The sequence below is a fragment of the Nerophis ophidion genome, linkage group LG07 (genome assembly GCF_033978795.1).
Source record: "Nerophis ophidion isolate RoL-2023_Sa linkage group LG07, RoL_Noph_v1.0, whole genome shotgun sequence".
Taxonomy (NCBI): domain Eukaryota; kingdom Metazoa; phylum Chordata; class Actinopteri; order Syngnathiformes; family Syngnathidae; genus Nerophis; species Nerophis ophidion.
In genome coordinates this window covers 57,192,557-57,472,710 of record NC_084617.1, presented here as the reverse complement: position 1 = coordinate 57,472,710, position 280,154 = coordinate 57,192,557, and the positions used below count along the sequence as shown (strand labels likewise).

The 280,154-nt window shown below is 39.4% G+C and overlaps 3 protein-coding genes and 1 long non-coding RNA gene across 23 annotated transcripts in view; all 4 read left to right on the top strand.

Annotated features, from left to right (window-relative positions):
• The first annotated feature begins 15,567 nt into the window (after window positions 1-15,567).
• LOC133556579 (eosinophil peroxidase-like) lies at window positions 15,568-24,237 on the top strand. Of its 12 annotated transcripts, XM_061906629.1 has the most exons (22): window positions 15,568-15,733; window positions 15,901-15,985; window positions 18,280-18,455; window positions 18,540-18,672; window positions 18,755-18,881; window positions 18,957-19,163; window positions 19,244-19,598; window positions 19,658-19,818; window positions 19,885-20,143; window positions 20,204-20,374; window positions 20,443-20,680; window positions 20,745-20,944; window positions 21,041-21,064; window positions 21,213-21,233; window positions 21,355-21,387; window positions 21,509-21,571; window positions 21,693-21,725; window positions 21,847-21,879; window positions 22,001-22,039; window positions 22,161-22,193; window positions 23,272-23,334; window positions 23,427-24,237. In XM_061906629.1, the coding sequence occupies exons 1-22, from the start codon at window positions 15,679-15,681 to the stop codon at window positions 23,834-23,836; spliced, it is 2,919 nt and encodes a 972-aa protein (XP_061762613.1). In that variant the 5' UTR covers window positions 15,568-15,678; the 3' UTR covers window positions 23,837-24,237. The 12 variants fall into 12 exon arrangements, with proteins under 12 accessions (XP_061762613.1, XP_061762614.1, XP_061762615.1 ...); XM_061906630.1 differs by lacking the exon at window positions 21,693-21,725; XM_061906631.1 differs by lacking the exon at window positions 22,001-22,039.
• A 30,592-nt stretch (window positions 24,238-54,829) lies between these two features.
• On the top strand, window positions 54,830-181,018 carry ebf2 (EBF transcription factor 2). Of its 5 annotated transcripts, none has more exons than XM_061906627.1 (16): window positions 54,830-55,389; window positions 57,131-57,287; window positions 58,504-58,561; window positions 66,164-66,219; window positions 66,336-66,409; window positions 77,668-77,736; window positions 144,442-144,523; window positions 155,792-155,933; window positions 159,899-160,029; window positions 160,141-160,267; window positions 168,355-168,443; window positions 168,587-168,652; window positions 171,151-171,325; window positions 174,168-174,347; window positions 179,661-179,828; window positions 180,003-181,018. In XM_061906627.1, the coding sequence occupies exons 1-16, from the start codon at window positions 55,256-55,258 to the stop codon at window positions 180,032-180,034; spliced, it is 1,740 nt and encodes a 579-aa protein (XP_061762611.1). In that variant the 5' UTR covers window positions 54,830-55,255; the 3' UTR covers window positions 180,035-181,018. The 5 variants fall into 5 exon arrangements, with proteins under 5 accessions (XP_061762611.1, XP_061762610.1, XP_061762609.1 ...); XM_061906626.1 differs by having other exon boundaries at window positions 58,498-58,561; XM_061906625.1 differs by having other exon boundaries at window positions 179,661-181,018.
• Window positions 181,019-216,653: 35,635 nt separating this feature from the next.
• Window positions 216,654-238,627, top strand: LOC133555710 (uncharacterized). Its single transcript, XR_009807385.1, has 3 exons — window positions 216,654-216,689; window positions 237,113-237,268; window positions 237,408-238,627. It is a non-coding gene; the product is annotated as an uncharacterized LOC133555710 (long non-coding RNA).
• Window positions 238,628-255,127: 16,500 nt separating this feature from the next.
• The window catches only part of ank1a (ankyrin 1, erythrocytic a), a 314,583-nt gene continuing 289,556 nt past the window's right edge, over window positions 255,128-280,154 (top strand). For 2 of the 5 annotated variants that reach the window (XM_061906615.1, XM_061906614.1), the window contains exon 1: window positions 255,134-255,390. In XM_061906615.1, the coding sequence (XP_061762599.1) occupies window positions 255,265-255,390 (126 nt within the window). In that variant the 5' untranslated portion in view covers window positions 255,134-255,264. Of the gene's footprint in view, window positions 255,391-280,154 lie in introns of all 5 variants that reach the window. The other 3 variants (XM_061906620.1, XM_061906616.1, XM_061906619.1) reach the window with 3 other exon arrangements.

Here is a 280,154-nt window from a genome sequence, read left to right as displayed (position 1 = left end):
GATCAATAAAGTACTTTCTATTCTATTCTATTCTATTCTATTCTATTCTATTCTATTACATACATCATTAATCTTTAGAACTTTTTGTTGTGAAAATCTCCTACCGCGTCTGTGGAAACACTTCCCACCCACACTGCTTGGTGCCTTGTCCGAGCTGCTGTGACGTAGATTTCCATAGCAACTAACTAGATGACCATAGTAACTAATTAGATTACCATAGTAACTAATCATATTACCATAGTAACTGGTATATCATCCATAAATGCAGATTCCAACCACTAAAATACTTTGTATAGTTGAAGACTTGTGGTCATTACAAAACATGACAGCAAATCATAATGGCAGCAACAGTTTCCATCGTAAAGATCTAAAAAAAATTATTTGGAATAGTCCGGCGGGCCAAATTGAAAAGCTCAAAGGGCAATATGTGGCCCCCGGGCCTTAATTTGCCCAAGTCTGTTCTAAATTAATCAGTACAAGTGAATGTTGTCTGTCTATCTGTGTTGGCCCTGCGATGAGGTGGCGACTTGTCCAGGGTGTACCCCGCCTTCCGCCCGAATGTAGCTGAGATAGGCGCCAGCGCCCCCCGCGACCCCGAAAGGGAATAAGCGGTAGAAAATGGATGGATGGATGGATGAATTTAAAATATTTACAATTGTTTGCAACATAAATAGTTAAACTAAAATTATGGAAAGGTATGGGTTTCTTTGATTGTGTTTTAACTCGTGCTGTCAAGTAAATAATCTATTTCAAGCAGATTGATCCAACTTTTGAATTTGGATTCATCTTGATTAATCACAGGCTACAACTCACTTGATTTAAATGAATTTTTAAAAAAAAGGCCTACCGTATTTTTTGGACTATAAATTGCTCTGGAGTATAAGTCGCACCTGCCGAAAATGCATAATAAAGAAGGGAAAAAACATATACAATTCGCACTGGAGTATAAGTCGCATTTTTTGAGGAAATCTATTTGATAAAACCCTACACCAGGAATAGACATTTGAAAGGCAATTTAAAATAAATAAAGAATAGTGAACAACAGGCTGAATAAGTGTATGTTACATGACACATAAATAACCAACTGAGAAGGTGCCTGGTATGTTAACGTAACATATAATGGTAAGAGTCATTCAAATAACTATAACATATAGAACATGCTATACGTTTACCAAACAATCTGTCACTCCTAATTGCTAAATCCCATGAAATCTTATACGTCTAGTCTCTTGTGTGAATGAGCTAAATAATATTATTTGATATTTTACGCTAATGTGTTAATAATTTCACACATAAGTCGCTCCTGAGTATAAGTCGCACCCCCAGCCAAACTATGAAAAAAACTGCGACTTATAGTCCGAAAAATACGGTAACTATTTAGCCACAAATATTATTTGATTTACATAATGTCCATCAGGAACACTTTTACAATGCTTTAGGCTATTTGAATGCAAAACATTTTTTTCCTTAAAATTTGATAACAGTTTTATCCAATGTGCGGTCAGGGTTAGGGATATATATCGTTAGGAATTTATCGATACCAACAACGATATTCTTTATCAATACCGGTACTAAAAATGTCCCGGTAACAGTTCGAGATGCTACCTCAGTAGAAGCATTTAAGTCTCACCTTAAAACTCATCTGTATACTCTAGCCTTTAAATAGATCTCCTTTTTAGACCAGTTGATCTGCCGCTTCTTTTCTTTCTCCTATGTCCCCCCCTCCCTTGTGGAGGGGGTCCGGTCCGATGACCATGGATGAAGTACTGGCTGTCCAGAGTCGAGACCCAGGATGGACCGCTCGTCGGGACCCAGGATGGACCGCTCACATGTATCGGTTGGGCACATCTCTACGCTGCTGATCCGCCTCCGCTTGAGATGGTTTCCTGTGGACGGGACTCTCGCTGGTGTCTTGGATCCGCTTGAACTGAACTCTCGTGGCTATGTTGGAGCCACTATGGATTGAACTTTCACAGTATCATGTTAGACCCACTCGACATCCATTGCTTTCGGTCCCCTAGAGGGGGAGGGTTGCCCACATCTGAGGTCCTCTCCAAGGTTTCTCATAGTCAGCATTGTCAGTGGCGTCCCACTGGATGTGAATTCTCCCTGCCCACTGGGTGTGAGTTTTCCTTGCCCTTTTGTGGGTTCTTCCGAGGATGTTGTAGTCGTAATGATTTGTGCAGTCCCTTGAGACATTTGTGATTTGGGGCTATATAAATAAACATTGATTGATTGATTGATTGATTGATTGGTGCATCCGTCCATCCATCCATCCATCCTGGAGCTTATCTCAGCTACAATCGGGCGGAAGGCGGAGTACACCCTGGACAAGTCGCCATCTCATCGCAGGTATTTGGTGCAAATAAAGATTTAAAAAAAATATTATTATTACTTCCTTATTTGGGATTTTTCCAATCTGGTTACCATGATTTTTAAGCTGGCCGATATTGAAAAAAAAAAAAAAAAATAACAAAATATCCAATCTCTTTTAATATCCCATGTTTTTAATATGCCGGTTTTAAAATAGTTTTTAATTGAAAACAAATAAACAAGGGATTAGTTTAACATTTTATTCACATTCTGAATAAATAAAAAAGTAAACTAAAAAAGAATAAGCACAATAACGTCAGGTACCAATACTTTTGAGGTTACATGCTTCCAAGTAAAAAAAAGCACACAAGGATGCATCAGGTATTATATTAACACTGTTGATCCAGCTATAGCAGGGGTCGGGAATCTTTTTGGCTGAGAGAGCCAAAAAGCCAAATATTTTAAAATATATTTCCGTAAGAGCCATATAATATTTTCTTTAATACTGAACATTACTAAACATGTGCATTTTTAAGTAAGACCAACATTTCTAGAGTATAATGGGTCTCTTATTCTTTGTAATAACATTTTTATTCTGAAACTAACTGTGGAGGGGGCGTAGCCTGCGGGCCTGCAGCGACAGGTGCGTAGATGGCCCACCTGGACCTTGTTATCTAATTACCTGTCGCTCTGTTGTGAGCAGCAGCCAGGAGGAGAGACTGGGTTGGGGCTGGAAATACTATTGCTGGAAAGCAACTGAGAGACTTATTGAAAAATAAAACAATATTGTAACCCTGAAACAGGCTCTCATGTCGGTGCTTGGGGGTCTGAAGAACCCCCAGGAGGGCAAGCTCCACACTAACCAATAATAAATAAATAACTTCTTACCATTAACGCAACTTCTTGAACAGGTGCGGTAGAAAACGTATGGATAGATTAAAAATGCATGAGAATGTTTTATATTCTGAACATTGTTTTTAACACTGTGATTACAAGTGGAATTATTCATTACTTATCATGTTAAGCAACGTCAGCTCAGATTTATCAGAGAGCCAGATGCAGTCATCAGAAGAGCCACATCTGGCTCTAGAGCCATAGGTTCCCTACCCCTGAGCTACAGTATTTGAAGTTGTCAAGTTCCATCCATCCATCCATTGTCTACTGCTTATCCCCCTTTGCGCGGGGGGGCGCTGGTGCCTATCTCAGCTACAATCGGGCGGAAGGAGGTCTACACCCTGGACAAGTCGCTACTTCATTGCAGAAGCTGTCAAGTTGTTATTCATTTACCAATGAGGCTCGGTGGTCGCGTCCACAACTTCCCTGCATTAGCAGTACTAACACAATGTTTTCCCCACAGCTTTTCATCAACAAGTAGTCACATTTTGCAAAAGAAACACGTAGAGGTCATTTGGAAAATGTTCGGCACTGTATTTTAGAGTTACTTTGGTAGTTTGAGCCGTATCAAACAGACATGGCCTGAGAAGGATGCAGGCCTTGACCCCCTCCATGAACTACACGATGCCCGTAAACATGATTTCCTCTTTTCCTTTCAAGGACAGCAATTCAGTCACACTATGGCAGTGACGTGCGGTGAACTAAACACCAGGTGAGGCATACATACTTTTTTTTCCTTCTTTTTTTTAAAACTTAAATTCATATGTGCCGCTCTAGTCATTGTTGATTTAGGTTGCAGATTACAGTTACGGGGAAAAAAAGGGAGTTATTTGCTTTCATAAAAAACGTTGCCATAATGATATTATGATACAATAAATGGGTCCAAAAATTATTTGATAAAGTTGTTATTAAATACTTTTTGGTCCCATTTGCTTTTAACAAAATTAATCAAGTATTGTTAGTGTATCGTACCTTTCTGTATTTGTATCTGAAGCAGCAATAGCTATCCTCCATGAAAACGTACTTTGTATGATTGCATTCATTTTGTCTTAAAGTCCAGTTTAGAAAAGTATTTAATCTTGGATACAGTATATGATCCTCCATATTGGTAGAAACATTCATTTAATTCAATTTAATTCCAAGAAATTTAACGATATTTTTTGCATCTGACAAAAAACACACACAAACGCTGGTTTACTCTAGTAAAAATGCCATGTTTGTTATAAATAAAAAGAAATAAAATAAATGCTGGCTTTCCCCTGAGAGACCTGTGTCTGCTAGCTTGAGCGCCCCCACTTCTCCTAGTGTGGCGAGTCAGAGTACTGCTGAGGCATTGAACTGCAAGTTGACAATATATCGCCCCCTACCTTGAGGCAGAGGTACTTGCTGCCTCATGACCTGCCTTTTCCCCGTAGCAACAAGCATGCGCCCCCTCGCACGCACACACCCAATACACACTGTGTGTAGCCGTGGAGGCACCGCCTGTGTCTGCCTCACTTCTCGTCTGCTGCGTAGTTTGATCAGGAAACATCGAGATTTTGACCATGAATATTATTAAAATAAACAGGAACCACACCAAAATCACATGGAAAGCATAAACCAAAAGAGAAATATTAAAACTTATTTTGTTTTATTTCTTCATTTTGGAACATCACATGGTTAAGCCACCTGGTGGCAGGTGAGGCACTGCCTCACTTGCCTCCCCTGACAGAACGTCACTGCACTAAGGCAATTTCCGCGACTTTCCGCATTTAGATTCTCTTTTTGGCAAACATTGATTCCGCGATTCCAATGGCACGTAAATTCATAATTCTGTCTACCCCATAACGGAGGTAAGGGATGGAATTCGGGGTTAAATCACCTAAATTATTCCCAAGCGTGGCCCCAGCTGCCGCTCACTGCTCGCCTCACCTCCCAGGGGGTGGAACAAGGGGATGGGTCAAATGCTGAGGGTAATTTCACCACACCACGTGTGTGAAACTATCAGTGGTAGTTTAACTTTAGACGGATGGGGCAGTTAAAGGTCAACTCCATTTGTCTTTTCCAAAAATCTGTGGGGTTTTTTTCTGCTTTGCTGAGGCTCCTAAATGAATGTGACATGTGTGGGCCATAATTACGACGGTCAACTGGATTAAAAAAGTACCAATAGCCGGGGTAAAGGTATGAATAATTCACTGACTTTAAAATTGTACTGTTTCGACTTACACCTTTTTTCTGTATATGTGAAAAAGTCAATAAAAAAAGTTGGATTAAAAAGTACCAATAGCCGTATCATTGGTCCAGAATTTTAACAAAGCCCATTAGGAACTGGTACCAAAAAATACCGCTACTCGGTATACATCCGTTGTCAGGGCGTACTTTGCCAGTGAGCACACCAGTTGGAGTCTCCTCACTCTTCTCTGCACTGACATATGCATGAAGCTGACATATGCATGAAGCTGACATATGCATGAAGCTGAACGCCCCTCAGCTAAAAGGGCACGTACAGTACATTCTCTGATTAATCTGCGTATAAACATGATTAAAGCGAACATTTTTTAGAACGATCACGAGTCATATTGTTATTTTTGACAGCCCACGTTTTAACATAAGGCAGTTTGCACTTAAATCTTCTTTCTCAGTCACGTTGTCAAAGTTGATGACCCGTGATTTGCAGCGTGTAAAAATAACTCAACGCATTTTAGAGACACCCTATTGCTGCATCCAAAGCATGTTGACAAACCTGATCTGTCAAAACTTAGTTCCTCTTAGAGATTACTGTAATAATAAACCCAACAGCACTTCAAAAAGAGGACAGTAGATAATTGGTCTCCGCCTCTTTCAAGTCACATAAATCCCTCCGACTTCAGCAGCAGTTAGGACCTCTGAATTTTAACCCCCCTTGAAAACACCTCCACGGCTTTAACGTTTGCCTGTGTGGATTTATTAAAACGCCGATTCAGGGTTGTGGATCAGCTGGAGGCTATCCCAGCTGACTTTGAACTAGAGGTGCGGTACACTCTGGACTGGTAACCAGGCAGTCACCTGGAGAGAAACAAGCAATCACACTCACATGCACACCTGCAGTAGGAGAAATAATCCTGCTGTTTTTTAAAGGCTTACTGAAACCCACTACTACCCACCACGCAGTCTGATAGTTTATATATCAATTATGAAATATTAACATTGCAACACATGCCAATACGGCCTTTTTAGTTTACTAAATTGTAATTTTAAATTTCCCGGGAGTTTCGTCTTTGAAACGTCATGTAAGGATGACGTGTACGCAAGACGTCACAGGTTTTTAGGAAGTATGAGCGCTGCACACACACACAGCTAAAAGTCGTCTGCTTTAACGGCATAATTACACAGTATTTTGGACATCTGTGTTGCTGAATCTTTTGCAATTTGTTCAATTAATATTGGAGAAAGATGGAGTTGGGAAGCTTTCTACGCTTCTGACTTGGACATTTTGTGTCTGTATTCATATCGTTTGTTTTGGCAAATTGTTCAAATAAGGACACTTACAGTGATGGGCAAGCTACCTGGAAAATGTAGTAGGCTAAGCTACAAGTAACTCGCCATTAATGTAGTTAAACTGCAGGTGAAGCTATCCCCGGAGAATTGTAGCAAGCTACACTACAAGCTACACGGCAAAAGTAGCTTGCAACATCAAGGCTATATTTAACAGCATTTCTATCTATGGGCCCACAAGTATAATATCAATGTTAATGTAACTGAGAGTATACAAATGGATCCAATAAGTCAATGAATTATTATTTATATAGCCCTAAATCACTAGTGTCTCAAAGGGCTGTACAAACCACAACACAAACCACAATGACATCCTCGGTAGAGCCCACATAAGGGCAAGGAAAACTCACACCCAGTGGGACGTCGGTGACAATGATGACTATGAGAAACCTTGGAGAGGACCGCATATAAGTCTTATGCATGAGGGCCCAGAATATGATGCTGACACTTACGTCACATTACACCTATGTAATTACATTTATATGCTGCATTGTTATACTGTACATTACGCCATTATTACACATTTATAAAACGAGTGACAAAGATGGGTTTTCTGTGTAAACGCGGCACATTTTCAGAGTAAAAAACTGTAAATGGGTGGGTTTTCCCATTAATTTTCTAAAAAAATAAAATAAAAAATAAATAAAAAACTTTTTAGAAAAATACAAAGTGTGTTATTCAGGGTTTTATTTTTGACTGGCATTTCAGCTCCATTGAAATTATAAATCACCTCCTCACTTAAAACTCTAGGCTAGTCCCTCACCTTTCACAGAATCATCAAGAAAATATTGCAGCTCCACGGCAATGGCGATTGATCGTTATTTTAAATTTTTTTCATTTTCTAAAATTTTGTCAGTCTTGTGCGGGTCTATGTTGGCCATACAGGTCGTGTTCAACACTTGCCCATAGTGGGGGGAAAGGTTTGAATGGGAAATATTGATTCTGTCTTTATCTTGGGAATAACTTTCAAATTGGACCTGACTAATAGGTGTGCTTTTTGAGCAGATAACTGTTTTTTATAGGGGTCAGAATGCAATGTACCGGATATTTAGGATTACAAGTCGCTCCGGAGAATATGTCGCACCGGCCGAAAGTGCATAATAAAGAAGGAAAAAAACATATATGTCGCACTGGAGTATAAGTCACATTTCTGGGGGAAATTTATTTGATAAAATCCAACACCACGAATAGACATTTGAAAGGCAATTTAAAAGAAATAAATAATACAGAACAACAAGCTGAATAAGTGTACGTTATATGACGCATAAATAACCAACTGAGAATGTGCCTGGTATGTTAACATAACATATTATGGCAAGAGTCATTCAAATAACTATAACATATAGAACATGCTATACGTTTACCAAACAATCTGTCACTCCTAACCGATAAATCAGATGAAATCTTCCTCCTCGATGTCGCTTCTGAACAACTCTGCCAACTCCAAAGGTATGCGTCGCTTTCTCTTGTTGTTTTCTGCTGCATATTTCACTACGTCCAGTTTTTAATCTGCAGTACTTGATTTCCATTTTTGTTCAGCCCTTCTCAGTTTTTTATAAGTTACCGCAAACGTTGAAATGATCCGCTTTAATAGCTACGACAGTAGCATTTAGCATATAGCAGTTAGCATCCCATGACCCACAATGCGCTTCTGCCATGACCCTCCCCGCCAAATTCTTTTTGGTTGACGTGTGTGTGACGATTGCTGACATTTTCTTCGTCTCTTCCGCGAATAAGATAAATATTATTTAATATTTTACGGTAATGTGTCAATAATTTCACACATAATTCGCTCCGGAGTATATGTCGCACCCCCGGCCAAACTATGAAAAAAATTGCGATTTATATTCCGAAATATACGGTACTCTTTTCCATATATACATTAATTTCTAACCTTTATCTAACGTATTTTTCGGACCATAAAGCGCACTTAAATTCCTTTCACTCTCTCAAAAATCGACAGTGTGTCGTATATTCCGGAGCCCCTAATGTATGGATTAATTTTGGTTGTGCTTACCGACCTCGAAGCAATTTTATTTTGTACATGGTGTAATGATAAGTGTGACCAGTAGATGGTAGTTAGACATAACAAATACTGTACGTGAGGACTGTAGGTTGATGCCTGTTCACCAAAATGTCAAGACGTGGAGGTTTACGCAGCTTGCTGCGAGATTTGTTCTCCCGTGATGCAAAACCATGGCTTGAAGTTAAAAACATGATTTAATTTTGACTCAAAAAAGGGGTGAAAACAAAAGACGCTCACAAAGCGAAGTCACAAACGTGGCGCAGGGAACAAAATTAACACGTTAACGTAAATTATGAACATAAAACAAACAGCACTTACTGTGGCCAGAAAAGAGCAGCATGAACAATGGCATGAGCAGAGCAAGAACAGAGTAATCATAAACGGAGTGATGACTCCACAACGACCAACAGAAAGTGACAGGCTTAAGTAGTATCTGTGATTAAAAACAGGTGCGTGAGTCAAACACGTGAGACAGGTGAAACTAATGGGTCGCCATGGTGACAAAACAAGGGAGTGAAAAAACAGGAACTAATGGAGTCTTGAAGTAAAAGAACATAACTAAACAAGACATGATCACAAGACATGACACAAAACTTTGACGTTTCATTGAGAATATACAACATTACACACGGCGCTCAAAAATCTGTCATAATGTTTTAGTACATTCTTGGTGAGCTACTAAGCCGCACTGCTTAATGGACTGTCAGAGCATTACGGCTACCATAGTCGTACTGTGCTTTAACATACGGATATCATTATGGTGTGTGTATAACAGGGGTAGGGATCCTATGGCTCTAGAGCCAGATGTGGCTCTTTTGATGACTGCACCTGGCTCTCAGATAAATCACGGTAAGTAATGAGTAATTCCGCTGGTAATCACAGTGTCAAAAATAACGTTCAAAATATAAAACATTCTCATGCATTTTAATCCATCCATCCGGTTTCTCCCGCACCAGTTCAACAAGTCGCATTAATGGTAAGAAGTATTTTATTTATTGTTGGTTAGCTTCAGAATAACAATGTTATTAAAAATAATAAGATACTTATTATACTCCAAAAGTGTTGGTCTTACTTAAAAATTCACTCATTGTTGTATTCAGTCTTAAAAATGTGTTTATATGGCTCTCACGGAAATACTTTTTAAAATATTTGGCTTTTATGGCTCTCTCAGCCAAAAAGGTTCCCGACCCCTGGTCTATAAGGACCCCAAATGGCACCTATCAGGAGACATATTATCTTGCGTTTTGTTTCGACCTGTCATGCAAATCTAACTTTTTTTTACCTATTAGTTCCTGCTGATGTGTATTTCGGCTCTGCATAAGTCTCAAAAATGTGCGCGCATCAACCATTGTCGTCCGCGCTGTAGTCAATGAGCTTCTTTTTCTCTATCCTAAATCGTAGGGGATTCATCCTCCGCTGTTGCCATTTCTAATGTAAAGTAGCATGCAGTTTTAACTTATACAGGCCATCAGACTCACTATGGAAGCGGTAGAAACTGCCAGGATCGACAAAGATGGTGGGAGAAGGCGCAGTTGCAGTGGCATCATTTAAATAAACCGCCCACAAGACGGTCAGCAAGTGGCTTGAAGATGGTCTGTAAAACATGATCTATGCAACACTTCGACCAAAGAACCACCATTACATGTTATAAAGACTATTACGCATCTCACCAATGAAAACAGGTTGTCCCGATACTTATATTTTGGTACCGGTAGCAGTATCAAAATGTATTTCAATACTTTCCGATTCTTTTCAAAACGAATTGATTAACGTGGACCCCGACTTAAACAAGTTGAAAAACTTATTCGGATGTTACCATTTAGTGGTCAATTGTACGGAATATGTACTGAACTGTGCAATCTACTAAAAAAGTTTCAAACAATAAATCAATCAAAGGGGACCACATGATACATTTAGTATTGGCTTTATTTATGATACATTTTAAATAAGTTTCATTTTGCAATCAAAAAACAATTTAGTCAAAAAATAAGATAGTGAATATTCTAGACAACTACCTTTTTAGTAAAAAGTAAGCAAACAAAGGCTCCTAATATGGCATATTGTGACATTTCTCATTCTATTGTTTTGTCAAAACTATGCGGGACAATCGGTAAAAATGGATTGTTAGAATATATATATATATATATATATATATATATATATATATATATATATATGTATATATATATATATATCCATCCACCCATCCATTTTCCACCGCTTATTCCCTTTTGGGGTCGCGGGGGGCGCTGGCGCCTATCTCAGCTACAATCGGGCGGAAGGCGAGGTACACCCTGGACAAGTCGCCACCTCATTGCAGGGCCAACACAGATAGACAGACAACATTCACACTCACATTCACACACCAGGGCCAATTTAGTGTTGCCAATCAACCTATCCCCAGGTGCATGTCTTTGGAAGTGGGAGGAAGCCGTAGTACCCGGAGGGAACCCACGCATTCACGGGGAGTACATGCAAACTCCACACGGAAAGATCCCGAGCCTGGATTTGAACCCAGGACTGCAAGAACTTCGTATTGTGAGGCAAACGCACTAACCCCTCTGCCATCGTGAAGCCCCATATATATATATATATATATATATATATATATATATATATATATACACACACACACACATCTATTTTTCTACCGCTTATCCCCTTTGGGGTGGCGGGGGGCGCCGGTGCCAATCTCAGCTCCAATTAGGCAGAAGGCGGGGTACACCCTGGACAAGTCGCCACCTCATCGCAGGGCCAACACAGATAGACAGACAACATTCACACTCACATTCACACACTAGAGCCAATTTAGTGTTCCCAATCAACCGGAGGGAACCCAAGCAGTCACGGGGAGGACATGATGTATATATATATGTATATATATATATATATATATATATATATATATATATATATATATATATATATACATATATATATATATACATATATATATATATATATATATATATATAAATGTATACATATATATATATACAATATATATATATATATATATATATATATATATATATATATACATATATATATATATATAGTATACTTGTTCATTAGCTGTTAATATCTGCTTACTTTCTGTTTTTTAGCAAGTTCTATCTACACTTATGTTAAAACCTAATAAGCACTTATTCTTTTGTTGTTTGGATACTTTACATTGGTAGGTGATACTACACATTTTGGTTTCAATCTAATACCAAGTAGCTACAGGATCATACATTGGTCATAATTAAAGTTCTCCTGTCTCCAGGGACGTATTTCCAGGCTTTATAAACAATATAAAAAAAATTACAAGAGATTTTCATTGTGTTTTACTTTGTACCTGTATATAGAAATGGCGCTGCTGAAATGGCAGTTGGTTGCATCGGCTCTGTCCTCTTTCAATGTATTTTATGTCACTAATGTTCTTCGAGTTTGCCTTTTGTTTTGAGGTGTTTTTACCCTATTTTTTGTGGACTTGTTGTATCTGCAGTGCAGCCATATAATTTGCTCATTGTTTGATTAATAAAATCCATCCAATCCTATCCTACATTTTTCATACCTCACTTATCAATGATGTGCCAATATCATTAAAAAAAAAAAAAAACTTACAGTGCATCCGGAAAGTGTTCAAAGCGCTCCACTTTTTCCACATTTTTTGACGTTACAGCCTTTTTATTATATGGATAATTCTTGTCCTCAAAATTCTACAGACAATACCCAATAATGACAATGTGAATATATATATATATTTTTAATTTGTTTGCAAATGTATTCAAACAAAAAACTAAACAACCAAATGTACATACGTATTCACGGCATTTTCTCAATATTTTGTTGATGCACCTTTTGCAGAAATGACAGCCTCCAGTCTTTTTGAGTTTGATGCCACAAGCTTGGCACATATATCTTTGGACAGTTACACTCATTCCTCTGTGTAGCACCTCTGAAGCTCTGTCAGGTTGGATGAGAAGTGTTTTTTTTTTTTTTTATCCACGATGTCTCTGCACATTGCTGCATTCATTTTTCCCTCTATCCTAACTGGCCTCCCAATTAATGCTGCTGAAAAACACCCCCACAGCATGATGCTACCCCACCATGCTTCACTGGAGGGATGGTATTGGCCTGGTGATGAGCGGTGCTTGGTTTCCTCCAAACATGACGCCTGACATTAACGTCAAAGAGTTCAATCTTTGACTCATTAGACCAGAGAATTTTGTATCTCATGGTCTGACAGGCTTTCAGGGGCATTTTGGCAAACATTTTGCTGAAAAATGGTTTCCGCCGGGCCACTCTGACCTACATGCCTGATTTGTGGATTGTTGCAAAGATGGTTGTCCTTCCGTAAGGCATATAGGTTTTGTTGCTGTAGGAGAATACAAACTATCCGTCTCGCCTTGTCACAAAAGTTTTTCCAGGAAGTTTATAACACAGCACTTGTTTTGCAACTATTGTTGTTTGCATGGATCATGTTTACCATTTACAAAACAAACTATAACACATTACAGAGTTGGTACATTTCCCTTATACTAAAAAAAAAAAAAAATACAATATAAAATAATAATAATAATAAAAATCGATAGGCCTCATGCAAAAAAAAAAAAATGAAGTCCTAATAAAAGTCAAGCCAATGTCAATTTTTAGTGGTTTAGTTTTGAACATGCATACATGGTTAACGTTTTTTTTTTACTTTCTTTGTTCAATATGTACTAGTTTTCCATTTTTTGAAATAACAGTACAGTGTATTAGTCTTTGTTACGGACAGGGCAGGTGGCACGGTGGTAGTGACAGTGGGACGGTATAGCCTGTGCCAGCAACTTGAGGGTTCCAGGTTCGATCCCCGCTTCCGCCATGCTTGTCACTGCCTTTGTGTCCTTGGGTAAAACGCTTTGCCCACCTGCTCCCAGTGCCACCCACACTGCTTTAAATGTAACTTAGATTTTGGGTTTCACTATGTAAAGGGCTTTGAGTCACTAGAGCAGGGGTAGGGAACCTATGCCTCTAGAGCATGGATGTCAAACTCTGGCGCGCGGGCCAAATTTGGCCCTTCCGAATTTCATCCGGGACAACAATATTTTGGGGTGGGCTTTGAAGGCACTGCCTTTGGCGTTCTCTACAACCTGTCTCCACGTCCACTTTTCCTCCATACAAACAGCGTGCCGGCCCAGTCACATAATATATGCGGCTTATACACACACACAAGTGAATGCAAGCCATACTTGGTCAACAGCCATACAGGTAACACTGAGGGTGGCCGTATAAACAACTTTAACACTGTTACAAATATGCGCCACACTGTGAACCCACACCAAACAAGAATGACACATTTCGGGAGAACATCCGCACGGTAACACAACATAAACACAACAGAACAAATACCCAGAACGCCTTGCAGCACTAACTCTTCCGGGACGCTACAATATACACCCCCCGCTATCACCAAAGCCCGTCCACCTCGACCCCACCGCCGAAAAGAGGCATTCAATTTTTATTTAAATTTTATTTGATATGCCATTGATATTTTTTAATTATTATTATTATTTGAAACTCGATTTTGCATGTCACTATAAAGTTATATAAGCCTTGCTTGTTCAATATTTAAAGCAAAACTTGTTTTGGTCCCTATTAAAAGGTTAATTTGTTCAACCTCGGCCCGCGGCTTTGTTCTGTTTTAAATTTTGGCCCACTCTGTATTTGAGTTTGACACCCCTACTCTAAAGCCAGATGTGGCTCTTTTGATGACTGCACCTGGCTCTCAGATAAATCTTAGCTGACATTGCCTAACACGATAAGTAATGAATAATCACAGTGTCAAAAATAACGTTCAAAATATAAAACATTCTCATGCATATTCATCCGTCCATCCGGTTTCGACCGCACCAGTTCAAGAAGTCGCATTAATGGTAAGAAGTATTTTATTTATTTTTGGTTAGCCTCAGAATAACAATGTTATTAAAAAGAAGCTTATACGCTAAAAATGTTGGTCTTTCTTAATAATGCACACATATAGTTGTATTCAGTGTTAAAAAAAATGATATGGCTCTCACGGAAATACTTTTAAAATATTTGGCTTGTATGGCTCTCTCAGCCAAAAAGGTTCCCGACGCCCGCACTAGAGTAAAGTGCTATACAAATATAATTCATTCCAGTTATAGATGAACAGTTGATAGCTGTTACGGTAAAGTAAACACAGTGTTAGTAAATACATAAATAAAGGCGTGACACTGTTTGCTTTCAAATGATTTATAAACAAATGGTATTTGTGTTTAAAATAAACAACACTTGGTTTTATTTGTTTCTCTAACGCATCTCATACTTGGACTTAGACTTCCTTTTATTGTCATTCAAATTTGAACTTCACAGTAGAACAACATTTTGTTGCATTAGCTCGTTGTAGTGCAGGATAAAAGAGCAATAAGGTGCAGATGAAAATACATAGATTATTGTACAGATAAATACATTGCACTTTTTCATATGCATCCACGTTCATGGGTATATGTTATATTGCCTTTATATTACAGCGAGTTAGTTATGATGGGAATTATTATGATGCATTCAAGAGTCTTATGGCCTGAGACGCTTGAACGAATCATCATAATAATAATAATAACCCCGAAATGACCAATAGTACCTCGATCTAAGTTTCATAATTTAATTTCATAATGTCATCATTTGCATGTTGAAGTGGTTGAACCGGGACACTACCCAAGGCGGAAGTAGGAAGAAAAAAAAAAAAAAAAAAAAAAAAAAAACAATGCTCCAAATTCTTGGTGACGTTAAATGTTTCCAGTGAGACTTCTGTATAAAAGTGCAAAGCGACACCTGCGCTCCTTACTTGCACGCATTAGTGCTCCGTGGCAGGTTGTCTTCGATTTTTATGTTCATCTTTTTCTTTTTTATGTGAGTTTTTGGAATATAAACTTTGACTTTCCAAAATGTTTCGACATTTATGCCTCTTGCTTGCAGTGCTTTGGCTGCAAGTGAATGCTTGTAAGTACAAACATATTTCACTGTGTACAGTTTATACTGCTTTACAATATTCTCATCAATGTTCAATGAGTTCGGACGTGGGTCCTCACCGAGTCCCCGTCTTCATTGCAGGATGCTTTAGCAAATGTATTATTTTATTTTTTATATATATCCTTATTTGCTTTTAGATCAAGTGAGCAGGGAGGAAATTCAAAGAGCTGTCAACTCTGCCATCACCAAAGTGGACTCTGCATATGAATATTCAAGACAAGAGTGAGTTTTCCTTTTTTTTAATTGAAGAAATAAATTATTCCATGGACAAATAATCGATATGGTTATTTAAAAAAAAAAACCACAACCTCATTTTATTGTAATTTTCATTTTATTTTTTGGGACATTATTATTATTATTATTATTAACTTTCCTAGCATTTTATCTTCAGAGAAGTGTCTGTAATATATATATATATATATATATTAGGGGTGTGGGAAAAAATCAATTAGAATTTGAATTGTGAATCTCACGTTGTGCGATTCAGAATCCATCCCATCCATCCATTTCCTACCGCTTATACCCTTTGGGATCGCGGGGGACGCTGGTGCCTATCTCAGCAATCCATTCTCATTTTTAAACAATCGATTTTTAATTTAAATTTAATTTTTTTTATTTTCATCAATCCAATAAATCAATGGACAGCAATACCATAACAATGCAATCCAATTCCAAAACCAAACCTGACCCAGCAACACTTAGAACTGCAATAAACAGAGCAATGGAGAGAAGACACAAACACGACACAGAACAAACCAAAAGTAGTGAAACAAAATGGATATTATCAACAACAGTATCAATATTAGTTATAATTTCAGCATAGCAGTGATTAAAAATCCCTCATTAACATTGTCATTAGACATTTATAAAAATAAAAATAAAAGAACAATAGTGTCACAGTGGCTTACACTTGCATCGCATCTCATAAGCTTGACAACACACGGTGTCCAATATTTTTACAAAGATAAAATAAGTCATATTTTTGGTTAGTTTAATAGTTAAGACAAAATTACATTATTGCAATCAGTTGATATAACATTGTCCTTTACAATTATAAAAGCGTTTTACAAAAATCTACTACTCTTCTAGCATGTCATCAGACTGGGGTAGATCCTGCTGAAATCCTATGCATTAAATGAATACAGAATCGTTTTAAATCGGGAAAAAAATCGTTTTTGAATCAAGAATCGTGTTGAATTGAAAAAAAAATATCAATTTTGAATCGAATCGTGACACCAAGAATCGATATTGAATCGAATCGTGGGACACCCATTATATATATATATATATATATTATATATATACCATAGGATTTATATCAGGGGATTTTCAAGAGAGTGTCCCTGCTCCCTTAAAAAGAATTCCTGCAAAACAAGCTGGTTGATATGAAATGGCATCTGTGTTTTTTTCCATACCTAACATATAAATATACACACACACACTGATTGATTGATTGATTGATACTTTTATTAGTAGTTTGCACAGTACAGTACATATTCCGTACAATTGACCACTAAATGGTAACACCCGAATAAGTTTTTCAACTTGTTTAAGTCGGGGTCCACGTTAATCAATTCATGGTACACATATACACACACACACACACACACACACATATATATATATATATATATATATATATATATATAATTTTTTTCCCCTAGATCATCCCTAACAATACTGCTGTGCACCAGAGGAACTAGTAAAAACTCAAAACAAACAGCAGTACGATAAGAAGAAGTGTTTAAATAAGTAATCAAAAACAAATGTTACCAGCAGGGCTAATTTGGGGCCCTTTGCATAATTTTATTTGTTATTTGTTTACACTTTTTCCATTAATGTGAAACATTTTTTCTCCTTTTTTCCTTAAAAAAAAAATAAAAAAAAATAATGCATCGTTTGTACTAATACGAATTAATGGGAAATACATTGTGCCCTCTTTATTTTTTTTTGTGCAAAATAAGAATTTCAAAGTCATTAAAACATTACATTTATATAGCTTGTTACCTCAAAATGGAATTTGAAAATTGTAGTTTCTGCCTTGCCAAACTTGCACTCCTTGCTACTGGAAGAACGAGGGGAAATCTGCCATTATATTCTTCTCAGTTACGAAGCAGGAAGGGGCTAGGAATCAATTTATAAAGAAAGTTCTTATGAAGGGCCCTGTCATTCATTAATTGACATGTTAAATGTGCTCCTTTAGGCCCACAGATTGCGTGTTCTGCGTAAAGGGCGGAGCGGCCCTATTTACGTGTCAATGAACAAAATGTAATTCCATAAAAACATCATCTCACTGTGTCAAAAAGCAAATTGTATACTGTTAGGGAAATAAAAGTGTTTTAAAATAGCTTTAAAATAATTATTTGAATGTGTGCAGAGGGAGACTGTTCCATAGATTTGACAAAACAGTTTGTTAAACTATTATAGTTCAGCTCTTGAAGTTGATGTCTTTTGAATGTTCTGGTTAAGTGTTCAGACTTTGCTTTGTAAATTGGCACCGGTTGATGTTCCGACAGGTGCCTTGAACGCGTCAAACGGAACGCGGCCAGACCTCAGGATGTGTTGCGCGTGCTCAAGCAGCCTATGGGAGTCACCCGCGAGATAGCCCGATCTTCTGATTACATGAACAATGCACTGGATATTATCAAAAGATCGGCAGAAAGACGTCAGAGACGTTCGCTCAACGCCACCGGTGAGTGGGGGTACAACACCAAGTATCAATATGACCCTGTCAATGGTACCCTGTTAATCACTGGTGATTTGTGTGTGTTGTCAGATCTGCTGTCTGAGGAGGATTTGGAGTTCGTTTCAGATCTGACCGGCTGCTCACCTCGACAGCGCGACCCCTCTTGTAAAACAACAGCCAACGTCGATGTCTTTCGTACCATAACCGGCGTCTGCAACAACAAGTAATATCTCTCTTCCGGGCTGTTTTTCCCTTCCCAATTTTTGTTTTTTTGTAATTAATTAGCTAATATCACTTGCCTACAGGCATAACCCCCGATGGGGAGCCTCAAACATTCCATTTGCACGCATACTGCCTGCTGAGTACCAGGATGGACTCACTCTGCCTCGGGGGTTTGAGTCTGAGAAGCTCAACGGCTTCGTTCTTCCTAATGTATACCATCATTCAATTTAGCTTGTATTGGGGTCATCTATGTGAAATTTTGAGTTAAATAATATCCTCCATCAGGTCCGAGAGGTGTCCAATCGTGTTCTGACCACACCAATCGCTAATGTGGTGAACGACGAGGAATTCACTCACCTCTTGACCGCCTTTGGACAGTGGATGGACCACGACCTGACTTTAACACCTCACTCTCCGGTCATCCGTTCGTTCAGTAACGGCATTGACTGTGACGAGAGCTGCGAGCGCACTGAACCTTGCTTCCCCATCAAGGTCGTTGTCTCAACATTGTCCTCCAAAAAGACAACATCCCAAACACATCCTCACAAACCCACACATTGTCCTCTGAACAGATTCCCAAGAATGGCCCACGCTTCGGCTCCCAGGAGTGCATCGCCTTCTTCCGCTCGAGTACCACGTGTGGGACTGGCCCCACAGGCTCCATCTTTGGCGCAGCCAACGTGCGGCAACAGTTGAACGCCCTCACATCATTTATTGACGCGAATCAGGTGTACGGCTCAGAAGATGCCAAAGCTAAAGATCTACGCAACCTTGACACGGATGAAGGCTTGTTGAGGGTCAATACAGAGCACACTGACGAGGGCCGAGAAGTGCTGCCCTTCACCACTATGGGAGCCAATTTGTGTGCAACCCGAGCCCGCATCACCAACGACCCCGACGCCCAGGAAGTGCTTTGCTTACTATCAGGTGAGTGACAGGTGTGTTGATTGCAACAGAATCCATCTGACTTCTTGTTAACTTTGAAGGTGATGAACGCACCAATGAGAACATTTTTTTGACCTCACTACATACGCTCTTCATGCGGGAGCACAACCGGCTGGCTCGAGCCCTGCGAAAACTAAATCCGAAGTGGAATGGAGAGAGAATCTACCAAGAAGCACGCAAAATCAATGGAGCATATTTACAGGTGAGAACGAGACTTAGCTGCATTAATAATTATCAAGTGGTAATGAATATTGTTGTTGTCTTCCAGATTATCACGTTCAGAGACTTCTTGAAGCTCATCGTCGGTCCAGAAATAATATCCAAGAAGCTGTCCACCTACCCCGGCTATGATAAGACCGTGGACCCTACCATCGCCAATTCATTCGGAGCAGCTGCTTTTCGCTTTGGCCACTCTATGATTCAACCCTTTGTATTCCGGCTTGACGCTAGTTACGAGGAACACCCGGTGTTCACCTCTCCATTGCTGCACACAGCCTTGAACACACCATGGAGGGTTGTTTTTGAAGGTAGGACCACATCTGTAGCTGTTTTACCCTACCCTGCGTAACACACTTCAATCATTTCAGGTGGTGTCGACCCTATATTGAGGGGGCTCGTGGGTCGGCAGGCTAAGTTGAATGTCCAGGACGCCATCATTACGGATGAAGTGAGAGACATGCTGTTTAGATTCTCCTTTGAGTTTGCACTTGATCTGGCCTCTCTCAATATGCAACGTGGCCGAGACCATGGCATCCCAGGTATTCATTTATTCTTTTGCACACAGTGCATCGTCTCCAGAGTGTTTTTCATCTTTACCCTTTCTCAGGATACAACAAATGGCGTGAGTTCTGTGGTTTGTCACAACCTCAAAATGAGACGGAGTTGGCTAAAGTGCTGCAAAATGACGAATTGGCCAAGAAGCTGATAGAGCTGTATGGCACGCCTGAGAACATTGATCTATGGCTCGGAGGAATAGTAGAACCTCTTGTGTCCGGAGGAAGAGTTGGTCCCCTGTTTGCCTGCCTGATTGGAACTACTTTCCGCAAGGTTCGCGAGGGAGACAGGTATGAAAAATGTTTAGGCTGCTCTCTCTTACAAGCTAAGTATTGATATCAAATGTTGTTTTAGATTTTGGTGGGAGAACGAAGGAGTATTCACCAAGGCCCAGAGAGCCGCTTTGTTGGCAACGTCATTATCCCGCATCATCTGTGACAACACTGGTGTGATGGAAGTTCCAAAAAATCCCTTCCAGTTCCGGCCACGAGGTTCCGGTTACACCCAATGTGCTGACATCCCTGCACTGGACCTCACTGCATGGCAGGAGGACGGTAAGTCCTACTACTGAAATATATTGGACAAAATTAATGTTAATGGCTTTGTGTTTTGGAATGACTGACTTCCTTATTCTTCATTATGTGTTATAGAACATGGATTTTTCCCTAAACCTGGTATGTAAGGCACAGCATTACCTTTTTTAACATACACTTTTAATCAAATTGTGAAATTATTTGGTACGATTGACATTACGATTGCCAGTATGATATACTGTACGTATATAAAATACTAATTTCCGCATCAACTTCTTTTTTGTTACAGAACCGACTCCTTACCCACCAGGTAAATCCAACAATTTTGGGGGGATTCTAAAATATACTCTTTCATGTAACAATAACAGTGCTAACATTTGTATTGTGAAATACTAATTTAGTTTCCCATCTTTAATTTACGTGTTGTATAGGCATGTCAACTACTACTACCCTTTCCCCACCAGGTATATCCAACCTATATTGGGGTTTCTGAAATCTTTTCTTATGTCCAACAATAAACAGTGCTAATATTTGTGTTTTCAAATACTAATTCCATTTCCCATCTTTAATTTACGTGTTGTATAGGCATGTCAACTACTACTACTACTACTACTACTACTACTACTACTACTACCCTTTCCCCACCAGGTATATCCAACCTATTTCGGGGTTTCTGAAATCTATTCTTATGTCCAACAATAAACAGTGCTAATATTTGTGTTTTCAAATACTAATTCCATTTACCATTTTTAATTTACGTGTTGTATAGGCATTTCAACTACTACTACCCTTTCCCCACCAGGTATATCCAACCTATTTTGGAGTTTCTGAAATCTATTCTTACATCCAACAATAAACAGTGCTAATATTTGTATTTTCCAATACTAATTCAATTTCCCATCTTTAATTTACGTGTTGTATAGGCATGTCAACTACTACTACCCTTTCCCCACCAGGTATATCCAACCTATTTCGGGGTTTCTGAAATCTATTCTTATGTCCAACAATAAACTGTGCTAATATTTGTGTTTTCAAATACTAATTCCATTTCCCATCTTTAATTTACGTGTTGTGTAGGCATTTCAACTACTACTACTACTACCCCTAACCCACCAGGTACATCCAACTTATTTTGGGGGTTCTGAAGTCTATTTTAACATCTAACAATAAATGTTGCAAAAATTTGTATTTTGAAATACTTGTTTGATGTTCAATCTTTATTTGTTGTGTTTAATAGGCGATTCAAACACGACTAAACCCTCCTCCCCAGGTAAATCCAACTTTTTCTGAAATCTGTTCATATAACAGACAATATATTGTGCGAATACTTTTGTTTCATACTTGGTTTGGGTGTCCCAATCCGATTGTGGTTTTGGATATCTGCCCGATATCAGCAAAAAACTAAAAAAAATGGGATGATAACTCAGATACAAGCAGTCCTGCAACATAAACAAGTCTCAAATAATCATAGTTGCATGTTACTTACTCTTACAAAGACTCCAAAGCAGAAGTGTCTCAGAAAGTATCCCGTGACAAAGATGTCCGCGTCATTTACCTTACTGTGTCATGTGCCTAATTTAGTAAAATTGTTCTGATTAATAGGTGTCCCAAAAAAAAATGTATACTTTAAAAGCAAAAATCTGTCCTAAGGTCAGTGTTTTTTTTTAAACCTGCCTTTGTTCTCTGAGTAACTTTATTGCCATAGTCATGCTAACATTCCACAGTATAAAAGTGTGTAGGATAGACGTTAGCCCAGTGATTCTCAAATTGTGATTTATCTGCTGGTAAGCCAAAGAACCACTTAATTATGTGCGAAATAACATAGTTTGATTTATTATTTAAGTAAGGTGTTTTATTTTCCTATGTACTCAAACACAGTATTACTGTTCGAACACTGTGTAATGTTACAGTGGCCAAAATGATTAAATACACTTTTGCTGTGTTTTTAATGAATACTTAGGCCTATGATGCTACTGTATTTTAAAGTTGGTCATTATTACTTGGGGGTCCAACTGGTTTCTGGGACGCTATTTGGTGAAATAAGTTTGCTGTAGCTTATTCTAAAGTCCTGTTATTTACTTTTTGCATTTTGTAGTGTGGAATGGTAGAAAAGGCTTGATCAAATGACATTACTCAAAGAAACAATGGTCGGTATTTCAAACAGTGACCGATTCACTATGTACGATGATTCAGACTGATATCATATCGGATTATTGTTGATATATAATACCAAGACACAAGGTTCCAATATCGTATTGGGAGTGAAAAATGTATTTTGGGACACACCTAGTACATCTAGTACTTGGGTATGGAAATAACCTCCTGGTTCTCCACTTAATAAATTACAGTAACCCCCAAACCCTATGGAAACCCTGGACCTCCTGGACCTCCTGGACCCCCAGGGGCACAGGGTGAGTCCGACACAACAATACCACTGATATCACAGTGGCAATGATCTGAACTTTCTAAGGCCAAATGGTATTCATATATATTCTTTTTTCAGGACCACCCGGCCCCTCCGGATTGTCCGGCTCTCATGTGGCCTTCTCTGTGAGACTAGGCAACAACTACCCCAGTCCTGGTGTGCCAATACCATTCCGCGAGACTATCTACAATGGCCAGACAAGCTATGACACCAACAGTGGCAAATTTACATGCCCATATGCTGGAGTGTACGAATTCCAATTCCACTGTACCATCTATGACCACGCGGCCAGTGTGGACCTTTTGCGCAATGGAGAGTTGATCCTGCATTCATTCACTACCAGGCAAGAGGGTTACATCACAGCCAGTGGAAGCACCTACCTTGCGCTGAAAGTAGGAGATGAGGTATGGCTTGTGGCCAACTACGGTGGCAATGGTCTGACCAGAGACAGCTACTTCTCAGGGCATCTGATCTTTACTGAGTATTAGAGCTGTAGTCAAAACAAAGCACTCTTGTACAGTCCGGCAAAAATAAACACACACACCTCAATAAATACAGTTAGAGAAGAATTCATCCACCATCACAAGTTGTTACAAAATAGGAATTATGTGACCATGTGGAATTTTCCATCATTTTACATGCTTTTTAATGTGTGTTTTAATTGTAAGAGTGCACAAACGAAGAGCCTCGTAATCGATATAAATACAAACTACACTACCTGACTCAGGGAAAAAAATGATATGAAGTTATCACTGCTCCATATGATATATTTTTTGTAATTAATTCTGCCTTTTTAAATCTTGTTCTTGTCCCAGCCTTCACACTGTTTATTTCACCGTCATTAAGATATACTATTGGATATTCTTGAATAAAAGCAAAAGTTTCCTGATTTCTTGTGAGTTTGATTTAATTGAAAACACACTAATAAAGCGCACTGTACTCAAGCACGCTTCATTGGTGCCACTTACAGTGACAAATATTTTTATTGATCTTTCACTAAGATATGGACATGGTAATTGTTGTATATACATTATATAATAACATAATATAATATAATATAATACAATATAATATAAAGCATCGGTATATATCATATAGTGTATATATAATATGTAAATATTACATATATGTTATATTTTATATTGCTACTACAGTACATTTTTTTTCTACTTTATACCTGCATTATTATTTCCTTCCTTACACTTTCCAATATTTGTAACTGAGCTACTGTGTGAAACATTTTCCCTTGTGAATAATTAGAGTTTGTCTAAGTCTAAGTCTATCTCAGATAGTGATCACATATTTGCCAGACCAACTGGTACGAGGGCTCCAACTAGTGGTATGCCAAATAATTGCTTCTGTGATTATTCAAACACAGTGTTACTGTTCAAACTGTGTGTAATGTTAAAGTGGCCAAAATATTAAATAAACTGGTTGAATAAAACCTGTTCCTTGTTTTTAGATTAATACTTAGGGCTACTAGGCTAATGTTGGTCATTACAGTGGCACTTGGACAGCCAAATATTTTCTGAGGTGCTACTTGGCGACAAAAGTTTGAGAACCACAGGGCTAAAAATAACAGATTTAAATGAATTGCTATTTTTTTAAATTGCTACTTTGGGGGTTAGGGGGTTGGGAGAGTGTGGCCTGCGGACCTGCAGCAAAGCAGGGCGTGCCAGGACCGGCTGTGAGATCAGCGATAGGTGCGTAGATGGCCCACCTGGGCCTGTTTGTCTAATAACCTGCCGCTCTGTTAAAAGGCAGCCGCCAGAGAGGGGAGGGGAGAAACTGTTGAAGACAAAAATACAATTGCTGAAAAGCCCAAGAAGGAAGATTTGTTGCAAAATAAGAGCTATTGAAAACCTGGAAGAGCCTGTCACGTCGGTAATTGGTGGAAATAAGAGTCTTCCACAGCTACCATGAGACCATCTACAACATGGGGGTCCAAACCTTTGCGACTGAGTGCCCCACAGCGAAAAATTAAAGGATGCGGGGGCCAAACAAAGATAACATCTTCGGCTGAGGCCACCCCTCAGACAAGAAGTTGTGTCCTTGCACAGATAGAAAAAGTACAGCTCGAGCACAATAGCTAATAACTATAGCAACGGACTTTAAGCATACTAAAGTTGTGTGATAACTTACACATAATTGTTCTAACAGCATATTTGTAAAATCAGGGGTGGCCACGCTTTTTCTGCAGGCGAGCTACTTTTCAATTGACCAAGTCGAGGAGATCCACCTCATTCATATTCATAATTTATATTTATTTATTTATGAAAGAGACATTTTTGTTAACAAGTTAATGGTGTTTAATGATAATACAAGCATGTTTAACACATATATGGTCCTTTCTTTCATGAAGACAAGAATATAAGTTGGTGTATTACCTGATTCTGATGACTTGCATCGATTAGAATCAGACAGTGTGTTATGATCTGCTGCACAGATCATATTTTGTTTGGGTTTTTCAGGTCACTTGTGTTTTTCTATTAATGTTGGACTCTGTTTAGTTCCTGTTTATGCACCTCTGAGTTTGTTACCATAGCAACTTATTACTTTCACCTGCCGCTTGTTTTCCTGACTCACACCTGTTTGTCATCACTGAGATTAATATTTAAGCCTGCCTTTGCCAGTTTGTCGGTCTTGTTTCTTTGTTTTGTATCACGCGACTGCCGCGTAAGTCTGTATTGTCTCCCAGCCCCTGCGAGTTGTCTTAGTCTGTGCTAAGTGTTAGCCTTAGCTTCCGGTGCGCCCGGCACCGCATCCATTCGTTTTGTTTTCTTTTTTTGTACCAGTGTTGTTATTTTTTACATTAAGAAAAGTCCTTACCTGCAAGTCCCGTCCGGATTGCCCTTTGCGTCCCTGGGAGAACAAAATCCTGCAGCACCATGCCCCCCGAACATGACACAAAGAAGCCAGACCGACAAACTGGCAAAGGCAGGCTTAAATAATAATCTCAGTGATGACAAACAGGTGTGCGTCAGGAAAACAAGCGGCAGGTGAAAGTAATAAGTTGCTATGGTAACAAACACAGAGGTGCATAAACAGAAACTAAACGGAGTCCAACACTGACAGAAAAACACAAGTGACCCGAAAAACCCAAACAGAATATGATCCGTGCAGCAGATCATAACACAGTGGTGCTGATAACGTCCGCATTTTCAAATGGAGGAAAAAAAAAGTCCTCCTTTCTGTCCAATACCACATGAAAGTGGTTGGATTTGGAATCTCATTTGTCCAACTTGCATACTCGTTTTCAAACACTTTGTTATGGGAGTAGCATATGTGTGTGTGGCCCTTTAATGTGACAACAGGTGAGTGACGTCAGTGATTGTGTGGGCGAGAGAGGAGAGGTAGCGGTCGCTGAGGGCGGGGGAGTGGCTAGTGTTTTTGTGTGGGGTTTTGACTGTGTGCAAGACGTAAATAAAAAGCCACGATTTGCAACTAATCGCTGGACTCGTCATTTTGCCCTGGAATCCGGAATTGTGAAGACCCACTGCCAGGTAAAGTGAAGGGTGTTGCCCCGAGAATGTATCGGCTCTGGAGAAGTGTCTCCCGTGCGCTCCTTGACTACGGTCTAGGCGCCGGAAGCAGGAAATGTGCAACAACTTTAAAAGAAATACATTGGCATCAAACTCCGTAGCTTGCTAGTTTGTTCACGCTAGCTTTCTGAGACTCTTATTTTGTTAGCACAGGCAGGATGAAGCAGGGCTTTTATGGTGAAGACAGGAACTGTGTAGTCGGTCTTTAGAGTTTTGACAGCAGGTACGGCCCAAGAGTCTGTTGAAATAAAAAGTGTTTCTCTCCATCCTGTCAGTGATTTTTTTCTTTATAATGAGATCGCAGCAGCCAGCGTCATATCACAAGATCCTCGGGTGCCGAGAATGTCAAACAACTGACGAAAGTGAAGTCTTGGTGAAGATTGATGATTGCTCATTTTTATGTCTATTTTTTTAATGCCTGGCTTGCGATCGACTGACACACCTGCCGCGATCGACCGGTAGCTCGCGATCGTCGTAATGCCCACCCCTGTGTTTAAATCAAACCTCTGCCGTGTTTTGAATGAATACGTATACCTACTACGCTACTGTATTCTAATGTTGGTCATCATGATGGTACTTGGAGGGCCATGTTTTTTCTTAGACTTGGTGGAAAAAAATTGAAAACCAATGCACTTTGAGCGATATTTCCCGCATCTCCTTTGTTTTAGCAATCAAGAATATTTCAGTTGTTTTTACCCTGTGATGAGATGTTGACTTGTCCAGGGTGTACCCCGCCTTCCGCCCGATTGTAGCCGAGATAGGCTTCAGCGCCCCCCGTTACCCTGAAGGGAATAACCGGTAGAAAATGGATGGATTATACTTATTTGTGGGGATATTGTTGATTGTCATGTACGGATGTACTTTGTGGACGCCGTCTTTGCTCCGCAGTAAGTCTTTGCTGCCGTCCAGCATTCTGGTTATGTTTACTTTGTAGTTCAGTTTTAATTTTGTTCCGCATAGCCTTCCCTAAGCTTCAATGCCTTTTCTTAGGGGCACTCACCTTTTGTTTATTTTCTTGTTTAAGCATTAACTACCTTTTTTACCTTAACACTGCCTCCCGCTGTTTCCAACATCTACAAAACAATTCGCTACCGGCTGCCACCTACTGATATGGAAGAGTATTACACAGTTATTCTAGACAACACCGACACTCAACAACAACACATCATTAGCAGACTATAATTACCGATTTGCAAAATAAATTTTTTTACCTCAAATAGGTAAAATTAGATCATCTCCCACGGCACACCAGTTTGAAAACCACTGCACTAGAGCACTGTCAAGATGATCTTTGACTATATTGCGCTTTTGGAGTGGGAAATTAAAAACAGCAAAGTGCTCCTGTTGCATTGAGGATCTTGGACCAGTGTAAACATATTGCTTGGGTTTTAATTAATAATTCATCACATGTTGAAATAAAACTTTTGAGGATCTTGCATTTGACATTTTAACCTCCTAAGAGCCTCTGCAGTGTTGCGCATAATATGGGGTCTTTTGTTTATCTTCCATGTGTAACACTGACAAAAGAAATAGACCAAATGTTGTCCACTGCAGAGTACGTTGGCTCTTAAAGTAAGAACTGTCTACGATTTAGTCGAATAGCCCTAACTTTTTATCGAGTAGCAATGTGGCGCAAGTATGCAAATTAAACCCGATCTAATTTAAAACGTGCGTATGCACATACAACACTTCAAACCTTTATCATTATAGAGTGGATTAAGAACAATATTTATGATGAACATCTTGAACCCTTTCTTTTTTCTTTAAATTGAGACAACGATTATTTATGTATTTGATATGTGTTTACTTACAATAGTATATTATTTATTTATTTTTTCACAGTTATGTTACAGAGAACAAAGAAATACGATAAAATTGCTATGGTATGAAAATTAGTAGGTTTAAATAGGCTCAGCTTCTTTCTACTCCTTTTCGGACGTGCTGTAATGCAACAACTGGAAATATCTGATGAATTGTGTTGTATGCATGGTCAAGATAAACTAAAAACTAAACTGAACTTAGGTTTTTGAGCCCTTTACAAGTCTACATCAGCAGTGTAATTTGTTTACTATAAAGCCCGACATCTCAAAAAGATGAATTAAACGCATTCTCCACGAGAGGGCAGTAATTGACTTTTTTAGAGTGCGGAACAGTTTACAAATTACCACAAAGAAGAAACAAGACCCCTTGTTTTTGAAGAGAAACTTCCAAATTTGAAACAGACGAGGTAAGAAAAACATATTTTTTACTATCATTATAATTTTTATTTACAGTTAATACGTTAATGCAGTTTGAAATTACTTCATATTTCATAAAATATATACTAGATAAACTGTGTTAATATTTTCTATATCAAATTTGAAATGGCAGGTAGGTAATGTGATTATCATGATGCGTTCAAGAGTCTTCCCCCAGGCCATGAGACTCTTGAACGCAACATAATAATCCCCTTAATTCCCCCCCAAAAAACGAATATAAAGACAATATACAATACATCCGTAAACGTGGATGCATATGCCCAAGTGCAATATATTTATCTGTAGAGTAAATCTATTTCTATCTGCACCTTATTGCTCTTTTATCCTGCACTACAACGAGCCAATGCAACGAAATGTCGATGTTATCTGTACTGTACAGTTCAAATTTGAATGGCAATTATGGAACTCTAAGTTTAACTCTAAATTAGTCAGTGGCATTTCATTGCATTACATGCATTATAAATACCATTGAGCAACATACAATATAGATTTTTCAAATAAACAGATATGTTTACAATACATTACCATGAATTGATTAATGTGGACCCCGACTTAAAGAAGTTGAAAAACTTAAAGGCCTACTGAAACCCACTACTACCGACCACGCAGTCTGATAGTTTATACATCAATGATGAAATATTAACATTGCAACACATGCCAATACGGCCTTTTTAGTTTACTAAGTTGCAATTTTAAATTTCCCGGGAGTTTTTCCTTGAAAACGTCACGTAATGATGACAAGTACGCTTGACGTCACAAGCTGTTAGGGAATATGAGCGCTGCGCACACACAGAAAAAGTTGTCTGCTTTAACGGCATAATTACACAGTATTTTGGACATCTGTGTTGCTGAATCCTTTGCAATTTGTTCAATTAATAATGGAAAAGTCAAAGTAGAAAGATGGAGTTGGGAAGCTTTAGCCTTTAGCCACACAAACACACGGTGATTCCTTGTTTAAAATTCACGGAGGTGAAACTTTACTATGGATCACAGCGAACATGGATCCCAACCAAATGTCAACCAGCGGGTTTCGGTGAGAAAATTGTGGTAAAAACTCGCTTCTTACCGGATATCAGCTGACAAAGCTGCCATCAACTTCCCTGAGACACTGCGCGTCAAGACACCCGTGGACACACCCTTCCGACTATCAGGTGCTATTTAACTCACCAAAACACTAGCAACACAATAGAAAGATAAGGGATTTCCCAGAATTATCCTAGTAAATGTGTCTAAAAACATCAGAATCCGTCCCAATGCAATCGCGTTTTTTTTTCTTTCTAGTACGTCGCTATCAATATCCTCAAAGATGAATCTTTCATCTTCGCTCAAATTAATGGGGAAATTGTCGTTTTCTCGTTCCGAATAGCTCTTTTTGTTGGAGACTCCCATTAAAATCAATGTGAATATGTGAGGAGCCATCAACATGTGACGTCATCGTCTGCGACTTCCGGTAGAGGCAGGACTTTTCTCCAGTTGCGAACTTTATCGTGGATGTTCTCTATTAAATCTTTTCAGCAAAAATATGGCAATATCATGAAATGATCTAGTAGGACACATAGAATGGACCTGCTATCCCCGTTTAAATAAGAAAATCTCATTTCAGTAGGCCTTTAATCGGGGGTTACCATTTAGTGGTCAATTGTCTGGAATATGTACTGTACTCTACAATTTACTAATAAAAGTTTCAATCAATCAATCAATCAATCAACCAATCATCAATGAATGAATGAATGAATGAATCAATCAATCAATCAATCAATCAATCAAAACACAATGTGGTATATTTAAAGGTAAAATATACAGATCAATTTTGCTGTATTTTGTTGTGATTACCCAATGTGTGTTGCAATAATAAATTATTAATTTCTGATTTTTATAAGAGAACATTTTTTCAAATTACAACAAAAACACAAAGTTGACTTTTTATTTTTACAATTTTTTTTTAGATGACAAATAATTACAACATTGAAGATGATAATGATGAAGAATGTGAATATAAGGGATCTGGAGCAGATCGGGCAAGATGACGATGATGAAAGTTGAGTTGAGTTTGAATTTATTTGGAACTTACAACATGATACATCACAATTTCCAGTTCTTCTATTCAAAAAGTTGGAAAAGGAGTAGGAAGAAGCAGAGCTTATTTAATCCTACCCCTTTTCCTTTACATAGCAGTTGCTAAAACTTTTGTTCACTTTCTTTTCTCAATTTATTCACAATATACTCCATAAGTAATAACAATTCAAATAAATGAATAAACAATAATTAGTGAAGCAAGTTATATTTCATATGGTGAGATGAGTAAGATTATCTTGAAAATGAATGGATGGAAGAGATAAATTCAGAATCTTTATCATGGTTCTTCTTTGTACTTTGTAAACACTAAGTTTGAATAGTTTTGTTGAAGTGGATCATATTAGTACATTGTTTGATTGCTTTGCTTAATCCATTGCCTAATTTAATAAAGTGCTTTGTATGTTTAGAACTATCCATCCATCCATCTTCTACCGCTTATTCCCTTTGGGGTTGCGGGGGGCGCTGGTGCCTATATCAGCTACAATCGGGCGGAAGGCAGGGTACACCCTGAACAAGTCACCACTTCATCGCAGATGTTTAGAACTAACAAGAAATATATTTCTGTGTTCATCTTTTTTTGGTTTGTATAATATTTTGTAATCTCAAATATGATACAAATTGCAAATCATATATGGAAATTGGGGCAGCGCAATGGAAAGTGGTTAGTGCAACCTACTCAGGGGTTAGAGTGTCCGCCCTGAGATCGGTAGGTTGAGAGTTCAAACCCCGGCCGGCCGAGTCATACCAAAGACTATAAAAATGGGACCCATTACCTCCCTGCTTGGCACTCAGCATCAAGGGTTGGAATTGGGGGTTAAATCACCAAAAATGATTCCCGGGCGCGGCACCGCTGCTGCTCCCTGCTCCCCTCACCTCCCAGGGGGTGATAACGGGGATGGGTCAAATGCAGAGGACAAATTTCACCACACCTAGTGTGTGTGTGTGACAATCACTGGTACTTTAACTTTTAACTTGTGCCTCACAGCAAGAAGGTCCTGGGTTAGATTTCCGGGCTCAGAGTCTTTCTGTGTGGAGTTTGCATGTCCTCCCCGTGACTGCGTGGGTTCTCTTTGGGTACTCCGACTTCCTCCCACCTCCAAAGACACACATCTGGAGATAGGCTGATTAGCAATACTAAACTGACCCAAGTGTCTATCTGTTTTGGCCAAAATAAATGGATGGATTTAAAAAAAATTTATATAAAATGTTCAGAAAGACCAATAAAAGCTCCGGTTTCAAATGATTTGAATTGTCAATTACATAGTGGTTTAGGCCTTAAAGGGTTAATCAATGAATGGATTAAATTGCCATTCCATATTGTTTTGACTGCATGCTAACCACATGACCTTTGACCCTCACCCTTTCGTGTATCTTTAATAGAACTTGTACTGTAACTCAGCCCCTTTCAAATCATTTTACCTGTTTTTATTCAGCACTCTTGTGTATTTCTCCATCATTATGTCACAAAAACATGTTCTTTTTCACAGCTGGGGTGAAATGTCAGCTTAGTTATTTTTTATGGATGCTCTTATTTTGATTATTGATTTTATTTCTACCAGGCTCACCAAACCTGTGAGACATGTGTTCATAAATTGACCAGAAGATGGTGCTGGTATACAACGTAACTGGAAAGAAGTTGTGGCCCTCCACCTGTGGATTTGAGCCTTCAAAGTATGTGCTGTACATTTACTCTTATCCTATTGCATCCCCAACAATTATACATAACCTGCTGTATTTAGAGCTTACTACACACTGATATGCATTCTATCTTTAATAATAACAAATAGGCAAGGCACATTTTTTTGGGTGCACAATTTGTACACAAAGCAATTCCAAGCACCGCACAGAAAATAGCAAGAAGGCAAAAATATAAATTAATCATAAAAATAGTAATCAAATTAAACAATTATAACATTAAAATCAGAAAAAAAAAATCCTCATGAAATAATCATAATTCAAACTAAAATCAAATAGTTTGGATGAAAATGTTCAATTGTCATATGCACGATTACATACAATTCAATAATAATACAATATAGAATGGTCATCATTATTGTTTTTATAATATTGGAAAAAATGGCAGTTTTGAGAGTAGAGGTTGTCTTAAATGTCTTGATTATATTGTAAAACATTTTGTATTGATTCGATGTTAGAATGTTATGTCACTCACTTCCTTCATTCTGAACATTTCAGCAGCCACGTTTTTAAATGAATTACTGGACTTAAGTATATTAAAGTATCATTGAATCATGCAAACAATTAGGCAGGAAAGTCCAAAGTGTGGTGAGAGAGCCATTTTTCAACTGTGGTTTCTTGTTTGATTGTAGAAATAAAATTAAACAAAACAAAAAACAAAACAAATCTGCAATTATGGGGTGAAAAGGAGCAAAAAGAACAACACAGAGGAAAAGGAAAAGGTTGAAATGTTAATGGCCACTGACGACAAACTAGTTTTAAAATGTATAATTAACTGTTTTTAGCCTTTCATATTTATTGTTTTTTCTTTTTCTTTTTACAAAAAATAAGTACATAAAACTAATCCAGGCAGCATCCTCTCCTATTTCTCTCCGGCCTTCAGTGGAAAAGGTTTGGACACCGCCAGAAATGTTGGAAAAATGTCAAACAATGTAATTAGTTTCAGTGATTGTTATGGTTAGGGTAATTACAATATACATCCATCCATTTTATACCGCTTGTGTCTTTCGGGGGCACGGGGTAATTACAATATGGTGCAACAAAATTAGAAAGAAGAAGCAGAGCATTGTAGTCAATCTGTAACAAAAAAACAAATAAGACAATAAATGAACCAATTAAGTTCAAATGCAGAGATAATTAAAAAAGTGGTAAATTACATAATTTGCTGAATATGTAGTCGATTGTCTCATAGAGTAGAATGTTTTAAGATGTTTATCAGGATTCTTCCTCCTATTTTGTAAACACTGAGTTTGAACAGTTTTGTAAACTGGACCATATTAGTACTTTGATTTCTTTTCTTTATTAACTAAACATTTAAACTAGTGTTGTACATGCATACAAATGTTTTAAATTACATTTTTCCCTAAATTATATTTATTTTTTATTTTTTTGGATAGCATGTTATACTTTGGTACATAATTTAACTGTTTGAAATTGCAACAATTCATTGACTTTCAACATTTTTGATTTAGTAAATAAAGGATTTGAGTGTTCCTTATAATTGAAATTGTGTATAATTCTAACTGACCTTTTCTGTAACACGGTTAGTACTTTTGCAATGATTTTCCCATATTTATACAAAAAAAGGTAAATCATATATAAATTAAAATAGTGCTTGCTATGTACACACTTAAAAAAAAAAGAAAATTCAACAAAAATTGTAAACAGTATTGATCAATTTGTCTTTATTTTATATTTGTCAAAAAAATGCAGCACTTATTAATGTTGTTGCCACAAACACATATATCCAAAAAGGAAAAGTGCATTCGGGTCAGATGTCCAATTTAGATTTTTTGTCAAAGCCGATCTTTTTTGGCCGTTCACAGTACAAACAAAATAAAGTGATTTCTAATTTGAATGCAATATGATCTGCCTGCGGACGTTTACGGAAGTAAAAATGGCTTCAGCTCTCGCCGGTGCATTTATGGCAATTTCAAGGATTTTGGGTCATCAAAGTCAACATTTTCTGAACCCAATCATTGTGTATAGAAAGTTAAGAAGAAAAAGGACAAAGTATTATGGCTCTCACATTTTTACGGGATAATGTTTGCTTGAAGAGCGTGTCTGTGGGCAAGCAGTAGGTGACGGGAATGGTGGAAGGTTCAAGAGAGTGCCTAAAACACTATTTGCTCCTATATTCTGTTCTAATGTAAACTATCCATTTTATAACCATCTATTTTGGTGAATAATTATGACGCTTATTGCTTTTTGAATGCGTCCGCATTGCAGTAGCATTCACATTGAGGACGCATCACATATATATCCCATTTTTTTCCACATTTGAAAGAGGCCTGGGTCCAATGAGAAAAAAATCGGAATTGCAGTGTTCGTAGTAACATAAAATATCTGATACAGGTCGCACATGGGCAACAAAAAATTGGAATTGACCTGCAAGAGGCCAAAACAAAGCCTTAAATGTATTGAATGTACATTTTTTTATTAGGGATTTATTTTCTCAGGATTGCACGGTCCTCATATAACATTATTTTATACATAACAGTGCGTGATCAATAAAAAGCATTCAACATAGATTGTAGCACAATAAATTAAAGTGAAAAATGCCATTAACCACTGCAAGGCCCTTGTGCAGAGGACAGTATAAAGTGAAAACCTTTGCTGCATGCATTGAATGGGAAACAGTAGACAAATCTAAAAAGTTGATGGCCAAATTAAAAACTGTTGCTTTAATTTATGTGAAGATAAATATGTCATTTTTAATGGTTTCCAATACAACACATTTTTTCTTTACACTACTTTAGGCTCATATTAGGCTTACCGTGTTTATTCAACACAGCCAAAACGGCTTAAAAACAAAACACACTTTGAAGGGTTAATGAAACACGATGAATGAAACTGAATCACTGTTGGATCAGTTACAGATGAGTCAACAACTTCGCTGCATGATAGACTGAGCATGCTCACTGAGGAAAGTGCATCTTTGTCCCGGAATGTAAACAAACAGTACAAGCCCCAAAAAATGATGGTGATCAATGGGAGAGGGATGGTGGCTCACATTAGTTCTGCTGTTGGAGGCGAGGGACGGGAGCCAGCTGCCGTCTCCAACAAGTACACACACACACACACACACACACACACGCACCCCGACTTCTGGACACAGTGCCATCCACGCAGAGTGGCCGTGGGTGTCCCATGGGAGCAGGGGAATGCTGCAGAGGATGAGCGGCACACGAGCCGCCATTGTTTGCTTTAGTAGCCACTGATCCACACTCGACCCCCCCACACACACGCAAAAAAAACCACACCTCCTCCCTGAAATCCACACACACACACACACACACGCACGCACGCATGCACATACACAAACAGGCTGCCGTCTTAGAGGGATACAAGGACTTTAAAAGCCATGTATTAAAGTATTGCAGGCGGTAATCAGTTACACACCTGTAGGCAGGAAGTAAAGAGAAGCTTACCAGCAGAGTTGTTGTCATATGATAATAATGCATTTATTTACAGGATACATGAACACCTGCAGGTGCATATAAATATATATATATATATATATATATATATATATATATATATATATATATATATATATATATATATATATATATATATATATATATATATATATATATATATATGTATGTATGTATGTATGTATGTATGTATACACATTTATTTATGTGTATATAATATATATATATATATTATATGAATGTAAATATATATGTATGTGCATATATGTATGTATCTATATGTATATAATACATATAATATGTATATATATATGCATGTATATGTGTGTATATATATATTTTAATATATTAATGTGTACATGTGTGTGTATATACTGAATGTGTATATATGTGTATATGTGGATATATGTATGTATGTATATATGTGTATATATATTTATGTACATATATATTTATGTGTATATATGTACATATGTGCATACATATGTGTGTGTATACATATATATATATATGTAAGTATGTATACACACACATATGTATGCACATATGTACATAATACACATAAATATATATACACATAAATATATATTTATATATATACGTATATATATAAATATATATATACATACATATATATATATACAAACCCCGTTTCCCTATGAGTTGGGAAATTGTGTTAAATGTAAATTTAAACGGAATACAATGATTTTCAAATCCTTTACAACCCATATTCAGTTGAATATGCTACAAAGACAACATCCTTGATGTTTAAACATACATTTTTTTTATTTTTTGCAAATAATCATTAACTTTAGAATTTGAGGGTCACCACTTTGTAAACAGTTTAAGAACAACATTGCTCAACAAGCTATTGCTCACCATCTACGGTCCGTAATATCATCAAAAGGTTCAGAGAATCTGGAAAAATTGTGACCTTCGATCTCTCAGGCAATACTGTATCAGAACGCGACAGCGGTGTGTAATGGATATCACAACAAGGGCTTAGGAACACTTCAAAAAATCACTGTCAGTAACTACAGTTTGTTGCTACATCTGTAAGTGCAAGTTAAAACTCTACTACGCAACAACGCCGCCAGCTTCGCTGGGCCCTAGCTCATCTAAGATGGACTGATGCACAGTGTAAAAGGGTTCTTTGGTCTGACGAGTCCACATTTGAAATTGTTTTTGGAAACTGTGGACGTTGTGTCCTCCGAATCAAAGAGGAAAAGAACCATGTAGGCGCAAAGTTAAAAAGCTAGAATCTGTGATGGTATGGGGGTGTATTAATGCCGAAGGCATGGGTAACTTACACATCTGGCAAGGCACCATTGATGCTGAAAAATACATACAAGTTTTGGAGCAACATATGTTGCCATCCAAGCAATGTATTTTTCATAGACGCCCCTGCTTATTTCAGCAAGACAATGACAAGCCACATTGTACATGTGTTACACCTGTGTGGCTTTATAGTAAAAGAATGCAGGTGCTAGACTGGCTTGCCTTAAGTCCAGACCTGTCTCGCATTGAAAATGTGTGGCGCAATATGAAGCCTAAAATACCACAACAGGGTCCTCGGATTGTTGAACAACTTAAGCTGTACATCAAGCAAGAATGGGAAATAATTCCACATAAAAAGCTTAAAAAATTGGTCTCCTCAGTTCCCAAACGTTTACTGAGTGTTGTTTAAAGGAAAGGCCATGTAACACAGTGGTAAAAATGCCCCTGTTCCAACTTTTTTTCAATGTGTTGCTCTCATTAAATTCTGAGTTTATGATTATTTGAAAAAAAAAGGTAAGTTTCTTAGATCGAACATTAAATATGTTGTCTTTGCAGTCTATTCAATTGAATAGAAGTTGATAAGGATGTGCAAATAATTGTATTCTGTTTTTTATTTACGGTTTACACGATGTGCCAAATTCACTGGTTTTGGGTTTTGTACATAAAGTTTTAATATTTACCCGGCATGCTTGACTCTTGCAGTTTTGGGAACAATTATTTGCATCTATTTGACTCTATGCTTTGTTTTCTCTGCTGAAACGATTCCTTTGGTCAATCAGGAACACTGATCTTCACCCAACAAGCAGAATGTAAAATGTATTCAACCCAGTAAACAAATTTTGGTTTGCAATAATTGACTTTTCTCACTTGAAAAATTCCCAATAATAAACGATTAAATGGCACCCATTGAAATACTTGACTGCTCTTTAACGCTTCCCAAAAATATTGTATAGTTCTGTTTTTCAAAAAATTGTAATTGGTATCATTTAGTTTCATAATAGGGCAGCACGGTGTAACAGGGGTTAGTGCATGTGCCTCAAAATACGAAGGTCCTAAAAAGTTCAATCCCTGGCTCGGGATCTTTCTGTGTGGAGTTTGCATGTTCTCCCCGTGACTGTGTGGGTTCCTTCCGGGTACTCTGGCTTCCTCCCACTTCCAAAGACATGCACCTGGGGATAGGTTGATTGGCAACACTAAATTGGCCCTAGTGTGTGAATGTGAGTGTGAATGTTGTCTGTCTATCTGTGTTGGCCCCGCGATGACGTGGCGACTTGTCCAGGGTGTAGCCTGCCTTCCGATCGAATGCAGCTGAGATAGGCTCCAGCACCCCCACGACCCCGAACGGGACAAAAGGTAGAAAATGGATGGATGGATAGTTTCATAATTATAGGTTTCAATAATATGCTATACAAGTATATTTTAAAATAATTTTTTCAAGAAGACAACACTTAAGTGGCTGCAGGTTGCAGGAGCTCTGCACTTTTGGGTCTTTTCCTTTTGTGTTCTTAATGGCTTGTTTTCATGTATTTTTTGTCACGACTTGGATTATGACATTTTTTGTCACGACTTAGACCATGACTTGGGTTGTTTCTCCGATGCAAAGGGAAATTGGCACAAGCCAGACGTGAATGTGAGTACATTTTTATTTTTTTCACTAATAAACTACAAAAAGGCAAACAAAGGGCGCTCACAAGGAGGTACAAACACTTGGCTACTGAAAACAAAACTAGCACAATGGCATGACTATAGACGAAAACAAAACTAAACAACTGTGACATAACTAAACTAAAAACTTACTTGACATGAGCAGAAGGGAATAAACAATATGGCTTGGCACGAATCAGGTTGAAGGATATGTAAAGTTGCCAGGCTGAACACTTGGCAACTACAGGTTTAAATAGTACCAGTGATAATTACAAACAGGTGTGAGAACTGAGGACAGGGGCGTGAAATGAGGGCAAGGTGAAAATCAATGAGTTGGTATGGTAACAAAGAAAACAAGGAAGTGCAGGAACAAGAACTGAATGTCCAAAAAACCAAACCGAACATGACCAAAACAAAACATGAACCCCATGGGCATGACATTTTTTGCCTTTTGGTTTGAGCCCCTCCGGAGCTGCGCAACAATGGGGGGCACTTTTGTGACTTCTGCGCTGCTTTTTGGTGCTTTTGGATCTGCCTTTTGGCAATGGTCATGTTTGCCCCGGAGACCAGCTGCTGCCTCTCTGCCACACCGTAGTAGGCGTGGAGAAACCAGAGGAGATGAGAAAGAAGGGACGAGGCTGCAAAGCTAGTGTTGTGCGTCAGGGTGGACAAGCTTTACTTTCGCTAATCTGCACAGAGTATTGGGCAGTCTACCTAGGATGGAGTCGGCTCTTTTGGTCGCTTTGTCGGGTCTATTCCTGTCCCTGGCTGTGAGGCCCACCAACACAGCGGTTGAATTTGTGTTTTTGTTTTGTTTGGTTGTTTTTCTATGTATGGTGCAATAGTACGTGTGCAATATGTATTATTTATTGCTCATTTTTTGTAGCTGTATGTAGAAATGATACCACTGAAGTGGCAGCTGGTTGAATCAGTGATGCCTTATGTCTTTTTTGTTTTTTAAAGGCGTCCTGTCATGCAAAACCAACTTTTCTTACCTATTCGTACTTACTGTTGTGCATTTGGGATCTGCACAAGTCCAGAAAATTTCTAATCAAAGCGTGGAGGCATTCTGGAGATATTTATAAAACAATTTTGCCTTCCTATCTTCCTTTTAAACGGTCTGTTTGGAATATGTACAATTGTTGACGTCACCAAGTGGGAACAGCGTCAGCGGACTATCCATGTATGGCAGGGCTATTCAACTACATAATGACATTTAGACGTTTCTTTAGTAGTTTGCTGAAAACAAAGTTTCGTTGTACTTGTGCAATGACAATAAAGACCTATCCTATCCTATCTTAAAGTGCCTCCGCAGGTTATATTTCTTTGAGGCCGTTTACTTTTTTTTACAATGTAAATACATCAGCTTTCACTCTGCACTGTCAATAAATTCATTATTCTGGCCTCGCTACTAGATTCCTGCATGTGCAGCTGGACAGATAGTTAACAGCATTAAAAAACAGAAGCTAAGTTTTGTGGATGATTTATGTTCTTTCTTTTGAATTATTTGTCTTCATTAGATCTTCCTTTATTTAGGTTCATAAGACTGAAAATACAAACATTACAGGAGTATAACACACATTGTGAATTTACATAAATAATGTCCATTGTGTATGCTACATAAATAAAATAAAACTTTAGTGTTAATACACACAGCAAATATTGCACACCTGTGGCTCAACAAAATTAAACCTAAGGTGTAACTTTTTTGCCCTCTGCTGGTCGAATTCACCACTCCATGTATTTAACCAGTTTTAATCTCCAGAGTTAAACGGCCAAAAACAACAGGACCACAAATGCAAAAGACATCACAAAGTCGGCAATTTAAATATACATTCATAAGTTGTTGTCCAGTCGCTTTTAAAAGTCAGAATTTTGTGATTTATTTTATTTTTTTCAGGGTGGGTAATGCCATTTTCTTCTACTCACCCTCTGCTGCTTCATTGTGACATATGCTTCGATTTTGCCCCCTGCGGGGTATTGGGAGTTCTACATACGCAAGCAACTCTGTTTTGAATACCTATTTGGGTGTTGCTTGGCGGGCTGTATGTGGCCCACAGGCCGCCAGTTGAATAGGTTTGATATGTGGTATTAATATACCCAGAATTCCTTGCACGCACCTGCCATTTTTAGTTAATGCGTGCACATTTGTAGTATAAACAACAAAATGGCCAAAATTCAACTCAAAGAACAAATTTGCTGCTATCGGTTGTATTACCCAATTCAGGACAATATTCAAACCTCCAGTTTCATCTGAGAAAGTAAGAAATGCCTTACTTATTTTTTTTCACTGGAATGTACCTTCTATTATGAAGATGTGTGCACCAAGAGTCCTGCTTAACCCACAAACTTTCACAAAAAGATGGATTTTCTGGACAAAAAACTACTTTTTATGTCGGGCTCAGTGACTACTATTCCTAGCAATGGAGGAGAAAATGAAGTGGTAAGTAATAACAGTAGGTTAGAAATGTGCAAATGATTCGTTAGCTATGTTTGCTCGAGTTGTTGTGTAGCTATATTAGCCTTCTACTCTTAGACAATAGCATCACCGTCCACCGGCAACATAAAGAATGTCTTTCTTTAAAACGACTTTGAATTGGATCAGTGTCTACTGTGTTTTGCAATGGACGACTAAGTTTTACAATCGGTTATTTAGTTTGCAATCATGTTGGTTGTAGTAGTGCAGTAGAGTTATTTAAATGATGTACAAAAGAAAAACATTGTATTGTCAATATACAGTACAGATGTATACATCCAGGATCTAGCATTGGTACTTTAGACTATCATGCCTATAAATCTGGTTTTATGTTTGATCATGTTTTGTTTTGGTTTCTGGACTCTTGTTCCGTTTTGCACTTCCTGGTTTGCTTTTGTTACCATGTCAACCCATTAGTTTCCACCTGGTCCTTCTAGTCACGCCCCGATCCTCAGCCTCTCACACCTGTTACTAATTACCACAGCCAGTATTTAAGAATTTTACTTTCTGTCCATCAGTCTGGGAACTTTGCATGTGCTTGCCTTCATGCACCCACGATTACCTGCTACGCACCTTGCTATCCATGCCCCTTGTTTCGGTCACAGTAAGTGTTTTTGTTTTAGTTGTTCATAGTTCTTCCACGGTGCAAGTTTAAGGTTATAGTTTATTGTCTTTCATGCCATCGAGCAGGTGTTTTGTTTTCCTATTTGTATTTTTGTAGCCAAGTTTTGTACCTCCTTGTGAGCGCCCTTAGTTTGTTTATTTTTGTATTTAGTATTCAAATAAACAACCATGTACTCACACTCTCATCTGGCTTGTGCCAATCATCCTTTGCGTGGAAGAAGGAAAACCAATCCATGTATGACATAGACTCGGTAGAAGTTTTACCTTCGTAAGCTTATAGTTCCAGGCATGGACTTTAGCCAGGTTTTCTTCCTAGCTTTAATACGCCTGCATCGTTGCCTCCTTTCCTTATTGCAGACAACAAACCACGGTGAACCGCTGTTCTCGATATATCGTCGGAGATGTTGTGTTGGGGTGAAAGTCACTCAAAACAGATGGCGGGGGGTAGTCACCAATGTCCGTAGTGCACAATAAAAGCAAGAAAGCTAAAAAACGATTAAACGAAGCTGACGGAATGTTCACGTGGCGTGAGAGGGCGTGGTGAGCAGAGGTTCATTTGCATATAACAACTCCGACCCCTAAAAGAAACATTTATGGAAAAGAATCGATGCCACTTTTTTAACCAAAGAACTACAAGTATGTAGACCACAAGGAGGTGTTTTAAATGTCGAAAAAGAATCCTGGTATGACCCCTTTTAATGTTTCCCTTTTTTTTCAATGTGTTATTACCTTAATTTTTGGGGATTTTTGTATCTGCACTGCAACCATATAATTTCCCCATAGTGGGATGACTAAAGTCTATCCTATCCTAATGCACTTTACTAGCTTTCAACTTGTACTCAAAATTGATTGATTGATCGAGACTTTTATTAGTAGATTGCACAGTACAGTACATATTCCATACAATTGACCACTAAATGGTAACACCCGAGTAAGTTATTCAACTTGTTTAAGTCGGGTTCCACGTTAATCAATTTATGGTAAATGACTCGACCTTTTGCTCGAAATTCTATTTACTTCCAAAGTTTACAAACTTTCAGACAGTATAGTTTGCGATAAACCAAAATATGATTTTAAAAGCTAACACAACACAAACTGAACTTTTCCATTCTATGTGTTCATATTATTACTATTTTGTGATGTTTGTGACTAACTATGGCCAATTAAGATTCATCTGTTAATTTATATATTTAGCAAAATGGTGGTAGGGGGGTTAGTGCTTCTGCCTCACAATACGAAGGTCCTGAGTAGTTCTGGGTTCAATCCCGGGCTCGGAATCTTTCTGTGTGGAGTTTGCATGTTCTCCCCGTGAATGCGTGGGTTCCCTAGGGGTACTCCGGCTTCCTCCCACCTCCAAATACATGCACCTGGGGATAGGTAGATTGGCGACACTAAATTGGCCCTAGTGTGTGAATGTGAGTGTGAATGTTGTCTGTCTATCTGTGTTGGCCCTGCGATGAGGTGGCGACTTGTCCAGGGTGTACCCCGCCTTCCGCCCAATTGTAGCTGAGATAGGCACCAGTGCCCCCCGCGACCCCAAAGGGAATAAGCGGTAGAAAATGGATGGATATTTAGCAAAATTACTCAGACAGTTGTAGTCGTATTTTAATGACATTTTTCGTAAATATCCGAAAATGGGATAAGGAACACTATTTTGGGGCTGATCCGCTTCCCTCTACGACATTATCTTATGTTTATTTTAGACACTGAAACTTCTGTGTGTGTTTACGCTAGCGGCCCCGCCTGCACCCACAGTGACAAACACAATACAGACTCACAAGTGGCGACCCACTAGCGTTTCTGTTCTGTTAATCGGATTTGTGCTGAATGATATTTTTTACTTACTCTTGCAATGACAAGAAAGTTTATTTCATTCTGCTACATACATAGTTCAAAAAGTTATGAGTATATGTTAATTAAACATTCAGTTAATGTCAGAAATGGGATAAGGAACAAGTGATTGATTGACTTGTGGGGCGGCGGGTCTCAGGCCCCTTCTACACTAAGCCGGCTAAGGTTATCCAGGGTAAAACCCACCTAACCTTATCCGTGAAAACACACTCACAATGGTCGTTCAAAACCCCCTCCCACCCTCCATCCGCTGGCGCAACGCGACCTAGTACGTTAGCGCGAAAAAAATGTTCGCATGCGTACTGGGTCGGGAGGTAGTGTGTAAATATAATAATGTTTGGTGGTGGCCGGAAAGGCTGTAGGCGCTAATTGGAAGCCACATTTACATCAGTCTACTCCAGGGCGAGTAGCAAGTAATATAGCTTACCACCATCCACGTGTGAATGAATGATTGGTTCTCGGTTCTCACTGTAAAATGCATTGAGTTTTTGGAAACGCGCTATAATCAAACCATTGTTATTATTATTAATATTGCATTTGGGGTCTGAACCTTCTGTTGACATTGTGAGCTCCAAATGTGTGTGTGTGTGTATGTTAGCGTCCTCTCCTCCACCCACAGACACCAAGACTGTGGATGACTGTGGATGACTAACAAGAGATAGCTCAAAGAGTTACAGACGGATTTTTATGTAACTTTCAGGAAATGTCAAAAATTTGAAAGGGATTATAGCCTGGATTGTGTATTTTAAAAAAAATAATTATTTACTATTTGGAAGCCTGTGCTCGCTAAGTGCTTTTTCTAGTTTTACTTATTGCACAGCAATGTAAATTGCAGGAGCCGCTCTCTTCAGAACTCCGACTAAAAGATCTGGATCCCCAATTATTGTCAGTTACATGCAGAGCCGCTCCTCCCTATAGACCAGGGGTCGGCAACCCAACATGTTGAAAGAGCCATATTGGACAAAAAAATCTGTCTGGAGCCGCAAAATAATGAAAAGCCTTATATAAGTGTTATAATGAAGGCAACCCATGACGTAAGTGTCTATATAAGCTACAATAGCCTATTATCAAAATGACTCTGTGTCGCAGGCATATCTTTATTGACAGAAATGTTGAAATGTAATATTTATTCTACACATTTTTACATTAGAAACCATTAGTAAAACAGAGGCTTCTCAGAGGGTGAGATAACTCCTGGAAATTGCTGGTTTAGAATGGCTAAAGGTATAGATTAATTAGTCCAAGTTAAAGGGAACGGCAGGTTGTCTTCTTCTAATGGATTTATTACAATCTTTGCAAGCTGGGTAACGTTTTGTGTGGTCTATAACAACATGGTACACAACTATCAGAATTGCAGGAAATGATATTAGCATAAATATACCTGTAAACAAGTATTTATGCAATATGTACATACAGTTAGCCTAGATGAACACTCAAACATGTCAATAACATCAACAAAGCTCACCTGTGTGCATCCACATAAAACATAAAAAGTTTGGTAGACAAAATGACACACAAAAGGAATGGCAAAATTAGAAGGACAAAACTGCGGTCTCTAGATACTTTCATCAGTGAAGGATGTTTAATATAAACTGCAGGATTTCTAACAATTAGGAAGGTTTGTGTCATGTTTGTCCTCCTACACAAAATCATATTAAAACAAAAAAAATATGTTTTTTCCATTTTCACATATTTTTGAAAAAGCTTCAGGAGCCACGAGGTCAGCGGTAAAGAGCTGCATGCGGTTGTAGAACCGCGGGTTTTTGACCCCTGTTATAGGCAAAACACGTGTTGTGCGTATATTGTGGGGCCCCAGTTTTGCGTGTATAAAGCGGATGTAACCTGTCAATTAATGAACGACAGGGTGCTTCATATGAAATGTTACTGTCATTAATAATAATTACAAATAAAGAGTTACTGTAACCCATGTGAATAATCCCAAAAAAATAGTAGATATATGCAGATTAATCACACAATAAATGTGTACTGCACATGCACAATACCTTAACCGTTGGACCGAGTGTGCACGCTGGCAAATTTCACGTTAAAATAAACCCTGATTGGACTTCAGATAAAACTGTTAGCAAGTTTTCAGCAGATGAATGTGGTGCATTCAAGTATCATATTTAAAAAATGCACCATTCTGACAATAAAATTCCATTCGTGCGCATCTTTTTAAAGTTAATTTGATTCATGCAAGAAAGTAATAACCTGTGATAATCCAACTTGAAAAATGTGATTGAGGCAGGTATTTTTTAAACTTTTGTATTGTTTGACAGCACTAATAAGAATATAATGTCAAAATTCTCCAATTATTATTATGATGAACACAATGTAGTATTTAGGAGTCTGTATGGAATAAGTGCAACATTATATTTTTATCCATCCATCCATTTTCTACCACTTGTCCCTTTCAGGGTCACGGGGGGTGCAGGAGCCTATCCCAGCTGCACACGGGCAGAAGGCAGGGTGCACCCTGGACAAGTCGCCACCTCATCACAGGGCCAACACAGATAGACAGACAACATTCACACTCACATTCACACACTAGGGCCAATTTAGTGTTGCCAATCAACCTATCCCCAGGTGCATGTCTTTGGGGGGTGGGAGGAAGCGGGAGGACCCGGAGGGAACCCACGCAGTCATGGGGAGAACATGCAAACTCCATACAGAAAGATCCCGAGCCCATGCAGGATCAAACCCAGTAGCTTAGTATTGTGAGGCACATGCACTAACCCCTGTTCCAACGATATTTGCATCTTTTTAAAGTTATACCACTATGGTATACCGGGCGGTATAGCTCGGTTGGTAGAGTGGCGGTGCCAGCAACTAGAGAATTCCAGGTTCGATCCCCGCTTCCGCCATCCTAGTCACTGCCGTTGTGTCCTTGGGCAAAACACTTTATCCACCTTCTCCCAGTGCCACCCACACTGCTTTAAATATCACTAGAGAAAAACACTATATAAATATATAGTGTCACTTAATTGGATTCATGCAAGAAAGTAATAACCTGTGATTAATCATGATTAATCCAACTTCAAATTGTTTTTATTGTTTGACAGCACTGATGGGAAAATGTCAAATTTATCAAATTTTTATGGTGAGCACAATGTTAGTGCTGGCCTGGTATTTAGGGGTCTGTATGGAACATTTTCATCATTTTAAATTTGTTATTTTTGGTGTTTTGGGAAGTTTTTGGCATGGATAGTTTTCCCGAGATGCAAAAGAAGGTGACGGGACATGGCACGAAGGTAAATACATGTTTTAATTATACTATACAAGTGCAAACAAAAGGCGCGTACAAGGCGGAGACACAAAACTTAATGCAGTATCTTTCTATTGTGTTGCAAGTGTTTTAGTGAGATTAAATAGTACCTGATAGTCGGAGGGGTGTGTCGTGAGGGAAGTCAACGGCAACTGCATGGACGGCGCAAGCTCAGCTGATCTCCGGTAAGAGGCGAATTAATTATACTATACAAGTGCAAACAAAAGGCGCGTACAAGGCGGAGACACAAAACTTAATGCAGTGAACAAAACTAAAACTAAGGCAGAACTATGGACATAAAACAAAAACACTTACGGTGATGAGAGCAGAGCAGCATGAACTATGAAAATTGCATGAAGAAATAAACATGGCATGAAACAGAGTGAACCGAGCATGAAACAATCAATGACGCCAGAACGACCAACTGAAAAACCAGGCTGAAATATACATCTCCTGATTGACCACAGGTGCGTGAGTCTCATAAGGACAGGTGAAAACTAATGGGTCGCCATGGTGACAAAACAAGGGAGTGAAAAAACAGGAACTATCCATCCATCCATCCATCCATCATCTTCCGCTTATCCGAGGTCGGGTCGCGGGGGCAACAGCCTAAGCAGGGAAACCCAGACTTCCCTCTCCCCAGCCACTTCGTCTAGCTCTTCCCGGGGGATCCCGAGGCGTTCCCAGGCCAGCCGGGAGACATAGTCTTCCCAACGTGTCCTGGGTCTTCCCCGTGGCCTCCTACTGGTTGGACGTGCCCTAAACACCTCCCTAGGGAGGCGTTCGGGTGGCATCCTGACCAGATGCCCGAACCACCTCATCTGGCTCCTCTCGATGTGAAGGAGCAGCGGCTTTACTTTGAGTTCCTCCCGGATGGCAGAGCTTCTCACCCTATCTCTAAGGGAGAGCCCCGCCACACGGCGGAGGAAACTCATTTCGGCCGCTTGTACCCGTGATCTTATCCTTTTGGTCATGACCCAAAGCTCATGACCATAGGTGAGGATGGGAACGTAGATCGACCGGTAAATTGAGAGCTTTGCCTTCCGGCTCAGCTCCTTCTTCACCACAACGGACCGGTACAACGTCCGCATTACTGAAGACGCCGCACCGATCCGCCTGTCGATCTCACGATCCACTCTTCCCTCACTCGTGAACAAGACTCCTAGGTACTTGAACTCCTCCACTTGGGGCAGGGTCTCCTCCCCAACCCGGAGATGGCACTCCACCCTTTTCCGGGCGAGAACCATGGACTCGGACTTGGAGGTGCTGATTCTCATTCCGGTCGCTTCACACTCGGCTGCGAACCGATCCAGCGAGAGCTGAAGATCCCGGTCAGATGAAGCCATCAGGACCACATCATCTGCAAAAAGCAGAGACCTAATCCTGCGGTTACCAAACCGGAACCCCTCAACGCCTTGACTGCGCCTAGAAATTCTGTCCATAAAAGTTATGAACAGAATCGGTGACAAAGGACAGCCTTGGCGGAGTCCAACCCTCACTGGAAATGTGTTCGACTTACTGCCGGCAATGCGGACCAAGCTCTGGCACTGATCGTACAGGGAACGGACCGCCACAAAAAGACAGTCCGATACCCCATACTCTCTGAGCACTCCCCAAAGGACTTCCCGAGGGACACGGTCGAATGCCTTCTCCAAGTCCACAAAGCACATGTAGACTGGTTGGGCAAACTCCCATGCACCCTCAAGAACCCTGCGGAGAGTATAGAGCTGGTCCACAGTTCCACGACCAGGACGAAAACCACACTGTTCCTCCTGAATCCGAGGTTCGACTATCCGACGTAGCCTCCTCTCCAGTACACCTGAATAAACCTTACCGGGAAGGCTGAGGAGTGTGATCCCACGATATTTGGAACACACCCTCCGGTCCCCCTTCTTAAAGAGAGGAACCACCACCCCGGTCTGCCAATCCAGAGGTACCGCCCCCGATGTCCACGCGATGCTGCAAAGTCTTGTCAACCAAGACAGCCCCACAGCATCCAGAGCCTTAAGGAACTCCGGGCGGATCTCGTCCACCCCTGGGGCCTTGCCACCGAGGAGCTTTTTAACTACCTCAGCGACCTCAGCCCCAGAAATAGGTGAGTCCACCACAGATTCCCCAGGCACTGCTTCCTCATAGGAAGACGTGTTGGTGGGATTGAGGAGGTCTTCAAAGTATTCCTTCCACCTATCCACAACATCCGCAGTCGAGGTCAGCAAACACCATCCGCACCATACACGGTGTTGATAGTGCACTGTTTCCCCTTCCTGAGGCGGCGGACGGTGGTCCAGAATCGCTTCGAAGCCGCCCGGAAGTCGTTTTCCATGGCTTCCCCGAACTCTTCCCATGTCCGAGTTTTTGCCTCCGCGACCGCTGAAGCTGCACACCGCTTGGCCTGTCGGTACCTGTCCACTGCCTCCGGAGTCCTATGAGCCAAAAGGACCCGATAGGACTCCTTCTTCAGCTTGACGGCATCCCTCACCGCTGGTGTCCACCAAGGGGTTTTAGGATTGCCGCCCCGACAGGCACCAACTACCTTGCGGCCACAGCTCCGATCTGCCGCCTCAACAATAGAGGTGCGGAACATGGTCCACTCGGACTCAATGTCCAGCACCTCCCTCGTGACATGTTCAAAGTTCTTCCGGAGGTGGGAATTGAAACTTTGTCTGACAGGAGACTCTGCCAGACGTTCCCAGCAGACCCTCACAATGCGTTTGGGCCTCCCAGGTCTGTCCGGCATCCTCCCCCACCATCGCAGCCAACTCACCACCAGGTGGTGATCGGTAGAAAGCTCCGCCCCTCTCTTCACCCGAGTGTCCATAACATGAGGCCGCAAATCCGATGACACAACTACAAAGTTGATCATGGAACTGCGGCCCAGGGTGTCCTGGTGCAAAGTGCACATATGGACACCCTTATGTTTGAACATGGTGTTTGTTATGGACAAACTGTGACGAGCACAAAAGTCCAATAACAAAACACCACTGGGGTTCAGATCCGGGCGGCCATTCTTCCCAATCACGCCTCTCCAGGTTTCACTGTCGTTGCCAACGTGAGCGTTGAAGTCTCCCAGTAGGACAAGGGAATCACCCGGGGGAGCACTTTCCAGTACTCCCTCGAGCGTTCCCAAAAAGGGTGGGTACTCTGAACTGCTGTTTGGTGCATAAGCACAAACAACAGTCAGGACCCGTCCTCCCACCTGAAGGCGGAGGGAGGCTACCCTTTCGTCCACCGGGTTGAACTCCAACGTACAGGCTTTGAGCCGGGGGGAAACAAGAATTGCCACCCCAGCCCGTCGCCTCTCACTGCCGGCAACGCCAGAGTGGAAGAGGGTCCAATCCCTCTCGAGAGAAGTGGTTCCAGAGCCCTTGCTGTGCGTCGAAGTGAGTCCGACTATATCCAGCCGGAATTTCTCGACTTCGCGCACTAGCTCAGGCTCTTTCCCCCCCAGTGACGTGACGTTCCACGTCCCAAGAGCTAGCTTCTGTAGCCGAGGATCTGACCGCCAAGTGCCCTGCCTTCGGCTGTCGCCCAGCTCACAATGCACCCGACCTCTATGGCCCCTGCTATGGGTGGTGAGCCCATTGGAGGGGTGACCCACGTTGCCTCTTCGGGCTGTGCCCGGCCGGGCCCCATGGGAACAGGCCCGGCCACCAGGCGCTCGCCATCGTGCCCCACCTCCGGGCCTGGCTCCAGAGGGGGGCCCCGGTGACCCGCGTCCGGGCGAGGGAAATCTGGGTCCATGATGTTTCTTCTTCATAAAGGTCTTCGAGCTGCTCTTTGTCTGATCCCTCACCTAGAACCTGTTTGCCTTGGGAGACCCTACCAGGGGGCTTTATGCCCCCGGACAACATAGCTCCTAGGATCATTGGGACACGCAAACTCCTCTACCACGATATGGTTGCAGCTCAGAGAGCAGAAAACAGGAACTAATGGATTCTTGAAGTTTGGTTTAGTTAGGTTATGTTACTTCAAGAAAACAGGAACTAATGGATTCTTGAAGTAACATAACCTAACTAAACCAAACATGACAATTTTGCACTACAACATACATGATTGAACACGTTATCCATCCATCCATTTTTCTTCCGCTTATTCCCTATGGGGTCGCGGGTGGCGCTGGGGCCTATCTCAGCTACAATCGGGCGGAAGGCGGGGTACACCCTGGACAAGTCGCCACCTCATCGTAATTTTCCACAAATTCGTTTTTGTATAAAACATTCATCAAAAATGAATACAAGTTTGAATAAAAAGTATAAAAATTGTTTGACACAATTACAAAAAGTTTAAGAAATTCTGCTTCCGGCCCTAATTTAGCCTGGTTGCATGTGTCCTGGGTTTTACTGTTCTACTGTCAAAATGGCTTCATGTACAAGAGTAATTTTAACAACAAAAATAAATCACAGTGTATTTATATAGCCCTTAAAGGCCTACTGAAATGAGATTTTCATATTTAAACGGGGATAGCAGGTTCATTCTATTGCCATATTTTTACTGAAAGGATTTAGTAGAGAACATCCACAATAAAGTTTGCAACTTTTGGTCGCTAATAAAAAAGCCTTGCCTTCACCGGAAGTAGCAGACCATGACATCACAAGGGTGAGGGCTCCTCACGTCCGTACATTGTTTATAATGGGAGCCTCCAACAAAAAGAGCTATTCGGACCGAGAAAACGACAATTCCCCCATTAATTTGAGCGAGGATGAAAGATTTGTGGATGATGACATTGATAGCGAAGGACTAGAAAAAAAATAAATAAATAAATAAGCGATTGCATTGGGACCGATTCAGATGTTTTTAGACACATTTACTAGAATAATTCTGGGAAATCCCTTATCTTTCTATTGTGTTGCAAGTGTTTTAGTGAGATTAAATAGTACCTGATAGTCGGAGGGGTGTGTCGTGAGGGAAGTCGACAGCAACTGCATGGACGGCGCGAGCTCAGCTGATCTCCGGTAAGAGGCGACTTTTTACCACAATTTTGTCACCGAAACCCGCCGGTTGAGAAGTGGTCGGGAACCATGTTCGCTTGACCGCTCTGATCCATAGTAAAGCTTCACCTCTGGGAATTTTAAACAAGGAATCACCGTGTGTTTGTGTCGCTAAAGGCTAAAGCTTCCCACCTCCATCTTTCTACTTTGACTTCTCCATTATTAATTGAACAAATTGCAAAAGATTCAGCAACACAGATGTCCAGAATACAGTTTAATTGCGCGATGAAAAGAGACGACTTTTAGCCGTCACAGTCCGTGACGTCACGCGCTTGCGTCATCATTCCGCAACGTTTTCAACAAGAATGTCAGGCTTTCCCCTGACAGTTTGTCTGTTTTAGTGTTTTCCTCTGCATTTGTCTGTTTCGTCTGTGTCTAGTATCTCCTGTCTTTAGTTCCTGTCTACTGCTCTTATTTTGTCAGCTTCCAGTCTTGTTCCCTGAGTGCTGTGTTCCTCCTCAGCTGCGGCTGATTGGCACCTGGCCACACCTGTTATCAATCAGCCTGCTCCTATTTGTACCTGCATTGTCTTGTGTCAGTGGCTGGATCATTGTATTGTCATTTGTATTGTCGTTGCCTCATGTCACTCTTGTGTCTTTGCTACCTGACGTGTCTGGCATCATTTCAGCTATTAACTGTCGTGCTACATCTCGTCCTGGTCGTCGTAGCGGTAAGCTGTTTTTGTTAGCCATAGCTATTTCCAGTTTTTCTGTTTGTTATCCTCTAGCTTCCATGCTAAAGTTCCTTTTTGTTTCTTGTTAGCTTCTATGCCAAAAGCCTTTTGTTCTTTATCTGCCCACGTACGCGCTTTTGGTTTGAACCCTCTGTTTGGTTTTGTCTTAGTATTTATATTAAAATCATGTTTGCTCACTCCATGCCTGCCTCCATCTCTGCATCTTGGGGTTCGTCATCAAATAACCCTGACAAAGAAACTCTGCGGGAAATTTAAAATTGCAATTTAGTAAACTAAAAAGGCCGTATTGGCATGTGTTGCAATGTTAATATTTCATCATTGATATATAAACTATCAGACTGCGTGGTCGGTACTAGTGGGTTTCATCCATCCATCCATTTTCTACCGCTTATTCCCTTTCGGGGTCGCGGGGGGCGCTGGCGCCTATCTCAGCTACAATCGGGCGGAAGGCGGGGTACACCCTGGACAAGTCACCACCTCATCGCAGGGCCAACACGGATAGACAGACAACATTCACACTCACATTCACACACTAGGGCCAATTCATCAACCTATCCCCAGGTGCATGTCTTTGGAAGTGGGAGGAAGCCGGAGTACCCGGAGGGAACCCACGCATTCACGGGGAGAACATGCAAACTCCACACAGAAAGATCCCGAGCCTGGATTTGAACCCAGGACTGCAGGACCTTCGTATTGTGAGGCAGACGCACTAACCCCTCTCCCACCATGAAGCCCTAGTGGGTTTCAGTAGGACTTTAATCACAAGTGTCTCAAAGGGCCTGCACAAGTCACAACGAAATCCTCTGCTCAGATCCAACATCAGGCCAAGGAAAAACTCAACCCAAATGCAACCAGATTTAGTGATTGCATGATGTGCAACTGATTTTTATGAGTAATCAGTGAAGGAATGCAATAAGAGTGTGCAGAACTTTGGAGTGACATGCAGCTGCCAATCACGTCAGATGGGACGTGTGCAGAGGACACGACAAGGTGGTCGGGGTTAGAGTGGAGAGACTCCCCGATACGGCTTTCATAACTGGGAGGTGCGTGGGGGGGAACATCTGACTTTGTCCCGCGCTGGCAGCAGATGGTGGGCTGAGGCGGGACCCCAATGTGGGGGAGATTTACACTCATTGTCCCGGCCACTGAGACAATAGTCTCGTGGGTAGAGGGGGAAGTCACCAGGGCTGGGCAAAACTTTGTGTTTTTAGCAAAAAAAATGGGAGAAAAAGTGGTATTTTTGGAGTGATGCTGTTTTATTACACCAAAAATACATGAATTACGCGCTTAACGCCTGGAGCGCATTGGATGTGTTGTACGCATGGCGCACAGGGCTGGGTAAAAAAATAAATAAATAATACCTATACTTTACTGACAATAAATTTAACGAACAACATTTTGTGAGCTTTAATGTTATAGTTTTGCATTTACGCGCGTCTAAAGTGGGGTAGCTTCACGCACGCGCCTTCAAGTGATTTTTGAGCGTTAAAAGTTGTCCACGCCGAGTGGATGCTGAACCTGGCTTCGGTCCAAACAACGGGGGATGCACTTTACACCAATGAGAGCATCCATCGCAACAATCGGTCCCCCATATGGCAGCCTGGCCCCTCCTCCTCCTCCATGCTCCATCCTCATTCATGCTCCAAGACAGCGGTTCAGTCTGCAAGCCTCCTGGCCCTCGGACCAACTACTTTTTTGACACAAACCAAAAACAAAAAACAAAACAAAAAAAACGTGCACATAAAATTGTGCACATTTGCAGGATTGAAGAGTTGCATCCACCGAGCAGGTGATTACCGGCGCTCCGCTTGGACCATGATTAGGAACAGTGAGAGGATCTATTTATCTACTTCTCACATCTAAACGCAAGTGTGAGAGGATTTTCTTTTAAAGACAAGCGCTAAAACATCACACTTCAGCTGCAATTTCACTCCTAAAGCTCTTTTTTTTTTTTGGTCTTGTTGCGCCCTGGAGTTCGGAGCGCAGCGTCTTTTTTTTTGGGAGGGTGGTTGTTTGCTGAAGAGCTTTTTTTGTTGACTTTCAAAAAGTGCACCCACAACTCAGGACAGGGCTTAAATGTTTGGGATCCAGGAGCATTTGATGCGAGAAGTGAGCGGATTAAAAGAGAGAAGTCTTGGGGAGGAGATGGATCCAGTCCGCTCTTGGGTTCGGAACGTCGGGGTGGTGGATGCCAACGTTGCTGCGCAAAGGTACTTTACTGTACACTATACATAAATAAATACGTATATATATATATATATATATATATATATATATATATATATATATATATATATATATATATATATATATATATATATATATATATATATATATATGTATGTTTATATGTACATTTATATATATATATATATATATATATATATATATATATATATATATATATACATATGTGTGTGTAAACATAAAAAAAATTCATTTATACTGCATGTTTTATCCCATATGTCTAAATGTCATTTTTGTCTTTTAAAAGAGCTGTTGAAAGCTTGCTACAAAAATACATTTATCCTCTTTAAAAATTTTGCAAAACCAAATAGACAACATGAAGAATCCAAAAATGTTCAAAAGTAATGACAATTAATTTGAATGTGTTGGAAGAAAAGCTTTAGTGACACAAGTAACAACGAAAAAGCCTATAAAGTTCAACTAACAAATTGAAATATTAGTGAAAAGTCCCTAAAACACAACTGTCAATCAAGTTTCGCCACTGTTGAAAAACAGCTGACTTTTAAACTTTAACTGTTATTTCTTTAAATTACATTTAAGGCTGCCTAAAATACTTGATAGATGTCGATATATATATATATATATATATATATATATATATATATATATATATATATATAATGTTTGTGTATGTGTGTTTATATGTATATGTTATAGGCTTATAACTTATAAATTATGTTCACAAAGTGTTTTAAATGTTCAGACCAGAAACACTCAAAATACAACGCATATGTCCTCCAAGAAAGTAAATTAAAGCACATTTATTTAAATGCATAATACATTTTAAAAAGTGTGTTCAATTGGCTGTAATTAAAAATAAAAACACATTATTTTCATGTAGTTTAAAAAAAACTTTTAGCAAAACACGAGGCAAAGAAATAAGTATTTAGGTAACATTTGGCAGCATTGATATAATATTTGTCAGAAATTAAGTGAGTTTTTGAAGTTGTTAAATATACTGTATATTTTAGGGATGTGATCCAACATTTTGGGGAAAATGCATATATTCTGTAACCCATGTATTGATACTTCTTTGAACAATGCTTAAAAGGATGATTTGTAGCTCGACTCATGTTTAATAAGGCCATAAAGTTCAGAATAAATGTTTATTTGAATAAGTATAAAATTAGATTATATAATTTAATTTTTAACAATATTTATTTACCTTTTTTGGTGGCTGATTTGTTACTTGTTTAATTTTCTAACCAACAATGGATCATGTACTTGTTGAAAATAATATACATTTTCCTTATTTTTGTAAAAATATAAATAATAAAAGAACAAAAACGGACTACATTCTGGTTTAAAATAGTATATATTTTAACTTACTTTTTTGGTGTTTATTTTATTTTGAACAGAGACAATATTCTTTGTGAAAATAATATTATTGGCTATTTTTCAGGTTTTTAACAGAAACAGATCGCGTGCGTGTTGAAGAAAATAATATGTATTAACCTGAATTTTTTGGTGATTATTTTCTTTTTAACCTACGTTTATCAGCTGCTTGTTGAAAATAATATTAATTGGCCTTGTTTTTTTTTTTGTTTTTTTTCTACAAATATGGATCATGTTTGTTTTTAAAATTGATATAATTAAGCTACCGGTACCTCTTTTTTTTTCTTCTTATAAACAAAAATGGATCATGTGACTAGAGGCTGTTGTGGGTCAGCATGTATTACACTAAACATGTGTTGTTGCCTGCAGTGGAGTTGCCCTCTCCAGAGCCCACTTTGAGAAGCAGCCGCCTTCCAATCTCCGCAAGTCCAACTTCTTCCACTTTGTCCTGGCACTCTACGACCGACACGGGCAGCCTGTGGAAGTGGAGAGGACGTCCTTTGTGGACTTTGTGGAACACGACAAGGTGTGTTTAGAGCTCTGTCTCTGTCACTTTCAGTTGGGCACATTCAGTAACAAGATACTGGGGAATATTCCGTCCAAAGAAACCAGTTGCTCCTCTTGATCTTCAGATGGAACAGCTGACGGCTTCATGTTTACACTAACTGAAGCCTCAGTGAGCTGATGATGTGGGATTGAAAAAGAATATCTAATGACTAATTAGCAGCTTGCCTCATTAGCAGTGTGTGTGTGGTGGGGCTGCGGGTGATGGACCACTACTTTTAAAAAAAAAATGCTAATGATTCCCACTCCTGTTAGAGAGCTAATCATCAAAGTGTCATCTTAAAACACAACTATGTGGCAACCAGAGACACATTCCTGGAGTTGGACGGTGGCCTCGAGTCCGGTGTTGATGGACACGGGTGACTTCTGTTTTCTCAAGATCTTGTCAAGTCAGGTTTACTGAGAATGTCACAGGCAAAAGTGTGTGTGAGGGTGTTAATGCCAGGGTGGAAAGCTGTCAGTGGGTGCCAGTGGGTTCATTTTCTGCATGGTTACCCTGGCATCTGTTTTGGCTTTGTAATTATGCAAAGGTAGCGCGATGGCATATGACAAAATAAACAGCCCCTGGTTTAGATGGATGGAACCTTCAACATTGGACATCGTGATGTCTAAAATTGGAACTTCCCCATACTTACCCAACTTGTCTTCATGCATCTTAATTTCTTTTGGTCTTCTTCATTTTCTTTTCCCCAGTTGCCTTCTTGTTCTTCTCCCCTTGCTCTCATCTCGGAGATGCCTCCTGGGTTATTGGACCAGAGAGCATTCCTTTGAGACCACTTAGAAAGACCAGTAGAGATAGAAGAAGAGAATGAGAGGGGGGGTTAAGAGACAGGAGGAGGAAGTAGGGTGATAGCGCAAAGGAAGTTTTTTCGTCAAGGTCGACCGCTTACTACTTGTAGCTCTCCTAACCTGTAGTTGCATACCACCACTGCACCAGCGCTCGGGACTTATCATAGTCCGCCTTCTTAGAAGACCTGCGGTTCAAGTGTTGAGCTTCCAACAACGACACTTCTCGTCCTGGAGAAGATCCAACAGTAGGATTTGCAGAGATCGGCTTTGTGTACCAACGTTTAGTAGTAGTGATGGTTGGGGTTTGTCAGTGTCCCTAACGTGCTTAACTGCATGCTCTGGGTTTTGTGTGTGTGTGTGTGTGTCTGCGCTGTGTTTCCAAGGAGCAGACGGGAGAAAAGACCAACAACGGCACTCACTACAAGCTCCAGCTCCTCTATAGCAATGGTAAGAAGTCAACGCTTCCACTTGGATCAGTTTGCACATTCATAAAAAAGTTGAAGGTCCATTCCTGTCCCTCAAATATCCAGTGACTTCAATATGATACATAATGTTGTATAACTTCCTACGAACTATAGCATCCTCTGCATTGGTTATTTGGGATGTTTTAGTGCTGTCAAAGGATTTAAAAAAAACAAAAAATCAGATTAATCACGCTTTTGAATTTGGATTGATCATGATTAATCACAGGTTACTTAAAAAAAACATTTGATGATTTTACGCAACTTCAACTACTGTCTTACCAACTGGTCTCAGGCTGGTCAGAGTTAAAAAAAAACATTGGAAATCTGGTACACACAAGTAATTAAGCTTATGGATGAAAAAAAAAAACCTAGTCACTATCATCACTGTGCCTTATAAAAAAATACAGTATATTGAACTGGGACAGTTCTTCATACATTTGCAGAGTTATCTATAAAGTACTGCATGAATTGGCTCCAGATCCTCTGGCAGAGTTCGGCAGTCAAAGAAACAGGCGTGAGCGTGTCACTCCAGGCTCTGTCAGAGGTGACTGTTATATTCCTCAACGCAGGAGCACTTTCAGTAAATCGGCCTGGTCAGTAAGGAGTGCAAATGTGTGAAACTCAGTACCTGTGGAGGTTAAACTGGTCACAACTTACAAGGCCTTCACAAAAAAAATTAAAATGTGGCTTATCAACGCCTACAGCCTCCAGCAGTAAAAGATGAGTTCTGATAGGTAACCATCCTTGGTAAAGGTAAAGAAGCATGTGCGGACAAATAAAAATTACATTTCCATCCATTTTCCACTGCCGGTCCCTTAATATGCATATATACCCAATTAATGCAATAATTTTTCTTACTAATCACATGAGTTATTTCGTTATTTTTGATTGCCCTATTTTTTTTTTTTTTAACAGTGAACCCTGTAAGATCCGACCAAAATATCTGGTTTTACTCACTAGCATTAGCTTACAGCTAGAGATCGACATAACTTTGAACAATGCTTAGAAAAAGTAGTGGACGATATTCCTTGAATTAAAGAAATAAATAATCCAAAACCATCACAGAGCGTGTAGCTCGCTAACTTGGCAAAGCAGTTAGAGCGTATCACTGCTAGTCTGCATTGTACTGAAGCAGAATTTATCTATAACGCCAGTTAAAAGTATTATTACATTACCGTAGTTGTGTGAAGTGCATTCTATTGCATTGTTTTTCATACAAAACCCTTACCTACAAGTCTTTTTCTCTTTTTAAAAGGCATGTTACATGTTAAAATTGTCTGGTTTTGGGGTGCCAAGCACCAATTAAATTGATTTCAATTAATTTCGAATGCCAGTGTTGATTTGAGATCCAAGTGAAGAGCTCCATCACAGAACCAATTAAGCTCATAAATTGAGGTACTTACTATAGTTTCTTTCATTTTGAACAAGCTTAACAAAGCTACAATAATGAACGAGTGCAATTCAACAAAAAAGAGTAAGAAGTGGCAGAGCTCGTACATTTCCCGAGTTTAATTATATATATATATATATATATATATATATATATATATATATATATATCCATCCATTTTCTAACGCTTATTCCCTTTTTGGGGTTGCGGGGGGCCCTGGCGCCTATCTCAGCTACAATTGGGCGGAAGGTGGGGTACACACTGGACAAGTCGCCACCTCATCGCAGGGCCAACACAGATAGACAGACAACATTATTCACACTCACCTTCACACACTAGGGACAATTTTTTATTGCCAATCAACCTATCCCCAAGTGCATGTTTTTGGAAGTATATATATATATATATACATATATATATATATATATATATATATATATATATATATATATATATATATATATATATACATATATATGTGTGTATATATATAATTATATATATATATACATTTATATATATATATAATTGTATATATGTGTATATATATATATATATATATCTCTATATATATATATATATATATATATATATATATATATATACTCATCCATCCATTTCTACCGCTTGTCCCTTTTTGGGGTCGCTGGAGCCTATCTCTGCGGCATTCGGGCAGAAGGCGGGGTATACCCTGGAAAAGTCTCCACCTCATCGCAGATATATATATATATATATATATGTATATGTGTCTATATATATATAAAAAAAAATATATATATATATATATATATATATGTGTACATACTAGAATTTTTACATGGGGGAAAAAGGTGTGATAGTAGGGTTCATCAAGTTGTTTGAAGAAATAGACTAAATAGATAATTAGTAAACAATGACACTGTATATCCATCCATCCATTTTCTACCGCTTGTCCTTCTTGGGGTCACGGGGGATGCTGGATCTTATCCCAACACAGATAGCCAGACAACGTTCACACTCACATTCACAAACTTGAGCCAATTTAGTTTTGCCAATCAACCTATCCCCAGGTGCAGGTCTTTGGAGGTGGGAGGAAGTCAGAGTACTCGGAGGGAACCCACGCAGTCACGGGGAGAACACGCAAACTCAAAGTCAATCAATCAAATTTTATTTATATAGCTCTAAATCACAAGTGTCTCAAAGGGCTGCACAAGCCACAACGACATCCTCGGCTCAGATCCCACATCAGGGCAAGAACAAACTCCACCTAATGGGATACAATGAGAAAACTTGTTAAACTCCACACAGAAAGAGCCAGAGCCTGGCTCACCCAATACCTTTGTATTGTGAGGCACACAAACTAACCCCTCTTTCACCGTAATCCTGACACTATATAGTAAACAAATATTAGTAAAAAGTACATTTGATTGACAGTAAGTGATATCAGGCACTTTGGTTTTCGTAGAATTCCGGATACATGGTATGTGGGGACTGTGGTTCTCAGCAATTTTCTTCTTCCATGTATCCTGTGAACACCATATGCTTATACTGCAGCTCATAGCTTGTTTGACTCATTGCTCAAACCGGTCCATTGTTTTACTCTGTAAAAAAAAACTGCTGAACTAGCTAAATGCAGGTCGCAGCTATGTTCCCGTACTCTAACAGTCATTTTTTTAAGTAAGGGCACAGAAACATTCCATTTATGGGTACCACCCCAGCAACAGACAACCCCAAAGGTACAAAAACCTTCTTCTGCTTCGACTAATCACACGGTCATCTCTAAGGAAGCACATGTTGACACTCCCCAACCCTGAGATCAAAAATCAATCCGACACCCCTCGATTGTAATTCCCACATCACATCAGGGATACACAGAGAGATGTAGTTCCCATGAGCAACGGCGGCCTCTACTCTGCCATCGCAGTGGCACCCATGGGAGAGAAGATAAAAGACATGTTCTCCAGCAACCCTCTTATACACTCCACACACACACACACACACACACATACACACACACACACACACGCATTGCGTCCATAGAAGCACACCAACAACACTTCCTCTTTATCCCCTTTTCCTATGCAATATCAAAGGCCTTTCAATAGAGACTTTGATGTGAGGGAACACATTTTGAAAAAAAGCACTAGTCTCCAACCTCCTGATATAAAACCAATATATTTCACTTTGTTTTAATCTCTGGTGTGATTTACTGTTAAGTTTTTTTTACACAAGTCAAGAGTTGAGAGTGTGTTTGCGATTAATTGAAGCGGCCAAACTGGTTATTGCTGTTGTAGCTGTTGGTGTGAATACTGTAGCTTATTTGCAGGGCTATTCAATTTGAGGGCCAGATGCCAAATCCGGCCCCCAAGTTCGGTTCAAAACTTGGGATACAAACATTTTGCAAATAATTCCTAAAAACACTTGCATGCTCCTGTTTTATGGAAGAACTTGGACCACTGTGAGCACATTGGCAGATCCTTGTATTTACAATTTAGATTGTAAGCAAATATAGAACATTGGGGTTCAAACATGGTGTTCCTCAAGGCACCCCTTTAAGACTTCGCAGTTACAATGTGCAGCACGGTGGAGCAGGGGTTAGTGCATCTGCCTCACAATACGAAGGTCATTGTTGTGATCCGCTTCCCGGATCACATCCTTAGTCTTGTTCTTGAGTTCTTTTGTGTGTTTTGATTATTTTTGGACTCTTCCGATCCCTTATTTTGTGTGTGCATTCCTGTTTTGGTTACCATGGTTTCTGATTTGTCCCAGCTGCTCTTGTTTTATGCATACGGGTGTCTTGATTGTTACTTTAGTATTTAAGCCTGCATTCTACCTCAGTTCGTCTTTGGTTCGTCATTTGCTACATGCAACTTTCACGTTTGGTTTCTCTAGTCCTAGCTCGGCACGCGTCAGTTTTGGACTTTCGAACTCCATTGCTAAATGTTAGCTTAGCTTACCGTGCGTGGGCACGCACTTTCTTTTCTGTTTTGTACCAGTGTTATTTTACCTTTTTGTACAATAAACCAGCTCTTGCCTGCAATCCCTGCATGTCTGGTCCCACTGCATTTTGGGGTGACAGCTCGCTTATCACAATGCGTTCCAAATGTGACAGTCATGGGGTCAATCCTAGGTTCTGGATCTTTCCGTGCGGAGTTTGCATGTTCTCCCCGTGACTGCGTGAGTTCCCTCCGGGTACTCCGGCTTCCTCCCACCTCCAAAAACATGCACCTGGGAATAGCCTGATTGGCAACACTAAATTGGCCCTAGTGTGTGTATGTTAAAGTTAAAGTACAAATGATTGTAACAGTGTGAATGGTTGTCTTTCTATCTGTGTTGGCCCTGTGATGAGGTGGCGACTTGTCCAGGTTGTACACCCCCTTCCGCTTGTGTACAGTTAGGATAGGCTCCAGCACCCCCCGCGACCCCGAACAAGACAAGCGGTAGAAAATGGATGGATTTATGTAACTAAGGTGTTGCATTCAGTAATCATTTGTTCAACATCTTTAGTTATACTTGTGGTGTTCCTCAAGGTTCCAGTTTAGGTCCTCTCTTTTTCATCATTTGCGGTAATTCATTGGTTAAAAAAAAACTTGTGAGAGACTCACATTTTTGTAGCATATTTTTGAAATGTTGTCGTAGAAATAATTGTTAACAATTTTTTTTTTTGCAAAAGCCCCCCAAAAACAGCAGCGTGCTCCTGTATTTCTGACCAAACAAATAGATTAAAATCCAGTGTCTACTGTAGAGGACGCTGGTTCTCCATCCATCCATCCATTTCTACCGCTTATTCCCTTTTGGGGTTGCGGGGGGTGCTGGTGCCTATCTCAGCTACAATCGGCCGGAAGGCGGAGTACACCTTGGACAAGTCGCCACCTCATTGCAGGGCCAGCTGGTTCTCCAGAACAGTGGTTCTCAAATGGAGGTATGCGTACGCCTGGGGGTACTTGAAGGTATGCCAAGGGGTATGTGACATTTTTAGAAAATATTCTAAAAATAGCAACAATTCAAAAATCCTCTATAAATATATTTATTGAATAATACTTCAACAAAATATGAATGTATGTTCATAAACTGTGAAAAGAAATGCAACAATGCAATAATCAGTGTTGACAGCTACATTTTTTGTGGACATGTTCCATAAATATTAATGTTGAAGATGTATTTTTTTGTGAAGAAATGTTAAGAATTAAGTCCATGAATCCAGATGGATGTCTATTACAATCCCCAAAGAGGGCACTTTAAGTTGATGATTACCACCTCTTGTGTAGAAATCTTTATTTATAATTGAATCACTTCTTTATTTTTCAACATGTTTTTAGTTATTTTCATATCTTTTTGCCAAATAGTTCAAGAAAGACCACTACAAATGAGCAATATTTTGCACAGTTATACAATTTAATAAAGCAGAAACTGATGACATAGTGTTTTATTTTACTTCTTTATCTCTTTTTTTCAACCAAAAATGCCTTGATCTGATTAGGGGGTATTTGAATTAATAAAATGTCCACAGGGGGTACATCACTGAAAAAAAAGGTTGAGAACCACTGCTCCAGAATATACCAAATAAGACTTATAGTGAAGGTAGAAATCCGGCCTTGGGGTCCCTAGCTTTCTAGAAATGTGGCCCACAAAACAATTTAGTCGAACATCCCTGCTCTGTAGTCCCCAACTCATGTCATGAGCGTATAGTTGATAAATTGTGAGAGAAGTGCTGTAAATTCTGTCCTCAAACAGAACATGACCAATAATCATCAAACATCAAATAACTCTCAATCCCCAAAGAAACTATCAAAGATAAAATATGAGGTGCATGCCAATCGTATTTCTCCATGTTGCCTGGATGGAGTTCAATGTTGTGTTTTTTTCAACTACAATATGAGGAGATGGGGTTGGGAGGGGGGTTAAGATTTATATCATAAATCTTTTATTTTCTGACTATCCCCAGTGTGTTGCAGTTTTTATCAACTGACTGGAAAGACTTGAAGGGTAGATGTTATATATCACTGCTCGGGTTAACCGAATAAGCCTTAATTTATTATCATTATCTGAGCAAAATCAACATGTTTGTGCATAGCGAACTTGATTCCCTCTTTGACTTTCCACTTAATTACATTTCCAATGAAAACATTGTTTGTTTTTCATTATTTTGGGAAATAATTCATCTCAAAAAGGACATGTTTAAAATGAGTTATGTTGTGTGTGTGTGTGTGTGTGTTGATTCTCTAAATTATTGTTGTGGCGATTACATGTTGTCTTAAACCAGGGGGGTCAAACATACGGCTCACGGGCCGGATCAGGCCCACAGACAGGTTTTATCTGGCCCGCGGGATGAGTTTAAGTATAAAAATGAGCTGAAATCAAGATGTCGCAATAGCAATTTTTTTGTATCTTTGTAGATTATGCTACATATGTAAACAAAACAAAAATGGGTTGTACTTGTATAGCGCTTTTCTACCTTCAAGGTACTCAAAAGCGCCTTCACACTACTTCCACATTTACCCATTCACACACACATTCACACACTGATGGAGGGAGCTGCCATGCAAGGCGCCAACCAGCACCCATCAGGAGCAAGGGTGAAGTGTCTTGCTCAGGACACAACGGACGTGACGAGGTTGGTTCTAGGTGGGATTTGAACCAGTGACCCTCGGGTTGCGCACGGCCACTCTCCCACTGCACTACGATGGTGTTAGTCCACCAGTTGAGGAAAATGAGCAAACTACATAAATAACATCCTGTAATTTGATTTCATATTATTTTTTTATCTTGATAGATTTAAAATGAACACCAATGAGTAGACTGGTAAATACTATTACATAATGTTTTCAGAAAGTATAAATAACGACAAATAAAGATAGAATACTATTAACCACAACATGTGAGTGTAAAAAAAACCCAAACAACATTATGATTTGTACATTTTCAGAACGTACTTCTTCTATTTTTAAAAAACAATCTGAACTTGTCTTTATTTTTAAGTTATCGTGCCGTGATTTTACCAGTCCGGTCCACTTGGGAGTAGATTTCTCTCCATGTGGCCCCCGATCTAAACTGAGCTTGACACCCCTGTCATGAATAGTTGTCATATAATTGTTTACCAAGTATTATCATCTTTTGTTGTTATCTAGTGTCAAAGTGCTTTGAGTACCTTGAAGGTAGAAAAGCGCTATATAAGTACAACCCATTCATTTATTATTTCTATTTATTCTCTGCAGGGGTTCGTACAGAGCAGGATCTTTATGCACGACTCATCGACTCAGTCACAAAACAGGTAAGTGACTATCATTTCTTCCTGGAATTTAACAACTTTCAGGGAAACAGCATGCTTGAATGATTTTTTTTTACATAAAACTGACATTTTCTGTTGCCTATTCCCCCTTCTTGCAGCCCATTGCGTATGAAGGACAAAACAAGAATCCAGAAATGTGTAGAGTTTTGCTCACACATGAGGTCATGTGCAGGTGGGTGCTATTTACAATCTAACACACACACACGCACGCACACACACACACACACACAAACACACACACACACACACACACACACACACACACACACACATATATACACGCACCCACACATTCTTGTATTTGATACCTTCTTGAGACCTCCGAAAAAGGCCTACCTCTAGTATTATGATAAAAGTCGTAATTTTACTCAACACAAGTCAAAATTGTACAAAAAAACTGAACATTTGTGCAATAATATGATAAAAGTTGAAATTGTACTCAATAACAGTCAGAATTTTACAAGAAAAGCTTAAAATGTTGGCAATTTTCTAAAAAGAGTCCTAATTTTACTTGACATAAGTCACAATTTTATAAGAAAACTAACATTTTGGCAATATAATAATAATAATAATAATAATTGGAATTTTACTTGGCAAAATTATGACACAAGTCAGCTGTTCACCTGGCGGGTTTTTTCGGGGATGAATAGGGAAGTCCTTCTTTAGCTGCCGTCTTGTTTCATCATATATTGCTGCCTTTGCACATTAAATCAACAAAAAATCCCGACTTTGGAGCAATGTTCACGGACTCTAGTATTTGGCTCTCTATCAGATGTTTTCCGTATTTGGACAATGATTTCGGTTCTAAATTGTTCACTGGTCCTCATATGGGAAGGAGGTACTTTTTCTTGATGTCTCAAGAAGGGTAGCAATACAAGAAAACACACACCCACAATTTATAGCATATGCAAACTAAACTAAACTGTATACGGGTTAGTGGCGGGCCTAAATATGATCAAAAGCACAGACCTACATTTATTTAAATTCTTGTATTTGTTCCATGAAATGACATTAATTATTCCAGTCTATTATCTTCATTTCATCGTGTGTGTCTTGGTTATTGCTCTGATTTATTCATGTTTAACAAGATACATGAAGGAACATCACATGGCTATATTTGCACGATTCAACATGACTGAAAAGCATTTTTACAGTAATCCTACCCTTTGTTTTTTTTAGTCATGGCATAACTTGCATATGTTTATATAAAGTTGACTTTATGTGTAAAAGCTGCTGAAAAAACACCTATTCAAATAAACCTCAATATTTGGACTGAATATACAAACTGGTCTGAAAATATTGAATTATTGCACAATTTATCATTAATCCGTATATATACATAAAGTAATAAATGATTGGTAATAATCTTGGCTGTACTGTTTCCAGTATGTGGATGTAAGATTTTTTTGTCCAATCAGATTTCACCTTCTGTGTGTCTCCAAGTCAATCATTAATGCAGGCCTCATGTCACTTAAACTGTATGAGAAATGTTTTTTTCTTCTTTAACCAATCAGATTTGAGATTGGCTCAAAGGGCAACTAGCAAGCGCACAATAACGTTAACTATTTTTGTATGATTAGTGAATCCAAGCAAAACTGTTTGATGAACCGAATAGTCGATAACCTTTTATTTACAAACAGTCCACATTATTGTTGAGTAGGATGTATTGTATATATGTTTGTTTTTGTGGTGTTATTAGACAAGTACTAATCCTAAACTGATCCAGATCATGTTGCATTCAGAGTGGTCTGAACCCTTTGTCACCGAAGCGTTGCATTTACACTTGATGAGCACTGAATTTACAGGCAGCTTGGACATGTAATTGCCTAAAATGATGCATTCTTTCGCCAAAGTTGGCATTAAAGTAAAATTGTATTCATTGAATTAGTATCTTCTCTCAGAAAATTATGCAGGAAAGTGGCAAACAAGAAAAGTTCATGACATGTTGCACCATTCCAAAGAATCTTAGTCACTTAAAAGAATCATCTATCCCAGTGGTTATTAACCTTGTTGGAGGTACCGAACCCCGCCAGTTTCATATGCGCATTCACCGAACCCTTCTTTAGTGAAAAATAAAATGTTTTTTCTTAATTTAATGATGTTACTGTATCAAAGAAATACTAATAAAGATATGTCTTACACACAGAAAGTTACAGGAAAGTACACATGATCCCATGTTTACATTTCATTGTGCAACATGTGAATGATTTAGTGGGACCTAAAGGTGATATCTGAAAGGGGTACAAATTATTTCCAACCCCACCTTGTACAGACCTCATGAAAAACAATGTTGTTGTTTTTTGTCATTGTAAGTGTGCCAAAACACTTATATTAGAAAATAATCTCAAGGAAATGATTACTGTCATTTGATTATAATAATAAAACATTGAACTTGTTATTTAGTCAGGTTTGGACGGAGGCTCCGTCGAATCCCTGAGGCCGACTAACCGAACCCCTAAGGTTCGATCGAACCCAGGTTAAGAACCACTGATCTATCCGGTATTGAAAAAAATCCCAGAGCTGTCAAATTTAACGCATCCTCGTGATTATTCTGAATACATTTTCAGCAGTGCAGGATGACTCGAAAAACTTTCCTTTCACTATCATGCTTTTTTGAGTCTCTAATGTAGATTAAAAATGAATAAATTCTAAATTGTGAATAACCAAAGTTAATCCACCTCAACCTTGTGATTGATCTGCAAATTCTAATCATTTGACAGCCCCAAAAAACACAAAATATACTTTGTTTTTAATTGGGCTGTCAAAAATAACAAGTTAACTCATGTGATTAATCACTAAAAAAATCAATCATGTATACACACAGATTAATCACACAATTAATTTTGACTGTAGCTGAGATAGGCACCAGGGCCCCCCGCAACCCCAAAGGGAATAAGCGGTAGAAAATGGATGGATGGTTGGATGGATGGATGTACGTGCTCTTTTAAATTAACTGCGTATGGTTACCTGAAAGGTGGTACGGGTTGTTACAGGGTCAGTGATTACGACAATGCATACGCAACTGCAAAGACGAGTGAGGAGAGGGGCAAAAGTTTACTTCAAAATACACCCTGACTGGATTTAGATAAAACTGTGACATTCTCACAATATAATTGCATTTGTGTCAAAATATTGGAGTTATATCAAACAAGCGACTTGCAACCTGTGTATAATCATCCAAATTCAAAACTGTGATTAATAGAGGTGTGAAAAAAAATAGATTTTGGAATGAATCTCAAGTCTTACTTGTATTAATTCTTAAATCATTACAAAAAATTGATGATGATAATAATATATATACTGTATTAATATTTAATATATAATATTATAATGTTATCATTAATATTTTTCTCTTTGTCCGTGGTAGAGGATTTTGCGTGCCCCAATGATCCTAAGAGCTATGCTGTCCAGGGGCTTCTATGCACCTTTGTAGGGTCTCCCAAGGCAAACAGGTCTTAGGTGAGGGATCAGACACAGAACAGCTTAAAGACCTCTATGACAATAAAAAAACAAGGACTCAGATTTCCCTCGCTCGAACGCGGGTCACCGGGCCCCCTTTCTGGAGCCAGGCCCGTAGGTGGGGCCCGATGGCCCGATGGCGAGCACCTGGTGGCCGGCCGGGCACAGCTTACGGAGTCAATGTGGGTCCCCCCTCCAATGGGCTCACCACTCATAGGAGGGGTCATAAAGGTCGGGTGAAATGTGAGATGGGTGGAAGCCGAAGGCAGGCCACTTGGCGGTCCGATCCTTGGCTACATAAGCTAGCTCTTGGGATGTGAAACGTCACCTGGCTGGGGCGGAAAGAGCCTGAGGTGGTGCGGGAGATGGAAAAGTTCCGGCTAGATATAGTCAGATTCACTTTGACGCACCGCAAGGGGTCTAGAACCACTTTTCTCGAGAGGGGCTGGACTCTCTTCCACTCTGGCGTTGCACGCAGTGAGAGGCAACGGGCTGGGGTAGCAATTCTTGTTTCCCCACCGGCTGAAAGCCTGCACGTTGGAGTTCAACCCGCTAGACTGTTGTTTGTGCTTACGCACCAAACAGCAGCTAGGAGTACCCACCCTTTTTGGATTCCCTTGAGGGAGTACTGGAGAGTGCTCCCTCAGGTGATTCCCTTGTTCTGCTGGGTGACTTCAACGTTCATATTGGCAACAACAGTGAAACCTGGAGAGGCGTGATAGGGAAGAATGGCCGCCCGGATCTGAACAGGAGTTGTATTTTGTTATTGGACTTTTGTACTTGTGACAGATTGTCCATAACAAACACAACGACTTTGTAGTTGTGTCATCGGATTTGCGGTCTCATGTTTTGAACACTCGGGTGAAGAGAGGGGCGGAGCTTTCTATCGATCACCAAATGGTGGTACTGAGTTGGCTCCGATAGTGGGGAAGGAGGCCAGACAGAACTGGCAGGCCCAAACGCATTGTGAGGATCTGCTGGGAACGTCGAGCAGTCTCCTGTCAGAGAGAGTTTTTAGGAAGAACTTTGAACATGTCACGAGGGAGGTGCTGGATATTGAGTGGACCATGTTCCATCCCTCTATTGCCAATTGGAGCTGTGACCATAAATTGGTTGGTGCCTGTTGTGGCGGTAATTCTAGGACCAAGATGCCCTCAAGCTGAAGAAAGAGTCCTATCCAGTCCTTTTGGACACCGGACTCTGGAGGCAGTGGACAGGTACCGACAGGCCAAGCAATGTGCGGCTTCCGCGGTCGAGAAAGCAAAAACTCTTGGATATGGGAGGAGTTCGGGCCATGGAAAACGACTTCCTGACGCTTTCGAAGCGATTCTGGACCACCATCCTCCGCCTCAGGAGAGGGAAGCAGTGGACTTGTACGGTGAGGATGGTGTGCTGCTGACTTCGACTGCGGATGTTGTCGATCGGTACAGGGAATACTTTGATGACATCCTCAATCCCACCTACATGTCATCCTATAAGGAAGCAGTGCCTGGGGAATCTGTGGTGGGCTTCCCTATTTCTGGGGCTGAGGTTGCCGCGGTAGTTTAAAAGCTCCTTGGTGAGATCCGCTCTAAGTTCCTTTAGGCTCTGGATGCTGTGGGGCTGTCTTGGTTGACAAGACTCTGCAATATTGAGTGAACATCAGGGGCGATACCTCTGGATTGGCAGACTGGGGTGGTGTTTCCTCTCTTTAAGAAGGGGAACCGGAGGGTGTGTTCCAAATATTGTGGGATCAAAACCCACAGCCACCCTGGTAAGGTCTATTCAGGTTTACTGGAGAAGAGGCTACGCCAGATAGTTTAATCTCAAATTGAGGAGGAACAGTGTGGTTTTCGTCCTGGTCATGGAACTGTGGACCAGCTCTATTATCTCGGCAGGGTCCTTAAGGGTGCATGGGAGTTTGCCTAACCAGTCTACATGTGCTTTGTGGACTTGGAGCAGGAATTCGACCGTGTCCGTTGGGAAGTCCTATGGGGAGTGTTTAGAGAGTATGGGGTATCGGACTGTCTGATTGTTGCGATCCGCTCCCTGTATAATCGGTGTTAGAGCTTGTTCTGTCTTGCCGGCAGTAAGCCAGACCCGTTTTCAGTGAGGGTTGGACTCCGCCATGGCTGCCCTTTGTCACCGATTCTGTTCACAACTTTTATGGACATAATTTCTAGGTGCAGTTAAGACGTTGAGGGGATCTGGCTTGATGACTGCAGGATTAGGTCTCTGCTTTTTGAAGATCTTGTGGTCCTGAAGGCTTCATTTGGCCACGATCTTCAGCTCTCACTGGATCAGTTTGCAGCCGAGTGTGAAGCGACCGGAATGAGAATCAGCACGTCTAAGTCCGAGTCCTTGGTTCTCGCCCGGAAAAGGGTTGAGTGCCATCTACGGGTTGGGGAAGAGATCTTGCCCCAAGTGGAGGAGTTCAAGTACTTCAGAGTCTTGTTCACGAGTGAGGGAAGAGTGCATCGTGATATCAACAGGCGGATCGATCCGTTGTGGTAAAGAAGGGGAGGTGTTAATAACACGCCCGACCGGTAGGAGGTCAAGGGGAAGAACCAGGACACTTTGGAAAGACAATGTCTCCCGGCTGGCCTGGGAACGCCTCGGGATCCTCCGGGAGGAGCTGGACGAAGGGGCTGAGGAGAGGGAAGTCTGGGCTTCTCTGCTTAGGCTGTTGCCACCGCGACCAAACCTTGGATAAGCAGAATAAGATGGATTGATTGATGGATGGATGAATGGATTATTATTTTTAATCTGTTTTACCCAACCACTCAGTCAAATCATGTTGTTGATGTAGATGCCCATATTTGCTGTACAGATTTACTTTACTTGTTGCCTTGTTTGTATTTGATGTTATTAAATGTTTGGGTAGAATTTTATCAGTTAAAAACTAATTTATTTTAAGTAATATATATTTATCAGAGCTGTTATCCATTTTATTGAGAATTGTAGGTAATCATAGAACTAGCACCAATGTTATTAAAAAAGTATTGATTTTGAATCAAGATTAGAATTGAATCGAAAACATGAGGTGCCCAAAGATTCACAGCCCTCGTGATTAATCTTATTGAAAATAAATATCATTTGACAGCGATAGTTTTAAATAATTCTTGATCAAACATGTTGATAGAGAAAGTAAGCAGATATTAACAGTAAATGAACAAGTAGATTAATAATTCATTTTCTACTACTTATCCTTAATAATGTTGACAAAATAATAGAATGATAGTGACACAATATGTTACTGCATATGTCAGCAGACTAATTAGGAACTTCTGTCTGTTTACTTACGACTAAAAGACAAGTTGTCTAGTATGTTCACAATTTTATTTAAGCACTTAACTTGCACCCTGCGATGAGGTGGCAACTTGTCCAGGGTGTACGCCGCCTTCCGCCCTATTGTAGCTGAGATAGGCGCCAGCGCCCCCCGCGACCCCAAAAGGGAATAAGCGGTAGAAAATAGATGGATGGATGGACTTAACTTGCCATAAGAAATATATGTTCAATGTAACCTAAGATTTTTTGTTAAAATAAAGCCAATGATGCAATTTTTGCGTGGTCCCCTTTATTTCGAAAAGTACCGAAAAGTATTGAAATGATTTTAGTACCGGTACCAAAATATTAGTATCGTTACAACACTAGTTACGACATAAAAAAAATAACTTTGTTCACAACTTTGTGAGCAGGGAAACCACGAAAGACAGACTATGCGTACGGCAATCAAATTTTGAAACGTCCAACTTGCAAAGTTAAAAGCTCCAACTTTCTCCATTGCAATAGTGGCTTTTGTACAGAGCCCCTAAAGGGACATGGAGGGGAAAAAAATACTTTTGCGACATCTCGCAAAACGTTTTTTTCCTATGTCGACGAACAGGAAGTAAAACATACACAGGAATGGTGAACCGGAAGTGAAACATAGATAGCAATGGTGAACTGGAAGTGAAACAGACAAAGCGATGGAGTAGCCTACCCATCATCCGTGGGAGAAGTTTATTGATTTCTATTTTAGTATTGGCCTAACATACAAAGACATCAAATTGTATTATGGTCCCACAACAGAGCACAGGCATTCTCCAGCTCCTCCATCGCTGTGTCTGTTTCACTTCCGGTTCACTGACATAGAAAAAAAAACCTTTTGCGAGGCCTCGCAAAAATTATTACAAAATCTTGCAAAACTTTTGCAAAAGTATTGCGAGATCTTGCAAAACATCCATGTCCCTTTAGGGCAGGGGTAGGGAACCTATGGCTCGCGAGCCAGATGTGGCTCTTTTGATGACTGCGTCTGGCTCTCGGATAATTCTGAGCTGACATTGCTTAACACGATGAGTAATGAATAATTCCACTTGTAATCACAGTGTTAAAAATGACGTTCAAAATATAAAACATTCTCATGCATTTTTAATCCATCCATCCGTTTTCTACCGCACCTGTTCAAGAAGTTGCGTTAATGGTAAGAAGTTATTTATTTATTATTATTTGTTAATGTGGGGCTTGCCCTCCTGGGGGTTCTTCTGACCATCAAGCACCGACATGAGAGCCTGTTTCAGGGTTACAATATTGTTTTATTTTTCATTAAGTCTCTCAGTTGCTTTCCAGCAATTGTATTTTTCTCTTTGGTTCACGCTCGCGCTTTGGCTCCAGCCCCTACTGTGTCTCTCCTCCTGGCTGCTGCTTATAACAGAGCGACAGGTGATTAAATAACAAGGCCCAGGTAGGCCATCTACGCCAGTTTTTTTCAACTAGTGTGCCGTGAGATACAGTCTGATGTGCCGTGGGAGATTATTTAGTTTCACCTATTTGGGTTAAAAATAGGGCAGCACGGTGGAAGAGGGGTTAGTGCGTCTGCCACACAATACGAAGGTCCTGAGTAGTCCTGGGTTCGATCCCAGGCTCGGGATCTCTCTGTGTGGAGTTTGCATGTTCTCCCCGTGACTGCGTGGCTTCCCTCCGGGTACCCCGGCTTCCTCCCACCTCCAAAGACATGCACCTGGCGATAGGCCCCTCCCACCTCCAAAGACATGCACCTGGGGATAGGTTGATTGGCTACACTATATAGTCCCTAGTGTGTGAATGTGAGTGTGAATGTTTTCTGTCTATCTGTGTTGGCCCTGCGATGAGGTGGCGACTTGTCCAGGGTGTACACCGCCTTCTGAACAATTGTAGCTGAGATAGGCTCTTGCGCCCCCCGCGACCCCAAAGGGACTAAGCGGTAGAAAATGGATGGATGGATGGGTTAAAAATATTTTTTGCAAACCAGTAATTATAGGTGGTGACACTACACCTACTTTGAGACTATAGTGATGCATGCTTGATTATGCTGTAAAGTCATACCCAACATTTGCGACAACGACTTTTTACTGTCAACTGAGTTTTGTTTTGTAATGATTTCTGCTGGTGGTATGCCTCCAGATTGTTTAGATGAAAAAAAATCTACCTCGGCTCAAAAAAGGTTGAAGAACACTGATCTACGCACCTGTCGCTGATTTCGAGGCCGGTCCTGGCACACCCCAGTTTGCTGCAGGCCCCCTGGCCACGCCCCTCCACAGTTACCTTCAGAATAACAATGTTAATACAAAGAATAAGAGTCCTATTATACTCTAGAAATGTTGGTCTTATTTAAAAATGCACGCGTTTAGTTGTGTTCAGTGTTAAAAAAATATTATATGGCTCTTACGGAATTACATTTTAGAATATTTGGCTTTTTGGCTCTCACAGCAATAAAGGTTTCCGATCCCTGCTTTAGAGGCTCCGTACTTTTAAAGTCTCATAAACTCCCCATCCAAAGCAGCTATTAAAGGCCTACTGAAATTATATTTTATTATTTAAACGGGGATAGCAGGTCCATTCTATGTGTCAAACTTGATCATTTCGCGATATTGCCATATTTTTGCTGAAAGGATTTAGTAGAGAACATCCACGATAAAGTTCGCAACTTTTGGTGTTAAGAGAAAAGCTCTGCCACTACCGGAAGTCGCAGACGATGATGTCACACGTGTGGGGGGCTCCTCACATATTCACATTGTTTTTAATGGGAGCCTCCAACAAAAAGTGCTATTCGGACCGAGAAAACGACAATTTCCCCATTAATTTGAGCGAGGATGAAAGATTCGAGTTTGAGGATATTGATAGCGACGGACCCAAAAAAAAAAAAAAGATGTAAAAAATTTGTAAAAAAAAAAAAAAAAGCGACTGCATTGGGACGGATTCCGATGTTTTTAGAGACATTTACTAGGATAATTATGGGAAATCCCTTATCTTTCTATTGTGTTGCTAGTGTTGTAGTGAGTTAAATAGTACCTGATAGTCGGAAGGGTGTCTCCACGGGTGTCTTGACGCGCAGTGTCTCAGGGGAGTCGACGGCAGCTATGGACGGCACAAGCTCAGCTTTTCTCCGGTAAGAACTGAGTTTTTAACCACCAATTTTCTCACCGAAACCTGCTGGTTGACATTTGGTAGGGATCCATGTTGGCTGGACCGCGGTCTGATCCATAGGAAAGTTTCACCCCTAGGAATTTCAAACAAGGAATCACCATGTGTTTGTGTGGTTAAAGGCTAAAGCTTCCCAACTCCATCTTTCTACTGTGACTTCTCCAATTTTAATTGAACAAATTGCAAAAGATTCAGCAACACGGACGTCCAAAATACTGTGTAATTATGCGGTTAAAGCAGGTGACTTTTAGCTGTATGTGTGTGCAGCGCTCATATTTCCTTAAAACCCGTGACGTCTTGCGCACACGTCATCATTACACGACGTTTTCAAGACGAAACTCCCGGGAAATTTAAAATTGTAATTTAGTAAACTAAAAAGGCCGTATTGGCATGTGTTGCAATGTTAATATTTCATCATTGATGTATAAACTATCAGACTGTGTGGTGGGTAGTAGTGGGTTTCAATAGGCCTTTAAGTAACACGTCGCCAACCATAGTTGTGCAGAGATACGACAGCTGACATAACAAGAAGCACCAAAGTGGACTGTCATTACATTTCCATCATCAAATTGACACTCGGGGAATGAGCGCAGACAGCATGTTTGAACTTAGTTGGCGTGTGACGACGGACACATTCAGCAGATGTAGCTGTCATAAGTGACTGTGAGGACCTCGTCAGCTACAAGGGCGCCAAAATAACCATGTGGTCTATTAAGGTAAATTGGTAAACACAGGTTTGGGAAGGAAAGAGGTAGAGGAGCAATAAGTGGGCCGGTGACCCGGAGTTGGGGAGCAGCAGCAGCCGGGGAAAGATGGAGGCGGGTGTCGGGCCTATAAGATGGAGTGGGCTCTGCCATTGTGTAGCCAGCAGATGCCCGAATGTGACTCACAGCTGGCTAATAACAGAGCCGGAGAGGCAGAGGGCAAGCGTCACAGCTGGGGAGTGAGGCCGTCTGACAGGGGGGGCAGGGCAGGGCCAAGCTGGGACACGAGAGGGTGAGGCGAGGTGTAGGGGTGGCAGATGGTTAGGGGTGGGGGCACTTTTGTTATGCAGTGAAGGGGACTTTGGGGGCGGCGGGGAGGGGGGGGGGGGTAGCCAGCAGGACTGCTGACGAATGTGTGTGTGTGTGTGTGTGTGTGTGTGTGTGTGTGTGTGTGTGTGTGTGTGTGTGTGTGTGTGTGTGTGTGTGCGTGTTGGGGGGAGGGGTGAATTTGATTTCGAAATCAATGTGACAGATTGCCTGGCTGCCTTTTCACTTTTGAATGGTCTCTCACTGTTTGTAGGGTGTGTTGTTGTACCTTTTCTTCCTCTTTTTATTCTTTTGTCCCCTCGCACCCTCCCCTCTCATGCCTCCTTTGTGTGCTGCTGGATGTTGGTGGACTGCCGGCCAAGCAAAAAAGAGGGTTGCTGTGTTGGGGGGGGGGGATTTGGTGTCTGGTGCGCCTGTGGCCAAATGACGGGCGCTCCTCTCCTGATTAAATTGCTTATTTTTTCCCTGCGCTGACTTTACCCTCTTGTTGTCTTTTCTGTCCCTTTAATTGCCCACTCAGCCGCTGTTGTGAGAAGAAAAGTTGCGGTAACCGGAATGAGACGCCCTCCGACCCAGTCATCATTGACAGGTAAGGAGCTCCGATACCAAACACAAACCACTGACTCATACCCCAGGATGCTCTTTTTTTTTTTAAACACACATGCTTATTTACGCTTTGAAAGAGATTGTGGTTTTGAGAAAATAAGTCCTCACAACACCCTGTTGCACTTTTACTACAACTTATTCCAGGTTTCCGGCTGGATGACATCCTGCAGTGGATGTGTGAAGTGTTTACAACTGTAGAAGGGAATGTTGATCAAACAAGAGCGCCATCAAAAAATGATGCTTTTTGAAAGTTCATAATTATGTATGTACAAACCCCATTTCCATATGAGTTCAGAAATTGTGTTAGATGTAAATATAAACGAAATACAATGATTTGCAAATCCTTTTTAACCCATATTCAGTTGAATGCACTACAAAGACGAGATATTTGATGTTCAAACTCATAAGCTTTATTTTGTTTTGCAAATAATAATTAACTTAGAATTTCATGGCTGCAACGCGTGCCAAAGTAGTTGGGAAAGGGCATGTTCACCACTGTGTTACATCACCTTTTCTTTTAACAACACTCAATGAACGTTTGGGAACTGAGGAAACTAAGTGTTGAAGCTTTGAAAGTGGAATTCTTTCCCATTCTTGTTTTATGTAGAGCTTCAGTCGTTCAACAGTCCGGGGTCTCCGCGGTCGTATTTTACGCTTCATAATGCGGCACACATTTTCGATGGGGGACAGGTCTGGACTGCAGGCGGGCCAGGAAAGTACCTGCACTCTTTTTTTACGAAGCCACACTGTTGTAACAATTGTCTTGCTGAAATAAGCAGGGGCGTCCATGATAACATTGCTTGGATGACAACATATGTTGTTCCAAATCCTGTATGGACCTTTCAGCATTAATGGTGCCTTCACAGATGTGTAAGTTACCCAATGCGTTGGCCACTAATGCGCCCCCATACCATCACAGATACTGGCTTTTGAACTTTGCGGCCATAACAATCTGAATGGTTATTTTTCTCTTTATTCTGGAGGACACCACGTCCTCTCTTTCCAAATATAATTTGAAATGTGGACTCATCAGACCACAGAATAACTTTCCACTTTGCATCAGTCCATCTTAGGTGAGCTCGGGCCCAGCCAAGCCAGCGGCGTTTCAGGATATTGTTGGTAAATGGGTTTGGCTTTGCATTGTAGAGTTTTAACTTGCACTTACAGATGTAGCGACCAACTGTAGTTGCTGACAGTGGTTTTATGAAGAGTTCCTGAGCCCACGTGGTGATATCCTTTACACACTGATGTCGGTTTTTGATGCAGTACCGCCTGAGGGATCAAAAGTCCGTAATTTAATCGCTTACGTGTAGTGATTTTTCCAGATCCTCTGAACTTTTTGATGATATTGCTTACAAAGTGGTGACTCCCACTCCATCCTTGTTTGTGAATTACTTAGCATTTCATGGAAGCTGTTTTTATACCCAATCATGGCACCCACCTGTTCCCAATTAGCCTGCACACCCGTGGGATGTTTGATGAGCATTCCTCAACTTTATCAGTATTTATTGCCACCTTTCCCAACTTCTTTGTCACGTGTTGCTGGCATCAAATTCTAAAGTTAATAATTGCTTGCAAACAAAAAAATGTTTATCAGTTTGAACATCAAATATGTTGTCTTTGTAGCATATTCAACTGAATATGGGTTGAAAATGATTTGCAAATCATTGTATTCAGTTTATATTTACATCTAACACAATGTCCCAACTCATATGGAAACGGGGTTTAAATAAAGATAGTTTAGCCATTCTCAAACTGTGGTAGATATACCACGTATATTGTATATAACAGTGTTTTTCAACCGTGTACCGTGAGATATTTTGCAACTTCACCTAATTGGTCCAAAAAATATTATTTGCAAATCAATCATTATAATCTGCAAATAATGTGCCGTTGTCTAATGTCTGTGCTTTATAGAGCTCGGCAGGGTAACCATGCAATACTCCATATCAGTAGGAAGCAGCAGGTAGTTCATTGCTTTGTAGAAGTCGGAACGCGTCGCGGATGGTTTGTGGTGATCAGAATAGGCAGAGCACAGCGGGAGACAGCGTGCAGGTAAAAAGGTATGTTACGCTTAAACCAAAAATGAACAAAAGACAAGGCCCGCTCTGAAAAGGCACTAAATCATAGGTATGGCTATGCAAAACGAACTGGCTACAAAGCAAAGAAAAACAGAATTCTGGACGACAGCAAAAACTTACAGTGTGTGTCGGTACATGACATGACAATCAATAATGTCCAATACAAAGCAGGTCAGGCAATGGCGCTCAGAAGAAGGCATGAAGCTGCGACAGGGAAACACCAATAAAACAGGAAGAGCCACCAAAATAACAGCGCAAGACAGGAACTAAAGCACTACACACAGGAAAACAACAACAAACTCCAAAAAAAGACAACCTGGTGGAGTTTCATTTTTTATTGTTTCTGCTGGTGGTGTGCCTCCATATCTTTTCAATGAAAAAAATGGGCTTGGCTCAAAACAGGTTGAAGAACACTGGTATATAATATACATATCAGTGATTCTTTAGTGCAACTGTGTCAAACTAAGGCCTGGGGGCCAGATTGGGCCCGACACGTCATTTAATGTGGCCAGCAAAAGCCTTGAAATAATGGGCATTCTTAACCTTTCTTACTCAATTTGTCCATTGTTTCCATCATGTAATACATGACATTTCATATGTTTTAAACTTTGATATATATAAATATTAGTTAAGTTTAGTCTTTATTCGAAGGCACAATGCACAGAAGCATTATGCTCAAAGACATATATGTTCTGAACTAGATTACAGCTAAATAGCTCATTTATATCTGCAGTTCCTGCCAACCTAAATTAAAGAGATACAAAAATCATGGAATAAAATTAAAACAACAAAATTATACTATAAAGTACCAATGATTGTCACACACATACTAGATGTGGCAAAATTATTCTCTGCATTTGACCCGCGCCCGAGAATCATTTATGGTGATTTAACCCCCAATTCCAGCCCTTAAAGGGGAACATTATCACAATTTCAAAAGGGTTAAAAACAATAAAAATCAGTTCCCAGTGGCTTCTTGTATTTTTTGATTTTTTTTTCAAAATTTTACCGGTCTCGGAATATCCCTAAAAAAAGCTTTAACGTGCTTGATTTTCGCCTTTTGCGATGCGACTATCCATTTCCCTATGACGTCATACAGTGCTGCCAATGTAAATAAAGAATGGCGAATACCACAGCAAGATATAGCGACATTAGCTCGGATTCAGACTCGGATTTCAGGGCCTTAAGCGATTCAACAGATTACGCATGTATTGAAATGGATGGTTGGAGTATGAAAGTATTGAAGAAGAAACTGAAGCTATTGAGCGAATAGCTATTGACGCTATTCATAGCCATAGCATGGCCGAATAGCTGCGTTAGCATCGCCGGTAAAATGTGCGGACCAAACGATCAGGACTGGAGCAACTTAAATCCATCGATTGGTAAGTGTTTTTTTCGCATTAAATGTGGGTGGATGGAAACGTAATATAGTTGCAAATGCATCTGCAGTTTATCCATACATCTCTGTGCCATGTCTGCTTTAGCACGGCCGGTAAATAGCATGTTAGCATCGATTAGCATAGCATGTTAGCATCGATTAGCTGGCAGTCACGCCGCGACCAAATATGTCTGATTAGCACATAAGTCAACATCAACAAAACTCACCTTTGTTCGGAAATCGGTTAAAAAAATATATGGTCTTTTTTCTGCACCATCAAGGTATATATTGATGCTTACATAGGTCTGGTGATAATGTTGCCCTTTAATGCTGGGTGCCAAGCAGGGAGGTAATGGGTCCCATTTTTTTAATTGACTTTGGTCTGACTCGGCCGGGATTTGAACGACCTGCCGAACTCCGGGCGGACACTCTAACCACTAGGCCACTGAGTAGGTAAATATAGCATGTAATCAAATTAGGAACAGTCATAAAATGCCCTGTCATTGACACATACTTAATATACAATACAACCACACCTCATTGACATCATCACACAGACAATACGTGCTCTTGTTCACATCCGACATTATTTGTAAAAACAACCACGATTTTAACACACTCACCTCACAGTTAACAACAAAATGTTCTCATGCATAAATATAATATTCAATCGTTATTGGCGTGGATCTTTGGCCAATCAATACCAATTCTCGGGGTGAGGACTAAATTCATAATCGATACTCGGTTCAACACATAAGCTAATACTTATAGTAACAGAAGAACTTAATAAATAAAAGAAATGGTTTGACAAAAACAGACTATCTTTGAATCTAAGTAAAACTACAATATTTCCATTAGTAGCATTTGAAAGCTGTAGAAATCGCTTTGAAACGGAGAAGGGACGGGAATAAATCAATCATCAATCAATGTTTGTTTATATAGCCCTAAATCACAGGTGTCTCAAAGGACTGCACAAGCCACAACGACATCCTCGGTTCAGATCCCACATAAGGGCAAGGAAAAACTCACAACCCAGTGGGATGTCAACGAGAATGACAATGAGAAACCTTGAAGAGGAGATAGATAAGCTCTACTTCTTCCTACTCCTTTTTGGACATGTAATGAGATGTGCCATATTGTACATAACCATAATCATTTTAAAGGCCTACTGAAACCCACTACTACCGACCACGCAGTCTTATAGTTTATATATCAATGATGAAATATTAACATTGCAAAACATGCCAATACGGCCGGTTTAGTTAACTAAATTACAATTTTATATTTCCCGCGGAGTTTCCTGTTGAAAACGTCGCGGAATGATGACGCGTGTTTGTGACGTTATTGGTTGGAGGGGACATATTAGCCCAGCACCACTTACGGCTAAAAGTCGTCTCTTTTTATCGCATAATTACACAGTATTTTGGAAATCTGTGTTGCTGAATCTTTTGCAATTTGTTCAATTAATAATGGAGAAGTCAAAGTAGAAAGATGGAGGTGGGAAGCTTTTAGCCTTTAGCCACACAAACACACGGTGATTCCTTGTTTAAAATTCCCGGAGGTGAAGCTTTACTATGGATCAGAGCGGTCAAGTGAACATGGATCCCGACTACATGTCAACCGGCAGTTTTCGGTGAAAAAATTGTGGTAATAAGTCGCCTCTTACCGGAGATCAGCGGCGCTTCTGTCCTGCTGCTGCTCCGTGACTTCCCTTAACACTTCCCTCAACACACCCGTCAACACACCCGTGGCCACACCCCTCCGACTCTCAGGTACTATTTAACGCACTAAAACACTAGCAACACAATAGGCAGATAAGGTATTTCCCAGAATTGTCCTAGAAAATGTGTCTAAAAACATCTGCAATCGCCTTTTTTTTTTTTCTTGTCCTTCACTCTAAATTTCTTCATCCACGAATCTTTCATCCTCGTTCAAATTAATGGGGAAATTGCGGCTTTCTCGGTCCGAATAGCTCTCGCTGCTGTTGGCTTACATTATAAACAATGTGAGGATGTGAGGAGCCCTCACACCGGTGACGTCACGCACACATCGTCTGCTACTTCCGGGAAAGGCAAGGCTTTTTTATTAGCGACCAAAAGTTGAGAACTTTATCGTCGATGTTCTCTACTAAATCCTTTAAGCAAAAATATGGCAATATCGCGAAATGATCAAGTACGACACATAGAATGGACCTGCTATCCCCGTTTAAATAAGAAAATCTCATTTCAGTAGGCCTTTAATACATACTACAACGTGGCAATTTTGAGCCATTAATAGACGTACGGCAGCCCTTCAGCTTTGCTTGAGAATGAAAGGCCTTTATTTGGGCAAGCGATGGCGTATACGAACTTCATAGAGTACCCGAAAAGGTAATATATAGTAAAAAATATGAAATAACCACTATAACCATAATGCAGCAAAAGAAACACACAACAGGTAGATGACACTACGATGATTATTACTGCAGGGAAAAAGTTATAAACGACTACTGCCGAGAGCTAGGCATGCTGGGAAGGCCGAAACCTCCCCACTGACGCTACAATACATTAGAAATATATTGTAATTTAGAGTTAAGTAAAACAAATAGAAAAACTAATAAATAGACACAATAAACATTCTTGTCTTTGTTGTTCAGTATGACTGTGTAGTTAAAGTTAAAATTAAAGTACCACAGATAGTCACACACACACTAGGTGTGGTGAAGTTACCCGGGAGGTGAGGGGAGGTGTGAGCAGCAGTGACCGCGCTCTGGAATAATTTTTGGTGATTTATTATTTATTATCCATTAGGGGTGTAACGGTACACAAACATTTCGGTTCGGTATGTACCTCGGTTTAGAGGTCACGGTTTGGTTAATTTTCGGTACAGTAAGAAAACAACAAAATGTAAATTTTTTGGTTATTTATTTACTGAATTTGTAAACAATGGCTTTATCCTTTTAACATTGGGAACATTATAATAATTCTACCCACGTTAATCCAATTAAAATGCCTCAAGTTGTTGCTTTGATTAAATAAAATGACAAAACCTTTCTTCTACATATAAAAAGTGCAACATTAAACAGTTTCAAGTCAACTCATCATGCTTAATTTATTACAGCATTTGGGAAGTCTGTAGTTGACTTTTATTACACACACACACACACACACACACACACACACACACACACACACACACACACACACACACACACACACACACACACACACACACACACACACACACACACACACACACACACAGACGCACACAGCAAAATAAGCTAACGTAACGCTAAAAGCTACACAGCCTTCACCTCAACTATCAGCGAGCTGAGCTGCAGTTTAAGTTTCTAGAAGGTCAACGGGCTCATAGTGATGTTTGTAATAGTTGTGACTGGGAAGTGTTTTTTAAAATTTGGGGAGTGTACGATGTCAGCTGCTCACCTGCTAAACACATATCTGGCTGCTCATCTCGACGCCGGAGCACTGACTCCATGCTTTCTGAATACGCACTGCTGATTGGCTGTTACATTGCTCTGAATACGCACTGCTGATTGGCTGTTACATCGATCTGAATACGCACTGCTGATTTGCTTCGTATGTAACCAATCAGATGGTTGTGTAGGCGGGACAATGCCGGGTGCTCACTGCTCAGACAGAGGCAGAAAGCAGAGCAGCTTGCTAAGACTTTAGTTTACAAACTCGTTCGATACACCCTCGTACCGAACCGAAACCCCCGTACCGAAACGGTTCAATACAAATACACGTACCGTTACACCCCTATTATCCATCCATTCATCCATTTTCTACCGCTTGTCCCTTTTGGGGTTGCGGGGGTCGCTGGAGCCTATCTCAGCTGCATTCGGGCGGTAGGCGAAGTACACCCTGGACAAGTCGCCACCTCATCGCAGGGCCAAATTCCATCCATTTTCAACCGCTTATTCCCTTTCGGGGTCGCGGGGGGAACTGGCGCCTATCTCAGCTACAATCGGGCGGAAGGCGGGGTACACCCTGGACAAGTCGCCACCTCATCGCAGGGCCAACACAGATAGACAGACAACATTCACACTCACATTCACACACTAGGGCCAATTTAGTGTTGCCAATCAACCTATCCCCAGGTGCATGTCTTTGGAAGTGGGAGGAAGCCGGAGTACCCGGAGGGAACCCACGCATTCACGGGGAAAACATGCAAACTCCACACAGAAAGATCCTGAGCCTGGATTTGAACCCAGGACTGCAGGACCTTCGTATTGTGAGGCAGACGCACTAACCCCTCTTCCACCGTGAAGCCCGCAGGGCCAAATTATTTATTATTATTAATTCTAATCATTGTTTGTCTTTGCTTATTTTTGCCTCGTGAAGCGTTCAGTCAAATTTGAGAATTTTTGGAGCTCTTGCAGGTATGCCTAATGAAGTGTCCTGTTAAGTGTAGTATCGTTATGTCCTTCCCGTGACCGCGCGCAAATGCATTCCTGCTCATATGGGAAGCATGTGGATGTTTGATATCTGCGTGCAGGCTCACACATGTAGTCAATGTTCAGCCTGACCGCTACTTATCGCACTTTAACCACCGCGGTAATCAGCGTGTGTGAAGGCCCTCACAGCCCAGCGATTTTGGAGGTTTCACGCCATATTGTCAGCTGGCGTGATGAATGTTCATCAGCTCAAATACTTTTGCTGTGATGTCATCAACCTTCATCAGCTCCTTCCTCCTTCCCTTCAATCCCACTTTCGTAACAATTGCGGGGGGAAAACACTTCATTTGTGTCAAGGACCCTTTTCTTCCCTTCTCAGTTCAAGCTGGCTGCCTGTTGACAGTTTGTCTCAAAGGAGTTCTGCTCAGGATATTTTTCATATCGTGGAAAAAACTCGGGCTGTTGTCTTTTCAGTGTTCCCAGAATGCTTTGGAACAGCTGCTTTTCTCATTTGCACATTATTCTCAAGGCGTTCCATCCCATATACTGTATACTTCCTCCTTACATGCCATAATCCTCCGTTTAAGTATCTTGGCAATCTCTATTTTAGTGCTGTCCAATAACTAATTTTTCAAGTTCGATGAATCCCATTTCCAAACTGGGATTAATCAAGATTAATCGCAGGTTATTACTCGAGTGCTATTATGCAAAACCTAACGTTCTTACATATTGGTCCCTGCTGTTGTGTAATTTGGGATCTGTGTAAATCCCGAAAATGTAAAATCAAACTGTGGTTGCATTGCGGAGATATTTATAAAAACAAAAGGAAAACAAGCAGTTTGGAATTTGCCCAGTTTTTGACGTTTTTCCCAAGTATTATTTCAGCAGATATCACCATACATGGTAAAGTTTTACCCACACTGCTTTGTGAGAGTCCACCATTGTAGTCCAAAGCTATAGTCAATAGGTTCATTCTTTTTCTCTATCCAATTGTTGTGGGGCAGACTGGCTCGTACATGCACATGCATCCTCCGCTGTTGCCATTTCTAATATAAAGTAGTTCGAAAATACTTCCAACTACTATCTGTCAGTGGAAGCGATAAAAACTACAATAAAAATGGCGGGGAGAAGATGCTGTCGAAGCTGAGAAACTTAAATAAACAGCCAATCCCTAGGGGGGCTGAGGGATTTTGAAAAAAATTAAATAAATCTGTTTTTTACGCAATAGAACAGCAACAATGCGAAAATCCCATCCATTAAAAAATGTATTTTGTTCACGAATTCATGTCCTTTGAAAGGGCGTGTGCCTATAAATGCGAGTGTAAGGGAGGCCTGTCAACTTCAAGAGTAGTGCTGGCTATCTGGGAGATTGGCCCTGCTTTTAGCTCAGGAGTCAACATGCTAGCCTCTCACACCGGCGACCTGGAGCAGTAGGGAAAAAAACACGCAGCTGAGACAGAGAGTCCACAATGACTACACAAAGCAGAGTTTTCTGTGATTGACAGCCATAAACACCAATCATTGCATGCCGACGTCAAACTCGGGGGCCCCTAAGTAGGTGGGGGCCCCTGGACTTCATCCCAGGTAAACCCTGTGCTTAGGAGACGGTCAGAAAGCGGCTCGAAAACTGTCTGTAAAACATAATCTATGCAACATTTTGACCAAAGAACCACCATAACATGCTGTGTAAGGAAGTGTTTAAAATGTAGAAAAAAAATCATACTATCCATCTATTTTCTACCGCTTGTCCCTCACGGGGTCACGGGGGGTGCTGGTGCCTATCCCAGCTGCATTTCGGGCGGAAGGCGGGGTACACCCTGAACTAGTCGCCACCTCATCGTAGGGCCAACACAGATAGACAACGTTCACACTCACATACTACGACCCTTTTAAATGAACTTACAACGACATCATTTTTAAAAAGAATAATTTGGACACACATGCAATTTTGCTGTCAGAATATCACTCAAGAAAATGAATAAAAACGTTTTGGCTACTTGAATGCATTACATGTATTTGCTCAAAACCAGTGGCCTTTAGTGATGTCCGACTTCAATAATTACCTCTCAAAATACCATCATTGATGTTAACACATGACCATTGCAGGAGAAATACTATACAGTAACACATTTACACACTACTAAGTATTGAATCCCTTCAATAGTGTACAAAACGGGCTATTTTAAGTTAAAGTACCAATAACTGTCACACACACACAGTAGGTGTGGAAAAAGTACTCTCTGCATTTAAACCCATCACCCTTGATCCCCCCTTGGGAGGTGAGGGGAGCAGTGAGCAGCAATGGTAGCCGCGCCCGGAATCCTTTTTGGTGATTCAACCCCCAAATCTAACCGTTGATGCTGAGTGCCAAGCAGGGAGGTAATGGGTCCCATTTTTTTAGTCTTTGGTATGAATCGGCTGGGGTTTGAACTCACAACCTACCGATCTCAGGGCGGACACTCTAGCCACTAGGCTATTTTCTGGCACATTTAAAATCAGACTCAGAATCAGAAATACTTTATTAACGCCCGAGAGGAAATTACAATTTTCATCAGAATCCCATTCAAGATCAGACAAACATTACAGGGAGACAGAACAGGATCGCTGGGGGGTCTGCCAAATTCCAGCGCCCCCTACAAAAAAGGTGAGGTGGAGGTGGGGAGATCAGTCTGTGCTTGGGCCCTGGAGAAGGGGTCCAGACTGAGGTCAAGGGAAAAATAAAACTCATAGCCATAGCACACATCACTCTTACATTTGTGTAAGAGGGAAACATCAAACATCAGAGAACATGAAGGACATTAAAAAAAGCATTAAAAATCAATAAACCCATCCATCCATCAATTTCCTACCGCTTGTCCCTTTTGGGGTTGCGGGGGGGGGGGGGGGGGGGGCGTACACCCTGAACAAGTCACCACCTCTGCATCAGCGATTAAAAAATATCTTACTGTCAAAATTAAAAGTGCAAAAAAACATATAAAAGGTGAAAAAAATAAAGAAATTAAATATTTGAAATCACAATTTGTAGCACCCATTCGATGCCTTATAGCCCCTTGTAGTCGGTTGATTTCAGTAGAAATGGCCGGCATTTCCCCATTTCATCGCTGACATCTTTAAATATCCGTCTTGTAAATGGCCTTGCAAGTGTAGATCTGCCACCTAATTATTGTTTTGTTCTCTTTGTGGATCGACACTTCCCGCTTTCCTGCTAAATTGCAACCTGTGATTGGATACTCACTTTGGAATGACAAGTGAGTATCCAATCACAGTCTCGTCAACATCAGGCTACCTAGAGAGGCTACTGTCAACAACTTGTGATCTGATTGACTCTCACAACTGTCTCTCAACTCTGTGTGTTCTCAAATTTATCCGCTAACGGTCCCGATGAGTAACCAATCACAGAACCCGTAAATCTCACGTTCAACGTGAGGCCAACTAGAAGGCCTTACTGACAACAACTCGTGATCTGATTGGCTATCGCAATTGTCTATCAACTGTTTTTGTCCGTTCACTTACAGTGCACGGACGCCCGCATTGTTGATTCTGAAGGCCCCTGGCAAATTTGGTACAGCATGGCAACATAAACCAACTAAATTCTGATTGGATAACAATTCTAACCTAAAAACAACTTTGCTGGTAGGAGCATAATATGACATGAAGAGAATATGAATACTTGTAGTTATGTTATAACGTGACTGGGCCAGCACGCTGTTTATAAGGAGGAAAAGCGGACGTGACGACAGGCTGTCCTCACTCAGGTCCGACTGAAAATCGGGAGAAATTCGGGAAAATGGTTGTCCCGGGAGATTTTCGGGAGAGGCACTGTAATTCGGGAGTCCCCCGGAAAATTCGGGAGGGTTGGCAAGTATGGTTTATTTTCAGTGATGTGCGGTGGACTAAACACCAGGTGAGGCATATATACTTTTTTTTCTTCTTTTTTTTTTCTAAACTTAAATTCATGTGCAGCTCTAGTCATTGTTGATTTAGGTTGCACATTAGTTATTTGCTTTCAGAAACACGTTATCATAATGATATTATGATATGATAAATGGGTCCAAAAAGTATTTAATAAAGTTGTTAATAAATACTTTTTGGTCCCATTTGCTTTTAACAAAATACTGTAAATCAAGTATTGTGAGTGTGTCTTACCTTTCTGCATTTGTATCTGAAGCAGCAATAGCTATCCTCTATGAAAACATACTTTGTATGATCGCATTCATTTTGTCTTAAAGTCCAGTTGAGAGAAGTATTTCATCTTGGATACAGTATATAATCCTCCATATTCGCAGACATGTCCATTTAATTTATTTTCATTCCAAAAAAATTAACAATATTTTTGCATCTGACAAAAAACACCCACAAACGCTGGCTTACTCGAATAAAAATGCCATATTTGTTATAAATACAGTTAAAAAAAATAAAAATAAAAAAAGGCTGGCTTCTGCTGGAGAGACCTGTGTAGGCTAGCTTGAGCGCCCCCACTTCTCCCAGTGTGGCGAGTCAGAGTACTGCTGAGGCATTGAACTGCAAGTTGACAATATATCGCCCCCTACCTTGAGGCAGAGGTACTTGCTGCCTCATGGCCTGCCTTTTCCCCGGGGCAACAAGCATGCGCCCCTTTGCACGCACACGGCCAATACACACTGTGTGTAGCCGTGGAGGCACCGCTTGTGTCTGCCTCACTTCTCGTCTGCTGCATTGTTTTGATCTGGAAACATGGAATTTCCGCAATTTTGACAATGACAATTATCAAAATATACAGGAACCACACCAAAATCACATTGAAAGCATAAACCAAAAGAAAAATATTAAAACATTTTATTTCATTACTTTGTTTTGGAGGATCTCATGGTTAAGCCCCTGCCTCACTTGCCTCCCCTGACAGCACGTCACTGGTTATGTTAGGCCAACAGAGAAGGCCTTGCTGGCCCTGACGGCACCACACTGCTCAAAACTTAGTAACAGTTTTATCATAAATCCAATTTAGGTTTATTTTGAAGTAAAATTTTCCAATATTCCAATAAACGGGAGTCTCTTTACTCATTTTTGCACCGACGTAGGCATTAACCCGATCACTGACTGTACAACAACCCCGTACCTCCTTTCAGGTCACCATCCACAGTTCAGCTCGAGGAGCATGTACGGTCAAAATAAATCAGGTGACGACTCTGCATACATTCATGATTAATGGGGTATTTTTGTGTGATTAATCACATGAGTTAACTCGTTATTTCTGACAGCCCTAATATATTTCCGTTGCGAGCGCGCTGGCAGGGGTGTGGTGCGACTGCCAGGATTGATTTAAGCCGAATCGTTGACCTCCGCTTCGCTGTAATCGCACAGGGCACACGTCCCCGTCCTGGTGGGGGTCTCTCCCTCTTGACTATCCCGCAAAATCCCCTCCTCTGGGAGCGGGACCATTAGGAGCTAGTTAATTTCCGATAAGCCCGGAGACTTTGTTTGCGGTGCGTTTTTTATTTATTTATTTCAACCTTCATTCCTCGCTGTGTCTGCAAACTTACATTCTCGGCTGAGCGTCGTTGAGCATTCGCACGCGCGCCAAAATGTTGTCCCACCTCGCACGTTTATTTGTGTATATGAATGTATGTGCAATTGTATATGTGTCTCGCTGACCCCTACCGTGACCTTTTTCCCCAGTCACTGCTTGGGTCTTCAATTATTCATGTGTGTGTGTGTGTGTGTGTGTGTGTGTGTGAATGTGTGGGGGGTGGGGGGGTGGTCTTATTTTCCCAGTAATCAGCCTCCTGCTCACGGCCCCAACACCTGTTCTCCAATTAACATGCAGCATGCTGGGGTCTATACTCATTGCCCATGATGCTTTGCTCCTTTTTCTTTTTTTTGTTGTTGTTATTCCCAACTTCTTCTTATCTCATGTTGCCCCACATGCTCTTACACACTTTGCTCTCTAATTCCCCTTCCTTTTTCCTTTGAGTAGCCCCCCCCCCCAAATGCCTTTTCCTTGGCCTGTCTAATTTGGCCATAATTAGGCGCCGTCATTAGGACACCTACCCAAGCACAAGGTAGTTTGCAATTCCCCAAACGCCCCAAACCCCCACTTTTCTAATCTCCTCTCCATATTGTTTCAGTTCCCCCTCCTCTTGCTCCTGCTGCCGCCCCTCCCGCCCCCTTTCTCTCCCTAATCCTGATTTGAGTGAAAGGAGAAAGGGAGATCACAGCTGATCCGTGAGGAGTGGGGCTGGGGGGTGCAGAGGGAAGACGGGGGCCCCAAAAGAGATGACTCTCAAGTTGTCTGAGGCGGAGGATGATCTAATAGGCCGCTGCCTGCTGTGTCTAATAGTTTTACAATTGTCTAATGTTAACTCTGGCTACGGCTCCTCGGCACACTTTAGGGCCCAATGTGAGGTCTCTGTTTGGGGAGCCATGCTTATCTTTGACTGATAGACCGGCCTGCCACTGATTGGTTGGATGGCTGATCGATAGACTGATATATAGATTGATTCCTTGGGGCTAATCACCATAAATCTTTTGCTAAGTCTTCTCACTTTACGTGCGCTAAAAACCAATCACTCTCCAGATCTATTCTTTTTTAATTGACTCCTTATGTAAGATATTTTCCATTAGAGCGACGATTTGATTCCGAATGGATTCTTGACTCAACACGATTCTTGATTCCAACCCATTCTCGCAATATATTATTTGATGCAGTGGCGGGCCGTGCGTTTCCCACCTAGGCCTTCAGTGATGTCCGACTTCAATGACTACCTTTCATACAGCAGTGTTTCTCAAATGGGGGTACTTGAAGGTATGCCAAGGGGTACGTGAGATTTTAAAAAAAAATATTCTAAAAATAGCAACAATTCAAAAATCCTTTATAAATATATTTATTGAATAATACTTCAACAAAATATGAATGTAAGTTCATGAACTGTGAAAAGAAATGCAACAATGCTATATTCAGTGTTGACAGCTAGATTTTTTGTGGACATGTTCCATAAATATTGATGTTAAAGATGTATTTTTTTGTGAAGAAATGTTTAGAATTAAGTTTTTTTTTTTTTTTTTCAACCAAAAATGCTTTGCTCTGATTAGGGGGTACTTGAATTAAAATAATGTTCACAGTGGGTACATCACTGAAAAAAGGTTGAGAACCACTGCTGTACAGAAACACATTTACGCACTACTGGGCATTGTACAAAGGGGGTTATTTTCTGGCGCATTTAAAAATCAGTAAACCCGCAACAGCAATTAAAACACATCGTATGTGGTACTGTCAAATTTGGAATTTCAAAAAACAAAATAAACATGAAAACAAATATAGAAATAAAATATCTGAACTCACATTTCATCGCCGGGACAGCTGAGCTAGCTTCCGGATTGGCCGACATGGTCTCACAAGATGTAGTTTCTCTGTAAATATCCTTCTTGAAAATGGCCTTGCAAATATATGTGCTGTCTTATCTAATCAAAAAAGATGCAAACGAGGCGTGCTGGTTGACTTCTTAAAGTTTACTCCACAACGTGCTCATCGATAACATCCAGCATGTCTACATTCTACTACTGTGGCATGCTGGGTAATGGAGTTCTTATATTACCTAGCTCATAAATTCACAATATATATCTTCCTTAGGCCAGTTAGAGGGCCTTACTGACAACAACTCGTGATCTGATTGGCTATCGCAACTGTCTATCAAATGTTTGAGTCCGTTCACTTACAGTTGAAAGGACACTGCATTGTTGATTCTGAAGGCCCCGGGCAGATTTGGTACAGAATGGCAACATAAGCTAGCTGAATTCTGATTGGATAAAAAAAACTCTACTACCTAAAAACAGCGCTGGAATGAGCATAATATGACATGAAGAGAATATGAATACTTTTTAGATATTTAGAGAAAGAAGATTAAAAAATCACTTTTATATTTAACTATGATCATGATTTCTGGTTATGTTAGGCCAGCAGAGAAGGCCTTGCTGGCCCAGACGGCACACCACTGATTTGATGTAAAAATGATAAAACACCTTTTCAATACAGGTTTCCAGAGCTCCTCTTGGGTGCTGACATACATGAGAAAACGCAGATGGCCTAAAAAACATATTTTTTTAAAATATAGTTTCATTAAATGGGTCCTAGTATACAAAAACAAGCTTTCTGACCTGTTGGTATCTGTTTTTGCGTATTTGGGATCCTCGCAAATCCCGAAAATTTGAATTCAAACTATGGAGATGTGATGGAGATATTTATAACACAATCTTGCCTTCTTTCAAACTTGCTCCCAAATGACCCGTTTAGAAAATAAGACTTGCCGTAATTATGTTTGAGAATATATCCATATATGGTAAAAGTTTACCCCAAGAGTTTTGCGCGAGTCTGCAATTTTTGTTTACTTACCAGTCCAAAGTTGTTGTCAATAAGTTCCTTATTTTTCTCCCATCTTCTTCTTGTGGGGTTATTCACATGCATTCTCCGCTGTTTCCATTTCAAAGTAGTTCATAGTTCAAGTGTATATCTGTCAGAAGACTCCATATGCAGGGCTAAAAACTACAACATGGCTGACAGGGAGAAGACGCAGTCAAAGGGCGCTTGGCCTGGAGGAGGGCTTTGGCATGTAAAATAAGACCACCCATAAAACGGCGCATTTTAAAGAAATAGTCAGAAAACAGCTTGAAAATGGTCTGTAAAACATAATCAATGCAACAGTTTTGTTATGTAGACCACAAGGATGTGATTTAAATGTAGAGAAAAATCATACAAATCCTAATATGGCAAAAATAAAATGAATGAATAAGCATTTTTTACGCAATCCGTCTTTATTCAGATTCTAAAACAATTCATAATGGAAAAAAATATTTAAAAAAGTATCATTATCATTATTAAAAAATATTAAAAAAAATAATTTTCTAAATCAAGTTATAAAATGAATTGATTCAGAATTGGAATAAATAAGAAATGAAGGAAAAAAAGAAAATGTTTCCTAGAGAATCTAATTTAGAAAATATTTTTTAGGCTATCTCTGTGCTAATATATATGTGATACGCCAGCAGCCAAGAAGAGCTTTTGTAACCTGAAAACGTTTTTTATTATACATTTTACACTAAAGTAATGTATTGCGATAATCGGTTTGAATCAAGAATCTATTCTGAATCGAATTGTCACCCCAAGAATCGGAATTTAATCAAATAGTGAGTTGTTGTAAGATTCCATACCTATTGTACAATCTCTTACATAATTTTTACATAAATGTAATATTTAAATTCTGAACTGCTTCATAATTGTAAATAAACCAATAAAAACATATATTAGGATTTTCAATACATTTTTTTTTAATGATAAATGGATTTATTATCGGATTAATTAAGGATCGTGGTTTGGATATAAAAACAACATTTTGAACACCCTTACTCTACATGTACAGTTTACAGAGATAAGGAACACACACCTAAATTTGAAAATACAAGGTTTTTATCATGTTGAAAAAGGACACCATCATAAATTATTAGAAAACGTTTTTAAAGAAATAATAGAGAAAACTACTGAAAAGTAAAACTTTCTCAAGGGGCAATGTATTTTTCTGTTCATTAATTTATTTTGCAAAAACAAAACAAAAAACTCCAATACAATATGGTTAAATACAGTCAAATAAAATGTATAAAAAGAAACATTTTTGTGTCTGAAAAGGATCAGGAAGAAGCTAAACTCAGAATGTCCTGCCCATCACTCAGGTAAAACATCACCTGATGTATAACAAACTGATATGCAGATACTTTTAAGAGTTGTGTAGACAGAATATAAATATCATGCACAGTCGTGCACATTTTTAAACAAATGTTCTGTGGGAGAAACTTTTATTGATGTTTTAACTTCACAATATTTATCCACTCTATCTTGCAGAAGTGCTCCTAATCTGTCAGATTGTGAGCTCATTTCTTGTATTCAGATGACATCATTTGGAATTTGGTCCATTCGGGCATAATTTCTCCTGGTGAAGTCACTATTTTGTGGATTTGGTCATATGATTTTTGGGCATTGTTATGCTCAAAAGGTCAAATTCTTCTTCATCTTTCAAGATACCTGAAGATTTTGCTACAGTATTTGGAAGAAACATTTTCTGGTGTAGTTTTTGCACCACTATTCGATAATAAAGAACGTGTCATATATCTTCTAGTAAATGGGATATGGTCAGATAAAGTCACATTTAAACTTACACAAAAGTTACATTTGGCACAAAAGAAGACATGATTTCACAGTTTTTAATCAATGTTCGGTCAGGGTGTATCCTGAACTTTAATATGCCAGCAAAGACACCAATCGGAGTCTCCTGAGATCGGTAGGTTGTGAGTTCAAACCCCGGCTGAGTCATGCCAAAGACTATAAAAATGGAATCCATTACCTCCCTGCTTGACACTAAGCGTTAAGGGTTGGAATTGGGGGTTAAATCACCAAAATGATTCCGGGCGCGGCCTCCGCTGCTGCTCACTGCTCCCTTCCCCTCCCCGGGGGTGGAACAAGAGGATGGGTCAAATGCAGTGTTTTTTTTTAACTTTAAATTTTTAACTCCACTCTTCTTTGCACTGACGTAGGCATTGACCTGATGACTGAAAGCAAAATGAATCGCTTGCTTTCATCTGTGTATGCATATGATTAATGCGATCATTTTTTGTGATCAATCACATGAGTCAACTCGTTATTTTTGCAAGCACTGCAGTTTAGTGCTATTAACAATTAAAACACACTCTTATTTTCCAGTGCTCAGTATTAACCCAGGGAGATTTCTTTAATGACGCTATTATTGGTGTGCTGACCCCTGAGCTAGGAGTTATATTGGTTTTGAGCCAAAGCTGACCTCTGTATTTATGAGTGCCGTTGTGGCTTTACAATGGAGACAAGCAGATGTCAGTATTAGTATTAGTAAGAATGGGCCGTGTGCTTTGGATTGGAGAGGTCAGCGTTCACTTGGAGGGTTGGGGAGGGGTGTGCTTTTATATTGGGCTAAGAAGCCAAAATCAATAGTTGGTCATGAGGAGTGTGTGCAGGGATCCATCGTAAGGCTGTGGCCTTGCGGTGTGGGGGGGTTGTGGGGGTGATCAATGGCAAGCACTATCTCACTAATTGATCGTGTTTCAAAGAGCGGCCTTTTTTTTAACAAGCCGGCACTCCGAGAAAAGAAGAATAATCAATAGGAATTTTCCAATGCTGTCAATATGCTTGTACCCTCCCCCAGACTCAAAATGAGCTCACCGAGGCGCTCAGATCAACCTTAAAAGTCAAATGATAAGACGCTAATTTGGGACAATAACATGATGTTGTGTGTGACTTTTAAACATTCGTTTTAAACATTCTTGCTTTCCTCTAAGAGCACTCATTACGTGTGTCAGGCAGCGGCTTGACTTCAGATGCTCGACCGGAGTGGAATCCATTAGTCTTAATCTAGGCTTGTGGGTTGTATTGATCCATTTGTGGTCTTGGTTCTAGTTATGTACATGCACCACCAGTGTCTTTTCAACTAGTCTGTGCACTCTTTTTTTTTTCTTACAGTCCTCTATATATTCCTTACTCATAGATTTATCTGATGCCCCCAACTCTAAAAACATGAAATCTCTTTGGTCGGTGCGGTTTATCTGTACCCAACATTTCTTTGAATGGATTAGCAGTGTCTGAGCAGCACAAAAAAACTATTCAGATATCACTTATTGTTGTATGTAAATGTCTTGCGGGGTCTCGGAGACCATCTGTTAGGATGGTGGTCGCTCCACCTGCTTGAGCACGCCTGATTTAAACCAATTTGAAAAACAAACTAGGCATGATGAGGAGGATTGCTTCTGAATTTGACGGCTTAGCCCCAAGCTACTAACAGTGGCTAATACCTCTTTCTTAAATGAGGATACGGTGCATCAGGGATATTCAACTGGGAATAACTCCCTACCTTACAGCCCCTGAGTTCAGTTCAAAACTTGGTAGACAATATTTTTGCTGCAAATTCCTGAAAACAGGAGAGTGTTCCTGTTGTAAAGAGGAATTCGGACCACCGTAAACACATTTAATTTTTGCTAGCCAACATACACTGCAAAAAACTGAAATCTCAGTAAGATTAGATATCTCAAAATAGGGGTAATATTTGCTTATTTTCTGTCTGATGAGATAATTCTTCTCACTAAGCAGATTTTATGTTAGTGTTTTGGTCCTAAATTATCTCAGTAAAATATTACAGCTTGTTGCTGAGATTGTATGACCTATATCGAGTAAAAAATGCTTGTAACTAGAATATCAAATGTTGCAAAGCTGTGTCATCAACACTCACGAGTATAAAACTGCTTTTTCAAAGTAATCATTTCTTATTTCAAGCATGAACAAAAAAATCATGACTTTGACACAATTGTGTTTCATAATTAAAACAGATGACAGCCAAATGGACTTTGCGGTTTTATTTTCAATGAAACAAGAGAAAATACATACCCCTAAAGTAGTACAGTCGGCACGGTACAGTGAACAGACAGTTAATAATTAAACATTTAACATGTGACATTTCAAAATATTTTGAACATAAATAGTTCATGCACATTCAGGTAAATTATAAAAATGTACAATCGAAATTTTTTTAGCTGGGGTCCGGGCTGTATATATATATATATGTATATATATATATATATATGTATGTATATATGTATATATATATATATGTATGTATATGTTTATATACAAACCCCGTTTCCATATGAGTTGGGAAATTGTTAGATGTAAATATAAATGGAAAACGATGATTTGCAAATCATTTTCAAACCATATTCAGTTGAATATGCTACAAAGACAATATATTTGATGTTCAAATTCATAAACTTTTTTTTTTTTTTGCAAATAATCATTAACTTTAGAATTTGATGCCAGCAACACGTGACAAAGAAGTTGGGAAAGGTGGCAATAAATACTGATAAAGTTTAGGAATGCTCATCAAACATCCCACGGGTCTGCAGGCTATTTGGGAACAGGTGGGTGCCATGATTGGGTATAAAAACAGCTTACCAAAAATGCTCAGTCGTTCACAAGAAAGGATGGGGCGAGGTACACCCTTTTGTCCACAACTGCGTGAGCAAATAGTCAAACAGTTTAAGAACAACGTTTCTCAAAGTGCAATTGCCAGAAATTTAGGGATTTCAACATCTACGGTCCATAATATCATCAAAAAGGACTGTTGAACGACTGAAGCTCTACATAAAACAAGAATGGGAAAGAATTCCACTTTCAAAGCTTCAACAATTAGTTTCCTCAGTTCCCAAATGTTTATTGAGTGTTGTTAAAAGAAAAGGTGATGTAACACAGTGGTGAACATGCCCTTTCCCAACTACTATGGCACGTGTTGCAGCCATGAAATTCTAAGTTCATTATTTTCTGGGGAAAAAAAAAATAAAGTTTATGAGTTTGAACATCAAATATCTTGTCTCTGTACTGCATTCAACTAAATATGGGTTGAAAACGAATTGTAAATCATTGTATTCCATTTATATTTACATCTAACACAATTTCTATATATATATATATATATATATATATATATATATATATATATATATATATATATATATATATATATATATATGTATATATATATATATACATATATAGATATATATATTCCTCGTGCACTAATTGACTGAAAGAGCACGCACTTGGCGCGATGATGTCATTTTATCGATGGGAAGATGCATTTTTAGACAGTATGATCAGCCCGAAAGTAACAAGCGGTTTCCTTGTTGCCTTTTCATTAAGAAAAATAAACTAGTTTTTAGTGTAGGTTTGTTGGTTTCAAGAAATGTAGTGCCGGGAGCATATCATTATGTCAAGATAATGGCACTGGCATTTACTTAAATTAAGAATATTTTTGTCAACATATTGAGAAAAAAGGTCTCATAGATTTTTTTTTCTATCAAGAAAAGTGCACCTGTTACTAGTGAGAATATACTTATTTTAAGGTATTTTGGGGTTCATTGAGGTTAGCTAATTTTACTTGTTTTGGAAAGTCTTGACAAGCACAATTTTCTTGTTCTATTGGCTGATAATTTTCCTTAGTTCTAGTAAAATACCCCTAATTTTTGTATTTTTTTTTCTTGGTATCGAACACTGACTTTTTGCAGTGTAGAACACTGGGGTGATTTACATAACTGAGGCGTTCCTCTATAGATCCTCTCATTTTGTGCAGTTAATAATCTTTTTTCATAATGTGATTTATGTAACTAAGGTGTTGCTGAAGCTTGTTTACTTCAGATGCATGCAGCAATAATTTGTTCAAATTATTGTGTTACACTAGTAGTGTTCCTCAAGGTTTCATCTTTCGTGCTATTCAAATGGTGGCCCGCAAGTTTAGTTCAAAAAACTTGTGAGGGACTCACATTTTGCAGCAGATCCACTAAAAACACAAAAATTACCATGAATTGATTTATGTGGAACCCGACTTAAACAAGTTGAAAAACTTATTCGGGTGTTGCTATTTAGTGGTCAATTGTACGAAATATGTACTGTACTGTGCAATCTATTAATACAAGTTTCAATCAATCAATGCTGTTATAGGGATGATCTTTGACTAGCTTTTTTGCAGAAGGTGTATCTGACAAAATAAACAGACCACAATCAAACACTAGTTCTCCGAAATATACAAAATAAGGCTAATACTAAAGGGAGAAGTACGGCCTCCCGATCTTTAACGTTCTGGCAATGAGGTCCCCATAACGATTTGGTAGCACTGCAGTACAAGAACTCTTTTTGGATGGAACATTAAACTCTCACTCCCCCCAAAAATGCAGTTTTGGATCGTGTCAGAGGTTTAATTCCTCCCGTCTCCCAAATGTATAGTGGAGTACAAAAAAACGCCCTGTTATTCATCACGGTACATGCACAGCCAGGGGCGTAGCAACAAAATCCGGGGCCCCGTACAAAAGACACACTGCACCCGCACACTTTTTTACATGCACTTTTACAACAAATTATTGTATGGATTTGGTTGAAAACAGCTTTTTAAAACACATGAACAAACTTTTATTTGGTTTGGACTTTTTAACTATGAGACCAACGTATGTAGACCATATCTGTATACCCCTCACCCCCTTTTTCAAAATTCAATATAAAGTGGCCATCATATTAATTTTGAATTTGTCATTATTCATCTAAATCAGGGGTGTCACATTCATTTTAGATAAGGGGCCACATGGAGAAAAATGTACTCTAAGTGTGCCGAACTTATAAAATCATCGCACGATAACTTATAAATAAAGACAACTTCACATAGTTTTCTTTGTTTAAGAATAGAACAAGCATTATCAGAAAATATACAAATCATTATGTTATTGTTTTTTTTTACACTTACGTCTTCCGGTTAATAGTATTCTATTTTTATTTGTTGTTATTTATATTTTCTGAATAAATTACGTGATTATGTTCATCAGTTCATCGTTGTTGTTAATTTTCAATCTGTTAAGATAAGAAAATTAAATCAAAACCAAATTAAAGTATGTTATGATCATTTTCCTCAACTGATGTACTAACATCAATCCATCCCATCCATTTTCTACCCCTTATTCCCTTAAGGGGGGTGGGGGGCGCTGGTGCCTATCTCAGCTACAATCGGGAGGAAGGCGGGGTACACCCTGGACAAGTCGCCACCTCATCGCAGTGTACTAACATTATGTGGTTTATTTTGTACAGATACAGCATCATCTACAAAGATACAAAGCATTGCTATTGTGACATCTAGTGGACACATTTAGAACAGCTGTTTCTTTCGTTCAAAAATTTCAGGTACATTTTTATACTTAGCAAACTCATCCAGCGGGCCGGATAAAACCTGTTTGCGGGCCTGATCGGGCCCTCGGCCCGTACGCTTGACACACCTGATCGAAATCTAAATATGATTCTAAATATGTCAAGTTTTCCTTGCTTCATAGTGTAATGTAGAGATTAGCTGATTCACAAAGGATTGTCATCTGTAGATAATACGAATCATAAAAACACATCCTTATTATTAAGATTATATTATTGGAAGTACATTTCTTGGGGGTTAAATCTCTCCCGTCTTTAAAAATTTCTGATGCCCCTGTTTATAACTTTAACCGATTGTCCTTAAACGCACAAGTTATGAGCAATTAAATGCAAAAGTGAAACTTAGGCATAACTTTCTCCTAAGCTGCCACAAATACAGTACATAGTGTTTTGTAATGTACAACGCCATCCATCCATTTTGTGTATTTTTGTTTTTGTTTTTGTTTTTTATTTTTGTCCTGTCCAGCTTCTAAGGCAAATCGTATTGTTGATGTAGATGCCCATATCGGCTGTGCACATTTACTTTACAAAAGAGAAGTGTGGGATACTTCTCTTGTTGCCTTATTTGTAATAGACTTTATTAAATGGATTTAAAAGAGAAAAAAAGGAAGACAGAGGGGGAAATTGTGGTGACAAGAGGGGGATAAGACAGAGAGACAACAACAACAGCAGACATAACAATAACAACAACAACAGAACAACATAAGCTAATAGGATATGTACAAATATGATGGTAAAAGTGATAGCAAAGAAGCAGTTAGTAAAATAAATAATAAATAAGGAAATGACAATGAACATTTTTACACTACAAATGGAGCAGTACAAATACCAATAGAAATAGCACAATGGATAATTATTATAAACAAAAATTACCTCGATTATCAATAATGTAAATCAATAATATAATGTACAATCTAAACGTAATACATTTGCAACACAATCCAATCAAAAAATATAAGCTATTTCAATTATTTCCCTGAAAAAATAAGAAATAAAACTTCTAAATGTAGTGCAATTTACCATTGGTTACTAAAAACTACAATGCAAGCTGCATATTAATCATTTTGGGTTTTTTCTGCCACTGATCCCAACTTTTACTGTCATTGAGAGAAATCAGATGATAAAGTGCAGCCATTTTTCGTAAAGCATATGACGTACAGTGTTACTGTGCATAAAAAGGAGCTATTGACGATGGTCGCGTAGGAACATAGACTTCTTTAGACAAGGCTGTTGACAAGAAAAAAGTGTCTCTCGAGTTTCTGCTTTGCTTCATGTTACCAAGCCCTCAGTTACAACACAATACTACTATTTGGAGAGCTTTCATACTCACTTATCTGTCTCGCTCCTTTCCAGCTCTGCGTCTATAGATAGCAATGCTGCTGCTGACTGCTGCTCTTGTACCACACCTAATGCGCCTTCACTGAGAAAAAGTTTGACAGTTGACACATTAGGTAGTTTTAAAAAAAAGAAAAACATGCTTTCTTCTCATGAAACTCCTAAAAACGTGCAAGTAAATGTTTTACAATGTTTTTCCGCAATCAAGTCTGCACATGGGCAGGAACATGGAGTAGTTCATAGCGTGAGAAGGAAAGGGACCGTTGAAAAAAATCATGATTGATTGAGCATTATATTTAACTTTTAATCTAACTTTTTTTATTCAGATTTTCAAATAGACAGAAAAGAGTGCAAGTTGAAACAGTACAATTTTCAAGTCAATGAATTCTTCACACCCTTTCCCTTGAATCCCAATATAATTCACTTTTAAGCCAGGGGGTCCCCAAACTTTTTGACTCAGGGGCAGCATTGGGTAAAAAAAAATGTGTGTGTGTATATATATATATATATGTATATATATATATATATATATATATATATATATATATATATATATATATATATATATATATATATATACATATATATATATTCCGAGCAAGATGATGTCACGTTATTGATGGGAAAAATACTTTTTAGACAATATGATTTGCCTGAGTTACTAGGAGATACAGAGAGTAACAATCGGTAGAAAATGGATTTGAAAAAACAGATTTAAAATAATAATAATAATCAAAAAAATAATAATAATAAATATATAAACATATATATATATGTGTGTGTATGTATGTGTATATATATATGTATGTATGTGTATATATGTATGTATATATATATACATATATATGTATATATATAAGTATGTATGTGTATATATACATATATATATGTATGTGTATATATATGTGTATGTATGTATATATATATATGTACTGCATGTATATATATATATATATATATATATATATATATATATATATATATACATATACATTTTTAACTTGGGACATCCCGCGGGAAAAATTAATAAACATGTGTTTTTAATATAATTCATCTTCATATATCTTATCTATGAGATGTTTAGATGTTTAGGGGCCCCCAGGTAGCTTCCTGCGTTTGTTTAATGGTAAGTTTGGCCCTGACGTAAGTATTTTACTATAAATGCTCGCCTGATCCAAAGACTTTAAATACAGTATAGAGGTTTTATTGTTATTCATTTAAAAGTAAACTTCACCAATACTGTCTTTCGTCATACATTAGTTTTGTATTTTATTCAAATATTTTATTTGGAGATTCTGCAATTGGGCCCCCCATCACCAGCAGATTGTGCCCCCGTGTTGCCTGTCGGCCCTGGTGTAATGGATCTCACATGACACCTTGGACTTCATTATTAGTTTTCTTAGGTTTTTGTATTTTTTCCTGACAGTGGTCTTATTTTTTTGTTTCCACTTCCTGTTTGCCTCTGCCACCTCTCTTGTCTGAGCGCTTGCTCCCTCCCTTGTTCCCGACTGGCAATCAGCTCATACCTGTCCCCGTGGTTGCCAATCAGGATGCATTTTATGCCTGCCCTGTCGCTGGACTGGTTGGATCTTAGTAGAACAAGCCCTTTGTAGATTTCACCGTTGTATGAAATGTAAAGTGAACATTTAATTGATAACTGACAGCAAGACTGGCTGAACCAATAATGATACAGTATGTGCACATTTCCCTGAATTTGAGCTTTTCACAATGGAAAGAGATGCTGCTGATGTTTGCAAACTTGTTGCAAGCAGACACTTGCACCTCCAATCTAAATCACAGCTGCTGCTGGAAACCGAGCGAGTCTACATGAAATGTTTCCAAATCTCAGACCCCGTTTTATAAATCTTTAGAACATGACAAAGTGATAACTACATAATCAATCAAGAGATGCACACTGTATGTTTGTTTTATGTCCGCTGTATATCTGGCATCCCAGACGTTCATTGTATTACTCACTAGAGAGTTGGGGAAAAAAAAAAAAAAGTTGAGGGAAAAGTATTTTTACCTCCACTATGGAGGTCTTGTAGTGAGTGGTATAAAAACTACAGGGTTTTTCTCACCAAACATGGTGTAGGTTTCTGGGACGGGTCAAGAAAAAAAGTCTTGAAAAACATTACATTTGGATGGAACTTGTTTTTCCCTCACTTTCTTGGGAAACTGGACTGCCTTAGTGGATGGACGTTTGTGGTCATACCTTTTAAAGTTAGTCTGTACTACGGTATTCTATGCTTAAAACTCAGGGTGTCCCGATCCAATATTGATATCGGATATCGGTTTGATGACAAAAAAAATAAAATTTAATTGTATGATGGACAGCCAGTTAACATCTAAATATCCACTAATAAGAACACAAGGTTGGTATTTTTTTGTATTGTATCGAAGTCATTAACAAAAGGTAAACATTAGGGGTGTGGGAAAAAATCAATTCGAATACGAATCAGGATTCTCACGTTGTGCGATTCAGAATCGATTCTCTTTTTTTTTTTTTTAAATTGATTTTTTTTTTTTTTTTAATCAATCCAACAAACCACTACACAGCAATACCATAACAATGCAATCCAATTCCAGAACCAAACCTGACCCAGCAACACTCAGAACTGCAATAAACAGAGCTATTGAAAGGAGACACAAACACAACACAGAACAAACCAAAAGTAGTGAAACAAAAATGAATATTATCAACAACAGTATCAATATTAGTTATAATTTCAGCATAGCAGTGATTAAAAATCCCTCATTGACATTATCATTAGACATTTATAAAAATTGGAAAAAAGAACAATAGTGTCACAGTGGCTTACACTTGCATCACATCTCATAAACTTGACAACACACTGTGTCCAATGTTTTCACAGAGATAAAATAAGTCGTATTTTTGGTTCGTTTAATAGTTTAAACAAATCTACATTATTGCAATCAGTTGATAAAACATTGTCCTTTACAATTATAAAAGCTTTTTTGAAAAAATCTACTGCTCTGCTAGCATGTCAGCAGACTGGGGTAGATCCTGCTGAAATCCTATGTATTGAATAAATAGAGAATCCTTTTAAATCAGGAAAAATATCGTTTTTGAATCGAGAATCGCAATGAATCGAAAAAAAAACCGATATATAATCGAATTGCGACCCCAAGAATCGATATCGAATTGAATCGTGGGACACCCAAAGATTCGCAGCCCTAGTAAACATGGTAGGCTATAGGCTACCAGGAGCTAGTAGCTACACAACTGCTATGCACACAATAGCACACAAGCCAGACATGTAATATCCATCCATCCATTTCTACCGCTTATTCCCTTTGGGGTCGCTGGTGCCTATCTCAGCTGCAATCGGGCGGATGGCGAAGTACACCCTGGACAAGTCGCCACCTCATCGCAGGGCCAACACAGATAGACAGACAACATTCACACTCACATTCACACACTAGGGCCAATTTAGTGTTGCCAATCAACCTATCCCCAGGTGCATGTCTTTGGAGGTGGGAGGAAGCCGGAGTACCCGGAGGGAACCCACGCAGTCACGGGGATGATATGCAAACTCCACACAGAAAGATCCTGAGCCCGGGATTCAACCCAGGACTACTCAGGACCTTCGTATTGTGAGGCAGACACACTAACCCCTCTATCACCGTGCTGCCCTTGACATGTAATAAATGTCCTTAATTCAATCCAATCCAATCTACTTTATTCATACAGCACATTTAAACAACTAAAATGTTTCCAAAGTGCTCCACAAAAATATCAAAAACAAGATTCAAATACTATCCTTAGCTCCACCAATGACTGAATAAAAACAAAAATAAATAAATATTGCAGTCTAGAACACATTTGTCAATACAAGCAGCTATCAAATAGTTGTAGTTGCATACAACTTACAGATACAAAGTCTCCGAGGCAAAAAGGTGTGTTAGAAAGTACCCAGTAACAAACGTGGCCGCGTCACTCAATTTACTGCATCATGATTAATGGATTGTAGGTGTCACAAAAAAACCCGCCCCAACACTGCAAAAACTGACATCTAAGTAAGATTAAATATTTCAAATAAGGGTGATATTTGCTTTTTTTCTGTCTGATAAGATAATTATTCTCACTAAGCAGATTTTATGTTAGTGTTTTACTTGTTTTAAGGGTTTTGGTCCTATATGATCTCAGTGAGATATTACAGCTTGTTGCTGAGATTTTATCACCCATATTGAGTAAAACATGCTTGAAACTAGAATATCAACTGTTGGAAAGCTGTGTCATTAAAGGCCTACTGAAATGAGATGTTCTTATTTAAACGGGGATAGCAGGTCCATACTACGTGTCATACTTGATCATTTCGCGATATTGCCATATTTTTGCTGAAAGGATTTAGTAGAGAACATCCACGATAAAGTTCGCAACTGGAGAAAAGCCCTGCCTCTACCGGAAGTTGCAGAAGATGACGTCACATGTTGATGGCTCCTCATATATTCACATTTTTTTTAGTGGGAGCCTCCAACAAAAACAGCTATTCGGACCGAGAAAATGACAATTTCCCCATAAATTTGAGCGAAGATGAAAGATTCGTGTTTGAGGATATTGATAGCGACAGACTAAAAAAACGCGATTGCATTGGGACGGATTCATATGTTTTTAGAGACATTTACTAGGATAATTCTGGGAAATCCCTTTTCTTTCCATTGTGTTGTTAGTGTTTTAGTGAGTTTAACAGTACCTGATAGTCGGAAGTGTACGTCCACGGCCGGGTGTTGACGCGCAGTGTCTCGGGGGTGTCGACGGCAGATGTACGGGAGGCGTAAGGTCAGCTGATCTCCGGTAAGTGGCGACTTTTTAACCACAATTTTCTCACCGAAACCTGCTGGTTGACAAGTCCATGTCCGCTGTGATCCATAGTAAAGTTTCAACTCCGTGAATTTAAAAAAAGGAATCACCCTGTGTTTGTGTGGCTAAAGGCTAAAGCTTCCCAACTCCATTGTTCTACTTTGACTTCTCCAATATTAATTAAACAAATTGCAAAAGATTCAGCAACACAGATCTCCAAAATACTTTGTAATTATGCCGTTAAAGCAGACGACTTTTAGCTGTGTGTGTGTGCAGCACTCAAATTCATAACAGTCCGTGACATCACGCGTACACGTCATCATTACGCGACGTTTTCAATAAAAAAGTCCTGGGAAATTAAAAATTGCAATTTAGTAAACTAAAAAGGCCGTATTGGCATGTGTTGCAATGTTAATATTTCATCATTGATATATAAACTATCAGACTGCGTGGTGGGTAGTAGTGGGTTTCAGTAGGCCTTTAACACTCACAAGTATAAAACTATTTTTTTCTTTTTTAAAGTAATAATTTCTTACTTCAAGCATAAAAAAAAAATCATGATGCCGAGCGCATATCAATATGTCAAAATAATGGCCCACTGAATTTAAGAATATTTTTCAACATATTGAGCAATAAGGTCTTTATTTTTTTCGACAAAGAAAAGTGCACTTGTTATTAGTGAGAATATACTTATTTTAAGGTATTTTTAGGTTCATTGAGGTGGGCTAATTTTACTTGTTTTGGAAAGTCTCGACAAGCCAAATTTTCTTGTTCTATTGGCAGATCATTTTGCTTAGTTCACATAAAATACCCCTCTTTTTTTTTATTGTTTTTGAACACTGACTTTTTGCAGTGAAAAAATGACCACTCCACTTTAACCAAAAGTCATCATAAGTCCATTTCAAATGGTGAATAATAAATAGGTCAGTGTTTTTTCTGACAAATATTTAATGTGAAGTGAATTATATTTATATAGCGCTTTTCTCTAGTGACTCAAAGCGCTTCACATAGTGAAACCCATTATCTAAGGCAGTGGTTCTCAACCTTTTTTTCAGTGATGTACCCCCTGTGAATTTTTTTTTTAATTCAAGTACCCCCTAATCAGAGCAAAGCATTTTTGGTTGGAAAAAAAAAAGATAAAGAAGTAAAATACAGCACTATGTCATCAATTTCTGATTTATTTAATTGTATAACAGTGCAAAATATTGCTCATTTGTAGTGGTCTTTCTTGAACTATTTGGAAAAAAAGATGTAAAAATAACTAAAAACTTGTTGAAAAATAAACAAGTGATTCCATTCTAAACAAAGATTTCTACACATAGAGGTAATCATCAACTTAAAGTGCCCTCTTTGGGGATTGTAATAGAGATCCATCTGGATTCATCAACTTAATTCTAAACATTTCTTCACAAAAAAAGGAATCTTTAACATCAATATTTATGGAACATGTCCACAAATCTAGCTGTCAACACTGAATATTGCATTGTTGCATTTCTATTAACAGTTTATGAATTTACATTCATATTTTGTTGAAGTATTTTTCAATAAATATAAAGGATTTTTGAATTGTTGCTATTTTTTAGAATATTAAAAAAAAAATCTCACGTACCCCTTGGCATACCTTCAAGTACCCCCAGGGGTACGCGTACCCCCATTTGAGAACCACTGATCTAAGGTACATTTAAACCAGTGTGGGTGGCACTGGGAATAGGTGGGTAAAGTGTCTTGCCCAAACACACAACAGCAGTGACTATGATTGTGGAAGCGGGGATCAAACCTGGAACACTCAAGTTGCTGGCACGACCGTTTTACCAACCAAACCACGCCGCTTGACGTTCAACCTTACAATATTACAAAATAATAAAATGTATGTGTGATATTTATTTTGGTTCAACATCGGCCAATACTCAAGATTCCAATATCGGAAGTAAAAAAAGTTGTTTTAGGACCCCCCTTCTAAAACCTGCCACCAAGGCAGATCTCTGTATTTCACAGTCAAAGTCAGGTACACTACACAGGTCCCTCCGCTGCACTGCCAACGGGTCGATCCCTGGTGGGCGAGCCCTGGACATTCCCTTCAGACCCCCTGTCAGTTATTCCATCAGACAAGTGGGGGCCATGCAGCCTGGCGACAGGGCCCTGAGGCTCCACTGCACACCGCCTCACTCGCACTCCCACAGGCTGGACCACTGAGCAGCTGGCACAGGACCATGGGATGCCTCCTCCCTGGGGGGCAAAGGCAAAGATAGGAGACAAAAAGACAGACAGCTAGAGAGAGAGCATGCATAGTCCACAAAGATCACATTTACTGACAGGTACTGTCTGAGCAGCTCTGTCAGACTTAGGCTTCTGGAAATATGTACTTTTAGGGGAGTGAAGCTGAAATACAGCAAAGTTTGATGAGTGAGCTACTGTAATCCGTGGTGTCACTTTTGCTGTGAGTCACATTCGATCGCTTTAGACCAGGGCTGTCAGACATACGGCCCGCGAACAGGTTTTATCAGGCCCGCGAGATGAGTTTGCTAAGTATAAAAATGAGCCAAAATTTCTGAATAAAAGAAACCGCTGTTTTAAATGTGTCCACTAGATGTCGCAATAGCAATTATTTGTATTTTTGTAGATTATGTTACATCCATTTTCTACTGCTTATTCCCCTTTGGGGTCGCGGGGGGCGCTGGCGCCTATCTCAGCTACAATCAGGCGGAAGGCAGGGTACACCCTGGACAAGTCGCCACGTCATCGCAGGATTATGTTACGTATATAAAACAAATAAACGTGTGAAAATGAGCAATTTACATAAATAACATCCTGTCATTAGATTTTTTTTTTTTTTTTTTTATTCAATCCAACTAAATAATACACAGCAATACCATAATTATGCAATTCCAATTCCAAAACTAAACCCAACATTCAGAATAGCAATTGTGAGGACACACAATCATGACACAAAACAATCCAAAAGCAGTCAAACAAAAATTAATATTATCAACAACAGTATCAATATTAATAACAATTCCAACATAGCAGTGATTAGAAATCCCTCATTGACATTATCATTAGACATTTATAAAAAATTAAAACACTTTCAAAAATGAACAATAGTTTTACAGTGGCTTACACTTGCATACCATCTCATAAGCTTGACAACACATTGTGATTTTTCCACAAAGATAAAATAAGTCATATTTTTGGTTCATATAATAGTTAAAACAAATTAAAATAATGAATCCCATATTCCAATTTATGATTCATTATTATCTAAACTAAATGCAGTTTTTTCTACTGATATCATTTCCATAGTTTCTGTGTATCAGTCAGTATGAGTTGGACTATCAACATATATCCATTTTTTTTTTAATATTACCCTTTTTATTACGATGCATATTGAAAGAAATGCATTTTTACTCTTTGATGACACGTTACTAAATTGATACAAATCACCAAGAATACTAGTTTGCAGTGTCATTGGTATGTTTATATTAAGGAATGTGATTGCTTCTTTTGTTGTCTTGAACCATAACTCTTTTATTCTCTGACATTCCCTCAATTTGATTTTGATATCATTTTTTATCTTGATAGATTGAAAATTAACACCAATGTGTTGACTGATGAACATTATCACATAATGTATTAAGAAAGTATTAAGAAAGGCAAATAAAGATAGAATACTATTAACCACGACATGTAAGTGTAAAAAAAAACTCCAACAACATAATGATTTGTACATTTTCAGAATGTGCTTGTTCTATTGTTAAACAAAGAAAGCAATCTGAAGTTGTCTTTATTTTTAAGTTATCGTGCTGTGATTTTACCATTCCGGCCCACTTGGGGGTAGATTTTTCTCCATGTGGCCCCCGATCTAAAATGAATTGGACACCCCTGCTATAGACAATGAAACACGTGTGGAAAAAGTAGCTTTTGAAATAAGAATATATTGGAAGGGCTGCACAGGGGATGGATGGATGTACATAAAGTGTGTTTCCTGGACAAGGACTTAGTTGTACTGAATGTACTGCAGGGTATATTGAAAATGTAATGTACTACTGTATAGAGCAGTGTTCACCAACGCGGTGCCCAGCGGGCACCAGGTAGCCTGTAAGGACCAGATGAGTAGCGCGCTGGCCTGTTCTAAAAATAGCTCAAATAGCGGCACTTACCAGTGAGCTGCCTCTATTTTTTAAATTTTCTTTATGTACTAGCAAGCTGGTCTCGCTTTGCTCAACATTTTTTATTCTAAGAGAGACAAAACTCAAATAGAATTTGAAAATCCAAGAAAATATTTTAAAGTCTTGGTCTTCACTTGTTTAAATAAATTCATTTATTTTTGTACTTTGCTTTTTATAACTTTCAGAAAGACAATTTTGGAGAAAAAATACAACCTTAAAAACCATTTTAGGATTTTGAAACACATATACCTTTTTAACTTTTAAATTCCTTCCTCTTCTTTCCTGACAATTTAAATCAATGTTCAAGTATTTTTATATTTTTATTGTAAAGAATAATGCATACATTTTAATTGAATTCTTCATTTTAGCTTTAATTTGTTCGACAAAGAATATTTGTGAAACATTTCTTCAAAGTTATTATGATAAAAATTCAAAAAAAATATTCTGGCAAATCTAGAAAATCTGTGGAATTAATTTTAAATCTTATTTCAAAGTCTTTTGAATTTCTTTTAAAATTTTTGTTCTGGAAAATCTAGAAGAAATAATAATTTTGTCTTTGTTAGAAATATAGCCTGGTCCAATTTGTTAAATATTCTAACAAAGTGCAGATTGGATTTTAACCAATTTAAAACATGTCATCAAAATTCAAAAATTAATCTTAATCAGGAAAAATTACTAATAGTGTTCCAAAAATTATTTTTTTTATTTTTTTCAAAAAGATTCCAATCATCTAGTTTTTCTCTTAATTTTTTTCGGTTGAATTTTGAATTATAAAGAGTCGAAATTGATGATAAACTATGTTTCAAAATTTAATTTTCATTTTTTTGTGTTTTCTCCTCTTTTAAACCGTTCAATTAAGTGTTTTTTTCATCATTTATTCTCTACAAAAAACCTTCCATAAAAGGAAAAAAAATGTACGACGGAATCCATCCATCCATCCATTTTCTACCGCTTATTCCCTTTCTGGGTCACGGGGGGCGCTGGCGCCTATCTCAGCTACAATCGGGCGGAAGGCAGGGTACACCCTGGACAAGTCGCCACCTCATCCCAGGGCCAACACAGATAGACAGACAACATTCACACTCACATTCACACACTAGGGCCAATTTTTTAGTGTTGCCAAGTAACCTATCCCCAGGTGCATGTCTTTGGAAGTGGGAGGAAGCCGGAGTACCCGGAGGGAACCCACGCATTCACGGGGAGAACATGCAAACTCCACACAGAAAGATCCCGAGCCTGGATTTGAACCCTGGACTGCAGGAACTTCGTATTGTGAGGCAGACGCACTAACCCCTCCGCCACCATGAAGCCCGTACGACGGAATGACAGGCAGAAATACCCATTTATATATATATATATATATATATATATATAAATATATATATATATATATATATATATATATATATATATATATATATATATTTATTTATTTATTTATTTATTAAAGGAAAATTGAGCAAATTGGCTATTTCTGGCAATTTATTTAAGTGTGTATCAAACTGGTAGCCCTTCCCATTAATCAGTACCCAAGAAGTAGCTCTTGGTTTCAAAAAGGTTGGTGACCCCTGCTCTAGACACACCAACTACCTTGTTTATAGATGTACAATAAAACTCCTCATAGGAAGTAGTTATGTTTGTTATAACTTTGTGACAATGCACATTAATCAGCATATAAATGTGACAGATTGTAACTAATGGCTGATTTCCATCTGCATCTCATAGCAAAGAAACAAAAATTCAGCGTTGTTGTCAGTTGTATTTTTCATGCACTTATTTTTTGCTGTATTTATCTGGCACACGTGGAAAGCCGCTCCCTGAAAATAATGCCGAGATTAAATCAGTCTGCGGTGCAAAAAAGGTTGGGGACCACTGCCTTATAGGGCTTCAAAACATTGTTCTTGTGTTAAGAAATGGTCAAACAACATTTTTTTTAACTAGTTTTAAATGAATGGGTTTGCAGCTCAAAGGCACTTTGAAAAGCTTCACACTTGCAGAGTAGCAGGGACAAACGCTCCCATTTATCTGGCCCCTAATAGGGTTCACCTTTGCTTGAGCAGCATTGAGATTAACTGGATGGGGGCTCAGAGGATCAGAGAGGGCAGATTAGCATGATTTAGAGGGCACTTCAGATTGCAAGCAAATGGGCGGTGTTGTTATTCTTTCCTTCATATGTGGATATATTGATGTCGGGCAAAATTATCATTAATTTTGGAAATGGAGTTCCTTTTCAGTGTAATCAGGATTGTATGTGTTGCGAAGTGTATTTTTAACATTTCTTTGGTAGGATACTAGTGATGTTGTTGGAGTTTACGCGTGTGTGTGTGTGCGTGTAAGAATGTGTTTGTGTGTGTGTGTGTTTGATGGAGCTCAGTCATCCTCCTGTGTAAAGGTCTTAAATTTCACTAATGATTTAACAATACCCCCTGCTGTCACGCTGACTCTGAAAGTCATCCAAGTTTGTTTGTTTGTCTGTTTAGCTGCAATCTTGGCAGGATTGAAATTTCCCAGGAGTTAAATTTTGTTGAAATTTCTTTCATAAGAAAACGTGTGTGAATGCCTAACATCTACACTTTAATAAACCAGAAACAGTTCTCTATTCCGGACCCCTGTCATTCTGTGTGTGCTGAATTAAACAAAAACATCTGAAAAACATAGGCTTAAATTATTATTTTCTGTAATATTAACAGACTCAACACAACGACAGGCCACACTTAAATTATTTTCCATCCATCCATTCATCTTCCTCCGCATATCCGAGATCGGGTCGCGGGGGCAGCAGCCTAAGCAGAGAAGCCCAGCCTTCCCTCTCCCCAGCCGCTTCGTCCAGCTCTTCCCGGGGGATCCCGAGGCGTTCCCAGGTTAGCCGGGAGACATAGTCTTCCCAACTGTCCCAACGGGTGGCATCCTGACCAGATGCCCGAACCACCTCATCTGGCTCCTCTCGATGTGGAGGAGCAGCAGCTTTACTTTGTGCTCCTCCCGGATGACAGAGCTCCTCACCCTATCTCTAAGGGAGAGACCCGCCACCCGGCGGAAGAAATTCATTTTGGCCGCTTGTACCCGTGATCTTGTTCTTTCGGTCATAACCCAAAACTCATGACTATAGTTAAGGATGGGAACGTGGCTCGACCGGTAAATATAGAGTTTCGCCTTCCGGCTTAGCTCCTCCTCTAAAAGTATTGTATTTATTTATTTTTTTAAATACTTTTTTCACATGTGGAAATCAAAATTCCTACGGTAACCTAATTAAACATTTCTTATTGATGGTTAAACAAATCCAAAAAAAGATTGTTATTTTTCACTTAGTCACATCAATACTGTGTGATGCTGTTGGTATCATGAAACCTTTACTTATAAGCAGGGCCGTCGTATAAGGGGGAAAGATGATGACTATTAAGGGTCCAAAGCCTGCTAGGGCCCACACACAGACCAGAGTAGCCATCCATCCATCAATTTTGTACCGCTTGTCCCTTACGAAATGATTATGCATGCACTGAACTAGAGATAATGGCTTTTCTGCTGATATCCAATATTGCGATATTTTCCAACTCTTAATTACCGATTCTGATATCAACCGATACCGATATACAGGTATACGGTTGTGGATTTGACATAGTATTATGCCTAATTTTGTTGTGATGCCCCTCTGCATGCAATAAACAATGTAACAAGGTTTTCCAAAATAAATCAACTCAAGTTATGAAAAAAATGCCAAAATGGCAACATTTTATTGTTATGTTTTTAATGTTTTGCATTGTGTTTTTGTATGTTTAATGGATCTTAAGGTCTGCAATAAATATTGATGATGAATATATACATATATATATATATATATATATATATATATATATATATATATATATATATATATATGTATATATATATATATATATATATATATATATATATATGTATATATATATATATACACCCACACTGGTTTAAAAATGTAACTTGGATATTGGGTTTCACAATGTAAAGCGCTTTGAGTCACTAGAGAAAAACGCTATATAAATATAATTCTCTTCACTTCAGAAGCCAGCCTCTGTGTTCCATGCCCGGCTGCAATTCTCGCTGGAACTCTTGAGTAGCTACATTGTCACAAAACACAAACGCTAACCAGGCAATTCTTACTTTTCTAGATCAACCAATAAGAGAGCATTTTCAGTCATCGGGTAGCATTGTGGAAACTAAAAATGGCGAAGGAAAACCTCTTCTTTGTATGAAAATCTGCTGAAGTCGTCCCAGATTTACAGGTGCTAACAGGAAAGACACGGTAGTTTTGCATAATATGACCACTTTGATACTATTGTTAAGGACCAGATGACAAGAAATATATATATATATTTGCAATAGACTAGTGTTAGGGTTAGGGTTAACCCTAACCCTAGTGCTGTCATGTATATATATATATATATATATATATATATATATATATATATATATATATATATATATATATATATATATATCCATCCATCCATCCATCCATCCATCCATTTTCTATCGCTTATTCCCTTTCGGGGTCGCGGGGGGCGCTGGCGCCTATCTCAGCTACAATCGGGCGGAAGGCGGGGTACACCCTGGACAAGTCGCCACCTCATCGCAGGGCCAACACAGATAGACAGACAACATTCACACTCACATTCACACACTAGGGCCAATTTTAGTGTTGCCAATCAACCTATCCCCAGGTGCATGTCTTTGGAAGTGGGAGGAAGCCGGAGTACCCGGAGGGAACCCACGCATTCACGGGGAGAACATGCAAACTCCACACAGAAAGATCCCGAGCCTGGATTTGAACCCAGGACTGCAGGACCTTCGTATTGTGAGGCAGACGCACTAACCCCTCTTCCACCGTGAAGCCCATATATATATATATATATATTTCTTGTCATCTGGTCCTTAACAATAGTATCAAAGTGGTCATATTATGCAAAACTACCGTGTCTTTCCTGTTAGCACCTGTAAATCTGGGACGACTTCAGCAGATTTTCATACAAAGAAGAGGTTTTCCTTCGCCATTTTTAGTTTCCACAATGCTACCCGATGACTGAAAATGCTCTCTTATTGGTTGATCTAAAAAGGTAAGAATTGCCTGGTTAGCGTTTGTGTTTTGTGACAATGTAGCTACTCAAGAGTTCCAGCGAGAATTGCAGCCGGGCATGGAACACAGAGGCTGGCTTCTGAAGTGAAGTGAATTATATTTATATAGCGTTTTTCTCTAGTGACTCAAAGCGCTTTATATTGTGAAACCCAATATCCAAGTTACATTTTTAAACCAGTGTGGGTGAAACTGGGAGCAGGTGGGTAAAGTGTCTTGCCCTAGGACACAACGGCAGTGATTAGGTTGGCAGAAGCGAAGATCGAACCTGGAACCCTCAAGTTGCTGGCATGGCCACTCTACCGACCGAACTATACCGCGTTCCATTTGTACTGGGAAGTTGGAACTTCCAAGTTCCTAATCGAAATTTCATCTGGAATGCCCCTCGAGGTCGAATTTTCGACTTGAAAAGTTGGAGCATTCTCACCAACCCCGAGTTTGTTTAAAAGCTGGCTGCTCTGGATGTAAACAATTATTGATTGATCGATTGATTGATTGAAACTTTTATTAGTAGATTGCACAGTACAGTACATATTCCGTACAATTGACCTCTAAATGGTAACACCCGAATAAGTTTTTTAACCTGTTTAAATCGGGGTCCACGTTAATCAATTCATCTTACTATGACATCCATCCATTTCTGCCGCTTTAACATAGTGTGAGAGTCCAGTCCATAGTTGCTCTAACATAATAGTGTGAGAGTCCAGTCCATAGTGGATCCCACATAATAGTGTGAGTCCAGTCCATAGTTGATCTAACATAGTAGTGTGAGAGTCCAGTCCATAGGGGATCTAACATACTAGTGTGAGAGTCCAGTCCATGATGGATCTAACATAATAGTGTGAGAGTCCAGTCTATAGTGGATCTCACATAATAGTGTGAGAGTCCAGTCCAAAGGGATCTAACATAATAGTGTGAGAGTCCAGTCCATTGTGGATCTAACATAATAGTGGGAGAGTCCAGTCCATACTGGATTTAACATAATAATGTGAAAGTCCAGTCCATAGTGGAGCTATAATAATAGTAAAAGAGTCCAGTTCAGAGTGGATCCAATATAATAGTGTGAGAGTTCAGGCCATAGTGGATCTAACAATAGTGTGGGAGTCCAGTCCATAGTGGATCCAACATAATAGTGTGAGAGTCCAGTCCATATTGGATCTAACATAATAGTGTGAGAGTCCAGTCCATAGTGGATCCAGCATAATAGTGCGAGAGTCCAGTCCATAGTGGATCTAACATAATAGTGTGAGAGTCCAGTCCATACTGTATCTAACATAATGGTGTGAGAGTCCAGTCCATAGTGGGACCAGCAACAGTTATAATTACATGCTATGTTGACAAAAAATAATTGTTTTGAATTGAAAATCATAGCATATCCTCTTTATTTCAGTTAAACATACACAATTGTGTTCAGATAGCCGTAAGTCAACGCATTTTTTTTCAATCTACGTGCTGAACTAGTCAACAAGAAATAATGAATCAAAACCCCGACTCCATTTTAGGTCTAATGTGTTGACTTTGGCGTACACCGCAGGCACTTGACTGACTGAATGATTACATTTTTTTTTTTTTTTGATGGACGATATCCTGTTGGCAGTAAATAAACCTGAAATCATGACTCATCTGCTGCAACGCTTTAGTTTGTGCTTCGATGTTCGCGCAGCAGATGTTGCGTCGTTCCCCCTCAAGGGGAAGCAAAATATGAGTCTGGATTTAACTGTTTCAATGTCACAATAAACTTGTGGCCGCGCGAGCGTGTGCCGCTGGTATAGTTGGCCCTGATGAATCCGTCAGGGTTGCGGGCAGGGGGCCATGTGACTGCTGACAGGCTCCCAGCAGGCCTGCTGTGAGCCCCCAAAAGTTGGCGCAGCCCTCCCCACAACATTACACACCCAAACCGACAACACTCAGCTCCTCTTTTCCCCTCTCGCCGCCCCGGACCATGCACATTTGCTGTGTATTAGCCACGCACAGTAAATTACAGCCCCCTGGACCTCCGAGCAATTCCATTCCCGACTCTTCACACGTTCCTTCGGCTCCTTCCTTCGCCTCCCTGCAGGGCCATTACCCTGCACACCTTCTATCTTCCCTCCTTTCCTCTCATTTTGATCTGCTTTCCCCCTCCTCTGTCTGTCAAACTCATCCTGGCTTTTTAGACTCCTTCAACCCTGTCAGATTTCTCTCCCCCTGTCCGTCTGTCTTCCTCCTCATCCTATTGTGTCACGCTACACGGCGTTCCCTCCCTCGCACACGCATTACTTTCTTACAAGCAGGTCCCTGTAGTGTGGAGACTTCACAGGTTTCTCTTCCCCCTCCCCGCCCCACCCCACCCGCCAAACTATACCTCCCTCTTCTCTGGCTTTCAGGAAACAGATGTTGTTTGTCAGATCTTATCATTACTGGCTAATTAAGAAGATATCTTTTCTTCTGTTGTTGCTTCTGCTTCTCTCATTCCATCCGTGCTTCCGTGTTCGGGTCAAGCTTTGATTTACACATGGTAGCAGTGAAACTGATTGGTGGCTGATTGATATTGAAAAAGCCTGTTTAGCGGCGGCGTATTTGCAGGCGACCTTTTGGCGTGTGCAGATCTGTTCAGCTGTAGAGGAGGCTCCGTGTCAGCGTTTGACAGTTATGAGAATGTATTTTGAATCCTTGTCCCTCAGGAAGCACCAAACATTCTGGGAGAGGTCAGGCCACTGATGGGACTTCTATTCCCTGTCCTGGTTGTGAATTCACGTTCTCCAGACTCGGAATATCTTTCCATATCCATCTATTTGGCAGGCTGACCGTTGTCCAAAGCCTGAGTTTAAACTCTTTTGGACCTACGATGGTTTTAATCTGTTATAGTTTTAGCCAGTCGAAGGTGCCTTGGCCTGGAAGAGGGCTTCGGCACGTAAATAAGACCACCCACAAAACGACACATTCTGAAGAGAGCGGCTTAAAGATGTAACCTGACTCTCGCCGGATCCTTGTAGTTCGCTGAGCTCCACACAAGGATCTGGGCTCGAAGGCAATGCAAACTCCATCAATATAGCAAAAAATAATGAACCATCTATCCATCCATTTTCTACCGCGGGGGGGTGCTGGAGACTATCTCAGCTACAATCAGGCGGAAGGCGGCGTACACCCTGAACAAGTCACCACCTCATCACAGAGCCAACACAGATAAACAGACAACATTCACACTCACATTCACACACTAGGGCCAATTTAGTGTTGCCAATTAACCCAGTGTTTTTCAACCACTGTGCCGCGGCACACTAGTTTGCTGTGAGATACAGTCTGGTGTGCCTTGGGAGATTATGTATTTTCACCTATTTGGGTTAAAAATATTTTTTGCAAACCAGTAATTATAGTCTGCAAATGATGTGTTGTTGTTGAGTGTCGTGCTGTCGAGAGCTCGGCAGTGACCGTGTAATACTCTTCCATATCAGTAGCTAATTGCTTTGTAGATGTCGGGAACAGCGGGAGGCAGTGTGCAGGTAAAAAGGTGTTTAATGCTTAAACCAAAAATAAACAAAATACAAGTTCCCCTTAAGAAAAAGCATTGAAGCTTAGGGAAGGCTATGCAGAACAAAACTAAAACTGAACTGGCTACGAAGTAAACAAAAATTGAATGCTGGACGACAGCAAAGACTTACTGTGGAGCAAAGGCGGCGTCCACTATGTACATCCGAACATGACATGACAATCGACAATGTCCCCACAAAGAAGGATAAATACGACTGAAATATTCTTGATTGCTAAAACTAAGTAGATTGTGGGAAATATCGCTCAAAGGAAGACATGGAACTGCTCCAGGAAAATACAAAAAAAAAAGAGAAAAAAGCATTAATCCAAACTAGTAGTGAGCCGATCCTTCATCGGTTTGTGTCCCGGTCGTCTTTTTAAACTATCGAACCATCCGCGGCTAACCTGTTCTTCCGTGCAGGTCCCAGCATGGTCACCTCTCGTCGCCATTTAAACTTCTGATTTATCCACATGAGCAACAGTTTTTCAACTTTACCATGAATTGATTAACGTGGACCCCGACTTTAACAAGTTGAAAAACTTATTTGGGTGTTACCATTTAGTGGTCAATTGTACGGAATATGTACTGAACTGTGCAAACTACTAATAAAAGTATCAATCAATCAATTAAAGGCCTTGCAGTTTGTCTGTGTCCTTCCAAATATATTGAACCCCTTTGGCAAAGTCAGCAACCATGTCATCTTTTTTATGGTGGTTGCAATTGTGAACGCCATTGGCGTACTCCTTAAAAATAGTCTTACAATTTAACAACCTTCCCAAACTATATGAAACCATGTGCAAATCACAAAGATTATTGTCAAGGCTTAGGACAGGCTAATTACAAACATAAGAACTGATCCAACATATACTGCAATAGATGGGACTCATAAAAACTATTGACAAATAAATTTACATACAATTATGCAGGGATAAAATACACACATTTTAACTAAATTAATCAATAAAATCAATAGAGCACAAAATTAATACATTCATTTAAAATGTGTTTATTTTAGCTCTGTGTAATTGTATCTAAATAATATTATTAGTAATATAAATATCTTAAATAAAATGTCAATCAAATTCAATTGTGAATGAAAATACAGCTTCACCACTTTAGTCATAATTTTTGTGCTTAAGAAACTTCTCTATGACTCAAGCTTCAGAATTCTTCTGTTTGTTTTACATCGTCGCTACTGCCACAAGTGGTAAAAAAGTGTCAGAGTAAAGTACTTACCACTGCAGACATATGGACCACAGTTGAGAAACTTTCTTTTTTTTTGTCTGTCCTCTATTGGGGGGGCTCACGTCCTATGGTTAAAAAAACTGATGTAGACCACAAGTAAGTGAAATAAATGTTGAAAAATCATTATATGATATACTAGGTTTTTTTTTACATGTAAAACACTTATTTGTGATCTAGCTAATATGTATCGGACATGCTTTGGTATACATTTTGTGTAAAGTTTGCTCCACAGTCACTTTTATTACTTGTTTTTTGAGTCGATGTATTTGATTCTGAAGGTGTTCCAAGATTGCAAATGAAACCAAGTCCTCACTCTTTAATAGTACCTTAAATTATCTTTTGAAAATGTTCACAGTTTCAATAAAGTCATTGCTGCATTTTTTTCCCCCAGGCACAATAAAAAAATAAACTTCATCAACATCGTATAGATACACCCGGTCACAAAATTTGGTTAAAAACCTGCTTTTATCAATATTTATGTCACATCATGTTGCACGTCTATGTTATTGTGCACCAGCCACAGTTAGACTTAAACTTATACTTTATTTTACTTTGATGTTTTTTCTCATACTTGAAGCAGAGACTTAAAAGAGTTCTGTTCATTTTGTTACTAGTTTTTCTGTATTTGGTATTACTATAGTCTCCAAAAAATTGACCAAAACTTGTTCACCAAAGAACCACCTTTACATGCTATGTAGACCACAAGAAAGCGTTTTAAATGGAGAAAAAAAAAATCATGATATGAGTCCAAAAATGTGTAAAAAAGTGCTTCCACGTCTAGTTATAGCCAGACTGCAAAACCTCGCCTAAAGAGGAACTAGACACGCCAAAATGCACGAACCTTATAATTTGACGCTTTCTCATTGTTTAACAAGAGTATCCAACATTTGGAAGTAAAAAAGACAACATTCTTTATAGGTCCCCTTTAACCTGGGAGAATTAATTCGATCCCATTTAATAAAAAGTATGATGCGAGGAAATTCTTTGATGAAATACCTGAATACATTCCTACCCCCCTTCCCGCCCCCACCACCCACATACACAGTTTTGTCCTTGCAACCTTCTTTTCCTCTTAGCAACACATGAAACTTTTACAGCACCACCAAGCTCTATAAATCAGCACTCGTGCTTTACATGTTTGGTTTTGTCACAGTTCTCAAGTTTAGAGGTGGGTCAAACATTTGGAAAGGACACAGCCAAACTGCAGTTTAAAGCATTCCAGAGTCCTTCAGCTCTCTGACCTGCACTTTAAAAAAAAAAAAAAAAAAAAACACAACCAAAAACAAACAACAGAGGTACCTTTCGTATGAAATGTAAATGTCTCCATAATAAATAATGTGAGTCCAATTAATCTGATCCAGACACCTAAAAATAATAACTCCAAAAAGAAATTAATAGACAATAATTATAAATGTATGTTAAAAAAAAAATAATGCAAATTTCGTATAAAAGATGAATGAAATGGATAAATAACACATTGCACATTTGAATTTATGCGGTACAAATTCCTGGCAACTGAGAATTACTACCTGAGTTCAGCGGTAATTTTTTTTTTGAACTTCTGTGTTTATTTATTTAGTGATAAACTCTGTTTAATTAAACACATAGCAGCAAGCTGATAATGGTAATTGAGTTTTCCAGTTGTTATATCTTATTCTCCTGCAATTCCGAGTGTAATATAGTGCATTGGTTCTCAAATGGGGGTACGCGTACCCCTGGGGGTACTTGAAGGTATGCCAAGGGATACCTGAATTTTTTTTTAAATATTCTGAAAACAGCAACAATTCAGAAATCCTTTATTAATATATTTATTGAATAATACTTCAACCAAATATGAATGTAAGTTCATAAACTGTGAAAAAAAATACAACAATGCAATATACAGTGTTGACAGATAGATTTTTTTGTGGACATGTTCCAAAAATATTGATGTTAAAGATTTCTTTTTTTTTTTGAAGAAATGTTTAGAATTAAGTTCATGATGGATCTCTATTCCAATCCCCAAAGAGGGCAATTTAAGTTGATGATTACTTCTATGTGTAGAAATCTTTATTTATATTTGAATCACTTGTTTATTTTTCAACAAGTTTTTAGTTATCTTTATATATTTTTTTCCAAATAGTTCAAGAAAGACCACGACGAAAAAGTAATATTTTGAACTGTTACACAATTTAATAAATCACAAACTGATGACATAATGCTGTATTTTACTTCTTTATCTCTTTTTTTTCAACCAAAAATGCTTTGCTCTGATTAGGAGGTACCTGAATTTAAAACATATTCACGGGGGTACATCACTGAAAAAAGGTTGAGAACCACTGATATAGTGGACTTTGCATGCAGTAGCAATTCCAAAACGGTATCTTGCAGAAGTGTGTACATACAACTGACGAATGAAACGGATACATGAACATTTACCTTCACTTTTACCTTGACATGGGCACCTTTCACATTTCAATCATTTGAGTGCCATGTCCCAGTACTTGGATATTGATACCGGTGCCAATGTTATTTTTATTGTATGTTAGTAAATATGTATTCATTAATTTAGTAATACACACAACAGGGAGATGATAATTATAATGGTGCTTTCACGTTGTAATTTCTGGTTTTCTTACACTCCTGACTCTCATTTGCAAGTATTATGTTGTAGATTTTGCATGCAGTTGCAATTCCAAGGCGTTAGATGGCAGTAGTGTTTAGGCTACATTGTGTTCCCTCGTACTGTACTGGTACTATAGTAGTCTTTGCCATTAAGCTGAATCTTGTCTTTTGCTGTTTACAAAGTACTGATTACACACCAGCTGTTTGATGCATTGATCTTTGTTGAACTTTTACAGTACTACATTTGAAGGTGTTGAAATTTCCATGTAAAATTGCTAATGTTAATCAGTAGCTTGTCTATGGTAATAAAATGTCAAATAGCATCAAGCAAGGGTGTTTTGAAAACTACAGCCTTATCGTATGGCTATGAGATCTTTCTTGACTTCAATGGTGTTTCTCACCTTCTTTATCAAAAATACTTTATTCAGCTTATTCCGCAGTTCTACGTGTAGTGAGTCTTATTCTGCGTTGTGTAGTTTTTTAAGTAAGAGACACTCCACCATTCCGTCGTTTCATCATTTATTGACCACCTTTGTTGGAAACATGAAACACATACACAGGTCTCTACTTTTTTGGCGGAGTGATACCTCATCAGCAAAAGTCCGATAGAAGAGGAAATAAACAACATTAATTCATACAAAAATAATAATTTAAATTACAATAACAAAAACGTTTTATCACAAAAAATATAATGATAATACACAAATCCACATACCTTTGTTGGAAACATGAAACACATACACAGGTCTCTACTTTTCTGGCGGAGTGATACCTGCGTAAATACCATGTGCAATTATGACCAAACATTTCAAACATTCGACGCTCTAATCCTTCCTTAACAAAATTGTGCCTAAAAAAATACTTAAAACAACACATCACTTATACCTACAACATTAAAGTTTTAACTTTTAAAGTATTATGAAAGTTTAGAAATAATATTTACACAAGAAACACAGAGCAATGAAGAACTATTACCTCATCAGCAAAAGTCCGATAGAAGAGGAAGTAATTACCCGAGAAAAAGGCAGAGTCACTTCCTGCAGCGGACATCCGGTTCTTCAAAATACAACCAATACTTCAAAATAAAACATAACACCCTGTCTCGTTCATAATATAGCGCAACAACATCACACTATTACATACGCAATTTAAAAAATGACTGGTGGGTGGGATTCTTGTTTGGCCATATGACCATAACACATATGAAAACTGGGCCACAATGTTACGAATTATAATTGAAAACTCAATTAGACGGAAACTGGCGCGTGCTCTGGTGGACTTGTGTCCATGTAACATAAAAAAGACTTCACAGAAGTCAAAAGAGACTATAAAAATCTTTGTAGCCCTCAGTATGGGAAAGAACCGTATTTGGTAACCAGATGCCATAGGGGAATGTTTCACAGCAAGCCCATCAGTTAAGGTATACTGGTCATAATGAAACATGTTTTACTGAAAGATAATGAGTAGAATAGAGGATAATTAAGGTTTATTCAAGCATCAAACATCAAAGGGGCTCATAATACATTTAGCCAAAAGGAACACCTTTCATCCATAATCATCATTGTAACAATGAAAACAATAACGACAGAAATTTAAGTAATTTTTCTAAATATCACACATTTGACAGTAGAAAATAAGAATAAAGACCAACTGCCCACTTTTGCTATGCTGTACTTGGGCAAAAGCTGGTTCTGCATTCAGCAGGTGAATAATTGTCATTAATATTGTTTTTAAGTTAATAATAAATAACTTTTGAAATTTGACTGCAATGTGTTTGCAAACCAATATAGAGGTTAAATAAAAATATAAATGGTGAATTATAATTTTAAAAAAAAACATGTCCGATAATGGCTTTTTTGCCGATATCCGACATTCCGATATTGTCCAACTTTTAATTACTGATTCCGATATCAACTGATACCGATATAGACAGTCGTGAAATTAAAACATTATAATGCCTTATTTTGTTGTAATGCACCGCTGGATGCATTAAACAATGTAACAAGATTATCCAAAATAAATCAACTCAAGTTATGGAAAAAAATGCCTACATGGCACTACCATATTTTTATTATTGAATTTTTTTTCAACATGCCCCAAAACAGCAGCTAGGAATTTGGGACATGCTCTCACTGAGAGAGCGTGAGGAGGTTGAGGTCGGCGGGGTTGGATGGGGCAGTGTTGAGGTAGGGGGTAACGGGGGGTGTATATTGTAGCGTCCTGGAAGAGTTAGTGCTGCAAGGGATTCAGGGTATTTTTTATGTTGTGTTTATTTTGTGTTACGGTACGGATGTTCTCCCGAAATGTGTTTGTCATTCTTGTTTGGTGTGGGTTCACAGTGTGGCGCATATTTGTAACACTGTTAAAGTTGTTTATATGGCCCCCCTCAGTGTGACCTGTCTGGCTGTTGAGCAAGTATGTTCTCATTCACCTGTTTGTGTGAAAAGCCGTAGATATCATGTGAAGGAAGTGCCTTTAAGGTTTATTTATCTTTACATCTCCCTACGTCCGTGTACACAGCGGAGGTTTAATAATTTAAAAAATTTGCTTTTTGAAACCGATACCGATAATTTCCGAAACTACATTTGAAAGCATTTATCGGCCAATAATATCGGCAGTCCGATATTATCGGACATCCCTACTGTAAGTACATATTATAGGGTCTGTGCGTACTTGCTTGCAGGCTCTCTGTGGTGGACTTTGCCTGTGTCTGTGTGGGCCACAACATCACGTTAGGTTAACTGCAGCCTCTAACTTTCCCAAAGGTGTGAATTTGTGTCTACATGTGTGCAAGTGACTTGGTAATTTGTCCAGGGGTGGCCCACCTCCACAGCCCCGGTTTCTCCAAACCCCCCCCCGGCTCATGATGCTGTCGACATGTTGGCCGTTTCAAGCTTAAACAGTCTTGTCCGAGCCAATAAAACACACATTTGATTTCATGCAAAACTCATCTGAAATTACCAAAGAGAAAAAAAAACAACGGACAAGGAGTCGGTTTGGCTGTGAGAAACTGATGCCAGTGATATGGTGTTTTAAGAGGGGGTCTGTGGACTGGAGGGCTAGTGTGAAAGGTCCTGTGGTGGTATGCGACAGAGGGGGTATCAGTTCATTGAGGGTTTTCTGTGCCCCATTAGCAGTGTCAAAGGTCATGTGCCCCGGGTGTTAACCCTGGTGACCAGTCTAGCTTCCAGTCTGCCAGGGGACTCAGGTCCGGGGGTATTTATTACTACCCCCTCCTCCTCAGCTCCCCCAAACATAGCTCTCCCTACAGAGGAAAACAAAACATCTCAATCCCTCCAACTCTCGGCCGGTCTTAGGCCTTGGTACATGTACTAATTGGATGCATGTCCATACGCTGATGCCTCACATGGAGGTGGAACATTCTGAGGTCAACATGGGTTTATCCAAATTCCAGCCCAAAGTCATTGCATGCATTAATTATCGTCAAACGCATAGCTTTTGTTGTTGTTGTTGTTGCTCTTGTGTAATTGACATAATGTATGTATGATTAATAGTGTGCACATGGATGCTTGGTGCATTTTGCATGCATGCATAAGTCCGTGGCCTGTTCTGTGAGTTAGTGCTTCAGTGTGTGAGTGTGGCAGAAGAAGGCCCTCTGCATGTCAGTATGTTTTAATGCTTAACATCTGGTTTCCTAATTCCCCCCCCACCCCCATACCAGGAGACACTATTTTGTTTTTTCTGGGTGGTGTGTGAGTTTGTGTGTGTGTGCGTTGTATACCGGATGAGTGATGGTCCAGAATACAGGACACCAATAAATCTCCATCTCTCTTTCGCCGCCTTCACCTCTCTTTTATTCAATTTCTTTCTTTCCCTTACTGCCTTTAAAACATGGGTGTAACGGTACACCAAAATTTCGGTTCGGTACGTACCTCGGTTTAGAGGTCACGGATCGGTTCATTTTCGGTACAGTAGGAGAACAGCAAAATCTAATTTTTTGGGTTATTTATTTACCAAATGTGCAAAATTTTCCACCAAAATTATATTTCTTAGTGGAATATATGATGTGAAGTAATTGGAAATTTGGATAGGTCAATAATTCATAATAACATTGATTTTGATTCAATCTCCCGGTGGCAGTTAGTCCAGAACGCGGCAGCACAACTTTTAAGAGGGGCCAGGAAACGCCAGCATATAACCCCAATTCTTCAGTTTGCACTGGCTCCCTGTTCATTTTAGAATTGAATTTAAAACATTGCTGTTTGTTTTTAAATCTTTACATGCACTGGCACCTCAATATATCTCGGACCTCATCCAAATTTACATCGCGCTCTGAGATCCGAAAGCCAGCTCCAGCTCGTGGTGCCCAAGACCAGACTTAAGACCAGGGGAGACAGGGCCTTCTCTGTGGTCGGCCCTAAGCTCTGGAACACTCTGCCGCTCCATGTTCAAACTGCTTCCACAGTGGAGTGTTTTAAGTCTCGTCTTAAGACCCACTTTTATTCTTTGGTTTTTAACACTACGTGAGTTGTGTGGTCCTCTGTCCTCTGTTGTCCTCTGTGTTTTTTATACACTTTGATTTTTATTTTACTGTTTTAATTGATTTTACCCTTTAAAATAGTTTTTAATCATATTTGTTTTTATATTGTTTTTATTGGTTTTATTTTTATTCATTTTTTGTTTTATTCAGTCATTGGTGGAGCATAGTATTGTTTTTAACATAGCTGTGCAGCACTTTGGAAACGTTATTGTTGTTTAAATGTGCTATATAAATAAAGTGGATTGGATTATATTGGATTAAGCAATGACAGTTTGAAAGAAAAAAAAACAGCTTTGTTTTATTAGTCAACATTGCAACTTTTTCTAAATTACATTTAACCTTCAAGCTTTTTTATTTAACTTTTGTTATGTTTTTCTTTATTTTAATAGTATTTTTAGAATGTGCCGTGGGCCTTTAAAACATTAGCTGAGGGCCGCAAATGGCCTCCGGGGCACACTTTTGATACCCCTGCTATAGATGATAAAAAATTTAATCTGATAAATCAATGGATAAAAAGCAGAGCCTGGAGACGCATGCGCGATTATCATAACTCTCTCGCTCTCTGCCCCTCCCTCATAAATGCTGTTGCTGCTTGCACAATTTTTTTTGTTTTTAACCCCTTCTTAACCCTGAGCGTACATTGTTAATACACGCAACCCTAACTCAAAATACCGGACATTTGAGGCATTTAAGAAAGTGCGCCCGGACAGCCCCGCAAAAGAAGACATGTTCGGTGAAAAGAGGACGTATGGTCAGTCTATCATAGCCCGATCGCTGCTAACACCGGACATGTCCGGCATTTTGAGTATTGTTTACGCTACTTAATATATCCGTGTGGAAACTCGTTCGGTACACCTCCGCACGTACCGTTACACCCCTAGCGAACAGGTTTTATGCGGCCTGCGAGATGAGTTTGCTAAGTATAAAGTTGAGCGGAAATTGATAAATGAAATAAACTGCTGTTCTAAATGTGTCCACTGGATGTCGCAATAACAAATCTGTTGGGCAAGCAAACGCTTGATACCCCGGGGCCAAGCAAGAGGTACACAGTAAAGCCCATGTAGCTATGAAGGCTTCTCACCTCGAACAATTGAAACGCAAAACCTGCGGTTTTAGGTCTTCTGCTTTGAACGCATTGTTCTTTGGCACGCTCATCATACTTGTCAAGCCTTACGTTTATCCCGGGAGACTCCTGAATTTCAATGCCAGTCCCGAAAATCTCCCGGGGCAACCATTCTCCCGAATTTCTTCCGATTTCCCGGACAACAATATTGGGGGCGTGCCTTAAAGGCACTGCCTTTAGCGTCCTCTCTTACCTGAAAAGAAGACTATTATATACAGTATGTCTCCGTTATCCATAGGTTTGTATATAACCCACAAAGTAGGCAGGCATGGAGCTAATTCTCAGCGTGTATTTATTCCAGCTGGCACGTTAATACACTGACACACAACATCCGGATTCCCATCATGCATTGTTTCAAAATTAAGGCAAGTAGTAATGTCAAAAAACATAACAGAGACGAAGCAGAAAAACGAAGAAGAGACATGGCGACGACGAGTAAGAAGAAGTATGCTTGCAAGTTTGAAAATTATTGGAAAAAAACATTTCACTTCATCCAGGACAGCTCGAAGGGAAGGGGTATGCTGTCTGCAAATTTTGTAGATCAGACTTCTCCATTGGCCGAACGGAAATAGTCATTCATAAACGGATTATATATATATATATATATATATACATATATATATATATACATATATATATGTATATATATATATATATATATATATATATATATATATATATATATATATATATATATATATATATATATATATATATATATAAGAAATACTTGAAAATACATACACACACCCCCCGCTCTTAGAAATCACACATGAAGACCTTAAGAGAAGGCAACGGGCGATTGCAGCTATTTCAGATACTACACATCTCAGTCGGCAAGAGAACTTTCGAACAGTCAGCTGTGATTCTACTTACCGGAAAACTTGGTCCCTTCCTCCCGTGGATGTGATTGTGATAGGCAGTGTGTGACTACAAATATTGCTTTATGGATGTGACTGTGAAATGGCCAAGCAGTGTGCATGATGCCCTCATCTTCGCTAACTCCACCATTAGCGCCCAGCTAAAAGATGGAACCACCCCCTCGTGTCCCAAACATTTTGTCATTGTTTACTTTCTCATGTCGATTAAAGATGTGATTAATTTATGATGGCTAAGGTGTGATTCACTACAATAAGACCCCACAGCATACTGGATTCCAGTTAATCGAATTACCACAACACTGGATACTGTTCAAAGGAGATACATTTTAATTTAAAAACTTGCAAACAAAAGTGAAATACACAGCAAACTATTTACAATATATCTCTGTGACGCTTGGCTGGCATCGTGATGTGGTTGCATTCTCTCATTGATGCAATGCGGAATGGACACAGCGTGAAGGTAAGAATGAAGATTTATTCTTACTATAAAACAGACTAAGAACCAAAAATACTTGCACAAAGGCACTAACAACAAAAACCAACAGAACTAGCATGTGAGCTAGATAGAACTAAGGATGCTAGCATGTGAGCTAGGAAAATAAACACACAAATAGCGTGGAAGCTAATTGAATACAGAAAGGTAGTTACCACAATGCGGGATAGCGACGTCACATGTTGCATGGAAAGCAAATTTTACACTGCGAGGCCGAATGGCAATCAAAGGCAGGCTTAAATAGGGATTTAATCAAAAAGCTGGTGCGCTTGAGCAACACAAGGCAGGTGACACAAATACGTAACTAGGCAACGGAACAAAACAGGAAGTGCCACCAGGAACTAAGGAAGTCAAATAACAAACAGGATGTGATATACAAAACAGAACAACACCAGAATATGCCATGATCCTAGTAGCGAATCATGACAACCTCTTTTAAATAAGTTCACAGTGAAGTAAAATCATCTACTGGGGAGCTTGGAGCAGAAGGACGCTTTTTATTTAGTTTTTAAAAATGTTTTTCTTCTGCAAATGCGTACTAGGTTGTGTTGCGCCGGCGGACGGGGTGGGTGCGGGGATCTTAAACAATGGCATTGTTGTGTGTGGACACGGATAAGGTTAGGTGTGATTTACCCTAGATCAGTGGTTCTCAACCTTTTTTCAGTGATGTACCCGCTTTGAACATTTTTTTATTTCAAGTACCCCCTAATCAGAGCAAAGCATTTTTGGTTGAAAAAAAGAGATAAATAAGTAAAATACAGCACTATGTCATCAGTTTCTGATTTATTAAATTGTATAACAGTGCAAAATATTGCTCATTTGTAGTGATCTTTCTTGAACTATTTGGAAAAAAAGGCATACAAATAACTAAAAACTTGTTGAAAAATGAACAAGTGATTCAATTATAAATAAAGATTTTTACACATAGAAGTAATCATCAACTTAAAGTGCCCTCTTTGGGGATTTTAATTGAGATTCATCTGAATTCATGAACTTAATTCTAAACATTTCTTCACAAAAAAATAAATATTCATGGAACATGTCCACAAAAAAAATCCAGCAGTCAGCACTGAATATTGCATTGTTGCATTTCTTTTCACAGTTTATGAACTTACATTCATGTTTTGTTGAAGTATTATTCACTAAATAAATTTACAAAGGATATTTGAATTGTTGCTATATTTAGAATATTTTTAAAAAAAATCTCACGTACCCCTTGGCATACCTTCAAGTACCCCCAGGGGTACGCGTACCCCCATTTGAAAACCGCTGCCCTAGATAACCTTACCCAACTTAGTGTAAACGGGGCCTTTTAGTTCAGACAGTATCAGACTACAAGTGTGATAACATGTAACACACTGGCCATAATATCATAAGGAGTGGATTAAATGCATCACATGCCTCAACAGTTGCTGCAACAACTAAATGTTCATTTACAGCGCTCAATTAATGGGATGTCTTTTACGTCCGTGTGAAAAGGCAGTTTATGTCAACAAAGATTAGCGTTGATGAATGCCTATGAAAATTTTGTTGGAGGTCTTGTGCTGCTTAAGCGCACCCGTCGTGATCAAGCCCATATGTAAAGCCGAGTGTGTTCTCATTACGTGCAACAGATGCCCCCAATGGACAAGAAATGTAAAACGGAGGGTCCCGGAGGAAAGGAGAATAGCACATTTACATCTACGCTTCCAAAGGCTGATTGTTGTAGTTTTTTTAAGTTGAGCAAGTTGTCACCATCCGCGTAGTCGCCGCATGCTGCGAGGCCTGTGTTTAGTCTTGGGAACTGAAACAGATGCAGACAAAAGGGGTTAACAGAGATGTAGAAGTGAAGACAGAAGAGGAAAAAAAACAGACTCCCTGTGGTTCCACAGTGGAAAGTGATCCCTCGGTTTAAGACTTCTGTCTTTGTTTTGTTTGCGTCCACTTTTTGAAAGTCTGGCTGGTTGTTTTAATTCTGGATGATTTATTTTCAATAGTGAAACATTATTTGTCCTCATGTTTTGATTCATGTTTTCTCTCAGCAGTGTGTATGTACTGTACTAAAAAACACGAAATAAGTCCCCCCATGGCATGACGTTCCATGCTTTCTATGTTCTCTTCATCTCTTCCTTGAGGATGGGGAGGTGTGTGGGTGTATTACATTACCAAAACAAAAACAAACAACAGCAATATTAAACTTTTGTAACCACAATAGAGGAGGGGGTAAAAAACAGAGGGTCCTCGACTTCTTATTAATTATGCAAGATTAGTCTAATTATAATTCAGCAAATGAATGTGTGGCAGAAGGTGCGAGGCGACGGGGCTGGGAGATTTGCATGTTAAGTGGGCAGGGGAAAGCAACTAATGCATGCTAATATATGCGTCAATGTCTCGCTTTAATTTCAGCATTTGCAGCTGTGTGCGTCCGAACTGAGGGGGGTGAAAAGTTGACTCAATGGGGTTTTTTTGGGGAAGGGTGGGGCACGAGACAAAGGAGGGGGGGTGTCGCTGAATTAGAGTGTGTATGCATGCATGTGAATATGTGTTTGTATGTGAGGCATCTGGTGTCATGCAAACAAAGAATGACGAGAATAAGTCAACAAACAAGGTCAAGGGCCCTCATAAAGTGTGCAAAGCCTGACTTAGACGTAAGCAATCTTTCTATTAATGATTTGACTGGCGGGATGAGTGACAACAGTTTAATGAACTTTAAGGCAAAGCTCCTGCACATCAGGTGGTCATGCAACTCTGCTGTAGCATTTTGGAACGCTGGAGAAACCCGCAGTGAACTAAAAGCAATTTTGATACAAGAAAAGTAACGTATCACAAGGATAATGAAAAAAATAAAATAAACAAAACAAAGTTATAAATATGAAATGAGAAAAAAGTCAAACTGTTATGACAAAAATAACAATTTCATATGGATCAATATTTAGCTTTACACTTGGCGAGACATTTAAATTAAAAGTGCAATATATTTATCTGGACAATAATCTATTTATTTATATCTGCACCTTATTGCTCTTTTATCCTGCACTACCATGAGCTAATGCAAAAAAAATGTGGTCTTATCTGTACTGTAAAGTTAAAATTTGAATGACAATAAAAAGGATGCCTAAGTCTAAGTCTAGATTCAACATTTAAAATGTGGATTTAACATTTTGATTTGACATTTATATTTTGATTAAAAAAATACATTAGATTTAACATTTCTATCTTTAACATTTAACATTTCTATTTAAAATAGATTGTAGCTGAGATAGGCACCAGCGCCATCCTGCGACCCCGAAGGGAATAAGCGGTAGGAAATGGATGGATTGATATATTTTCCATTTACATTTACATTTAATATTCAATATTCATATTTCACATTTACCTATAGTTAACTTTTAACATTACATTTGACATTTACATTTAAGATTTAGATTAACATTTACATTTAAATCTATAATTAAATTTTTTTATATCCATCCATCCATTTTCTACCGCTTATTTCCCTTTTGGGGTCGCGGGGGGCGCTGGCGCCTATCTCAGCTACAATTGGGCGGAAGGCGGGGTACACCCTGGACAAGTCGCCACCTCATCGCAGGGCCAAAAGAGATAGACAACATTCACACTCACATTCACACATGCCAATCAACCTATCAGATTAAATTTATTATTCAACATTTATATTTACCATTTACATTTAGATTCAATATTTGGATTTAGATTTAACATTTAGAATTTAACATTTATAGTCACCATTGAATTTCTATCTCAAAAAAAGGTCCTAAAATTTTGAACACCAGGGTGTCCAAAATTGAGGGCCGTTTTTTTAATTGACTCTCAACCCCAAGCACTGCTGTGTTTAGGTTTATGTAGAAACCATATTCTTATAATATTAGAGCTTATTTCTCAAATTAATATTATATTATTCCTTGTAATACCACAACTTTATTTTCTTAATACTGTAATACAAAATAAAACTATATTTTTTAAACTATTATCTAGATATGTTTCATTTCTTCCAGTAATTTGCGACGTTAACCAATCCCGCAAATAATGAGCGGCCTTTTAAATTTGTCTAAAGCCTGCATCTTCCCTGCACATTTTGGCTAAAATGTATTTTAACTGTCTAATCAAAACCTACCATATTTCCTTGTATTGCCGCTAGGGCGCTAATTATTTTAAAACCTCTTCTCACTCCGGCGCTTACCAAAGGCATGCTGTAAATTTAGACCTGCGCTTATAAATTTGAGTGTGATGTAAGGATACCATCATGAAAAGCACATTTAATAAAAAAACGTTATTATGGTCTTAACTTTACTTATAATTGAAGTCCATGCGCGGCTCCTTCTGATCAAAAGCATCCATAACTTGTTTATAGAAGTCTTCCTTATCTTTCTTCAGTTTTTAACAGTCTCTGTGTCTCGATGGAGATCTTCCTTTATTACCTCCTGCTTCGATTGAAAGTCCAGTTTAGAGAACTGTTTTATTTTAGATATGTAATCCTCCATGTTAAAAGTGCAAGCGAGAGGAAAAAAATAAACGATCGCTGCTCACTCTTGCTGCTTGTTGTCACTTCTTCTGCAGCCGAGTAGTCGCAAGAAGGATCACTAGCGCCCTCTACCACCAGGAGGCGGGAGTCATTTAATGACTCATATTTGACACACGCAGCTACGGTATATTAATAAAAAATAGCTGCTTACTGTTCTTTTTAGCATATTCAATAGCTTGGGCCTTAAATCCTACTGAAGAGCTCTTAATCTTCTTCCCTTTATTCCTCCTCCATTTTGAAAATGATGACAAGTGAAGTGTCACTCGTGACGTCACGAGTTTTACCCGGCGGCAATTGTAGGCATATGCTAATAATTTTGCGAAACGAGTTTGACCCGTCGGAAATTCTAGACATGCGCTAATAAAAATAATATTTTGCGAAACGAGTTTGACCCGGCGTCAATCCTGAGTCGGCGGTAATGCTAAGCATGCGCTAATTATGTTGCGAAACGAGTTTGACCCGGCAGTAATTCTAGGCAGGCGCATACTATATACCCAGCGGCAATTCAAGGAAATACGGTATGTTAGTTTCTTGTGTAGACGAAGCAGGAACAACAACATACAACAATTCATAATTCGTTTTTGCTAAAACAACACAATTGTTGTCTTTCCAGGTAGCTCAGACCAACTTCTTGTTCCTGTCATTGGCGCTAAGCCTTCTGGGTAATGTAGTATATAAACATTAATCAACACACTAGGATTAACTTCCTAGTTTACATGCATTTATATATATATATATATATATATATATATATATATATATATATATATATATATATATATATATATATACATATATATATATATATATATATATATATATATATATATATATATATATATATAGGGCTGGGCAACGATTAAAACTTTTAATCGAAGTTAATCACACTATTTCTCCGATTAATCGCGATTAACTGCATTGTATACGCAAAGCCCAATAATGAATTCAAAAGTAGTGTGTAGTACACCTTTATTGGAATATTCTCCCACATGAACAAAAGCGCCAAAACATTTGTTGTGCAAACACAATTTAAATCAGTCCTTGTTAAACAGTAGCAGTTAAATAGCATGATTTATGAAAATCAACTCAAAAAATGTAAATACAAACATTTAAGCTTATTGCCACTGCCAGGGTATTTAAGTTATCCTGTTTGTTATGGAAAATAAATATAATCTACATACAAATCTCTGAGCCACAATCATAACATCTGAACAGGCAATTTCTGAGGTAACAGCAGAAACATTTTTTTTTATCAGGGATCTTATGTTTAAAAAACCTATATTATAGGTGGTGGGCTGTTTTAGGGAATTTTTGATCAAATTATCCGTAGTAGCAATATTAATAATGTTGTGTTTATTCTCTGTAGTGCACTTAAAATAATTACGACCATATCTAGGAATTGATATGATGGTAATTTTCTGATTGTTTGCTTGGTGCTTTGATAAACTGAACGCATATACATGGTACTATATTGTGATGTTATGAGCCAGGGAAAAAAAGAACTACCCTACTCAGCATGCAACAGGAGTGACGAGCATACGCGGTAGCCCGGTATAGGTTGTGTCTCCATGACGGCATCTTGTATGTTGTGATATGCACGCTCTGAAAGCAAACGTTAAGAACTCAGCCAACACTCCTCGTCTGCATTATTCGTAAATAGACAGACAACACATATACTCCGCTGCTTCACAGGCCGCTGGATGTAGCCGGCAAAGTATTCCCATGCTAGCTAGCCGGTCTAGCAAGCACGCGTCATTCAGTCCAAAACGGCCCGATCTATCCACATTCAGAATTGTCTGCCGGTCGTAAGTGATCCCGGAGTGACCACGCTGTAAGCCAGCCATGAAATTTGCAGAATTGTCCGGTATGTTTGCCAAATGTTCCATCTTTACCAAGAGCCCCTCGACGCCGAAGCCCATCCGGGTGACGCCATCTTGTTAAGAAAAGGCGTTAACCAAATAAAAGCATGTAAACAACATACGCAAATGTGCGATAAAATATTTGTCGGCGCTAATAGATTGATGAGTTAACTCGTAATTAACGCATTAATTTGCCCACCCCTAATGTATATATATATATATATACATATATATATATATATTTTTTTTTTATCCAGGCTAAGGCAATTAAGAATAGCTCGTAAAGAGACAGTATTTACAACTATTGCCACAACTCTCTAAAAAAGATGCCGCAAATTTGGGGATTTTTGGTCGCTACAACCACAAAAGTAGCCTGTGGACTCCTGAAGGGACAGTATTTGGAACATGGTTACTTTAAATACATCCTATATTTACAGTCGCATAATTCATCCCATCCAGAAAGAAGTAGGAAGAAACATAGGTCCAGATCTACTAAGACCAAAATACCGTGAGCCAAACAGTGTGTGCAAACAATAAAATAGCACGTACTGTTAGTTGGTGTGTTGCGTGTGCAATTGAAACGTGGTGCAAACCGTCCTATTCATGGTAATTGAGCTTTTTGCTTGAACTACACGGCTTTCACCACAGAGACACTTCCATTTACTGCGCGTCTGTCTTATCATGCTCCTACTTGCCGCGTTTTGTTGTGTTTTTAAACCAGCAGCAGATATGTAGCACTTTTTATGAGCATTTTAAAAGCAGTCCTGCGGTGCATCAACAACAAAACCACTTTTTTTTAATTGCGTGCGGTTAAGGTGGGCTTATGGGAGAGGCACTAACTGCTAGTATGCGCTCCGAATCCTAACCCATATTGCAATAATCTTTTTACACAATTGAGATATTTTGATAAAATATCTTCTTTATATGACAAAACATCCATCCATCCATCCATTGTCTACCGCTTGTCCCTTTTGGTGTTCGTGGGGGGTGCTGGAGCCTATCTCAGCTGCTTTCGGGCGGAAGGCGGAGTACACCCTGGACAAGTCGCCACCTCATCGCATTATGACAAAACAAACACCATTAAAAAACACCAGAATGCATCAATGGAATTAGTTTGAATCAACCCCTTAAGTTGAGGGGAACTGCACTTTTTTGCGAATTTTGCTTATCACTCACAATCATTATTAGAAAAAAGAACACACCTTTTTTTTTTAGGATTTTATAGATGAATAAAAAAAACGCCTGAAAGATGCAACTAACGGGAGTCACCATTGTAGCCTTCAAAGCCCTCTAAAAAAACTGCAAAACCCTCCATCAACATTTTATATACACTCTGCAAGTCTATATATAATGTAGTAACAGACACATTCATAACAATATGTAATATGTACAATGTTTACCGTATTTTGTTCAATTTATACATTACGAAATTTCTTTACTTGGCACATTTATTTCCGTTTCCATAGCAACGCACTTCCAACTTGCAGGAACAAATGTATGTTCCCACTTCCGGAAACAAATGGCAGACTTTATAACAGAGAACTGTCATGATCCGCGACTTGGATCATGTCCTGTTCTGGTTTTGGTTCTGTTTTATATCACATCTTGTTTGTGTTTGTCTTACGTAGTTCCTGGTGGCACTTCCTGTTTTGTTCTGTTGTCATGACTACGCATTTATGTCACCTGTCTTGTGTTTTTGACGCACACCTGCCTCCTAATTTCTGTCCTTATATAAGCCTGCGTTTTCCGTTACTCATCCGCGCAGTGTAGTTTGCTGTCCGATGCAACAGGTGACGTCGCTAACCCCGATTGTGGTAAAAGTATTTTTGTATTCGTTAGCTTCCACGCTATTCCTCTGTTTGTTTCCCTAGCTCACATGCTAGCCCCTTCAGTTCTTTCTAGCTCCCATGCTAGTTCTGTTGGTTTTATCTTTAGTGCCTTGTGCAAGGCTTTTTGTTCTTAGTTTGTTTTATAGTAGAAATAAATCATCATTTCTGACCTTCGCGCTGTGTCCAGTCCGCCTGCATTATAGAAAGAACGCATCTGCATAACCACAATGCCAGCTAAGCGTCACAGTGCTCGCAGTGCACAAGGCACTAAAGACAAAACCAACAGAACTAGCATGGGAGCTAGAAAGAACTGAAGGGGCTAGCATGTGAGCTAGGGAAACAAACAGAGGAATAGCGTGGAAGCTAACAAATACAAAAATACTTTTACCACAATCGGGGATAGCGACGTCACCTGTTGCATCGGACAGCAAACTAGACTGCGAGGATGAGTAATGGAAAAGGCAGGCTTATATACGGACAGAAATTAGGAGGCAGGTGCGTGTCAAAAACACAAGGCAGGTGACACAAATGCGTAGTCACGACAACAGAACAAAATAGGAAGTGCCACCAGGAACTACGAAAGACAAACGCAAACAAGATTTTATATAAAACAGAACCAAAACCAGAATATGACATTATCCAAGTCATGACAAAAACAAAGACGACTATTTTTGGACAAATGAGGATTCACAAACATACATTTTTGAAGCTGAATATACGGAGGATGAACTACTGCTTAAAGAAGAAGAGGCTCAAACGTTGGAACGTTGGAGCAGACAGAAGGCGAAAAAATAAGGTCGACGAGACTTGACGCTGTGATTGTGTAACTTGGAGCTAAGCTATCTTGACATAAATGGAGTACTTTCCCAACCTAAATCAGAAAATAATTCCACGGCCAGCTGGACCAAATGCACAACTGTCCATCGAGTGAGTGAGTCACTATATTATTAATCATGGTACATGCAGCACACCATGTTATTGTGAGTACAACTACATACATTGTCCAGCTAACTGTGCACAAACAAAACATGAAATGCGGACTAATACTTCACACGGTGTAATATGATTGTTCATGTGTTTCAGTCAGTACGGATTGGTTTCCCGTCACATTGGGTTGTGCATCACAAACTCAAGAGCCATTCAGCTGCTGACGCAGAAGCTAGCTTACCTCTTGCCGTAGCTAACTTTTGGCTAACACCATATTATGCAGTCGTAAGACGATGTATTATTATGCTTGAAAAAGAGTTCCTCGGTGTTCGCTCTTACAATAACAATGTCGCTACGGCTTGGTTTTGATACGGAACGTAAACGAAGTATTGTCGGTGGTTTTTGAATGCATTTTTTAAGTGATTTAGAGGCAGAATTTATTGCTCCCATTAGCTGCATCGCTAGCCACCTAGGACGAGCCAATTATTACAAATTACAATAAAAAAAATTAAAAAAGCGTATATCTCCTTGTCTCTCATAATGATTGTGAACGATAGGCAACATAAAAAAAAAAAATGCAGTTCCAATGAATAAGATTTAGTTATATTTGTGAATAAAAGATATGTCTAATATTTAAATTTTAAACATTATATGTTGACAAGCATACATAGCTTAACTGTGTCATTTGGCAAATACTTTTCAAATGTACAAAAAAAAGACTCAAAAGTAACGCTTACAAATGAATTTTAGTGTTGATAGATCACACTGTGTGTGCTAAATAATTATATTTGCATCTTTTACTCCCAGTATTGTGGACGTTCCGATGATATGGGGCGGTACAGCTCAGTGTGTAGAGCGGCTGTGCCAGCAACTTGAGGGTTATAGGTTTGATCCCCACTTCCGCCATCCTAGTCTAGATTTGAGTCACTAGAGAAAAGCGCTATATAAGGGTTAAGCTTACTTTACTTCACTATTCATGAAGACGGATTGCACTCCTTATTCTGTTCACTTAAGAGACGCAATTCTCCAGACACAAGTTTAGTCGATCCGCTTTTTGTGTGCTACCAAGTTTGCTCGTGTTTCAATACATGTAAACCATTTGCAGATCAGGCCCATAGTTTATTTGATCCTTGCCCTTATTGCGGGGGTCAGCAACCCGCGGCTCTCGAGCCACACGCAGCTCTTTAGCACCGCCCTTGTGGTTCCTTGGAACTTTTTCAAAAATGTAAAAAATTTGAAAAAGAGGGGGAAAATATATTTGCTGTGTTAATAATGTTTCTGTAGGAGGACAAACATAACACAAACCTTCCTAATTGTTAGAGAGTCCACTGTTTAATATGTTTGTGTTTATGCTTCACTGATGACAGTATTTGGCCAGCGCCGTTTTGTCCTATTAATTTTGGTGGTCCTTGAACTCATCGTAGTTTGTTTACGTGTACAACTTTCTCCGACGCTGCCACAGAAAGACGTGTTTTATGCCACTCCTCCTTTGTCTCATTTTGTCCACCAAACGTTTTATGCTGTGCGTGACTGCACAAAGGTGACTTTCGTTGATACTGTTGACTTGCGTGGAGCGCTAATAATCCATGCTAACATGCTATTTAAGCTAGCTGTATGTACATATTGCATCATTATGCCTCGTTTGTGGGTATATTTGAGTTGATTTAATTTCCTTTACTTATGTCCTCTGTGTATTTAATTTATATTTGCATGTCTAATGACACATTATCTGTATGAAATATTGGCTGCTTTTCTGATTGTGTGTCATGTTGTTCCAGACCACAGCAAAGATTACCATGTTGTTCCAGACCACAGCAAACGTTACCCAGCTTGCAAAGATTGTAATACATCCATTAGACGAAGACAGTCTGTCCTTTTCTTTAACTTGGACACACACATATAACCTTTGGCAGTTTTAAACCAGTAATTTACAGGAGTTATCTCACCCTCATGTGTTGCCTTCATTATAACACTTACATAAGGCTTTTAACTTTTTGCGGCTCCAGACAGTTTTGTTTTTGAATTTTTGGTCCAATATTGCTCTTTCAACATTTTGTGTTGCCCACCCCTGCCTTATTGTATCACAACAATCACTAATAAACCACACATTAAATCACAATGTCAAAAATGTATTTTAGTCATGCTAATTCTTGCTCAAGCACAAGAAAAAGCTGCGGACTTATTACATTTAGGCCGGCCCAAAGTCAGATTCATGACACGCATGCATTTTTATCACTGAGTGCACTGCAAAAAGTCAATGTTCAAAAACAACAACAAAAACACAAAAATTAGGGGTATTTTTTTAACTAAGCAAAATTATCTGTCAATAGAACAAGAAAATTTGGCTTGTCAAGACTTTCCAAAACAAGTAAAATTAGCTAACCTCAATGAACCCCAAAATACCTTAAAATAAGTGTATTCTCATTGGCCCTACGTTGAGGTGGCGACTTGTCCAGAGTGTACTCCGCCTTCCGCCCGAATGCAGCTGAGATAGGCTCCAGTGACCCCCCGCGACCCCAAATGGGACAAGCGGTAGGAAATGGAAGGAAGTATATTCTCACTAATAACAAGTGCACTTTTCTGTTTAGAAAAAAATTTGACCATTTTGCTCAATATGTTGAAAAATATTTTTAAATTAAGTTAATCCTAGTGCCATTATCTTGACATAATTATATACGCTCGGCATCACGATCTTTTTGCTTCATGCTTGAAGTAAGAAATTATTACTTTAAAAAAGTAGTTTTATACTTGTGAGTGTTGATGACACAGCTTTGCATCAGTTGATATTCTAGTTTCAAGCATGTTTTACTCAGTATAGGTCATAAAATCTCAGCTACAAGCTGTAATATCTTACTGAGATCATTTAGGACCAAAACCCTTAAAACAAGTAAAACACTCTAATATAAAATCTGCTTAGCGAGAAGAATTATCTTATCGGACTGAAAGTAAGCAAACATCACCCTTATTTGAAATATTTAATTTAATTAGATTTCAGTTTTTGCAGTGTGCCAACAATAATATCAATTGTCCAGTTTAAAATCAAGAAATATTTCATACACAACTGGAGAGAAATGTAGACCATGTTGTGCTCAGGAGGGAGGAAGTTGCAGAGTATGATTAAAGAATAATTTGTGAGGAGAGATGAGAATTTGATAGGAGTATTGGAAGTTCAGGGCCCATTGTCGCCAAAGCAGCATTAATGCGTGTTTTTCATTGGTTGTTCTCTTTAAAAGAAAGTGGACTTCTGAAGGATTACTTTGCTTTGGTTCTCAATATCTGACTAATTGTACATCACTTTAAGACTAATGAGTTCTTTCCCTCCCCCATTCCCAATGTGCTCCTAACCTTGCGGAGGCTCTGTTCTTCCCGTATTCCAGTGCTATAGGATGTGTTGATGTTGTTAGCCTCTCTACGCATCGCCTCTCAGCGTAGGGACTTTGGGATTGCGGCAGAGCTGCGTTGCCATGGCAGCCAGCTATGCTGCCGAACGGCATACACCTGGGATTTGAAGTCTCTGCGTAGTCTCCCCTCTTCCTCGATTTATTCCATATTTTTCCCCAGGTTTCCTCTGCTGGAACAGAAGCTATCAGCAGTCTTCTCTGCTTCTGCAGTCTTTCCCATTCAAAGTAATCTTACATACATAATGAGACATATGTACTTACCAACAGACTCTGTGTCCATGCCTCTATCGCCAGCTTCCATTCTCTCGACTTCGCATCCCCGTTCATTCCCATGTGGCGGTTCAAATATGGCATTGTGGGATACCGCGCTCCCTCGGGCCCACTGGTGTACATCACCCAGCGTCTGTAGTTTACTTTAAAACACACCAAAGCTTTCCGCCGGACTGTACTTCCAATTCTCGTCACTAAGTTCAAACTTTAATAGCATTGACTGAACAGACAATAAACCTAACTGCCGGGATTGATGTCTGAGCCATAATCAGATAGATTTGCATGAACACCCACGGAAACCTTCACCCACCATGACTGCAGCTGAAAAATAATGATTGCCTCCTTTGACTGTTCAAGTGTTGTTTGTGAGCACATTAATCATATACACATTTTTGGCTTGTGATTTCCTACTTGCTATAGTTCTACAAACATGTGTCCTCTTATTTACCTCTGCAGGTTCTTCTTGAAGTTTTTCCTGAAATGCAACCAGAATTGTCTGAAGACGGCGGGGAACCCCAGGGACATGAGGAGATTTCAGGTAGCAAGAGATGAAAAAAAACAAACGCATCATTGTAAGTGTGTGAGCAGAATAAGGAAATGTGATGAGATGCAGCAATAAGTATGTGCGGGGAATCATACCGCTAATGTGCACAAGGTTAATCATTAGTTGTTTATTCAGTCAGCTCTGAACTGTGTTTTACAATGCTTTATTTGCAGTAGAATAATGCTGTCAAATAATGTATTTTTAAATAAAATTTTTAATATTGTAATCATAGGTTTGCTTAATTTGAAAATGAACTTCAAGACCCCAATATTTGGACACAAATGCAATTTTGTTGTCAGAGTGTCATTTAGGAAAAAAAATGTAGATGTTTTAGGCTCCCTAAATGCACTAATTTTTTTTGCTCAAAATTTTATAACATTTTGATCTAATATCCAGTGCAGTATCTTCGCACAACTGTAGTTATAACATGTTCCTTTTTTATTGCTATGGATGGGAAGTTTTTGAGACCTCAGAGCCAATGGAGAAAGTGGAAACTCTCAACTTTACAAGTTTGATGTTTCAATATGTTATTGTTTCCCTTCACTCAGAGTTAGGAATGAAGATTTAAGTCCAAAATTGGTCACGTAATTCTTATTTTCATATATATACACATCCATCCATCCATACAGTACAGGCCAAAAGTTTGGACACACTGAAGGCATCACAACTATGAATGAACACATGGGGAGTTATGTACTTGACAAAAAAAGGTGAAATAACTGAAAACATGTTTTATATTCTAGTTTCTTCAAAATAGCCACCCTTTGCTCTGATTACTGTTTTGCACACTCTTGGCATCCATTCAATGAGCTTCAAGCACACCTGTGAAGTGAAAACCATTTCAGGTGACTACCTCTTGAAGCTCATTGAGAGAATGCCAAGAGTGTGCAAAGCAGGAATCAGAGCAAAGGGTGGCTATTTTGAACATGTTTTAAGTTAGATCACCTTTTTTTTTGCTAAGTACAAAACTCCACATGTGTTCATTCATAGTTTTAATGCCTTCAGTGACAATCTGAATAAATGACAAATGGGTTATACTTGTATAGCTCTTTTCTAGCTTCAAGGGACTCAAAGCGCTTTGACACTATTTCCACATTCACCCATTCACACACACATTCACGGACTAATGGCAGGAGCTGCCATGCCTAACCACGACCCATCAGGGGAAAGGGTGAAGTGTCTTCCTCAGGGACAAAACAGACGTGACTAGGTTGGTAGAAGCCGGGGATCAGACCGGGAACCCTCAGGTTGCTTGCATGGCCACTCCCAACCGTGCCACACCGTACCCCTACATTGTAAATAGTTAGGAAAATAAAGAAAAACACGATGAATGAGAAGGTGTGTCCATACATATATACATATATATATATATATATATATATATATATATATATATATGGCTGAGATAGGCACCATCGCCCCCCATGACCCCAAAGGGAATAAGCAGTAGAAGATGGATGGATGGATGGATATATATATATATATATATATATATATATATATATATATATATATATATATATGGCTGAGATAGGCACCATCGCCCCCCATGACCCCAAAGGGAATAAGCAGTAGAAGATGGATGGATGGATGGATATATATATATATATATATATATATATATATATATATATATATATATATATATATATATATATATATATATATATATATATATATATACACACACATATATGGATTGTGCTGAAAATTTTCATTTTCCTGAAGGAACTCTCCTGAAGGAATAAATAAAGTACTATCTAATCTATCTAATCTGACCTAATATATATATATATATATATATATATATATATATATATATATATATATATATATATATATATATATATATATATATATATATATATATACATATATATATATATATACATATATATATATATATATATATATATATATATATATATATATACATCCATCCATCCATCCATTCCTTCCATCCATTTCTACCACTTATTCCCTTTGGGGTCGCGGGCGGCGCTGGTGCCTATCTCAGCCATATATATATATATATATATATATATATATATACTGTATATATATATATATATATATATATATATGGACACACCTTCTCATTCATCGTGTTTTTCTTTATTTTCCTATATATATACATATATATATATATATATATATATATATATATATATATATATATATATATATATATATATATACACATTTAGGCCACCTAAAATCACTACATTTATATACTAAAAATCGTTGTATATAATGTCTAGTCAGGGTGTATTTTGAAGTGAAATTTTCCAGCGGTCACAGCTGTCGCTTCACTCACCTTTCAGGTAACCATCCGCGGTTAAGCCAAAGGAGCATGTGCAGTCAAAATAAATTGCGTGATTAATATTTATATACACATGATTAATGAAATACTTTTTTGTGATTAATCACATTAGTTTACATGTTATTTTTGCATAGACATATATTCCAAGGCATGAGGCCAATAATGTTAAACCCATTCAGAGGCACAAAACAAAACAGAGGAAAGTATTTAGCTGTTTGAGAGAACGCAGTGAGATGCAGGAAATCGGTTGAGGTGTTTCAGGAAGTTGTCAAGAATTGAGTGATTGGCTCCAGATGGGGGAGGTCACGCTCTGTGACCCAGGAAGTGGTCACCGGGGACACTCCTGCCTTACTTCCATTGCCATCTTTCAGCACCAGCGGCCCCTGTCTGGCATTCTGTTTCTCCTCGCTAACCCTGTCCCCTTTGCCCGTCTTTGCGCTTTCCACCATGTTTGCTTTAACTCCTGGGATGTGACACATGCTGAGAAGTTATGAGCCCACCGGCCTACAAAGACTCTCATCTCTGGGTTAAAAGGTGCTCAGTGCTGGACACAAGTCAGCTGCTTGATCAATAATTTACAGTTATTTGTCTTAGGGCTACTTTTCTCTTCGAACAGCATATGTGCTTTCTTCACCTGCTAAATTAATGCCACATGTTTATTTCCAAAGAGTGGAGTGATAACTATTAGATGCAAAAACAATACTCCTTAACACATTCACACACTCTATGCCAGGGGTCACCAACGCGGTGCCCGTAAGGACCAGATGAGTCGCCCGCTGGTCTGTTCTAAAAATAGCTCTAATAGCAGCACTTACCAGTGAGCTGCCTCAATTTTTTAAATGTTATTTATTTACTAGCAAGCTGGTCTCACTTTGCTCGACATTTTTAATTCTAAGAGAGACAAAACTCAAATAGAATTTGAAAATCCAAGAAAATATTTTAAAGACTTGGTCTTCACTTGTTTAAAAACATTCTTTTTTTTTTTTCACTTTGCTTCTTATAACTTTCCAAGAGACAATTTTAGAGAAAAAATACAACCTTAAAAATGATTTTAGGATTTTTAAACACATATACCTTTTTACCTTTTAAATTCCTTCCTCTTCTTTCCTGACAATTTAAATCAATGTTCAAGTAAATGTATTTATTTTATTGTAAAGAATAATAAATACATTTTAATTTAATTCTTCATTTTAGCTTCTGTTTTTTCGACGAAGAATATTTCTGAAATATTTCTTCAAACCTATTATGATTAAAATTCCCCAAAAATATTCTGGCAAATCTAGAGTATCTTTGGAATCAAATGTACATCTTATTTCAAAGTCTTTTGAATTTCTTTTAAAATTTTTGTTCTGGAAAATCTAGAAGAAATAATGATTTGTATTTGTTAGAAATATAGCTTGTTCCAATTTGTTATATATTCTAACAACATGCAGATAGGATTTTAACCTATTCAAAACATGTCAACATTCTAAAATTAATCTTAATCATGAAAAATTACTAACGATGTTCCATAAATTATTTTTTTAATTTTTTCAAAAAGATTTGAATTAGCTATTTTTTCCTTTTCATTTTTTCGGTTGAATTTTGAATTTTAAAGAGTCAAAATTGAAGATAAACTATGTTTCGAAATTTAATTTTAATTTTTTTTCCTGTTTTCTCCTCTTTTAAACCGTTCAATTAAGTGTTTTTTTCATCATGTATTCTCTACAAAAAACCTTTTGTAAAAGGAAAAAAAATGTATGACGGAATGACAGACAGAAATACCCATTTATATATATATATATATATATATATATATATATATATATATATATATATATATATATATATATTAAAGGTAAATTGAGCAAATTGGCTATTTCTGGCAATTTATTTAAGTGTGTATCAAACTGGTAGCCCTTCACATTAATCAGTACCCAAGAAGTAGATCTTGGTTTCAAAAAGGTTGGTGACCCCTGCTCTATGCCAAGCCTATTTAACTATATAAGGAAGAGGGCCACAGTTTCAAAAGCACTAGGGCTGAGGGGCCAGATATCATAATGTAGGTGTTTCGTCAGCAAATGCCGCCGCAGGTTATATTTGTTCTTTTAACATATTTCTTCATTTACCATATTTCTTCTAGACTGTGTTAACTTAATTACAAAGTAAACACATAGGCTTTCACACCCCACTATCAATAACTTCATTATTCTGCCCTCACTACTCGATTCCAGTGTGTGCAGCTAGACAGATAGTTAACATCATGAAGAAACAGAAGCTCCAGAAGTTTTTTTGAGGATACATGTTACTTCTTTTGAATTATTTTCCTTCTTCAGTTTTATTTCTTTACACTTCTTCCTTTAACTAGGTTTGTAAGACTGAAAATATAAACATAAAATAAACATATACAAAAGTATAACGTCCATTGTGTAATTTACATAAATAATGCGCATTGTGTATTCTACATAAATAAAAGAGAAGGTTTAGTGTTAATAATAATAACTTGGATTTATATTGCGCTTTTCTAAACACTCAGAGCGCTCACGGAGAAGTGGGACTCATCATTCATTCACAACTTGTGGTGGTAAGCTACATTAGTAGCCACAGCTGCCCTGGGGTAGACTGACGGAAGCGTGGCTGCCAGTTTGCGCCTACGGCCCCTCCGACCACCACCTATCATTCATTCACCAGTGTGAGCGGCACCGGGGGCAAAGGGTGAAATGTCCTGCCCAAGGACACAACGGTAGCGATTTTTTGGATGTCATTAGGCTGGAAGCGAACCTGCAACCCTCAGGTTTCTGGCCGGCCCCTAAAAATACATTCACACTATAATCTGCAAATAATTACGCATATAGAAATTAAACGTTATCCACATCAAACATTGCACATAATTAAACCTCGGGTTTAGAGTTATTGCCCTCTACAGGTCAAATTTAGCGCTACATGTATTAAACAAGATTTGCTCCAAAGACATGCGCCTGGGGATAGGTTGATTGGCAACACTAAATTGGCCTTAGTGTGTGAATGTGAGTGTGAATGTTGTCTGTCTATCTGTGTTGGCCCTGTGATGAGGTGGTGACTTGTCCAGGGTGTAGCCCGCCTTCCGCCTGAATGCAGCTGAGATAGGCTCCAGCACCCCCTGCAACCCCAAAAGGGACAAGCGGTAGAAAAATAGATGGATGATCATCAGACTTTACTCTTACAGAAAAAAAAAAAACTTGACCACAAATACAAAATACATCACAAAGTCATCAATTTCAATACAAAACAAACAAAATATCTTTTTACATGAAATCTGCTTACAAAGATTTGACTACGTTTTGTGATGGAGTTTATTTACATATGTGGATTTCTACCGTTGCCTGACGCTTAAAAGGTTTTACAGGAAACAAAGACTCAAGCACTTGCTCGGGGCAGAACATTCAGCCTTTGTTGTCCTGTTGTTGTTAAAAATTTGATTTTTACAATTTTTATTGCTTTTTTCCAGAATGAGTAGTCTTCTTCTGCTTTACTGTGACACATATGCCTTGATGCTGCCCCCTGTGGGGTGGCAGGAGTACTGCCTGCAAGAGCAACCCTTTAAAGGGGAACATTATCACAATTTCAAAAGGGTTAAAAACAATAAAAATCAGTTCCCAGTGGCTGGTTTTATTTTTCAAAGTTTTTGTCAAAATTTTACACCTCCTGGAATATCCCTAAAAAAGCTTTAAAGTGCCTGACTTTCGCTATCTGTAAATCCAACGTCCATTTCCCTGTGACGTCATACAGTGCTGGCAATACAAACAACATGGCGGTCACCACAGTAAGATATAGCGACATTAGCTCGGATTCAGACTCGGATTTCCGCAGCTTAAGCGATTCAACAGATTACACATGTATTGATACAGATAGTCAGAGTATGGAGGCAGATAGCGAAAACGAAATTGAAGCTATTGAGCGAATAGCTTTTGATGCTATTAGGGCATAGCATGGGTGTACCTAATGAAGTGGCCCATAGCATGGCTGCCTTATTAGCATCACTGGTAAAATGTGCAGACCAAGCGATCAGGACTTTCACATCTTGTGACACTGGAGCAACTTAAATCCGTCGATTGGTAAGTGTTTGTTTCGCATTAAATGTGGGTATCTAGTTTCAAATGTACATACAGCTAGCGTAAATAGCATGTTAGCATCGATTAGTGTATCATGTTAGCATCGATTAGCTGGCAGTCATGCCGTGACCAAATATGTCTGATTAGCACATAAGTCAACAACATCAACAAAACTCACCTTTGTGATTTCATTGACTTAATCGTTGCAAATGCATTTGCAGGTTATCCATACATCTCTGTGCCATGTCTGTCTTAGCATCGCCGGTCAAATGTGCAGACACTCTGGCACATTCAGTGGGGGTCTGGCGGCAGATTTCTTGCCAGTGGTGCAACTTGAATCCCTCCCTGTTAGTGTTGTTACACCCTCCGACAACAGACCGACGAGGCATGATGTCTTCAAGGTTCCAAAAAATAGTCGAAAAAACGGAAAATAACAGAGCTGAGACCCGCTGTTTGTAATGTGAAAATGAAAATGGCGGGTGTGTTACCTCGGTGACGTCACGTTCTGACGTCATTGCTAAAAGACCGACAAACAGAAAGGCGTTTAATTTGCCAAAATTCACCCATTTAGAGTTCGGAAATCGGTTTAAAAAATATATGGTCTTTTTTCTGCAACATCAAGGTATATATTGACGTATTTGCATAGGTTTGGTGATAATGTTCCCCTTTAATGGTTTCATCAAGCCTATTTGTGTAATGTTAGGCTGGCCGAAGGAAAAGCTTTGTCGGGCCGAATGTAGCCCGCGGGTCGCCAGTTGAATAAGCCTGCTTTATGCGGTTGTTTAGAGCTAAAACTACGGCAGGGGCCAAATGATCTTTTGATGCTTTTGTAAAGGTATAAAACATCGTAAAAGTTAAGATCAAATCAAATTTTCTGTCAAAGTTAAATCATATGGTTGTTTGAATTAAGGAATTGGGAATGTGTAACACAACTACCTACACGGCCTTGCAAAAATGCAAAATGGTTCATTCTTTCTGGTAGCGGCAAACCCAGCTTGGAAAACTTCAATGTTCACTCAACACAAAGGTCCTAACTTCATCAAAGCTCAGCTTAATGCATCCACACACACAGAGCCAACATTCGGGAACTTGGATGAGGTGTTAGAAGGAAGGTAAAAATACAATAAATCTATTTTTGGCAGCATCGGACTAAGCTATGGTTAAATTTCACTTTTGCATCTAATAGCACATAACTGGTGCGTTCAAAGAACCTCGATTAAAGTTCAAAACAGAGGCATAACACATTTGAAGACATGGGAGCTTTAACCCCTCTAATTATAATAATTCTGATATTTTTCCATCCATTTCCTACCGCTTGTCAGTTTTGGGGTTGCAGAGGGTGCTGTAGTCTATCACAGCTGTACTCAGGTGGAAGGCATCGTACACCCTGGACAAGTCGCCACCTCATTGCAGATGATTATAATTATGATTATTATTATCCACTACATGAATCAGCTAATTGCTACCTTACACTACAAAGTAAGGGAAACTTGACAAATTTACAGTCATATTTAAGTGAACAAAGACAGGTTGTATGATTGTTTAAACCAGGGGTGTCAAACTCATTTTAGATCAGGGGCCACATGGAGAAAAATCTACTCCCAAGTTGGCCAGATTGGTAAAATCGCAGCACAATAACTTAAAAATAAAGACAACTTCAGAGAGTTTTCTTTGTCCATCCATCCATTTTCTACCGATTATTCCCTTTTGGGGTCGCGGGGGGCGCTGGCGCCTATCTCAGCTACAATCGGGCGGAAGGCGGGGTACACCCTGGACAAGTCGCCACCTCATCACAGAGTTTTCTTTGTTTAAAAATGAATGTTGTTTTTATTACACTTACATGTTACTATTAATAGTATTCCATCTTTATTTGTTGCTATTTATACTTTCTGAATAAATTATGCGATAATGTTCATCAGTCAACTAATTGGTGTTAATTTTCAATCCATCAAGATAAAAAAATAATATCAAAATCAAATTACGAGATGTTATTTATGTTGTTTGCTATTTTTCCTCGACTGGTGCACTAATGTAATGTGTTTTTTTTTTTTTTTTTTTTTTTTTACATATTATACAAAGATATAAACAATTGCTATTGCAACATCTAGTGGACACATTTAAAACAGCAGTTTCTTTCATTCAAAAATTTCGGCTCATATTTCAATTCAAATCAAATCAACTTTATTTATATAGCACATTTAAAATTTACCACAGGGTAGCCAAAGTGCTGTACAATGGGCGGTTGAAAACGAGAACCGAGCAAAAACAACACAACACGAACAGAACACCATAAAAAAATAAAAATAGAAAAATAAAAATAAAACATGGAAACAGGTTCACAGCAGGTGTATAATGAGGCGCCAATGCAGGATGGATATCCCTCTGTGTTACAAGCGATGGAATAAAAGTATGTTTTTAAGAGAGATTTAAAAACAGGAAGAGAGGAGGCTTGTCTAACACTCAGAGGTAGGTCGTTCCAGATTTAAACTGAGCAAGCTCATCCCACGGGCCTGATATGGGCAGCGGGCTGTACATTTGACACTTCTGGTTTGAACTAATATTCTGCTACTTTACATCAAATTTGTCAGCACTATTTTGTAAAAAAAAAAAAAAAGGAAGTTGAAACCCCCCCACCCAAAAAACACCAAAGTGTTTGGGGTAATTTAAGGTTTTTACACGTTTTAAAAAGCCAGTTTCAACCATATGAACTATATAAAAATTACATTTAGTGCACATAAACATACTGAGTGTGTTTATGTGGGGTGTTGACGCTAGGTTTAGGGTGGAATTTGCATCCCTTCAGGCAACTAATAATGATAATACTGTAAATAATATTAAAGATCAAAATTGGGCCACCAATAAAATCTTATTTGGGCCCTGTCTCTTAATTTTGCCTATTTTCCATCAACACACAAACGTAATCTCACGTTCAGAAACAATATTAAATGGACAAAAGTGTCCTATTGTTAATAATGTGCGTTTCTTCCTTCGCATGGCAGATGTGGGATAGAACCCACACATGCTGTGTCCAGATCAAATTAGGGAGACAATACATCATGCACTGATTTAACGGCCTGCAAAAAGCCGGCGATTTGCTCCATATGTTTGGTGTCATTGAAGGATCACGCAGCGATGATGAGCCGTCTGCATGCTATATGAATCACCCAGTTGAAGAGACCACATGGGGACCTGATAGAGGAATACGCTATAGCAGATTCACTATATTGCAAAAAGTATTTGCCCACCCACCCAAATGATCAGAATCAGGTGTCCTAATCACTTGTCTCAGCCACAGGTGTATAAAATCAAGCACTTAGGCATGGAGACTGTTTCTACAAACATTTGTGAGAGAATGGGCCGCTCTCAGGAGCTCAGTGATTTCCAGCATGGAACTGTCATAGGATACCACCTGTGCAACAAATCCAGTCGTAACATTTCCTCTCTCCTAAATATTCCAATGTAAACTATCGGCTTTATTATAACAAAAATGGAAGAGTTTGGGAGGAATTATGGTGTGGGGTTGTTTTTCAGGAGTTGGGCTTTGCCCTTTAGTTCTAATGAAAGGAACTTTGAATGCTCCAGGATACCGAAACATTTTGGACAATTCCATGCGCCCAACTTTGTGGGAACAGTTTTGGAGCGGGCCCCTTCCTCTTCCCACATGACTGTGCACCAGTTCACGAAGCAAGGTCCATAAAGACATGAATGACAGAGTCTGGTGGGGATGAACTTGACTGGCCTGCACAGAGTCCTGACCTGAACCCGATAGAACAGTGGTTCTCAACCTTTTTTCAGTGATGTACCCCCTGTGAACATTTTTTTAATTCAAGTACCCCCTAATCAGAGAAAAGCATTTTTGGTTGAAAAAAAAGAGATAAAGAAGTAAAATACAGCACTATGTCATCAGTTTATGATTTATTAAATTGTATAACAGTGCAAAATATTGCTAATTTTTAGTGGTATTTCTTGAACAATTTGGAAAAAAAGATATAAAAATAACTGAAAACTTGCTGAAAAATAAACAAGTGATTAAATTATAAATAAAGATTTCTACACATAGAAGTAATCATCAACTTAAAGTGCCCTCTTTGGGGATTGTAATAGAGATACATCCTGATTCATGAACTTAATTCTAAACATTTCTTCACAAAAAATTTAATATTTATGGAACATGTCCACAAAAAAATCTAGCTGTCAACACTGAATATTGCATTTTTGCATTTCTCTTCACAGTTTATGAACTTACAGTCATATTTTGTATTAAGTATTATTCAATAAATATATTTATAAAGGATTTATGAATTGTTGCTATTTTTAGAATATTTTTGAAAAATCTCACGCGCCCTTTGGCATACCTTCAAGTACCCCCAGGGGTACACGTACCCCCATTTGAGAACCACTGCGATAGAACACCTTTGAGACGAATGAGAACGGAAACTGAGAGCCAGGCCTTCTCGACCAACATCAGTGTGTGACCTCACCAATGCGCTTTTGAAAGAATGGTCGAAAATCCCTATAAACACACTCCGCAACCTTGTGGACAGCCTTCCCAATAAGAGTTGAAGCTATAAAAGGTGGACTGACATCATATTGAACCCTATGAGTTAGGAATGGAATGGCACTTCAAGTTAATATATGAGTCAAGGCAGGTGGCCAAATACTTTTGGCAATATAGTGTATATTCTGAAGTTCCCAGCGACGTCAAATTGCAGACTGAGAAATCCTAGCAACACCTCTGTGCCGAAACAAATTGTTGCACTGGGGGTATCTGCTGCCTGAAATGGGAGAGATTGTAACTCTCAGCATGCTGTCAAAGTCCTGCACAGACACTCATGTGTTCTACTCCTGGCCCTGCTTCCTCTCCTTCAGGTGGTCCTGTCCAGTACTGTGAGCGTGGACGGCCACGTCCTGGCGGTGTCAGACAACATGTTCGTCCACAACAACTCTAAACACGGTCGGAGGGCTCGCAGACTGGAACCGGGCGAGTCAGCGGAGAATACTATGGAGTATGGTAAGAAAATACTGTGTAACGTTAACACAGGGACGGCCCTCCCTAAAGGAAGAACACACGCTGTGCGTGATAATAAATACAAATTAATTACATTTGTAATTCTACAAAGTTTAAAAAAGGTAAAAAATAAAAATAGAAAGTTAGACTATATAGTAGAAAGTTAAAATAGAAATAAAAACATGAAAAACACTAGATAAACACTAGATAAAACATAAACAACTTAGATAGATAAATAAAAACATGAAAGCCCTGGATAAAACAGATAGGCAAGCAGTGCATTTATTTTATTTTTTTTATTTTTTATTTTTTTGTCCTGTCCAGCTTCTCAGGAATATCGTATAGTTGATGTAGATGCCCATATCGGCTGTTCAGATTTACTTTACAAAAGAGAAGTGTAGGATACTTCTCTTCTTGCCTTATTTGAATTTGACTTTATTAAATGTATTTATATTATCATTTGGTGCAGCCAGGCCGGAGCAGGATGGGATAGAAAGAGAAAAAAAGGAAGACCGAGGGGGAAATTGTGGGGATAAGAGGGGGATTAGACAGAGAGACAAAAACAACAACAGCAAATACAACAATAACAACAACAACAATAGTACAACACCAACACATACAATATGTACAAATATGATCGTAAAAGTGATAGCAAATAAGCAGTTAGTGAAATGAATAATATAGTAATGACAATGAACATTTTTACACTAAAACTGGAGCAATACAAATACCAATAGAAAAAGCGCTATTGATCATAAAAAACCAATAGTTTACCTCTATTATCAACAATACAGTTGTTCAAATGCAACAATACGTATACATAATGATAGCTAGAAAGATAATAAAAAAATTAATAAATAAATGAAATTTAAAAAAAAAAGAATACCAAAAGATGAAAGGGAAGAGAGAGAGGCAACCTATATTAATCTTGTAGATTGTTATAGTAACAATGGGTTAAGCTCTGTCATAATGCCTTGTGTTACCCAGTTTACCCTAGGGCAACAACGTTGATATATGTTTGATGAAACATGATTATGTGCATGAGTGTATGTATGTATATGTACTTGTATATGAACAGAATGTGTATATGAATGTTTGTACAGTAAATGTATATGTACAGTATATGTATGTTTGTTTGTACAGTGAATGTATATGTACAGTATGTGTATGTTTGTACCGTGAATGTGCGTGTGGATGGACGGACTTGGAGTATGTAGGTATGTAATGTATTTGTGTATTTATGTGGGAGCGTAGGTACCAATGTATGGACGTTTGTATGTATGAATAACGGTGTGTGTGTGTGTGTGAGTATATGTGTGTTTGTATGTACAACAGTGCATTTAAAAACAAGAAGGTAGAAAAAATAGATAAAAGCTGTGCTAAAAATTTGTTTTTTTTAGTCCCTTCTTAAAACGGTCGACCGGAGGAGAGCGTTCGTAGGGTCCCATGATGGTGGGCCCCGTTTTGCGTAAAAAAGCGCATGTACAATGTCAAATAATGGATGACGGGGCGAACCATGAAATTCTACCTTACCTCTTTGTGCTCGGTCACTGATTTGGCTACACAGTAGTGACGTTGTCGTTACACTGGCTCCAGTGACACACACCGTTAGTGCTTGTCTCAAAGAACGGTGCTATTTGGGCCATAAAAGAGTTGGAAAGTTTTATTAATGCTAAATGTTCCATGAAAATAATGTTTCCCCCATTAATGTGTTTCTAGTGCAAAACATGCATCGAGTTAAATTAAAAATTGTATAAAAAAAAAAAAAAAGTTAAGAAATGGTTTGACATGAAATAAAAAGTGTGAAAAAAAATTAAATAGGTGGGGCTCCAAATAAAATTCTGCTTAGGGCCCGCATTAACATGTACTTCATGTCCATTGCACTCTCAATACTACAGCCGCATATCTTTTTCTTCGGCGATTACTCGAAACGAGTATGATTGTCCTCCTGTTGGTGAGATTGCCTTCAGGAAAACGCCTGTGCGTGGAATCTTTTAAAGTGGGGAGATTGGTGCACAGACAGCCACCACACTGTCCTTGACAAAGAGAAGGCCAGGGTCCAATGGCATGGAGACCAAGATGACTGGGGGCCCATCTTTGCTGCAGCCTTCCTCCGCCTTTGTGACGGTTGTGGAACTTCTATGCAACCATCATCTGCCCGCTCCACCGTTGAGGTCTTTTAAGCCGCATATATAGAACTGACATTCATATTTTTTTCTGAAATATACTATTATGACAACTAGTTTATTTGAAAAGACAATTTTTGAATGTTGGAAAAGTGCATTTATCACTTGTTTTACAACGTAGGCTCATGAGTTTTTATTTGTCTGCAGAGTTTTGCATTGAACTTTTTGTGTGAAATAAATAAAAACCAAAACATTTACCGCAGTCATCAATGTTGATATCCCTTTAAAAAGCAAGAAACCTAAATTGGTCATTTCAAATTAGGTCATAGAAAACAGTTAAGTGTGTTCAAACAAATCTAATTATTTATCATTTATTCCAATTTTAAATCAATTCATAACTTTAAAGAATGGATTTAAAAAATGTTTGTTTTTTTCAGAATCCAATTCTAAAGATACATTTTTTAGGTAACCGCCACAAATACAGTACATAAGTCAGCAGCTAAATGAGTTATATTCAAAAATATTTTATTATCATTTATATGCCATATAATAATAAATTGTGAGAAATGGTTTGAATCTGGAATCGTGTTTAATTGGGAACAATTTTCAATGAGTGTTTTAAAAAAAATAGTCCCAACTGCGCTGAACTGGGCTTTTATTTGGTTTGGTTTGCAGTCATTGTTTTTTTACATGAAATTTACACTACAGGTTTACAACCTATTTTGTTTTCCTATTTATTGTATCTATTCCCATTAATTTTTATAACGCATTCTATTTAAATCCTTATTTGATACTATCGTTCTTGTGGTACTCAATGGGCTAAATCTGGGATCTTGGGTACTAAATTCCATGCCATCTAATGTGTCTCATGTGTGCTGCATGGTCAATATTGCCACATTTACTTTGAAAAAGGACGTCGATTACTAATTACTCTTTTAAAAAGTAACTTAGTCACTTTACTGATAACTTTATTTTAGCAGAGTTGAATTACATGTTACTTTATCCGTTACATTTTGTCCCAGCACAGAGTATACAACAACCCTTAGTATTGTTTACTGTAGCTTGCAAGTCAAAATAATTGCTGTATAAATTCCCATCTCTCTCCTCCTGATGTTTATTTTGTTTGTGTTGCTTGCTGCTGAGTATTTATCACAGCAGGAGCACAGATGGGCCTTTTGAACTCGGGGGACCAAACTGTCCGCAAATTATTTCAACTCAATGAGCTGTTTTTCTATTCTATACCTTCTTCAAAATAAGTTGTGTTTAATTATTTTATTATAATTATAATGTAAACAAAATATGCGCTGTACATACTCCAAAACACTTGTATTCTGTAGCAGAAGAAAGTATTGATATTACAATAAAGTTCCTTCAATCATTTATCCTACTTATATGATACAATGTAATTATACATTTGAAACTTTTTTAAAGGGAAAGCGTGTGCCTTTTTTTGGCCCTGGAAAAGCTACCTTGTTTAATAAATAATCTTGTAGTGTGAACTGTGCGTAGATTGGGTGCACAGAGAATTTAGATTACAGGGGTAATGTCTCCTACGGTTGCCAAAAATACACACTTTGCTGGGGAAAGTGTGTATTTGCCGAGCTCATTATTTTGACACGCAACAACAGTCCTGTGTTACATGCTGAAGCATTCAAAAAAATATTACTTTTTCAGTGTTAAAATGGAACAATAAACAAAATCGTTCCATATTGAGACAAGTTTTTCATATCTAAAATGCAGTTGTTGTATAATAAGAAGGCAGCCAAATAACACACTTTTAATCCATTTTTTTATTTTTTATTATGGCCTTTACTGTAATTCTTGTTTGCTGTTTCTTTCCAGCTACCCCTTGTATAAAAGCCATCAGCCCCAGTGAGGGCTGGACTACAGGCGGGGCCATGGTCATTGTCATCGGGGAGAACTTCTTTGATGGACTACAGGTGGTGTTTGGAAGCATGTTAGTTTGGAGTGAGGTAAGAATCCAAAGAATGAAAAACATCTCGCCACAGATGCTGACATTTTCACACAGTAATTAATTTTGCTTTTTTTTCTCTGACATAATTGTGTTTTTTTTTCCCCCATAGCTGATCACACCACATGCCATCCGTGTCCAGACCCCTCCTCGTCACATCCCAGGGGTGGTGGAGGTCACATTGTCTTATAAGTCCAAACAGTTCTGCAAGGGAGCCCCTGGACGCTTCATCTACACAGGTGATCACATACTTACCTATGGTGTCAGTTAGAGCTGTAAATAACGATGATTTTATTAGTCCACTACTTAGCGATTATTTTTCGATTAATCAACCAGTCAAACAATTATTGCTTGTATGATCTGCTCTACATTTTAGACTACATGACTTAATTTTGTGCGTTATCGAATCAACTTTAAACTCCTTCTATATGTTTTTAAATGTCTAAACAACCTCGCGCCAACATATCTCTCCGACCTCCTTCAGGTTATGAGCAAATAAACATAGTGCATTCAAGTAAAATCTTTGAAAAATATTTGTGCGTGAATTTCTGACAATAAAATAGCATTTTTGTCGCAATATATTGGTGTTTTTCAGGTTAATTTAAATTATGTAAGCAAATAATTTACTGTGATTAATCTCAATTTAAAAGTGTAATTTAGAAAATACATATTTTGACAGCACTTAAACAAGCATAATTTACGAAAGAATTCATTGTTTTACTTTATTAAAACAAAGTAAAGGTTCAAAATAAAACATAAATAGACTTAAAGTGGAATATATTCTGTAATGTTGAATTTCAGTACAAACCCCCCCCCTGAAAACATATTGTACTGTAAAGGAAAACGTGAATGGCATGGAGTGCCTGGAACTTTGGATACGCCGACATAGTTTTTGCACGGCCTCGCAGTTGAATGCACATGAGAGCGGTGGTGCGTGGCTGTCGTGATCTGTGTGGCGGCAAACAGCGGAGAGTTTTTTCAAATGTTTTTTTTTATTTTTGCACACATGTTGTTAAACTTTTAATCTGGATGCATTTGTTAGGGGAACAAAAAGATGAAGATTGAAGGTTTTGGCAAGCATGAAAATCTGTGTTTATTTCAACTCTGAGGCTGTAAAGTGTGTTTTAACCGATTATTCCAACAAACTAATTGAAAAATTACTCAATTACTAAAATAACCGATCGCTGCAGGCCTAATATGAATATTCCTTATCAAAGTTAAAAAAAAAAGCACTTTGCTTTACTTTTTATTTGCTATTATTTACCACAAGGAATAAAAGCATTAACATAAACTTAATGTCGGATACAGCATCTTACACACTGCTTAAAAAATCGTACATCCATTCTGTGGCAGCAGAGCCACTTCTATTGGTTGTTTAAACGCCACACAAAATATATTCTTATGCTTGCTTTATAGTTTAGTGCGGGGGTGCCCAAACTTACAGCATACTAGAAAGTCAAGGTGTGCAGGAGCCATTTTAATATTTCGTAAAAACAAATATACAAAACAAACATCCTATATTCTGAAAGGCAAAACGTAATATTTGAAAGTTTACCATTATTAGTTATTTGCATACTTGCCAACCTTGATATTTTTGCAGGTATTTCTTTTGTATATATATGTATATATATATATATATATATATATATATATATATATATATATATATATATATATATATATATATATATACATATATATATATATACATATATATATATATATACATACATACATACATACATACATACATACATACATACATACATACATACATACATACATATATATATATATATATATATATATATAAAAATAATCCGTTCATGAATTAGTATATCCGTTAGGCCACCGTGTTCAGTGGAGAAGTCTGATCTACAAAATTTGCCGGCAGCATTCTCCTTCCCCTTCGAGCTGTTCTGGATGAACTGAAATTATTTTTTCCAATCATTTTGGGACTTGCAAGCGTACTTCTTCTTACTCGTCGTCGCCATGTGTCTTCTTCGTTTTTCTGCTTCGTCTCTGTTATGTTTTTGGACATTACTATTTGCCGTGGTTTTGAAGCAATGCATGATGGGAATCCGGATTTTGTGTTTCAGTGTATTAACGTGCCGGCTGGAATAACACGCTGAGAAATAGCTCAGTGCCTGCTTACTTTATGGGTTATAGATAGACCTACAGATAATGGAAACATATATAATACTCTCCTTTTCAGGTGAGAGAGAAAACTACCCGATATTGTTGTCCGGGCGGAAATCAGGAAAAATTTGGGAGAATGCCTGCCTCGGGACATTTTCGGGAGGGGTACTGAAATTGAGGAGTCTCCCGGGAATATTGGGAGGGTTGGCAAGTATGGTTATTAGTATAAAACGTCATCTTTTTCTCATTACATTACATTTATCTGCTTACATTTTGGTCTAATTTTGCTTTTGAAAATACTGTGGACCAAATAAAACTGGGGGCTGTGGCTTTGGGCACCCTATGTTTAGCGTTGGGACCTCCAGGGAAAAGAGAGGGAGTAATATTACATTTTTCCCCCCAAGTGGGGCTCAACGGCAGGTCGGCTTTGTTAAAGGCCACTGCTCCTCGACACTCCTCGACAAAAAATCCCAGCTTTTGTTGGGGCCTCCAGCAAAGAGAGGGACTCAGGTGTTTGCGTTCCAGGTGCTCGAGAATAGCCGTTGTGCTGCCGTGAAACATGAGTTCGGCTCAGCAAAGTTTTCATGTCAGCAACACGACTTCCCTTGTTTAGTTTCATTAAAATGTTCTAACGTTTTAGGGAGTGTTTGGCCCTACTTTTTATCATCAGTAACTCTACTTATTGCTCCTGACTCAGCAATTTTTTTTTGTGCTTGCGCCTCCACTCCTGCAGTAGAGGCTGAAATGTACGGTACTTCCATGGGAAAGTCCAGTGTGAGTTCGTGGTATAATAAAATAGGAGCACATTAAAATAGTATCAAGTCCATCCATCCATCCATCTTCTTCTGCTTAACCGAGGTTGGGTCACGGGGGCAGCAGCCTAAGCAGGGAAGCCCAGACTTCCCTCTCCCCAGCCACTTCGTCTAGCTCTTCCCGGGGGATCCCGAGGCGTTCCCAGGCCAGCCGGGAGACATAGTCTTCACAACGTGTCCTGGGTCTTCCCCGTGGCCTCCTACCAGTTGGACGTGCCCTAAACACCTCCCTAGGGAGGCGTTCGGGTGGCATCCTGACCAGATGCCCGAACCACCTCATCTGGCTCCTCTCGATGTGGAGGAGCAGCGGTTTTACTTTGAGCTCCTCCCGGATGGCAGAGCTTCTCACCCTATCTCTGAGGGAGAGCCCCGCCACACGGCAGAGGAAACTCATTTTGGCCGCTTGTACCCGTGATCTTGTCCTTTCGGTCATGACCCAAAGCTCATGACCATAGGTGAGGATGAGAACGTAAATCGACCGGTAAATTGAGAGCTTTGCCTTCCGGCTCAGCTCCTTCTTCACCACAACGGATCGGTACAACGTCCGCATTACTGAAGACGCCGCACCGATCCGCCTGTCGATATCACGATCCACTCTTCCCTCACTCGTGAACAAGACTCCTAGGTACTTGAACTCCTCCACTTGTGGCAGGGTCTCCTCCCTAACCCGGAGATGGCACTCCACCCTTTTCCAGACGAGAACCATGGACTCGGACTTGGAGGTGCTGATTCTCATTCCGGTCGCTTCACACTCGGCTGCGAACCAATCCAGTGAGAGCTGAAGATCCCTGTCAGATGAAGCCATCAGGACCACATCATCTGCAAAAAGACTATCTCAGCTGCATTCGGGCGGTAGGCGGGGTACACCCTGGACAAGTCATCCAATTGTATTTTGTAAAAATGGTAACAGGTTCTACGGGAAAAAAATGGCAGCACAGTTTCCAGAATTCTACTGTAAATAAAAACAAACTATAGTACCGTTTTTCCATTTTAATATGTTGTCAAAGCACACACCATACATTTTATGGTGAAAATGTTGCAACTAAGCTGCCAGTTTTTAATTGCGAAATCAAAGATGCCCACGGGGAAGACTCAGGACACGTTGGGAAGACTATGTCTCCCAGCTGGCCTGGGAACGCCTCGGGATCCCCCGGGAGGAACTGGACCAAGTGGCTAGGAAGAGGGAAGTCTGGGCTTCTTTGCTTAGGCTGCTGCCCCCGCAACCCGACCGCGGATAAGCGGAAAAAGATGGATGGATGGAAGTATTTTTTTATTTATTTTTTTAAAGTGTTTGTAAAAAAAAAAAAAAGGTAACACTTTAGTACGGGGAACACTTATTCACCACTAATTAGTTGCTTACTAACATGCAAATCAGTAACATATTGGCTTTTAATTAGTCATTATAAGTACTTATAGTAAGTACTTAACCCCTAACCCTCATATGTTCCCCTCGTGTCCAAATAACTCAAAATTAAGTATTTGTTACTTTAATAAGCAACTAATTAATGGTGAATATGTTCCCCATACTAAAGTGTTACCAAATGTAATAATCAAATGCATAGGCAACTGTATAATAATATCATGAGGTGAATCTCAATACATTAATACTCATAAATCAGTCACGGTTGCAAGCGGCCCTCTTAGGGCAAACATAACTGCGAGGTGGCCCTTTGGTAAAAAGAGTTTGACACCACTGGACTGTGAGACACAGACTATGGAATTTTGAGCAGGAAGGTTTTGAGTCCGAGTTTAAGAGTATGAAGAGAGTTAATAATCCGGATGTCAGATGGGAGAGAGTTTCATATTTGAAGTAGAGTGACTGCAGGCTCTGCTCCCCATGGTGCTGAGGCGGGCAGCTGGCACAGCAAGGTGATGGCAGAGGAGGATCTGAGGGAGAGTGTTGGAGTAGTGATGTGGTGGAGGTCAGACGAATAAAGAGGGGTGAAGTTGTGGATGGCCTAGAACAGGGGTGTCAAACGTACAGCCCGCGACCAGGTTTTATCCGGCCCGCGGGATGAGTTTGGGAAGTATAAAAATGAGCCGAAATTTTAGAATGAAAGAAGCTGCTGTTCTAAATGTGTCTACTAGATGTCGCAATAGCAATTATTTGTATCATTGTAGATCAGGGGTAGGGAACCTATGGTTCGCGAGCCAGCTGTGGCTATTTTGATGACTGCATCTGGCTCTCGGATAAATCTGAGCTGACATTGCTTAACATGATAAGTAATGAATAATTCCACTTGTAATAAGTGTAAAAAATAATGTTCAAAACATAAAACATTTTCATGCATTTTTAGTGCATCCATCCGTTTATTACCGCACCTGTTCAAGAAGTTGCGTTAAGAAGTTATTTATTTATTATTGGTTAGTGTGGGGCTTGTCCTCCTGGGTGTTCTTCAGACCCCCCAGCACCGACATGAGAGCCTGTTTCAGGGTTACACTATTGTTTTATTTTTCAATAAGTCTCTCAGTTGCTTTCCAGCAATTGTATTTTTCTCGTTCGTTCTCGCTAGCGCTCTGGCTCCAGCCCCAACCCCGTCTCTCCTCCTGGCTGCTGCTTATAACAGAGCGGCAGGTGATTAAATAACAAGGCTCAGGTGGGCCATCTACACAGCTCTCGCTGATTTCGAGGCCAGTCCTGGCACTCCCCAATTCGCTGCAGGCCCGCGGGCCACACCCCCCTCCACAGTTAGCTTCAGAATAACAATGTTATTACAAAGAATAAGAGACCTATTATACTCTAGAAATGTTGGTCTTACTTAAAAATGCACGCGTTTAGTTGCGTTCAGTGTTAAAAAAAAACATTATATGGCTCTTACGGGAATACATTTTAAAATATTTGGCTTTTTGGCTCCCTTAGCCAAAAAGGTTCCCGACCCCTGTTGTAGATGATGCTACATATGTAAAAAAAAAACAAAAAAACACATGATGTTAGTGCATCAGTCGATGAAAATGAGCAAACTACATTAATTTCATACTGTAATTTGATTTTAGTATTACTTTTTTATCTAGATAGATTAAAAAATAACACCAATGAGTTGACTGATGAACATTATTACATCATTTATTCAGAAAGTATAAATAATGAAAAATAAAGATAGAATACTATTAAATGCAACATGTAAGTGTAAAAAACCCAACAACATTATGATTTGAACATTTTCCGAATGTGATTGTTCTATTTGTTGACAAAGAAAACTATCTGAAGTTGTCTTTATTTTTAAGTTATCATGCTGTGATTTTACCAGCCCGGCCCACTTGAGAGTAGATTTTTGTCCATGTGGCCCCCTGATCTAAAATGAGTTTGAGACCTCTGCCGTAGAAGGTATATGTAGAAGGCTGTTGTAGTCAATTCTTAGCCAGTGAAGTTTCTCCAGGACAGGCGTGACGTGATGGACTCCGGGGGTTTTGGTTATGATCCGGACAGCAGAGTTATGGACCAGTGGACGGCGTGGCGCAGTATGGGAGTGGCCGTGCACAACCCGAGGGTCCCTGCTTCAATCCCCACCTAGTACCAACCTCGTCACGTCCGTTGTGTCCTGAGCAAGACACTTCACCCTTGCTCCAGATGGGTTCTGGTTAGCGCCTTGCCTGGCAGCTCCCTCCATCAGTGTGTGAATGTGTGTGTGAATGGGTAAATGTGGAAGTAGTGTCAAAGCACTTTGAGTACCTTGAAGGTAAAAAAGCGCTATACAAGTGCAACCCATTTATCATTTAGTGGAAGCTCTGCAGTCCCCTCCAAGGTTTCTCATTGTAATCCCATTGGATTGAGTTTTTTATTGCCCTGATGTGGGATCTGAGCCGAGGATGTTGTTGTGGTTTGTGCAGCCCTTTGAGACACTCGTGATTTAGGGCTATATAGGTAAACTTTGATTGATTGATTGATTGATCGATTGATTGATTGTGGGAGGTGACCAGACTGTGAACAAGGGCGTAGGCAGTGAGGGCCGGGCAATAGGGGGGAGTTGGTGGAAGTGTGTCATTTTTGGTGGAGGAGTTGAAGGAAATGTTGAATTTGCGAAAGACAAGGCCAAGGGGGAGAAGATAAGAGATGAAGAGAAGGGGGCTCAGGATAGATCCCTGGGGCACACTTGTGACTACAGAGTCGTCGGGCTTAAAAGAGTGAACACTGCAAATGATTTGCCACCTGCCAAGATTAAAAATGTTAAGAAATGTCCCTAGTTTTAATAATAATAATAATAATAATAATAGATTTTATTTGTAAAAAAAAAAAAAACACTTTACGTTGAGCAAACAACCTCAAAGTGCCACAGTGTAAAAAAAATAGTAATACAAATAATAGTAAAAAGATAAAAAATAAATAAAATATAAAACTAGAAACAGCCCAATAGCTAGAACCAGCATGCATGTCAATAAAAAGGCTTTTTTAAGAGCTATTTACTTATTTTTAGTCATTGACTTGACCTCATAATCTTAATACCAGCATGAATAGTTATATTTTGTCTATTCTAGTTTTAAATTGTTGAAAATAAGTATGCAAATAAGATATCTTGGTTTTCCTCACATTGAAAAAAAAAGATTCTGCAAAATTGCAAATTAAATAATGCTTGTTTTCAGAATAAAATATGTATTTCTATCTAAAACAGTGGTTCTTAACCTTGTTAGAGGTACAGAACCCCACCAGTTGCATATGCGCATTCCCCGAACCCTTCTTTATTGAAAAATAAAATGTTTTTTTTTTTTTGCAAATTCAAGAAAAAGTCATCTGTTTTCTACTGGTGCACAAAATGAACCGTGCATAAACATCACCTTGTTCAAAGAAAAAAAACAACACAGTGCATGAACTCACAACAAATTACACACCTTACACCCATTACCATGAATTGATTAATGTGGACCCCGACTTAAACAAGTTGAAAAACGTATTCGGGTGTTACCATTTAGTGGTCAAATGTACGCCTTTACTGTGTAAACTGTACTGTCCCATATAACGTATTTTCTTCCTTTGCAATCTGCTAGTAAAAGTTTCAATCAATCAATCACAAAACCTGCAAATCAGATGGAAAATTAGAGGGAATTTTGTTTGGGGGTATCCATAATACGCTGATAGCGAGAAGTTCGTATTTAGACGATACGTCGGATGTGTATTTACCTCCGTGGCGGAGACTCTGCCGAACCCCTGAGGCCGACTCACCGAACCCCTGGGGTTCGATCGAACCCAGGTTAAGAACCACTGATCTAAAAAGTCTTGCTGATTTGTAGGTATAAAGATCCTAATTTAGGAGGTCTTATCAGGTAAAATTAGTTGGTTGCATGGACAGATTATTTTATTCGTCGTTTCTTTTTTCTTGTATTTTGTCAGCTCTTTGTTGCAGTGTAAGTGGTTTAATGTGTAAAATGTCTGTGTGTTCTAGCCCTGAATGAACCGACGATAGATTATGGTTTCCAGCGTCTCCAAAAAGTAATTCCACGACATCCTGGTGACCCAGAAAGAATCGCAAAGGTGAGACCCATATATCAAAACATACTTTCTTTTAAATAAAAAAAAAAAACATTATAAAAAAAGAAACAACAACAACAAAAAAAACATACTTTTACAAGTTTTCTTGCTGAAATCTGAAATGGAATAAATGATGTGCTTTGTAGGAAATTCTGCTTAAGAGAGCAGCAGATCTTGTGGAGGCTCTGTATGGGAATCCACATAGTAATCAGGTACTTTGGGCCAATTACTTTTAAAGGGTTTTAGGGAGGATATCGGGTTAACCCTTGAGTATATTAGAGATTTCTTCGTATTTTCAGGTACATTTTTGCTCTAATTTTGTCCATAACTTTGGTTGTAATACCCTAAATGTAATATTTTTTTCCTAAGAGGGTTTTTTTCAAGTTCAATTGAAATATTTTTCTTTCAAATTCTTTTATATAACAACGATAATCTTGGATTTTATTTTTGCCCAGGTAAGTGCCGCCAAGACAAAAAATTTATCAGGGAATTAAGGGGGTAATAAAATATTTTTGGATTCATAATTGTTCCACTTTTTTTTTTGCTCACATCTCTTTATCTACTTCACTTCTATATAAAAATAGCAAACATGTACATCAAAGCCCAGTGAGAAGCACTTGACCAAATTGTTCCATGTACAAACCCCCTTTCCATATGAGTTGGGAAATTGTGTTAGATGTAAATATAAACGGAATACAATGATTTGCAAATCATTTTCAACCCATATTCAGTTGAATATGCTACAAAGACAACATATTAGATGTTCAAACTGATAAACATTTTTTTTAATGCAAATAATCATTAAGTTTAGAATTTCATGCCAGCAACACGTGACAAAGAAGTTGGGAAAGGTGGCAATTAATACTGATAAAGTCGAGGAATGCTCATCAAACACTTATTTGGAACATTCCCCAGGTGTGCAGGCTAATTGGGAACAGGTGGGTGCCATGATTGGGTATAAAAACAGCTTCCCAAAAAATAATCAATCTTTTACAAGAAAGGATGGGGCGAGGTACACCCCTTTGTCCACAACTGCGTGAGCAAATAGTCAAAAAGTTTAAGAACAACCTTTCTCAAAGTGCAATTGCAAGAAATTTAGGGATTTCAACATCTACGGTCAATAATATCATCAAAAGGTTCAGAGAATCTGGAGAAATCACTCCACGTAAGCGGCATGGCCGGAAACCAACATTAAATGACCGTGACCTTCAATCCCTCAGACGGCACCTTATCAAAAACCGACATCAATCTCTAAAGAATATCCCCACATGGGCTGAGGAACACTTCAGAAAACCACTGTCACTAAAAACAGTTTGTCACTACATCTGTAAGTGCAAGTTAAAGCTCTACTGTGCAAAGCGAAAGCCATTTATCAACAACATCCAGAAACGCCGCCGGCTTTTCTGAAAGGTACATACAAGTTTTAGAACATCATATGCTGCCATTTAAGCGCCGTCTTTTTCATGGACGCCCCTGCTTATTTCAGCAAGACAATGCCAAGCCACGTGTTACAACAGCGTGGCTTCGTAGTAAAAGAGTGCGGGTACTAGACTAACCCGCCTGCAGTCCAGACCTGTCTCCCATCGAAAATGTGTGGCGCATTATGAAGCGTAAAATACGACAACAAAACCCCGGACTGTTGAACGACTGAAGCTCTACATAAAACAAGAATGGGAAAGAATTCCACTTTCAAAGCTTCAACAATTAGTTTCCTCAGTTCCCAAACGTTTATTGAGTGTTGTTAAAAGAAAAGGTGATGTAACACAGTGGTGAACATGCCCTTTCCCAACTACTTTGGCACATGTTGCAGCCATGAAATTCTAAGTTAATTATTATTTTCAAAAAAAAATAAAGTTTATGAGTTTGAACATCAAATATCGTGTCTTTTTATTGCATTCAATTAAATATGGGTTGAAAAGGATTTGCAAATCATTGTATTCTGTTTTTATTGACCTCTAACACAATTTCCCAACTCATATGGAAACGGGGTTTGTAATTTCAAACAGTAGATATGACCAATTGTACAATTTTCTCCAAAAACTGGAAAATACATGATTGTATTGTGTAATGACTGTACAGTTAAAAATTGCAGTTATTGTTGGGGACTTTTTTGACCCATGAGGCAAAACTGCTATTAGGTTTGTAATCTGACAAAGCAAAACATTAAATAAATGCATTAAATATAGTTTGATTTCTAATCGTATGTATATTTAAGCCTAATCTTTACCCCAGTACCGCAGCACTTTAACATTTTCCGTATGGATGATAACTCTTTGTATGCATATTTTTCAAAATGTAAAAAAAAACAATCAATCAAACTTTATTTACATAGCAGAGTTGCAAGTTGTAAACTTTAAAAAAAAAAAAAATAAAATAAATAATGATAATAACTGCCATCGATAGTACAAATGGGCATTCGAAGGGTCAAAATAAAAATAACATGGCATGATAAATATTTAATTTGTCTGTATTTTTGTATATATTTGAGTAAACTAAAAAAAAAAGAATCCAAATGTATTATACACGCTCAACTCCCTGAGGACTTTTTCGTCCTGGCGGCACTTAACTGCTGTTAAATTATGTATGCCCCAGAGGGTTAAGGGTTGCCGTTAGAGTTAGTCTATTGTAGCAGAAAAACATCAACTACAGAAAAAAACATCACATGTATGATTTGCTGGTAAATACTGTGGCATCACTGTATCCCCTGTAGGACATGTTGCTAAAACGAGCAGCGGACATTGCTGAGGCCCTCTACAGTGTTCCCCGCCCTCACAGTCAGCTGCAAGCACTGCCCTGCTCACCAGCCCATGGCAGCGTCATGGGGTTGGGGTCCTACCCTTCCCAATTAGGTGTCAGTATCGGGGAGCCAGTACAGAGCAGCCAAGGTAAACCGAACACCTTGTAATCAGAGTACATGTTTACACTCTAATACACTGGTGTCAAACTCAAGGCCCGGGGGCCAGATCTGGCCCGTCACATCAATTTACATGGCCCACAAAAGCAGGAATGTGTTAATAACATATTTGTTCTGTTCTTACTAAATGTAATCCATCCATTTTCTACCGCTTATTCGGTTTTGGGGTCGCGGACTAAATGTAATAGTTCCTTTTAATTTGACAGAAAAAAAAAGACATGTACTGCATGAAATTGCATATCTTCTGAAATGTAATACCTAATAAGGCAACAAATACGTTATCATACATTTCAAACAGATTTTGTTAGATTAACAAATAATTAATCACTTACAGTATTTTTCGGACTATAAGTCGCAGTTTTTTTCATAATTTGGCCAGGAGTGCGACTTATACTCAGGATTTTTGCACTGAAAAAAGTGAGTTTTTGGTGCTATAAACTCTATTAGAGTAACTGTCATAATTTATACCTAATATTTTTTAACATTTAGTAAGAACTAGAATTTCTTAAGTAAAATTAAACATTTTATTAACGTAATACATGAATTATGGGGGAAGAGTAAGTTTTACTTATGTTTCCTCATACTATTTAAATGTTTGATAGTTGTACGTACATAAACCTAAAAATATTACATAAACTTTACTCTGAAAATCTAGTGTTTTGAAACTCATGCACGACGACGCATGCGCACAGCACTACAGGCTCTGGCCGACTGGCTCTGCTCCGGCCTTTAGGATCACTTCACAGAGCACTGCAAGGTGGCATTATGGGTAATTCTTATCTAGTGTTTATAATGTGTTACAGAGTCGATGTTCTCCACAAATGTATTTGGTGTGGGTTCACAGAGTGTGGCGCATATTAGTAAGAATTTTAAAGTTTTTTATGTCACAACTGTCAGTGTAAAAGGTATGGCTGTTGACCAAGTATGCATTGAAATCTCGTATTACAAATACCTACATGCATGCGTACCCCTGGCACGTAGACAGTGTGGTATAAAACTGGGCGCAGTGACATACTTAAGATCAATAGACTTCAACTACCGTGCTGCGGTTGCTATATAATTACTTATCAAAGTCTGATTAATCACACATTTTTGTCCTGCACGCCAATGATAAGAGCAGGAGTGAGATGAGGTTTTAAATTAATTCGTGCTCCGACGGCTATTCAAGAAAATATGGTATATAAAATTTACTTAAAATTTTGAGTAAAATTATGTTCCTTAATTTGTTTAAATAAATATAACTTAAAACTTTAATTAAGTAACTGTTACTTAATATCTTCACAACTGCTATGTTATATGGTAAGTAGAATTTACTTGATACTGGCAAGTGAGTGTTACTTGATATTGCAGCATTAAATTTTACTTAAATCCTTTGCGTGCAAATACTTACAATTTTTTTTTCAAGTAAATCTTATGAGTTACTTTTTTTCAGTGTGATTGATTGATTGATTGATTGATTGATTGATTGATACTTTTATTAGTAGATTGCACAGTTAAGTAAATATTTCGTACAATTGACCACTAAATGGTAACATCCGAATAAGTTATTCAACTTGTTTAAGTCGGGGTCCACGTTAATCAATTCATGGAGCGACTTATGTGTAAAATTATTAACACATTACCGTAAAATATCAAATAATATTATTTAGCTCATTCTAGTAAGAGAATAGGCGTATAAGATTTCATGGGATTTAGCGATTAGGAGTGACAGATTGTTTGGTAAACGTATAGCATGTTCTTTATGTTATAGTTATTTGAATGACTCTTACCATAATATGTTACGTTAACATACCAGGCACCTTCTCAGTTGGTTATTTATGCCTCATATAATGTACACTTATTCAGCCTGTTGTTCACTATTCTTTATTTATTTTAAATTGCCTTTCAAATGTCTATTCTTAATGTTGGGTTTTATCAAATAAATTTCCCCCCAAAAATGCGACTTATATATGTTTTTTTCCTTCTCTATTATGCATTTTTTGGCAGGTGCGACTTATACTCCGTAGCGACTTATACTCCAAAAAAATACGGTATATATCTGCTTGACTTATGACTTCAAAGCAAGATATTCATGAAATTGTATACTGTAAAAATTACAACAAATTTTACAGAAAGAAACTGGCAGCTCAGTCACTAGAATTTTACCAATAAAATAAGAGTTGTGCTCTTTTTCCATCTACAGTAATATTCTGTAAAAAACAACAACAACAAAAAACATTTTACAGTCAATAAGCTGCCAGTTTGTTTACCGTATACAGGAGCAGTACTTATTTGTACATTTGCAGAAATTTGTTGTTAAAAAAACACCGTAAATTTTACGGTCAATTTCTGGCTGATGAGCAGCCAGTTTTTTTACGGTTAAAAAAAAGCAGCATAACTGTTTTTTCCATTTACAGTATAATGCTGGAAAAAAATCACCGTAAATTTTACTATAAAATGATGGCGACTAAGCTGCCAGATTTTTAACTGTAAAATCTGGCCTTGCGATGAGGTGGTGACTCATCCAGGGTGTACCCCGCCTTCCGCCCGATTGTAGCAGAAATAAGCACCAGCGCCCCCCGCGACCCCAAAGGGAAAAAGCGGTAAGAAAGGATGGATGGATGGAAATCTGCAATTTTTTTTTTTATAATGTTCATAAAAATATAGAATATTCAAATGCATAGGCAATTATGTAATAATATAATGAGGGGAATCCTTATACATTCATACTTATTTGTTATTCACTGTTACAAGGGGCTCTATGAGGACGGCCATTCAGTCCTGCTTTGATATTAAGATTCAAATTTGACCCATAATTTTGATATTTTTTCCAGGATACATTCGCAACTCTAGCAGCTTATCTCCAAGAGGCTACCCCTCAGCTTCCACCCCTCAACAGTCAAGCTATGGCGGCGGTGGGATGACTGGAGGCTACGGAACCGTTCCCATGACAAGTCTAGGAGTTCCTGGCTCTCCTGGCTTCAGCAGTGCGTCCCCCACCGGATCGCCTTACAGTAAGTTATTGTCCAATTTTTATTTTTTTTACGTCCATTTCTTAATATCTTTATTTCAAATTCTTTCACATATCAACAATACACTGGGAAATCATTTTAGTCCAGCTAAGCGCCGCCAGAATGAAACAAGCCTCAGGGAGTGAGTGTTTAAAATATTTTTGGAATCATATTTTTTTCTACTTTTCCTACTCAAATCTCTTAATCATTTCAGTCCGAAATAAAGATAGCAAACATGCAAATTTGAACAAGCCTACGCCGCGCCAAAGCCCTTTGAGAATCACTTTACCAAGATTGTCCCATCTGAAACAGTAATTATGACAAATTGTTCTATTTTCATCCAGTGAAATCCTGAAATTAGAAAACGCATGATTATATTGTGTAATTACTGTACAATTAAAAAAGTAGTCATAATGGTAGTGAATGGCGACTTTTGTGTCCCCAGTGTATAACACTGCTATAATGTTTGTAATCTGACTTATCAAAAAATAAAACAAAGCATCAAAATATGTTTAGTTATTAATCTTATGTACCTACTACCCCAGGCCTTTAACATTTACTGTATGGATAATAACTAATTGTATGCAAATCTTTCAAAATAAAATAAACTTACATAATTCAATTAAATGGGCATTAAAATTGTTTAAATAAATAAGACATGTTAGCTATTTATGCCAAAGTAGATGTTTCTGTTTTATTTTATACACCGAATCCGAACCTTTTTTGGCACCGACCGATTCTTGTGAAATCCAACTGTGCCATGATCAATACCTGGGTTACGCCTGACATCACGCCGGGTTTGCACTTTGGCACTTGGTGCTCACTGAGAGCTGTTTCAGCCAAACTACCCTTCCGTAAATTAAACTTAATGGTCTCTACTTTAAAAATTGTCTTTTGAGATTTTGCTAATATTCAGTCAAGGTCTATTTCGTCGTGGGCGACTTTCACAGCATCACAAGGATCACTGGATAATTTATCCCTTTTCGCATTTTGACAAATGTAGCTTTTAAGCGAGAAATACGTGTGGTGAAGACTCAAATTAGGATGCATGGAACATTCTGGGGGAACGACAGAGCGGTATTTGCACATGAAGATAGTAATGTTGCAATTTTAAATGCCAACAAAGCAATTGACTCAAAACACGTAAAGTAAGGTTCCACTTTTCGAAAAATGGGCTAGCTTGATGCTAATATACATTTCCTTTGCTATGGGCATGCTACTGGTTAGCATTAGGAATTTTACATGGCGATTTCCATAACTCTAAATGTGTTGATGAAAACTACAACTCAGATGCACGTTATAATAGAACAGCTGGTGCATAATGAGTAGAATACTTACAGTATCAACACTTTTTAGGGTGCAAAAAAACCAAAAACAATAACTACCATAAACTTTAAACCACCGCCATCTAATGTCTTGGACCTGAAATTGTAATAGTAACTTAATGTCCATCCATCCATCCATCCATCCATCCACCCATCCATCCATCCATCCATCCATCCGTCCATCCATCCATTTTCTACCGCTTGTCCATTTTTGGGGTCGCGGGGCGGTCGTTGGAGCCTATCTCAACTGCATTCGGGCGGTAGGCGGGGTACATCCTGGACAAGTTGCCACCCCATCGCAGAGCAACTTAATGTCATACATGCAAATGAGAAAGCCTTACAAACTGGAAAGAAGTTATTCTAATCAGCTAATTGTAAAATGTTGCAAAAAAAAAAAGGTTTTATCTTCAAAAAACAATTAATACTTACTACCACAGACAAAAGTATCGAAAATTGGTATCAGTATCAATTCCCAGGTATGGAGAATTAGTACCGAATCTGTTCAAATGTGAACGGTACCCATCCCCTACACCAAACTCCTAATCAGCTCAGTTTTAAATGTTGCAATAAGTAATTACGATTTATCTTAAAAAAAACAATTAATACTTACTGCCACACACAAACGTATGGAAAATTGGTACCGTTGTTGAATACCAGTATCAATTCCCAGATATGAGGAATTAATACCGAATCAGTTCAAATGTGAACAGTACCCATCCCCTACTCCAAACTCCCTGAGGACTTTTTTGTCCTTTAGCTGCTCTATATCTATGAAATTAAGTACTGTATTTTACGCACTATGAGGCGCACCTAAAAACCAAAAATGTTCTCAAAAGCTGACAGTGCGCCTTATAATCCGGGGCGCCTTATATATGGCCCGATATTGAGCCACAACAGGTCTAACAACTACGGTAAGCAGCCGCCGATTTCGTTTTCCTCCGTAGGAGAAGAAGCGCGCGGTGCATGCTGGGATATATGACTGCGCCAGGCCGTGCCGTTTCATTTCCATTTGTGTGTTTAAATGTAAAGACCCCAAAAGGGCTCCTATTGAGAGACATTATTTCAGGAAAGCGGGAATTGTCACTGAACTGCTAGACAACAGCAGCGACACTGACTCCATTAACGATGTCTCGAAATAGTGCAAAGCAATAACAATATATCAATAACTCAACGTTGCTCAAACGTTAATGTCACACAACACAACACACAAAATAAACATGTAAAGCTCACTTTATTAAGTTATTCCTCATCCACGAATCCCTCGAATTCTCCGTCTTACTATACGAAATAGGCGGCTGCTTACCGTAGAAGAGGAAGCGCACTTCTTCTTCCACGGTAAGCAGCCGCCTATTTCGAGTGTTACTATATTGTGATTGCACTAACGTTTGATTTACCGTAACAGTATCAGACAGTTTTTTACGTGTTTATTGAATCAGGGAAAATAATAAAACAGCTCTGTATTCATTTTGGGAGTGAACGGAGTTGTCAGAACGCTGGTTTGTAATCTATTAATAAAGTTTGACTGACCTATCTGACATTCCCTTTAGCGCAGCTCCATCTAATGGATGCATAACGTAACCCCAGCCTCTACTGTAGCATCTATTCTATGCGCTAGAGATGCGCGGATAGGTAATTATATCATCCGCAACCGCATCACTATAGTCGTCATCCACCCGCCACCCACCCGAACCAACATTTCATCGAACCCACACCCGCCCGTTGTTATATATCTAATATAGATGATGCAAGGCATTAGTGAGGTTAGAAAGTGTAACTCCCTCCAAATAGCACAGACACAATGGCTTTCTTGAACTGATTTATTTGAAGGCTTACTGTCCCTTCAAATTCACCGTGAAAACTGTAATAAATAAAGCACGTTACAAACGTAAAAATAATAACATGCACACCATGTGGATCAAACATTTTACCAAGTAAAATACCAACAAATTACAAATACCTCGTTGGCCATACCCGGAAGTAGCTTCCTTACATCCGTCGACAGACCAAACGAGACACTTCAAAATAAAAGTATGCCCACATACTGTTCCAAAGAGTGCTGCTCGTTTTTCGTATGTGGGTAACAACATTTAACTATTTATAAATGGTTGATTTCTATAGGCTAGTAAGGTAAAGTGTTGTACCTGACAAGTTTGGGCTACCTTGCTTCTGCAGCCTTCATCAGAGGTGTCACGTGATGTTAGCGTGAAGTTGTCTGTGACATGTTATATGGATTGTACCATCAAGAATTGTCAGGTACAACACTTTACCTACTAGCCTGTATAAATCAACCATTTATAAATACACGTCAGTAGGCTAAAGGAACCTCTTCAACATAACATTTAACTATGTATAATGTAGCGGCTGGCTACGGGGTGTTAGCCAATGACTTTGGCTGGGGGGCGGGACTTCCGGGAGAGATAGGGAAGTGACGTTATCGACAGGAAGTGAGAGTTCGAGTTGTCCCGGGAAAAGCGTTAGAGACATGAGAGCTGTTGTGTGGTTGTATTACAGCTTGTGCAATAAAGACAAGACAAACGAAGAAGTTTTATGAGCTTACATTCCAGGGATTATTACAATATACATTTCTGAATTGGTTCAACCGCCACCCGCCCGAATCTATTTAAAATCTATTTTTTCGTCATGTCACCTGCCCGACCCGCGGACTCCGCGGTTGTGACCGCAAACCGCGCATCTCTACTATGCTCTTTATAATGCGGTGCACCTTATATATGAACAAAATATTAAAATAGGCCATTCATTGAAGGTGCGCCTTATAATCCGGTGCGCTTTATAGTGCGGAAAATACAGTAATCCCTAGAGAGATAACATATACTGAATGGATGATTAGTCCATCCATCCATCCCTTTTATACCGCTTATTCCCTATAACAGGGGTGTCAAACTCAAATACAGAGTGGGGCAAAATTTAAAACCGAACAAAGCCGCGGGCCAAGGCTGAACAAATTAACCAATAGGGACCCAAACAAGTTTTGCATTGAACATTGAACAAGCAAGGCTTATATACAGTAACTTTATAGTGACATGCAAAATCGAGTTTCAATTAATAATAATGATAATTAAAAAATATCAATGGCATATCAAATAAAAGTTAAATACAAATTTAATGTCTCTTTTCTATTTGCAGCCTTCTGAGGTAAATATCAAAATATATTATAGCGTCCCGAAAGATTTAGTGCTGCAAGGGGTTCTGAGTATTTGTTCTGTTGTGTTTATGTTATGTTACAGTGCAGATGTTCTCCTGAAATGTGTTTGTCATTGTTGTTTGGTGTGTTTTCACAGTGTGGTGCATATTTGTAACAGTATTAAAGTTGTTTATACGGCCACCCTCAGTGTGACCTGTATGGCTGTTGACCAAGTATGCATTGCATTCACTTATGTGTGTGTAATAGCCGCATATATTATGCGAGTGGGCCTGCATGCTGTTTGTATGAAGGAAATGCAGACGTGACGACAGGTTGTAGAGAATACTAAAGGCAGTGCCTTTAACGCACGCCCTCAATATTGTTGTCCGGGTGGAAATCGGGAGAATGCTTGCCCCGGGAGATTTTCGGGAGGGGCACTGAACTTCGGGCGGATTGGTAAGTGTGAGAAATTGCGGCATTACAGTGGTACCGCTGCTGTGTAATAACGGCAGGCCAGCTGTAATGTTAGTTTGATATTGCCTCAAGGGCCAAATGAAATTACACGGCGGGCCAAAATTGGCCCGCGGGCCAGAGTTTGACACCCATGCCATATAGGGTCACGGGGGGCGCTGGTGGCTATCTCAGTTACAATTGGGCGGAAGGCGGCATACACCCTGGACAAATCGCCAACTCATCGCATGGATGATTAGTCGTTTTATGCATTTTTTTCAAAACAAAAGATAAATCAATCAAACCTTATTCTCAAATATCGCCCGACAGTAACTTCTTTTTCAACATGGCCGATGTGATGTCAAGGCTCGAGACTGACCTCCTGTTTCCTCTCCACAGTAATGCCCTCCAGTCCGACCATACCAGGAAGCTCCAGCTCTTCATCCCTCTTGCCGTTCTCCTCTTTCCCATCCGCTGCTAAACAGAAGAGTGCTTTTGCACCCGTGCTCAGGCCACAGGGCTCCCCTTCCCCTGCCTGCCCCGCCTCAGGAGGCAACAGCTTCAGAGGTAGCCATCCGACTCACTATCTGACCCCGCTCTCTGAACTTACGAATGCAGTCTAACCCCTTCTTCTAACCACACACGCACTCACAAAATCTTTGATTGAACAAGACACAGAAAGTGTGCAGTACGTTAATGCAAGATTAGAATCATAGATTTTGCATATTTTTTTCTCTCCAGCGATGACAGGCCTGGTTGTCCACCCGATGTAGCAAACCTACCCCACACCAGTGCTTCACTTAATCCCCTCCTTCGGCACTAAGGACAATTGATCAATAGCAAACTCTGCTCCCTGAGCCCATCCAGCCATTTCTTAGTCCCCCTGTCACCCAGGCGGATGAAACTATCCAAAGACGAGACATGTGTCCCCAGAGGCAGAGGCGATTACGTCAACCGACTTTTAGCTGAACAGACCGGACCATACCGCACTGTGTCAACCACGGAAAGAAAACCGCTCCGAATCCAACCGCAAGCTTCTAAAGCTCCGTGTTTACCTCCGGCCATGCTTTCCATGGCCCCAGCACCTGCCCAAACCCAGGACGTACACAGGAGCACTGATCGTTGGACGGCTCTGATAAGCAGGGTTCTATTTGTCTGTGTATGGACACTTTAAAACAGCATGAGTGTACACTGTCTGTGAGTTAGCGACATGTTTTTTGTAGTAGACTTTTTGAAGACAATTTACATTCCAGAAAATAGACCCCTTTATTTTTTGTTCTGATCTTTAAGATTTTACAAGGGAGAGTTCTTTGTCTTAAGGGTGATTTACTAAAGGAATTCATATATTGATTTATTTAAGTACAAGCAATTTAACTTATTATAGCTAGCTTAGGGAATAATATAAACATGTTTTATAAAAGTGCTCTTTTTTTTTTTTTTTTTTTTTTACTGTTGATTAAGTTAATTAAACAACAATTACCGTATCTTTCGGAGTATAAGTCGCTCCGGAGTATAAGTCGCACCTGCCGAAAATGCATAATAAAGAAGGAAAAAAACATATATACGTCGCACTTGAGTATAAGTCGCATTTTTGGGGGAAATTTTTTTGATAAAACCCAACACCAAGAATAGACATTCGAAAGGCAATTTAAAATAAATAAAGAATAGTGAACAGGTTGAATAAGTGTACTTTATATCAGTGGTCCCCAACCACCGATTGGTACCGGGCCGCAGAAGAATGTTTTATTAATTTTTATAAAAAATAAAATAAAAATAAAATGAAAAAAAAAAAAAAATGAAAAAAAAAAAAATATATATATATATATATATATATATATATATTTTTTTTTTTTTCATTAAATCAACATTAAAAACACAATATACACTTACAATTTGTGCACCAACCACAAAAACCTCCCTTTTTCATGACAAAAACGTCTCTTTTTCATGACAAAGAAAAAAAAAAATTTTAATTTTTTTTTTTAAATCAACATAAAAAAACACAATATACACTTACAATTTGTGCACCAACCACAAAAACCTCCCTTTTTCATGACAAAAACGTCCCTTTTTCATGACAAAGAAAAGAACCCAAAAATGTTAAAATGTTTTATTTTTTTTTTTTTTTATTAAATCAACATAAAAAACAAAATATACACTTACAATTAGTACACCAACCACAAAAACCTCCCTTTTTCATGACAAAAATGTCCCTTTTTCATGACAAAGAAAAAAAAAAAAAAAAATTATTTATTATTTTTTATTTATTTATTAAATCAACATAAAAATCACAATATACACTTACAATTAGTGCACCAACCACAAAAACCTCCCTTATTCATGACAAAAACGTCCCTTTTTCATGAAAAAAAAAAAAAAGATCCCGCCCGACTTCGGGCCGCGGGAGAAATTATTAAGCGTTGACCGGTCTGCAAATACAAAAAGGTTGGGGACCACTGCTTTATATGAGGCATAAATAACCAACTGAGAAGGTGCCTGGTATGTTAACGTAACATATTATGGTAAGAGTCATTCAAATAACTATAACATATAGAACATGCTATACGTTTACCAAACAATCTGTCACTCCTAATCGCTAAATCCGATGAAATCTTATACGTCCAGTCTCTTACGTGAATGAGCTAAATAATATTATTTGATATTTTACGGTAATGTGTTAATAATTTCACACATAAGTCGCTCCCGAGTATAAGTCGGAGCCCCGGCCAAACTATGAAAAAAACAGCGACTTATAGTCTAAAAAATACGGTATGTGTGGATTTCATCGAATTTGAAATAAAATATCCCCACTTTGCAAGGTATTTGCATTATGAGTAACACCACTAAAGAAGGTTATTGTCCTTGTGTAAAGGAAAGTGTTAGTTAGCCTTATTACATGTGTAACGCATGCATTGTTGAACCAATACGCTGTAATTAGGTCATCCAGCATTGCAAATCTGACACGATATAATACAAAATTAAAAAAAGATTTTTAGCTTCGTTAAACACGCGTCTGCAGAGCACAGGTTAGTCACTATGCAGTACAATACACAAAAGCACAATTATGCTCAATAGAAGAGTACAGCATAGTAAGTCTATGTTTACTTTGATATGACACCACGACACAAACATCGCTCAGGATGGGAACACAAAGAACACAAGAATCAAGTACATTTATACGATTTGTTTTTTAGACTTTGGTTGACTTTATTTATTTTAAAAATATATATATTAGCGATTTTAATATTCTGCTTTTGAACCCGTCCTTCTTTGAAATGGTACAAACATGGTGCAAATGTGATTTGTATATGATCTTAAGGTGTAATTATATTTTGTGCTCCAAATAAAACAATGAAGCAAATGTGTTGCCGTCTTATTTGTCTAAAAGGAATGCATTGGAAGTATTTCCACCTACGTTTTGCACCAGTCACCAGTGTGTCTGAGCAGCTTGTTCCACTATTTTGTATACATGTTTTGTATACTTAACTGACGAGCCGCAGCATCTTAATTGAGAGTGTTGGAAGACTGGGTAGAGCATGTCAAGATAAACAACAACACCCCCGTCCATCCCCCATCTTTTTCCCTCTCTCCTCTCCAATAAGCTTGCATGTCTCCGAGGACCCAGCCTCTGGGGGCCCCTGAGTGAGAACCACATGAGTCTTCCTTCAACACGGCCTCCTCCTCCACTTCTTTTTCCTATCTGTAAAAAAGCATGTGCCGTACAGTTTCCTTTTTTATTATTTTATATTTCTATAAACCCCTGGCACTGCTACCTCCCTACTTTTGGTGCTTCTCTTGGTTTTTTTTGTTCTCTCGAAATGGCCCTTCTTCACTAATGTAATTAGCCCTGGTAAAGAAGGGCAGTTAATTACCCACTCTATTTTGATCGGGTAATTAATGTAATGCCAGGATACAGCAAGTGTTTCATTAGCATAGCGCTCAAAGCAGTTGGGGGGCAGGGTAACGCCTATGATTGGGGGTCTTTTCAGGATATATTTATGGATCAACATTGGACATATGGAGCTAAACCACCAGGCAGCCATGTGACCTCCCCACTCAAAGTAGCTGCAGCTTCCTCCCTGACTATTCTCATCTTTGATACGCCGTTAATTTGACAAGTCTAAAGTCCGCTTTGTTCCTGACGCCTCGGCGATCATCTCAGCGAGGGCTCCTACGTGCCCAGCGGTGCAGGAGCATATGCTCATCCTGGCTGTTGCCGTTGTCGTGGCTGCGTCAGAGCCGTTTACTGCCTTCTGATCACAGTTTGGATAAAGACAAGACGAGCCGCCACCTGCTACGGAGGCGGTACACGTAACGCTGCGCCGTTTGAGAGGAAACCCAGCATCTGCTCTAATGAGAACATAGACTATATCATGGGGGTCAAACTCTGGCCCGCGGGCCAAATTTGGCCCGCTGTGTAATTTAATTTGGCCCTTGAGGCTATATCAAATTAACATTACAGCTGGCCCTCCGTTATTACACAGCAGCGGTGCCGCTGTAACACCCCAATATCTCACACTTGCCAATCCTCCCGAAGTTCAGTGCCCCTCCCGAAAATCTCCCGGGGCAAGCATTCTGCCGATTTCCACCCGGACAACAATATTGAGGCCGTGCCTTAAAGGCACTGCCTTTAGCATTCTCTACAACCTGTCGTCACGTCCGCATTTTCTCCATACAAACAGCGTGCAGACCCACTCGCATAATATATGCGGCTATTACACACACATAAGTGAATTCAAGGCATACTTGGTCAACAGCGATACAGGTCACACTGCGGGTGGCCGTATAAACAACTTTAACACTGTTACAAATATGCGCCACACTGTGAACTCACACCAAACAAGAATGACGAACACATTTCGGGAGAACATCTGCACTGTAACATAACGTAAACACAACAGAACAAATACCCAGACCCCCCTTGCAGCACTAACTCTTTCGGCACGCTACAATATATTTTGATATTTACCTCAGAAGACTGCAAATAGAAAAGAGGCATTAAATTTGTATTTAAGTTTTATTTGATATGCTATTGATATTTTTTAATTATTATTATTTGAAACTCGATTTTGCATGTCACTATAAAGTTATGTAAGCCTTGCTTGTTCAGTGTTCAATGCAAAACTTGTTTGGGTCCCTATTAAAAAGTTAATTTGTTCTACCTTGGCCCGCGGCTTTGTTCAGTTTTAAATTTTGGCCCACTCTGTATTTCAGTTTGACACCCCTGGACTATATCATGTTTTATTATTGACACTGCACATGTATTGATGAGTTCCACATTGAGCGTACAGTACTGTCACCTTCTCAATACAAGAAAACAAAAAACACCCATCCCCAGTTTTACTCTCAAGGGAGATGTTTGTGTTTATATACCCAATTAGCCCTCCGGCCACAGCATGGCCATGCATTAGGCTGACATTAGCCCCCGGGTGTATGCAATGGGTGTGAGTAAAATTCGCTGCACCCCTTTCTCATTTGAGCCATGCCTTATTAGGCGCTGTGGGGCTAAGCTTGACAGGGGCAGCCCACTGTTTTGTCAAAAAGATTGGCTTCCACGCACAGCCAGTGTCCTTTGACTTGAGTCGGTCAGTAAAAGCTGCATTGTTGCCCATTAGGCCATTGGACCTCAATTCCTTTTTTTCTAAAATGAATCTCCTACCCCTTATGCCATTCCCTTGGGTGTCAGTAGAGTGGGGTGGCAGATGGGACAGACACAGAGCCGCCCCACGAGACCACCCCTCCGGCCCCCCTCCCCAGCAACACACACAAACACATATAGGTGCACACACTCAGACATGCATGTATACACATATGCATAAGTAGAACAAAAAACACACAGCAGCAGCAGCAGCAACACATAACTTCCCTGCCCCCAGACGCAAGCCTCATCTGTCAGCCTGCCTCTTTTGTCCCATGCACAGGATGATGTTCTGTGAAGGCTTGGGTGATGTCTCTGTCCCTGCCTCTCAATCTGTGCATGTGTGCGCACAAAGCGCTGAAAAGTAATCGCCTATAGCATGGGTGTCAAACTCTGGCCCACGGGCCAAATTTGGCCCTTGAGGCAACATCAAATTAACATTAGGTCTGGCCCACCGGTATTATACAGCGGCAGAGCGGCTGTAACACCGCATTCGCCGCTAATACTCATACTTGCCAAACATTCTGCAACCAAGGCTGCAAATAAAAAAGAGACATTAAATGTTTTATTAAAATTTTATTTAATATACCATTGATGTCTTTCGTTTGTTTTTTGAAAGTTGAATTTTGCACTATTGAGTTATATAAGTAGTGGTTGTTCCTTATTCATTGTTAAAGCAAATCAGTGTAGCAAACTGAGCAATAATTAACAATTTATTCATGCACTTTCTCTTCCTACTTTTAAGGCTTGAATGTTTGATTAGTTCATTATTGTTATTTTATTTTCAAATTTGTTTTTAGCTTGTGGAAAAAGTTTATTTTGATATTTACCTCAGAAGGCTGCAAATAGAAAAGAGAAATTCAATTTTTATTTCAATTTTATTTGATATGCCATTGATATTTTTTAATTATTATTATTATTTGAAACTGGATTTTGCATGTCACTATAAAGTTATATAAGCCTTGCTTGTTAAATATTCAATGCAAAATTTGTTTGGGTCCCTATTAAAAGGTTCATTTGTTCAACCTCGGCCCCCGGCTTTGTTCAGTTTAAAATGTTTGCCCACTCTGTATTTGAGTTTGACATCCCTGGCCTATAGAACGATTGCCCGATATCATCAAAAAGTCGTTTATAACATCCTTTTTATGTTGTCAAAGCCTTGTGATGACAAAACTGGACGGTTTACATGGCATTTTTTTTTTATGTAGCTTACAAGTGTCGTTTTGTCCATTTGTTTACATTGCAACAATTCTAAAGCGTGACAAAGCAAAACAAAAAGCTCAAAACAACAACTCTATGGTCTGCATCCTGCAAGTGGTCTGTTAAAGGGAAACTGCACTTTTTTGTCGCATTTTGCCCATCATCGACAATCCTTATGTGAGATAACAACACACATCTTTCCCATTTGTGTGCATTTTAGATATTGAAAAACTGTTTGGAAGAGGCAGCAAACAATGCAGGTATTGGAGAAAGGATCTATTCTGCCTATAAAAGCCTCTACAAACAATCAATCAATCAATGTTTACTTATATAGCCCTAAATCACTAGTGTCTCAAAGGGCTGCACGAACCACAACACAAACCACTACGACATCCTCGGTAGGCCCACATAAGGGCAAGGAAAACTCACACCCAGTGGGACGTCGGTGACAACGATGACTATGAGAACCTTGAAGAGGACGAAAGCAATGGATGTCGAGCGGGTCTAACATGATACTGTGAAAGTTCAATCCATAATGGATCCTACACAGCCGCGAGAGTCCAGTCCAAAGCGGATCCAACACAGCAGCGAGAGTCCCGTTCACAGCGGAGCCAGCAGGAAACCATCCCAAGCGGAGGCAGATCAGCAGCGCAGGGATGTCCCAAGCCGATACACAGGCGAGTGGTTCATCCTGGGTCCCGACTCTGGACAGCCAGTACGTCATCCATGGCCACCGGATCGGACCGGACCCCCTCCACAAGGGAGAGTGGGACATAGGAGAAAAAGAAAAGAAACGGCAGATCAACTGGTCTAAAAAGGGAGTCTATTCAAAGGCTAGAGTATACAAATGAGTTTTAAGGTGACACTTAAATCCAAGAACCTAAAACACTGCAGGATGTAAGTATGTACTGTATGCAATGCAGTAAAAGGCATATTTATTATAACTATCCATCCATCCATTTTCTTCCGCTTGTCCCTTTCAGGATCGCGTGCTGGAGCCGATCTCAGGTGCATTTGGGTGGAAGGCAACTCAGATAGACAACATTCACACTCACATTCACACTTTAGTGTTCCCTATCAACCTATCCCCAGGTGCATGTCTTTGGAAGTGGCAGGAAGTAGGCGTACCTGGAGGGAACCCGCACAGTCTCAGGGAGAACATGCAAATGCCACACAGAAAGATCCCGAGCCTAGGATCGAACCCAGGACCTTTGTATTGTGAGGCACACGCACTAACTCCAAAATTAACAGGTCTGTCATGATCTGGCTGCCGGCTATCTTTATTTTGTTGCACTGCCTGGTTTCTAGGTCAAGAGGTGCAGCCACCTGCGTGCACAGCTGATACTCATTCCCAACTGACTACTTGAGCGCTCCAGTCCCTTCACTCGGCACCAGTCGATTCCTGATGTTTCACCCTTCCAGTCGTTTTTATCTCCTATGCGTTGACTCCACTCGTGCTCGTCGTTCCCTGTGGCTCAGTGTCGGTTCCTTTTCTCGCAGCACGGTGGTACAGGTGTCAGTATGTTTGCCTCGCAATACAAAGGTCCTGGGTTTGATTCTGGGCTCGGGATCTTTCTCTGTGGAGTTTGACCGCATGGGTTCCCTCTGGGTACTCCGGGTTCCCCCCACCTCCAAAGACACGCATCTGGGGATGGGTTGATTGGCAACACTAAATTGGTCCGAGTGTGTGAATGTTGTCTGTCTATCTGTGTTGGACCTGTGATGAGTTGGCAACTTGTCCATGGTGTACATCGCCTTCCGCCCGTGTGCAGCTAGGATAGGCTCCATAGGAGACAAGCAGTAGGAAATGGATACATGGATGGACACCTTAAGTGTGCATCCTTATTTATTTTTTCCTCACTCCATTTGAGTCCTCTTTTGTTATTAATCCTTATGTATTTTCTGCTCTAACTAAACTGATCATCTCATTAATCACAACAAATTATCACACAAATCATGTACAGACTTAGATCAATCATGCGGTTTATTTTTACGGTACTACCTTTTTTACCTTAACTGCCACAAATAAATATATACATATATATATATATATATATATATATATATATATATATATATTATATATATATATATGTATATATATATATATATATATATATATATATATATATATATATATATATATATATATATATATATATATATATAATCAAATTCAGAAGTGTGATTAATCTGATGAAAGTGAACATTGGACAGCCCTAATTACAAAATGTAATTTTTACAGTATTTTGTTCATTTAAAAAATAACTGATATTATTACCAAGAAGCAGTGAAATGGAAGAGCAAATAGGTATAAAGTACAGAATGTCAGGGCTTGGAATAAGGAGTGCACTCAGACGCAGAGATGAGGTTCTAACAAAGCTTTTATTTTGAAACCACTTTTTAACCTCCAGAGCCAGAGTATTACGCGCTGAATGATTAACAAAAAAAGTCTGCGGAAATAATTCCGGAAAAAGATAAAGCAAAAATCACTCCAAAAAATAGGAGGAAAAAAATAACAAAGGACGATCTATTATTAAAGTCGTATCTACTATAACAAATAACACAAAACGCTCCAACAGGAAGAAGAACAAAAAAAGGCTATAACTTAATACTTAATAAAGATAAACAAAAAAAACACTCAATCTATGAGGAAGAAACGGAATTTAGAAAAATTACAAAAACTCACCAAATAGGTTGGACGTGGGCTAGAATAACGAAGGTTGCTCAAAGGAGGACAAAAGTATAATTCAAAATTACAGCAATAGAATTCTTGTTCCAAGGAAGTAAACATGGGGAGAAGCAAGGCATGGACACAAACATGGACATGGACATGGAGGCTAGATAGACACGAAAGCTCGAGACAATCTGGCACAGAAAAAGGGGAGGCAGGAGCTTACATGGAACATGAGAGTAATGGGAAACAGGTGGAAACAATCACGGGTCAGGGATGACGGAAGGGCCCGTGATCACGGTGTGACACTGAATGAAAATGTAAATGTTGACACTAAAAATTAGGGATGTACAATACATTTTGTTTTCAAGCCGATACACAAAACCATTTAACTTATATAGTTTTTGCACTTTTCACTACGACTGGTTTTGTGACAGCTTTTTAGCAGCAGTCATTTTTGTAGGCTTTTGTAAGTCATCTTCGACTAAGGATTGTCATAGTCAAATCTGATTTGTTCGATTTTTCCCATATTCGACGATCAAATAAATATATGGTACAGCTATTTGGGATATATCCACACAAATTAACTAATTGTGATGAGAGGTTGTCCTACAAACTGGTCACTCGGTGTCAGTATGTCACATAGATGTAAATATAGCCGCTACAGGAAGTACAAAAAATGAACTGTGACTCTCCTAAGGTTCATAAAAACAGCTTATGAAAATAATTTCATTAAAGAGAACAAAACAAAAGGAATTTTTCACCCTAAAGAAATAAAATTGAAAATGGTAGAGTTAGGATGGCTTGTTAAAGTTAAAGTTAAAGTACCAATGATTGTCACACATACACACTGGGGTGACATTTGCCCTTGGTCACCCCTGGGATGTGAGGGGAGCAGTGAGCAGCAGCGGTGCCGCGCCCAGGAATAATTTTTGGTGATTTAAGCCCCAATTCCAATCCTTGATGCTGAGTGCAAAGCATGGAGGTAATGGGTCCCAATTTTATAGTCCTTAGTACAACTCGGCTGGGGTTTTAACTCACAACCTACAAATCTCAGGGCGGACACTCCAACCACTAGGCCACTGAGTACGTCTGCGAGGTTGATAGTGGATTCAGACTTTTCGGAATCGAATCGGCGAATAGTCGACTATTCTAAGACACACCTAGGGCGGTATAGCTCGGTTGGTAGAGTGGCCGTGCCAGCAACTTGGGAGTTGCAGGTTCGACTCCCACCTCCGCCATCCTAGTCACTGCCGTTGTGTCCTTGGGCAAGACACTTTACCCACCTGCTCCCAGTGCCACCCACGCTTGTTTAAATGTAACTTAGATATTGGGTTTCACTATGTAAAGCGCTTTGAGTCACTAGAGAAAAGTGCTATATAAATATAATTCACTTCACTTCACAACAGTTTTCAACTTTGTCAAAGAAGACGTTCTATCAGATATAGAACCCTACACTCTTCACAACGTACATAAATAAACATACTTTGAGCACACGTAAAATCCACAGATGTATTTTGTGGCTGTCACCACTTAAGCCACTTGTTTACTCATATCTACTCAATTAGTAATACTTGTATTGAAGACAAATTCTGACCAAAAGCATATAATTCAATAGCATTTTTTAAAAGGGGAGCCAAGATGAATTCTTTTTTTTTTTTTCAATTTTCTTTCAGTATGGTGCAGGTTATGTAGGTGTGCTATTCTTGTACTTCTTCGCTAAGTCGGTCACGTACATGTACACAAACATCTGGTCATGTTTTTAAATCATTTTGGTAATGACTTTCTATATTGTTTGTTTGTTGGTGTTTTTGTTTATTTAGGGTGTCTCTTTAGTAAATCGAAGGATTTTATTTTGATGCCAGAGCTTTATTTTGAAGAGTACAGGAAGTCAGTCTGCTCTTGTATACATGCGCTTTACAGAGAAGTTTGTTACGGTAGAAAAAGAGGCCTGTCGTCAGTCTAACGCGTGTTAAATACTTTATAGCTCTTGGCTGAGAAGACATAAAGGTATGTAGTTGGAGCATAAAGGTTCATATATTTGTTGCTTATGTCTTATTGTGTTGGTGGCGTTTTATGTAATTGTACTGCTAAGCCACCTGTTTCATATTAATTGATGCCTATTTTTTATAATATGACAATCTATCAGTGGTGTGCCGTCAAGGCCAGCGTGGCCTTCTCTGGTGGCCTAACAGTGTTTTTCAACCACTGGCCCGTGGGAGATTATCTAATTTCACCTACGTATTTGGGGTAAAAACTGTTTCTTGCAAACCAGTAATTGTAGTCTGCAAATGATGTGTTGTTGTTGAGTGTCGGTGTTGTCTAGAGTAACCGTGTAATACTGTCCCATATCAGTAGGTGGGAGCCGGTAGCTAATTGCTTTGTAGATGTTGGAAACAGCATTAGGCAGTGTGCAGGTGAAAAGGTATTTAATGCTTAAACAAAAAAATAAACAAAAGGTGAGTGTCCCTTAGGGAAGTCGATGCGGAACAAAACTAAAACTGAACTACAAAATAAAAACAAAACCAGAATGCTGGACGACAGCAAAGACTTACTGCGGAGCAAAGACGGCGTCCACAAAGTACATCCGTACATGACAATCAACGATGTACCCACAAAGAAGGATAAACCATCCATTTGTCTGTCTACCGGTTATTCCCTTCGGGGCCACAGGGGGCGCTGGAGCCTATCTCAGCTACAATCGGGCGGAAGGCGGGGCACACCCTGGACAAGTCGCCAGAACATCACAGGGTGAAAACAACTGAAATATTCTTGATTGCTAAAACAAAATAGATGCGGGAAATATCGCTCAAAGTAAGACATGAAACTGCTACAGGAAAATACCCCAAAAGATAGAAGCGCAAGACAAGAAGTAAAACACTACACACAGGAAAAATGCAAAAAATAAGTTAGGGCGTGATTTGGTAGGTAGTGACAGTACACCTACTTTGAGACAAGAGTTATAGTGATGCATGCTTGGTTATGCTTTAAAGTCATATCCAACAATTGCGACAATGACTTTTTACTTTCAACTGAGTTTCGTTTTTTAGTGATTTCTCCTGGTGGTGTGCCTCCGGATTTTTCTAACACAAAAAATGTGCTTTGGCTCAAAAAAGGTTGAAAAACACTGGCCTAACATAACCACAAATCTTAATCATAATTAATGATAAAAGTAATTTTTTTAATTTACTTTCCAGAAATATCTCAGTGTTCATATTCTCTTCATGTCATATTATGCTCCTTCCAGTGTTGTTGTTTTTAGTTTTAGTCTGTATCCAATCAGAATTCCGCTAGTTTATGTTGCTATGTTGTACGTAATCTGCCGGGGCCTTCAGAATCAACAATGCAGGCGTCCGTGCACTGTAAGTGAACGGACACAAATATGTGAATGACAGTTGCGATGGCCACTCAGATCACCAGTTGTTGTCAGTAAGGCCTTCTCGCTGGCTTAAGGCAGATATATTGTTATGTTATAAGCTAAGTAACATAAGAACACCATTTCCTGGCATGCCACAGCAGTAAAGCCCATGCACAGTAGCCCTGTTTAGGTTGTTGAATGTAGACAAGCCGGCAGCTGGAAGTTATTGACAAGCACGCCGTGTAGTAAAAATTTAAAGGCCTACTGAATTGAGAGTTTCTTATTTAAACGGGGTTAGCAGGTCCATTCTATGTGTCAGACTTGATCATTTCGCGATATTGCCATACTTTTGCTGAAAGGATTTAGTAGAGAACATCGACGAGAAAGTCTGGTCGCTAATAAAAAAGCCTTGCCTTTACTGGAATTAGCAGACGATGTGCGCGTGACGTCACGAGTTGTAGGGCTCCTCACATCCTCACATTGTTTACTGTCTAATCATAGCCTCCAGCAGCAAGAGCTATTCGGACCGAAAAAGCGACAATTTCCCCATTATATGAGCGAGGATGAAAGATTTGTGGATAAGGAAAGTTAGAGTGAGGCACAAAAAAAAAAAAAAAGAAAAGGCGACGGCTCCAGTGTGAATGTTTCAGATATAATTAGACACATTTACTAGGATAATTCTGGAAGATCCCTTATCTGCTTATTGTTTTAATATTGTTTTAGTGAGATTGTAAAGTAATATCTGAAAGTCGGATGGCTGCAGTGAACGCCAGTGTCTCTTAGCGAAGCCGAGGAGCCAAGATCACAGCTGCCTTTTTTAGCTGCAGGAGGAAGTCCCATAATCCACTGAAGTGTCAGGTAAGAACCGACTTAATATCACAATTTTCCCATCCAAAAACTTGCTGGTTGACGTAGAGAAACATGTCCGCTCTGTGTTAAAGCTTCACAACAAACAAAGAAACACTGGCTGTGTTTCGGTGCTGAAGGCAGCTGTAATCCACCGCTTTCCACCAACGGCATTATTCTTTATAGTCTCCATTATTAATTGAACAAATTGCAAAAGATTCAGCAACACAGATGTCCAATTTACTGTGTATTTATGCGATGAAAAGAGACTACTTTTAGCTGTGTGTGGTGCTGGGCTAATATGTCCGCTACAACCCGAGACGTCACGCGCACTCGTCATCATACGCTTCGTCATTCCGCGACGTTTTCAACAAGAAACTCCGCCATAAATTTAAAATTGCAATTTAGTAAACTAAAAAGGCCGTATTGGCATGTGTTGCAATGTAAATATTTCATCATTGATATATAAACTATCAGACTGCGTGGTCGGTAGTAGTGGGTTTCAGTAGGCCTTTAAGAACTCAGGCAACACGCCTCGTCTGCATTAATTTTCTTGAGGGAACTCTCCTGAAGGAATTAATAAAGTACTATCTATCCAACTATCTATTTTACGATCAGACAAGACAACACATATATTTGTAAGGCCATTTTTAAGAAGGCTATTTAAAGAGAAACTACATCTCGTGAGACGGACGATGTCGGCTAACCCCGGAAGTTAGATCAGCTGTCCCTATTTGGAAAGGCACGGCTCGCCACTGCAATATATTAATGTCATAAAGCAAAAATTATTGTGTTAGGCATTTGTTTTTGATTGATTGCTATCAATATCCTCAAACACAAATCTTTCATCCTCGCTCAAATTAATGGGGAAAATGTCGTTTTCTCGGTACGAATAGCTCTTTTTGTTGGAGGCTCCCATCAAAAACAATGTGAGGATGTGAGGAGCCATCAACGGGTGACGTCATCCTCTGCGAGTTCCGGTAAAGGCAAGGCTTTTCTGTTAGCGACCAAAAGTTGCGAACTTTATCGTGGATGTTCTCTACTAAATCCTTTCAGCAAAAATATGGCAATATCGCGAAATTATTAAGTATGACACATAGAATGGACCTGCTATCCCCGTTTGAATAAGAAAATCTAATTTCAGTAGGCCTTTAAGTCGGGGTCCACGTAAATCAATTCATGGTAGTGTTTGTAGTGTTTGATACATAATAAATGTAAAAGCGGTGTGCGATAATTCCATAAGAAATATTGTCATTTAAAAAAATTGTCCTCATAGTTTGAAAAACAATATGTCTGTTAAGCTATTAGCTAATGGTAGCGAGTGAACCACGGGATGTTATGCGAATCTTACAGGCTACTTCTAGTGATGTGCCATACTACTGATTTTCTTTCCGATTCGATACCGAATAAAGTTCAAAATGTGTATTAGAACAATACCTTGTTCTAATACACATAAGTTTTCTGGTAAAATTGAAAACGTACTGTATTTCAGGTGTTGCTGCTCTTGTGGAATCATTCAAACGATTTAATATCATAGGCCGAAACTAATGGAAATCTCTTTCTGCACTGAATGCGTTATATTATTTTTATTTACCTCACTATGTGGTCTCTCCAAACAGCCTACAAAAAAAGGATACATACAATTGTTGTTTTATTATAGTTAATGACTCATTGTAATTCCCAGTAATTTCCTTGCCTGTGCATTACGTACATCAGGGGTGTCAAAGTTATTTTAGTTCAGGGGCCACATTGAAGAAAATCTATTCCAAAGTGGGCCGCAATGGTAAAATCATGGCATGATAACTTAAAATGAAAGACAAGTCCAGGTTGATTTTTTTGTTATACTTTGGCCAAAAATAGAACAAGCACATTCTGAAAACGTACAAATCACAAATAATCCTCTGGACAAAACACTTCAAGTTTCAGAAAATTCTAAGGAAATTGGTGCAGCTTCAAAAACACAATGAGCTTAGACTTCGTCTCAGTGTATCTACAAAGCCAGGAATAAACTTTAGGTCACAGTCTTTCTGGGATTGAACAGAAAACACAACATGTAAACTCTTCTAGGTATGAAATCCCTCCTTTGTCAGGTCCACGTATCAATCCAGTGATAACTCCACAAACCGTGAGAAACGGAGGTAAAAACTATTCAAAAGGGTTTTGTTGACTTTTCTCGGCAACAAGGGTGCCAAATGACGATGTGTTCGAAGCAGAAGACATAAAACGTCAGGTTTTAAGTTTCATGTGGGTCGAGGAGGAAGCGCCACGGTCACCCTTTACATATTGCTTGGCTCCAGTATAAACCGTTTGCTTGCCTAATATAATTGCTATTGGGACATTTAGTGGACACATTTTGAACAGCCATTTATTTTGTTAAAAAATATATATATATATATTTTAATACTTGGCAAGCTCGTCACGTAGGCCAGATAAAGTCTGTTTGTAAATTTTACACCCATGACGTACGTACTACAAATCCCGTTAATCTCAGTGATCATCATTTATTTAGTCTTTTTACACTAGGGGTCACCTACCTTTTTGAAACCAAGAGCTTCTTCTTGGGTACCGATTAATGTGAAGGGCTACCAGTTTTATACACACTTAAATAAATTGCCAGAAACAGCCAATTTGCTCAATTTACCTTTAATAAATTAATCTATATATATAAAAAATGGGTATTTCTGTCCGTCATTCAATCGTACATTTTTTTTCCTTTTACGGAAGTTTTTTTGTAGAGAATAAATGATGAAAAAAACACTTAATTGAACGGTTTAAAAGAGGAGAAAACACGAAAAAAATGAAAACATAATTTGAAACATAATTTATCTTCAATTTCAATTCTTTAAAATTCTAAATTCAACCGAAAAAAATGAAGGGAAAAACTAACTAATTCGAATCTTTTTGACCAAATTAAAAAAAGAGTTTATGGAACATCGTTAGTAATTTTTCCTGATTAAGACTAATTTTAGAATTTTGATGACATGTTTTAAATAGGTTAAAATCCAATCTGCACTTTGTTAGAATATATAACAAATTGGACCAAGCTATATTTCTAACAAAGACAAATCATTATTTCTTGTAGATTTTTCAGAACAAAAATTTTAAAACAAATTCAAAATACTTTGAAATAAGATTTTACAGATTTTCTAGATTTGCCAGAATAATTGTTTTGAATTTTAATAATAATAATTTTGAAGAAATATTTCACAAATATTTTTTGTCAAAAAACAGAAGCTAAAATGAAGAATTAAATTAAAACATATTTATTATTCTTTACAATTAAAAAAAAACTTGAACATTGATTTAAATTGTCAGGAAAGAAGAGGAAGGAATTTAAAAGGTAAAATGGTATATGTGTTTAAAAATCCTAAAATCATTTTTAAGGTTGTATTTTTTCTCTAAAATTGTCTTTCTGAAAGTTATAAGAAGCAAAGTAAAAACATAAATGAATTTATTTAAACAAGTGAAGACCAAGTCTTTAAAATATTTTCTTGGATTTTCAAATTCTATTTGAGTGTTGTCTCTCTTAGAATTAAAAATGTCGAGCAAAGCAAGTCCAGCTTGCTGGTAAATAAATACAATTTAAAAAATAGAGGCAACTCACTGGTAAGTGCTGCTATTTGAACTATTTTTAGAACAGGCCAGCGGGCAACTCATACATTATCTCAGAAAACTAAAGTATCAAAAGTGTCGCTATTTTGAGTTGAGAATCAATATTAGACATAAAAATCCGGTATCAGGATTTAACGATAATTCAACATCGATCCACACATTGCTAGCCCCTTCACATTGGTATTCACCAAAGTTGGATGCAACTCATATTTTTTTTGCATCCTAAGTCATAAATATATCAGCTCGTATTCCCAAAAATGTGTGAGGTGGGTCACTCATAAGGTGACGTACTACTCCTGTATTAACAAATAGTGTTGCTGTGGTTGTAGGAGAGCGTGAGGCAGCAGCGGCCTGAGGAGGTGAGGAGACCCCGGGTGGGTGATTAATTACAGGCTGGGCGAGTGACAGAGGTGATCGGCATGGTGGTACTGTCTGCTACCGACATGGAGGGAAAGTCTGCCTGGCTAATTGACCCGGCTTCTGTTAGGCCATCCATCAAGTATGGCCCGAGTGGCCCCGTAAGAAACACATTATTCAGAGGTAAGTTGGTTAACTAAAGCCGCCGTTCATTACACGTATTAGCTTCTCCGTCTGTCTCCAGCTATCGCTTTGTGGAACGTGCGACCTAAATTGAATTAGTTGACAACATATTGAAATAGAATAAAAAAAGATTTTAGAAAGCTGTCGGTTTGTTTTTTTCTTGTTGAGATTTTACTCACTCAAGCTTGGCCCTCACAATTTTTCGTGGCAAGACCTTGTATAGCTCGTTCTAGAAAAGTGCTTATACATAATACACACATTATTACAACTTAAAATGGTTTGCAGTTTATTATTTTACCAGACTTAAATTACAGTAAAACCAAAATCATTACTGTATTTCCCCGACGTTTTATGAATTAGGGTTGTGCAATATGGTTAATGGTTAAAATTTCGGACATGCATACAGTTACAATATGATACATCACGTTTTCCATTTCTCTTAACATGTCCGAAAAGGAGTAGGAATAAGCATAGTTCATTTATACTACATCTTTTCCCATTTTGTAGCAATTACTAACACATTTAACTAACTTCCTGTTCTCAACTTGTACACAATTTAACTTCATCAATAATAATGTGGGCAGCACGGTGGAGGGGGTTTGTGCGTCTGCCTCACAATACGAAGGTCCTGAGTAGTCCTGGGTTCGATCCCGGGCTCGGGATCTTTCTGTGTGGAGTTTGCATGTCCTCCCCGTGACTGCGTGGGTTCCCTCCGGATACTCCGGCTTCCTCCCACCTCCAAAGACATGCACCTGGGGATAGGTTGATTGGCAACACTAAATTGGCTCTAGTGTGTGAATGTGAGTGTGAATGTTGTCTGTCTATCTGTGTTGGCCCTGCGATGCGGTGACGACTTGTCCAGGGTGTACTCCGCCTTCCGCCCGATTGTAGCTGAGATAGGCACCAGCGCCCCCTGCCACCCCAAAGGGACAAGCGATAGAAAATGGATAGATGGATGGATGGAAATAATAATGAATTCACTTCTCAATGATTAGTTAAATAAGTAATAATAAATAAATAAGTAATTCACTTAATGAGATGAATAAGATATTAACATTTTCAATAAAGTTCGAAATGTTTATCAGAATTATCCTTCCTTGTACTTTGTAAACACTTTGAGTTTGAACAGTTTGTTAAACTGGATCATATTAGTACTTTGTTAGATTTGCTTAATTCCATAATTGAATTCCACATACTGATATACTAAAGGTTTTAAGTGTTGTATGTGTATATGAATGTTTTGAGTTTAAAGGCCTACTGAAACCCACTACTACCCACCACGCAGTCTGATAGTTTATATATCAATGATGAAATATTAACATTGCAACACATGCCAATACGGCCTTTTTAGTTTACTAAATTACAATTTTAAATTTCCCGGGAGTTTCGTCTTCGAAACGTCGTGTAACGATGACGTGTACGCAAGACGTCACGGGTTTTTAGGAAGTATGAGCGCTGCGCACACACACAGCTAAATGTCGTCTGCTTTAACGGCATAATTATACAGTGTTTTGGAGATCTGTGTTGCTGAATCTTTTGCAATTTGTTCAATTAATATTGGAAAAGTCACAGTAGAAAGATGGAGTTGGGAAGCTTTAGCCTTTAGCCACACAAACACACGGTGATTCCTTGTTTAAAATTCCTGGAGGTGAAACTTTCCTATGGATCAGAGTGTGGTCAAGAGAACATGGATCCCTACCACATGTCAACCAGCAGGTTTAGGTGACAAAATTGTGGTTAAAAAGTCAGTTCCTACCGGAGAAAAGCTGAGCTTGTGCCGTCCATAGCTGCCGTCGACTCCCCTGAGACACTGCGCGTCAAGACACCCGTGGAGACACCCTTCCGACTATCAGGTACTATTAAACTCAATAAAACACTAGCAACACAATAGAAAGATAAGGGATTTCCCAGAATTAACGTAATAAATGTGTCTAAAAACATCGGAATCCGTCCCAATGCAATCAGGTTTTTGTTTTTTTTCTAGTCCGTCGCTATCAATATCCTCAAACAAGAATCTTTCATCCTCGCTCAAATTAATGGGGAAATTGTCGCTTTCTCGGTCCGAATAGCACTTTTTGTTGGAGCCTCCCATTATAAACAATGTGAGGATGTGAGGAGCCATCAAACATGTGACGTCATATGCGACTTCCGGTAGAGGCAGGGCTTTTCTCTTAGCACCGAAAGTTGCGAACTTTATTGTGGATGTTCTCTACTAAATCCTTTCAGGAAAAATATGGCAATATCGCGAAATGATCAAGTATGACCCATAGAATGGACCTGCTATCCCCGTTTAAGTAAGAAAATGTCATTTCAGTAGGCCTTTAATTTTCTTCTTAAGGTTATTTGTCTTCTCCTTTGTTGAGAGGAATTGTTTTACATTCTTGGGTAGAAGGTTATGGTTTGCTTTGTACTGGTTTGCAAATGCACTAACTTATTGAATTTCAATGTTTTGATTCAATAAATAAAAGGTTTAAATGTTCTCTGCATTCAACGTTATGTACTATTCCAACTGACCTTTTTTGTAACACGATCAGTGAACGTAGTGTACTTTTGTTACTATGGTAGAATAAAAGATACACAATATAAATTATATAAATTTGCTATCGTTATATCTTAATGTTGATGACACATACTTGCTGAGTCCCGCAAATGAACGAACGCATCCTCAATGTAATGTATCATGTATCATATATCAATGTATCAAACATTGCTATGCTTTGCTACACACAGTGGGGGGATATGCTAACCACAAGCTAGAGCTCTTGAATGTATACATAAATTTACAAACAAATCTGTTATTATGAATTAGTATTAACATACATATTTTATCGTTTTGCTATATTTTCAATTGATGCTGCATTTTGTATAATGTACTTAGTTGAGATTTTTTCAAGTGTTTACAAAATACTTTTAATGATTTGTTTTTTATTAAAATCAACTAGCAACAAATTTAGCATCTTATGCTGGTGTCTTTATAGAATGTACACATGTTAAGAGACTACTTCTGTCCCTCGATATCCCTGACCAAAGTAGGGGGCTGCAGCAAGAATGACGTCACACTTGCTTCGGGCTGTTGCTCTAGTTGGACTTTCTCTTTTTAAAAGCTGCCACTGTCCACTTAATATTTGAACATTTTGTAGATGGCTGTTCATGGGTATATCTGCCATATATATAAAATTGCATCTACATTGTAGACAGACATGCTGACAACGCTCTAGACCAGGGGTGTCAAACTCAAATACAGAGTACGCCAAAATTTAAAATTGAACAAAGCCGCGGGCCAAGGTTGAACAAATTAAACTTTTAATAGGGACCCAAACAAGTTTTGCACTAACCCCTGTGGAACAGGGGTTAGTGCGTCTGCCTCACAATACGAAGGTCCTGAGTAATCCTGGGTTCAATCCCGGGCTCAGGATCTTTCTGTGTAGAGTTTGCATGTTCTCCCCGTGACTCTCCGGGTTCTCCGGCTTCCTCTCATGGAACAGGCAGAGCTTATATAACATAATAGTGCAAAATCAACTTTCAAAAAACAAACGAAAAAACATCAGTGGTATATTAAATAAAATGTAATTAAAAAAATGAATGCCTCTTTTCTATTTGCAGCCTTCTGAGGTAAATATCAACATTAAGTTTTTCCACAGGCTAATAAATTCGCAAATAAAATAAAAATGAGGTGGGCGGGGTTTGGTGGTAGCGAGGGGTGTATATTGTAGCGTTCCGGAAGAGTTATTGCTGCAAGGGGTTCTGGGTATTTGTTCTGTTGTGTTTATGTTGTGTTACGGTGCGGGTGTTTTCCCGAAATGTGTTTTGCCATTCTTGTTTGGTGTGGGTTCACAGTGTGGCGCATTTTTGTAACAATGTTAAAGTTGTTTATACGGCCACCCTCAGTGTGACCTGTATGGCTGTTGACCAAGTATGCGTGGCATTCGCATAAGTGTGTGTGGAAGCCGCATATATTATGTGACTTGCCCAGTACGCTGTTTATATGGAGGAAAAGAGGACGTGACGACATGTTGTAGAGGACGCTAAAGGCAGTTCCTTTAAGGCACGCTCCCAATATTGTTGTCCGGGTGGAAATCAGGAGAATGGTTGCCCAGGGAGATTTTCGGGAAGGGCACTAAACTTCGGGAGTCTCCTGGGAAAATCGGGAGGGTTGGCAAGTATAAGTATCAGCGGTGATTTTGGTGTTACCGGCGGGCCAGCTCTAATGTTAATTTGATATTGCCTCAAGGGCCAAATGAAATTAAACATCGGGCCAAATTTGGCCCGCGGGCCAGAGTTTGACACCCATGCTCTAGACAGAGTGTGTTTTGTTGACATCTGGTTTCGGTAGCACGGTTTTCTGTGATCAAGGTCTTTTTTTGGTGGTCCAGTTTTCGGTACATCGCTTGTCAATAGTACACAAATAATAATAATATATATATATATATATATATAAATTCATACTGTATGGAGGAGCTCATTTTAATATTTCTGTGGTTTGGATTTAATGTCCTGAAAGGTGAATGGCGGAGAATGAGGAAGTGTTGTTGTGTGTCCGGAGAAGTGCCGACTCATGAGACGAAAGTCTTTGCACGAGAGGTAAAACCTGTTAGAATTGTGCCGTTTGTTATCATACGATTAGTAATAAAAATTAAAAATAGCGTCGGACTGTGTATTTTCATCTGGGGGCTACAATACATTATATTACTTAAATTATTTTACAAGTAAAAGAAAAGTGAAGGGAATTTTATGTATATAGCGGTTTACTCGAGGGATAAAGCGCTTTACAAAGTGAAAAAAATCCTTATTTTCATGGTGTGGCAGTCATAAAAATGTTGTGGCGGTGCGCCACATTCAATTATATTAAGGGGAACCCCTGACCCAGTATAGTATCAGAATGAGTCAATACTACAGTGGTTAGATTCCATCCATCCATTTTCTACCGTTTGTCCCTCTCGGGATCATGAGGGGTGCTGGAGGCTATCTCAGCTGCATTCGGGCGGAAGGGGGAGTATACTCTGGACGAGTCGCCTGCTCATAGTGGTTAGATTGATATTTTTATTATAAGAACATCTCTTGTAAAATTTAAATAACACATTATTCAATGATCTTAAAAATGTAATATATCAGTATCTGCCCCCGACTCTTTTTAATATTGAATCGTAAACCTTTGAGAACAAAAGTGTACAAATGCTGGACACGGAGGGTGGATGGTACGAAAGAGGAGTGAGGGAAGCCATCTGTCATGGTTGAAAAACTTTCCCTGAACAGAGGAGGTGGTCTGCAACATCACCTTTCACATACAACACTGTCCTTTCAACCGTTCCTAAAAGACTGCAATTTAGCTTCCAACAAATAACAGGAGATAGAAACATTTGGGTCACAGATGCTCCTTTGTGACATTTACAAATGAATGGAATGCTAACATGGGTGATGCTGACTATTTTGAGCAGTTAGTGGTCTATTGACAGCAATCCTTCTGCCAAACAATCCCTCAATGCTAACTAGGGAAAATTACACTTCAACTGTTGTTGGCATTGACTGTATGATTGCTTGATTTCATCTCAACAGTTGTTTTTCTCACTACAATAGGGCGAAACATCCTTGCCCAAGCACACCCTCCTGGTATTGGAGTATAAATATTTGGGGTTTCGGCACAAGCTGCAACAATCAGAGTCTGAGACTAGATCTGACCAATCTAAGTCTATGAGCATGCATTGATCAAACCTACTTGGATGAAAGGCGAAACATCTTCTAAGAAAAACCAAACAGTCCAGTTGCGATCGTATGAATGCCCTGAGATTACAATGACCTGGATGAATGAGAATGTCCATAGACACACTTGCTCTGCGCTGCTGCCCCAACTGCTGCCTAAAAAGGCTCCACTGTTCTCTTAATATTTGCACATTGCACATTTTGTAGATTCCTGTCCGCGGGTATATCTCTGATATATTAAAGTATGTCCACATAGTAGACAATGGCGTGTGTCTTGCTTATGTAATCATAATATCTGGTTTAGGTAATAAGTCTTTTTTCGGCGACCAGATTTTGGTGCATCACAAGTCAACAGTGCACAAATAATAGACTACATACAGTATTAGGAATGTAACGATTTGTTTTAACAACAATTCAATAAAAAATTTTCGCTTGCTGATACGATTCAGGACCTATCTAATTTTGTTAGAACAATACAATTCAAAATGACTCATACCCTGATCATGCTGTCTAACTACACGCTCTTCATTCCGGGAATATTAAAGGCCTACTGAAACCCACTACTACAGACCACGTACTCTGATAGTTTATATACCAATGATGAAATATTAACATTGCGACACATGCCAATATGGCCGGTTTAGTTTATTAAATTGCATTTTTAAATTTCCCGCGAGGTATCCTGTTGAAAACGTCGCGGAATGATGACGCGTATGATGACGCGTGCTTGTGACGTTATTGGTTGGAGTGGACATTTCAGCCCAGCACCACTCACGGCTAAAAGTCGTCTCTTTTCATCGAATAATTACACAGTATTTTGGAAATCTGTGTTGCTGAATCTTTTGCAATTTGTTCAATTATTAATGGAGACTATAAAGAAGAATGCTGTTGGTGGAAAGCGGTGGATTGCAGCTGCCTTTAGCAACCGAAACACAGCCGGTGTTTCTTTGTTTGTTGTGAAGCTTTAACACAGAGCGGTCAAGCAAACATGTTTCTCTACGTCAACCAGCAAGTTTTTGGATGGGAAAATTGTGATATTAAGTCTGCTCTTACCGGAGACTTGAGTGGATTATGCGACCTCCTCCTGCAGCTGTCAAAAAGGCAGCTGTGATCTTGGCTCCTCCATTGGCTTCTCTCAGAGACAGTGGCGTTCACCGCAGCCCTCCAACTTTCAGGTATGACTTTATGATCTCACTAAAACACTATTAACACAATAAGCAGATAAGGGATTTTCCAGAATTATCCTAGTAAATGTGTCTAATAACATCTGAATCGCTCACACTGCCGTCGCCTTTTCTTTTTTCTTTTTTTTTAGTGCTTCACTCTAACTTTCCTCATCCACAAATCTTTCAACCTCGCTCAAATTAATGGGGAAATCGTCGCTTTCTCGGTCCGAATTGTTCTTGCTGCTGGCGGCTATGATTATAAACAATGTGAGGAGCCCTACAACCCGTGACGTCACGCGTCTGCTACTTCCAGTACAGGCAAGACTTTTTTATTAGCGACCAAGAGTTGCGAACTTTATCATGGATGTTCTCTACTAAATCCTTTCAGCGAAACAATGGCAATATCGCGAAATGATCAAGTATGACACATAGAATGGACCTGCTATCCCCGTTTAAATAAGAAAATCTCATTTCAGTAGGCCTTTAAAGATGGTGTTCTCAAACTGCAAGTACTGGCACTACTTTTCACTCCTTGAAATTAAAGGCAAGGATGTTTATGTAACATGTACAGTAGAGATGGGGATTATAATACATTTTTAGATGCATCGCAATTCGTAGACGCCCTGGATGATTATAAAATCAATTAATCGACGCCGATAATCGATTCATTTATTGTAAATATAATAATGCAGACGGTTCTAAATTCAATACATTTTTATTTATATATCCCTAAATCACAAGCGTCTCAAAGGGCTACACAAACCACAACAACATCCTCGGTAGGGCCCACATAAGGGCAAAGAAAAACTCACCCCAGTGGGACGTCAGTGACTGTTACTATGAGAAACCTTGGAGAGGACCACATATTTGGGCAATGGATGTCGAGCGAATCTAACATGATATTGTGAGAGTCCAATCCATAGTGGATTGAAATTGTGGCTGATTGCAGCGAGCCACGTCCCTCAGACACCCGACTAGCTCCTTTTATTATAGGGCACTTATATTCCAGTTTTGCAAATATTTTCATTAATTTAATAAATGTGATGGAAAATTCTTACTAAAATGTTGCTATTTTTAAAAGTTGCTAGCAGTAAACGCTTATTTAGTGAAACAAAAAGACATGTAAAACTGCATAAATATAAATGAATTAAATATGCATCAATTCTCGATTTTTAATTGACTTGAAGCTCCTGAATCTTAATCGAATCGTGAGGTGGCCAATGATTCCCACCTCTAATGTACACTTTGTCGGGAAATAAGCGTTTCCACGTCTGCCCCAATCAACTCAAATCGCACCTCACATCAACACATGTCAACATGACACTTGTTGCTGCTGTTAACCCAACTCCAAGCCCAAATGCAGCTCATTTTTTTCATCACATTTTAGAATTTTGATTTTTCATGACTAAACACAGGTAATTACTTGCTTGCGTAGTTAAAATTAGCTAAGACCTTAATATTTGAAGAAATATGCAATTTATTTTCAGCCTGTCATTCAGGAACGTTGTTAAACATTTTATTCGAATGCATTTAATTTATTTGCACCAAACTTGCTAACAGTTTTATCTGAAGTTCTTTCAAGCTGTATTTTGGGATACGAGGGTAGATAATTGCAATACTTAAAGCCCAACTGTTCCTGTGTGTATTTTTATCTAAGTTTACATTTTTATTACTGTATTGGGATTTGTACTTTCAATATTTCATGTTGTTACTTAACAGAATATTTTTTTACACATTTTTATTTCTTAGCATATCATATGGCACACTGCAATCTATTGATTTCAGATAAATGCCAAATGTTGTAAAATACTGTATATATGTTCGATTTTTCAATCAGTTGATGACACATCTTTAACATTAAAGATGTTAATGAAATTAATAGCGTATAAAATAATGAAATGAAAAACAATGTCACAGTTATTTTGCTGAGTAACTTTTTACTTTTGAAATTAGGTAACTGAGTTATTAACTCAATTACCTTTTGGAAGAAGTAATTTGTAACTGTAACTAATTACTTTTTTAAGGTAAAGTGACCAACTTTAGTCGACTGATTGCACCCCTAATATACCAACCCCGTTTCCGTATAAGTTGGGAAATTGTGTTAGATGTAAATATGAACGGAATACAATGATTTGCAAATAATTTTCAACCCACATTCAGTTGAATATGCTACAAAGACAACATATTTGATGTTCAAACTGATAAACATGATTTTTTTTTGCAAATAATCATCAACTTTAGAATTTGATGCCAGCAACACGTGACAAAAAAGTTGGGAAAGGTGGCAATAAATACTGATAAAGTTGAGGAGTGCTCATCAAACATTTATATGGAACATCCCACAGTTTTGCAGGCTAATTGGGAACAGGTGGGTGCCATGATTGGGTATAAAATCCGCTTCCTTGAAATGCTAAGTAATTCACAAACAAGGATAGGGTGAGGGTCACAACTTTGTAATCAAAATGTCGAACAGTTTTAGAACAACATTTCTCAACTAGCTATTGCAAGGAATTTAGGGATTTTACCATCTACGGACCGTAAAATCATCAAAAAGTTCAGAGAATCTGGAGAAATCACTGCACGTAAGCGATTATATTACGGATTTTTGATCCCTCAGGCGGTACTGAATCAAAAACCGACATCAGTGTGTAAATGATATCACCACATGGGCTCAGGAACACTTCATAAAACCACTGTCAGTAAAAACAGTTGGTTGCTACATCTGTAAGTGCGAGTTAAAACTCTACTATGCAAAGCCAAACCCATTTATCAAGAATATCCTGAAATGCCGCCGGCTTGGCTGGGCCCGAGCTCATCTAAGATGGACTGATGCAAAGTGGAAAAGTGTTCTGTGGTCTGATGAGTCCACATTTCAAATTATATTTGGAAACAGAGGACGTGGTGTCCTTCAGAACAAAGAAGAAAATAACCATTCGGATTGTTATAGGCGCAAAGTTCAAAAGCCAGCATCTGTGATGGTATGGGGGTGTATTAGTGCCCAAGGCATGGGTAACTTACACATCTGTGAAGGCTCCATTAATGCTGAAAGGTCCATACAGGTTTTGGAGCAACATATGTTGTCATCCAAGCAACAATATCATGGACGCCCCTGTTTATTTCAGCAAGACAAGTGTTACAAAAGCGTGGCTTCGTAAAAAAAGAGTTTGTGTACTTTCCTGGCCCGCCTGCAGTCCAGACCTGTCTCCCATTTAAAAATGTGTGGCGCATTATGAAGAGTAAAATACGACAGCGGAGACCCTGGACTATTTATCAGTTTGAGCATCAAATGTGTTGTCTTTGTAGCATATTCAACTGAATATGGGTTTAAAATGATTTGCAAATCATTGTATTGCGTTTATAATTACATCCAACACAATTTCCCAACTCATATGGAAATGGGGTTTGTACATTAAATTACTGTAATTTGTTTTCACGGTGTGACTGCTTTTATATTGCCATGGCAAGCTGCCATGATCAATTACATGTAAGAGAAACCCTTCATCCCATTTCTACATGTCGTATAATTAAGTGACTAGTCCAGGGTGAAATCGGCCTTTTGCCAAATCCCTATTCGCCATTGGAGAAATCTGGACTTTTTAGAGGTATTGTCTTTGGAATGTTTTTTTTTTTTCAATGTTTACAGTGTCTGAATGTAGTTATGCCACAGCACTTTTACAGTATTTTACAATATTCTGTAAACCGGAGCAACACCCCTCTGCCCTCCAAGTGGACAATTATTTTACTACTGCTACTCACTGATTCAAAATGTAGGTAGGCCTTAGCACTTAACATTATCTATCTCAGAAACCTAAAAAAAAAGTTATTTTAGTCTTAGTCATTAGTCTGTTAACAAGCCTTGTGCGCAAGTTTTCACCCTTTTGTGTAGGACAGTAGATGGAGCGTTATAGCTCGGTTGGTAGAGCAGCCGTGCCAGCAACTTGAGGGTTGCAGGTTCGATCCCCGCTTCCGCCATCCTAGTCACTACCGTTGTGTCCTTGGGTAAGACACTTTACCCACCTGCTCCCAGTGCCACCCACACTGGTTTAAACGTAACTTGGATATTGGGTTTCACTATGCATAGCGCTTTGAGTCACTAGAGAAAAAGCGCTATATAAATATAATTCACTTCACTTCACATGAAGAGCAGCCTGGGTGGTGTGCTGTTAGGCCCCTCAAAAAGATGGAGTCGGTTGTGGTTGTATCTCCTACACCTGGTCACAGCCCACATGTGCTTTCACTCAGCCGCTTACAGGAAAATAAGTGTAGAAGGTAGAGAGAAGATGTGATTACTCATCTCTCAATGGTGAAGTGTCATATAGTGTCTCGCTACTTGTGAAGTACAATGTTATAGGTGCAAGCTTCTTGGGTTGTATCATAAGTAGTTTTTCAAACTGTTGTGAAAAGATACACTTGAAGTATTCCCAATAAAAGCTATCAGCTATTCTGTCTCCACAAAGCTATAATCCTCAGATTTGACAGCGTAACCTTAAACATAATTCCTTGTACGTCGTTGATCAGATGTCTAAATAATTACATTTCAGTTTTAAGCGATAACATCCTTAAAGGCCTACTGAAACCCACTACTACCGACCACACAGTCTGATAGTTTATATATCAATGATGAAATATTAACATTGCAACACATGCCAATACGGCCGTTTTAGTTTACTAAACTGCAATTTAAAATTTCCCGGGAGTTTCTTCTTGAAAACGTCGCGTAATGATGACGTGTACGTGTGACGTCACGGACTGTTAGGAAATATGAGCGCTGCACACACACACAGCTAAAAGTCGTCTGCTTTAACCGCATATTTACACAGTATTTGGACATTTGTGTTGCTGAATCTTTTGCAATTTGTTCTATTATTATTGGAGAAGTCAAAGTAGAAAGACGGAGTTGGGAAGCTTTAGCCTTTAGCCACAGAAACACACAGTGATTCCTTGTTTAAAACTCCCAAAGGTGAAACTTTACTATGGATCACAGCGGTCAAGCGAACATGGATCCCGACTGAATGTCAACCAGCAGGTTTCGGTGAGAAAAATTGTGGTAATAAGTCGCTTCTTACCGGAGATCAGCTGAGCTTGCGCCGTCCATAAAGCTGCCGTCGACTTCCCTGAGACACTGCCGTGGACACACATCTCTGACTATCAGGTACTGTTAAACTCACTAAAACACTAGCAACACAATAGAAATATAAGAGATTTCCCAGAATTATCCTATTAAATGTGTCTAAAAACATCTGAATCCGTCCCAATGCAATCGTGTTTTTTTTAAAAACTTTTTTTTGTTGTTTTTTTTTCTAGTCCGTCGCTATCAATATCCTCAAACACAAATCTTTTATCTTCGCTCAAATTAATGGGGAAATTGTTGTTTCCTCGGTCCGAATAGCTCTTTTTGTTGGAGGCTCCCATTAAAAACAATGTGAGGATGTGAGGAGCCCTTAACGGGTGACATCATCGTCTGCGACTTCCGGTAAAGGCAAGGCTTTTGTGTTCGCGACCAAAAGTTGCGAACTTTATCTTGGATGTTCTCTACTAAATCCTTTCAGCAAAAATATGGCAATATCGCGAAATGATCAAGTATGACACATAGAATTGACCTGCTATCCCCGTTGAAATAAGAAAATCTCATTTCAGTAGGCCCTTAAATTATTGTTAACTGTACAGACGTTGCTCATAACAGCTTTACAAGTCAAAAGATAACTAAAGGAAAAGTTGCATCACGTGTGCCTGTTGACCATTGACGTTGTGTAAAATGTCCTAACAATGATAACTTTTTTTACTACCTTTTTTTTTTTTTTTTTTTTTTACTATTTATGAGACAAACTTTTTAATTGTGCCTGCTACTTTTCATCTGCCTACGCTAAACTACTACTAAAGCACAAAAAGTACAATTCAAAGTTACCTACTAGGCTTTAAGGATAGTTTTAGGTCTCGTCACCGCCAACCACCCTTGGGTCTTCTGACCATTTTTTGCTCAGTGTACTACCAGCTCATAACAAAACTAAAGTTGATAGAGGAGTTTTCTTTGCATTTAAAATGAATAGATAGAATTATGAAATACAAATTATCCAATAATATTACTAAGTGACTAATTAACAATATCATCCACAAATATAGTCACTAGATGTTAAATTCCTACTGAAATGAGATGTTCCTATTTAAACGGGGATAGCAGGTCCATTCTACGTGTCATACTTGATCATTTCGCGATATTGCCATATTTTTGCTGAAAGGATTTAGTAGAGAACATCCACGATAAAATTCGCAACTGGAGAAAAGCCCTGCCTCTACTGGCTCCTCACATATTCACATTGTTTTTAATGGGAGCCTCCAACAAAAAATGCTATTCGGACTGAGGAAACGACAATTTTTCCCATTAATTTGAGCGAGTATGAAAGATTCGTGTTTGAGGATATTGATAGCGACGGACTAGAAAAAAAAACACACGATTGCAATCGCATTGCATTGAGACGGATTCATATGTTTTTAGAGACATTTACTAGGATAATTCTGGGAAATCCCTAATCTTTCTATTGTGTTGCTAGTGTTTTAGTGAGTTTAACAGTACCTGATAGTCGTAAGTGTACGTCCACGGCCGGGTGTTGACGCGCACTGTCTCGGGGAAGTCGACGGCAGCTGTACGGGATGCGCAAGCTCAGCTGGTATCCGGTAAGTGGCGACTTTTTAACCACAATTTTCTCACCGAAACCTGCTGGTTGACAAGTGGTCGGGATCCATGTCCCCTGTGATCCATTGTAAAGTTTCAACTCTGTGGAATTTCAAACAAGGAATCACCGTGTGTTTGTGTGGCTAAAGGCTAAAGCTTCCCAACTCCATTGTTCTACTTTGACTTTTCCAATATTAATTGAACAAATTGCAAAACATTCAGCAACACAGATGTCCAAAATACTGTGTAATTATGCTGTTAAAGCAGACAACTTTTAGCTGTGTGTGTGTGCAGCGCTCATATTCATAACAGCCCGTGACGTCACGCGTCATTACGTGACGTTTTCAAGAAAAAAGACCTGGGAAATTTAAAATTGCAATTTAGTAAACTAAAATGGCCGTATTGGCATGTGTTGCAATGTTAATATTTCATCATTGATATATAAACTATCAGACTGCGTGGTGGGTAGTAGTGGGTTTCAGTAGGCCTTCAAGCCTTTGTAAGTGCTATAACATGTTTTGACACTTTGAGATATTTTGACTGTTCTTGTCGTTGATATATTTTATATTTGAAAACAAATACATACAGTACAGTCACTATAAATTGTCTTTATTTACAAAGTTGTATAAACATTCAGTGGTTGGCAATAACCCAACAGTTCCACTGATGTAGTAATACTCTTTTGTACATACGCGGTCACTTTTTTTAATTGGCCATTTATGTTTGGAAAATGAATATGACTTACAATGTTTGAGGAACATTTTTGAATGTAACTAATGACTTTTTCTATTTTCTGTTTTTATTCAAACATTTTTGCAAAGCACTTTTGAGCATCATCGTCATTAGAAAGGCAAACTGTTTTGGTTCAAGCAGTGTCATTATTAATTATGCTTGTGGAGCGAATGTTATTGCTGTGTTGTCTAAAAAACTTTGTTAAGGAGATGGTGCAATTGCTGCAGCCTCATGCTGATTTTCTTTAAGGCTCAAAGCGCCACCTACCTGTGAGTTTTTCCTCATGCAGCATGTCAAGCATTTCTTCTGGAGTAGCATATACTGTATGGTATGTCTCCATCACCAACAGATTAATTTCTGTGTGTTGATACAGTACAAATATTGTACATGGTTAGTATGTGTTGAATTGTTCAATGAGCAGCTGTGTAGGTGTGGCGTGCAAGTCATTGCAAAACTGTGACAGCCATGTGATATGTGCCCTGTATACCAACATGCTTGAATATGCAATAGGACATTTAATCAAATAATTCCACTCATTAAGAAGGCTGCTGGTATGTCTGCTTTTGCATTAATTACATACTCATTAGCATATCAATCAAAGAAATCAGAGATCATGTAATTAAGGTTTAACCGAAAGCACCTGCTGCCTCCGAGTTGCGGTGTGGTATGTGTTTATTGTGTGTGTGTTAGGGTAATGTTTTTGTGTGTGCCTGCATGCTTCAGTCCTAATCTAATCTCTGGCCTTTGACAAGATGCTCCCTCATCAATCCTGAGCTGTTGGGTTTTGTTTTTGTTTATATGGGTGGGTGGCGGCGTTTTGGCTGAGCCATCCTGCAAACCGTTGTCATGGTGATCAAATTGATTGGCAGGAACGCCTGATTAGAAAGGAAGAATAGAGGACAGGTGGAAGGAGGCGGGGCTGTACATCCAACTGAACAGATTGGGACATAGTGAGGACTGGCTGTTTGTCATGAGGGGAGCCACTGTCTGTTTTGGCTCTAGTTACACCTTGTAAAAGACAACCGGTAATTATTCTAACGGTCCATAGAGAGTATTGGAGAACCTTTAACAATATCAGCAGATGTTCTTGTTTTTGGTTTAAATCAAATTAAATGCATTTTTAAAAGTGTCACATGTTCCTTGGCAATATAATGTACTCTGCCAATTAAAAGGGATTATCAATGCAATGTTTGCATTCCCACTGGCTACAACATTTTAAAAGATGTGTCTGAGACTGTACCACTACTAGCCACAACCTGTACAATTTCATCAGATACAACGTCATATATTTCACCTATGCAATGGTAATAATGCTCAGGTTTGACTGACACTGTAAAATAGTGATGCATTTAACTGGATGTTCATTATACCGCTTTTAGTTTAATTTGATGTTCAACTAATTTTGTCACGTAATTCTTCTTTTGGGATGTAGTATAAACTGGGTAACTCGCAAAAAGCAGAACCTATAAAATAGATAGGTAGGTAGGTGTTTATTGTCATTGCACAAGTACAACGAAACTTTGTTTTCAGCACAAACCTGTTCAAGATTAGACAAATGCTAATGAATCCTACAAAGGTATAGAAAAATTTGTTAAAATTCAACTTCGGTCTGTGTACGCTCATTCCCCAAGTCAAGTTATCTTAGTCGCTTTGCATAGAAATCATGTTTTTTCCCCCCAAAATCTGCTCCAAACTAGCATACGTTGCTCAAAGTTGTCAATTTAGTCAATTACTGTTGGGGAAGACGAGTGTTCCAATATTTCATGCACGAAGTTGAGTTGTACTGTATGCCCTGAGAAGGAAAGTAATAACTAAAGTAATTAAAACGAACACATTGATGAACAAACATTTTCGGGTTCTGGTGTTTTTTGAGGGGGGGCGGGAGGGGGGGGGGGGGGTCTGTTGTTTTAAAAACAAAATGAATATACTGTATAGTTCAGTTCACACACCGTCATTTATTAGTGTCAAAATTGCTGACTTGATGTGCAAGTCAAAAATTAATTGTAATGAATTGTCCGAATGCAGGGCAGCACGGTGGAAGAGGGGTTCGTGCGTCTGCCTCACAATACGAAGGTCCTGAGTAGTCCTGGGTTCAATCCCGGGCTAGGTATCTTTCTGTGTGGAGTTTGCATGTTCTCCCCGTGACTGCGTGGGTTCCCTCCGGGTACTCCGGCTTCCTCCCACTTCCAAAGACATGCACCTGGGGATAGGTTGATTGGCAACACTAAATTGGCCCTAGTGTGTGTATGTGAGTGTGAATGTTCTCTGTCTATCTTTGTTGGCCCTGCGATGAGGTGGCGACTTGTCCAGGGTGTACACCGCCTTCTGCTTGATTATAGCTGAGATAGGCACCAGTGCCCCCCGAGATCCCAAAAGGGACAAGTGGTAGAAAATGGATGGATGGATGGATGTCTGAATGCAGCTGAGATAGGCTCCAGTAACCCCCACAACCCCGAAAGGGACAAGCTGTAGAAAATGGATGGATGGAATTGTTCTGTCATTGTTGAGGTAGTGGTTTTAATAAGGACATTTTGCAGTGGAGGTTGACCACCTGTGTAGGAAAGATTGATGGAGCTGAGCGAAGGATGAAATAATTTGAGGAAAGGGAAAACCAGAGGAAACTATTTGTAAAGAATACATGGAAGAAAAATACACAGAGGAAAAGAGACGGTGCAGGAGAAGACATGAGGAATGAGAACAGGGAGGAGCGAGAGGAAGGGAATGGGACTCGGGGGACTGAGTCTCAAATGTTTGCGGTGACAGCCTCCGGCCTCTGGCCTCCTCCCCAATGCTTCCTGCTCCATTTCCTTTCTTTCATTCCTTCTTCTTTTTGTTTTACTCTCTGAAATATTGCTGTTTAGCCTTTCCCCTCCCAGGTCTTGTCAGGTTCCTCTGTTTGAGTTAAAAAGTGGATATCTATTCTTGCAAATGTATTCTCACAATCAACTCATTGTTAATAAGTTGTAGCCTTCTTAGCTGAACACCCCTTTTTGCCATTTAAACAGGTTTGTTTGTGGCATAGACTCAATTAAGTACTGGAAAAGTTTCTGATAGATCTTGGTCCATCCTTCAATCCTTTAATTTTCGCAAAAATTGATAGTGCGCCTGGTTCGCAAGCAAGCCCAAAACTTTGATGTTTCAAAATGTACAAAAATCTCTCAAAATGTTTTTGTACAACTTTGGTAAGCTGCAAAGTCGCACCATTTGATGGATTGTCAGCACATTATGGCCACCATAGTCAGACGTGCTGTGCTTCAACAGGTGTGTGTAAAGGGTCCAAAAATGGCACACATTTTGACAAATTTTTGTACATTTTGAAACATCAAAGTTTTGGGCTTGCTTGTGAACAAGGCGCACTATCAATTTTTGAGAAAATGAAAGGATTGAAGGATGGACCAAAATCTATCAGAAACTTTTCCAGTACTTAGGAGACATTATGTCACACCCCGCCTCGGGTGAAGGTAATGTAACCTTTACAAACCGGACTTCATATCAAGGATGGCAAGGCACGCAACGCAGTTGGCAAGAGTTTAGTGAAGTGAAGTGAATTATATTTATATAGCGCTTTTCTCTAGTGACTCAAAGCGCTTTACATAGTGAAACCCAATATCTAAGTTACATTTAAACCAGTGTGGGTGGCACTGGGAGCAGGTGGGTAAAGTGTTTTGCCCAAGGACACAACGGCAGTGACTAGGATGGCGGAAGCGGGAATCGAACCTGCAACCCTCAAGTTGCTGGCACGGCCGGCTCTACCAACCGAGCTACACCGCCCACGTTTACAAACATTTATTGAAAATCCCAAAAAGTGTCAAGAGGTGAACAACAGGAAGACAAAGCACCCACAATCTCAGTAGATGTTTGATGTATGGAGAGCGAAACTCTTGCTCAGGACTAGTGATGGGTCCGGCAACACCGATGCATCGGCACATGTGTCGAGCTCGTAGAGCGAAACCCTGTGTCGGTGCGTGTGCCGCCTTTAGAAAGTCACGTGACCGATCATAAGCTGTTTTGGTCATGTGACCGATACGCAAACTGCATTTGTGACCGATACGCAAACTGCATTTATAAGGAAGCGCATCTGTCAACGAGATGCTCCTGCCAACAGAATCGCCGCACTTCTGTCGTTTATTTGTCATTTATCGTCGTCGGAGATCATATCTGCCATGTGGGAATATTTTGATTATATGTTGTAAAAAAGGTATTTGTGTTCATTTCCTGTCGTTTCATCCAAAGTTTCCAGTATTGTCCCACCCACACAACCATCCTATTAGTTACATTAAAAATCGGTTACAACCAATCTCTTTGATAGCTCAGATGGTAGAGTGGAGGAATGTAGTTGTTCATGCTGAGTTCCGTAGGGCACTTGTTCGGATCCAGCTTGAACCCATTACCTTTTTATCATGAATTGATTAACGTTGACCCCGACATAAACAAGTTTCAAAACTAATTTGGGTGTGACCATTTGGTGGTAAATTGTACGGAATATGTACTGAACTGTGCAATCTACTAATAAAAGTTTCAATCAAACAACAGTGCGTATTCAGAGCGCATGTAAAAAAAAAAAATAAAAAAAATTCCCAGTCCACAGGTATCCTCATTCACAACACTTTCTCTTAGATTTCCATGTTATGATACATGTTCACATAATTTATTGACTGTATCTAAAAAAGATAACATTTTTATTTAAAAGAAGATATGAAATAATCCTAAATGAAATACAATGACTTGGTTTATATTATTGTATATACTAGGTCATAAAATCAGTGTCAGTTGAGTCGGTCCATAGGTTGCCTGTAGGATTTTTAATGTCCAGCAGATGTCAGTATTTAGTGACACAGTATTAACACAGCATCAATACAGTTTTGTAATGTGTCGAAACGATACATGACGCCTCACTAACCCATCACTAGTCAGGACAGAGAACCTCCTCTAGCGGTGACAGACAGCAGACTGGCAAACAAGTGGCATTTTCCCCAGTTAAATAGCCCATAGCCCCGCCCACTAGCTGGACCAATTTAACAAGGGAAATTAAGAAATGACACCATAAATAACCACCACATGTCTAAAAAGTATTCACATAGTACTTTTGCATTTTTTAAAGCAGTCATTTTTGTACACAGTATGTTCAGGTTTAGACAACACAACTTTCAAATGTCAAGTGTCCCTCAGCAACACCCAGCTCCTGAACGTCATGGTTTGGCCCAAATTAGGCCTAATTAGTCAAAGCAGGTGTGCTCAGCTACATGAAGCCTTCGGCCCCACTCGGACTCTTTAAGCCACACATGCAGAGCCATGGTGAGTGACAGCTTACAATTTGTTTGTTGAGCATGGCTTTCCACTGACTAAAAAAAAAAAAATGTGCATGGTTTGAGAGGTCAAACAGTGACAGTGTGGGGTCAAACTGTCACACATTATCTGGCGTTTGTTTCAACCTATTGTGCAAAAACAACTTTTCTTGCATGTTGGTTCCTGCTATTGTGTATTTGGGATCTGCATAAGTCCCGAAAATGTGCACTTTTACACCATTGTAGCCTGCGCCGTAACCATATTCAATAAGCTCCTTCTTTTTTTCTATCCTCTTGTTGTGGGGTATTCATCCTCCGCTGTTGCCATTAAGTAGCTCATAAGTTAAGTTCAAACGTATATCTGCCAGTAGACTTGCTACGGAAGTGCTTAAAATTACTGGTGCAACTAAGATGACGGGGAGAAGATGCAGTCAAAAGTAGAGCCATGTAAATACGACCACAAAACGTCGCATCCTGAAGAATCGATTAGAAAGCGGCTTGAAAATGGTCTGGAAAAAAAAAATTCTATGCAACATTTTGAGCAAAAAAATACAGAAAATTGTTTTGGGGGCCACATTTCCACAAAGCTAAGGACCGAGGGGGCCGGACTTCTACTTTCACTGTACTCTTATTTCGTATATTCCCAATAACCAGCGTCCTATGCAGTGGACAATAGGCATAGGCCGATTAATGAAAATTAACTTTGAAAGGGACAAGCGGGAAAAAATGGATGGATAGTTGGACAATATATTGACCTACAAATTATTGCAGATAAATGATATTGTCAACATCTTTTTGAAACCAAATTCGCCACTGATTTAATGATCATACTGTACGTAATAATAACACAAATATTCCCTTTCAAATTCAATAAAGTATTTGTCATATATTTTAACATTGTATTTGAAATGTTAAGTTTTAAATATGCAAGTTAACAAATAGTACAAATATAATATACTGTCTGTCACAGTTGTATTGTCATTGTTGTTATATTATTAATGTTATACTACCGCGGTATTGTTGAATGTGTTCAAAAAGTACTTATAAACACACAAAAATCTTTTAACCAAGTTGTATTTTTAGTTGTTGTAATAGACTTTCTTGGCAGAAGAAATATCAATTACTGTTCAAGCTTCATAAGAGCCATATTATTTTTATGTGTGTTTAAATATCTATCTTCTTCCATTTTTATTTATAAGTATTTTGTTTTCCTAATCATTGCAAATTAGGTGATCACTTTGCTTCACTTCCAGTTTATGTGACGTCACGTGAGTTCACTTCCTGTCTAAAACATGGTCTGTTTCAACTCGTCACTGTTGAGTCCTCTGCATTTGACCCATCCCCATGTTTACACCCTGGGAGCTGAGGGGAGCAGTGAGCAGCACCGTGCTCGGTAATCATTTGGTGATTCAACCCCCAATTCCAACCCTTGATGCTGAGTGCCAAGCGTCGAGGCAATGGTTCCCAATTTTTGTAGTCTTTGGTATTTTCATTTTCCTGAAGGAACTCTCCTGACGGAATAAATAAAGTACTATCTAATCTAATCTAATCTAATCTAATGACTCGGCCGGGGTTTGAACTCACGACCTCTCAGTCACAGGGCGGACACTCTAACCACAAGGCCACTGAGCGGAGGGGCAGCGCGGGGGAAGTGCGGGGCCAGCAACGGACGCCGTAAGCAGGAAGTGAAGACATTTCATGAAAAATGTTGTTAAAATCTATCCATAACTGTTTAAATAAGGTCGCTAACAAACACACAAACAAACCACGGTTGAAAACATAATCTCTATGGCGAATGTAAGAAAGTCTGCTTTCTGCAAAGCACAGCGCGTCTCTTTTGTCTTGAGCGTTTCTAAGCCAATAGAGATCCAACCCGTCACGTCACACCATACAGAGATAATCGCCAAAAAAAACAACTACATTGCGGGAAGTTAAAAGTTAAAGTACCAATGATTGTCACAAACACACTAGGTGTGGTGAAATTTGTCCTCTGCATTTGACCCATCCCCTTGTTCACCCCCTGGGAAGTGAGGGGAGCAGTGGGCAGCAGCGGTGCCGCGCCTGGGAATCATTTATGGTGATTCAACCCCCAATTCCAACCCTTGATGCTGAGTGCCAAGCAGGGAGGCAATGGGTCCCATTGTTAAAGTCTTTGGTATGACTCGGCCGGGGTTTGAACTCACAACCTACCGTTCTCAGGGCGGACACTCTAACCACTAGGCCACTGAGTTTTTCAGGAAAATGAAAAAATTACTTGATGAATCCTCAATCCATCATCGATTTTTGTACCTCTTATGTCTCCCGATGTCACAAGTAAGCTGTAGCCTTTTGGCACTCTGGCGGAAGGCAGCGCAAACCTTGGACAAGTCGCCATTGATTGATTGATACTTTTATTAGTAGATTGCACAGTTCAGTACATATTCCGTTCAATTGACCACTAAATGGTAACACCCGAATAAGTTTTTCAACTTGTTTAAGTCGGGGTCCACGTTAATCAATTCATTACATAATAACACTTTGATTTTTTGTGTCGTTAATTTAAAAAAAAGGAGACATATTGGGTGTACTATGGCAGGAACTGTCAAGACCACTGAAAAACAACATGCATGGGGTAGAGGAGCCCACACCTATTTTCTTTCAGGGGGCCAGGAATTCCGAGCAACAGCCCTGTCGGCCAAAATGGTATTTATATCACTTTTTTCACTTTTGATGAATGTATTACATATAGTTGTTGACTGTTTCTGGTGCATGTCATTCCCCATCATTTTCCCAATCAATTTAACATAATTGTGTTTGTCCTCCACGTTTCAATGAATTTTCATTGGACCACTTTTTGTGCTGTCTCTTTTGCACCGCTAGATGGCAGCAGTATATTGGCCTTAGAACCCGCTGTATTTTTTTTCCCCCTCATAGTGCAATGATGGGCAGAAATACTTACCAAAGAGGGAGGGTGATGACGCAACTTTGATAAATGATAAATGGGTTGTACTTGTATCCAGTTCCATTTAGAGACAGTGTTGCCAATACCGATCATTTTTACTTTATTATTTTTCAAGATCATTGAACACATTTGTGATGAATAAAACTCAAACAATTAAGGAAAACAAAAAAAAGATCATCAAACCTATCTATCAACAATTTAACAATAATCAAATATACAATAGTAACACAATATCAACAACATAATAAATATATTCACATTAATTACAGTAAGTTTGGAGACACCTCATTCAATTAGTTTTCTTTATTTTCATGACTATTTACATCGTAGATTATCACTGAAGGGATCAAAACTATGAATGAACACATGTGGCATTATGTACTTAACAAAAAAAGCTGAAATAACTGAAAACATGTTTTATGTTCTATCCATTCATCCATTTTCTACTGCTTGTCCCTGTTTTAGGTTCAACAAACCCTGTTTCCATATGAGTTGGGAAATTGTGTTAAATGTAAATATATACAGAATACAATGATTTGCAAATCCTTATCAACCCATATTCAATTGAATGCACTACAAAGACAAGATATTTGATGTTCCCACTACGTCCGTTTTCTACCGCTTATTCCCCTTTCGGGGTCGCGGGGGGCGCTGGCATGTTCCCACTCATAAACTTGATTTTTTTTTGCAAATAATAATTAACTTAGAATTTCATGGCTGCAACACGTACCATAGTAGTTTGGAAAGGGCATGTTCATCACTGTGTTACATCAGCTTTTCTTTTAACAACACTCAATAAACCTTTGGGAACTAAGGAGACACATTGTTGAATCTTTTCAGGTGGAATTCTTTCCCATTCGTGTTTTATGTACAGCTTAAGTTGTTCAACAGTCCGGGGTCTCTGTTGTGGTATTCTAGGCTTCACAATGCTTGCTGAAATAAGCAAGGGCGTCCATGATAACCTTGCTTGGATGCCAACATATGTCGCTCCAAAACCTGTATGGATCTTTCAGCATTAATGGTGCCTTCACAAATGTGTAAGTTACACATGCCTTGGCCACTAATACACCCCCATACCATCACAGATGCTGGCTTTTCTTGATGGTTCTTTTCCTCTTTAGTCCAGAGGACACAATGTTCATTGTTCCAAAAAACAATTTGAAATGTGGACTCGTCAGACCACAGAACACTTTGCATCAGTCCATCTTAGCTGAGCTCGGGCCCAGCAAAGCCGGCGGCGTTTCCGGGTGCCGTTGATAAACGGCTCTGGCTTTGCATAGTAGTTTTAACTTGCACTTACAGCTGTAGCGACACACTGTAGTTACTGACAGTGGTTTTCTGAAATGTTCCTGAGCCCATGTGGTGGTATCCTTTACACACTGATGGCGGTTTTTGATGCAGTACCGCCAGAGGGAACGAAGGTCCGTTATATCATCACTTACGTGCAGTGATTTCTCCAGAATCTCTGAACCTTTTGATGGTATTACGGACCGTAGATGGTGAAATCCCTAAATTTCTTGCAATAAATAGCCTGTTGAGAAATGTTGTTCTTAAACTGTTTGACAATTTCCTTACGCATTTGTTCACAAAGTGGTGACCGTTTCCCAATCCTTGTTTGTGAATGACTGAGCATTTCACGGAAGCTGCTTTTATACCCAATCATGGCACCCACCTGTTCCCAATTAGCCTGCACACCGGTGGGATGTTCAAAATAAGTGTTTGATGAGAATTCCTCAACTTTATCAGTATTTATTGCCACCTTTCCCAACTTCTTTGTCACGTGTTGCTGGCATTAAATTTTAAAGTAAAGTTAAGTTTGAACATCAAATATGTTGTCTTTGTAGCATACTCAACTGAATATGGGTTGAAACTGATTTGCATATCATTGTATTCCGTTTATATTTACATCTAACACAATATCCCAACTCATATGGAAACAAGGTTTGTAGTATCTTCAAAATAGCTACCCTTTGCTCTGATTACTGCTTTGCACACTCTTGGCATTCTCTCGATGAGCTTCAAGAGATAGTCACCTGAAATGGTTTTCACTTCACTGGTGTGCTTGAAGCTCATCGAGAGAATGCCAAGAGTGTGCAAAGAAAGTAATTAAGGCAAAGGGTGGCTATTTTGAAGAAACTAGAATACAAACTGCTACACGGTGGAAGAGGGGTTAGTGCGTCTGCCTCACAATACGAAGGTCCTGAGTAGTCAGGGTTCAATCCCGGGCTTGGGATCTTTCTGTGTGGAGTTTGCATGTCCTCCCCGTGAATGCGTGGGTTCCTTCCGGGTTCTCCGGCTTCCTCCCACTTCCAAAGACATGCACCTGGGGATAGGTTGATTGGCAACACTAAATTGACCCTAGTGTGTGAATGTGAGTGTGAATGTTGTCTACCTTTTTTGCCCTGCAATGAGGTGGCGACTTGTCCAGGGTGTACGCCGCCTTCTGCCCGATTGTAGCTGAGATAGGCACCAGCGACTCCAAAGGGAATAAGCGGTAGAAAATGGATTGATAGAATATAAACATGTTTTCAGTTATTTCACCTTTTTTTGTTAAGTACATAGTTCCACATGTGTTCGTTCATAGTTTTGATGCCTTCAGTGACAATCTACAACAAGGGTGTCAGACTGAAATACAGATCGGGCCAAAATTTAAAACTGAACAAAGCCGCAGGCCAATGTTGAACAAATTAACTTTTTAATAGGGACCCAAACAAGTTTTGCATTGAATATTAAACAAGCAATGCTTATATAACCTTATAGTCACATACAAAATCGGGTTTCAAATTATAATAATTAAAAAAATATCAATGGCATATCAAATTAAATTTACATAAAAATTGGGGGATCAGGGTTTGGTGGTAGCAGGGTTGTATATTGTAGCGTCCCGGAAGAGTTAGTGCTGCAAGGCGTTCTGGGTATTTCTTCTGTTGAGTTTATGTTGTGCTACGGTGCGGATGGTTTCCCGAAATGTGTTTGTGATTCTTGTGTGGTGTGGCTTCACAGTGTGACGCGTATTTGTAAGAGTGTTAAAGTTGTTTATACGGCCACCTTCAGTGTGACCCTTATGGCTGTTGATACAGTATGCCTTGCATTCACTTGTGTGTGTTGAAGCCGCATATATTCTGTGACTGGGCCGGCACGTTGTTTGTATGGCGTAAAAGCGGACGTGACGACAGGCTGTAGAGGACGCTCAAGGCAGTGCCTTCAAGGCACGCCCCCAATTTTGTTGTCCGGGTGGAAATCGGGAGAAATTCGGAAGAATGGTTTCCCCGGGAGATTTTCGGGAGGGGCACTGAACTTTGGGAGTCTCCCGGGAAAATCGTGAGGGTTGGCAAGTACGAGTATCAGCGGTGAATGCAGTGTTACAGAGGCATCGACCCTGTATAATACCAGCGGGCCAGCTCTAATCTTAATTTGATATTACCTCAAGGGCCAAATGAAATTACACAACGGGCCAAATTTGGGCCGCGGGCCAGAGTTTGACACTCGTGACCTACAACATAAATAGCCATTAAAATAAAGAAAACACAATGTATGAGAAGGTGTGTCCAAACGTTTGCCCTGTACTGTTCATGCAATTGTACACAGTAACTAAACAAAAGCAACATTTTTGGCTCTCGTTCGTATTTTTGAGTTTGTAAACATTAGAATGGACACAAATACAACAATATCAACAATGTACCACAACTATATCAACAGTACAACAACCAACACAAAGTAATTGAAGAGAACTGAAAAGTATTAATACTGTAATATCCAAAACTTAAACTTCCATTTGTACCCATATGGGTTAATCTGCCCACTTCTACTTGTAAGGCCATTGGTTTTGTGCTGCTTGTACATAGGGGTGTAACGGTACACAAAAATTTCGGTTCGGTACGTACCTCGGTTTAGAGGTCACGGTTCGGTTCATTTTCGGTACAGTAAGAAATCAACAAAATATAAATTTTTTTGGTTATTTTTTTACCAAATTTGTAAACAATGGCTTTATCCTTTTAACATTGGGGACACTATAATAATTCTGCCCACGTTAATCCACATTAAACTGCCTCAAGTTGTTGCTTTGATTAAATAAAATGACAAAACCTTTCTTCTACATATAAAAAGTTTAACAAACAGTTTCCATTGAATCTGTTTGTCAACTCATCGTGCTTAATTTATTACAGCATTTTGGAAGCCTGTAGTTGACTTTTCTTATGTAAATGTTGGATTTTTATCAACATGTGATAGCAGGGACCCTGCTATTCAAAACTAGGCTGCTACATTACTAATAAATAATGTAACTATAGCTGAAAAATAGTACAATTGCAATAGGAGAGACTATTCATCCCTAAACACAATGGAGTTCAATGAAATAACAGACAGACAGGGCTTTGCTGCCCCTAACACACGCACGCACACACGCACACACCGACACACACACACAGAAAAATGAGTTGACGGTACGCTAAAAGCTAATTAGCCTTCATCTCAAGCCTATACTGTGAGTTAGCTGAGCTGCAGTTTAAGTTTCTATAAGGTCACCGGGCTCATAGTGATGTTTGTAATAGTTATGACTGAGAAGTGTTTAGTATAATTTGGGTAGAGTCCGCTCCTCCCCTGCTAAACGAATATCTGCTCGACGCTAAAGCATTGACTACATCGCTCTGAAGTCTGAATACGCACTGCTGATTGGCTGTTACATCGCTATGAATACGCACTGCTGATTGGCTGTTACATCGCTCTGAATACGCACTGCTGATTGGCTTTGTATGTAACCAATCAGATGGTTGTGTGGGCGGGACAATGAGGCAGAGACAGAGGCAGAAAGCAGAGCAGCTTGTGAAGACTTCTGCTTCCGAACTCGTTCGGTATGCCCGCGTGCCGAACCGAATCCCCCGTACCGAAACGGTTCGATACAAATACACTTACCGTTAAAGCCCTACTTGTCAGTATCTACTGTAAAACGTCACTCTGCAACTGTGACACTACTGCAAACTACCACGCACACACCGAGTCCAGTTGACATGCAGTCTTTTCATAGACAACACAGTCAAATCAGGTGAACCCTTCAGATGATGTGGCAGTCAGCCCAAGCAGAAACAGTGTTGACTTCGGGCCTGCCGTTTGGTTTATCTGCCATATGGCTATTCTCAATCAGCCTCTCATTGCTGGCACTGCACAGCAGAGGGAGGGAGAAAGCTCTTCCTGTCTTGTCTTTTTCGAAGCCACATATCAGGCATTTATTTGCTTTGTACGTACAATACTACATAATAAATCTTTATTTGGTTTGTCAATAAGTTGTTTAATTTTTGCTTTTTTTAAGGGAGGGGGGGGGGGGGGGGGAGGAATCATTGATTATAACAACAATTCGCCCAAAACAAAAACCTGAAAAAAAAAGTCGAATTATTTTTTATTTTGATGAATATAGTAGTTGGTTAATGTACCATTAGATTTCCCATTGGCTGACTATGTCTGCAGTACATTTTATATTTTAGTAATTATTTGGCCTTTATTATTGACTATAAAGCTGTGAAAATACTTTGGTTGCCTAAATTGTGGAACCAACATTTACAGTTTTTTTCCAATGGCTTACACACAAAATTCTGAATTTTAACACAGTTAAGCCTACACACAGTAAACAAAACCACTGTGCAAATGTGCCTAATATTAGGCATAGACTCTGCTTCACAGTTTTTGCAAAATATTACACACAATGCTTTACACCAGGGGTCACCAAACTACGGCCCGCGGGCCAGATCCGGCCCGCCAATGTTTGAGATCTGTCCCGCGGGAAGTCCCAAGTTAAATTATTTTTATTTATTTATTTTTTTAAATCTGTCCTTTCTAATCCATTTTCCACCGCTTGTTACTCTGTCTCCTAGCCGCTCAGGCAAATCACATTGTCTAAAACTCCATGTTCCAATCGATGACGTGATATCATATATATGTATATACATACACACACACACACACATTCTGGATTCATTACACATCAACTGAAATATTGCAAGCCTTTTATTATTTTAATGTTGCTGATTATGGCATACAGCTTTTTTACTTGGTCTGAGGAAATATTCACATTTTTTGAGATAGGATTTTTGCATTTTCTTAAGCTGTAAGCCATAATCAGCAATATCAAAATAATAAAAGGCTTGCAATATTTCAGTCGATGTGTAATGCATCCAGAATGTATGACATTTTCATGTTTTTAGTTGCATTACAGAAAATAAAGGACTTTATCACAATATTCTAATTTATTGAGACAGTCCTGTGTGTGTGTGTGTATGTATATATATTTATATATAACAACCAGGCCCCCGGCCAAATTATTTTAACCCAATGCGGCCCCCAGATTTTTGTGTATCATAGAGTTGCTGTTGCCTAAGCCTGCAGATGAAGCCTATACTCTATGCTGTCATTTTTGTTTATCTCCAGATGTATTTTTTCCAAACCTTTTTATTTGTCTCAGACTTTAATTTGTACTGCATGTCATTGTTGACTAATGTGATATGTTACTTTACCTGACTGTGGTAAAAATAAATATTTTCAGTTTGCAGCATCATTGTTGAGCAGTTCTTGAAAAGATTACAGGATGTGTTTACTTTCTCTTTAGGTCCTTACGTGTAGGCCCACTTCAAAGTAAACAATGACGATTGCTATGGGTTTGCTAATATATTTTGTCAAGTTACAATAATCATCACATATGCTAAAAAGGTCGGGCAAAATGCCCCACACGTGATTTCTTATAGTAAAAAAGGAGTTTTTACAAGTGTGTTTAGTATTTATCACTATTCTGAGTTACTCACTCCAACAGTGTCTTATCATTTAAAGTCTGTGTGAGTGAGATGAAAATAAAACTGCATTTTTACAAATCCATCAATCCATTTTCTACCGCTTATTCCCTTTCGGGGCCCCGCCTTCCGCACGATTGTAGCTGAGATAGGCGCTAGCGCCCCCCGCATTTTTACAAATGCTTGCTTTATTTTAATGAATGGGCTTATGTTTTGACCAAAGTGTGTCATTTTGCTAATAATCTACAGTGTTTCCCACAGGTTCAGGCATCTATTTGTGTTGGTGTGGTTGGGCGGCGGGGTGGGTGAGGGTGTGGGGGGGTGGTTGCGGCGGCGGCGGGGATGACCAAGAAGAACGCGGAGTTGGAATATAATTACAACACTTTATGTACATACATATATATATATATATATATATATATATATATATATATATATATATATATATATATATATATATATATATATATATATATATATATATATATATATATATATATATATATTTATATAATATGTAATTACAAGCTCCATTCACAGACAGAGTCCCATTGCTTTTATGAGCGAGTGGATCAAAAGCGGGGGGGGAAAAAAAGTACACTTTTTTATTTTTTATTTATTTGTGGTGGCCGTAATTCTTTCACAAATAAATGAATGTGTGGGAAACCCTGATCTAGGAATTAAGAAAATTGAATATGGCATTTGGAAAAGTGTGTATATCATTTGAAAAAAGACACACAGTTAGTATAATTGTATGTAAACAAATGGAAAAAACTGTAAAGCAGCAAAGCCCTTCCTTTTTGTAGTACCCTAACGCAGCAAGAGAGGGAGCTCAGCATCCTTTACTGTTTGCTATTTGTCAGTAATCCAATTTATCTCCTGTGAATGTCTAATGATAATTTGTTTCACATGATTAAAAGGTCAACGTTTTGATCTTTTGAGCCACCGAAAAACACAAAATGCCCCACATAGTTCATTTGTACTATCTTAAAAGAAATACAGCTTGCTTATGACATCAGCACATTGCTGCTGAACTATCTCTGCGCCAAGCCACAGTTGATGGTGCAGAGGATGCTGCAGGCCCACACAGAACTGTAGGCCACTGTAGGCTGTGGACCTCTGCCAGCTAACACACTGCCGACACGTGCTATCAGAAATATCCAGGATGAGTCAACATGAGCAACATAGTAAACATTTGGCTGGGATCCAGCATGTGACTAACACATTCAAAACAAATATATAAACTCAGCGCCTGCTACATAAATAGTTGAGCCCCTACTCAACTCTGGAGATGGGTCTTAAAACTCTTTTTCATCAGGGCACCAATGCCAACGTAAATGATAGCTATCTGTGCCTCATTTCGTTACTAAATGAATGCAGACTCAGCCACTTGCAAAAAGTGCTTGAAGGATCTTGTGCAAGTAATATCTTGTAAGAAATGAAGTGCACTGCAGAGACACAAAATTGGACACTGTTGTAAAAGTTGATTGCCGTCCTTAGTGTACCAACAACAGTCCCCCGGTCCAACACTTCAGATATGTTGCTGTATGCGCTCACCACAACATTAACCCAAATTTCGAAACATAAAAAAAAGCAAGTGTTTTTTTTTTCTGTGATAATTAGGACATTTGTTTTAGATTGTATTTTAAATGTTGAGAGTATGAGTTAAGGCTTCACGGTGGAGGAGGGGTTAGTGCGTTTGCCTCACAATACGAAGGTCCTGAGTAGTACTGGGTTCAATCCCGGGCACGGGATCTTTCTGTGTGGAGTTTGCATGTTCTCCCCGTGAATGCGTGGGTTTTGATTAATTGATACTTAGTAGATTGCACAGTTCAGTACATATTCCTTACAATTGACCACTAAATGGTAACCCCCCAATACGTTTTTCAACTTGATTAAGTCGGGGTCCACGTAATCAATTCATGGTACAAATATACTGTATACTATCAGCATAATACAGTCATCACACAGGTTAATCATCATAGTATATACATTGAATTATTTACATTATTTACAATCCGGGGGGTGGGATGAGGAGCTTTGGTTGATATCAGTACTTCAGTCATTAATTAATTGCATCAACAGAGAAATGGATATTGAAACAGTGTAGGTCTTTCTTAGTAGGATATGTACAGCGAGCAGAGAACATAGTGAGTTTAGATAGCATAAGAACAAGTAAATACATTAGAAGTACATTTGATTATTTACATAAGGTTATTTATAATCCGGGGAGATGGGATGTGAATGGAGGAGGGTATTAGTAATGGGTTGAAGTTGCCTGGAGGTGTTGTTTTAGAGCGGTTTTGAAGGAATATAGAGATGCACTTACTTTTACACCTGTTGAGTGCATTCCACATTGATGTGGCATAGAAAGAGAATGAGTTAAGACCTTTGTTAGATCGGAATCTGGGTTTAACGTGGTTTGTGGAGCTCCCCCTGGTGTTGTGGTTATGGCGGTCATTTACGTTAAGGAAGTAGTTTGACATGTACTTCGGTATCAGGGAGGTGTAGCGGATTTTATAGACTAGGCTCAGTGCAAGTTGTTTTACTCTGTCCTCCACTCTGAGTCAGCCCACTTTGGAGAAGTGGGTTGGAGTGAGGTGTGATCTGGGGTGGAGGTCTAAAAGTAACCGGACTAGCTTGTTCTGGGATGTTTGGAGTCTAGATTTCCCTCCGGGTACTCCGGCTTCCTCCCACTTCCAAAGACATGCACCTGGGAATAGGTTGATTGGCAACACTAAATTGGCCCTAGTGTGTGAATGTGAGTGTGAATGTTGTCTATCTGTCTCATACTTGCCAACCTTGAGACCTCCGATTTCGGGAGGTGGGGGCGTGGTCGGGGGTGAGGCGGGTCGTGGTTGGGGCAGGGCGGGGGTGTGGTTGGGGGCGTGGTTAAGACGGGAGGAGTATAAAGCTAGAATTCACCAAGTCAAGTATTTCATATATTTATATATATATATATAAGAGAAATACTTGAATTTCAGTGTTCATTTATTTACACATATACACACGCACATAACACTCATCTACTCATTGTTGAGTTAAGGGTTGAGTTGTCCATCCTTGTTTTATTCTCTGTCACTATTTTTCTAACCATGCTGAACAACCTAAAGTGCTTTCATCAAATGCACTAGAGTCTGGAATCTTCCATCTCTCCCTAGCATGGCCCAAAACCGGCCAATCTTTGCTTCCTGAGGAAGATCTTCTCTGCCAAGCACTTGGTAGTCCACTACTTCTTCCCGGAGGCTATCCAGGTCCAATCGCAGCTGCGGCTTGGAACTTACAAGCGTATTTCTTCACTTTACTCGTCGTCGGCGTCGACATGGCTGTATCTTCCTCGTTTTTCTGCACTGTCTAAAAGCCGTAGATATTGTCACATATGCATGTACAGTAGATGGCAGTATTGTCCTGTTTAAGAGTGTCACAACATTGCTGTTTACGGCAGACAAACTGCTTTACAGTAGACAAAAACGTGACTTCTGTTGTTGTGTTGTTACCGCACTGGGAGGATGTTAACGAAACCGGGAGGATTGGCAAGTATGATCTGTGTTGGCCCTGCAATGAGGTGGCAACTTGTCCAGGGTATACCCTGCTTTCCGCCTGATTGTAGCTGAGATAGGCACCGGCGCCCCCTGCTAACCCAAAGGGAATAAGCGGTAGGAAATGGATGTATGAGTTGAAATATTAACATTTGTCATTAAAGTATTCTTATTACTATTTGGTTCAACTTGCATGTCACACTATTGTAGAAAAAAGCCATTTGTTTTTAAACTGGGTTTGTATGTTTTTTATTTTTGAAGTACCAGTTTGTACACCATTTAAAGACGAACTGTACTATTTCTGCCTATCGTTCATAATTCTTATGTAGGAAAAGGCCACATATGTTTTTGTTTTCTTTATGCATTCTATCTATTAAATACATGCGAGCAAAAGTCTGCTTTCAATTGAACCTAACAGAGTTGCTCTATTCCGCCTGTAAAGCGCTCTAAAAAACCTTGGAACACTTCCATAAAGGTTTTATATGCATGCCGAAAATTTGAAATCAAACCGTGTAAGCATTGTGGAGATATTTATAAATTAATCTTGCCTTCCTTCCTACTTCCGCCAAACGAGCTGTTTGGAATGTGCACAATTGTTGACGTCACTAATTAAGAAAATCGTCAGGGATTATCCATGTATCGTATAAATGTACCCAAAGTGCACGTGTCTGCCATTGTAGTCCGCACCGTAGTCAATAAGCTCCTTCTTTTTCGCTATCCTCTTGTTGTGGGGCAGACTGGGTGGTACATACAAATGCATTCCGCTGTTGCCATTTCTAATACAAAGTAGTCTATAGTTTGAATTTATATATGTCAGTGGACTCGCTATGGAAGCAGGAAAAACTACTACAAAGTGAACGGGCAGAAAACGCAGTCGAAGTAGAGGCAGTAAATAGCACCACCCACAAGAGGCAGTCAGAAAGTCGCTCGAAAACTGTCCGTTAAACATAATCTATGCAAATTTTTTACCAAAGAACTTGACGTTTAGCTGGCATCGTGGTGATGCGGTTGCGTTCTCTGTTATGCAGTCGGATAAGACACAGCGTAAAGGTAAAAAATGATTTATTTATGCTAAAGAACAAACTAAGAACAAAACACTTGCACAAAGGCACTATAGACAAAACCAACAGAACTAGCATGTGAGCTAGAAGGAACAAAAGACGCTAGCATGTGAGCTAGGGAAATAAACAAACAAATAGCTTGGAAGCTAAACAAGTTCAAAAGGGTATATACCACAATGCGGGATCGCGACGTCACCTGTTGCATCAAGAGCAAATTAGACTGCGAGGACGATTGAACAAAAAGGGCAGGCTTAAATAAAGGGGATAATCAATAAGCAGGTGCGCGAGAAAGACAGAAGGCAGGTGACACAGATGCGTTACTATGGCAATGAAAACAAAACAGGAAGTGCCACCAGGAACTAAGGACGTCAAATACTAAACAGGATGTCATAACAGAACAGAAAACCAGGGTGTACCCTGCCTTCCACCCGATTGTAGCTGAGATAGGCGCCAGCGCCCCCCGCGACTCCAAAAGGGAATAAGCGGTAGAAAATGGATGGATGGAAAAACAGAATATGCCATGATCCAAGTAGTGGATCATGACAGAACTGTCTTTCTTTTTCTCTCTCTTGGCTCCTGGCAAAAACGGTCACACTCCCTACCCTCTCCGTGCCTCCCCTGCTTGCCTCTTTTGTCTCATCCTGTCTTGTTTAACTTTCTTGTTGCCTCTTTTTGCACTGCTCGCCAAGATCTAAACAATGTAATTGATCAAATGCCCTCTTAGCAAAATTGACAAGATCTCGGGTTCAGGGAAACCTGTCGGAATGGTTGTTGCTGGACACACAACACACTCTTGGTCGAAGTGGAGTGCCACGTGCCTTGGCACCCTCTTAGTCGAGGAGGCTGACGATATCTACCTATTCGAAATCATGATACCAGGACATCTGCTGAATGGAGTATGTGTTGTACTGTATCAACAAATGGGAAGATGCTGGCAGGCATTTAAGGCAAAGCTGGCAGAAATAATTGGATGCTTTACCCCAGGTAGTATGAAGGACAACGGAGCAGCGCCCTAGTGGCTGGCAGCTTTGGGCCGGATACTTGCTCCCTCCCCTCCTGTTGCCAGTGTTGTGGTTTCTGTGTAAAATGTGTCATGATCCGTAGTCTGGATCATGTTTAGTTTAGTTATTTTCTGTTAGTTTGGACTCCCTTTGTTGTTTGTGTACCTTTTTGTTAGTCAGTTTGGTCACCATGGCAACATATTAATTTCACCTGCTGAGGGTTCCAGACACACACCTGTTTTTGTTAATTACTTCCTTATTTAAGCCTGCCTTGTCCCGTCAGTCGGTCTTGGTCCCTTGTTTGCGGTATGCAACTGTTTCGTTGGTAATTCTAGATTTCTTGTTACCTGATCCTGTGCTAGTGTTAGCATTAGCTTCTGTGCTTTCGCCACGCGTTTCTTTTCGTCTGTTTTTGTACCAGTGTTTTGTTATTAAATCATTCTTACCTTTTAGTTGTTGTCCGGAGTGTCTATGTTTGCGTTGGAGGAACGATCCCGCATTAAAATGCGAACCCCACGTGACAGAAGGGACCAAGCATACAGTTCCTTCGCCATAGACTCTGAAGATGTGGAGCAAGGTACGTGGAGAGCAATGGAAGCGGAGACTCTACGCCACTCGCCCTTGGGGCGCCAGGACCTGATGTGGGGTCCTAATGGCAAGTTGATTCCGATCACCTCCGTATGGCCCGAGGACATCTATCCACCACAGTACCGGACGCGTCAGCGAAGACAGAAGCCGTCCAAAAGGGCTCCACTTCGCTACCAGGACGCGCCGCTCCCTCAGACTCCTCCGGACAGCAAGACGCCACAAGCAGCAAAGTTTTCCTCGCCGCCAATGTTTGGTAATCCAGTCACTCATTTTGCCAAACAATTTTCTGATGGGGCTGCTAACAAAATGAACTGGCTAAACATTTTTTAGGAGAGGATTCTACCCACCTCCTAACCTCCCTCCACCCACCCCGAAAGACGGTTCCAGACCGCAAGAAGTGCGTCTGTTATCCGCCCCTTGGGGGGGGGGGGGGGGGGGCTGGGGCAGGGGGGCGGTGCGGGGGGAGTGGCACAACTGCGCCCAGCCAAGCCGCAACCTCCTCCTAGGCCGCCTCCACCAGCTCCACGACCAGTACCAGCACCAGCTCCACGACCAGTACCAGCACCAGCTCCACGACCAGTACCAGCACCAGCTCCACGACCAGCACCAGCACCAGCTCCACGACCAGTACCAGTACCAGCACCACGCCAAGTACCAGTACCAGCACCACGCCAAGTACCAGTACCAGCACCACGCCAAGTACCAGTACCAGCACCACGCCAAATACCAGCACCAGCACCACGCCAAATACCAGCACCAGCACCACGCCAAGTACCAGCACCAGCACCACGCCAAGTACCAGCACCAGCACCACGCCAAGTACCAGCACCAGCACCACGCCAAGTACCAGCACCAGCACCACGACAAATTCAAGTACCAGCACCAGCACCACGACAAATTCAAGTACCAGCACCAGCACCACGACAAATTCAAGTACCAGCACCAGCACCACGACAAATTCAAGTACCAGCACCAGCACCACGACAAATTCAAGTACCAGCACCAGCACCACGACAAATTCAAGTACCAGCACCAGCACCACGACAAATACCAGTACCAGCTCCACGCCGCCAAGCACCGCCATGCCAAGAACCAAGCCAAGTCTCGTCTTCTGCTGCGTCCACGCCTGACACGTCTTCTGCTGCGTCCACGCCTGACACGTCTTCTGCTGCGTCCACGCCTGACACGTCTTCTGCTGCGTCCACGCCTGACACGTCTTCTGCTGCGTCCACGCCTGACACGTCTTCTGCTGCGTCCACGCCTGACACGTCTTCTGCTGCGTCCACGCCTGACACGTCTTCTGCTGCGTCCACGCCTGACACGTCTTCTGCTGCGTCCACGCCTGACACGTCTTCTGCTGCGTCCACGCCTGACACGTCTTCTGCTGCGTCCACGCCTGACACGTCTTCTGCTGCGTCCACGCCTGACTCCTCGTCTTCTGCTGCGTCCACGCCTGACTCCTCGTCTTCTGCTGCGTCCACGCCTGACTCCTCGTCTTCTGCTGCGTCCACGCCTGACTCCTCGTCTTCTGCTGCGTCCACGCCTGACTCCTCGTCTTCTGCTGCGTCCACGCCTGACTCCTCGTCTTCTGCTGCGTCCACGCCTGACTCCTCGTCTTCTGCTGCGTCCACGCCTGACTCCTCGTCTTCTGCTGCGTCCACGCCTGACTCCTCGTCTTCTGCTGCGTCCACGCCTGACTCCTCGTCTTCTGCTGCGTCCACGCCTGACTCCTCGTCTTCTGCTGCGTCCACGCCTGACTCCTCGTCTTCTGCTGCGTTCACGCCTGACTCCTCGTCTTCTGCTGCGTCCACGCCTGACAAGTCTTCTGCTGCGTCCACGCTTGACAAGTCTTCTGCTGCGTCCACGCCTGTTACGACGGCGCCGACGTGCCAACTTCCACGTCGACCATGGATGTAGCCGCCCCCTGGTCGTCCGCCACGCCAAGTGCATCCACCTCCCTGTCGGCCACGGATGTGGCCGCTCCCTGGTCGCCCGCCTCGCCGGCTGCAGCGGCGTTCCACTCGCCGCCGCCACTTGACTTTGCCTCGGTGGATTCGGGGACACTTGGCCTGGCGACCCACCGCCAATTCCTCCCTCCGCCCTCCCGTGACTCTTGACCCTGCTTGTTTTTGTTTATGGACATCTGGTATCTGTCCTTGAGGAGGGGGTACTGTCATGATCCGTAGTCTGGATCATGTTTAGTTTAGTTATTTTCTGTTAGTTTGGACTCCCTTTGTTGTTTGTGTACCTTTTTGTGAGTCAGTTTGGTCACCATGGCAACATTTAATTTCACCTGCTGAGGGTTCCAGAAACACACCTGTTTTTGTTAATTACTTCCTTATTTAAGCCTGCCTTGTCCTGTCAGTCGGTCTTGGTCCCTTTTTTGCGGTATGCAACTGTTTCGTTGGTAATTCTAGATTTCTTGTTACCTGATCCTGTGCTAGTGTTAGCATTAGCTTCTGTGCTTTCGCCACGTGTTTCTTTTCGTCTGTTTTTGTACCAGTGTTTTGTTATTAAATAATTCTTACCTTTTAGTTCTTGTCCGGAGTGTCTATGTTTGCGTTGGAGGAACGATCCCGCATTAAAATGCGACCCCCACGTGACAAAATGTTTGTGTGCTTATCAGCTATCAAGGTTTTTTATCGGCCCCAGTTTGTGCCCCTTCCCCTCATAGAAGCCATGTCTGAGATCAACTTTTTTTTTTCTACTTATCCTTCCCCAGCGTCTACCTCTTACGGAGCGCCATTGTAGCGATGCATCACCATTCCTTTTCTGTTAACCTTGTCTAATTTTGAACAGGTTTGTGGTGAAATGAAATGTTGTTATGCTTGTCCAATGACACTAAAGAGCATACCATACCTCATACCACAGCCCATGTTTTTATTTTTGTTAACTTTGGTCAAACCTTCTTAGTTTAGTGTTCATATCTGTTCTATGTTCCATTTGTTGCCATGGACATACATTTTTTGCACCTGACTTTGGTTAGTGGTCAGGACGGTCACCTGCTCCTGATCACTAATCAGAGAGCTATTCATACCGTCCCAATTCTCCACTCAGTCTGGCAGTCTTGTTTGCCCTTGGCAACTATTATGTTTGCTCTTAGCATTGCGAGCTATTCAAGTTTTGTGCTACAATTTAAGTTTGTTGGAGAAATATTAAATGCTTAAATACTTTTCCTACCTGCACGCTACACCCTGCCGTTCCGTTCTGCAACTTGGGGACACAACCATCACAACCATGCGGCCCATTTGCAACAAGAACCACCATTACATGTCATGTAGCGACCAAAGTCTCAGCAGAAACTACCCAAGATGTGTGACCAAGGAAGGGCTGGAGTTGGGCTGCTGCAAGTCATGCGATGCAAAGCTTTGGATTGCCACACAGCCAGAACAGCAACGGGAGGAGTTGTTGGCTAGGCTTTTGGTTACTGCACACCCGTAACAGGAACTGGTCGACGAGTCAGCTTGGCTTTGGGCTGCCGCGCAGCCAGAACTTGAACTAAACGAGTTGTCGATGTTGTCTGGCATTGATCTGGAACTGGGGGAAACTGTGGAACTCCAACCACACAGCTTCCAAATAGCCCACCACCTCAAAGGACAGATTTCAGACGTCTCTGTTGAGTTCTGATGGGGGAAAGAAGGTCTGGCGTTCCAGTGTGAAAGGCTCAGCCAGACTTAGCAAAACAGGTGCCAGGGATGGGTGGAAGGATGCTTGGAGGAAGGTCAGAGGTTTCTCTTGCACTGACTAACCAGTTGGAATCAGCAGTGACTGGACCCCAGGTTGGCATGGAGCCACGACAGAACGACAGAAACAGGTCACCAAGGTTGCAGGAAGGTGATTGCCATCAGCCTGCTGCCATTAACTCACTGAAACCTCATAGTTAAGGGGCAAAGCTAATTGGGGAGAAGTCTGGACCTGTTGAACAGACTTTTACCCAAGGGAAGAAGGATTTGAGACAGGCTGAGGGTGACCAAGACATTGCTTACATTGGCAACTGCACTGGTCACCACAGCGTAGGGTTCTCAAGTAAGGTTCAGAGTTCAACCAATGTGATGAAGCGGATAGCCAATGGGAGAACCATTCATTGTCCAAAGTGGTCGGGATGCAAGACACAATTTTATCAAACTCAAAATGGTTAATTATGTCATGTCCAGAATAGCCAGAGTTACATTAGGTCAAAATCATCCCATAATGTAGGGGACAGAGAATGAGGAAGAGGTTTGTTCCAAAACCACTAGGGAAACCCAGTTCAACATTCTATAGTCCCACATGTCTAATAATTTAAAAAGGGGTTAGAGGTTATCCATCCATCCATCTTCTACCAATTGTCCCGTTAGAAACATGAAAATGATGTCTAGCTTGGAGCAGGACTCACCACAGGCAGGAAAAATGAGGTGGCGGGCTCGTTAAACTGAGGCAGTGGGGATCACGCAGTGCGTTTCCATCCATTCATCTGACACATGTCTGCTACCTTGCTAATAAGATGGACAAACTGCTGCTCCTAAACATCAGAAATAACTATTTTTGCAGATCCACTGCCCTGTGTTTTAATAAAAACCTGGCTCAGTGAACACATCCCAGATAGCTCATGACACCCACCGAACTTTCAGCTCTTCAGAGGGGCCCGCGTAAGAGAGCTCTCTGGGACAATGAGGGGAGGATGAATATGCTTCTAAATGAGCAAAGGTTGGTGAACAAATGTCACGGTGTTGGTATCGTGTAGCCCACATCTGAAGAGTTTTTCTTATAAACTGCAAATCTTTTTTTTACTCTGGAAACTGAACCACATTCTGCATCACCTCGATTCCCCTGGGAGCCACGCTAGGATCCTGTTCACGGACTTCAGCTACCATCATCCTGGATATCTATCACCTTAAACTCACCCAACTCACAGTGCCAGCCTCTACCTGTCAGTTGATCACCAACTTCCTGACTGACAGTACCTCAGAGGACCCTTCTGTGAAACTCCTAAAGTTTGCGGACGACGCCATCGTAATCGGTCTCGTCCAGGATGCCAAAGAGTCTGCATAAAGACGGAAGGTGGAACAGCAAGTGCAGTCAGAACCATCTGTAGCTGAACCCGCTCAAACCTGTGGCGATGACTGTGGACTTGAAGTGTAGACCCTCACCATTCTGAATAGCACATTATTTACAATGGACTCTCTCTGGTTCCAGGGATCCACAATCTCATCGGATCTGAAGTGAACCTCCCGCATTGACACAATCAAATAGAAGACACGGCACAGGATGTCCTTTTTGTGTCAGCTTAAGAAGTTCAACCTACCCTCGGAGCTGCTGATCATGTTTCACACCTCCATCCTTCAGTCTGTCCTGTGGACCCCCATTTATGTCTGGATTGGATCTGCAACCAAGCTAGACAGACACAGACTGCAATGGACAATCAGGAATTCAGAAAAGCAATGATGACCTCTCCTCCATCCAGGACTTATACCACTCTAGTCACAGACTGATAAAACTCTTCCTCTCAGCAGATGTTACAAATCACTGTACGGCTAAACAACTTGTCATGAGAACAGTTTTCCCCCCCTGGCTATCACTGATGAACACTTAACAGTCACAAAGTGTCAGACGTGTTGCTGTGAAATATCCCTGAAACTAATCTGTCGCTGTGAACGTACCAACTCATGTTCACTCCATCATCCTTTTGCTTTATTCGCCACTGCACTGTTGTATTATTAGCCTTGCACGTATTGGTTATTTAAGTGCTGTTGTACTTGTTTAATTGGCAATATTCATAGTTTACATTTTGCAAGGAGAGCACAGTCTATCAAGTCAAATTCCTTGTGTTAAACATACCTTGCCAGTAAAGCTGATTCTGATTCTAATCTTAAGGCCTTTCTCTGGAACCTTTTGACAGGGTTAACAGCGCGGAACATATCTGATTGGATGATTTTTTTTTTTTTTTAATGGGATGACAACATTCTCAGATACAATAAGCTCAGGCTTTTATAGTAGTTAGCGTTCCTAACAACAATAAAGCATTCCTCTTTGAATGAGGTGACATTGAGGTAAATAACTTTCAAAGCCATGAAAAACTGCGTTGTTGGTCAGGAAGAGGTTGTATACTAAAACTGCACTATTTTATTGATTGTGGTATGTTTCATTGCGGGGCGGGCTCTCGATCATTTGACGTCCCAGGCGACAGTGAATCCCCCCAGGAAAAATGTTTGCCCCTCACCCCCGCCAGCCCTCATCCAGAGAGAAAATTCTATATGCAGCATTACACAATTATAAATTATTTATTTTACAGGTCAAGACAAAAAAATGCAATCTGAAGAAAAAATATAAGCCATTTAAATAATTTCCCTAAAAATAATATAACCTAATGCCTACAAATGTAGTGCAAATGGCATGGGGGGAAATTGGGGTAGTGTATGAGCCACATTCTCTTCATTTTCTCCCCATTCACTAAATGTCTGTAGAAGTACTGGTAATGGAAACTTCTTTCATTTTCTGTTGTAAGGAATGTGAAGTCTGAGTTTACCTCTTAAGGTACCCGACTTAGTAATGCAGTTCTTAGTGTATCAGTCAAATGTTGTGGCCGGCCGGTAGGATCAATAGGGGCAGCTTTGATAGATTCCCGAGCCTCTGTTGAAGCTGAGGATGTCTTCCGGTTGTTGGATTACACATTGTCTGCTGCTACTGAAAAATAAACACACAGTACAACTTTGACATACAATATATATACTATATGTAGATGTATGAATAATGAGGATTTTAGTTAAATTACAAGACCAACATAGTCAATGTTAACTCTGTTTTGAGTGTTCACTATGCCCTGTTAAAATAATAATATTCTAGGGCTGGGCGAAAACTGTATTACGATATACGTTTTTTATATTTAGCACTATCGATTATTGTTGATATATTTTATCAATTATTTAAGCCTGCCAATAAATACAGGAGTTAAAATTACCAAGGGTGCTATTTATCAGTTGAGAAGGTGTCTGGTAGCCAGGTAGGATAAGAACAGCTAAAGTAAAACAATAAATACTGTTGATTTGTAGTTGGTTTCAGTTTTGAGACACTAGATGGCAGTAGTGTATAAGCTATTGCACACTACACAGAGTAGTTTGGGAAGCAACTAATTAATTTCTGTTTCTGTTATTGAGTTGGTTAATCAAGATACCACAGTTTCTCTTCTCACTCCATGCAGAGAATCCACACTGCCACAGAAAGACGGCACAACCAACCTTGGTGTGTTGCTGAATCCGACCTGACATAATCTGGACTGTACATAAATGCTTATTTTGAAAATGTAATTTTCTTTATAGATTATATGCAATCTGTTGGTGTTTTCCCTAGTTTAAATTTACATACATTTCTTATGTGTGTTGCTGAGCCTAGAATGGACGTAATCAGGACTGTACATTAATGCTTATTTTGACAATGTAATTTTGTTTATAGATTATATGCAATCTGTTGTGGTGTTCCCTAATTTTGAGTACCGTATACATAAATGAAGGCGTGTGCTGCTGAGCCGGACCTGGAAATAATCTGGACTGGACCTGGTTTTAAGAACTCTCTAAACCAGTGGTTCTCAACATCTTTTCAGTGATGTACCCCCAGTGAAAATGTTTTTAATTGAAGTACTTCCTAATCAGAGCAAAGCATTTTTGGTTGAAAAAAAAAAGATGAAGTAAAATACAGCACTATGTCATCAGTTTCTGATTCATTAAATTGTATAACAGTGCAAAATATTGCTCATTTGTAGTAGTCTTTCTTGAAGTATTTGGAAAAAAAGATATACAAATAACTAAAAACCTGTTGAAAAACCAAGTGATTCAATTATAAATAGATTTTTACACATAGAAGTAATCATCAACTTAAAGTGCCCTCTGTGGGGATTGTAATACAGATCCATCTGGATTCATGAAATTAATTCTAAACATTTCTTCACAAAAAAATAAATCTTTAACATCAATATTTATGGAACATGTCCACAAAAAAATCTACCTGTCAACACTGAATATTGCATTGTTGCATTTATTTTCACAGTTTATGAACTTACATTCATATTTTGTTGAAGTATTATTCAATAAATATATTTATGAAGGATTTTTGAATTGTTGCTATTTTTAGAGTATTTTAAAAAGGAACCTCACGTACCCCTTGGCATACCTTCAAGTACCCCCATTTGAGAACCAATGCTTTAAACAATCAAATTTAATTGATAACCTGATCTGGTCAAGATAGTCTTTTAGTTTAAAAAAAATTTAATTACAAATTTAAATAAAACATTTTCTTGAACAAAAAAAAATAAAAAAAATAAAAAATTAGTAATTAATGAAAATGAGTAAAATTAACTATTAAAGGTTAGTACTATTAGTGCACCAGCAGTACATATAATCATGTGTATTTCACAAACTGTATCCCTAGCAGACTGTATCGATATATATTGTAGGAACCAGAATTTTAATAACAGAAGGAAACAACCCTTTTGTGAGGATGAGTGAAAATGGGGGAGGGGCGGTTTTTGGGTTGGTGCAATAATTGTAAGTGCATCTTGTGTTTTTTTATGTTGATTTGATAAAAAATTAATTAACAAAAGTATTTACTATAGGGCAGGGGTAGGGAACCTATGGCTTGCGAGCCAGATGTGGCTCTTTTGATAACTGCATCTGGCTCTCGGGTAAATCTGAGCTGAGACTGTTAAAAATAATGTTCGAAATATAAAACATGCTCATGCATTTGAATCCATCCATCCTTCAAGAAGTTGCATTAAGGGTAAGAAGTGATTTATTTATTATCGGTTAGTTAAGGTGTTGCCCTCCTGGGGGTTCTTCAGGACACCGAGCACCGACATGAGAGCCTGTTTCAGGGTTACAATATTTTTTTATTTTTCAATAAGTCTCTCAGTTGCTTTCCAGCAATTGTCTTTTTCCTCTTTTGTTCTCGCTCGCACTCTGGCTCCAGCCCCAACCCTGTGTCTCCTCCTGGCTGCTGCTTATAAATTAGATAAAAAGGCCCAGGTGGACCTTCTATGCACCTGTCGCTGATTTCGAGGCTGGTCCTGGCAACACCCTGCTTCGCTGCAGGCCACTCCCCCTCCACAGTTAGCTTTAGAATAACAATGTTATTACAAAGAATAAGAGACCTATTATAATCTAGAAATGTTGGTCTTACTTAAAAATGCACGTGTTTAGTTGTGTTCAGTGTTGAAAAAAATATTACACGGCTCTTGCAGAAATACATTTTAAAATATTTGGATTCTTGGCTCTCTGAGCCAAAAAGTTTCCCGACCCCTGCTATAGGGGCTACTGTGAACTGCTGCCACTCTTCCAGGCACACTCACCGAGTCCCTCTGCTGTGAGACGGTATTTTCTCCTCCTCTCCCCTTCGCTTTATAGGCTCTACCGAATAACTTTGATGTCCCGTTTTTATTCGTAAAAGATTATCAATCAGATAAAATTGCTCTACTAGCCTTCTTCGACCGTGACGCGACGTGACGTCGGCCTCCCCCAGCAATTGCATCGGTAGATCAGTCAGGTTAATGGCGGAGGGTGCAGCACGTCAAAGGTCATAGGTTTGATTTTTTTTTTTTTTTTTTTTTTATAAGAAAATTTCCTAATTAAGTGTGCAGAGTGTGCATTATGCATACATTTGTATTTATGTATTTGTATTATTATTAAAAAAAATTTTTCTTAATTTTGCAATTTGGTGCCCAAGTTGGGCGCCTGGTTCGCCTGTCGGTAAAGCCGGCCCTATTTCTCTGCAGCGTTAAGGAATGAGGGGCACAGATGTTTAGAACACTCAAAGCACATGGAGGGATCAATTAAGGCAGGAACATGGCTATGTTCATGCCGTGCTTTCTGAAGGGTGAGGTAGTAAAATTGGCGTTAAGAATCTGGGTCGTATTGAGGAAGGAATTTAAGTAATTGTCATTATTGTATGTATGGCAAAAGATGTAACCTTTCACACCATAGCTTTATCCTCCTGACTACCACAACTCCTGATGACGAACCCTTGAGTTTCAGTTTTTGAGCTTGCTAATAGTATGTATACACTGTATTTATTTGAACTATTGTTGTGCCGATACCAATATTTTAGTACCTGTACCAAAATGTATTTCGATTCTTTTCAATAGAGATGTCCGATAATGGCTTTTTTGCCGATATCCGATATTCCGATGTTGTCCAACTCTTAATTACAGATTCTGATATCAACTGATACCCATATATACAGTCATGGAATTAACACATTTTTATGCTTAATTTTGTTGTGATGCCCCGCTGGATGCATTAAAAAATGTAACAAGGTTTTCCAAAATAAATCAACTCCTTATGGAAAAAAATTCCAACATGACACTGCCATATTTATTATCCAAGTCACAAAGTGCATTATTTATTTTAACATGCCTCAAAACTGCAGCTTGGAATTTGGGACATGTTCTCCCTGAAAGAGTATGAGGAGGTTGAGGTGGGCGGGGTTGGGAGGGGGGTGTAGGGATATCAGGGGGTGTATATTGTAGTGTCCCGGGGGAGTTAGTGCTGCAAGGGCTTCTGGTTATTTGTTCTGTTGTGTTTATGTTGTGTTACGATGCAGATGTTCTCCCGAAATGTGTTTGTCATTCTTGTTTGGTGTGGGTTCACAGTGTGGCGCATATTTGTAACAGTGTTAAAGTTGTTTATACGGCCACCCTCAGTGTGACCTGTATGGCTGTTGACCAAGTATGACTTGCATTCACTTGTGTGTGTCAAAAGCCGTAGGTAGATATTATGTGATTGGGCCGGCACGCCTTTAAGGTTTATTGGCGCTCTGTACTTCTTCCTACGTCCGTGTACCACTCCGTACAGCGGTGTTTTGAAAAGTAATCAATTTTACTTTTTGAAACCGATAAATTCCGATATTACAATTTAAATAATTTATTGGCAGTCCGATATTATCGGACATCTCTACCTTTCGATACTTTTTTTTCTAAATAAGGGGGACCACAAAAAAATTGCATTATTGCCATTATTTTAACAATACATTTTTGGGTACATTAAACATATGTTTCTTATTGCAATCGAAGAACAATTTTGTCCTTAAATAAAATAGTGAGCATACTAGACAACTTGTCTTTTAGTCGTAAATAAAGAAAGACTCCTAATTTGTCTGCTGATGTATGCAGTAACATATTGCGTCAGTACTCATTCTATTTTATCAAAATTATGAGGGTCAAGCTGTAAAAATTGATTATTAATCCATTCTTCCATTCCATCCATACTTTCTGTTTTAACATGTTCTATCTACACTTCTGTCAAAATGTAACAACCACTTATTCTTCTGTTGTTTGATACTTTACATTAGTTTTGGATGATACCACAAATTTAGGAATTGATCCGATACCAAGTAGTTACAGGATCATACATTGATCATATTTCAAGTCATCATGTGTCCAGGGAGGTATTTCCTGAATTTATAAAAAATAATATGAAATTTAAAAAAAAGGAACAAAAGGTTTTGTGACGATAAAAAATATAGATGTAATTATAGTAACATTGACTAGATACGTGGTATCATTACAGTAGATGTCAGGTGTTCGTCCACCCAAGGCATTTATTTACATTCAGGGTGCTAGCTTGCTGTTAGCGGTTAAGCATGTTTAGCTATTCCTCGTCCTGCAGGGATGATACTTGTAAGAAACTAACTTTATTTGTCACCATGGAGGCGAGGATTAGTGATTTAGAAGTAGCTAAAACACTGCCGACTGCGAATGGACGTTTGCTGCTAGCTAGCTAGCCATGTCTTAAAGCACCTTTTCCTGAGGGCATTTCTGCGTTATAACTTCACCTTTATCTTTAGTTTTTAGACCAAAATGCGTCCGTTCTCCCTTTTTGTCTCTACAAACTGTGTCTGCTTGTAAATACTCTGTGCGCTGCCGAACATGATATTTTGCTCGCAAAACCAGCAATGTCATGACATGACGACGCTCCGTCATGCCTGAGGACCGGTACTTTTCAAACAGAGTATAGTACCGTTTTTGATTCATTAGTACACCGATACTGTACCAGTACAGGTATACCGTACAACCCTAATTTGAACATGTTTATATTGCACAATAAACAGACTAAACAGTGTCTATTGGCTATTCTTGCAACTAATATGTAATTATGTAATACATTTTAGCATTTTATAAGTTGTGTAGTATTGTAAGTATTATTTGCATTTTTACTGATACTAGTACCAAATCGTTACTTTTGAAATAGTAAAGGTGCTGAAATGGTGCCTGAACAAGGAAAAATGTGTTTAGTTTAAAAGCAATGTTGTCAGAAACGCACATGTTGCCTGTTGGCGGGATTCCAGGATGCAGAGACAGTTTAGAGGCAGGCAGATAGAATGTTATTTTAAATGTCAAACGCAAGGAGCACTGGCGCAGGACGAGCAATCAATTTTGGTTGACAAAACAAAAAAATGACAGACACGAAACATGCAACACACACATAAATAAATGCAAAGAAAAAGGACATGACAACACAGAGAGAAAGCCCTGTAATGGGAACAACATTAACAAGATCGTTAGGTGGGATCATGACAAATGCTTTTTATTGTTTACAGCTTTTGTGAATGTTAAACTGAATTTTAACTTAAATACTTCAATGATGTATATTCAACAATATGGAACACAAACCTAGTGTCCTTGCTATCACAATAAAACCAAATTAATTACAGAACACAGCAAATGTGTAAAAAAAAAAAAAAAAACATGCTCATGTAAGCTTTTTTACTGACAGACCCTGACAGATTTGGCGCACATTCCAACGCTTTTATTATGAAAGCTGAATGTGCGCTGTTAAGTCTTTTGGACTCTTGCTGCTGTGTTTTGAAGAGAGATGTGGCTGCGTTAAGATAAAAAAACTATCTGTCTAGTTCTGCCTGCTGTCCTTTCTTCACAACATCATCTTACAAGACGCTCAGTCAGACTTGTGTCATACTGTTGATGTTAAGAATGTCAGGGTTTGTAAATGTAACACTCGCTTCAACTGTGATTGGTGCAGAATGAAGAAGTTTTCTGTTCCTGTGACAAGCGCTGAAGCAGAATGACTGCTTTTGGCGTGTTAGGAAGATGGACAATAAAAGTTAAAAAGAGCGTCAGAGTCTGTGTCTGTCCGGATTGATAAATTTAATGTGACAATGCATTCTTTTAGCATCGAAATGAGGCACCAATATTATATTGTCGACCTGGTTACTACCGTGTACGTTAACACCAGTGCCATTTAAGACTCTAGTTTTGAAACCCATTCCTATTGCTAACTCACAACTAGTGTTCATAAAAGATAGTGCACTTCTGCGGCGTCATCAGCAACATTTCCATAAATTTTCTGGAGACCTCACTGCTGTGCAAATGCAAAACCCTATTGGCCGAAGGGAACCTTGTCATTCCAGAACTACAATTACCAGCAACTAACTTGCGATCATTTTCTATTTGATTGGCCAATGTATTGTTACTATTGCCTTTAATATTTGCTCATTATTAATAATCAATACTAAGGCCCCGTTTACACTAAGCCATACAAGGTTCCATCCACCCATCTTCTTCCGCTAAACCGAGGTCGGGCCGCGGGTGCAGCAGCCTTAGCAGGGAAGCCCTGACTTTCCTCTTCCCAGCCACTTCGTCCAGCTCTTCCCGGGGGATCCCGAGGCGTTCCCAGGCCAGCCGGGAGACATAGTCTACCCAACGTGTCCTGGGTCTTCCCCGTGGCCTTCTGCCGGTTGGACGTGCCCTAAACACCTCCCTAGAGAGGCGTTGGGGTGGCATCCTGACCAGATGCCCGAACCACCTCATCTAGCTCCTGGATGAGCAGCGGCTTTATTTTGAGCTCCCCCCCCCCAGATGGCAGAGCTTCTCACCCTATCTCTAAGGGAGTGCCCTGCCACCCGGCGGAGGAAACTCATTTCGGCCGCTGGTACCTGTGATCTTGTCCTTTTGGTCATAACCCATAGCTCATGACCACAGGTGAGGATGGGAACGTAGATCGACCGGTAAATTGAGAGCTTTGCCTTCCGGCTCAGTTCCTTCTTCACCACAACAGATCAATACAACGTCCGCATTACTGAAGATGCCGCACCGATCGGCCTGTCAATCTCATGATCCACTCTACCCTCCCTCGTGAACAAGACTCCGAGATACTTGACTTGGCCAGACAAGGTTATCCAGGGTAAATCACACCTAACCTTATCCGTGTCTAAACACAACAATGGCACCGTTTAAGACCACCGCCCCCCTCCGTCCGCTGGCGCAACGCGACCTAGTATGCATGCGTGTAAAATGCACACGTCATTGTCATCTCCAGTGTTGCTTTGTGTGCAAGTTCTTAAATGTAACTTATCTGAACAATATCCAGTGTTGTGGTATTTCAATGAACTGGAATCAAGTGTGCTGTGGGGCCCTATTGTAGTGAATCACACCTGAGACATCAAAAATGTATCAAATCTTTATTTGACACGTACCCAATGAGATAAAGACATCTCATCAATCAATCTAGGGATTTAGATATCTGGTCAGGACACTCCTCACTCTTTTGCTTTCACCTTCATTGTCCATTCCTTTTTGGTGACTTTATATACTCTGGACCTAGACGTTGAGTCTTGCCGTCTGAGAAGTGTTGTATCCAAAATAGCTGCATTCGCTTTCTCTTAAGGTATTCATGTGTGATTTCCACAAGCGTCTGTACATGTAGAACAATGAGATACACGGACATGTCCGGATGACTCGCCTTCACGAAACCTGTGACGCCTTCCTTCTGACGTCACTTCCCGTGTGGGCGTGGTCTTTCTGGCGTCATTTCTTGTCCGAACTCAAGAATTACACGCTGACTTACCCGTGTAAAAAATTGTCCGAGGAGGGGCAACTTAAATGCTGGTTTAGTGTGGCTGAACTGGGGCTTAGGCGAAATAATTATTCGTTTAAGGCATGGGTGTCAAACTCTGGCCCGCGGGCCAAATTTGGAGCTGACCTGCCGGTATTATAAAACGGTGGTGCCACTGTAACACCGCATTCACAGCTAATACTCATACTTGCCAACCCCCTGATTTTCCCAGGAGACTCCCGAAGTTCAGTGCCCCTCCCGAAAATCCCCCGGGTTAACCATTCTTCCGCATTTCTCCCAATTTCCACCGGGACAAACTATATTGGGGTCGGGTCTTAAGGGCATTGCCTTTAGCGTTTTCTACAACCTGTCGTCACGTCCGCTTTTCCTCCATACAAACAGCGTGCCGGTCCAGTCACATTATATTTATGGCTCTTACACACACATAAGTTAATACAATGCATACTTAAGCAACAGCCATACAGGTCACACTGAGGATGGCCGTATAAACAACTTTAACATTGTTAGAAATATGCGCTACACTGTGAACCCACGCAAAACAAGAATGACAAACATATTTCGGGAGAACATGTGCACCGTGACACAACATAAACACAACAGAACAAATACCCAGAACCCCTTGCAGCACTAACTCTTCTGGGACGCTACAATATACACCCCCGCTACCACCAAATCCCCACTCCCTTGCTTGTTCAATATTCAACGCAAAACTTGTTTGGGTCCCTATAAGAAGGTTAATTTGTTCAACTTTGGCCCGCGGCTTTGTTCAGTTTTAAATTTTGGCCCCACGGTTAAACGACTTACTGTAGACATGGCCTAAGAAACGATTTTCTGTTTGAAAAACCTGCTAATGTTGTGATAAAACAGTTTTGTAAACTGTTTTGTCGTGAGTGTGACCGTGTGTCTGGACGTGGTGCACCTCATGCTCCTCGGGGCTGCTTCAGGTTCATCCACAGATGATCTTGCAACTACTGTATTTTTTGTCCCGGCGGCTGTGCTTGGCATCCATTGTAAAACTGGAGTGCCATTAGTTGAGCAGGAATGTAGCTTAACAAGGCCAGTCTTATTGGCTAAGCAAACATATCCCTATTACCATTTGAGTCAGTCCCAGAGGTGATTCATTTAAGGACATTTCCCAGGAGTTCGATGTTGTGATGGATGTCATGCCACAGAGCCGTCTGTCTGCCTGTATTTGTGTTTGTCTGTCTCATTCATTAGCTAAACCATAGGCATGTGTTGGTTGGTTGGTGTCAGTTTATCTTGAACATGCATACAAATGCAATGTAATACATCGCATATTGCCAGTTGTATCATTACAGCATATCCGAAAAGAAGTAGGAAGAAGCAGAGCTTATTTAATCCTACCACTTTTCGTATCATAGCAATTTTTAACCCTTTTGTTTGTTCTGTATTTGTTCCACAACAGTAAATAAATGAATTAGTAAATAAGTAAATATAAAATGTGTAAGTAAATAATCATTACATACATAAACAAACAATTATTAAGATTGTCATAAATAAACATTTAAGTAATCGGAGTCAAGGTGTTAAGATTTTTCTTCTTCATACTTTGTGAACACTGTGTTTGAACAGTTTCTTAAGCTGTATCTCTGGAAGGGGGCATGGCCTGCGGGCCTCCCGCGGAATGGGGTAATAATAATAATAAAATATTTTATTTGTAAAAAAGCACTTTGCATTGAGTAAACAACTTAAAAGTGTATTAATACAGTGTATTAAAAGTGATAATAATAATATAAAGATTATAAAAATAAATCAAAATATAAACAAGAACAGCCTATTTGCTAGAACTAGTAAGCATATATCTATAAAAAGGTTTTTTTTTTTTAAAGAAGGGTTTTTAAGCCTTTTTTAAAAGCATTCACAGTCTGTGGTTCCCTCAGGTGGTCAGGGAGAGCGTTACACAGACTGGGAGCGGCCTAGCAGAAAGCCCATTCTCCCATACTTCGTAGCTTTGTCCATGGAGGTTGGAGGAAGTCAGACTGTTTGGAGCGGAGGTGTTGTGTAGAGGATTTGGGAGTAAGTAGTTATTTGATGTAGAGGGGGGCATTTCCATGGAGGCACTGGTGCGTTAGTAGGGAGACTTTGTATTCAAGCGTGAGTAGAACAGGAAGCCAGTGAAGGGATTTGAGAATTGGTGTGATATGGTCGTATTTCCGCACTCTCATCAGAATCCTAGCAGTAATATTCTGTATGTATTGCAGCTTCTGAATGTTCTTGCTGGGGATCCCGGCAAGAAGTGCGTTGCAGTAGTCGAGCCTGGAGGCGACAAAGGCGTGGACGAGCCTCTCGGCATTAGAGAGAGTGAGTGAGGGGCGGAGTTTAGCAATCATTCAGAGGTGGTAGAAGGAGGTCTTGCACAGTTGTTATATTTGAGCCTCAAAGGTCAGGTGAGGCTCCATTTTAACACCCAGATTAGTGACTGAGGATGAGGGATGTTGTCAGGACCCGCCTCGAAGACAGCGACAGGTGCGTAGATGGCCCATGTAGACCTTGTTATTTAATCACCTGTCGCCTTCATTAGCAGCAGCCGTGATGAGACGAGTAGTTGGAGTTAGAGGTGCCGCTGAGCGGACGCAGGAGAGAAAGACAGTTTGCTGGAAAGCAAAAGACTTTGCACTATTCTATGAAAATAAAACAGTGTTATACCTGGAATTCCTGGCTCTCCTGGCAGTTTGTGGTGGTCTGGAGTACCTACTAAAGGGCAACCTCTACAGTCTCATGCTTAATCCATTCCATAATTTAATTCCACATACTGATATGCTAAAGGGGTTAAGTTGCGTATGTGCATACACGTTTTAAATTAGATTTGTCTCCAACCGTTGTGTTATATTTCCTCCTTTTTTTTTGTTGAGAAGAATGGTTGTACTTTCCTGGGTAGCAGGTTATATTTTGCTTTGTACATAATTGTAGCTGTTTGCAAATGCACCGAGTCATTAAATGTCAATATTTTTGATTTAATAAATAAAGGGTTTGAGTGTTTTTTATATCCAACAATATGTATTTAATCTAATTATTCTTTTCTGTAACACTGTTAGTGAATGAAGTGTACTTTAGTAATTATTTCCCCATATTTCTTCACAATAACTCAGATATATTAATACTTGTAAGCAGTGGAGTATATGGAGGGATTTTTGGTGTTTTTTGCTACATTATGCTTTATATTTTTAGATTTCCAGTTAATTGTGTTGTCTATTATTACACCCAACAATTTGATTTATTTTACCCTTGCAATGTCTACTATGTCCATTTGTATTTTTGTTTGACTTTCTCTTCTACTGTTACCGAATAACATTATTTTAGTTTTACTGTTTTACTACAAAGATAGTCTGTTTTTGTCCAACCATCTCTATAACATGTTCATTTCTCCTATTTCTATTTGTATTAGCTTCTGTGTATTCTTTATTAAATAAAACACAGTCGTGTTGTCTGTAAACAGTACTAGCTTTAAGCCTTTTTTTAAACTTTACAAATGTCGTTAATATACGCATTTGACAATTTTGGTCCCATTATTGATCCCTGTGTTTGTCGTAAGATATATTTATAGCTGTAGATGTGTGTTTGGCTAACTTCACGTATTGTTTCAATTTTGTTAAAAGTAACATTTTACTCAATTCAAGGCCATCCCTCCAATACCATTCCATTCTAATTTGTTTATTAAGGTATTATGATTAATTGTGCCAAATCCTTTTGTTAGATCCATAAACACTGCAGGCTGCACACTGTATACAGTACCATCAATTGTGTGATACACTATATTGCCAAAAGTATTTGGCCACCCATCCGAATGATCACAATTAGGTGTCCTAATGACTTAGCCCGGCCTCAGGTGTATAAAATCAAGCACTTTGGCATGGAGACTGTTTCTACAAACATTTGTGAAAAAATGGGCCGCTCTCAAGAGCTCAGTGATTTCCAGAGTGGAACTGTCATTGGATGCTACCTGTGCAACAAATCCATCCGTGAAATTTCCTCGCTCCTAAATATTCCAAAGTCAACTGTCGGCTTTATTATAAGAAAATGGAAGAATTTGGGAACAACAGCAACTCAGCCACAAAGTGGTAGGAGGGTGAAATTTGGTGGAGGGAGAATTATGGTGTGGGGGTGGTGTTTCAGGAGTTGGGCATGGCCCTTTAGTTCCAGTGAAAGGAACTTTGAATGCTCGAGAATACCAACACATTTTGGACAATTCCATGCTCCCAACATTGTGGGAACAGTTTGGAGCAGACCCCTACCCCTTCCAACATGACTGTGCACCAGTACAAAAAGCAAGGTCCATAAAGGCATGGATGACAGAGTCTGGTGGGGATGAACTTTACTGGTCTGCACAGAGTCCTGACCTGAACCCGACAAAACACCTTTGGGATGAGTTAGAATGGAAACTGAGAGCCAGGCGTCCTTGACCAACATCAGTGTGTGACCTCACCAATGTGCTCCTGGAAGAATGGTCAAAGAATCCTATAAACACACTACGCAACCTTGTGGACAGCCTTCCCAGAAGAGTTGAAGTTGTAAAAGCTGCAAAAGATGGACCGACATCATATTGAACCCTGTGGGTTAGGAATGGGATGGCACTTCAAGTTCATATGTGAGTCAAGGCAGGTGGCCAAATACAAACCCCGTTTCCATATGATTTGGGAAATTGTGTTAGATGTAAATACAAACAGAATACAATGATTTGCAAATCATTTTCAACCCATATTCAGTTGAATATGCTACAAAGACAACATATTGGATGTTCAAACTGATAAACGTTTTTTTTTTTTGCAAATAATCATTAACTTTAGAATTTGATGGCAGCAACACGTGACAAAGAAGTTGGGATAGGTGGCAAAAAAGACTGATAAAGTTAAGGAATGCTCATCAAACACTTATGATTGATTTGGAACATCCAACAGGTGTGCAGGCTAATTAGGAACAGGCGGGTGCCATGATTGGGTATAAAGACAGCTTCCCAAAAAATGCTCACTTTCACAAGAAAGGATGGGGCAAGGTACACGCCTTTGTCCACAACTGCGTGAGCAAATAGTTAAAACAATTTAAGAACAACGTTTCTCAAAGTGCAATTTCAAGAAATTTAGGGGTTTTAACATCTCCGGTCCATAATATCATCAAAATGTTCAGAGAATCTGGAGAAATAACTCCACGTAAGCGGCATGGCCGGAAACCAACATTGAATGACCGTGACTTCAATCCCTCAGACAGCATTGTATCAAAAACCAACATCTATCTCTAAAGAATATCACCACATGGGCTCAGGAACACTTCAGAAAACCACTGTCACTAAATACAGTTTGTCGCTACATCTGTAAGTGCAAGTTAAAGCTCTACAATGCAAAGCAAAAGCCATTTATCAACAACATCCAGAAATGCCACCGGCTTCTCTGGGCCCGAGATCATCTAAGATGTAATGTTGCAAAGTGGAAAACAGTTCTGTGGTCTGATTTCAAACAGTTCAAATTGTTTTTGGAAATATTTAAAAACGTGTCATCCGGACCAAAGGGGAAGCGAACCATCCAGACTGTTATCGACGCAAAGTGCAAAAGCCAGCATCTCTGATGGTATGGGGGGTGCATTAGTGCCCAAGGCATGAGTAACTTACACATCTGTGAAGGCACCATTAATGCTGAAAGGTACATACAGGTTTTGGAACAACATATGCTGCCATCCTAGCGCCGTCTTTTTCATGGACGCCCCTGGTTATTTTAGCAAGACAATGCCAAGCCACATTCAGCACGTGTTGCAACAGCGTGGCTTTGTAAAAAAAGAGGGCGGGTACTTTCCTGGCCCGCCTGCAGTCCAGAATTGTCTCCCATCAAAAATGTGTGGTGCATTATGAAGCGTAAAATACGACAGCGGAGACCCCGGACTGTTGAACGACTGAAGCTCTACATAAAACAAGAATGGCAAAGAATTCCACTTTCAAAGCTTCAACAATTAGTTTCCTCAGTTCCAAAACGTTTATTGAATGTTGTTAAACGAAAAGGTGATGTAACACAGTGGTGAACATGCCCTTTCCCAACTACTTCAGCACGTGTTGCAGCCATGAAATTATAATTTAATTATTTGCAAAAAAAAAAAAAACTTTATGAGTTAGAACATCAACTATCTTGTCTTTGTAGTGCATTCAATTGAATATGGGTTGAAAAGGATTTGCAAATCATTGTATTCTGTTTGAATTTTCATCTAACACAATTCCCCAACTCATATGGAAACGGGGTTTGTACTTTATTGTACTTGCTTCATTATCTTTCATCTAATTCGTATTTTGTTCGAGAGTGGGAATTAAGCCAGCATTTTACATTTCCCTTGCTACCTTCTTAAATAAATGTAGCAATATAGTGTATGTGTTGTGGCATTGCAAACTAAAGGGAAAAATGACTGAAGTAAACGCATAAGTATGCTGCGGTATCTGCTATCGTATCAGGGATGTCTTGGCAAGAGAGTAGAGAAAAAACTAACTTATGACAGGATGCAGTAGGTGATAATTAGTGTAGGCATAGAAAGGATTGTTTAGTAAAAGCCCCCTCTTTCCCACTATAAATACAAGCAGCCAACAAATTCTCTGGTGGAGATCCTTTATTTATATTTTGGATCCTTTTGCATTTGATTGTGCAAATCTACAATCAAAAGGAAAAAAAAAAAGCAAGGTTGATACAAGCAAGCAAAATACGGCCAACCCTGTCCTATAGCACATGATCTGCCACATTAATGTGTGTGTAGAAACCAAGTAACGTGTGCGCATGTGTGAGGTATAGTGAGCCAGGCAAAATAGATGTTAAAGGATTGTTTTTTTTTACCTGCGTCAGCAGCATTGTGAGAAGGAGGGGGAGCAACTGAAGGGGAGAAAAGGAAGGAGGAGGACGAGAGTTCCAGTAAACACGTGCTGATCCATCAACACTTGTTTTATCGCTGTTTCACAAATATCTATAAATCGAGCACAAGGTGTTGGAATCTGATACACCAAATAGTGTAATTCAGATTGGGAAACTTGAGAAAGGGTAAACAAAGAAATCTGTATTGAGTAACATGACTATGAATGAAATAAAAATGCATTGCTCCCAGACCTCGCATACACAAGTACACTGCACCAACATCCTTGCACAGCTGTACTAGTCTTGTCTGCTGCAGTGCTTTACCAAGAGAGCGGTAAGAGGAGAGTTAACGAGTAAAAGGCTGTTTTTTTTCTCCTCCTTCATGCATATTTTAGATATCTTTTATTTCATTACGGTATCCTTTAGCGTGTGAATGATGCTGTGATGGGATGAGGGTTCCCCGTACAGGGGCGCGAGATACGGAGGAATGAAATACCTGAAAATGAAACAAAATCAATGTAACGTGAGAAGGAAGCAGCTTTGATTTGAGGCTGCTCAGGCTACACCTCAACACTGTCAGTTCATCCCCTTAGTTGATGGGGTAGGTTGTGTCAGAAAACACTGTGGGGAAAAGAGAACGGGTGCAGTGAGGGAAGAACGGCAAAAACACAAAGCCCTCTAGTTTGAGATTTGTAAAGGGACACGGCAGGGGAAAGGCAATGGAGAAAAATTGAATGAGGGAAGTAAGTGTACATTAACGATTGAGAGAGGGCTGTGCTGCAGTCGCATTCCACAGCAGACGGCAGAGGACTGCCGCTGTGTGTGTGTGTGTATGTACTTGTGTGTGACTGCACTGCTGAAGAGGAGGAGTACGAGTGAGCACGCTCAGACTCTGCAGGACCATTGAGGAACACAGCAGTAGCTGCAGCAGCGCTCGTGTGGGCACGCGTCAGGTAAAAGTCCCAGCACCGTAAGATCTGGACAGGCTAACACCACCCAGACCCCCTGCGGCACCATGGCCCAAGCAGCCAAACACCTCCGCAAGAACAAGGATTTAGAAGCCCAGGCTGAACAGGAGCGCAAAGAGAAAGAAGAAGAAAAGGTCAAGAAGAGGAGTCGCTCGCGGGATAAAAAGCGCAAGGTACTGGGACTCCTCACAGGTGGGGTGGTTGGGGGGTGTTAGGAAGGTTGAGACACCCCATTCTCTGTGTCATGCTAAATAAGTCTGGGGTGCCTGGGCACACATGGAAAGCCAGTTGCCAGTCTTGTTGTGCTTCCACTGTGTGTACACACGTCCTCCCTGGCACACATGTACTGTATGTGATCTTCATACAGATATGGGGAAACGTTCCAACACATTGCATGCTCTCCTAATCCTCTTGATCGCTTTCTGACCAGTTCTATCCCTGGGTTCTATCAATTGTCTGGCAAAAAAAAGCACCGTGTCTCTGTCCCAATTCACATCTTTTTTTTTTTTCTTCTTTTCACTGCAGTGTTTTTGAATTTGACGTAAACACTACTCATCTGAGTGGCCAGTTACTTCTATAAGCTCTTTTATCCTTTGCTGCTCCTATTTGGCTCTGTAATGACCACTGTGGAATACCTGCAGCCATCTGTTGTAAGCCCAAAGGGTACCATGTAAACAATTCATCATTGCTCCACCACTTGCTGACTGCAGGTATGTATTCTAAAACTGCAGTCGACATCGGGTTCCATTTTACATCTAAATTGAAATGAGTCATCCGCAAACCTCGCTGTTGGTTGGAAATAGCTCTTCAGAACACCTATGAATGTGCATAGTGCCGAGCTGGCAGTAAACCAACCTGGTGCTGATGCGGAGAAGACAGTGTTATGGCCAAACACAGGACCACCCCCCCTTTCTTGGGGATTACATTTTTCATTTTGGTAGATATGTTTCAGCAGAAGCATTCAGTTTGACTCGTACCTCAAGAGTGTCGGACACAATATTATCTGCTCTGACAACCCCAACCTTGATTAAATGAGCAGTTAGTGAATGAGTGTGAGAGCAAGTCAACTGCGTGTTTTGGCACGTGTGCGTAATAAGTGGATGTCTGGGAGGATGAGGTGCAAGAAGGGAAAGCCTGCAGCTCTAACAGTATGGATGAAGAGGAATGAGGTTTCCGTCATGGGTCCTAATGCATCCCAAGTTTGATTGTGCTGTTTCAGAGGATCCCATAGCAATTACGTAACCATGAAGCTTACCCCTTTTTAAATAAGCCTCCTGGCTCCCTCCTCCTTCCCAGCTCATGTTCGTTGGTCTGGTATCAAACCAGCATCGTGCTTAGCAGTTTTCATTCATTTTATACCATTGTATATCATTTTGTATCTCTCACCTTTATAACCTACCATGGGCATCTTGTTTGTCAGAAAACTATCAGCAAAGCAGCGTCTTAACCAAACATCTGTGCCTTCCATCACCATCAAGCCTTTCCAAAGTCATTGTTCTCTACGGTGGTGTTTTCAGAACTTTGAGCGAAATGAGTAAACCTTTTTTTAAATGACTTCCTCGTGGTGGTGACCAGTGGGACTTTTTTTGTTGTTATACATCATTTTTGTTCTTTTGAAAAAGGAGCATAGTGGAATAGTCGTATTGTTTGTGTCAGCACATTTTTCATCTTGCAAATTTTTTGTTGCAGAGCTCACCTTGCAGTGGTTTTCTTGTGTCTACAACATGATGAATTAAACTTATGCATACTGCATCATGCATCTGATTCGGTCGGGTTACTGTACCTGAGAATTGATATCAGTACTCAGCTGTACCATAAATTGGTACAGCTGATGCTTATGAATATTAATTGTTAAAGATAATCACTTTTTTAAATGTAACATTTAAAAAAAGAGCTGATTGTGTCCAGTTATGTTAAGTTTTTTTATTACATTTCTGAGTCGCATTTGCAAGAATTATATTGTAGTGTTTGCATGCAGTTGCAATTCCAAGTCGTTAGATGGCAGTAACGTAAGTAAGTCAGGGGCCGGCAACCCAAAATGTTGAAGGAGCCATATTGGACCAAAAATATAAAAACAAATCTGTCTGGAGCCGCAAAAAAATTAAAAGCCATATTACATACAGATAGTGTGTCATGAAATATAAATTGAATTATGAGGACTTAAAGGAAACTAAATTAGCTCAAATGTACCTACAAATGAGGCATAGTAATGCACTATGTACATATAGCTAGCCTGAATAGCATGTTAGCATCGATTAGCTTACAGTAATGCAGTGACCAAATATGTCTGATTAGCACACTCCACATAAGTCAATAATCAACAAAACTCACACTTGTGCATTCATGTGCAACGGTATAAGTTTGGTGGACAAAATTAAAAAGAAAAAGAAATGGCAAAAATCACGTCTTAGAAAGTCGGAGAAAGTTATGCATGTAAACAAACTAGGGTGAGTTCAAGGACCGCCAAAATCAGTAGGACAAAACGGCGCTCGCCAAATACTCGATTCAGTGAAGCATGTTCAATATAAACAATGGGCTTTATAGCAATTAGGGAGGTTTATGTCATGTTTGTCCTCCTACAGAACCAAATTAAAATAAAAAATATGTTTTTTCCCCTCATCATTTCTATTTTTCATATATTTTTGAAAAAGCTCCAGCGAGCCACTAGGGCGGCGCTAAAGAGCCACATGCGCCTCCAGATATACAGGTTGCCGACCACTTAAGTAAGTAGTAAGTTGAATGTGCCAGTTTGGTCTTTTTTTGAGTCCTAAAAAGAGTTTGTACTGTAAGTAGTAAAGATGTCCGATAATATTGGCAGTCGGATATTATCGTACATAAATGCTTTGCCAATAAATGCTTTAAAATGTAATACCGGAAATTATCGGTATCTGTTTCAAGATGATCGGTATCAATTTCAAAAAGTAAAATGTATGACTTTTTAAAACGCCGCTGTGTACACGGACGTAGAGTGAAGTACGGAGCGCCAATAAACCTTAAAAGCACTGCCTTTGCGTGCCGGCTCAGTCACATAATATCTACGGCTTTTCACACACACAAGTGAATGCAAAGCATACTTAGTCAACAGCCATACATGTCACACTGAGGGTGGTCGTATACACAACTATAACACTGTTACAAATATGCGCCACACTGTGAACCCACACCAAACAAAAATGACACAATCTTTTCGGAAGAACATCCGCACCATAACACAGCAGAACAAATACCCAGGATCCCTTGCATCACTAACTCTTCCAGGACACGACAATACGCATATTTTGCAAAAGTGGAGCCTTATTTTACATTTGAACATTTTTTATCAGGCATACTTGCTTTGTTTGCATTACAAAAATGTAACATCACATACAGGCAATTTGCGTGAGTTTGTTTTGAGTGCTGCCTGCCTGATTAGTTCCCTGCCAAGTGTTCGAACCATTGTTTAGTCTGCAAGTAACAAAGGCATCGAAATATGGCACCGTTTAATTTCACATTAATCAATACCCGGTAGTATTGTCGGAATTACGCTTTGGTGTCTATAAAAGTACAAAATCCGGTACCCATCGCTAGACACATCTAGGATTTTTTTAAAAGCTGGAAATTTTCTTTTACAAATTTTTCGATGGTATAACAATGTCCATCCATCCATGTTCTACCACTTATCTTGTTCATCGTTGCAAGCAGCTATCACAGCAACATCATTAATAAATGTATAAATCAGTGGTTCTCAAATGGGGGTACGCGTACCCCTGGGAGTACTTGAAGGTTTGCCAAGGGGTAAGTGAGATTTTTTAAAAATATTCTAAAAATAGCAACAATTTAAAAATATTTTTATTGAATAATACTTCAACAAAATATGAATGTAAGTTCATAAACTGTGAAAAGAAATGAAACAATGCAATATTTAGTGTTGACAACTAGATTTTTTTTTGGACATGTTCCATAAATATTGATGTTATAGATTGTTTAGAATTAAGTTCATGAATCCAGATGGATCTCTATTACAATCCCCAAAGAGGGCACTTTAAGTTGATGATTACTTCTATGTGTAGAAATCTTTATTCATAATTGAATCACCTGTTTATTTTTCAACAAGTTTTTAGTTATTTTTATATATTTTTTTCCAAATAGTTCAAGAAAGACCACTACAAATGAGCAATATGTTGCACTGTTATAAGTTAAAGTTAAAGTACCAACGATTGTCACACACACACACAAACTAGGTGTGGTGAAACTTGTCCTCTGCATTTGACCCATCCCCTTGATCACCCCCTGGGAGGTGAGGGGAGCAGTGGGCAGCAGCGGTGCCGTGCCCGGGAATCTTTTATGGTGATTTAACCCCCAATTCCAACCCTTGATGCTGAGTGCCAAGCAGGGAGGCAATGGGTCCCATTTTTATAGCCTTTGATATGACTCACAACCTACCGATCTCAGGGCGGAAACTCTAACCACTAGGCCACTAAGTAGGTTATACAATTTAATAAATCAGAAACTGATGACATACTGCTGCATTTTACCTCTTTATCTCTTTTTTTCAACCAAAAATGCTTTGCTCTGATTAGGGGGTACTTGAATTAAAAAAATGTTCACAAGGGGTACATCACTGAAAAAAAGGTTGAAAACTAGTGGTATAAATGATTGTGATTGTGTACATCTATTGATTCCATTGACATCATTTGGTAAAACATTACCAAGTTTAGCATCTTATTTCCGAAAAAAATCTCAGGAAAACAGTTAACCATACTGCTTATCCTGAGCAATCTCACGGTACACTGGTTAATCACTGGAATAAGTTAGACGTTTACACTAAAATGCGCACCTACTTTCGGAATATTCAATCAACCATAATACACATGGTTTTGAATCATGAGCCATGTAGGCAGAGAAACAGATAACTATTTGAACCAAACATTCATTTCAGCAAAAGATTGAGGTGAATTTATCTTGCGAGTAAGCACTAAAAGTTGTAATTGTGGGTTTTTATGACCATTTACAGATCTGTTGCCTCTTAGTGCTGATTCTTTTTATTGTTTCAATGTGTGTGCTTACTGGTTAGCCCCAGGGTGTTTAACAGATGCAACTGTTCTATTCAATTTTCTCTAATAATGTCTCTCTGACATCCATGTCCCTTTGCCCACTTGAAGTACTGTGAATATAATACATTTCTAATTGTTTTTTTTTCTTCATTTGTTGTTGTCATTGTGTTTGTTTATGGCCTCAGTGGTACAGTGCATATAGTCAATGTCTTGATTTGGCTAAAAGGTCGCCATTAGTGGGCTTAGTAAAGCTGGTCTCATACTTACAAGGCAGGAAAATGCAATAAAAAATACTTGTGGCAGCAGCAGAGTCCTGACCCATTAGCGGTGTTCGCTCTCAAGTAGTACTCATTAATGCAATAAGTCTGGTCAGTGTGCACTATGGCTACTTTGCTGCTATTTAGACTGACGAGCACTCAGGTGTTGGCTGCTGCAGCATAAGCCCGTCAGGCCTTGTCAAGGTATAACCTGACTAAATAATATCAATTTGCCAACAACAACAGTGATACAAAACTGTTAAAGGTCTTGTCAGAATAAAAGGTAACTGAGGTTATTAATGTAGAGCAGGGGTCACCGACCTTTTTGAAACCAAGAGCTACTTCTTGGGTACTGATTAATGCGAAGGGCTATCAGTTTGATACACACTTAAATAAATTGCCAGAAATAGCCAATTTGCTCAATTTAGCTTTAATAAATGAATCTAATATATATATATATAAATGGGTATTTCTGTCATTCCGTTGTACATTTTTTTTCCTTCTACAGAAGGTTTTTTATAGAGAATAAATTATGAAAAAACACTTAATTGAACGGTTTAAAAGAGGAGAAAACAGGAAAAAAAGGAAAATTGAATTTTGAAACATAGTTAATCTTCAATTTCGACTCTTTAAAGTTCAAAATTCAACCGAAAAAAGAAGAGAAAATCTAGCTAATTTGAATCTTTTTGAAGAAATTAAACAAATAATTTATGGAACGTTAGTAATTTTTCCTGATTAAGATTAATTTTAGAATTTTGATGACATGTTTTAAATAGGTTAAAATCCAATCTGCATTTTGTTAGAATATATAACAAATTGGACCAAGCTATATTTCTAACAAAGACAAATCATTATTTGTTCTAGATTTTCCAGAACAAAATTTTTAAAATAAGATTCAAAAGACCTTAAAATAAGATTTAAATTTGATTCTAAAGATTTTCTAGATTTGCCAGAATAATTTTTTTGAATTTTAGTCATAATAAGCTTGAAGAAATATTTCACAAATATTCTTCGTTGAAAAAACAGCAGCTAAAACAAAATCAAATCAAAATTTATTTATTTTTCTTTACAATAAAAAAAATAAATTTACTTGAACACTGACTTAAATTGTCAGGAGTTTAAAAGGTAAAAAGATATGTGCGTTTAAAAATCCTAAAATCATTTTTAAGGTTGTATTTTTTCTCTAAAATCGTCTTTCTGAAAGTTATAAGAAACAGAGTAAAAAAATAAATGAGTTTATTTAAACAAGTAAAGACCAAGTCTTTAAAATATTTTCTTGGATTTTCAAATTCTATTTGAGTTTTGTCTCTCTTAGAATTAAAAATGTCGAGCAAAGCGAGACCAGCTTGCTAGTAAATAAATACAATTTAAAAAATAGAGGCAGCTCACTGGTAAGTGCTGCTATTTGAGCTATTTTTAGAACAGGCCAGCGGGCGACTCATCTGATCCTTACGGGCTACCTGGTGCCCGCGGGCACCGCATCGGTGACCCCTGATGTAGAGCGTACTCACAGGAACATTTCAATATCTGAAACTGATTGCAATAGCACGACTGTCCAAAGGTGAAGCGGTGTGATATATGAGTGGATGTTTGGCTTTGTGCAGCTTTGGTACGGTGGATTAGTGGTGCTGCAGTGGTGATGAAGCCCATCAGAGCGAGCACCTTGTCGTCTGATCAGCTCTGCCTGCTTACTTGCGGCCTTATCACAGATTAACATTTAGGAAATAATCACTCTTTAGTTTGAACCCCTTGCAGTGCACATTTGTTATTGGCTTCTTCAACATCTCATTAGTTAGTCAGGTTTACGGGTAAAGCTGTGTAACACTAATTACCTCTGCAAAGTAAGCAGTATTTCTAACACAGCAAGGTTTCAGTGAACGTCGTAAAGGCCAGCAAAGACTTACTTTATTACTCTGTTTCCAAAAGAAAAAAGAAATGTATACACCTTTCATTTTGTTGCTCCGGTTGGTTGTGCTAACCAAAATGATTTCTGCCCTGGGTAGCTTCGGCACAGTGGGGTAGGTATTGTTGGTATTTATTTTCTGTGCTTGCAAAGTCCTCCTACTTCCTCCCACATGCCATAAACATGCATTTTAGGCAATTTAGATTCACTAAATTGCCCATGTTGTTGTCAATTGTTGTTGGTCAATATGACCCCTAGAAAAAAATGTGCAACTGCCAGTCTTGGAGGATGCTCATCCAGTTGTTTAATTTTGTAGAAAAAAACATAAAATAACCGATATGACACAAAACTATAGTAATTCCAAATATCACCATTTTGGCTGTAAGAAATGCTAAAAGAAATTAGGAACATAGATTGTGGTAATCAGTAACAGATCATCTGTAGATCAAGCAGAGTTAAAAATATGGAATCACTCAACTCTAAGGAACGAATTATGGAGTCATGAAAAACACACAAACAAAAAAACACACCACTGTACTTTATTGCACCTCCTCTAACTTTTATAACAAATTGCAGTCTCTGAGGCATGGACTTCACGAGTGGCAAACAGTAATCTTCATCAATCGTGCGCCAACTTTCTCTGATTGCTGTTGTGAGATCAGTTTTGCAAGTTCGAGTCTTGTCATGGACCATTTTCTTAAATTTCCTTCATAGGTTTTAATTGGATAGAGATCTAGACCAGTGGTTCTCAAATGGGGGTACGTGTACCCCTGGGGGTACTTGAAGGTATGCCAAGGGGTACGTGAGATTTTTTTTAAATATTCTAAAAATAGCAACACTTCAAGGATCCTTTATAAATATATTTATTGAATAATACTTCAAGAAAATTTGAATGTAAGTTCATAAACTGTGAAAAAAAAAATACAACAATGTTGACAGCTAGATTTTTTTGTGGACATGTTCCATAAATATATATGTTAAATATTTCTTTTTTTTTTTTTGAAGAAATGTTTAGAATGAAGTTCACGGATCTCTATTACAATCCCCAAAGAGGAAACTTCAAGTTGATGATTACTTCTATGTGTAGAAATCTTTATAATTTAATCACTTGTTTTTTTTTCCAACAAGTTTTTAGTTATTTTTATATCTTTTTTTCCAAATAGTTCAAGAAAGACCACTACAAATTAGTAATATTTTGCACTGTTACACAATTTAATAAATCAGAAACTAATGACATAGTTAATGAATCCAGATGGATCTCTATTACAATCCCCAAAGAGGGCACTTTAAGTTGATGATTACTTCTATGTGTAGAAATCTTTATTTATATTTGAATCACTTGTTTATTTTTCAACAAGTTTTTAGTTATTTTTATATCTTTTTATCCAAATAGTTCAAGAAAGACCACTACAAATGAGCAATATTTTGCACTGCTATACAATTTAATAAATCAGAAACTGATGACATATTGCTGTATTTTACTTCTTTATCTGTTTTTTTCAACCAAAAATGCTTTGCTCTGATTAAAAAAATGTTCAGAGGAGGTACATCACTGAAAAAAGGTTGAGAACCACTGATATAGACTATTTACAGGCCATGAAAAATGACCTTACATATATTTTTTAAAGAACAGTTTTACAGTATTTGCACTATTGTAAGATGCATTAACATCTTGAAAAATTATGCCACCATCCCCAAACATCATTTTGATTGATGTACTATAAAGAGTGTCCACAATGTCAATGTAACGTGTGCATTTATTAAAGATGCAATGACAACCATCTCCCAAGTGCTATTGCCTGACATGCAGCCCTATGTCATCGACTGTGGACATTTGCATGTTTTCTTCGGGTAGTTGTCTTTATAAATCTAATTGGAACGGCACCAAACAAAAGTTCTTGCATCATCACCTTGCTCAATGTAGAGTAACGATTCATCACTCAATATGACTCTCATCCAGTCATCTATAGCCCATCAACGCTTTTCTTTTGCCCATTGGAACCTTGTTTTTTCTCTTAAATACGGCTTAGCTTTTCTGTTTTTAAACCCCATTTCCTTTTAGGCGGTTTCTTACATTTTTGGTCACAGACAGTGACTCCAGTTTCCGCCCATTTGTTCTTTGATTGTTTTGCTGTGCAATTTTTCTTTTCTGGACATATTGCTTGAAGTTGTCCGTCTTGAAGCTTTGATGTTTTCCTTGGTCTACCAGTATGCTTGGCTTTTTGTATTTTAACTTGGTCATATAATAGACATAGCTGACTGTGAAAAGTCAACATATTTTGCAACATCGCGTGATGATTTACCTTTTTGAAGTTTGATAATTCTCTCTATTGTTTCAATTGACATCTCTTGTTTTGGAGCCATGAATTATGTCAATCCACCTGGTTAACACTTTTTAACTGCAGACTAATGAACATGTTTAATCTGATGGAGGTGGTGTTTTGGAAATATGTACACAATGATTTTAGCAATCTTTTCTTCAGAAATGAGTGATTCGATCATTTTTTGCAGTCTGTTATCGAAAAATTAAAGGGGAACATTATCACCAAACCTATGCAAGCGTCAATATATACCTTGATGTTGCAGAAAAAAGACCATGTATTTTTTTAACCGATTTCCGAACTCTAAATGGGTGAATTTTGGCAAATTAAACGCCTTTCTGTTTATCGGTCTTCTAGCGATGACGTCAGAACGTGACGTCACCAAGGTAATACACCCGCCATATTCGTTTTCACATTACAAACACCGGGTCTCAGCTCTGTTATTTTCCGTTTTTTTCAACTATTTTTTGAAACCTTGGAGACATCATGCCTCGTCGGTGTGTTGTCGGAGGGTGTAACAACACTAACAAGGAGGGATTCAAGTTGCACTACTGGCAAGAAATCTGCCGCCAGACCCCCATTGAATGTACCAGAGTGTCTTCACATTTGACCGGCGATGTTAAGACAGACATGGCACAGAGATATATGGATAACCTGCAGGTGCATTTGCAACTATTAAGTCAACGAAATCACAAAGGTGAGTTTTGTTGATGTTGTTGACTTATGTGCTAATCAGACATATTTGGTCACGGCATGACTGCCAGCTAATCGATGCCAACATGCTACGCTAATCGATGCTAACATGCTATTTACGCTAGCTGTATGTACATTTGAAACTAGATACCCACATTTAATGCGAAACAAACACTTACCAATCGACAAATTTAAGTTGCTCCAGTGTCACAAGATGCGAAAGTCCTGATCGTTTGGTCTGCACATTTTACCGGCGATGCTAATAAGGCAGCCATGCTATGGGCCACTTCATTAGGTACACCCACGCTATGGCCGAATAGCGTCAATAGCTATTCGCTCAATAGCTTCAATTTCTTCTTCAATTTCGTTTTCGCTATCTGCCTCCATACTCCGACCATCTGTTTCCATTCATGCGTAATCTGTTGAATCGCTTCAGCCGCTGAAATCCGAGCTAATGTTGCTATATCTTGCTGTGGTAACTGCCATGTTGTTTGTATTGGCAGCCCTGTCTGACGTCACAGGGAAATGGATAGTGGTTTCGAAGATAGCGAAAATAAGGCACTTTAAAGCTTTATTTAGGGATATTCCGGGACCGGTAAAATTTTGAAAAAAACTTCAAAAAATACAACAAGCCACTGGGAGCTGATTTGAATTGTTTTCAACCCTTTTGAAATAGTGATAATGTCCCCCTTTAAGCTGTTCCACTGACTACCACAATTTTTATTCTTGATTTATTTTAACGTTTCTTAAAGTTGGAAAGTTGCAATTTGAAATAACTTTAGTTTTGTGTTACGTTGTGTATGTGCCTTTTTTCCTCAAAATTAAACAACGAGCATTCTCCAAGTGTGGTGATGCCATATTTATGTAGGTGCTGTGTACAGTATGTTTTGTCATTGACTCCAGTTTGAGTCCGGAATGCACCCACCTCTCTCCCAAAGTTTGCAAGTTAGCATTTTTTAACAATTTAAAAACATTTATAAGTAAAAAAAAAAAAAAAGATGAAATTCATCATAGGCCCCACTTAACCTCAATGATATCCTAAGCGTGAGGCAGACTCTTCTATTGGCAGTGCATGAAAGAAAAGTAAAGTAAAAGGAGAGAAGAGAAATTAGTCGTCATGACAAACTCAGTGAAGATATTTTACTATGAAATACACAGCGATAACACTGAAGCATAGTGGTCTCATTATTGAGACTTTCGTCCCCCAGTGAGCATGTCTTTACCTCCCTTACAAAGGTCATTGACAACCGTAGAGTACGAGCCTATAAAAAAATGAAAGTTCATTCTTTTTTATTAGTTATTTTAATATTGTACTTATTCTTTTTATTACTGTATTGTATATGTCCTTCATGTGTTCCGTGTAACACAAGAGTGACTTAGGTATAAGTTCCGACTTACACTAAAACTTCACTCGCATCACAGTTACAACCTGTATGATATGGAAACAGAAGATTGAAAATAACTTTATTGAAATATTTTGTCATGTCTTTGTAATCATGTTTTTTTTAGTTGTTAGATTACTTCAAGACTCCATTAGTTCCTGTTTTTTCTCTCCATTGTTTTGTTTCCATCCCTACCAATCAGTTCACCTGTCCTAACGACTCACGCACCTGATTCATTTGAACTCACACACCTGTTTTCAAGCACCACAGCACTACTTAAGCCTGTAGTTGCCAGGCAGTCAGCGATAATTTAGAAATACCAAACATCTTATAATGAACCTCAGTGACATACAATTTGAACGTGGTCTTGTTTTGTCAACCATGACATGTCATTGCGGCTGTCCACAGTATGTGGTTACTGCTTGCATTACATGTAGACTTTGCGAGCCACTAGGGCCTCTTCTACACTAATCAGGATAAGGCCACCTAACCTTATCCTTGTCCACACATACTGAATGGTCGTTTAAGACCCTCTCCCGCCCTCCGTCCGCCGGTGCAACGCGACCTAGTACGCATGCGCGGTAAATTCCATGTCATAGTCACCTCCAGTGTTGCTTTGTGTGCAAATTCTTAAATTAAATGTAACTATCTGAACAATATCCAGTGTTGTGGTATTTGAATTAACTGGAATCCAGTGTGTTGTGGGGCCCTATTGTAGTGAATCACACCTGAGACATCATAAATTAATCAAATCTTTATTAGACACGTAAAAAATGTGATGAAGAACAATTTACATCAATCAATCTAGGGACTTAGATATCTGGTCAGGACACTCCTCACTCTTTTGCCTTCACCTTCATTGTCCATTCCTTTTTGGTGACTTGATACTCTCTGGACCTAGATGTTGAGTCCACGACATACATGGCAGGCAATAACTGATAGTCTGCTTTGCCAGTCCAAATGCATTCAATGTTTTGCGTAGTCTTCCCTCATCGGCCAGGTAATACAAAGCACACGCTACCTTCTTTTATCACAACCACTGGAGCCCGCATTCTCGTTGTCTCTCCAACAAACTTACAAAGTTTTTCGGTAAGTAGAACCACAGCTGACCTGGAAATTTGAAAGTTTGTTGCGTTCTGGACGCATATTGATGCGCGAAGTGTTACCCCCAGATGCTACAGGACTTCGGACAGGCAGGATAGTAGGTAAGAACTGATTTTAATATACAAATGACCAAAAGAACACTTGTACAAAAGGCAAAGAAAACCGTGCCAACGCACGGACAGCTAAATGCTAAAGGTCAGCAAGAGTCGAGTTCAGAGTCCACAGAAGCGCGAGCTGAGCGCGCGGGCGCTAAGCTAGGACTTAGAGTAAATACATAGAGGAATACCAAACGCAACTTTTGCATAGAGCAAACAAAAGATCCAGAAAGAACTCAGGTAGCAGGCGGACTTAAATACTAAAACAACAATCAAAACCAGTTGTGCGTCAGAAAGTAAGTGCAGGTGGAGCAAATGAAGTAGCCATGGTGACAAATACAAACAAAGGGATCGGCAGAGTCCAGAAATAAACAAAACACAAAAAGGGATTCAAACATAAACACAAAATGTGATCCGGAACCGGATCACAACAAAGTTCTCTTGCCGTATGACAAGTGTTGTATCCCAAATAGCTGCAATCGCTTCCTCTTAAGGTAGTCATGTGTGATTTCCACAAACTCTGTACATGTAGAGGAAAGGGAAACACGGGCATGTCTGGATGATTCGCCACCATCTTACTAGTGGTTTCCGCCGAGTTATCGAACGGGCTGTTATTAAGCTGGCTGTGGCGCGTTCTTTTTGATGTCACTTCCTGTATGGGGTGTGGTCTTTCCGGCGTCATTTCCTCTCTGAACTCAGTTTGTAAACGATCAATGAGTTCGCATACAAAGCTACGACATGGAGATTCAAGAAATAGACGGCGCACTTACCCGTGTAAAATATTGTCCAAGGAGGGGTGCCTTGAATGTTGGTTTAATGTTAGATTAGATTAGATTAGATAGTACTTTATTTATTCCGTCAGGAGAGTTCCTTCAGGAAAATAAAAATTATCAGCACAATCCCTTTCAAGATCAGACAAACATTACAGGGAGACAGAACAGGATCGCTGACGGGTCTGCCGGCTTCCAGCGCCCCTTACAAAAAAGATGAGATACAGGTAAACAAGGGGAGGGGGTGGGAATGGGAGAAAAATAAATAAATAGAAGATTAGAATAAAATAAAATAATCCGTTTTAGCCTGGGCCCTGGAGAGGGGGTGCAGACTGAGGCCAAGGGAAAAAAACAACTCATAGCCACAGTACACATCCCTCTTACATGTGTGTAAGAGGAAAACATCAAACATCAAAGAAAACAGAGGACACTAAAGACATTAAAGCAGCATATACAACCAGACACTTCTACATCCATCCATCCATTTCCTACCGCTTATTCCCTTTTGGGGTCGCGGGGGGCGCTGGCGCCTATCTCAGCTACAATCGGGCGGAAGGCGGGGTAGCCTATCTCAGCTACAATCGGGCGGAAGGCGGGGTACATACGGCTATGAATAAAAAGTAAAAGAAACATATAGACCGTGGTGGCCTCCGCGGTGTTCCACGCCATCGTCCGCTGGGGTGGGGGAGCATGGCCAGAGACAGGAGCAGACCCATCAAAGCAACCAAGACAGCCGACTCCACTCTCAGCCAGTGTCCAGTCCGCATGGATGAGCGAGGATACGTCCAAGGTGACGGAGGTGTCCGACACCTGCTCACCCAGCCAAGACACCGCGAAGCCTCTCCATCCCAGCGTTCAGTACTAGCTCCGCAGCCCTGTCCCCACATCCACACCTCCTCCAGTCCCTCCAAACAGACTCTGGTGTGGCAGAGACCCAGCAGCTGGTCTCCATGGCCAGTAGGCTGCCGGGAGGCAGATCCAGAAGTCCACAAAAAAAGCACCACAGAGGTCACAAAAGTGCCACCCCTTGTCACACAGTCCCAAAGGGTCCCGGACCAAAAGGCAAAAAAATATAATACCACATGAAAACAAGAGGGAAACACAAAAGGATGACACAAGAACACAGAGCTCCTGCCAACAGCAGCGCCATCTTGGAAAAAATGTGGCTGAAACGGGGCTTAGGCTAAATAATTACTCATTTAAGGGGTTAGCCGGCTTAGTGTAGACATAGCCTAAGTCACTATGTCACGGTATGAGGTCAAATAGAAGGTTAGGACTATGTAAGGTTAGGAATAGGCGGCAATTTAAGTTTAGTAGGTGTTCAGGGGAATGGTTGTAAATCACCGCTGCCAGCATCATGTCCTGTGAATTGATGGGAGTGTGTGTTCAGGTGGCCCAGTGGAAGCCCACAGTCCGATGACTCAGCACTCACTCAGGTCGGTGGAGGCTAGGGATGACTGTGTGTGTGTGTGCTGCTTGGAAGGGTTGGCCGGGAGCTGCATTGTGTACTCCTTTAATTAAAGCTGCAACGGAAGGCGCATGTGAGGCCACACCTACTCCCCCCAGATCCCCTTCTCCCTCCTTCGTTCTTTCATACATAACTGGCCTTTTTTACGAGGTTGCAGTGATTGATTTTAGTGCAATTACCCTATCATACCCATTCAGGTTTATTTCATTACAGCAGAAGATTCCCCCTCCTGAGCTGATCTAATTATATTCCAAAAAAGAAGTCGGAATCAAACATGCAGCAGATACTCCCTCTCTGCAGGGGTTTAGCTTTCCCACAAATGTAAAACCATTGGGCGTTGAATAGTTAAATACTTTTTTTTCTAGTGATTAAATCTGTTCCTCACACTGAATGCAATAATTCAGTATTACAAGGCTAAATTAGTTTCATTATTCGTGTAAAAAAAAAAGAAAAACATGTAGTCATGTGAGGACATATTACCCAGCTGGTGTTGGTAAATAAAGCTAAGCTGACATAAAGGACTGCACCAGTCCACGGATTCTACCCTTAATGACGACGGCAGCATCTGCCTTTGTTCATCCTCCCACTGCAGCACATAATCTATTTATTCCAGAGACAGCACGTGAAATGATGTGTCATATTGAGAGGGGCTTCCTCAGACTCTGCTCCGTCTCTCCCATCTTCCTCTCAATCGCTCACCTTGGCCAGTTGCGCTAATCTCTCCTTTCAATTGTTATTCTGATAGTGCCGCTGTTGCGTAACTCTGCAAATCAACGATTGAAAGATCAGAATTATGGAAATGCATCTTCATCATGCCCAACTCGGAGAAGCATGTGATATATGAATACAGAGAGAAGGAAGCTACACTATGTTGTCAAAAGTATTTGTACATAGGGCTGGGCGACAAAACATTAACAATATATATCGCGATAGATATGTGATCGATATCAATAGAAAATGGGGTTGATAGAACGTTCGATAATTTCACTGAGTTCTGTTAGAAAAAAATAGTAAGAAACGCAGAGCCGGAACCGCACGGCATTCTGGGAAATGCTAACCGGAAAAAAAAAAAAAAGCAACGATTGAGTGATACTTTTATTAGTAGATTGCACAGTTAAGTACTTATTCCGTACAATTGACCACTAAATGGTAACACCCGAATAAGTTTTTCAACTTGCTTAAAGGGGAACATTATCACAATTTCAAAAGGGTTACAAACAATAAAAATCAGTTCCCAGTGGCTTGTTGTATTTTTTGAAGTTTTTTTCAAAATTTTACCGGTCTCGGAACATCCCTAAATAAAGCTTTAAAGTCTTATTTTTGGCTCTCTGCGAAGACACTGGCCATTTCCCTGTGACGTCACGCAGTACTGCCAATGTAAACAAACAATGGGAATACCACAGCAAGATATAGTGACATTAGCTCGGATTCAAACTCGGATTTCAGCGACTTAAGCGATTCAACCGATTACGCATGTATTGAAACAGATGGTTGGAGTATGAAAATATTGAAGAAGAAACTGAAGCTATTGAGCGAATAGGTATTGACGCTATTCATAGCCATAGCATGGCCGAATAGCTGCGTTAGCATCGCCAGTAAAATGTGCGGACCAAACGATCAGGACTTTCGCATCTTTTGACACTGGAGCAACTTAAATCCGTCGATTGGTAAGTGGTTTTTTTCGCATTAAATGTGGGTGGAAGGAAACGTAATATAGTTGCAAATGCATCTACAGGTTATCCATACATCTCTGTTCCATGTCCGCATTAGCACCGCCGGTAAATAGCATGTTAGCATCAATTAGCGTAGCATATTAGCATCGATTAGCTGGCAGTCAACATCAACAAAACTCACCTTTGTGATTTCGTTGACTATCGTTGCAAATGCATTTGCAGGTTATCCATACATCTCTGTGCCATGTCTGCCATAGCATCGCCGGTCAAATGTGGAGACACTCTGGCACATTCAATGGGGGTCTGGCGGCAGACACTTTCGCATCTTCGGGCCAGTGGTGCAACTTGAATCCCTCCCTGTTAGTGTTGTTACACCCTCCGACAACACACCGTCGAGGCATGATGTCTCCAAGGTTCCAAAAAATAGTCCAAAAAAACGGAAAATAACAGAGCTGAGACCCGGTGTTTGTAATGTGTTGAAAATGAAAATTGTGGGTGTGTTACCTCGGCGACGTCACATTCTGACGTCATCGCCTCCAGCGCGATAAACAGAAAGGCGTTTAATTCGCCAAAATTCACCCATTTAGAGTTCGGAAATCGGTTAAAAAAATAGATGGTCTTTTTTCTGCACCATCAAGGTATATATTGACGCTTACATAGGTATGGTGATAATGTTCCCCTTTAAGTCGAGGTCCACGTTAATCAACGGAACGGGAATATGAGTGCGGCAGCACGAGAGGAAATTGTAAATAAAAAAGGAAACGTCACGTCACCAGTTTGGCAGTATTTTGGATATTTTAAGTCCGAAACGAATCAGAGTAATACTGTCTGCAAACTTTGCAAGGTCGTCGTCCCGACCAAGTCTTGGAACACGACAAACTTATTTTACCACCGGAGCCGCTCTCACCCGCTGGAGTACAGCAGCAAACAGCCACAACATCAGCCGGTGCAAGTGGAACAGCACCGAAGCGGCAACAACAGACCACCATCGAGAGGTACTCGGCAGCAGTGCCATACGACAACAATTCAAAACGTTATAAAGAAATAACGGACGCAGTGGTGTATCAATTAGCGAAGGACATGCTTCCGCTCAGCATAGTTGAGAAGTCTGGGTAAGCATTTATTTAATGTCAATATTTGCACATCGACCAGTATTTTCATTTATTTGACTGTTTTTCTTAATGCTGACCTCGTTGTAAAGGTTAAAGGTTATATTTAAAATAAAAGTATTTAAATTCAGCCTTTTTTCTCCTGGTCTTTATTTAGAATAGTTTTTTTTTTTTAATCAATAATTATCGATATCGACTGATATGAAACACTTATATCGTGATACATTTTTTTAGTCATATCGCCCAGCCCTATTTGTACACTCATTCAAATGATCAGAATCAGGTGTCTTAATCACGGGTGCATAAAATCAAGCACTTTCGCATGGAGACTGTTTATATAAAACATTTGTGAAAGAATGGGCCGCTCTCAGGAGCTCAGTGATTTCCAGCATTGGAATTGTCATAGTTTGCCACCTGTGCAACAAATCCAGTCGTGAAATGTCCTCGTTTCCAAATATTCCAATGTCAACTGTCGGCTTTATTATAAGAAAATGGAAGAATTTGGGAACAACAGCAACGAAGTGGTAGGCCACGTAAACTGACAGAGAGGGGTCAGCGGATGCTGAAGCGGATAGTGCAAAGAGATCGCCGACTTTCTGCACAGTCAGTTGCCACAGAGCTCCAAACTTCATGTGACCTACCAATTAGCCCACGTACCAGGGCCGGCCCGTGGCACAGGCCGTATAGGCAAATGCTAAGGGCGCCGTCCATCAGGGGGCGCCATGCCAGTGCCACAGATGTTGGAGAAAAAAAAAAAGTTGGTACTGTTATTTCTTAATACAAAAGATAATACCACGTTAATTAGAATGCAAAGAAAAGCTTATTTAATAGAAATATTATTTGTTACAACATTACGCCCCCCCTGCACGGTGCGCCCCCTCCCTTCCCGTATCATGACTCTTTTTGGACGTCGCCACATCAAAATATCAACACAAGATGTCAAAATGGTCAAAACTGTCAGGTGCCCAGGGAAGAAAAAAGAGAAAAGAAGAGGAGGAGAAATGAGAAAAAGACAGAGGTAGGTAACGTTAGCCTACATCTATGAAATGATCTGTCTGTTACAGAATGTGATAGTAACCTGGCTTTTTAACATTAAGCTAATGTTACATGATTCGGCAATTGCTAATCAATAAATAGCTAGTTCTGTTTTAACGTCGGGTTAATATTGTGGAGGGGGCTAAATTTTTATGGAAAATAATAATAATATAACGTTAGGTAATTACAGTACTCCCACCTTACATTCCTCAGGGACATTTGTATTAGATGAGGTGGCGACTTGTCCAGGGTGTACCCCACCTTCCGCCCGATTGTAGCTGAGATAGGTGCCAGCGCCCCCCGTGACCCCAAAAGGGAATAAGCGGTAGGAAATGGATGGATGGATGGATGGATGCAATATTGAAAAGCACTAATAGAGAACTCTGTAGGATCCCCTTTTTTGTCATATAGTTGTTAAAGTCATACTGGTTTGATATCTTGTTTTGTGCAGTGCCTTATTTATATTGTATTTTTAATTTATTTTATGCAACTTGTTGACACGCTTTATTTTGTGTTCATGTATGTAAAAAATATTGTATTTCATGTATTCATTTTTTATTTTTTATATTTATCTATTCATAGTTTTTTTTATCTTGTTAACTATTATGATTAATTTGCTTTCTTTGATTAAAAAAAAAAAGGTCAAAGACAAAGCTATTCGGTTACTTGTGAGTATATACACTTCACTGCCGATGTGGGGGGGCGCCACCTAAAATCTTGCCTAGGGCGCCAGATTGGTTAAGGCCGGTACGCAGAAAGCTTCATGGAATGGGTTTCCATGGCCAAGCAGCTGCATCTAAGCCATATATCACCAAGTCCGATGCAAAGCATCGGATGCGCCGCTGGACTCTAGAGCAGTGGAGACGCGTTCTCTGGAGTGATAAATATCGCTTTTCCATCTGGCAATCTGATGGACGAGTCTGGGTTTGGAAGTTGCCAGGAGAACAGTACATTCCAGACTGCATTGTGCAGAGTGTGACATTTTGTGGAGGAATAATGGTGTGGGGTTGTTTTTCAGCCTAAGTGCTTGATTTTATACATGATTAGGACAACTGATTCTGATCATTTGGATGGGTGGCCAAATACTTTTGACAATAGTGTAACCCCTCTTCTGATTATTTGATAGGTATTTCCTACTTGTTATCAAAAAGCAAAGCTCTTATTGCGGACCTCATCTGTGCCTTCCTTGTTAAGCTCCTTCTTGCTGATGTGAAAGATGAAAGGGGAGGACAGGATGTCGAATCAGGGGCTTATTGTCCAGGTTCTGTGAGTCTTACCTTGATATCCTTGGACTCTCCAGAGTCTTTTTGTCTGTAAGATACAGGCCTTTGCAGTGTGCAGATTTGCATCCCCTTCCCATTGATTAGCTCTTTCCTTTCTCTGATTGTCTTGTACCCAACTAACACACATATGATAGTGCATTGTAATGTTTAATGTCTGAAATGTTTGAATTGTCTGGATTCAAATGAAAATTCAGTCGGGCTGCAATAGAATGCTGTGAAATTTCACAGTAAAATGAAAAAGGCCTTTTTTTAAATAATTTATTTTCATATCGTAAAATAATATTTGTTTTCCATATATTAACCACCATAAATTCCTGACTACAAGCAACTACTTTTTTCCAACACTTTGTCCCCTGCTGCTTATAAAATGGTGCAGCTAATTTATGGATTTTTTAGCACTAATGCCCAGAATGTTTTGTGTTTAATCGTTTGCCATCCATCCAACCATCCATTTTCTACCGCTTATTCCCTTTTGGGCTCGCGGGGGGCGCTGGCGCCTATCTCAGCTACAATCGGGCGGAAGGCGTTGTACACCCTGGACAAGTCGCCACCTCATCGCAGGGCCAACACAGATAGACAGACAACATTCACACTCACTTTCACACACTAGGGCCAATTTAGTGTTGCCAATCAACCTATCCCCAGGTGCATATCTTTGGAAGTGGGAGGAAGCCGGAGTACCTGGAGGGAACCCACGCATTCACGGGGAGAACATGCAAACTCCACACAGAAAGATCCCGAGCCTGGTATTGAACCCAGGACTGCAGGACCTTCGTATTGCATTAAACCCAAACAGAGGACTGAAATAGTGTGTTATTGTTTGTGCTATGTCGACATCTTTTGGACGAGTTTTCTCACTGCAGGTATTGCGGGTTGAAAATGTAATTACCGTTTTAAAGTACCAATAGAGTGGAAAAACAAGTTGCTGTATTGTTTTAGTTTGACAAATTCCTCAGTAAATTCACACAAGTGTCACTGTGGAGTTATTGAGTCTGTTTAGCCGATGGAGAGCTAGCTTCCGTAGCTACTGGGTCCACGAAGATGACTGCCGTTGTTTGATCAGCCGTTTGACTCATAGACATCTTATAAGTAGACGCAGCATTGGCCGATGTGGCACGAGAAATTCGGCCGCCATCTTGAAGTGGTGATGAGGAGGCGTCGAGCAGCCTAAACTGACAGTTGACAGGTGGAAAACAAAGAGATTTAGCGTTTTACTGCTTAAATGAGCGGACTGATGAAAATAGGAATCTGGGGATTACTTTTCACAAGTAAGATCTTACATTAACGTACTATTGGTTGTATTTTGTGAAAAGAAAATTACCACAGAGTTGAGAAGGAGCAAAGATCTTCAATAGTTCTGAAATCGTAGCCACTAGCAAACAAGAGTATGGCCATAATAGAATTGCTTGTCAATGAAATTAATTACATTTAAAAATGTCATACTTGAATAACATAAAGTTGATATAAATGATGACGATAAAGATTGTAAAAGCCAACAGCGGTAAGTCAGGACCACAGTCCAGATTGTGTATAGGGGAGGGTGTAATATATGTTGGACAGTGGCTATACAGTATTATACATGTTTAAATTTAGTCTAGCTTCCAACCAAGTTTTGTAAAATTAAAACAAGCACTGTAAACATTAACATTTAAGGGAAGAATGTAATACAAAATATCAATACAAAGTGTCAAGACAGAATAAACTCTCTGCTGCTGCAGCAACAGAGATAAGGTGTATAGGTCCCTAAGATTAATTGATATCGAATGTATTCATACATTGTTTGTGTAGGATATACGCATGTATATATAACCTAATCATAATGTTTCTTGAACTTAAACATATCTGACTATTTTTTTCCCCCTTCTCTGGGATTATATTCCCAGTTTTTATCTTGTACCTCTGATGATTTATAGCATATAAGAATATTCTATTACTGTTAAGCAAACTATGCATACTAAAACATGCCAAAACATGTGTCCTTTATCATAGCTACACATATGGCAATAAAGCGGGTGAAAAATCAGTGGTATTCAGTGAGGTGAGATGAATTAAATGCGCTGAGAGTTCATTGCTCCTGCCAAATGAATGGCACTGAGTGGAGCGGATCACCACTCCAAGATGGCGGCCCCGCGTCTCGTCAGCACCAGTAGGCAGTTGCGCTCGATGCTGCATCTACTTATAAGATGTCCATGGTTTTACTGGTGTGTTACAGCCTCCGTTTCGAAAAAATGTGGGTGTGTGAATAAACATTTACTAAATATGTCTGTGTTAATAACTCATTTTACAACATTTATATGTGCGGCTTTTAGTCCAGTGTGGCTGATATATGGAAAACATCTTTACGCTTTCGCTCCCGTCTCACTTATCTCTCCTGCTTGCTTCTTTTTTTGGTTTTGTTTTGACTTTCTGGAGACCTCTTTGCACTGTTCTCCAAAATCCAAACAATGGAATGGATCAACTAAACTCTCAACGAAATTGACAAGATCGAGAAGCTCTGGGTCGGGGTAACCAGCCTGTCTTGAGGAAAGGGTTGTTGCTGGACACACGATGAACTCTTGGGAGAAGCCGTGTGTCGCGTACCTGGTGACTCTTTTAGTCTAGGAATTTGAAGATATCTATCTATTCAAAAGCATTACAACAGGACATCTCCTAATTAGAGTAAGCATTATCCTGGTGTATCAACAAATTGTAAGAAAGAGGCAGCTGTTCAGGATACCTCAAAGCTGCTACAAATGATTGAACGATGGGCAGAGCAGTGGGCAGCCAGACTTTTGTGATTTCGGACTAACTCCCAAACTGGACAACATATTGGAGATGTTGTCTGCTCTGCATGGCGAAGTCTGATGAATTTGAGGACCATGATAGATAATGAGTAGTTTATGTTTTCGCTTGCTCAAACGCAAACTATCTAATCTGTAATGTGTTCCCTGGCTCGAATGACCTTTGCTTCAAGATACTCCCAAAACGACAGTGCAGCAAAGACGCTATAAACGTATTTCCCTGTCTCTCATCGACACACACCTGTTGTATGTTGGACTGACTGTCGGTGTTTTATCGCGATAACACTCGGCAAGAGCACCAACATCGCAGAATACAGCCACTCTGCGGGCTTACACACACGCAAAATACAAGCCACACATACGTACCCCAGCCCCTCACATCCCACGCCTTTGTCGTTTCACCCCACAAGGTATGACGGAAAACGGATTAGCACCGCTGGTGGCAGCAGCTTCACCCACCACTTTTGCATATCTGCTTTGCTAGATGTTTTTTTCCTGGTGTAAAACCAAGCCTCCTTCCAGGAGTTTAGTTAAGAACTTGTTTTTTCCTATTCTTCCCCCCATGTTTACCAATTTTTTTCCTACCTTTTTTACGGGGTGCTGTCTCTTCTTGGACTAGTTTGTACTGAAAATGTAGTTTGATCGGTAATTTGTTACCAAATTTTCTGCAAATAGATGTAATGCATTCAAGTAGCCTAAAACATTTAATAAATGTTCCTGGATGACATTCTGATAATAAAGTTGTGTTTTTGTCCAAATATTGATGTCTTTTTTAAAGCAAATTTAATTAAGCAAGCAAGTAATAACCTGTTATTAGAGATGTCAGATAATATCGGACTGCCGATATTATCGGCCAATAAATGCATTAAAAATGTAATATTGGAAATGATCGGTTTTGGTTTCAAAAAGTAAAAGTTATGACTTTTTAAAACACTACTGTACGGAGTGGTACACGGGCATAGGGAGAAGTACAGAGCAGTTGCGTCTCCCAGTCATACTTGCCAACCCTCCCGATTTTCCCGGGAGACTCCCGAATTTCAGTGCCCTTCCTGAAAATCTCCCAGGGCAACCATTCCCCTGAAATCTTCCTGATTTCCACTCAGAGAACAATATTGGGGGCGTGACAGCTCAGTCACATAATATCTACAGCATTTCACACACACAAGCCACACTGTGAACCCACACCAAACAAGAATGACAAACACATTTCGGGAGAACATCCACACTGTAACACAACATAAACACAACAAAACAAATACCCAGAACCCCTTGCAGAACTCACTCTTCCAGGACGCTACAATATACAGCCCCCGCTACCGCCTACCCCTCACCTCAGCCACGCCCCACCCACCTCAACCTCCTCATGCTCTCAGGGAGAGCATGTCCCAAATTCCAAGCTGCTGTTTTGAGGCATGTTAAAAAAAATAATCCACTTTGTGACTCCTATAATAAATATGGCAGTGCCATGTTGGCATTTTTTTCCATAACTTGAGTTGATTCATTTTGGAAAACCTTGTTACATTGTTTAATGCATCCAGCAGGGCATCACAACAAAATTAGGCATAATAATGTGTTAATTCCACCACTGTATATATCAGTATCGGTTGATATCGTGATCGGTAATTAAGAGTTGGACAATATCGGAATATCGGATATCGGCAAAAAAGCAATTTTCGGACATCTCTACCTGTTATTATTAATTAATAATACCAATTAAAAATGGTAAATAATCCGATTTTAAGAAATGTTCATTTATTAGCACTAGTACAAACTAAATGATTGTAAATCCATTTGATACACTGAGTTTACCCCCTACTAGTTTTACATGGACTTGCAGGTAAACAAAGGTAGAAGACAGAGGAAGACAGTACAGGACTACGATTTAAATAGGAGCGGAATCCAGGATCTTGTCTTCGTTTAAGCAGAACGAACATTAAAGATGTGCAATATTAGGCTGGTTAACTTTTTAGCAGGATACTTATGTGCTGGTGCTGCTCGGAAGCAGCTTCTGGGGATATCAGATTAAAGCCA

Excerpts from the sequence above, each read along its gene's own strand:
- LOC133556579 (XM_061906629.1), top strand. The coding sequence starts at position 15,679 with ATGTTTCGACATTTATGCCTCTTGCTTGCAGTGCTTTGGCTGCAAGTG. Across the intron at positions 21,065-21,212 it reads TGGATTTTTCCCTAAACCTG|AACCGACTCCTTACCCACCA; the intron begins GTATGTAAGGCA and ends TTTTTGTTACAG. Across the intron at positions 21,234-21,354 it reads ACCGACTCCTTACCCACCAG|GCATGTCAACTACTACTACC; the intron begins GTAAATCCAACA and ends CGTGTTGTATAG.
- ebf2 (XM_061906624.1), top strand. The coding sequence starts at position 55,256 with ATGTTTGGGATCCAGGAGCATTTGATGCGAGAAGTGAGCGGATTAAAA. Across the intron at positions 57,288-58,497 it reads ACTTTGTGGAACACGACAAG|GAGCAGACGGGAGAAAAGAC; the intron begins GTGTGTTTAGAG and ends TGTGTTTCCAAG. Across the intron at positions 171,326-174,167 it reads GCCAGTACAGAGCAGCCAAG|GATACATTCGCAACTCTAGC; the intron begins GTAAACCGAACA and ends TATTTTTTCCAG.